The 226,144-nt window shown below is 42.1% G+C and overlaps 8 protein-coding genes and 5 long non-coding RNA genes across 39 annotated transcripts; 5 read left to right on the top strand and 8 right to left on the bottom strand.

Annotated features, from left to right (window-relative positions):
- The first annotated feature begins 4,044 nt into the window (after positions 1-4,044).
- ITPRIP (inositol 1,4,5-trisphosphate receptor interacting protein) lies at positions 4,045-28,578 on the top strand. 8 transcript variants are annotated; one of them, XM_086379303.1, is made up of 3 exons: positions 4,045-4,263; positions 9,117-9,306; positions 24,773-28,578. In XM_086379303.1, exon 3 carries the CDS (start codon positions 24,786-24,788, stop codon positions 26,454-26,456), a length of 1,671 nt encoding a protein of 556 aa, XP_086235429.1. In that variant the 5' UTR covers positions 4,045-4,263; positions 9,117-9,306; positions 24,773-24,785; the 3' UTR covers positions 26,457-28,578. The 8 variants fall into 8 exon arrangements, with proteins under 8 accessions (XP_086235429.1, XP_086235428.1, XP_086235426.1 ...); XM_086379302.1 differs by lacking the exon at positions 9,117-9,306 and adding an exon at positions 4,564-4,766; XM_086379305.1 differs by lacking the exon at positions 4,045-4,263 and adding an exon at positions 7,086-7,252.
- A 2,157-nt stretch (positions 28,579-30,735) lies between these two features.
- On the top strand, positions 30,736-42,683 carry LOC147344282 (uncharacterized). Of its 2 annotated transcripts, none has more exons than XR_015155854.1 (3): positions 30,736-32,078; positions 35,493-35,639; positions 36,352-37,982. It is a non-coding gene; the product is annotated as an uncharacterized LOC147344282 (long non-coding RNA). The 2 variants fall into 2 exon arrangements; XR_015155855.1 differs by lacking the exon at positions 30,736-32,078 and adding an exon at positions 41,734-42,683 and having other exon boundaries at positions 35,509-35,639; positions 36,352-36,459.
- Positions 38,900-40,596, bottom strand: LOC147344283 (endogenous retrovirus group K member 7 Gag polyprotein-like). Its single transcript, XM_086379308.1, has one exon. It carries the CDS (start codon positions 40,517-40,519, stop codon positions 38,987-38,989), a length of 1,533 nt encoding a protein of 510 aa, XP_086235434.1. The 5' UTR covers positions 40,520-40,596; the 3' UTR covers positions 38,900-38,986.
- A 1,412-nt stretch (positions 42,684-44,095) lies between the features above and the next one.
- On the bottom strand, positions 44,096-61,590 carry LOC147344281 (glutathione S-transferase omega-2). Of its 2 annotated transcripts, XM_086379309.1 has the most exons (7): positions 60,859-61,590; positions 60,546-60,767; positions 60,151-60,259; positions 58,095-58,317; positions 57,046-57,147; positions 45,787-45,893; positions 44,096-44,382 (listed from the first exon to the last, which is right to left on the bottom strand). In XM_086379309.1, the coding sequence occupies exons 2-7, from the start codon at positions 60,577-60,579 to the stop codon at positions 44,223-44,225; spliced, it is 735 nt and encodes a 244-aa protein (XP_086235435.1). In that variant the 5' UTR covers positions 60,580-60,767; positions 60,859-61,590; the 3' UTR covers positions 44,096-44,222. The 2 variants fall into 2 exon arrangements, with proteins under 2 accessions (XP_086235435.1, XP_086235436.1); XM_086379310.1 differs by lacking the exon at positions 60,151-60,259.
- A 4,790-nt stretch (positions 61,591-66,380) lies between these two features.
- On the bottom strand, positions 66,381-74,277 carry GSTO1 (glutathione S-transferase omega 1). 2 transcript variants are annotated; one of them, XM_086379296.1, is made up of 6 exons: positions 74,215-74,277; positions 73,945-74,053; positions 70,751-70,973; positions 70,048-70,146; positions 67,390-67,496; positions 66,381-66,609 (listed from the first exon to the last, which is right to left on the bottom strand). In XM_086379296.1, exons 1-6 carry the CDS (start codon positions 74,246-74,248, stop codon positions 66,456-66,458), a joined length of 726 nt encoding a protein of 241 aa, XP_086235422.1. In that variant the 5' UTR covers positions 74,249-74,277; the 3' UTR covers positions 66,381-66,455. The 2 variants fall into 2 exon arrangements, with proteins under 2 accessions (XP_086235422.1, XP_086235423.1); XM_086379297.1 differs by lacking the exon at positions 70,048-70,146.
- A 74-nt stretch (positions 74,278-74,351) lies between these two features.
- On the top strand, positions 74,352-104,390 carry LOC147344278 (uncharacterized). Of its 5 annotated transcripts, XR_015155852.1 has the most exons (6): positions 74,353-74,477; positions 76,173-76,267; positions 87,478-87,569; positions 100,011-100,222; positions 100,309-100,362; positions 103,013-104,390. It is a non-coding gene; the product is annotated as an uncharacterized LOC147344278 (long non-coding RNA). The 5 variants fall into 5 exon arrangements; XR_015155853.1 differs by lacking the exons at positions 74,353-74,477; positions 76,173-76,267 and adding an exon at positions 78,850-78,981; XR_015155849.1 differs by lacking the exons at positions 100,011-100,222; positions 100,309-100,362; positions 103,013-104,390 and adding an exon at positions 78,728-78,981 and having other exon boundaries at positions 74,352-74,477; positions 87,478-87,839.
- LOC147344279 (ATP synthase F(0) complex subunit g, mitochondrial) lies at positions 84,334-84,801 on the top strand. The gene has a single exon (XM_086379298.1). The coding sequence runs from the start codon at positions 84,386-84,388 to the stop codon at positions 84,695-84,697; it is 312 nt and encodes a 103-aa protein (XP_086235424.1). The 5' UTR covers positions 84,334-84,385; the 3' UTR covers positions 84,698-84,801.
- On the bottom strand, positions 89,772-105,061 carry LOC147344277 (glutathione S-transferase omega-1-like). 5 transcript variants are annotated; one of them, XM_086379293.1, is made up of 6 exons: positions 104,941-105,061; positions 103,370-103,478; positions 99,567-99,789; positions 96,779-96,877; positions 91,485-91,591; positions 89,772-90,713 (listed from the first exon to the last, which is right to left on the bottom strand). In XM_086379293.1, exons 1-6 carry the CDS (start codon positions 104,969-104,971, stop codon positions 90,560-90,562), a joined length of 723 nt encoding a protein of 240 aa, XP_086235419.1. In that variant the 5' UTR covers positions 104,972-105,061; the 3' UTR covers positions 89,772-90,559. The 5 variants fall into 5 exon arrangements, with proteins under 5 accessions (XP_086235419.1, XP_086235417.1, XP_086235421.1 ...); XM_086379291.1 differs by lacking the exon at positions 104,941-105,061 and adding an exon at positions 103,692-103,780; XM_086379295.1 differs by lacking the exon at positions 104,941-105,061 and adding an exon at positions 103,711-103,780.
- Positions 105,062-108,125: 3,064 nt separating this feature from the next.
- CFAP43 (cilia and flagella associated protein 43) lies at positions 108,126-208,874 on the top strand. Of its 8 annotated transcripts, none has more exons than XR_015155844.1 (38): positions 108,126-108,334; positions 110,162-110,415; positions 119,597-119,693; positions 126,068-126,235; positions 128,792-128,942; positions 134,205-134,364; positions 138,818-138,885; positions 140,531-140,662; positions 145,025-145,141; positions 148,233-148,313; positions 152,748-152,896; positions 154,449-154,552; positions 158,072-158,212; positions 161,197-161,369; positions 162,521-162,670; positions 164,534-164,664; positions 166,313-166,460; positions 168,512-168,613; positions 169,350-169,427; positions 178,455-178,580; positions 180,900-181,004; positions 182,068-182,184; positions 183,092-183,319; positions 185,130-185,336; positions 186,262-186,351; positions 186,644-186,724; positions 187,590-187,715; positions 189,845-189,964; positions 193,258-193,365; positions 194,892-194,978; positions 195,898-195,986; positions 197,925-198,138; positions 199,271-199,342; positions 200,643-200,802; positions 203,981-204,145; positions 205,949-206,029; positions 207,717-207,870; positions 208,055-208,874. XR_015155844.1 is itself a non-coding variant. In XM_086379281.1 (38 exons), exons 1-38 carry the CDS (start codon positions 108,270-108,272, stop codon positions 208,219-208,221), a joined length of 5,007 nt encoding a protein of 1,668 aa, XP_086235407.1. In that variant the 5' UTR covers positions 108,126-108,269; the 3' UTR covers positions 208,222-208,874. The 8 variants fall into 8 exon arrangements, 6 of the variants coding, with proteins under 6 accessions (XP_086235407.1, XP_086235408.1, XP_086235410.1 ...); XM_086379281.1 differs by having other exon boundaries at positions 199,271-199,383; XM_086379282.1 differs by lacking the exon at positions 189,845-189,964 and having other exon boundaries at positions 199,271-199,383.
- LOC147344276 (uncharacterized) lies at positions 144,607-145,745 on the bottom strand. Its single transcript, XR_015155847.1, has 2 exons — positions 145,608-145,745; positions 144,607-145,491 (listed from the first exon to the last, which is right to left on the bottom strand). It is a non-coding gene; the product is annotated as an uncharacterized LOC147344276 (long non-coding RNA).
- Positions 145,812-150,155, bottom strand: LOC147344275 (uncharacterized). Its single transcript, XR_015155848.1, has 2 exons — positions 150,054-150,155; positions 145,812-146,005 (listed from the first exon to the last, which is right to left on the bottom strand). It is a non-coding gene; the product is annotated as an uncharacterized LOC147344275 (long non-coding RNA).
- On the bottom strand, positions 155,838-157,009 carry LOC147344274 (uncharacterized). Its single transcript, XR_015155846.1, has 2 exons — positions 156,875-157,009; positions 155,838-156,009 (listed from the first exon to the last, which is right to left on the bottom strand). It is a non-coding gene; the product is annotated as an uncharacterized LOC147344274 (long non-coding RNA).
- Positions 208,875-212,189: 3,315 nt separating the features above from the next.
- On the bottom strand, positions 212,190-217,167 carry SFR1 (SWI5 dependent homologous recombination repair protein 1). Of its 2 annotated transcripts, none has more exons than XM_086379289.1 (4): positions 216,208-217,167; positions 214,974-215,089; positions 213,845-214,255; positions 212,190-212,880 (listed from the first exon to the last, which is right to left on the bottom strand). In XM_086379289.1, exons 1-4 carry the CDS (start codon positions 216,218-216,220, stop codon positions 212,689-212,691), a joined length of 732 nt encoding a protein of 243 aa, XP_086235415.1. In that variant the 5' UTR covers positions 216,221-217,167; the 3' UTR covers positions 212,190-212,688. The 2 variants fall into 2 exon arrangements, with proteins under 2 accessions (XP_086235415.1, XP_086235414.1); XM_086379288.1 differs by having other exon boundaries at positions 216,189-216,389.
- Positions 217,168-226,144: the final 8,977 nt, after the last annotated feature.

Genomic DNA, 226,144 nt, shown 5'->3' with positions numbered 1-226,144 from the left:
AAAGAAAGCTGAGTGCTGAAGAGTGGATGCTTTTGAACTGTGGTGTTGGAGAAGACTCTTGAGAGTCCCTTGGACTGCAAGGAGATCCAACCAGTCCATTCTGAAGGAGATCAGCCCTGGGATTTCTTTGGAAGGAATGATGCTGAGGCTGAAACTCCAGTACTTTGGCCACCTCATGCGAAGAGTTGACTCATTGGAAAAGACTCTGATGCTGGGAGGGATTGGAGGCAGGAGGAGAAGGGGACGACAGAGGATGAGATGGCTGGATGGCATCACTGACTCGATGGACATGAGTTTGAGTAGACTCTGGGAGTTGGTGATGGACAGGGAGGCCTGGCGTGCTGCGATTCATGGGGTCGCAAAGAGTGGGACACGACTGAGCGACTGAACTGAACTGAACTGAACTGAATCTAGTCCTTGTAACCTAACACATCTCTAATTGACAAATCTAAAAAAAGTGGAGGGGGCTGGTGAGAGGACATTCTCATCTTGCACTAATTTTAACATTTCCCATTAAGCATAATATTGGCTTTGGAGAAGAATTTCACTCTCTACTTTTTTCATACTACAGAAATGTTTAACTGTGTTTGGATGATGAATTTTTTCAAATGGCTCTTCAGATCTTAGTGATGGTCTTTCAGTTTTTTGTTTTTGATCTATTTGTGATGTAATATTCTTTTGATGTGCTATGGAATTCTGTGTTAATATTTTATTTAGAATTTATAAAACAGTATTCACAAGTGAAATTTGTATGTTACTTTTATTTTCCTCTTTTTAATGAGTTATTTTCATTGGATTTTTGCTGGATATATTACCATTGACTTAAGAAAAAAAAAGAATTCTACCCTTGAGGGTTTTTATGTAAATGACTAAAATTTTATTTCTAAGTATTATATTTGTACTTTTCCAAATCTGCCCTGTTTTTTTCATAGTGGTATGTTCTATCCTTCTGTCTCTGTAATTATGTTGAACATAACTATTTTAGTCTTTTTCAAGTTGTTCTACTGCCTCAAGTTCTTAAGGAGCTAATTCTCCTGTTTATCACCGATCCAGGCCCTCATGTGGTTCATTTCCTAGTTGAGTTTATAATTTCTTATTATAAACTCATCTCGAATGGGAGTTTTTTATCTGTCAGAGATCAAGAAAAAAAAATTGTGTTTTGCATTCGCTTCTGACAGGATTGGGGGGATTCATCACTTTGGAATCAGCTTCTATGTTCTTTCTGGACTCCAGGGTTCTCTCAACACATGGGTAATATTGGGACCTCACAACTAATCATGGCAAAGGCAGGCTAGTGGTTTCAGTCTCTATAGCACACATTTTAAAATTCATCCAGAGGCCCCACACAAATCACAAACTTCTTTGGTGTGGTCCTGGATAGTGGGAGACTTTTTTCTCCTAAGATCCTTCTCAGGGTGTCAGCTTTAGGCAGGAGTCTCAAGTCCAGATCTCTGCTTTTCTAGAACCCAAGGTTTGTGTGGGTACCAACCCCAGTCCTTAGCCATTTGTGCTTATATTCATGTCAAATAACCCTATTTGCCTTTGAGTTCCTTCTTCCTGTCTCACACCTAGTGATCCCCCTTTCTTTTTTTCAATTGTTGATTTTTGACCCAGCATTTCTGTATTCAGCAGAGGTTCCCTGAATTCTTGGCCCCTCACATTCCCAGAAGATGAATCTTTGCACATTCTTGTCTTTTTAAAACTTTACTTACTTGGCTGTGCCAGGTCTTAGTTGCAGCACACAGGAATCTTCATTGCGACATGCAGGATCTTTTTTTTTTTTTAACCTGTAGGATCTTTTTTTTTTTTAACTTGGGCTTTCCTGGTCACTCAGTGGTAAAGAATCTGCCAGCCAATGCAGGAGACACGGGTTTGATCCCTGGGGTTGGGAAGATCCACTGGAGAAGGAAATGGCAACCCACCCCATTCTTGCCTGGGAAATCCCATGGACTGAGGGGCCTAGCAGCAGTCCATGGGGGTAGCAAAAGAGTTGGACCAATTTAGCAACTAAACAACAACTCAGGATCTTTAGTTGTGGCATGCAAACTATTAGCTGTGGCATGTGGGATCTAGTTCCCTGAGGAGGGATCCAACCAGGGCCCCCTGCACCGGGAGCTTGGAGTCTTAGCCACTGGACCACCAGGGAAATCCCTGTACTTTCCTGTCTTTTAAAAACCTTTCTTAGAATAAGCACAACGTGCTATGGAAACTACATGGGGGAGGGGAGTGTCTAACCCAGGCGTGGGGGTTCAAAGAAGACTTCCTAGAGAAGAAATCACCTATTCGGAGACCTTAAGACTAAGCACACATTAGCCATGCAAAAAAAAAAAAATGTGTGTGTGTACATGGGGGATGATAGGTTAGAGGAAAAGGTGGCGTGAAGGTTGCAGACAGAAGATAGAGCCCATGTGAACATCCAAGGGGGGGGAAACAAACCTCAGATCACATTCGGAGAAGCACAAGTTCCAAGAACTACAAGAATTTTGGTGTGGAAAATGGAATGAGATATGTGCTTGGTAAGATAAGTATTAAGAGAGACCAGTTCATGAACGACTCAGGTGCCTAGATAGGAAAGTGGACTTAAGGCTGAGAACAGAGTGGTGCTGAAGGTGACCATGCGGTCGCGGAGAGTGAAATCAACAGGTCTGAAAGGAAAACAAATGTAATAGATTTGTTGCCCCATCAGTAAATAGAAACCACCGTTAGAAAACGCTGAAACAACTTTGCTTATAGGACAATCCCAGAGGGCATTCAAGCACTGTTCTCGGCATTCTACAGTACATAATATAACCCTGAGTTCTACCCCAAGGACTACAAGGCAGGGTAGTGGTGCTCAATCCAGGGTCCCCACCTCCCAGGAATTTCTCCCCCTACTTGGGGGATGGGTGGTGGGTGAATACCTCACCCATCCAACTGGCAGACATTTTCAAAATCACCACCCTTTCAGGAAGGTTTCCACAGATCACCCCATTCCTCACCTCTCCCCGACAGCCCTCCAAAACTCTACTATAACCGTCTCTGATATAAGGAAAGAACTGTGAGCAGCAGCAGAAGCTTGAAAACAAGAGTAACCTGGGCCAAGGGCCAGGGGGTCTATTTTTAGAACTTGTTCTCATTGCCTGTTTATCTTCCAGACTCAGCCTAATGTCTTCCAGGCGACTGTGAAAGCTATTTGGCTGGCTTGCGGAGGAGAGGAAGAAGGTGATCTAAAACCAAACAGCAGTGGCAATGGTGATAATCATTCAGCCAGTGTGTTCTCATAATTTCCCCCAATGTACCCTCAGTGGCCTTTAATTCCTGCAAAGCCACTTACCTAGGATTTATTCAAGCCCTTCCCAGCCACTTCTAATGGCTATGGAATTTGGGCAAGTCACAAAGTGAAGACAATAGGCTGTGGATTTCATAACCCATCAAGTCTGACCAGGGTACTACAGTCCGTCCTGGCCTCAGCTCCTCCTTCTAAAATAGTGGTCTAACATTCCTACCGTAAACACGCTTTGGACACTAAAGCGCCCTCTACAGATGAAAGTATTTAGTAATAATGTTCCTTTGTGCCTAGTTACTCAGGAAAAGGCAAAGATGCGTTCAATTATCATAGAATTTGGTGAGCTATTTTAATCCACTTAGAAGTCGAAAAAAAGAACCGGCGTTGTGTCTCGACTTATATTTCCCTCCAAAGGACAAAATAAGTGGCCCCTGGAATTCCACCGCTTGTAAAACGCGCCGCTGAAAACCCAGTGTAGGCGTGCAGGGACTTAACTTCTTCCTTTCCGCCTGCCCAAACACACTTTTAAGGGCGTCCTCTCCTGATTCCCTGTCCATTCGCTCCAGTTTAAATCCAGCAGCCAGATTCCGTCTTGCCCGATCACCCTCCAGTTCTGCTGGCCCCTGTGGAGTTTCTGGGGTGGTCGATGCGCAGATTTCCGCGCCGGACCCTGGGTCAGCCGCCCCCTAACCCTCACGGTCCACCTTAAGGAGCCTCCGCGGCGGGGAGGAGAGGCGGGTGTTTTGTTCTTATATGGAGGAAAAGTTTCTTTGACATCTAGGAAATGAGTAACTCTGAAGTCCTCTAGAGCCCGGCGGATGGGGGCCAGAAGGCGGGAGCCAGCCGAGGTATCGCCGCCCCCGTCCCTCTAATTGTCGGGCGGGAAGCTCAGCCTCAGCGGCGGCCAGACAGCGGATTCCGGGGCCCCCGGGACCCGCGAACGCAGCCGGGACTCGTGCGATCCCTCCCGCCTCGGGGAGCGGAAACCGAAGCCGAAGGTAAGTACCGGGCCCGCGGCCGCGAGGCTCTGCGTCCTCCCGGAGCATTTCGTGGGTTGGAAGGAAGAAGAGGGACCAGGGGAGCTGCGCCGGAGATGGAGGCGGATTGGAGGGGCGCGCCCGCTCGGCCCCCCCGGGTTGGGACTGACTTGGGGGACTGGGATAAGGCGCCCGAGCACAGCGCGGGTAGGGGAGAGGCTGCCCTCTTCCTCTTCGCGCCGTGCGGGGTCCTGCATCCCAGCCTCGCCTCTGTGGCTTCTTCCCGGCGGCGGAGACCCCAGTGAGCGATGTCCGTTGCAGCCCCGCGCGGCGGCAGCCCCTCCTCCCGGCTCACCGAACCGCGATGCCGGAAGCGGGACCACGTTGTTGTTTCTACCGCCCCGAAGATCCGTTACTTTGGACTGTGTGAGCAGAGCTCTGGAGCTGAAAGAGTAGTCGAGTCGCCCTGCTTCTTAGCCAGCTCCCTTCCATCCTTCCTTCCCCCTCCTGGAAGGAGAGAGTAGGTATGAAGTCTTTGTTTTCTAGGTTTAACGTAGTGAAGCCATGAGGTTGCTGGAGGCGGGATAAAGCCCCCGCCGCTTCCTCTTTCTGGGCTATTAGTGGAGGAGACCCCACGCCGTGCAGAACTTTCTCTTGGGGCTGCTGCTAGTCTCCACCTGACCTCTAGTAGCATCCTAGACCCTTTCCCAGTTTCCAACTTCCTGGCTGCGATTTGGAGGAACTCGGATGCCCCAGGACTGGGCTTCCCATCCAGAACGCTCCTTTTCTTTAAAAACAGAAGTGCTGTGTCCCAGGAAGGGCAAGTATTTTAGCGAACCCCTCAGGGACCACATTTTGCCTTTTGCTCCTCTGAAAGCTGTGAGAACCATCCCTCCTTATACTCCCTCCCCCCAGCTCCCCAAAACTAGAAGAGTACCAAGTACTGGTGGATCCTGGACCCTGTCCTTTTGAATCTAAATCAGTTCAGAGTCCTACTTTTGGTGGGGAGGAGGGAGTGGGGAGGTTCTTCTTTTGGATTTGACCCAAGGTTCTTCCCTTTCATAAACTAGTTCTACTGCTGAGTGGCTGCCAGGTAAAGCAAACCTGTGCAGGGTGCAGTCCCAGGTCCAAGCCAGCCTTGCAAAAAGGCCTGGTGCGCAGGTAGAATTGCTGCCATTCACCTCTCCTTTATAGCATAATGGGCTGTGCTTTTGAGTCCTCGCTCCAGCCTACGTGCCTGAAGTGGCTTTCACTGTTTGCTAATTCCCTGTGTGCTGCTGCTGCCGCTCCAGGCCATCCTGCCCTCACATTTTCCACTTGTGGGTAACCGTAAAGTGGTTAGGCTGACTCTCCAATGGAAAGAGTTTTGTGCAAGTGCCATCCTCCAGCTCGGTAATTTTCAAAGATGCAGCAGTTTCAAGCTCCAACTTTCGGGTGGCAAGGATCTGAACTTTTAACCTCATGCCATCAGCCCAGAAGTTGTCAGCAAGAACACCTCCCAGCTCCTGCAGCACTCATGAGAGGAACAAAGATGAGGGTTTGTGGGTGAACTTTTTATCTGAGGACAAAAAGTGGAGGAACTTCTGGTAGAGGCTTCTAGCAAAATTGCCCACCTGAGAAGGTATTGTCTGGGAGGAACCTGGTCTTGTGTTTTTTTCCTTCTTGGACCCCCTTGGGATCAATAAAGGGAAAAAGATGGAGGATTCTGTCTGGAGGAGACGTATCTCTGGGTGGAGGGCTGGAGTGCACAGCCCTGTTCTCACTTGTCCGCAGGGGAGAGGTGGAATGCCATGGGAGTTGGGAAAGTGTTTCTTGTCAGGGAGAAGGGAATGACTGGCAGTATTTCCTCCAGAGACGAGAAACCTAGGGGAAGGTGGCTCTGGCCTTCAGGAATTTCCAACTTTGTCACTCGAGAGAAGGAGACTTGCTCTGTCTGGCCTTAGAGATTCACAGGGTGGGAGAAGCCGGAGATGGATTTTACTTACTCAGAAATAAGGAGGAACTTGCTGACAACTGGAGCACCTCAGTAGTTAAGGCATTGCTATCACTGGCAGGAGACAGGTGGCCATTGACAATTATGAAGGAGAGGGTCCCTCCAGAGTCCAAGACTCTGTGGCTCCATGTTTGGGGTGCAGAGTCCCCTCAATTGGAGGGCAGCCCTGGGGGGCCCTTGGGGAAAGCTTTATCCCACGAGCCTGCTAAGGGAGGGGTAAGTGCTCCAGATGTGCTGGACACCTGAGGAGCAAGACCTTACTTGTGGCTGGGACTAATCTTGTCTTGCTGGGAAAGGGATGTACCCAAGAGAGTGCCAAGAGCTGACAATAATAACCTCCAAGACTGCTGCTAGCCTGTTCCATCATCTGCATGAATTAGAATAAGGTACTTCCTCTTAACAAGAAGATGGCACCTTGGTATCATTTAGAAAACAGGGGCCTCATCTGGGTGGACAGAGCCAAGGCACATAGCTGTGCAAGCTGGCATCTGAGCTTGATTCATCCTTTCCACTCTCCTAGCCAGGTGTTCTTGAGCAGTATACCACCCATACAACCGTACACAGCAGCCTGATAACCAATTACCGAGGGCTTAACATTTGCCAGGCTTTTTTTCCCCCAAAATCACTTTGCCTGTATTAACTCATTTAATCTTCTCAGTAGCCCGGTGACATAGGTATTGGTATCCCCATTCTATAGTTGAGGAAACTCAATCACAGAGAGGTATAGTGTTCAGAAGCCTGAAAGTCGCTGAGCATTCACAGAGCAAGAAGCAGGTAAAGTTTCAAAAGGTAGTTTGGTTGGGGCCCCTCGTGAGAAAGAGATAAGAGCGATTGGTCTTTTCTTTGTCAGAGGAAGGAAACCCACTGTCAGCTCCGATGGAGGAAGATGGAAAACTTACCTGGCAGCTGAAGGAAAGGAAAGAGAGGCAGGGCTGGCCCAAGCCTCAGATGTCCTTCCTTTTTAATCACTGGGCAGTGTGACATCGCACATCCAGTCTGGGGCCTGTCCTGAGGGTGGTGAGTAAGTGCTGCCTGGGTGTGGTGCAGAGGAAAGGGGCCATGCAGGGTCCCTGACCTGGGCAGAGAATGCCTGAGGGAATGGAGGATGGAAAAAGTATCTGAACACGCTGTCCTGACACTTGCAAGCTCTATAGCCCCTATCCCTGTCCAGTGCTGCTCGTCTGCAAACGCCCTTCCCAACTCATCCAGAAAGACTTCCAAAACTGCATTTCACAGCTCTGTATATATGGTCACTTATTTTTCACCCTATGCATTACAGCACTTAATTAGCTGGAACGGAGCATTTTACTATCTACTATCTGTAGACAGTATTTTAAACAAAATAGACTTCTCAGCTAATGGGAAATTCATCATGGCCTTGGAAAGGGACGACTGGTGCCTAGCCGATTTCCCAGGCATGTGACCTGCCCCAGAATCTGGCTCTTAGCTGCACGCGTTCAGAAGCCCTGTCTCCACAATTTTCAGAACAGTTTGGACTTGAGCTACTGAGTCATCTACAGAGAGCTCTTGTACACTACCAAGTGTACAAATAAAATTGCTAGCATATTAATTTGCAAGAAGACTTCGTAACCATTGTAGAGCCAGTGATACTGGCTTCTTGAGTTCTGGGCAAGCCACATGGGAAACTAGAAATCAGAAAGCAGCTTGTGGTTGGCAGAGCTGGATTCAGGTCAGGGGAGGCAGAGGGCAGGGGCAGCAGTGGTCCAATAGCATGGACTCTGTTCGCTTCTGTGGCCCCGTCACCAGTGGAGAGATGCCGCCAGGTAGATCAGCAGTCCTGTATGTTACGTATATCTCCTTAGCCAGTCCCTCAAGGGCAGTGTTTGCCAGTAGGATGTCTCCCTGTCCTCTTTCATAATTTAGCATTTTTTATTTTATTTACTTATTTCATTTAGTGCTTTCTAAATAGTAGCTCCCAGCTACATTAAGTTGTATTTGCATAAGTTAAATAACTACTATAAAATTTCAGGGTTGTAGGTTCAGGCCACAGGGGTAAATGCAAACCAAGGAGATGGTCAGGTGGCCTGGATGGGTCAACAAGAAGTCAAGTACGGAGCAAAGAAACATGGTCCTTAGTCAACACAGATACTCAACGAACTGGAAGGGCCAGGACTGACCACTTACTGCAGCCCCAGTGTGAACATGAGGGTGATACAGTCCTAAGTCCTTGCTTTGGCTGTCTGAACCACCTGGCCTGCCCAGCTGGCCTCTTTGGATTTAAAAGGTTCTCCCTGGCCTCTGTCCAGGCCCCCTCATGGCTCTTCTTTAAAGCCACAAGCCTCCAGGTGCCCCAGAGCCAAGGAGGTGTGACTCACATCGACCTTGACTTAGGGCAGGCTTGGGTTGAGTCCTGGCTCCAGAGCTCAGGAGTTGGGCGAGTGCTTTGACTGTTCCAAGCCTCGGCTCTGTCATTAGTAAAATGTGGACAACGCCTCACAGGGTCTGCTTATAAGCCACTGTGATGGTGCCTGGTGCAGACCAGTGTCTGGCTGGTATGAGCACTTAAAGATGGGAGGTCAATGGAGGATCATCATTCTCTGCCAGATGGGGACCTCGCTTCCCCACTGCTTCCTCCTCTTAGCTCTGGGCAAAGGGCAAGGCCACAAGGACCCAGACTCTCCCAGATGGTGAAAAGGAGATTGGTGCCCTGGTGTGGGGTTCATTCAGAGTTGAGGGTACAGCTACCCATCCAGACGTTTCCACCAACACTAGGAGAGGGGAATGAGGCATGGCCTGAACAGGCACCCAGAGGGGAGAGAGGGTGAGGTTTTTCTGGGACAGGAAGAGGATCATTTGGTTGTGCCCACGAGGTATACAGGGTCCACCTGGGCAGTTTGGAACCTGGGATGTCTTCCTGTAGGAAGCTCAAACCCCTTCATCCTCGTGGCCCACCCCGTGACATCAGCAGAATGGAAGCACCTCACCAGTGACATCACTGTTGCCCAAGGCAACAGACACCTCCACCTTAAGTTATACTGGGAGGAACGAGAACCACCCAACTGTAAGACACATGTTGAAGGGAAGGAGCGCTGCAAGTGCTACATCCACAGGTGTGTTCCTCGGGCTGGGCTAGGGGAAGAGGGCAAGGCTGCAAGTCCAAGGTCTGGGCTATGAGCCTTTTGGTGGAGGGTCTTTGGGCTTTGGGTTTGCTCCAGGCCCGAAGTACTGACAGCTGCCTTCTTGTTTGGGTCTCTGAGCTGCAACTCACAACAAGAAGGATGCCTCCTGAGGGGCTTTTTGTGGCTTCCATGGCTCTGAGCCTCCCTTCTACAACCTGAATCAGTCCACAAAGGGAGTAGGGCGAGAGCAGACAGGAGTAGTGAAGGGGAGGTCAGAAAAGGGGCTTTCCCTTCTTCTTCACCTCCTCCCCCTAAAGGAAAGTAAGAAACATGGTCTCCTTCCTGGGGAGGCTGACCTAAGAGAGAACCTTCATTCATTGATGGAACAAGTATGCTCTTACTGTGCACCTACAAAGTGCCCGACACTGTGCTGGGGCTTCAGTAGCCTCACAGGGCCTTGTGATCAGATGCACACAGAGGAAGATTGTGCAGAATCCACTGCCCCATAGGTGGCTACCAACTGGAAGTAGAAACAAGGTCTCTGAGTCTGCCTCTCACCCAGCTCTGGCATGCCCCGTGGAATTCTAAGTGGGTTACATGAGACCTGTGGAATGCTTTCCTCCCCAGCAGTTTATGTAGGAATCTGAGGGTGTCTGAGATATACTGGAGATTTGGTGAGTGGTGTTAGCGAGCACAGCTGTGGGTGTCCATGGTGTCCTGCCTAAGGACAGAATCTGACAAAGTCTGAGTGTCAATGGTGAGGGGACAACAGGCAGACTGCCAACCCCAGGTCCTCTCTTGCTCTATGATATTGACGCACAGGACTCAGTTTCTCTGTCTGTTTAATGGGGACAGTAACAATCAGAAGCAGATAATACTCAGTACACTTGAGATCCTCTGATGGAACTCCTAAGGAAAAAATTGAAAACCCACAGTGTTTAACAGACTCACTTCCAGGTGAATAGCACAGCAGGACCCTTGCTGTGCCCAGGAGGAGGGGCTCCCCTTTGTAGCTCTCCTGGGCTTCCTCCCTCCAGGTCACTTCCCTGCAGCGCGGATGCGGGAGTGTCTCCTACCCCTGCCTCAAACCACAGGGAAGGCGTTGTCCTCATAATTGCCCAGCTGGTTGATGCAAAACCACGTGCTCATAACAAAAAGTTCTCCTGGGAGCTTGTTTCAATAGCCTTCTTAGTAGCAGTCTGGGAACCCGCCTGGAGTTCCTGAAAAGGTCCTTTGTTTGCTGACTTTGTTTCAGAGTCACTGAGGAGGTAGGCATGCCTGGGCCGGAGGGCAAGACAGCGGGGATGCCTGGGCCCCACCCTTGTGTGCCTCCTCTGAATGCCCCCATGCATCCACGCCTTTTCCTCCTGCTGCCTCACCCCTAAACGCACTGCCCAGGGTCTCAAGAGACCTCAGTCCTCTTTCCCCATGCACTGCGGAGGAGGCTTCCCCATCCTTTGAACTGAAAGGCCATCTCAGATATCCAGGGTCACACACGCAGAATCTCTGGATGGAAGGAGCATCGTAGCTTCATTAAGTCTGACTCCTTGCATCATGCCCACATTTCACCTAAATTGTCACCTGTTTTTCCAACGGACAGAAGAGCCTGGTGGGCTACAGTCCATGGGGTCGCAAAGAGTCAGACACGACTGAGCACATTGAGCAAGAGAGTTTCCCTAAATGGTACAGGGAAGGAAAGCCCATAGGTGCGTGTCTGATGTTTCATAGGTCACTGAGCAGCACGGTATCATGGAAGGACCAGGGGCTTGAAAGTTGGACAGTCCTGGGTTCAAATCCCCGCTCCGTGATGTTGGTGTGGGTGGCCGCCCCTCTCTGTGCCTCCTTTAGAGGTTTATTGTGAGGATGATATAGCAAAGTAAAGTGTTTTGCATCATGCTTGAATCTCAATAAATGGAGTGCATCAGTTGCTGTCTACTAAGCCCTGCCCTGGGTGTCAGGGCCCTGCAGCTTGTCTGGTGTCCTCCAGAGAGACCAAGCTGCTTGTCACTCTACCAAGGATTGCTCTTCTGCTTCTTCCCTTGCCTGCTTTGCATCTCACCCTGTCATCCTTCATTTGTCTTCCTTTTCTCCAAGGCCCTCAAGCGAGGAGGTGGGTGTCAAGGGGAGAGGTAGCTGAGGGTCAGATAACTTGTGTCGGAGTTCATTCTTGGGACGTCATCGTGGTCGGTGGTGGTGGTTAGCCAGCCTGCAGTTAGCAGAAGGCTGTACAGACCTAAAGTGGCTGTGGTCTGTCCCAAGGGGTGTGCTCACATTTCCCAAGGCACTGACCACTGTTAGGGCTTTACTTTGCTTTTCAGATGGCAGGGTGCCTCCCAGGGGGAAAAAAAAACTTAGAATTTACTTTATCCAGGATGCCCCACTCCACTCCCATTTCAAATTCCTCCTCCAGGGAATGCAGTGAGGTTCTTTTCCTAGTCCTGACTTCATTCATTCATTCAGCAAGCATCCATGCAGCACCTTTAATGCCAGGTATCGGAGACCAGCACTGGTTTCTCCTTCTAGGTGCTCAGAAATGGTGGAGGAGCTCTCATTGTTGCTGCCAGATGGGCAGGGCAGGGAGCTGTGAACTTCCCAGGTGCCAGACTTCCTGCTCTCCCTTGGTGGCAGCCCCTGGGGCCTTTAGAAGAAAACAGGAGGTAGAGGTGACAACTTTCCCTGTCCCCAGGCTTCTGGGGTTGCTGCAGGAATGTAGGCCATCTCACCTCTGCCCAGAGGAGTCTCTAAGATGCACCCAGCAGGATTTTACAAATCAAAACGGAGACCTGGCCTCCTCACCAATACCAATGCCAGTAACAATGTCCTTTACGGAGCACGACCGTGTGACTGCCATGCCATGAAGTAGGTGCTATTGTTATAGCAAGTGGGAGAGCCAGGATTCAAACCAGGCCTCTGATTCCAGAGTCTGGCCCTTCTCTAGGAAGCCTCTACGAAGTGTTAAGCCCTTCTGAGCTGAACAGCTTTGGGCTATTTCTTTCTGGGTAGCCTTGGGGTTGCAGGATGTCCAGTGAGCTTGGCAGTATCAGTGGCAGTTTGCAGCGTATCCCAGCCAGACCCCGTGTGTACCTGAATTGGTTCTGGGACACCTACTGTGTGCCAGGTGTAGCCTGGGGTAGAAGCTCGGACAGAGCGTGGGCATCCTCACAACAATGTCATCCCTCCAACCCTGTGGCTGGAAAACCGTGTGGTTGTAGATTGTGGTTTTGTGTAATTCACAGGGAGGGTGACTGTGTTCCTGGGTAATTCTGGGGGCTGTTTTTCTCACAGTTCCTAGGTCCCCGTGGAGGAGGAGGACTGGTTTGCTCTGACTGGTTTGGCCCTAGTGAGGGAGGTCCCTGCAGCGGAGAGCCCAGCCAAGAGGGCCAACCACAGCTCTTATGTTTTTTACAGCTGGGTTGGCCTCCTTCTTGCCTTTGAGTCTCTTACTGTTCCCCTTTATTAAGATGAAAGGGGTCTTTAGATCTTTGCAGTCACGGAGCAGCATGTGTGTGTGTGGGTGTGTGTGTGGGTGTGGGTGTGTGTGTGTGTAGGAGGCCCAGAGCGCTTCCTTTCCTCCCCACCTCTCTCCCCCTCTCCCAGCCCAGCTGGGGCCCGGACCTTGTGTCAGGTACGCCCAAGCCTCAGGGGACCAGGGTGGGAACACCGCCTGAGATTTCACTGTGGTGGGGGCCAGTACCCCTCGAAGCCTGAAGTCAGAGGCAGTGGGGAGGGTGGGGAGAGGGAAGAGGCGGGGAGTGGGGGAACTGGCTGTTCTGTGGCCACAGAAAAGCCCCTGGGGCCCATCACTGTGGGTCCTGAGCTGGGCTCTTTGTTCCAACCCAGGGAAGGTGGGGCACAATCAGCTTAATCCCTCCATCCCCTGCTCAGCTCTGAGAGGGGCCAGTGGGTGGGTGGGAGGGCCTTCCCTCCCCTTCCCTTTGTTGTCCTTTGTATTTACTCTCAGCTTCCTGCTCCACCCCCTTGAGTCCCTCCCCTAAGCCTGTGTGTTTGCTGTGGTCTGGAGCCTGTTTCCCACCCCCTGCTGCAGACTGCCCTCTGTGTCCCAAAAGCGGGGTCTGCCCTGAGCATTTGCTGTTGTGCTTGGAGGCCTGGGGTGTAGAAAACACAGGATGCAGAGAGAGACAGCGGACAGTCTGGGGAGCCCTGGTGTGGCCACCCTAAAGTGAGTGTTCATGTTCCCTCTGGGCAGCTGCTCTTGGGAGTGAGATGGGGCCCGGGGCAGAGGAGACCCCAGAAACTGCAGTTTAAGCCAAGCCAATGTCTGACAGTCAGAAGGACTGCTTCGCTGTGGGACACGGTTAGTACTGCACTTCTGTTGTTAAAATGCACCCTGTAACTTCAAGTCTAGAAACCTGGTGTGGGAACTGGGTTTCAAGGGAAGCCCCTGGGTACATACCTGCTGTAGGAAATACATGGAGAGTGTTTATAGACGCCTTTAGAAAGCAGTGTCTCCATATGCAGGGTGTAAGCCAGTGGGTCCCCAGGGTCGCCATGTCCTTGGCACAGTGAGCAGGCGGCCCTGCATATGGTCTCTGCCAGGTGCTCTGCAGAATGTCAAGGCATACAGGCCCGCCTTGACCCCAGAGGAGCCCAACCACGGAAGGCAGTGAGATATGACCAGAGCTCAGGCCAACAGCTCCTTGTGATGAAGCAGCAGCCTGGGTCCACTGGGGAGACAGCAGGGTCCAGAACCGCAGGCCTGGCACAGGCCTCTGGCTCCTCTGCTCTCTTCCTACTTGTGTGACCTTGAGCAATGGCTCAACCTCTCGTTGCCTTGGGCTCCTGCCTGGGAAATGGAGCTGCTGCACAGGCAGATGAGCCAAGAACAAAGCCTTGAGGAGCAAGTCTCTATTGGGTCCCTACTTGGGTCACATTTCTGGAGATACCATCTACAATGGTGCCAGATGCCCGCCTACACTTGAGAGGTTTAGTAAATAGGCTGTCTCTTCCCCTTGTTCATCCGTCCCCTTCAAGAAGAGGATTTGTCTCGAGTTGGGGGAAGAGATGATCCCGAAGACTTTGGCAAGTGGTTTCTGAAATGGGCTGACTGTGAGCACTGTACGATGGGGTTAGGTGTGGGCGTTGTAGGGAATGGTGGGGGAGTAAGTCTAGGAGGTGTTCAGAGGACAGTAGATAATTTGAAGTGGCCCTCGCAGGAGAGAAGGGAACAAAGGGGGTCCCCTGACTGAACTAGAGCTCAGACCTGTGTCTCATGGACACAGGATCTCCCTGAAGTGGGGCAGGGAGACCTCCAGGGCCTGGGCTACCTGAGGTGGCTGGGAATTGGGGGAGAGCTCAGAGGAGCTGATTCCAAAGGACGATACCCAGCCAGGAGGGAGAGTGTGGCATGCCCAGTAGTGTGGCATCCTACACTTGGAATCCCAGGTGATGGCTGGTTTGCTGCTGGTGACCAGCAGAAACGGGAAGCTGGGTGGCCAAGCTGGGATGTGCTGTGAGATTGCATCGGCCACCTAAGGGCTGTTGTAACTAAAGATCACAAACGTGGTGGCTTGAAACAACAGGATTCTGCTCTCTCATAGCTGTGGAGGCCAAAAGTCAAATCAAGGTACTCCAAGGACCATGCTCCCTCCAAATGCCCTATGGAAGAATCCTCTCTTGCCTCTTCCAGCTTCCCATGGCTCCAGACGTTTGTGGGCTATGGAGCATCACTCCAACCTCTGTCTCCATCCTCCACCTTCTCCTCTTTGTCTGTTTTCTCCATTTCTGTCTCTGTAGAAGGACAGTTGTCTTTGCATTCAGGGTGATCGAGAAGTGTCTCATCTCAAGATGCTTAATTAAATTACACGTGTAAAGACCCTTTGTGCAAATACAGCCCCATTCACAGGGTCTGGGTATGAGCACATGGACTTGTCCTGTTGAGATGTGCCATTCAACAGCAGTAACTTGTATTCCAGGAGCCTTGGGAAGGATGAATGAGAGAGGAGGGTGTGGGCCCCAACTCAGGGCTGCCAGGAGAGCCCTTCCTTGTCTCTGTGACTGCAGCCTCCTTGTTATCCCTTAGCCTCTGAGACCCCAGGCCTTAGTCTGTCTGTCTCTCCGTCCCAGAAATTTTACTGTGATTTCCCATGATGCCCTGTGGTTCAGGGCCTCGGTGGTGGGGAGTCAGGCAGCATGCCTGGACAGGAGGAGGCCCTGTCCTTCCTGGGAGACTGCTGGCTTCCCTGCCTTGTCCATCCCTTGCTGGCCGAGGGACGTGCATGGGGTGCGGTGGAGGAGCAGGAACAGGAGGGATGTGGGCTGTCCCATCCATCTGGGCAGAGTCCAGGCCATTGCACCTGGACTTGCTGCACCCGGGCTGGCCGGCTGCTTGACCCCAGTCCAGAGGATGGGGTTGGCATCCTGGTGGCATTGTGGAAGCGCCTCCCTTTTCTGAGAGTGGGCCTGGTGGAAACTCCACACTCTGGCAGAGTGAGTAGCCTCCCTCAAGGAGTCTGGCCAGTGTAGCCGCGTGCGGCCACAGCAGAGCTCCCATCAGTGGAAAGGCTGCTCCCCCCGCGTGTCCAGTTCCCACGGGCCCATTGGTAGGTAGTCCACCTCCCCGGGCGTGGGGGTGGGGGCTCTGCTCTCTCCCTTGTTCTGCCCTGCTCCCCCACCCCCACCAGGGCCAGGGCCAGTCTTGACCCCTGGCGTTTCCCTGGGTTAGGAAGGGGTGGTGAGGGTGCAGCTCTCGGTCCTGAGAGAACCACAGGCCTTGGACTGAAATCTGCGTGCTGCTCAGTGCCTGCCTATTAGACCACATGGTCACTCTCTTTCCTTCTCGTCCCTAGAGAGGCCGTGGGGAAGGCGCATGCAAGCCCCAGGCACCGGCTGGTTAGGATTAACTGAGGGTGGTTGCTGGGGCCGACGGGAAGACACTGGAATGGGGTCAGCACTGGACTAGGAGTGAGAAGTTGAGGGGGGGTGAGCGTTGGGGGGAGGTATTTCAAGGAGTCCCGGATGCAAAGGCTCTAGCTAGCAGGTGGCGGTGTGGCTGAGGGGGAAAAGTGAAGAGAATCCCGGGGTCACAGGCAGCCTTGAGTGGAATGCTGGGTGGGGAGTGGGGGGCGGCAGTGGGCAGGGAGAGGAGGCATGTGAGGGGCAGCAGACTGGGTGGCCCACTGATACAGTTTATTTGGCTCACATGGATTTCAAAGAATTTTTGAAAGAGTGGACAGCAGAGTAAAATTGAGATGCTGGTCAAATGCAGATTTCTGGCTTCTCTTGGAGGAAACAGGAAAGATCATGCCATTTTGGGTGCAGTGTGGTGGCTTCCCCAGAGAAGGCCTGAGTGGCCCAGCTGTCCAGCACCTGCACTGAGCCATTTACAGTGGGGAAGTGTCCCCTCCCCACTCCATCCCCACATCACCACCACTCCTGCCCCCAGGAAGGCGAAAAAGAGATAAAGGAAGGAGCCCAATGGCCACAAAAGTGGCAGGTCTGAGAAGTGGCAGGCTGAGGCCAAGAAGGAGGTCCTGCCCACCAGTGGGAGGAGTTAAAGGTGATGCCGTGGAAGGTAGGGGTGTTGCAAAGACACTGAAAAGAGGAAGCCCTGGGGGCCCAAAACTGCACCCTTTCTACCCACTTTCTCAACTGATTTTGGTCCTCTTCCTTCCTCTTTCCTTGCCCACCCCTCCCTCTCTGCCCAGGCCTCAGGCCAGCCAGCACCCAGTTCCCACCCCCAGAGCTGTTTACCCTCTCCCTGAAATTCCCCTCCCCCATCCGCCTGTGGGGTGCAGGTGAAGAGACCCCAGCCTGAAATGCACTGGTGGAGGCTGTCTGCCTTGCCTGGGGGGATCTCTCCTCTCCAGCAGGGGTCGCGTCCTGAAAGGCGGCAGCCAGCGCCTGCAGCGCTGCCCTTATGGCACCGTCTGTGCTGAGTCTGTCTGTCCCCTGGCCCAGAGTCAGGCGGCGAGGAAGGAATGTGTGGAGACCTATCACTCAACATGGCGGGCCATTCCTCCCAAGTAGGTGATAAGCCAACTCCCCCTAACACATTCACCGCCTGCAGGTGTCCAGCCCCGTGTGTGGTGCCTGGAGGAGGTAGGGGTGGGGATGCAGACGATGTTCAGCTTCGAGCCCTTGCTGGCACTGCAGGTAGAAAGGCAGGGACGCAGCGTAAACCCACACAGTAAAGAGCAGGGATGTGGCCTGACCCACGGGGTTTGGAAAAGGGCAGGCTTCCCGGAGGAGGGACCCCTGAGCCGGCCCTGAATGGTGGGTGCTATTGAACAGCAGGGAAGCTGATCAGACACCAGCATGAGACATGGCCTCTGCCAAGAGAGAAGAGTGGAATCGGGCATGAGACAGACCGTACGTCACCAGGGCTCAGACAGCCTGCCCCAGGGGCCCAAACTGCAAACCAAGACTCGGGGTCAAACTCACATTCTGCATTCCACCTCTCTTTGCTTATAGTCCTGTTTCTCCAAGGCCTAGGAAGCTTGGGGTCAGCCAACCTGATGATTTTGGTGATCACCACTGGCAGGGAACCCAGGGAGGTGTCACCAGGCGGGGGAGGTTTCCTATCAGCCCCTGCGGGGATGGAAGGAGTAAAGCACAGAGAGGAAGGCAGGCTTCATCACAGACTGCAGTCCAGGAAATATTGGAGGCCACCCAGTGAAAGTCCCTGACCACCAGTCTCTTCACAAGATAGGGATGCCGCAACCACCTATCTGGTGTTCTGAAAATTAAATGACAAAACACACGCAGAGTAATTAGCTTCCTGTTAGCTGTTAATGAAAACATCACCTTTCACTAATCCTCTTCTGCCTGCGAGGGTCCACAGTCCACCTGGACCACTTCCACCTTTACCCACTCTCCCAGTCAAGTGTGTTGCCGCATGATGCCTCAGTTTCCCCACCTGTAAAATGGGGCTTAGATGAGTACCGCTCTAAATTCTGACTTTCTTAAATTTGTGGGTTTATTTCCCCCTAACAACATGTATCTCATTGGCCAGGACTGTGAAACTCCAGCACAAGGCCAGGGACACAGGAGGGGTTCAGCCTAAACTTTGGACAGTTTGGGTCTCCTTTAGCCACTTCTTTCTTGGGAGGCCCAGAACCTAAGCAACAGGAAAGGGACTCCAGTAACCCCATAGGACCTGGGCTGTCAGTGCGTTCCCCTGCCATCAGCCCACCTCCCTATTCCATTTTGTAAAGACACATAGGTTCTCCTTTCAGCTCTGAAGATGACACCAGGGCCTGAGCTACATCTGCCGTGGTAATTAGCAAAGCTAATTGCATCTGAGAGGCTAGGTGTGAGGTAAACCCTTGGCGAGTGCCAGGATATGGGCTGCAGGAACACTGTGGAGTCCCACCCTCCTCCTCCCTAGAAGCCTGCCTGGCTTGGGAAGGGGTGGGTCTCAGACTGGAGTGGGCATTAGAACCACCTAGAGGTGCTGGCCCCACCCCTGGAATTTCTGATCAGTAGGTCTGGAGCTGCACCTGAAATCTGCTTTTCTAGCACATCTCCAAGTGATGTTAGGGATGCTGAGCCACAACCACATTGGAACCACTGTCCCGGGGAGGTGGAGGCCCTGGCTGCTGGGCTGCTAAGAAAGGCACCCCCACTGCTGAGGCCACAGTCAGCCAGCCCCAGGTGAGGGCAGGTGGGTGACAGAGCCAGGCCGGTGTTGATGAACACGTTTATAGGGCTGGACACAGGCTCCTGCTGTTCTCGATTTGTTGTTGGAATTCTGCCTGGAAGGAAAGGGGCGTGGTGGATGTGGAACCAGGTCAGTGGGCGCAGAGATTTACAGATAAAGAAGTTCCTACAAAGAACAGCAATGAAACTCCCTCTGAAATGCTGTAGCCTACTGTTCATTCTGTCTGCCTCTTGCATGGATTGTAGTGTTTTCACTACTGAGGATCATGCCATCCTTATCTTTGTGGGCCCTGTAGCACCCAACCTTGCACACTATTAAGTGTGGGAAGATCCCCTGGAGGAGGGCATGGCACCATACTCCAGTATTCCTGCTGGGAGAATTCCAGCACTTTTACTTCACTAGGATGTGCTGGGCACTGCTCACAGCAACCCCTGGAACCTTCTAAGTGGTGGGTTGTTACCCCTGTTTCACGGGTGGGTTAACCAAAGCCCAAGATGAGAAGTAATTTTCCAGCCACACAACTAGAAAAGGCACAGCCAGGCTGAGAAAGCTGCTCTGACTGCCTCCACCAAAGCCCAAACTGCTTCCACTGTGTTAGGTTTGTGCATGAGGGCTAAGTTGCTTCAGTCATGTCCGACTCTTTGCGACCCTATGGACTGCAGCCCTCCAGGCTCCTCTGTCCATTGAATTCTCCAGGCAAGAATACTGGAGAGGGTTACCATGCCCTCCTCCAGGGGATCTTTGTGACCCAGGGATCGAACCCAGGTCTTCTGCATTTCAGGCAGATTCTTTACCATCTGAGCCACCAGGGAAGCCCCACATCCTAGTGAGGGCTGGATAAAATGAAGTGTATCACTATTTTTGGGGGGCCATGTGGCATGCAGAACCTTAGTTCCCTGACCAGGGATGGAACCTATGCCCCTGCATTGAGAGTGCAGAGTCTGAACCACTAGATCGCTAGGGAAGTCCCACTATTAACCAACTCGTAGTGGCATTTATTGGATTAAGCTGTGGTGGGGGTGCCTCGGGGGCCTGGGGGATGTGGAAGTGAGGGATCCACAGAAGGAAGGGGAGGTCTTAGATTTCTCCCCCAGGGTCTGGGGCTTGCAGCCAGGCTCAGAGTAAGGGTTTGAGTAGACCATTGGTCCGGGCTAACCACACACAGCGCTCCGCCCCAGCCCCAGTGACCTTGGACATTTGCCAGGCTAAGTTTAGCCGTGACCTGCATGGGCTGCCACGCTCTGTGGGCAGGGGCGGGGGTGGAGAGGAACTCAGCAGGTTTCCTCCCTGCTTCCTGGCAAGCAGACCCACAAAAGCCCTCCAAGTGACCCAGGTTTATATTCAAAACTGAACCCAGCTGGATGTCTCAGACTACTTGTATGGGGCAGCCTTGCAGAGGTAAGAGATTTGGGCCAAGGCAGAGGTGGAATACTTAAGTCTGGGGAAAGGGACCCTTTGGTGAGGAGTGTGTGTGTGCGCGTGTGTGTGCATGCATGTATCCACGGTTTTGTGAGAGGTTCTAGCTGCTGTCCTGCCCCTGTGGTCTCCAAAAGTCCCAACATCCAGATTCTCTCCCTTATTCTTCTGACCCCCGAGGACCCTGGGGCAGAGTTCTTGCGACTTGGCTTGGGGAGGGGAAGTAATGGAGGCTTCTAGCCCAGCCCCACCTAGTGCGCACTCAGCAGCTCCGTCCTGTTCCCCATCACCTAGGCGCCACAGGCAAAGCCAGCCTGCACAAAGGGTATCAGGAGCAAGACAACAGCTGGGAGCCCATCCCATCCCCAGAGGGTGGAGGTGGTTTAAACTAGAAGTGAGTCAGAGGGAACTCCACCTCCAGGAGGATCCAAGGCTCGGAAGGCTTCGCCGCCCCACTGCCCCCACCCCCACCCCCTGTTACTGGGGGGCAGGGTGGATGGAGTGGTTTACCGAGGAACAGCAGGCTTAGGGAAGCATTTTGTGCTTTCAGAGCACTTTTGAGCGTGTGTTCCTCCACACCCCTGGGACTTGGGTAGGGTTGGTGTGCTTGACAGGTGAGATAATAAGCCCCTAGAGGCCAAGGGGGAAGGAGCTGGTGTTGTAATGTGCTTACTGTATGCTGGGCACTGCTCAGCACCTGAATTGGATGGTCTTGCTTAACCTGAAGGAGGGCCTGCTGTTAGCTCCATTTCACAGGTAAAGCAGTGGAGCCCTAGAGAAGCTAAGTGACTCACCCACGACCCCTCGGCAAAGGACAGAGTCACGGTTCAAACCTGGGCCTCTCTGCAGCCCAGGGTCCTTTGTGATTCCTGCTCCTTTTGAGTCTTGCTGTTAACCTTACTATTGCTAGTGTTCTCTGGCTGCCTACATCTCCTGTAGGGGCATTTGTTTGTCCCACTGCATCTGCAGACCCCTGCAGGCAGGTTCATCTATTACTCCCATCCCATTACAGCTAACCTTTTATATGAAAATTTGCTCAGGGGCAAGCATTTTGGACTTCCCTAGTAGCTCAGATGTTAAGCATCCGCCTGCAATGCAGGAGACCTGGATTCGATCCCTGGGTTGGGAAGATCCCCTGGAGAAGGAAATGGCAACCCACTCCTATATCCTTGCCTGGAAAATTCCATGGACAGAGGAGCCTGGCCGGCTGTAGTCCATGAGGTTGCAAAGAGTTGGACACAACTGAGTGACTAACACACAAGCATTTTGCTGAGTGCTTTTTATGCATTATTTCCTTTACAACAGCAGGTATTATTCCAATTTTACAGATGAAAAGACTGAGATTCTGAAAAGTTGAATGGTTTGTCAAGGTCACATATCTAGTAGTGCACATGCTGGTGCTAACCCAGTCTGTCCCCTCTAGAGTCCATCCTCTCATCACAGTGCTGATTGGTCTAGCTGATTTGGAGTTTTGAAACTTGGCTGCCCTCGTTTAGCACATCATCTTATAGCAGGCATGAGGACATACACAGGGAGCCCTGTGGAAGCTGTTGGATAGAGAAGAGGAGGACTTCCCAGTTATGGGACTTAGTGATAGCACCCCACTCCCCAGCTGGTGGCATCCTACCCTGGAAACTGACCTCAAAAATCAGGTGTTGCCAAAGACTTTGGCTGTGACTTATCAGGGCCTGCCTGTGCCCAAATGTGGCCGTCTGTAGTACAGGCCCTTTAGGGCCTCAAAATGCCCAAATTATCTCCTGACTGACTGCTGCCTGTATGTATGTTGTATGTGTTAATCGCCTGGTCGTGTCTCACTCTTTGCAACCCCATGGACTGTAGCCGGCCAAGCGCCTCTGTCCGTGGGATTTCCCAGACAAGAATACTGGAGTGGGTTGTCATTTCTATTACTAGTACTCCACACCTTTATCCTAAAGTTCTGATCCATGTTTATCAGCCAGCCTTACAATCTTATCCTGGACCACCCTGGTCAAATTTTCCACTGATGTTTCTCTAATGTAGAAACCAGAGCTGGCCTGTTCATGCAATTATCCTGCACGCTGCTCCTTGTCTTGGGGCAGAGAAACTGGCTGGCTGCCCCCTGCACTTTTTCCTCACCCTACCTCTCTCCCAGCCCAACTTCCTCCACTGTCTCCTGTCCTCCATTGACTTCTCAAGTGGAAATGCGTGTCTCAGAGTTCACCTCTTAGGCCTGAACGTAACTACACTGAATTCTGCTGCTGCTGGACCTCCCCAACCCCAACACTTTTGGTTCCTGCTAATGAGGAGGGGTCACCTCTGAGCAGCAGATTTTACCCAAGTGTGAAAACTCAGGCTACCTACATCCTGGCACTGCCAGGTAGAACCTGCAGAGGTGTTGTTGTTCAGTCACCCAGTCGTGTCCAACTCTTTGCAACCCCATGGACTGTAGTATGCCAGGCCTCCCTGTCCCTCACCATCTCCTGGAGTTTGCCCAAGTTCAAATTCATTGCACCGGTGATGCCATCCAGAGGTGTTCTTAACCTACTGATAGATACCTGCTTCTTGGTACCATTAGGGTAATAACCAGAACATGTGACTTTCAGGGTGCAAATTCAAGGTCAGAGAATGGGGTTCCTATCAGGTCTGTTGGCATGCACTGGGGCAGAGATGGGGGCTCTTGGTTCTCCAGCAATGACCTCCTTTTTCCATTTGCTTTCCTAGCTGAGGTCCCCAACGGGAAGTGGGTGGGGCAAATGCCAAAAAGGCCAATTGTTACTTCCCAAGGTTCCAGCCAGGGGAAAGAGAGGGTATAATATAAGGGTTACGATAGTCCTTCGAAGACTTTAATGTAGATGGTATTAAAATGCAGATTCTGGTTCAGTGGGTCTGGGGTGGGGCCAAGATTCTACATTTCTAACAGACTCCCAGGGGATGTTGCAGCTGCTCAGTCTGAATAGCAAGTATTATAAGAGGTTAGTCCTTACCCCAAAGTCACTTGAGACCTAAAAATCCTGGAGGAATGGCACGTCTCCTTTCACAATTAAGAAGTCAGGTTAGAAGTTCAGATGACTAGTGAGAGGAAAGTCAATGACTCAGTCACTCTGGTTGTTCCCTAGATTGGCCGGGGAAAGATCCAGGATCAGCCAGGAGAACAGTGTCTGAATTTAGGGTGGGGTCTTCCGATTGGAGTGAGAGGTTTTCACTGGGGGTATATAAGGGCTCAAGACTGTTTCAGCTGCTGCTGAGTAAACATGCTGTTCACCATGCTGTGTAGGCTTTGGAACCCAGCCCTTCTGTTCTTAAGCACTAGGCTATACTATACCGAGGAATCAGCCATTCACTGAGGGGGAAGAAAGGATGTCTTATACAGGATTATTTTGGTTTCAAGTGTTAGAAAAGAAACTTGACTTAAACAAAAAGAGAATATATTGAGAATTCCCTGGTTGCCTAGTGGTTAGGATTCTGGGCTTTCACTGCCAGGCCCAGTTTCAATTCCTATTAATCTCAGGGAACTGAGATCCTGCAAGCCATGCGGTGCAGCCAAAATAAAAAAGGAATGTATTGATTTATATGACTACAAAGTCCAGAGGTACTGGCTTTAGGCACTGCTGGGTCCATGTTGGCACCTCTCTCTGGCAGATCTCCCTTTGAGGTAGCTAGAGAGCCAATCGGAGAAGGCAATGGCACCCCACTCCAGTACTTTTGCCTGGAAAATCCCATGGACGGAGGAGCCTGGTGGGCTGCAGTCCCTGGAGTCGCTAGAGTCGGACATGACTGAGCAACTTCACTTTCACCTTTCACTTTGATGCATTGGAGAAGGAAATGGCAACCCACTCCAGGATTCTTGCCTGGAGAATCCCAGGGACGGGGAAGCCTGGTGGGCTGCCGTCTATGGTGTGCACAGAGTCCGACACGACTCAAGCGACTTAGCAGCAGCAGCAGAGAGCCAATAGCAGGTGTAACCCCTCAGGGTTCCCTGAGCTACCCTAGGCAACAGGGTGAGCCTTTCTCCCCTTTGGTCCCAATATATCCTACCTCTGTCTCCCACTGGCCAGAGCAGGTCATAAACTCATCCAGAAACAACCACTGCCAGGGTGAGGAGTATGAAGTAGTCAGGCCGGGGTTATATCCTCACCCCTTGACTGCCGGTGGGTTCATCCCCTCATCCCCTCCCAAATCATGAGGACTAGGAGTAGAAAAGATTCGGTTCCCAGGGGAAGTGGGTGTTGCTCCCACAAAGAGGACTGTTTGGACAGACAGAAACAGGTCCACCAGTGTGGTGGTTTAGCCAGGATGCTGGTGTGGGACTTCAGGGTTCCTGTTCCCAACAAGGCTGGGCTGTGGGTTGGGTGGGGCGGAGGTCCGCGGGAGGGAACGACAAGGGAGTGAGCAGTGTTGAGGAAAGCTAGGTGTGACCATCCGTGTCTCTCTGTCTGTTCCCAGGAAAGCTGCCGCCATGGCCCTGGGGCTTTTCCGGGTGTGCCTAGTGGTGGTGACGGCCATCATCAACCACCCACTGCTGTTCCCGCGAGAGAACGCCACGGTCCCCGAGAACGAGGAGGAGATCATCCGTCAGATGCAGGCGCACCAGGAGAAGCTGCAGCTGGAGCAGCTGCGCCTGGAGGAGGAGATGGCGCGGCTGGCAGCCGACAAGGAGGCCGAGAAGGAGGCATTGGAGCGGGTGGCGGAGGAGGGCCAGCAGCAGAATGAGAGCCGCACCGCCTGGGACCTATGGAGCACTCTCTGCATGATCCTCTTCCTGGTGATCGAGGTGTGGCGGCAAGACCACCAGGACGCGCCCTCGCCCGAGTGCCTGGGCTCGGACGAGGACGAGCTGCCCGACCCGGAGGGCGCCCCGCTCCGGGGCCTCACCCTGCCCAACAGGGCCACGCTCGACCACTTCTACGAGCGCTGCATCCGGGGGGCCACAGCTGATGCCGCCCGCACCCGGGAGTTTGTGGAAGGCTTCGTGGATGACTTACTGGAAGCCCTGAGGAGCCTGTGCAGCCGGGACTCGGACATGGAGGTGGAGGACTTCATCGGCGTGGACAGCATGTACGAGAACTGGCAGGTGAACAAGCCTCTGCTGTGCGACCTCTTCGTACCCTTCATGCCCCCGGAGCCCTACCACTTCCACCCAGAGCTCTGGTGCTCCAGCCGCTCCGTGCCTTTGGATCGCCAGGGCTATGGCCAGATCAAGGTGGTCCGGGCCGACGAGGACACGCTGGGCTGTATCTGCGGCAAGACCAAGCTTGGAGAAGACATGCTGTGTCTCCTCCACGGCAGGAACAACGTGGTGCACCACGGCAGCAAGGCAGCAGACCCGCTGTGCGCCCCCAACTCCCCGTACCTGGACACCATGCGCGTCATGAAGTGGTTCCAGACCGCCCTCACCAGAGCCTGGCACCGCATCGAGCACAAGTACGAGTTCGACCTGGCCTTTGGTCAGCTGGACACCCCAGGGTCCCTCAAGATCAGGTTCCGCTCGGGGAAGTTCATGCCCTTCAACCTGATTCCCGTGATCCAGTGTGACGACTCCGACCTGTACTTCGTCTCCCACCTTGCCCGGGAGCCCGGCGGGGGAACCCGGGCATCCAGCACCGATTGGCTTCTGTCCTTCGCTGTCTATGAGCGCCACTTCCTCAGGGTAACCTCGAAGGCGCTGCCCGAGGGCGCCTGCCACCTCAGCTGCTTGCAGATCGCCTCCTTCCTGCTCTCCAAGCAGAGCCGCCTGACCGGCCCCAGCGGGTTGGGCAACTACCACCTGAAGACCGCCCTTCTGCACCTCTTGCTCGCCCGGCGGCCTGCCGACTGGAAAGCCGAGCAGCTCGACGCTCGTCTCCACGAACTGCTCTGCTTCTTGGAGAAGAGCCTGCTGGAGAAGAAGCTCCAGCACTTTTTCATCGGCAACCGGAAGGTGCCACAGGCCATGGGGCTCCCTGAGGCCGTGCGCAGGGCGGAGCCTCTCAACCTCTTCCGGCCCTTCGTCCTACAAAGAAGTCTCTACCGGAAGACAGTGGACTCCTTCTATGAGATGCTCAAGAATGCCCCAGCGCTCATTAGCGAGTACTCCCTCCATATCCCCTCAGACCATGCCAGCCTGCCCCCAAAAACTGTCATCTTGTAGAGCATCCATGACCCAGAGGGCCAGGACACAGGGCATCCTGTGCGTTCACACCCCTGGGGGCATCTGCAGGCCCTGTCCTGGGAAGATGGCAGGCTTTATAGGGTGCCATGGCTTAGCCTGCCGGGGAAGCCAGACCCTATAGCACAGAGGAAATGGAATTCCAAGCCAAAGCTGGTTTGCGTTCATGCCGTTGGGATTTGCCAGTTGAAGCTATTGTCTGGGTTTAGGGACTGATCCTTTGCAGCTGACTTGTGGGTCACTACCATTGACAAAGATGATGGTAGAACTCAATGGATTCTGAGTTGCGGGACAACGCAAACAGCGATTTGGGTGTGATTCTTTTTATATCCCAGGTCCAGTCTTTACTTGAATATCAACAAAGGATCTACAGGAATGCTAACAGGAACCCAAGTTAAGACCCTGCACCGTGATTTTCCGGTAGCAGCCAAACAGTGGACATCAATATGGGTATTTGCAGCATTCAATCCATAGCCTGCACTATAGGGATCCCCACTGTGGCTGCCATTTTTATACTGTTTGGAGAAAAGACAGATTCGCAGCCCAAGTGGCTAACGTCTCTGTTGTACGGAAGTGGGTACCTGGCAGAGAGAAGTTGAAGTTGGCCGTTGCTTCAGCTCCACATCTCACTCAGGGTGCACCCATTTCTCTCTGCCCCTTCCCCTTGGATGCTGCGTTTTGGACCCAGTAGGGGCCACATACCATGTGGGTACAAGCTCAGTGGCTCCTCACCCTCATTTGTCTCCACAGCTGGTCTCTCCAGCCACCAGTATGTTGGGAGGTGGAGGCACTGAAGGCGGAAGATGAGAGAGAAAGAGGGCACTCACAGGGTAACTGGGGTGAAGGACAGAGCCTGGTACCTGGGGTGCTAGGGTCTGGCCTGAAGTCTGGCCTTCAGAAAAGATGCCCAGTTCAGAGAAGATCATAGAGATGAGGGATGCCATCGCCCTGGGTTTTCCTCAGGGTTCCATCCTTAGGGCAAAGGGTGCCTGCAAGCAAGATCTGTTGTGGAATCCCAGCTCCACATGCAGACCCCCACATTCCCTTGGTTGTTCATTCCAGTGGGGTTCCCTCACTGCACAGAACCCCCCTTTCTGGATGGGCTTTGCTGGCCACACAGATGACCAACACCCGAAGAGCGTGACAGAGCCTTGGCTGACTGGGACAGATGAAGACAGACTATAGGCACAGCCCACAAGCCTCAGAGAGGGCGCCTTGGTACTACTGGGCCACGGCCCTGGGGCAGGCACAGAGCCTGTGGTCAGCGTTGGCCTCCGCCTCCAGGCCTGGCTCAGGGGGCTTGAAGCTGCTCCCTCCTCCGTTTGTGGCTTCACTAGCCCTCTGGGAGCTCCTCTCTTGGCATCGCTTCAGTCACCCTGCAGAGGGCCAAGCAGAAAGCAAGGATGAGTGCTCCTTCCCCAGCACTCTCCCTCCAGGGCTGAAGCTGCCCATACCTCCCAGACTCATGCCTGATTCCCTGGGGGTGTCGGGCTTACCATGAACGAAGAAAAGATCCTGTCTCTGCCCCAGGAGTGCTCTCACCTAGCCTTGGAAATTTCCAGAAGATGGACAGTTTGCCTGACAGGGTTAATTCGCAGTGGTTGGCTCAGCTGTGATGAGGCATTACAGACTGTAGGAAGCTACAGGAAGCTTTCCATGTGAGCTGGGGTTAGACTGAGCAGCACCTGGGCTTGCCCCTCTCCAGGCCCACATGGTCTCCAGCAATAACCCTAAGCACCCATTCTGTGGGGATTCATTTCCAGAGTTGGGGTGAATTTCCTTATTTATTGTCACCCATGCCTTTACTTTCTGATCTTCATCCTCATCTGATGTACTTTGAAGAGACCCCAGTGACCAAGAACCAGTCTCCTTAAGCCAAGATCAAGCCTCAATCTCCCCCAGCTTCCCCTTTGCTTCCAGAAGAAAATTCACCGAAAAATTACCTTCTGGCCTCTTATTTATACAGAGACAACAACTCAGCGGGGAAATGGGGATCTTGTATGCACCAAAGCTGCTTCTGAAGCAGGAAGCAGCGGGACTCTTGGTGTTTCATGCTGCCTTATTTATATTAAAGGAAGAATTAAATTCTTGCAAGGAGTAGAAACTGGTCACAGTATTTGTTTTTAACTTCAGGAAATCTGTGAGCTTCCCAGGGCAGAGCTGGGGAGAGGGTGGATTTCCTATTGACAAGAGGAAGCTTTCACTCCCTTTTTTATTCTTATGCTTTTGGAAAACTTTTTAAAATTGCAAAATCGAGTATTTCTGGCCCATCTCTGAGGCAGCCTGCAGAGTTTCAGAAAGGGCCTTTGAAAGCCAGCTATAGGGTGGATTTCAACACAAAACCATGTTTCACACAGCTGATTGTGTGCAGACTGTGGGGGCCTGGGAGTAACAAGAAGCTTTTGGCTTGAAGAAAACAGATTGCCTTCTAAACAGAAGAGATCTAGGCCTGTAGGGCACTTAGGCCTTTTCACTAAGGACAACTTTCTCCAAGGAATCTCTTTTCTTCCCAAGGATGCTAGACTTTACCCAGTGTCTGCTCACTTGCTATGCCAAATGCACAGGACTTTTTCTGTGCATCTCGGCAAGTGAAATGAGTAGGGCTGGCCTAAAGCCACAAGGTTGGTTAGGTTGAAGGAGGACCCCTCGTCCCTCCTCAAAACCCCAGCCCCTCTCTCTAACTTGTCAAAGCACAGCTTAAGTTCAGAACCTGCTTTGTAATCAAACCAGCACTGGTTTGTAATCAAGGCTGACATCAGAATAACATGAAGAGCTAGGTCAAATGCCCAGACACCAACTTGAACCTACAGGGCACCCAGGTAAGGCTCCTAAAGCGCCCTCAAGTGACCGATGATACCCCCTAGTTGACTGAGCATGGCTTTTCACTTCCTTTCCAAAGCTGTTAGAACACAGACCTGGTAGAAGCCAAGGAGCTTGCTTGGGATCTGTGGTCCAAGGGGAATCTGGCACGCCACAGGCTTCTGAGACTACACTAGTATGAGAAGCAGAGAGGATGCGGAAGACAAAGCTGGTGAGCACTCCTTTCTGGCAGGTCAGGTCTGGGTATCACTGGCGGGCGACTTCCTGGGCCACACAGCAGACTTCAGTGGAGTCTCTTAAGAGTTCAGTGCAGGAATCTGCCTTCTGCCAAGTTCCCCAGGTGATGCTGGAAGTCCAAGAACCCCTGATAACAAGGATTAGGGAAGGCCTCACGGTCAGGCACTGCCGGAGACTGTTTCTCAAAGCTGGGCAGGACTGACCAGGAAAAGCATTTCAGCCAGAACCATGGAGTGAGAGCAGGAAAGCACCTTGTGTGTGTGTGTGTGTGTGTGTGTGTGTGTGTGTGTGTGTGTGTGTGTGTGTGAGAGAGAGAGAGAGAGAGAGAGAGTTGCTCAGTCATATCCAACTCTGCCTGCCAGGCTCGTCTGTCCATGGAATTCACCAAGCAAGAATACTGGAGTGGGTTGTCATTTCCTCCTCTTGGGGATCTTGCTGACCCAGGGATCGAACCTGGGTCTCCTGCATTGCAGGCAGTTTCTTTACTTTGTGAGCCCCCAGGAAAGCACCATGGACATAGGCAACATTTAAGCCACCCCTGCTATGCAGCAAGCACCCTTCCAGAGTGGGTTTGGTGGCAGCAGTCCGCAAATGTCCCGGAAGTTCTAACTGAAGTCATTCTGCAGACTGTGATTCAGAGCGTTCTCATGCCCTGTCTGGTCTCTGCCCCATGGGATAGAGCCGGAAGATTGTTTGGTTTGGCCAGTGGATGACAAGCAGAGAAAGCCAAGAACCAGTGACAGAGTGTGGGCCTTCAGTTCACCTCCCCCATCCCCTCCCCTGCCTCACTGCCTCACCCTCTCTCACTACCCTGGAGGGACATCTTTCAGAGTTAACATTTTTCCTTGCCATCCAAAGATAGCTTGTTTTTCTAACTCTTGGTTTGTTTTTTTAAACAAAAACAATGTAGTCATTATTAAAAAATCCAGCCACTGACCAAAAAATTAAATAACAGATAAAAGCCCCCACTCTTGACTTCTCAACCCATTTCCCCCAGTGTTAATGAATAGGAAGTGACTTGTGTATCCTTCCAACATCTTTCCGTGTGGGTGCGTGGGTGCGTGTTAAGTCACTTCAGATGTGTCTGACTCTTTGCGACTCTTTGGACTATAACCGTCCCCAGACTCCTCTGTCCATGGGATTCTCCAGGCAAGAATACTGGAGTGGGTTGCCATGCCCTCCTCCAGGGGAGCGTCCCCACCCAGGGATCGAACTTCTCTTACATCTCCTGCATTGGCAGGCAGATTCTTTACCACTAGCGCCACTTGGGAAGCACATTTTTCTGTGTATGTGTCACATGTGTCGATGCATCCCTTTTGTTCTTTTTTTTTTTTTTTGGCCACACTCTTCTGCATACAGCGCCTAGCTCCCCCAAACCAGGGATCACATCCATGCCCCCTGCATTCAGAGTATGAAATCTTAACCACTGGACCACAGGGGAAGTCTGCCTTTTGTTCTTTTTCATGTAAATTGCACCACAGCACCTTAACTTTTCTTGGACATCTTTTTTGACTGTTTGATCTACCTTAGTCTTTAAAATAGCTGTTGGCTATCACCCTGTGTGATAGATGTACCCTAATTTACCCACCCTCCCCTGAGGAACACTTAAGTATCCTCACTTTTTTTTTTTTTTTTTTTTTTGCTGTTTAAACAACACTGCAGTGAACATCTCTGTATTAAACCTGCTTTGAGGTGAACCTCTGCTAATAATTGCTATAATCTGTACTCACCAACTTGTTGCATATGGATTTACCACCAAGCATCTTAAGAATAACCCCTTTATTCTGGGATTGATTTAATCATCATGACTCTGGAGTGAGGAAAGAGCATTTTTTTTTTTTTTTTTTTTTAACCAAGGACTGAGTAACAGCTTGTGTTCCACCCTGGGTCAGATGATCTGTAGGGAACAGAAATATAAAACAAGGGGAGGGCTCTTTCCCCAAGGAACTGGGTCTTTTAGGAAGGTAAGAACAACGTCCACAAAGTAAGCCAGAGAAAAATGAAGTCTGGTAAGTAATTGAAAGTGAAACAATACGGCTCTGAGGCCTGTGCAGGGAGACAGGAATATGAGCAGCTGGATCAGCTTAGGGTTTGAGCTGTTAAGACAAACACACATCTCTTCATCATTCATCCAGTCATGTGTTCATATATTTGGCTCTTCACAAAACATCGAGTGGCTATCACTGGTATATGCCAGGCCCTGTGCCAGCTGCTAGGAAAACGAAGTGCAAGTGAGACCCTTTGTCCTTTTAAACAGGAAAATGTGAAGAGCCTCCCCAAAGAAAATCAAATCCGTGCGATTGTTGTTCCAGCACCAAATGCCTGTGCTAAATTCATCTAAGCCCCAGGACTGGTTTATTTTCTGCACAATGAGGAACCCTGCTTTAGAGATGACAGTGGTGTTTTCTATCCCTTTGGTGTTTCTCTACAGCCCTACAAAGAGACCAGAAGATAAAACTGTCAACAACAAATTCTCTCCCACCAAGATGGAACCACATAAATCTCAGTGATGTTCAAAGATACTTCTTTTTTCCTAGATCAGAACAGGTAGGTCTTAGAAGTTGCAAGGTGAGATTTTTCAGGCCGGGGGTGGGGTGGGGATAGGGAGTCAGGAAGAATTCAGTCTCATCTGTCTCTTTAAAACCCACCGATCAGTAATATTTAAGATTTCTCTTAGGGTCAGTTTATTTGAAATAGAAATAGAAAGCAGAGACCCACTTCCTGCCACTTCTTACAAGCTTCCCTTGGGCCTGTCTTCCCGGAGATGACTCACACAGCCCCCAAGCCTCATTTCTCACCTATTGCTGGAGACGACTGAGCTATGGTAGACCAAAGGTCTCTTGGGACATTGGTTGGACCTCCAAAAGCTGAAAATGGCCTTGGATCTCTCCCAAAAGGCATGGCTGGTGCTGAATCATCCCCCAGGAGTTGAACCTCAGGTCCAAGAGACCCCTGTCAGAGACCAGGAGTTAACCCATACATGCCCCCAATTCCTGATACCCCCAGAATCAGGGCCAGCAGAGGCGACAGCAAAAACTTCAGTGGAGCCAGATTCAAGGCCAGAGAGGTGGGTGGCGTCCAGCCCCCTTGACGACACAGCTCCCACCAGAAGAATTCCTGAGATGCTCTCTCCACACATCTGTCTCCTCACAGTATTTTGTAATCCTTCAGACAGGGAAGCTACTGAAGCCACACCCCTCCAGGACAGGACAAGACCTCAAGCAGTAAGATTGCTTAGCTGAGTGTTCAAGGAACCAGAGAGACAGGAAGGGAGGTCCCCCGGCCCCTTTCCATGTGTCTGCTCAAACTGGAGGACCGCTGTGAGGTTCTGCCCCTGGGAGACCCAGATTTCTGTGACAAACCCATGCAAGAACCAATAGGACTGAGATTCCAGACAGTGCAGATGGCACAGGGGCTAAGAGCTTGGGCTCTGTGGTCAAGTCCCAGCAGTGCCACATCCTGCTCAGCAAGTCAACTAATTTCTATGAGCCATGGTTTTGCCTCCATCTCTTCTGCAAATTGGGAATAATGCTGCCCATCTCGTGGAGTCATTGAGAAGGCTGAGTGAACAGGCCACACGGGAAGCACTTAGCTTAGGGCTTGATGAGTAATAAACAACAAAAACAGCAGCGGTTATTACCCTTGCCCTTAGGAGGGCTCCTTACAGCCAAATTCCTACTTCGTGTTTCCCCCACTGATGATGAGGCTGTCCCTAAGTACCCACTCTCCCCACGTGAGTCTGTCTTCCCTGGGTTCCCTCAGCACACAGCACGGGACCTGCAGGACCTGTTTCCTTCACACCTACCTTAGGGCCAGGCGCACGCTCAGAAATTACACTTGCCCGTAGTGTCAGGGCACTGTGCTTGGCTTCTCTGCCTCCTCTGCTTTCTTGGTCCCTTTGCAGAACAACCACAGCTTAGACCAGCAGTTGCATAGAAACAGTAGAGCCAGAGAGAGGGTACCAGGCAGAGCATCCCTGTTTCTCGGGAGATCAGGTGCTCTTCTGGACAGCAAAGAGGGGAATCAGCTATGACAGCTGCCTGGAAGCAGCCCCTGGAGGCGGGTGCAGGTTTCTATGTCGTCCGTACACCCCTTCATTCTGTCATCCATGCAATCACATCTGCCCTTTTACAAAACACTGAGTGGCTATCACTACTATATGCTGGGCACTGTGCTAGCGGCTAGGAAGTCAAAATTTAAGTGAGACACTATTCTTACCTTCAGAGAGCTCCCAGTCTAGAGAGGTAAGCAGAAGGAGAAGTCAAAGGAGGGCAGGAGGCAAGTGGGTATGGGTGAAGGGGGAGCAGAGGACTGCAGAGGTTAAGAGCATGGCATCTGGAGTCCACTTCTTGCATTCAAACCTAGACTTCGCCTGTTATTGGCCATGTGACATCTGGACATGTTACTTCATCTCAAAGCCTCGGTTTACCCATCTGTAAAATGGGGGTAATTAGCAGTTACCTGAAAGACTGTGAGGTATCACTAGGATATGTAAAGTGCCTGACATATGGCAGGCAAGCACTCAGTAAATGGAAGATTTTCTGTTGTCTGACTCTACCCTGAGCTCCCTCCTCCATACACCCAAAGCCAGTCTTAGATGAGAGCTTCCTCCGCAGAGCCTCAGCTCTCCTCCCCTGGCTTCAGGCTCAGCAGGGCCCCTGTCGCTGCACCTGGGAAGACTGTGTGTACCCACCCCTGCTGCCAGCAGATTACCAGGACAGTGTCCCGGATAAAGACCCCAAGGGCACCTTTCTGTTTAGCACATGAATGGCCAGTACTTATTTCAGGATAGAATTTCTTAACTATCTATCTCCTGCTCTGATCATTTATAAGTTTCCTCAGTATTCATCCTGGTACTTTGCTCCTTTGACAGAGATACGCAGAAACACACACACACACTTTGAGAGGTTTTCCTAAACCCGTGAAGTATAAATGAAATATTCCACAGCTTTGGAAGTATAAACCCAGATTTAGCAAAGTCTGGGGGCTTCCTGGTGGCACTAGTGGTAAAGAATTCACCTGCCAATGCAAGAGATTCAGGAGACATGGGTTCGATCCGCAGGTTGAGAAGATCCCCTTGGGCAGGACATAGCAATGCACTCCAAGGGGAGCCTTGCAGATCGGGGTCAAAAAAGAGTTGTACCCAACCAAGTGACAGCACACACACCCCTGCTAGCAGACATCTACCCTCCTTGCTTCCCAGCCCTCAGTCCTGCGCTGCTGGCGGAGGGGTGCCGCACTCAGCCTCCCCAGGGCAGGCAGCACAGAGCCTGCCTCAGTTGCTTGTCCTGCGTGGCTGACGGATGGGCCTGTGAATGGCTCTTTCCCACTGGCTCCAAGCCAGTGAGCTGACTGCTGCTCTCCCTTTGAGGAGGCTGTCTGCTACTAACAAAGTGGGCTGGGGGACTCTTGCTGCCTGTGAAGGCATTCTTGGTTGTGGTGGATCCTTGGGAGGAAATGATATGGCAGAGTAGCCCACAGTTGTTGCCTGGAGCACGTGGTAATCATCCTTTCCATTAACAACACGGTCCCAGCTGCTTTTGTGTTCCATGCAACATCCAAGCTGTCTGGTAGCTGGGCAGGCCTTGCAAACCCCTAACCCTCTCACCCGTGTAAGGTGGTAACATGCTCCAAGAGGGTAGAGAAGCAAGATTCTGAGTACTCCTCCGTAACATGGGAGAGAGTATTTATTTTACCATCTTCAGCAACATGGAAAGATTCCAAGAGGCACGATATTAAAACTAGACTTTGGATGCACTGAATGGGAATGGGGGAAGGGAGCATTTGAGATTAAACCTACACACCCAAGTGAAAGTCGCTCAGTTGTGTCGGACTCTTTTCAACCCCATGTACTGTATAGTCCATGGAATTCTCCAGGCCAGAATACTGGAGTGGGTAGTCTTTCCCTTCTCCAGGGATCTTCTCAACCCAGGGATTGAACCTAGGTCTCCCACATTGCAGGTGGATTCTTTACCAGCTGAGCCACATGGGAAGCCCAAGGATACTTGAGTGGGTAGCCTATCCCTTCTCCAGGGGATCTTCTCAACCCAGGAATCGAACCACGGTCTCCTGCATTGCAGGTGGATTCTTTACCAACTGAGCTATGAGGTAAGCCCCAAAGCCACCCGAAAACAACTCTAAACCATGGATCAAGCTGTGTGCAATCCTGTTCGGCGAAGTGTTGGGAGAATGAACTCAGAGTTCATGATTGACCATCCGCAGAAGCCTCGCTCACCATGGTGTTAGGGTTGTTGTCCATTCACTGAGCATTTCCCTGTCAGATGCTAAGTCCTGACATGGATGATCCCATCATTCTTCAACAACCCTATGGAACAGGTCCTTAGTGGTCCCGTGTTACAGATAAGAAACTAAAGCTCAGAAAGCTGGAGCAACTTGCCCATGGAATTTAATGAGTGGCAGAGTGAGAATTGGAACCCATTCACACAGGCCCCTTCTTATCCTCTATGGTATACCACCTCTTTGCCCAAAGAATTCTTATCTGAACTTTGCAAGAGAAAATCTAGTTGCAGAAAAGCACCAGGAGGCTGCTCTGAGGAAGATTCAAGAATGGAGGAAGCAGCATTTGCAAAGGCTCTAGAGGTCTGACAAGGCGGAGGCAAGCAAAATGTTGGTAAAGACCAGATGCTCAGCCTTCCGGGGACTCACAGATGTGAATGAAAGGGAAATGGGCGGGTGGGGGCTCCCGGGTGGGCCCAGTGCTCACTATGTGTGTGAGGGGAAGAAGGGGCTGAAGGCTAATCGGTGAGAAGCCCCTCGGGCTGGATGGTTGACTGTTTGTATAACTTTTGATAACAAACAGAACCAAGCTGACATAAACCACGGAGGAGCCTAAGGCAGAGCGGTGATGTCCCCTTCCATCAGGACCATTGACTCGGACAGAGGAGATGTGGACCAGGTGGTACACGAGGTGAGAACTTAAGGGAGAGAAACACCCCATCCCCACCCCGACCACCAAAGCTCCAACGTGGAGAAATGTGGAGGTACCTGAGGGGAGTCCCTGTGACAGTGAAGATGCTCCACCTTGGACTTGACTGTTTAGATCCACTCTAACCCAGCCACTCTGCTTGCTGTCCGCCATCAGAAAGGTTTAGAGCTAGAAGGAATCTCAAGTAACCCTTACTCAACATCCCCACCACCCACCCACCACCATAACCACGGCCAGCTATCCTGATCACTCCCCCTACACTGTGTCAGGATGTAACTGGACTCAGCCCAGATGGGCTTCTGTCCAGAACTGCCGGAGCCAGCCGGCAAAGTCGATCAGGTCCCGAGAACGTGCACGGCGGGGCTAAGAAAGAAACTAAAGCAAGAGACTACAAAGATGGGGTCGAGAGGTTCAGACACGTCACCACGAAGGGACGCAGTCTGACACCAACTTTATTCAACATCTCATATTTATACAGAAAAGCGTGAGAGAGACAAAACAGTTGACCTTTTTTTCTTGGTTAGCCTATACATCTTACAAACAGTCACAAGAAATCTTGAGAGCATGGGAATGGCTCCCTGTTATTATTTCTTACACCAGATAACATTTTTCTGTGCGTGAGAAGTTTGCACAGAACTCCAGGTGCCTGCAGTAAATAAGCGCCTAATCTCTGGGGTGGCGGGACAGAGAGCTATGTTTGCAAGCAAACCCTCAAGGACTGAGGCAGCTCCCAGAGCTGTGTCCTTCGGACAAAGGACCCCGTTCTCACGGGCAGCTCCCCGCAACTCCCCCTTTCTTTTTATATAGGCACACGCTTATGTTCCTTTAACCGCAGACCATTTCCATAGATGGAAGCCTTTATGATCCATAGATCATCAATCAGTTTTTTAATTAAACAAGGTGCAAGAAATAAAACAGTTTTATTAGTGTATATGGGAATAGACCGACCCTCCCAGCCCACGGGTTGGAGAAGGGGAGGATCGGGAAAATAAGCCCAGTAAGCACTTGAATATTCTTCAGAGTGTGCAGTGTTAATCTGATTTAAGATAATTAATAAGGTTATCAGGAAGCTTAAAGGCGATATCGGATCGCCCTGCACCGCAACACGATTCTGTGCCTCTCGCATCAATGCCTGAAGTTGTTGCCGAGATGGTAATTCATCATGCTCTTGAATTGTCAATCTCCTCATCTGATTTGCTAGAGACTGTCTCCGCCGTGCGTACCAACCTTTCCGGCAGCCAGCGCGGCGCTTCGGCATCCTGTGGGAAAACACAAACATGCCCTCGTCCCCAGATTAGTACTGGATCTGGTCCATACCATTTTCCTACAAGTGGGTCTTTCCAAAAGACTTTAGGTCTTATTGTTTGTGCATCAAAGTTCCAAAATCGCTGTGCTGCTGAACGGCCACTTATATCCAATTGTAAAAAATTTAGAACAAATAAAGCATGGTTTAGAGAGTTGGAGGGGGTATTGGGATACAATTCCCCCTTCTTTAGTTTTTGCAATTGATGTTTGAGAGTTTGATGTGCCCGTTCAATAATTCCTTGACCTTGAGGATTATAAGGGATACCTGTTTTATGTGAGATAGACAATTGCGTACAAAATAATTGAAAATTTTTTCCAGTGTATCCTGGACCATTGTCTGTTTTTATGGTTTTAGGGGTTCCCATAACAGCAAAACATTTAATGCAATGAGCTATACAATGTTTGCTAGCTTCTCCGGATTGTAGAGAGGCATGTAAAAAGCCGGAGAAGGTGTCAATAGTAACATGAACAAATTTTTGTTTACCAAATTCAGGAATATGGGTAACATCCATTTGCCATATATCGTTTGGCAACAATCCTCGAGGATTAACTCCATAGTGGGGGACGCTAAAAAACTGAGGACACGTTTGACATTGCTTAACAATCTGTCTGGCAGCTTCTCGAGTAATGCCAAATTGAAGTCTTAAGCTATTGCTGTTTTGATGGTGTAAGCTGTGGGAAGTTTTTGCCATTTGTTCCAGTGAAGGAAATATCATACGTGTAGCTTCATCAGCCAAAGCATTGCCTCGTGCTAAAGGTCCAGGAAGTCCAGAGTGAGCACGAATATGACCAAAATAGCATTTATTAACTCTGGAGCAAATTAAATGTTGTATATCACGAAAAAGAGTTTGGATAGTAGAATTCAGGGTACCAATAAATGGAACAGTCTCAATAGTGTTTAAGGCTCTTATGATATATTGACTGTCAGAATATAAATTAAATGGAGCAGAAATTTGTAACAAAGCCTGAAAAACGGCAAATAGTTCTACTTCTTGAGCAGACTTATAATTAGTATGCCAGGTGGTAGTATTGTCCTGTATAATCATACTAGCTATTCCATTAGAAGAGCCATCAGTAAATACAGTTAGGGCGTCGGCAAGGGGCTGAGAAACAACGATTTTGGGGAAGAGAAATTGGTGATAATGAGCAAATTGCAAAATTTTATCTGAGGGATAATGATTATCAAGCCGTCCACTAAAACCAGCTAAGGCAATAACCCTTGTAATGTCGTGGCCAAAGTTATGCCTTGAATGTACGAAGGGCTGATATCGGCACAAATTTGTACATAATCGGATAAGCCTCCCTTTTTCTTGTAAGGTCTCAGGGCAGCTTGATAAGCCGAATTGGCATTTTCATAAGCAAGCTGTTTAGTCAACACCATCTCCGCCTGCTCATCTCCTATCATTTTACCAATTGTCTCAAGCAGGCGGGCAACAAAATCTTGATATGGCTCATCTGGCCCCTGGCGAATTTTAGATAAATCTTCAGTCTTTTTATCAGAATTTGGAAGCTTTTTCCATGCTTGTAGAGCCGCAGCACTAATCTGAGGGTAGGCTCCAGGTAAATAATTAAGTTGACTATTAGTGTCTCGATATTCTCCCTCTCCCACCATCATTTCATAAGTGGTGTTCAGTCCCTGTCGCCGATTGATATCGGCTGTGATCCCACATTGCTCAGCAAACTCAGATTTCCATAGTAAATAATCTCCTCCAGATAAACAAGCTCGAGCAACCTGTTTCCAATCATTAGGTGGCAGATTTTGATTTCCTAAAGCCTCTATAATAGCCTGAGTAAACGGCGCAGTCGGGCCATATTGTGCACAAGCCATTTTTAACTCTTTCAGTTGCTTAAAGGGCAGCGGCTCATAATACCTCTGCTGTTGAGCATTTTCAAACACTGGATAGATTCCTGAAAACCCGGGAATATGTTCTCCTTCTTCATTAGCTCGCTTAATTGCTTGTTGAAGAGGAGATAATAATATCTCACTTTTAATTTTTATGTTTTCACCGGGCAAAGAAGCAGGGATAGATATAAGCTCTCGCGGTTCTACGAAAGGCGGAGGTGGATCGAGTCCAGCAAGAACCGAGGGAGGATATGCTGGAGGCACAGGCTGGCTGGAGTGGGAGTCTCCCTGTGCATCCTTTTTTACTGCTATAACAATCTTCTGAATTAAATTCTCCAGCTGTTCTTCAGTAAGCCCTGAATGCTTTAATTCCCCTTTTCCTGAGGGGGATTCCATGTTAACCATCATCTCCCAAGGCATATCCTCTCTATGGTTCTGAGCCGCTTGTTCATTTAACTCTTTCTGTTCATCAGAGCTTAACACATCATCATTCCCTCCAGCCTTATAAGCTGTTCCCTCAGGCACAGCATAAAGCGGCTCAGGTGATGGGGCAGAAGGCTCTGTAACTTCGGGTCCTGTGGAATCCCTGAGAGCCGTTTGAATTTTATGTCCCTCATGTTCAGGATCCAGGCAGTCTCTTATGAGAGTCCACAAAGAAAAAGCATCCACAGGAACACGATTGGGACCATGTAAGGAATAATATGTCTGCAATTGTTTTCCTACTTTTTTCCAAGTTTCCAGACTAACTGTTCCTTCCTCTGGAAACCAAGGACAAACCTCCTCAATAAAAAGTAAAAACTTTTCTAGCTGTAACTTATTTACATGAATTCCCCTACCTTTTAACATAGTTTTCAACATATGTACAAATAACTGGCGGCTATTGCCTTGTCCCATGATTTATTACTCTCGACAATCACCCTCCCTGCCCTTTACTTTTAATTACTTAGGAATTCCTCTTTACTTACCTCAATCTTGGCGGGCAGCGGCCGTCGTCGCACTCCGATTCTCGGGTCCCTGTTCGGGCGCCACCTGCCGGAGCCAGCCGGCAAAGTCGATCAGGTCCCGAGAACGTGCACGGCGGGGCTAAGAAAGAAACTAAAGCAAGAGACTACAAAGATGGGGTCGAGAGGTTCAGACACGTCACCACGAAGGGACGCAGTCTGACACCAACTTTATTCAACATCTCATATTTATACAGAAAAGCGTGAGAGAGACAAAACAGTTGACCTTTTTTTCTTGGTTAGCCTATACATCTTACAAACAGTCACAAGAAATCTTGAGAGCATGGGAATGGCTCCCTGTTATTATTTCTTACACCAGATAACATTTTTCTGTGCGTGAGAAGTTTGCACAGAACTCCAGGTGCCTGCAGTAAATAAGCGCCTAATCTCTGGGGTGGCGGGACAGAGAGCTATGTTTGCAAGCAAACCCTCAAGGACTGAGGCAGCTCCCAGAGCTGTGTCCTTCGGACAAAGGACCCCGTTCTCACGGGCAGCTCCCCGCACAGAACCGCGAAGAAAAGAAGTCCACATGACTCCTCTGATCATCAGCTCTGATATTAACATCGTCTATGACAATGAGGCTCTTTCAGTGTGGTGGTTTAAACTACTTTTTTCTAATTTGCTGGACATAGAGAACAGATTTCACCTTAAATCCACAGTTCAACATGCTTTTATAAGATATTCTTCAATTGTCAAAAGTGGTTCTCTCTGGGACATGGGATGATGCACAACCTCCTGTTTCTTTTTCACTGAAGTTTTTTTAACCCTGATGTATTATTTCTACCTCCCCTACCCCACCAATAAAATAAGTGGTTATTTTGAAAGCTCCTCATGGAGCCTTATTTTAATTGTCTCTTTTCTCCAGGCTAAATGTGCCTAGTTTCATCCAGAGGTCGATAATTCGGATCCCTCTGTGGTCAGACAGATGACATAAAGGATTGAGAAGGAAGTCGTGAAAGGCCCAACCTGCACACTTCCCATGGGCACTCTCCTCCATCCTTTATTTCCTGGTTCTCTAAGCTTTCTAAATTAGCACGTGGAGCCTCAGAAGAGAATATCTTTGGTTTTAGCCATCCAGCGACAGGCCTTTATTTGTTGTCTCGACAGCAGTCTTGGTCCCGTGCCAAATGCTGGCCAGCACACAGGATTTACACCTGCAAAGATGATCAGTCCCTGAGTCCCAGGAGAGCCACGGAAGCCGAGCAAGCATCCCAAGGAAATGTGACTCGCAGACCTCACTCTGCGTTGGCTCGGGTGCCATGGCAACAGAGCACCCCATCCTGAGCAGATGGCACAGCAGACTGCCCGGTCACGTGGTGCCTGCTCTGGCAGACTGGCTACCTCCCCGAGCTGGCTCACTCTGTCCAGCTGGCACGGAGTCACACTGGTAACTATTTACATGAATCAAAATCCACCCAGCGGCAGCAGATGGCCAGGTCAGAATGAGACATGGGGAGTAATGGGCGGGTTTGGGCTGAGTCAGAGGCAGAAGTAGCACACAGCTCCTCCGTGGGCACTAACAAGTCTGAACATTGCTCCACATCGCTCCTGCCACTGCCTGGTCTCAGCGTGGCTAGAGGCTGGGAAAAGATCCCACGTGAACAAAGCAAATGATCACCGGCTGATCTTGAGACCCTGAGATAAAATGGTGTTGGCCAGGCCTGTCCCACTCCTAAGGCACCTGTCATCACACCTGGCCATCCTCTGGGGCTCCTTATCATCTTTGGAGGAGGGCACATCTGGACAGAGCCCGCCAAGGTGCCATGCCTGCCCAATGGAAGCATTCCAATACATTGGTGTGGCTTCCCTGGAGAACAAATGAAAATTCCTTTAAAAGCTAAAAATAAGAGTTACCATATGATCCTGCAATCCCACTCCTGGGCATATATCTGGGAAACATGAAAACTCTAATTTGAAAAAGACACATGCACCCCAATATTCATAGCAGCACTATTTACAATAGCCAAGACATAGAAGAAACTTAAATGTGGACACTTAGAATAAAGAAGATGTGAAATATATATATATATATATCTCACATGTTGTTTAGTTGCTAAGTGCTGTCTGACTCTTTGCAATGCCATGATTGTAGCCTGTCATGTTATTTTGTTATGTTAGATCTGTCCATGGGATTTCCAAGGTAAGAATACAGGAATGGGTTGCCATTTCCTTCTCCACGGGATCTTCCTGACCCAGGGATGGAACTCACGTCTCCAGCATTGGTAGATGGATTTTTTTACCACTGAGCCACCAAGGGAGAGTAATGAGTAATATTACTCAGCCATAAAAAGAATAAAATACTGCCATTTGCAGCACCATGAATGGACCTAGAGATTATCATACTAAGTGAAGTAAGTCAGACAGAGAAAGACAAATACTATATATCACTTATGTATAGAATTAAAAATGCAATACAAATGAACTTAGTTGCAAAAGAGAAACAGACTCAGAGACATAGAAAACAAGCATGGTTACCAAAGGGGAAATGCGGGAGGGATAAATGAGGAGTATGGGCTTAGCAGATACACACTGCTAAACATAAAATAGATAAACCATAAGGACCTCCTATATAATACAGGGAACTGTGTTCATTATCTTGTAATAATCTATAATGGAAAAGAATCTGAAAGAGAATCTGTATATGTAACTGAATCATGTTGGTGCATACCTGAAATGAACACAACATTGCAAATCAACTATACTTCGGTTTAAACAACCTTTTTTAAAAAGAGAAACCTTCCCACTACAAGGCAAGCAGCTCCAAAGCTCTAGGTGTAAAATCTCAACCAGGATCAGTGAAGAGATCAGGAGCTCTGGTGTCTTTGTCATCTTGGTCACTCACGTGGCCCAGGCTTGGTACACAACAGGCAGTCAGGGGCATGTGTTGGGGTGAATTGAAAGCATCTGTGACGCAAATCCAACAGAATGACCTTTGCCTGGGACCAGGTTTAGGGTATGTGTAATTTTTTAAGGCAGGATGTCGACTCTAGAACATTTTGTGAGCCATTCTGAGCGCCGAGAGCACCGGTGATATTCTGACGTCGTTAGTCCAGGGTGATCTGGGTGTTTCGTTTCCTGCTTTGGAATTCTTTCCGTCACAAGACCTCGGTGTCTCCCAGGCCCACAGCCAAAAAGCTGGAGCCAGAGAGAGACTCATGCACGCCCACAAGGACTGCAGCTCTCATCTGCCAAATGGAGAGTATGTGGACTTGAAGCGCTTTCTTCCTTCTCATCTCTCTCACCAGGAGGATATGCAGGGTACCAATCTGTAGTGACAGCATCAGCGATGGGGCGGCCTTGAACCTCAGCATCAGCATCGGCACCAATAACCTGGAGGTCAAACTGGGGCAAAGGTCATCAGGCTGGGAGGCACACGGTCTCCCTAAACATCTCTGGATGTTAACACTGAGATTTCTAGAGAATGACTAGATGCTACGGGCTACAGGAGTCATAAAATGATTATCAGAAATGATTCTGTCTCCATGTTTATTTGGAACCTTAAAGAAAATGAAGAGAGACTGACTGCCCCACCAAAAGAAGTGCAGAATCACGACAGGCTTGGGAATTCTGGGTGGTGAAGGGGTGGACTGCAAGGCTCAGCAACTTAGCCCGTAGTCAAAGGCACCGGGGTTGTTCTGAAAATAGAGATTCAAGAAGCCCAAGAAGGTGTTCTTATCTGTGAGAAGAGAACAGACTGTGGGATCCTGCTTCATGGCTGCAATCCAGAGCCGGAGCGCAGGGGTGTGGTTCACACAGCTGCAGGACAGGAGAGAAGCGTTAGCCGGTCTGAAGGTGAAGGGGGACGCAAGTCACTTTTTAGACTACAAGCTACAAGGGACGAGTTTATTGGGGCAACAGAGCTATCTTAGTTACCTTCCTATCAACTGAGCACAGTCACTTACTGGAGGAAAATCTGACTTGAAATGGCTGTGTGTCTTTAGAATCACCAAAGTTGTTGTTTTTAACCCTGCAGTTAAAATACTTGTGGACTGAGTGCTCTGGGGAAATAAGGTATCTGTTTTTTACTGTTTACCAACAAAAAGATGCATTCTTCAGTCATTCTCAGATTTTACTTTTGGGGGATTGAAAAAAAAAGTTTTCAAAAACACATTTTTAAAGAAATGAGTAAAACAATCATGAAACCTTGAAATAATGGAGCTGACTGGGCCCTTTCAGGGACTGATCAGGACGTGTAGGTCTCGGATCTGTAGTGACTTGCCCAGACAGTAAACTTGTTAATGGAAAATCCAGGAGGAGAAGGTTCCTAATGTGTGGTTCAGCTCTGTCCCCAGAGGAGACAGGTTTTGGCGAGGTTTATGTTCTGACATGGTTTAAAATATCCAAGTCTGTGACATCTGACCTGCCCTAAGTGAGGAGCTTATAAGATGAATCCTGGATAAACGCAAGCATGTGCATTATAAAAGTCCAGATGCAGTTCCACCTCGGCAGGACGGCATTCCCCAACACCAGAATAGTCCGGCACCCGCCATGTGACTGGCTGGTGTGAGAGCAGAGCCAGCTCAAGTTCAGGTTCTCCTGTGAGTGTCGTGGGAACAAAGCACATGTCTGTCCGGGGCCCCTGTGTGGTCTCCCTGAGTCTACAGGGCAATTTCTTCTACTTTATCCCTATACTCGTGTGGTGTATATGGCTGGCCATTTTGTTTCTCTGATATCAAGCATATATTACTTTAAAATCATTTGTTTTTTAAGGGTATGCCTATCTGGAGAAAGATTCCTCCAGTAACTAAGGTGCCCTGTAAGGGATGTGAGGTCCACAGGGTGACACGGCAGGACCAGGCAGAGGGCCACCGACGGAGCTGCAGACAAGCCACCAAAACCCTGTGACTGAGACCGTCCACCTGCTTCTACACTCACCCCCAGCTATGCTGGATGCATGGTGAGGACAGCCAGTGGTTCTGAAACACTGGGGAGGCTCTGGGATGCAGTCTTAGCAGCAGCAACATGGATAAAGTGTGTGTCCGCAGTTAGTGGCACAAGAGCACAGGTGCATTTTGAACAAAGAAGCACACAGTTTAAAACTCTACGTTCCACATTCACGTGAAACATGTCCAGAGGAGGACAGATGGCACAAAGATCATTTGAAGCACTGCTACCCAGTGTGACCCTTGGAATCTATGACCATACAGCTTAATGTCTTACTCGGCTATTCCATATACTTCCAGCCGCTCAAACCAGGGCCAAAAGAGGTAATCAATCATGGATATACAATCTCCGCCAAAGAAGACGGTGTTCTGATAGCCAAGAATCTGGAAGTTTAAACAGAGCAAAAGCAAGTTAATTAACCCATCTGCTAATGTATTTATAGGCACTAAATACAAATATCAAATTAAGTCCCAAAGAAGGAGACCCAAGGCTTGGCGTCGTCTTCCATTTGGTTAGGTGAATGCTTCTACCCTTTTTCTGAGGTTTCTTCCATTTCCTTTAGGGTCTGTTGTCCAGGCCACACTTAGCCCCGCCCTCCTTTCAACCCTGGAGTATCCCAGCGGCTCATCTGATTGGAGGATTTGGAAGAACAACCCGCCTCTCTCAGCCTAGAACAGGCTATCCCCTGTTCTAAGCTTTCTAGGGCTCAGCCCCTGGAGAGGGGCCCTGCCTCTGACCAGCACTGCCCATTACTGGGAGGGAGGGGCCACATAAGGAACCTCACTTGTTGTGGTCGTGCCCCCTCCATTCTCCAGGATCCAGTTTATCTGTAATAAAGGGGATACCATAGCCTCCACATGTCTTCCTCTTTAGCCTTATTTTTCAGCCAATTCAAAACTAAGGCAAGGAAGAGCAGGGCTATCTGATGGGCTCTCTCAAATCCCAATACTGTCTTTCTATCATATTTTCCTTTTTTATTTGAGCTTTTTGAACTTCATATGTGTTGGCCACTCAATATTATCAAATTTTTGCATTAAAGCAAAAGTTCTCATTCCCAAATGGGACAAATCAACACAGATAGATGAACCATCAAGAAAACAAACTCTTGACAGAGAGCTAGCCAAAGACATTGGTGGCGGGGGAGTGGGGGACGGGGAGGTACTTGAAAATTTAAAAGGCAATAGTATTTAGCAGAGGTTATTGTTGGGCCAGTTCTTCCCATTGAGAAAAGTATGATGCCAATTATCTAGTTAAGTCAAACAAAAGACTCTTTGGACTGACATAATCCAAATGTCATAACTGGACTGTCATAATGGACTGACATAACTCATAATCAATTATATACTTCCCTGTAGCAAAATATCTAGATCCCTATATCCTTTATCTAGATTCCTATATCCTTTATCTGGACTTCCCAGGTGGTGCTAGTGGTAAAGAATCCACCTGCCAATGCAGGAGATGAAAGAGACGTGATTTTGATCCCTGAGTCAGGAATATCCCCTGGAGTAGGGAATGGCACGAAGAAGGCAATGGCAATCCACTCCAGTACTCTTGCCTGGAAAATCCCATAGATGGAGGAGCCTGGTGGGCTGCAGTCCATGGGGTCTCTAGGAGTCGGACACGACTGAGTGACTTCACTTTCACTTTTCACTTTCATGCATTGGAGAAGGAAATGGCAACCCACTCCAGCATTCTTGCCTGGAAAATCCCAGGGATGGGGGAGCCTGGTGGGCTGCCGTCTATGGGGTCGCACAGAGTTGGACACGACTGAAGCAACTTAGCAGCAGCAGCAGGGAATGGCAACCCACTTCAGTATTCCTGCCTGGACAGAGGAGCCTAGAGTGCTGAAGTCCATGGGCCACAAAGAGTTGGACACGACTGAGCAACTGAGCACGTCCTTTACCTAGATTTCAAACTTCCTATCTCTCAGGCTTGATTCTTCATCCTTCAGGCCAGCTTGTTGCTTCTATGAGGTAGTCTAGGGGCGGAGTTAAGAATGAACTCTAGGGCTGGCAGATCTGGTCCTCTCCTGGGTTCCGCCTCTCATTCAGCATGAAACCCAGACAATTTACTCACCTTCTCCTCCAAGCCTCAGTGCTCTCATTTGTATAATGGTGGTAATGTTATTGCCCACCTTAGAGGTTACGGTAAGGAATGATGGAATCATGCCCAATAAGCGTGAGCTCTCTTGATGAAAAATCACAGAAACCTCTAGAGGTTACATCTACAGAAAGTAAATCCTTCGCCACCACCCTTCTCAGAAGAGAAAGCAAATATTGGTACCCTAATGTCTATGTCTTCATTATCTCCCGGCATGGCATAGAGGAGTTCCCCTGGCTAAGCTGAAACAGTGTTGCTGCTGCTGCTGCTGCTAAGTCACTTCAGTCGTGTCCGACTCTGTGCGACCCCAGAGATGGCAGCCCACCAGGCTCCCCCGTCCCTGGGATTCTCCAGGCAAGAACACTGGAGTGGGTTGCCATTTCCTTCTCCAATGCATGAAAGTGAAAAGGGAAAGTGAAGTCATGTCTGACTCTTAGCGACCCCATGGATTGCAGCCCGCTGTTTGAAGAAGACGGTACTGAAACGGCAGAGCCTGGCCAATGAAAATTTAAAAGAGGCTATTTTCAATCATATGTAGTAAGACCTGATTTACAAGGAAGAGGAACCATCCAGTTTTCATGAATTCCAGAAAGCCCTAACCCTTCTTTATAGTCAGGATCAGATAATAATTACCCAAACATTTATCACTGGCTTTGAAACGTATATGTCCAGCTTATTATTGGCCTTCATGGCACAAATCAGAACTGAATCTGAACTGACTGACTCTGGAACTTTTATATAACTCTTCTGCTTTACAGAGCAGAGATGCTCTTGAGAAAGTCCTTATCAAAACAGACCATATATGGGCATTTATTAGAACCCATGATAAGTCTTTTGTTAAGGTGATGAGATATTTTGAAAATGAATAATTGCTTAGTAATTGATGTTTATTTAGTATATTTTAAAACCTTTCATTTACTCAAAGTGAGAGTATGTCTTTGAATACATATCATCATTTGGATGCAATGAATTTTTAACAGAATGGTACACTTATTCATTCAGACATTAGGAACCATCGAAACTGTTTTACTTCTATTTATCAAGGAAGTCTGTCCTCTGTTTTTTAGGAATATCTTTGTAAAACTACCCTCAGCCGTGTAAACACTCATAGGGACTTCCCTGGCTGTCCAGTGATTAGATTCTGCACTTCCACTGTAAGGGGCATGGGTTCAGTCCCTGGTCAGGGAACTTAAGATCCTGCATGCCAATGCAGTGTAGTCAAAAAAAAAAAAGCCATTCATAATGTAATTCAACCTTTATCAAGGTATTCATTACAATAAAAAGTCAAGACAAGTATATGGATGAGACTGATGTCTTCTGCCAGCCTCTCCCCTGCCCCTGTGATACATTTACACATTCCCTCAGACTTTCTTAAATCCAAGTGTGACATCAAAATTCCTTGGAGTTCTTGATACAGGTGCAGATTCTTGAGCCCTGCCTCAAACAGGCATTTCTCCACCAGATTTCATACAAAGCAAGTCTAAACATCCCAGTAGAAAAGCAGTCTTCCTATAAACCAAAGTGCCAGCTTCTCTATAGACACATCACAGTGACCCTGGGGCACATTCTGGCTAGGCCTCTTTGGAAGCTCATTACCATCTTTAGGACCTTCAGTAGGAGAGCTCCCTTCTCAGCAAACCTGAGACATTCCAGACATGTACAAAGACTTGTTCCCTGAGAATCACAAAACTTCAGTACTGGAAGGGCCCCTGGATTCATCTAGCATAACTCCCCTTCCATTTTTCCATTTATTTATACCATGCTCACTAGACAAAGGATTGGAGGTGCATTGTATAAAAATGTGTACACTAAAATATTAAATATGAAAAATCATGCTAAGAAAGGCAAAAATAAAAGAACGTAAGGTCAAAATAAGGAAGGAAAATGGTCTCGAGATATCAAGCCAAGGCTCCTGCAGAGTTCCTTAATAAATAAAGCTTTGAATTTGACTTGAGTTTCCTGGCAATTCAGAGAGGAAAGCATGCTAGTGAGCTGATTCTTGTCTCCTGTGTGGAAGACACTCTTGCTTAGAAAGAAGGAAACTCTGTCCCAGGGAAGTAAGAGGGCTCTCTGGTTCGTGCCAGAGCCAAGACAAAGACACCATTCTCCTAAGTCCCAGCCTAGTGTCAACCCTGTGTCAACGTCAAATATGTATGTATGAGGACTGTAATCACAGAGGCTTTCCCAAGTCTCTAGTGAATTCTTTGTCTGTTCCTTAAATTTAAGTATCAGCAACAAGCTCAGAATCAGCAAACCCCGAAACCCTCTTTCCTTCTGCCAAGGACCGGCCCAGCTTTGAGAGTCCCTGTGAGGACTCCCCCCACCCCAGCCTCGCAATCTTCCTCTTTCTCCTTCTCTCTCAGTCAGGCAACTAACTGATGGAGAGGTGAGATACAATCATGGCAAAAGAGCTTTTCAAAATTCTCTCCTTCCTGTCTCATTCCATGGATAAGACGGTCTTCAGGAAACTTGACTTAAAATAGTTCTTCCGTATTCTCAGTTTAAACTAAGTCCCTTTTGTGGTTGTTCTTCAGTCCCTCAGTCGTGTCCAATTGCTTGCGACCCCGTGGACTACAGCATGCCAGGCTTCCCTGTACTTCACTATCTCCTGGAGTTTGTTCAAACTAATGTCCACTGAGTCGATGATGCCACCTAACCATCTCATCCTCTCGCCACCTTCTCCTCTTGCCCTCAATCTTTCCCAGCATCAGAGTCTTTTCCAATGAGTCGGCCCTTTGCATCAGGTAGCCGAAGTATTGGAGCTTCAGCATCAGTCCTTCCGATGGATATTCAGGGCTGATTTCCTTTAGAATTAACTGGTTTTATGTCTTGGGACTCTCAAGAGTCTTCAGCACCACAGTTCTAAAGCATCAATTCTTTGGCACTCAGTCTTCTTTATGGTCCAACTCCCACATCTTGACAAATTTAGGACAGTCAGAAGTAAAATAATATGACAGTGTTAATTTCCTATGTCTTATCTTTCCTAAATGATCTGTCATCAGAACAGGAAGCTGCAGCTTTGCCTCCACCCACTGAGCAGTGGCTATGCTAATAGCCAATGTGTTTAAAAAAAAAACAACTCTGTTTTGCGGTATTTCTGTCACCTGCCTGTCACATATAGTGATATTGGTCATTCTTAATGTTGAATAACTTTTCTCACAATGGACTCTCTCATTCTCAGAAATACTGCCCTTCAAGATGGCCTTCTTAGAAAAGATACTTTCCACCAAGGCCCTAGGCCACACATGGCCTGGGGAAGAAACTGAGCCTCTAGCTTCAAGCCCTAGGATTTCCTTAATGTATTAACACATCTTCCATTCAGATTAAGACGTGAGCTATTTCAGGAAAAAGCCATTTGACGTTCTGGAATAGTAGAAAACGTTATTTTTAAAATTTCTCTGTTCTCCAGTTCACTGAAAAATGACTACAGATCCTTCTCTTGGTTCTGGATGTGACTCGGAAAAAGGAATGAGCATGCAAATGAAGAGGGAGAGACTGGTTGGTGACACCTGAGTACGCTGTTTCCACCCCTGAACTTGAACCCTGAAGGGCCGCTTATCTGCCTCGAAGGCCTCTCGGGCTCCCCCAGGCGGACAAAAGGAGGTTCCCGCTAGAGCGCACGTAGAAGGAAGAAGCGCGCTGGGCTCCCCCGCGTGGCCATCGTGGTGAGGCGCACTGGCCAAGGCTCCCCAGCTAGGACGTTCACCAAGGAGGAAAAGGAAATCTGCAAAATTTTTTGTGAGGGACAAGATTATAAAGAGAAGCCCAGACTTCCTCAAACCAGACATCCTAAGAATCATCAGTCTACAGTCTTGGGTGCTCAAGTGCAGCGTCAATAACTGCACTTGTGGTCTTAATGCACCACCTGCCCTGCACACAAGAGAAGTCTCCTGGCTCTAACCAGGACAGCATGCTGGCTCTGGCCTGGCTGGAGGAGGAAGGAAGCGGTTTTTCTTGATGGAAACAGTTCTTATGAAGCAGAACCAGTCCCCTCCTATAAAATACACAAAGCCACCTGCTGTTACATCAGCAATGCAGACCCTAACCAGAAGCAGAAATACTCAATCCACTCCAGGGCAGATATCTTTTGAGTTCGTACAAGATAAGGGAAGATTCTCAAGATTTCAAATTTCAGGTGTCTGCTCCACTGACATACTATAGCTGAGGCTGAGCTAATGAAGATTAACGGATTCTCCTTAAAACAAACCAAGGATACAGAACAAACTTAGAGTATACATAAAACCCACTTCTCTGGAAAGAAGCCTGAGAAGCAGGGTCTGTGCCAAACACACCCCTCCTGCTGGTCACCACTTACAACCAGGAGTTTCCTGTGAAGATTCAGAATGCAACCTGTCAACATTTGGCCACCCTGAAAATTCTATCCTGGAATCCCTTTCATAGGTTTAATTCTTTTTGTTGCAATATATTTGTAAGATAATAGTGGAGGGAAGCTAGTGGGGCAAGGCTTGACAAGTCAAATATCTTTAAAGTGATGGGTGGTAGATGAAAATATAAAAGCATTTTATCAAATTTCTGAAGGGGGAAAGGATTTCCTATGTACAAAAGCAGTGGAAGAAATCACAACAGGAAAGATCACACAATATTTTTAATGTTAAATTTCTATATGTACAAAGACGACAAAAAGTTAAAACAATGTATCTTAAAAGCAGGCCAATATCCTTTACATATAAAGAACTCTTAAAAAAATTAACAAGGAAAATCAGGAAGATCTTGACAAACAGATGGGTAGCAGACCATCTGCACAAATAAAACACAAAGAAATGGAATACTTTGGGGAAAACATACCATCTCATTATCAAAGAAATATACATTAAAGCAACTATGAGAAACTACTGTTTCTCAAGACAGGCAAGTATCTTTTTAAATGAAATCTCCCAACAGTGAAAAGGGATTGGTTCAAAGGGCATTTTTGACACTCAGAGGGTAGGGGGTATACAGCACAAGTCTTGGGGGAAGCAATTTAGCAACATCCAGCTCTAGCTTCTAAAATGGTCATACCCTTTGATCTGGTAATTCTGTTCCTGGAAGTCTGGCCTAAGGACATATTTTAAAACAGAGAAAGGGCTTTTTATGCAAAGGAGCTGCTGTTTCTGGGAGGCATCATTAATAATGATAAGCAACTGAAACAATCTAAATAACCCTAATGAGTGGATACATAATTCTGGCTTACGCATATGGCAAATTATGCAGAATGAAAAGTTATTTTTTTCCATCTTTAATAATTACACATATAATAGAGAAAAATATTCTCATTATTAAAAAAAAGATTCAAACACAGAAAGCAGTATAGAAGGCAAAGGCTCTCCCTTCCTATCCTTGCTCTGAACCACTCTTCTTTCCCACCCCCAGGCTAATCCCCTTCCAGTAGTAGGCACCAGCCAAGTCTGATTTGAGTCTCCCCAGACATTTTTCTAGGAGTTTATTTACATTTGTGCATATAATCTCAGATATGCAGATGATAACACCATCCTAATGGCAGAAAGTGAAGATGAACTAAAGAGCCTCTTGATGAAGGTGAAAAAAGAGAGTGGAAAAGCTGGTTTAAAATTCAACATTAAAAAACTAAGATCATGGCATCCAGTCCCATGACTTCATGGCAAATAGATGGGGGGAAAATGGAAACGGTGACAGACTTTATTTTCTTGGGCCCCGAAATCACTGTGGATGGTGACTGCAGCCATGAACTTAAAAGATGTTTGCTCCTTGGAGGAAACGTTATGACAAACCTAGATAGCATATTAAAAAGCAGAGACATCACTTTGGTGACAAAGGTCCGTCTAGTCAAAGCTATGGTTTTTCCAGTATTCATGTACGGATGTGAGTTGGAACATAAAGAAGGCTGAGCACTGAAGAATTGACGCTTTAGAATTGTGGTGCTGGATAAGACTCTTGAGAGTCCCTTGGACAGCAAGGAAATAAAACCAGTCAATCTTAAAAGAACTCAACGCTGAATATTCACTGGAAGGATGGTGCCAAAGCTCCAAAACTTTGGTCACCTGATGCAAAGAGCCGACTCATTGGAAAAGACCCTGATGCTGGGAAAGACTGAAGGCAGGAGGAGAAGAGGGTGACAGAGAATGAGATGGTTGGATGGCATCACTGACTTAATGGACATGAGTTTGAGCAAACTCAGGGAGATAGTGAAGGACAGCCTCTGCAGTCCATGGGGTCGCAAAGAGTCGGACACAACTAAGCAACTGAACAACAGAAAAATGTATCTCAAAGACCTACAAAAATAACATGGAAAAATGAGGTTATATAACAAGCACAAATAAACCTTCAATTTTGATGATACTTGTTTGAAAGAAAAATGTAAAAGTCAAACGGCATTTATTTAAAAAGAAAACGTTAGAGTATAAGGCTGCCAACTTAAACTGACCTGTTTGCTTGTGGGTAACATGGACCATTATACACTGGTCTCTTGAGTTGCTTATCACTCAAGACAATCCATAGATATCTAAGATATTTTCAACTCACAGAAAATCCTGATTGTACAAAACCATGGAGAAAAAATTGTACACATCATCTCTATAATAGAGAGAAAACATCTCTATTAGAATTATTCTGACAAGTTTCAATTTCACTAGAATCTCCTAGAGTCAATATATTGGTATTGAGAGGAATGTATCAAATAATTCAAGCTCAGTGGGCATCTTTCAGATTCTGATATTACCTATGTTGTACTTACAATTCCTACTAACATTCTATGGGACAAAACCCAATTCAAATCTGGAACAATATTGCATATTCAGTCTTCCTTAATTAGCCCTGGCTAGCACCCCACTCCAGTACTTAGCAGCAGCAGCAGCCCTTAACTAGCCAGAATTTCACTGATGCTACTTATTACATCTGAGAGGGTCATTGGCAAGATTAAATAAGAGGAGTATGCAAAGCAACTTTAGCATCATGCCCAGCACGAAAATACAGGCTCACTTCCCTGGAAGAACCCAAACTAAGGAGCTGTGCCTCCATTGTAATATTATACATTTACTTAGCAATCTGTAATTTTCAAAGTTCATCCATCATTCAAATGCAGAGTAGGAAAGAGATGGGTCAACCTATGTTTTCAATTATCTTTGAATTTAAAAGATTTTGTTTCAAGGCTCCCTTCCCTGGCCAAGCATTTAACTTGTAAGAAGGTAACCAGACATGATAAAATCAGTTCAGCTAATCTTCGAAAATAAAGACCATAAAAATTCTCCATGGGCAACAGCTATCAAACTTCTTTTTCAAAGCAAGGTCCCCCTCCCTCTTCAAATTCAAGCTTATTAGATGTCTTGTTAAACACAGTGTCGAAACCAGGGCTGGTCTGGCTGAAGCAGGCTCTAAAACCACCAGCAGACCTCCTCTCACTGGGCCGTCCCTCTGCAAAACTTGTGAACACACCTTTTAAAAGACCCTTTCTTTCTATGAATGTGGAAACGAAGGCACAGAGAGGTCCAGAACTTTGATGAAGGTTCTGGAATCCCATAAAGCCAAGCCCAGGAGCCAAGACTCTTTCTACCTCACCCTACTTGCCTCCTCAGAGTTAAGACCGCAGTCTGAGTTCTCAGGACCAAAGGCTGACACTTCTTACACATGATGCTGAATCCATAAATGCTGAAACTATATAAATCTAAGACAGGCAGCTGTAACTGTAAATAAATTTAACAGCTTCCACTTCACAAAGGTCAGATGGAAGAATATTAGTAATCAGCCTTCTTTTAAGGGGATAAAAATAGCATTCCCTGGCTGCCAAAGAATCACAACCCACCCATAGGGGAATTTATCAGTTTCTAGAACAAAGATAATGGAGAAGGCAATGGCACCCCACTCCAGTACTCTTGCCTGGAAAATCCCATGGACAGAGGAGCCTGGTAGGCTGCAGTCCATGGGGTCGCTAAGAGTCGGACAGGACTGAGCGACTTGACTTTCACTTTTCACTTTCATGCATTGGAGAAGGAAACGGCAACCCACTCCAGTGTTCTTGCCTGGAGCATCCCAGGGACGGGGAAGCCTGGTGGGCTGCCATCCATGGGGTTGCACAGAGTCAGACACGACTGAAGTGACTTAGCAGCAGCAGTAGAACAAAGATAAAGGAAGTCAAAGGACCACCTTCCAGACTATAAGAGAGTTACAGGGTAAATAGCCCTATTACTGCTAGATACATGGAGGATCTGGTAACAAAGATTACCCATAGACACTTCCCCCTTCTTCCTCTTCTTCTTCTTTTTTTTTTTTTTTTTTAACATTTATTTATTTGGCTGCTCAGGTCTTGGTTGTGGCACGTGAGATATTTTTAGCTGTGGCATGTGGGATCTAGTTCTCTGACCAGGGATAGAACCGGAGCCCTCTGTATTGGGAGCATGGAGTTTTAGCCCCTGGACCACCAGGGGAGTTTTTCCCCCTTCTTTCTTAATTACAGAACTCTGATTTTATGCAAGGTGGTCCCAGCTAAGAGATTAAATTTCCCAACTTCCCCTGCAGATACTTATAACTCAATGACTACGTTCTGGTCAATGAAACTTAAGTAATCATTGGACAGAACTTCTAGGAAAGCCTTTAAAGGTGTATGGCCTTTTGCCAGTTTTTTCCTTTCTGTTGTCCTTTCTATAACCTGGAACTTGGATGTGATAGCTGAAGTTCCAGCAGTTATTTTGTTATTTTGAGGATGTAAGCCTCACAATGAAAATGACACAACAGGAAGAGAAAAACAAAAAAACCTCAGTCCCTGCTAACTTCATAAAGAAGCCATCAAAACGGCCCTATAGTACTGTACCTCTAGGCTTGTGTGTGTGTGTGTGAAAGAATAAATCCTTATAAGTTTTTAAATCAATGCTATGCTATGCTAAGTCACTTCAGTCGTGTCCGACTCTGTGCGACCCCATAGACGGCAGCCCACCAGGCTCCCCCATCCCTGGGATTCTCCAGGCAAGAACACTGGAGGGGGTTGCCGTTTCCTTCTCCAATGCATGAAAGTGAAAAGTGAAAGTGAAGTCGCTCAGCCGTGTCGGACTTCTAGCGACCCCATGGACTGCAGCCCACCAGGCTCCTCCGTCCATGGGATTTTCCAGGCAAGAGTACATTGCCTTCAATACTAGAAGCCAAACACAATCCCTAACCAATATTGACCCTGGACTCCTAAGCAGAAGCTACAGAATCCATGCAGAGATAGGTCAGGAATGTGGTGATTCTGGGAAAGGAACAAGTTCATCACATGCCCTCCCCTACCCCTAGGCAGATTTTCAAGAAAAATTCCAGAGGAGGTCAGTGGAGCGCAAGTACCTATAAGTCAGATGACCAGTAGTTGAACTTATCAAAGTCTGACAGGAGAAGTATATAAGTCTGTGAAAGCGGAGGGTGTCAGGGTGACCAGGGTGTGGACCTGCATCACTTTATCCACCACATCTGGCCAGGAGAGGGCCCCGTTTTTACCTCTTCCAGGTTGCAGAACTCCTGACGCAGGGCCAGCTTCAGATCACCGCAGTCTCTCCCGCATCTCAATGCTACCAGACACTCCTTGGTCAAATGTGGGACCTGATCGGAGGACACAGGTTCTGAACAGAGAAGTCCGAGGGCACTCCGTGCTCCTGCTCTGCCTGACAGTGCAGCCAGAGCTCTGTCACTCTGTCAACAGTGCCACCTGATGGCCATCTCTGTGGTTTCAGGAATCCACTTGTCACAGCACTCTGGTAAACAAGGTGCTTTAAAGGGGGCTCTCTGGTACACCTTACTTGTTCAGCTATTTCCATACTGTGTAATCTTAGGTGGGGCATTTTCCTTCTTTAAGCCTCAGTGTTCTCATCTGAAGAATGGACACAAGAATAGTACCCACCTTAAAGGGTGGGACCTGATGAGGGCAGTGATGGGGATCAAACAGATTAACGTTTATAAAATAGTTAGAACAGTGCTTGGCACATGGCTAGGGCTCAGTAGACATCAGTCACTAATATCATTGAGTCATTTTTGTTTCTTTAAAAAAAAAGCTATCATAAAATTTCTCCATCACATTCTCTCCCAATATCAATAGCTGTCTCCTTTTCTCTCTTCTTCACATTTCCTGGGCAGTCGGCACTCCTGTTCCCCATAAAGGGCAATCTCCTTCTGTGCATTACCTTTTTCACACCCCGATATTTTTTTCACCTGAGACCTTGGAAATAGCTCCTTCAAAGTATCACTAGTTTTCCACTCTTTCAATATTCCTTGTCTCAAGTTACACAGTCATAACTATGCCATAACTCTTAATCATAACTCTTGAGACTGCTCGTTCCACTGGAAAAGTAGTTATTGGCAAAGACTTTAACCTTTAATATCAGAGGTCACAGCTTTACTATAATTCCACACGAGTTATCCTCCTAAGACACACACAGGTATTAAATCAATTTCACCAATGATTTGACTTTTAAAATGGACTGGAGTTTGAGAAAGACATACAAAGTAAAATAGAGTGTTAAGTGTTTTTGTTTTTCTTTAAATGGATATACCTTATAGAATAGCTCCAATAACATCTTTTGGCGAGCTCGCTCGTAAGGGTCATACGGGTACAGCTTCCTTCCAGGGTAAGCATCATCCAGGTACTCACAAGCGATGACAGACTCATAGATCAGTTGACATTTGCTGTTCTCCAGGACAGGAATTTGGCCAAAAGGATGCTTTGTAAAGTACCACTCAGGCTTGTTTCTCAGGTTAATGTTGATAACTTCATGTCTTATAAAGCAAAGGGAAAACAGGACAGAACAAAAATGAGAGGATTAGGCAGACACTCATCTTTTTTTTTTTTTTTCCCCTGAAGTGCTCAAAGACCCCCTGTAAGATCTTAGTGTCTAGACCAGGGATCAAACCTGTGCCCCATGCAGCTCAAGTACAGAGTCTTAACCACTGGATTGCCAGGGAAATCCCCAGACACTCATCTTGAAAGCAGAAACAATCAATCTATAAAATTAAAATTTGCAACAAGTTTTTTAAATTGAGGTTTGTACAAAGAAAAATACATAACAACATCATTCTTCAACAGTAGGATGTGTTCAATGTTTTCTATGCCTTATCCCATTCACTCTCCATGATTCCCATGAGATAAACTAGGGAATCATGATGAGGTGCAAACAAAGGAAGGCAAAGAAATCATTTAACACATCCCTTCTGAGAGATAAGGCTCCTTGTGGTTCAATCTCTTGCCCAATATTACCCACCAGGAAGTAGCAGAGCCAAGATGGAAGGCCAGGCAGTCTGACTCAGAGCTCAGAAGCTTAACCACGGCACCACAGATTTTAGTACATTTTAAAGTTTGAAAGTACAAATCTGATATCTGGAGACATTTTTTGTTTGCCACAACTGGAGGGAGGGGGATTCTACTGGCACCTAATGGGCAGAGGCCAGGGACGCTGCAAGATATCCAACAACACACAGAACAGCTCCTCCCCCCTCACCAAACACACAAAGCCAGGAATCATCTGCCCCAAATGTCAGCAGTGCCAAGGGTGAGAAACTCTGCCCTAAAGAAGGACTTCCATCAATTCTCAAGCTGCCACTTCATCACTGTGGGTAAAACATCAATCTATTGTTATTTTTCTTTTTTATTTAAAAAAGTAAACTTTGGGCCAACTAGAATTGAGCAAGAGGGAATAACCTGGAAAAAGCCATAGACACTCCACAGAGCAGAATTATATAATTTTTTTTTAAAGTCTCTGTAACAGTCTCTGCGTCTCTATAACACAAAACTCCAAAGTCATCCCCTAATGATACACACTGGAGGCTGAAGTAACACTTTAGCTTTGAGCTGGCTCCCTGCAGCCTCCCCCATTCCAGTAAAGTCGCTCTGCCTTCAAAATCCAGACCTGCTTTGCAGGAGCTCGTCTTGCAAAATTACTTCTATGACCAGTGTGCCCCCATTTTTCAGGTGTGTGGGAAACCTCTTGATAGCAGTCCTTTCTATTTCTTTGTTTGAAACTATTTGTTCATTCATTCAAAACGTAGTTTTAAGTGCCTATTACTGGCCAGGTTCTCTTCTAGCCCATGAATAAGAAAAAGTCCCTGCCTTCAAGAACATACATTTGTGTGTGTGTGAGAGAGAGAGAGAGAGAGAGACAGTGTGTGTGTGTGTGTGTGTGTGAGTGCAGGTGTGTGGGTGTTGGGGGAGGGGCAATGGAAGTGAGGCTGGGGAGTGTGGAGGAAAAACAGATAAGTAAGGAAACGTTGTTAGTGCAATAAAGGGAACAGAACTGACCTGAATATAGCTGGGGTGGGGTCTGGGCTGCATTTCATAGAGCTGTCAGAGAAGGCCTCGGTAGCCTCCGCGGTCCTCTCTTTCACAAACTTTAGGGAAGAAACCCAGCTCACCAGAGCATCATTCAGTTTACTCCGAGTGGTCCTAACAGTTTCCTGCAGAGACCTGATTCTGCATTTCAGGATGGCCCACTCAAGAACCCACCTGCCCTCTGCTAACCGTTTATTGACTTCGTCTCAGAAGAAAGTGACAGACAGCCTGTGACACCTAAGCGGGGACCCCCGGATGGTGAACCTATGGGGCCTCCCACCGCTCACCTGATGCCTTTGGCCCGGAGGACCAGGCGCGTCCTGTGCGCGTACGGACAGAACCTCATGCTGTAGAGGCGGATTACGCCTTCAGGGACCGGCCCTGGGGGGATGCTCCCTGCGGGTGGAGGGGGGACGGGGACGCGGATTAGCTCTGTGTGGAGAGGGGCTCACTCGCCTTCCCAGGACCCCACGAGGGCCGCGGTCCTCCGCCTCCCGGGCCCCAGAGAGGACACCTTTTTTTTTTTTTTTTTTTTTTCTGCACGTGTCTTTTTTGCGGAGGAACCGCGATCCTCCTCGCCGCTGCGCTGATCGGCGAGCCAAGGACCGGCAACCGCCTCTCCAGAGCCAACATCCAGCCAGCCGGCACCCCCAGCCCGCGGACAACTGTCAAGAGGACTCACCTTTCCCCAAGGTCCTGGTCGCGTCGTCAGTCATGCTCTCCCGGCGTCTGCGCAACGACCAACGCTCACAGTCTTTGCCGTGAGGCTTGCTGCCGCCGGCGCAGGGTCCAAGGACGGCAACGTTCCGGCGCGCCCCGCTGGCTCCAAATGCAACTCTGGAGCAACAGGGCCGTGTCGGGGTGGTAGGGAAGTGATCCAGGACGGCAGCTAAGATAATTCAACCTGAGGAGACAGAGCCCCAGATTCAGAAGCCAGTGTAGCAGGAGTGGGAAAAACAAACAAACCTGAAAAGTACCCCTTGCTTTGAACTCACAACATCCTGCGTGGTCTTTTCTCTGCATCAAGAATCTGTGAAGAACAGGCATGTGAATTTCACTTACTCCAAGGGAGTTTAATACAAACTGACCAGGGTGACACTAACGTTTTCTTTCTCATTCTAAGCCCTCCCTCCTGTCCATACTCTGTACATGAGTGTACTTTATCTTAAAATAAGGCCAAGGATTTCCCTGGTGGCTCAGTGGGACAGGACTTGGATCTCTGATCAGGGAAGATCCCATATACCCAGAAGCAACTGAGCTCATGTGCCACAACTATTAAGCCTGTGCCATAGAGCCTGGGAACCACAACTACTGAGTCCATGTGCCCTAGAGCCTGTGCTTGGCAAGGAGAGGCCGCATTGATGAGAAGCCCAGGTACAGCAAATAAAGAGTAACCCCCTGCTTGCCATCTATGCAGCAATGAAGACCCAGCCTAAATAAATTATAAAATAAGGCCAAACTTTTTCATCATCTAGCAGATAAGAAGAAAAACTTAGTGTTAAGATCTTGCATGACCCTAAAGTGTCCCCTTTAATTTTATGTCCTCACTACTCTAGTTCCAGCCTTATTTATGAGATTTTACTCAAGTTGTGAAAAACTGGTAATGAATAGGAAACCAGATATCTAGAGGCAGAGACAAATCTGTGCACTCTCTTCAACTCCCAGTATACATTTCACAGCAGACCCTTTTTAATTACTAAGGACATACTGCCAACAGCCCAGCAATACAGAGGTCACTTGGATAGCTCTTTGATCTACATGAGATAAAGGGGTTAACTAGCCTTTGCTCTGACCCTGAATCACTGCAGATGGTGATTGGAGCCATGAAATTAAAAGACGCTTACTCCTTGGAAGAAAAGTTATGACCAACCTAGACAGCATATTAAAAAGCAGAGACATTACTTTGTCAACAAAGGTCTGTCTAATCAAGGCTATGGATTTTCCAGTAGTCATGTATGCATGTGAAAGTTGGACTATAAAGAGAGCTGAGCACCGAAGAATTGATGCTTTTGAATTGTGGTGTTGCAGAAGACTCTTGAGAGCACCTTGGATTGCAAGGAGATCAAAATAGTCAATCCTAAAGGAAGTCAGTCCTGAATATTCATTGGAAGGACTGATGCTAAACTGCAACTCCAACACTTTGGCCACCTGATGTGAAGAGCTGACTCGTTTGAAAAGACTCTGATGCTGGGAAAGATTGAGGGCAGGAGGAGAAGGAGACAACAGAGGATGAGATGGTTGGATGGCATCACCGACTTAATGGACATAAGTTTGAGTAAACTGGGAGTTGGTGATGGACAGGGAGGCCTGGCATGCTGCAGTTCATGGAGTCGTAAAGAGTTGAGCGACTGAACTAAAATGAACTGACCGGTACATAAAAAGGAAACAGTCAACATACCCATGTCATGTGAGAGCTTCTGGTAGACAAGGAAATTAGTCCTGATCAGGTAAATGTGACACTCACATAAAGGAAGTATAGTATTTCAAATAGTTGACTTTCATATAAACAGATTCTAAAGGGAAAGGCCATATGAGGAATGTGAAACTCTCTAAATTCAAAGTAAATTATACTAACATGTATTTAATGCTTTATGTGTATTAACTCACTAAATCCTTAAAATAATCCTACAAGGATTCTCTTCTTACCTCATTTTAAAAGATAAGTAAACTGAGACTAGCAAGGTTAAGTCACTTGACCAAAGCCTGATAACTAGTAAGAGGTGGAAGGAGGTTTATGAAGCCTGGAAGTTTGATTTCCAGGGCAAGTCACTCCATCTAGAATCTTAATCTATATCAGAGGTGGGCAAACTTTTTCTGTTAAGGTCAAGACAGTAAACATTTTAGGCTTCTCAAGCCATCTTGTCTCAGCTACTAAACTCTACCCTCGTAAGGTGAAAATAGCCGTAGATAATATGTAAATAAATGGGCATGGCTGTGTTCCAATAAACCACTATTTATGAATAGTAAGTTTGAATTTCATATACAGGTATATTTTAACAGACTACTTTTTAGAGCAGGTTCACAGAAAAATTTAGCAGAATATAGAGACGTTTCCTACCAACCTATCCCCACACATGCATAGCCTCCCCATCAACATCCTGGATCAGGGTGGTACACTTCTTACAATCAATGGATCTATATTGAAACATCATTATCACCCAAAGTCTAGTTTGCATTAGGACTCACTGTTGGTGAATTTCACGTAGTTTTCACATGTTATAAATTATACTTCTTCACTGAAATGTTTTCCCCTAACTATTCTTAGCTCTTGAACTGCAAAGAAATGAGCAGTGGGCTTGGCTTGACCCTCTGGCTTTAGTTTGCCCATCCCTGGTATACACTGATGATGACTGGATTAGCAACCAAGCTGAGGATTCCATTGGAAAAGTAAAAGGTTCCTGGGTCCATCTTTCTACTACACTAGAAGAGAATGTATTTTCATGTTGTGTCCCCTTATTCCCACCTTTTCAATAAAACCAACTCTGAGAGCTGGTAAATATTGTTTATTAAAAATACAGCTGACCCTTGAACAACTAGAGACTTCAGGGCACTGGTCCTCCACTGTCAGCCCTTCACATCTGTGCTTCTACACCTGCAGATTCAACCAACTGCAGACCATGTAGTACTGTAGCATATATTCAGTGAAAAAAATCCAGGTATCCATGGACCCTTGCAAATCAAACCCATGTTGTGCAAGGGTCAACTGTATACTTGTATTAATATATGGGAAGTCATGGGGTGAAGGTCTATTTGATGTAGTCAGGGGAGAATGGACAAAGGAGTGGAATGTTTTTCCTCTGAAGGGAAGGAATATTGTCAAGGTTCTCACTTGGCACTATATTCAAACCCTGACCTTGGCACTTAGGCAAGCTATCTAACCTCTATGATCTTCATCTTCCTCACCTGTTAAATGAGAACACGAAGTACCTACTCGATGGGTTTTGAGTATCAAATGCAATTGTTCAGGTGGCTATCCTCAGTATAGTAAGAGTTTAGTCTACTTCAAAATTAATGATTAATCCTAGTGAATAAGGACACATTTTTGATAGTATAGTACATTCTGATTTTATATCCAAAAAGATAAAATGCACTGCGATTGAGCTTTGCCTTGCACATCAGAATTAAAGTTCAACTCAGAACGCTTATTTCACCAGTTACCTATTTAACAACAATTGAATGGGCTGAATGCTGCAGGTTACATTTCAGTTTTTAATCTTACCACTGAACAATATGGTTACCCTAGAAAGGTTTTAATTGTGACATTTAAGTTTAACCCTATTTTCTCATTGAGACTCAGTAAGTACCGCTTGGAAATCCTCTTTGTAAATTTCCCTTGTTTGTTATTATATCATGTTTACACCTCTATTATACTGAGTCACTCAAGCAAGGAATAAATGGTAATTGGGCTACATTAAACCTACTCCAAATTGGTTTCCAGAGACTTGAAATATGATGGAATCTGTTTTGAAAATGTGGAGATCTTCAGTCCTGGGTGAAGATGTCTTAAGCTTTCTAGGAAAAAAAAGTGCCACCACAGAAATAATCTTTTCACTCTATTTACATGAGTCTCTGTTTTGAGGAGAGGAAATGGGGTTTGCATTTTGCAATTTTTCAAAGTTATTTTGTCATACTAATCTCGGATAGTGAAAGAACTTGGAAGACATTCCTCTTAATGTTTCAGAAGCTTGATTTACATGACAGATTATGTTACTGAGAGTTCCACTATCGTTCACCAAGTTCAAAGAGTTAGACAAGTGAGGAAAAAGGCTCTTTTGCAAATGGGCCTAGATTTAGGACTTTTCCCCCCTTTAAGTTAAAGGTATTCGCTTTACAGACCTGTTTCTTATTCTCAGAGTAGCTTTTTTTTTTTTATGTTAAAATCTTTGATGAAACTTTCGTGAAGACAGTTGGGCTTCCGTAGTTGGGCTTTCGTCTAAAAGTGCTAGGCAAAATTAAAAATCGGCAATCCCATTCTGGGTCCCCAAATTCATGAAAAAATCTCAAGTTTCAGAATTGACCTCAAACCCCTCTCCCCTTCAATGCTACGCAGGGCCAAGCAACCCACCCGGTGCATGCAAAATGATAGACGGCCCCGAGGCACCTCCCGGCGCGCGGCAAACGGGACCGGATATGGAGCTGGGGGAGGAGGGGGGGGGGGGCGGGTCGGAGAGAGAGGCGGGGCACAGGCGGAACCCGCCCCTTAGAACGCGACTCTATCCGCCAATTGGCTGCGGCGCCCGGAGCTTCACCAATCCGCCAAGCCTTTGGAAGCGCTCCGGTGGAAAGCTGAGCTAATGGGCGGCCGCGTTACAGGCTCCTGGGTACCGGAATCTTGGATCCCAACGGGTATGTGGCTGGCCAAAGTGGAAGCCGAATAGTGGCTGGTCGTGGCACCTCAGCGCCCGGGTCTACATCCGACTGAAGTCCGCCCGCAGCGGACCCGGGCTTGTTGGGTGGGGCAGGCGGACGGCAGCAGAGATGAGTCAGCTCGGAGCGTGGGCATTGGTGGCGGCGGAGGTGGGCGGCTGGAGACCTTTTGTGAAGTCAGTCAGTTCGCTGCTGCCTCCTAGGGTGCGGCCCCCAGGTCGCCTGCATCACCATAGGACGAAAGACCCATTTCATATATGTACTCCTGGGCCCACCCGGACCTACCGAATCGGAAATCCAGGGGTGAGCCTTAGGGGATTGCTAGGCGCTCTTTTAAGAGTATGAGGGCAGGTCGAAACCGCTCCCTAGTTCTGATATAAGAGCCCTGTACTGCGTATGTTCTCCAGCACTTTCCTCCAGCATCTTAAGACTTCAGTTAACCTCAGGACTTTAATTGAATCATCTGTAGAATGAAATGATGCTCTCCGGACCTACTTTCTCATGGAGGTGATGTGATGATAGAAAGTGAATAGTAAGAAGCCCAATGAGCTATGGAAGTGTATAAAGACATTAGTATTTCTGAATTACTCATCCAGCTTTAGAATGGATGTGGCCTTCTCAGCATTTAGTTATATACATGGAACACCTTTTGTGCTGGGCAGCATAGGATTTGGTAGGAAGGATTTTGAAAGGGTTAGTGACTGAAGCCTGAGAGAGCCAATAGGAGACCACCTAGTCACTTGGCTTTGAAGTTAATGTGGGTCTGGACTTCAGTGGCAACAGCAGTTATTACTGTTGTATAAAAGGCATGAAACTGAGTCAGACATGGAAATGAAAGAATGAGGAATTGAGAAGTTCTTAACTCAGAACCTAGAAGACAAACTTTAAAGGGCATCTCTTGCAATGACAACACAGTATCTATTTGGAAATGTCCTATGGGCAGTTAAAAATCCAGATTGACTTCCAGCTCTCACTAGAGGTGACTTAGAAATTTTCAGCATGGAGTGTGATAGAACCCTTAGAGTCATATGAACACCCTGAGACAGGAAATGTGTTTATATTGCTGCAGGAGGGCCTTGAGGAAAGCCCACAGTGTGGCCAAATTTGGTGTCAAATCAGAGGTGATTCAGTAAGACATGAGAGCACGTGGTAAAATAAAACCATGGTATTATTCATATTAGTGAAGGAAAGTATCAGCTATGTCTTCATTGCTGACTCATCCCCATCAGAGTCCATAGTCATAAGCCTCAGGGCTGTTCTGCAAGTAGAGGTTGAAGAAACCTTGAAAGGTCTTCACGTCAGTGAGGAGAGATGATACTGTGGGATCCTTCTTCATGGCTGCCATCCACAGCTTAAGAGTTGGAGCGTGGTCTACACACCTGTGGGAGATGGAAATAATGAAGGGATGAACTAGGCTAAGTAGGAAGGCATTGCAAAGGCTCCTATAACTCTACAGTTTCATATCATTTTCCTCTAATCTTTTCAAAGCATTCTTTAGAAATACTTCTTTAAGATGTGCATAATCATAAAATATGAGATTTGGAAGATATTGTAGAGGTCCTTGTTTTGTGGAAGAGGAATCTAAGACTAGAGTGAAGTGACTTGCTCAGTTAACCTGAGAACTTGTCCAAACTAAGAGACTGATAGCTTTTTAAAATGAGAATGTGAAAGACAATCAAGAACATGACATTTATTACTCTGTGGTCAGACCATGACTAATAGCAACTGAGCAGTTCTAAGCTCTAGGAAATGGGAGTAAGCCAAGGTGGCTGCTAAACTTCAAAACATGGAGTTTGGGAAACAGTGTGGGACTCTTGCTGGTAAATGGAAGGTGGCATTGGTCACACAATCCTGCCTGATGTCCTTACGAAAATGTGCATCCTTATGGGTTTTTAACCAGGAGGGGAGAAGTAAATCACTTTTCAAACATTTTACTACCTGTTACAGAATTCCCCACCCCTGCCCAGCCCAGAGATGGGAGAAAATGGAGGGTGTAGGTATAGGACATGCTCTGGAAAGTCCAAGTCTCCTCCTGTCTGCTTGTTCCCATTCATGTCAATTGAATGAGATACATTAATTTTTGTCTATATGAAAGGTTAGTCTATATTATTCTGGTTATCATTGTCCTAAATTATGCAAAAAATATTCAAGTGTCTTACTCATTCAACTCCAGAGCTTCCAGACGTTCAAACCAGGGCCAGATGAGGTAATCAATCATAGAAAGAGAATTGCCACCAAAGAAGGTTGTCTTCTTATCAGTCAGAACCTGAATATTAAACAGCATAAGAATACTGTCCATCAGGACTAAAATGGATAAACTGTGCAGTAGTCATATGCTGGAACACTACAAAGAATAGGAATGAACTATACACAACACACACAACCTCAGAAACTTGACCTTGTATGAAAGAAGTCAGACCCCAAAATGTATATTATATGATTCCATTTGTACAGAGTACAGAAATCATCCAAAACTAATATTTACTAATGTTCACTTTGTAAATTCAAGCTGTACTCTTACGCTTTGGGTAAGTCTCTGCATACGATACGTCAATAAAAACTTTACTGAAAATAAACTGGACACAACTAGATTAACTATTAAACAATGCCATGTAAAATTCTTTGAAAACCAAGTACAAAGTATATATCTGAAATTTAAGGAGGTGAATTAATATTATGGTTTTGCAAACAGAAGATTGAGAATATTATCTGGCTAATAAACACCAAAGCATTTTATAAAACATCCATGATTTTTCTCAGGGCCCTTATAACATCCTACATTGTAGATAATTTATATCTACCTGAGTATTTATTTTTGGTCTACTATCAAACCAATTATCTAAACAGTATGGACTGCCTCTCACTTTCTACCTCCCATACTGTTCAGCAGAGTGCCTTGCAGTTACTAGGCACTCAGAATTGTACAATGAACCAATATTGTCTAGGTCTGTCCTTAAATTGTAGGGCCTGGTAATTATATTATGCATAAGTTAAATTAAGTATGATAGTTTCAGTCAGAAGGAAATACTCTCTCAGCAGCCTGAAACATGGAAATAGTACCACTTACTTTAACGCATGAGTCCTTAACCTGGAGTCTGAAATTAGATGGGAAGAAAATTATATGTCCCCCAACTAACCCCAAATTTAGTAGGTAGTATGTGGATTTTCTACTGCTTGGGGACTTGGCACCTTAAACCTCTACCTTGTTCAAGAGTGAGCTGTAGTTGTACATAGAGATTTTTTTAAATCAGGAAACATGATTCTCTTTCTGTCTGTATATATGAGAATATGAAATATGTAACTTTAAAGAAAAATATAAATTACAAAACTGATTCATTACAAATGAATTACAATTCATTACAATCCAATTACAAAACTGGAATACAAAAATCCTGAAAATCAATTAACATTAAGGAAACTGAACTACTGATAAAAACTCTACCCCTATAAAATACACCGGACTCAAATGTTTTATACAAATTGCCAAACCCTATCAAATGGTTTCAGAACTTAGAAAACCAGCGAAAGTAACGGGACTCATTTTATGAGTTGAGAAAATCCCTGATACAAAAACCAACTAGTGAATTCCCTGGGGGTCCAGTGGTTGGGACTCTGTGCTTTCATTGCCCGGGGCCTCCTGGCATGGCCAAAATAACAAACAACCACAACAACAACAACAAAAAACACAAAGATATGATAAGAACAAAGTAGTCTCTTTTATGAACAAATGTGCAATAATCAAATATCAACTAGTTTTAAAATATATATGAAAATCCATTGAAAGCAACTGGGTTTTACACAGTAATACTGGCATGGTTCAACACCAGAAAAATCTGTCAGTGCTACCATAACTATTCACCAGATTAAAGGGAAAATATTCAGTGAACATTTCAGCAGATGTAATAGATGAAGACAAAACACTCAATAAAATCCAACACTTTCATGACTTTTTAAAAAATATTCACAAACTAGTAATAGAACTTTCTTAATGGGAAAAAAAGCTTTGACAAAATCTACAGTAAATGGCAACCCACTCCAGTATTCTTGCCTGGAAAATCCCATGGACAGAGGAGTTTGGTGGTTTATAGTCCATGGGGTCACAAAGAGTTGGACCAACTGAGTGACTTCACTCACTTTACAGTAAACTTCAAACTTAATGATAAAAGGTTAGGATGCATTTCCATATGAGACAAGAACTGTGTCTTCCCTCAGTAAAAACCTAAGGCTGACTGTGAATGGAAGAGAATTCCATATAAAGGTCCAAATAGCATCTCTCCCACAAAGGAGGAAAAAACACACCTGGGTTTCCCCAAGCGTATCTAATGGCAGACTCTTGTGGGAAATGTTCATTATATAATAAACATTTTTACATAATTTTAAGTTTTAATGTATAAAATAATTTTATTTCCATAAAGTTTATTATATAACATAAGTGGAAAAAACCACAATGACTTATGTTCTGATTATAGTTAACGTTTTAAATATATGTTCAAGGACTGAAAACAAGCATGGAAAAACATAAACAGGTGTAAAGCTGTGGAAATTCGGTTGAAAATTTTCCTTAATATTTTGTGTCAGTGCAATAAAAAGTTTTAAAAGCAGGCCCATAACAAAACATTTTTAGGTATTTTGGTTTGTATCTTAAATACAGCAGCTTACAGCTGCTATCTGTTGTAAACGAAAATTTCCTATTTGATGTTATTTCTAAGTACCTTAAACTCATTTTGGAGATAGGAGTATGAAGAAAAGAGGAGAAATGAGTGTGGGTATAATATATCACTTAATCCAATAAGAATCAAGGAGAAGGGATTGATTACCTCCTCTAGCTTGGTGATTTCTTTATGCAATTCTTCTTTTAGGCCAGAGCAGTCTTCCTTATTTTGTGTTCTAAGAATCCTCAATATCAAAGGTGGTACCTAGACAGAGAATAATGTCTTAGTTTATCAGTGTGAGGCTAACCATACTGACCCTGTCACATAAAGGCAGGATAGAACCCTCACAGTCCGTGTCAGGGTATTCTATATACTTGATATGTGCACGAGTTCCTCTTCACAGAGGTTATATACTGATCCTAGAAACAGTTTTGTTACCAAAGATGCTATACTGTTCAGGATTTTATAAGCTGCAAATAAGCCATTTTGGTGAGTCTGAATCAAATATATCTTAAAAGGACACTGAATGGCATGTACTGTACATGAAAGAGACTTGAAGACAATTTGGCAAAGTGAGAAGGAGAAAGAGTCTTTTAGCAAGAATAGAGAAGAAGGTGGCAAGTTTGGGAAAAATAAAAATATTCAGCATGACATGAATATAAAGTATTAGGAGAACAGTGAAGAGATGTAACTTTGAAAAGTAAACAGGGTCCAGATTATGAAAGAGCTCATGGACATGTCAGAGCCGGCAAGAGCATAATCCTGTTTGTCTTTCCCTCCCAAATCACTGAACCTAGAGTGACAGCACTGATTCAGCTTTAAAAACAAAGACATTTTCAATAGGAGCTGAAATTTCTTAAACACACACCTTAGAAAAGGACTCCAAGACCATCTTTTGGCAAGCTTTCTCATAGGGGTCGCCTGGCAACAGCTTCTTCCCTGGATATGCTTCATCCAAGTACTCACAAGTGATGGCAGATTCACAGATCAATTGACCCTGACTGGTTTCCAGAACCGGCACCAGGCCTGAGGGATTCTTCTTGAAGAACCACTCAGGCTTATTTTTCAGATTGATGTTGATGACTTCATGCCTGAAAAGCACAGAAGACAGTGAAGACAGTAACATTTTTCTTGTATTCCTGAATAAAATGTCATTGGTCCCATCACCCACTGAGCTGATCAGACCCCAATTTGGGAGTCAGCGTGGCCTTTATTCCTTCCCCCTGCCCCCTCTTCCTCAAATCACCTGGATCAGCAAGACCTGTCAGCTAGACCGTCAAATCAGTCTGACTTCATCTGCTTCTCAGCTTTAACACTTGCCACCTCGTCCAAGACATCACCTGCCACCTGAATCTCTACAGCAGTCCCACTGGCCCCTGTGCTTCCCCTGTGACCTCCCTCTAGTTCATTCTCCACATCCATTTACAAAAGTAAATTGGAGGAGGCCACCTCCTGCTTGCTTACAGCCCTCAAGTGCTCCTCACTGCAATGAGGATAAACTCTAAACCCCTTCCCATGCCATGTGATCTGGCCCCTGCTTACCCCTCACATGTTTCCTATGACTTCCGGTTTGGTCATTATGATCTGGCCACAATTACCTTTTTCAATATTTCTTGAATTACTTTCTCCATTGTACTGATATGTAACAAATTACTTTGCTCACTTAATTACATGTTTGTTATGTCACCTCCCTACAATATAAGCTCCAGTAAAGCAGTGATCTTGTGTGTCTTGGTCATATTCATAAACAAACATGTAAGTCAGCAAAGTTTTAAACAGATTTATATGCTATGAAAAAATATATAAACATTTTCAGATTGGTACTCAGTACACACTGGTTGAATAAATAAGTGGAAATGCTTCAAGACTCAATTAGATATTCCATTTGGGACTAAGATGTATCTTAATTGCAAAAATAAATCAGCCTACTAATTGAGTTTGTCCACACCCGCTATATAGAATCAATATGATAAAATTAAATTCCTTTTGCTAATTTGAATAGAAAGCTAGTCATTTTTTTATAAGAATATTAGAGAATCCAAAATATTCAACCACAAAATAAGCTCCCAGATTAAATCTCCATGCATTGATATTTTTTAAAACTGCCACATGGGTAAACACACTAAGTAAACCCATAAAGAAGAAACAGGTGAAGTCCAGACATATACTAAGATGGTTTTTATCTAACTTCTCTCTTGTCTGAGAGATTTTAGGGGAAATAAGCGGAAGGGAAGTTTCATATAATTGCTACAGCCAGATCCATATCATTTCAAAGCTGGATGAGTGTTCAATAGAACAGATTAGTTACTCAGAAATAATACACCCTAACATCTTTTGTTTCCTTTCTCCCCATCCACCTCAGAAGCTACAATAGCATTTAGCTTGAGGTACTATTAAATACACAACCCCACCCTCTCCACCATGGAAACAAAGGAATAGCCAGATTGAATACTGGCATCTGTGTGTATGTATTACAGGGTTTGTCTGCTGACAGATTACTGTATACTCAGATACAAGCCACTGTAAGAACAATGAGGCTCCCTGCCAATCAAGATTTCTGCAATTTCATACTGTGAAAAGAAAGGGTAAATCCTGGGCTTTTGTAATAAAGAAGGCTCTCAGAACACATATGCATTTTGGTATCTTGGTAATGATGAGCCAACAGGGCGACATACCTGCTGCAACAAGTTGGAAGATGAGAGAAAACCGTACTTTAGTAGATTCTATCATGTGGTAAAGTCTACCACTTATCTAATCAAAGTCTCCTGGGACTTTAACCCATGAACATAGTTTGTTAGTTGCTCAGTCATGTCCGACTCTTTGCGAGCCCATGGACTGTGGTCCACCAGGCTCCTCTGTTGTTTGCACTGTTCAGCAACAGTTACCACCCTTCACTCTCCATACGTGCGCTTTTATGATAAGATCACTTTAATTTTCCTTTGGAAAACTGTCCCAGAAAGATAAAGTTTTCAATCTAGAGTTCCAGAGGGGCACTAACCCAGAACTCTGTGCCTCCAAATTCAGCTGTCTTGATCCTGAACTTTTCAGTTGTATGAGCACAAGATATGTCATTTTTCAATCCAATTGAATTGGATATCTGCTATGTATTGATAAATGTTACTAAATGTTAAATATTTTGCTATGTATTTAGAAACAGTTTCATCTAAAGACACAAGAGTTACTGAAGTGATTAATCCAAAAATAATTTGTTTTTTTTTTTCTTTAGAATATATAGCTTACTTTTTTTAGGGAAAAGTATTGCCTGCTTAATTCTCCCTCTAGCAGGCTAAAGTTAATTTTAAAACTCTAAGCATATAGATGTAAAGTTTCTTTGGAATGGGGGGCTATGTTTTAAACTCCCACATCACAGGTATTTGATGTCTGTTCAACCCACTGTTCAGGAAAGGGCTATATCCTCAGAATAAATGTAAACAATATATAGATAAATAGGACATGAATGAAATGGGATGAAGGAGAAGGCAGTACAGAAGGATTTAGGGATGTGCCAGAGCTAAAAGAGCCGCTGCCTGTGATTCCCATTCCAGTGATCTCTGCATACCACCAACTTTACTGGAGCCCCAGCTTTGCTGACCCATAAAACGGTTAGGTTAATCTAAACGAGATGTCCTCAACTGGTGCAGTGGTCTATGGCATTCCTTCCACTCCCCACCAGGGGAACAGAGTTCATAGCTTTCTATGCACGCAATAAGTCGCTTCAGTCCTGTATGACTCTTTGCAACCCCATGGACTGTAGCCCGCCAGGCTCCTCTGTCCATGGGATTCTCCAGGCAAGAATACTGGAGTGGGTTGTCATGCCCGCCTCCAGGGGATCCTCCCAACCCAGGGACCCAACTCGAGTCTCATTGTCTCCTGCACTGGCAGGCGAGTTCTTTACCACTAGGCCTTTATCACCCCGCAGAAGGCTGAGAATAGTGTATTTGGCAGTAAAGAAAGCTGTGGGGACCCTATCAGAGATTCTCGTACCCCGCCCACGGGCTGCCCAAGCCTCCCCAAGCAGCTGGTTCCGGGCAGGCTGGGAGCGGCCCCTGCCTCGGTCCTCACCGGATACCCTTGGCGGTCAGGACCAGGAGAGTCCTCTGGGCATACGGGCAGAACCTCATGCTGTAGACACGGATCAGGCCCTCGGGGACGGGCCCCGGGGGGGCGCTTCCTGCGGAGAGAAGCGGACGCGGTTACAGCCTGGACTGCAGTGGGGACATCCAGCATCCGGCTGGTTTCCCGCGAATGTGAAGTCTCCTAGGCCGCTCGGCTCCGGAGCAGAACCACCCCCCACCCCCCAGCACGCGTCGGATCACGGTCGGCAGGTCTCACCCTTGCCCAGGCTCCTAGCTGATCCTCCGGACATCTCGCCGCCGCACAGATAAAACTGGCACCGGGGTTCGCAGGGGTTTGCAGACCAATTAAAAAGTCGATCGCCCCGCCTTCCCTCTTTCCCTCCCTCCCTTCCTATCAGAAGTAAACCAAAGCCGCGCGCAGAAGCCCTCTGGGGCGGCCCTGCCCCGCACTCTGCTGCATTCCCCACGCTCTGCAAGAAGGAACACGCCGCAGCCCGCTCGCCTGCCGGACGCCACCCCGTAAGCCAAGAGGCAGCGCCGGCCTTCCGGGTTTGGTGGGGGTTAAGTCTTAATTAAAACATCTCAGGTGGCGACTGTGCCAGAGTTCATCGTGCTGGCCAAGAGGTGCTGACATATCGAGATGCACAAATGACGCTCAAAATCCTCAGAGCCCTTTCCTGACCCCGAAGGATGGTGGCCTTCACTTTGTGAGTGGATCCACGCTCCACCCGGACCCTGACCTCCCACGCCCCGCGCCCTGGCGGCGGAAGGCGAGCTCTGGCCGCAGTCACGTGGCTCTGACTTAGTTGCAGCTCTTCCTACCCCAAGGCTTCCAATACTTAAGGGCCTGTGGCCTGGGCTCCAGTGCTTGCTCAAGATTCCAGAACATGCTCTCCCAAGGTTCCTTTCCATAGCCCAGGGCCAGTCGTGGAGCCACCTGGAGAGCCTTTTCCCTTTTTCTGTCTGGACTAACTTAATATGACTACTGGGAGGGTTGCTGTCCCTACTGTTACTCTTAGGACACATCCTTTTAATTTTAACCCAAAGGAAACAGTACAAATTTGGATATTACTAGTATCTGAAGGATAATGCTGCTTTCAAAAATTTACTGGATTTTGAAGCCCTAGAAGGGGTAAATGCTCAGAGTCAAGTAGGTTAGTGGATTTAGTCTATAGGTCTATGAAAATTGTCTGGCCAGGTCATCCACTCATTCAGCCCCCTCTTAATTAGGAAAGAGGGGCTTCCAGAGCACATAATACAGATACTGGAAAAGAGTTCATGCTCAATCGCTCAGTCGTGTCTGACTCTTTGTGACCCATGGACTGTAGCCTGCCAAGCTCCTCTGTTCATGGAATTTTTCAGGCAAGAATGCTGGAGTGGATTGCTATTTCCTACTCTCTTTGGAAAAGAGTAGTCAATGTTTTATTTGACTACTGTGCCATTTATTTATTATTATAAAAAAAGCTGAGCGCCGAAGAATTGATGCTTTTAAACTGTGGGTATTAGAGAAGACTCTTAAGAGTCCCTTAGACGCAAGGAGATCCAACCAGTCAATCCTAAAAGAAATCAGTCCTGAATGTTCATTGGAAGGACTGATGCTGAAGTTGAAACTCCGATACTTTGGCCACCTGATGCAAAAAAACAGACTCATTGGAAAAGACCCTGATGCTGGGAAAGATTGAAGGCAGGAGGAGAAGGGGACGACAGAGGATGAGATGGTTGGATGGCATCACCAACTTGATGGACCGAGTTTGAGCAAACTTAGGGATTTGGGGATGGACAGGGAGGCCTGGCGTGCTGTAGTCCATGGGGTCGCAAAGAGTCGGACCCAACTGAGCGACTGAAATGAACTGAACTGTTCCATTTATTTGGGAAGGGAGAGGCATGGTGTGTTTTTATTTTTTATTAGCTCTATTACTGGAGCAGCAGACTGTGGTAATTAATAAACACATCCATCTTGGAGCCTTCCTGCCTGAGTTTGATTATGATTCCATGCCTGTCTTAGTTTGCTAGGGCTGCCATTATCAAAATACCCCAAACTGAGTGACTTAAACACCAGAAATTTATTCTCATAATTCTGGAGGCTAGATGTCCCAGATCAAGGTGTGAGCAGGGTTGGTTGTCTGGTGGAACACAATTCAACTGCTTCTTGAGTCTGTCTCCCAGCCTTTCATCCTCAGTATGGCTTTTAAAAAACCTCTTTTCTATTCCTAGAATAGATTGGTTTATTGAGTACTTCCCTCTACAGTTCCAAGTGACTAGCAGAATGCACAGGAGAAACTCAATCAACATTTCTCAACGGAATGAAGGTAAGAATTTGGCAAGACAGGAAGGAGAGCCCTAAAGAAGGGAAGAGGGGAGGACTGGAGGAGAGGGAAGAAAGAAGGGAAGACAAGGGCAAGTAACAGTCTGAGAGGGAAGGTCAGAAGTAAGGCAAATTGCTAACCTGTCTTATCAGTTACTTCCAGAAGCTGTCCTTGAAATAGCCGAGGGTACACCACAAAGTGTACATTAATTGAAAGTTTTGCATATCAGACTTGGCTTTAAAGTCTTTTAAATTAGCTTTGTAATTTGTAAATTACTCAGCTTTGTAATCTTGGGGAAATTGTCTTATCCTCCCTTTCTTTTTCTGTAAAACGGGGCTAATTGGGGATTTGAATAGTGAATGAAATTATGCCTGCACCGGCGCTTGGACGGTCAGCACTCAACGTTAAAGTCGACTGTCGGTATTTACTAATGTAACTATTTGCCCTAGCCTGGGCCACTGCAGTACCCACTGGAGGCCCGCCCCCCTGCTTCACTCGCCGCTCTCCCGTTGGTTGAGACAGCTCAGCGCTGCCACCAATCGGCTTGGTTCGAGGGGGAGCAGCCGAGAGGGCGGAACCAATGGGCGCAGGGGGCATGGGAACCTAAACAGTGAAGGCTTCCCGTCTGCAAGCTGGGGGCAGTCCCGGGCCTCGGAGTAACAGTTAGGCTCACGGCCCCTGGCCGGGGTGAGAGACACGGGGCCCTTGGGGCAAGGCTTGGAGAGAGGCCTACAGCGTCACGTCTTTGAAGTGCGGCATCCCCGGCCTCGCTGCTCACAGTTTGGTCTTGAGAAAATTCTTCTCTCAGACTACATCCTCTCCCTTCCCTCCGCTTCTTAGACCTGCTCACTTTCAAAGTCCACCTCTTCCCGGTCAACCCCAATGCCTTCCTGCACACTTCCTTTCTCTGTAACTTTTCTCCTGCCCCTCCTCCCCTCCTGCCACTCCCATCCCCAGCGCGTCCAGTTATTCAATGTTATTCACTTTAATAACAGCTCTTTCCGGCCTTTGGTGATTTTCCCCGTACTTAGGGCCATCAGTCCCTTCTGTCTCCTATCCACTGACTCTGGATTTGTTTGCACTTACAGTGCACGTGAAAAACATAAAACGCTGCACAGGTGTAAGTTGGCATTGCTTTCCTTCCACATTCTAGAGTGTTACTTGTATTCCAAACAGCATCCACCACGGGTCCTGATTGTACTATTCCCTTGAAGTTTATCTCCAAACCAGTGTCCTTCTCTTGTCCTCTCCACCATCTTTAAGCTTATCTTTAACATTTAAATAGAGGTAGACTCCCCCCTCCTCTCAGACTCTCCTTTCTCTAGCTTACACTCATCACGAACTCCTTACTTTAAAATATATTCCCTTTGTGTTCTCACCTTTTTCATCCATGTCCTATGATTATTCCTTTTACTTTCTGCATTTATCTCTAAGTTTTAAATCTAAAATATGGCTACACACGCTCCTTTTTTGTAAAGAAGCAAAATTTCCTACTGGGCTTACAACCATAAAGCAGGCTGTCGTATTCGAAGTTGCTTTTTAAAGTTTATTTTTAAAATTAAAACTAATTTTAAAGGGTAAGGCCCAGAATGCACCCTGTTTTCTTTGAGAATTAAGCTCTTTTCTCTGTCGTTTTCACATTTTCTTTTCCATGTATACAGGACTTCAGAAATCCTTCCAAAATTTTCTTAGGTTTGAACAGAGGTGGTGCTTCACTGGAAAAGCTCTCTGAAGAAGGCTTTTGAGACCTAGAGAATGTTCAGTCTGCATTTAAGTTTCTATAGTGCCTGGACTGTAACTGTCCAGTTCAGAACACACAGCAACCTCGTGTGTTCTTTTATCTGAGAGATTGTTTTGGGCAGAAACGGGGTGAAAAGGGAATAGATGAGTTTCAAAGATGTTAATGATCTATTGCTTGTGTTAGGTAGTTAGACTAGGGGAAAGGAGTTCAAAATGGCGGTGGCTAAAATACGAGGAAGGGAAAAACCTGTGAAAATAGAACAAAGGAAGGTCAAAGGAAGGTGTGAGGACCGGACTGAAGAGCTCAGGTAGAACAAACAGCACTCCTGGCTAAGCCCAATTTGCGTAAGGCAGGCCCAGGGGGAGGAAAAAACATATCAAAGGAGGAGCCAAAGCACTTTCTCTGTCTCTCCCCAGCGTGGGTGCGCTGTTTATCTTGGTATGCCCTCACGTTTTGAGGATGGATTCTCCTGCTAACTTCTAAATAAAACAGAGCTGTAACACTGATTTGTCTAAGAGCTATAACACGGTCTGTCCAAGACCCAAGAGCTGTGACGCGCCGAGGGCTTTAATGTCCGTCACTCCAAATCTTTGTTGTGATGAGACAGAACCACAGAACCGAGGAGCATACACTCGCCTGACACTTGGATTATTTAAAAAAAAAAAAAAGAAAGAAAAGTATTTAAAATGTATTTTATTGATGGCGATTGTATCTTTTCCTAGGTAGGTGCAAGTATTCCCCAAGAAGAATGTTCATTTTGCCAAGAACAGCACCATTTGCCACCCTTGTGGGAATTTCATAGTACTTATTAGTATTGAAATCAAGAAAAAGACTGTACTCCAGTGTATGAATGGAACTGTGGGCATCCTGGCAACTAGTGTTCCTTATGAAGTTGTGGTTTTTCTGACCAGCAGCTCTGTTCCCTCATCTACATATACAACTTCCTCTGAAATGACCAGAAAGATCAAATTAAAAGGTATCTTGCAAAACTCTTCCTTTACCATGACCAAAGGATTGTATTAAAGATGTGACCAAATCTAGTTCTTATAAATGTAGGGTTTGGGGGTTTTTTTGACTGGTTGGGTGTTTTTTTTTTTTTTTTTTTTGTAATAAGCATTTTTAAGGACCAAATCAGGCTGATCACATAGGATTTAATTAAGTAGGCTAGAGCCTTGCTACTCAAAGTGTGGTCTGCTTACAGTCAACATCGCATCACCTAGGATGGCTGAAACTCTGCTCCCATCACAGACCTATGCATCAGAATCTGCATTTTAACAATATTTCCCCAGTTAATTCATATGCACTTTAAACTTGAGAAGCACTGGACTAGAACACTACTAGAGCACTAACTGCTGTTTAAAACCCTTTTTTAGAACAGTTTTTTTTTTTTTCCCTTTTGTTAGGTAGGTAGAATAGGGAAAAGGAGTCCAAAATGGCGGTGGCTAAAAGACAAGGAAGGTCCGAGGACCAGAGAGAAGACTTCAGGCAGAACAAACAGAACAAACAGCACTCCTGGCTAAGCCCAATTTGCATAGGGCAGGCCCAGGTGGAGGAAAAAAAACATAAAAGGAGGAGCCAAAGCACTTTCTCTCGGACTCTCTCTCCCGCGTGCACGCACTCTCTCTCTCTTTTTCTCTCTCTCTCTTTCTCCCTCCCCACGCACTCCTCCACTCTCTTCTCTTCGAGTCTTGGATTCTCCTGCTATCTTATAAATAAAATGGAGCTGTAACACTGATTTGCCTAAGAGCTGTAACACGGTTTGTCGAAGACCCAAGAGCTGTGATGCGCCGAGGGCTTTAATGTCCGTTGCTCCAAATCTTTGTTGTGACGAGACAAAGAACCGAGGAACATACACTCGCGTGACACTTTCCTGATGATTTATTGAAAATCTGGCTGAAGAGATGTGTATAACTTCTAAAGATAAGTCTCTGAGCCTCAATTTCCTTTTCTATGATAAAGATAATGGTATCTACTGTCAAGACTGTGCTGAAAAAATTGAAATTATATATAACATATAACCTTATATGTTATGTATAATTAACATATATGTTAACACATAAATTACATGTATAATATGTCACTTATGTAATACGTCAATCACTGTTGTTGTTGTTCAGTCACTCAGTTGTGCAGAGGGAAGGAAGAGACTTTGATCAGAAAGCCAACTGACAGAGAAGATGGCAGGCTAGAGCCTCACAATAACCATCTTATTGGGGTCTGGATGCCAGACTCTTTTACAGATCAGAGAGAAAGAAGCAATGAGGAACTAAAGTCAAAAGGCAGAATAGAGAGGGTGATGCAGTGGGGAAGTAAAGTTGAAAGGGTGTTCAGTCTTGCAAAACATCTCCAAGGGAATGGCCTGCCTTTGGAAGGGGTGTGTTAATCTCTCCTTTCACAGGTGGGTAGGGACAAAGTTTCTCTCCATGTGCTGAACAAAGGCACTTTAGTTTTCAGTCAAGCAGAGGAGCAGGGTCCTCCAGGCACGCCACTAAGTATGATTATAATAATAAAAGCAATGAAAAAGCAAGTCAAAGAGACAGTTTCCAACATGGAGTCAGAATTGGCTTCCTCCCTGTAGCAAGGTATGTCTACAGGCATACCTTGTTTTATTGTTTGCAAATATTGCATTTTTTATTTTTTTGTGGCAACCCTGCACTGAGCAAATCTGTTGGCACCGTTTGCTCAATTCGTGATTCTGTCCCATTTGGTAATTCTTATAATATTTCAAACTTTTTATTATTATATTTGTTATAGTGATGAGTGATATTTGATGTTACCATTGTATTCATTTTTGGAGGCAATGAACTATACTCATATAAGAGGGAAAACTTAATCTCTAAATTTTTTGTATGTTCTGACTGTTCCATCAAACAACCATTATCCTGTCTCTCTTTCTTCATGTCTCCCTATTCCTTGGGACCCAACAATGTTGAAATTAGGCCCATTAATAACATGACAGTGGCCTCTAAGTGTTCAAGTCAAAGGAAGAGTTGCATATCTCTCACTTTAAATCAAAAGCTACAAGTAATTAAGCTTAGTGAGGAAGGCATGTCAAAAGCTGAGACAGACTGGAAGCTAGGCCTCTTATACCAAATAGTTAGGCAGGAATCAGCACAAAAGAAAAATTCTTGAAAGAAATTCAAAGTGTTACTCCAGTGAACACACAAATGATACGAAAGTGAAAAGGTCTCATTGCTGATATAAGTAAGTGCAGTCGCTCAGTCGTGTCCAACTCTTTGTGACCCCAGGAATCTGCCAGGCTCCTCCATCCATGGGATTCTCCAGGCAAGAATACTTGAGTGGGTTGCCATTTCCTTCTCCAGCGGAACTTCCTGACCCAAGGATCAAACCAGGATCTCCCAGTTTGCAGGCAGACTCTTTACCATCTGAGCCACCAGGGAAGCCTACATTGCTAATATAGAGAAACTTTATATTTCTTCTGGATAGAAGATCAGACCAGCCTTAACATTCCCTTAAGCCAAAACCCGATACAGAGCAAGTCCCTAACTGTCTTTAATTCTATGAAGGCTGAGAGAGGTGAAGAAGTTGCAAAAGAGAAGTTTGAAGCTACCAGAAGTTGGCTCAAGAGGTTCAAAGAAAGATGCTATCTCCATAACATAAAAGTACAAGGTGAAGCAAGAAGTGCTGATGTAGAAGCTTCAGCAAGTTATCCATAAGATCTAACTAAGTGGCTACACTAAAAAGATTTTCAGTGTAAACAAAACAGCCTTATATTGGAAGAAGACATCATCTAGGACTTTCCTAGCCAGATAGGAAAAGTCAATTCCTGGCTTCAAAGCTTCAAAGGACAGACTGACTCTCTTGTTAGAGGCTAATGCAGCTCGTGACTTGAAGTTGAAGCCAGTGCTTATTTAACATTCTGAAAGTTCAGGGGCCTTTATAATTATAATAAATCTCCACCTGTGCTCTATACATGGAACGACATAGCCTGGATGACAACACATCTGTTGACAGCATAGTTTACTGAGTATTTTAAGCTGACTATTGAAACCTACTGCTCAGAAAAGAAGATTCCTTTCAAAATACTGCTCATTGACAATGCACCTGGTCACCCAAGAGCTCTGATGGAGATGTACAATGGGATTGATGCTGTTTTCATGTCCTAACACAACATCCTTCCTGCAGCCCATAGATCAAAGAGTAATTTCAACTTTAAAGTCTTATAATTTAGGACGTGTATGTTGTAAGACAATAGCTGCCATAAGTAGTCACTCTTCTACTGCTGCTGCTGCTGCTAAGTCACTTCAGTCGTGTCCGACTCTGTGTGACCCCAGCAGCCCACCAGGCTCCCCCGTCCCTGGGATTCTCCAGGCAAGAACACTGGAGTGGGTTGCCGTTTCCTTCTCCAATGCATGAAAGTGAAAAGTGAAAGTGAAGTCGCTCAGTCATGTCCGACTCTAAGCGACCCCATGGACTGCAGCCTACCAGGCTCTTCCGTCCATGGGATTTTCCAGACAAGAGTACTGGAGTGGGGTGCCATTGCCTTCTCCAGAGACTCTTCTACTAGATCTGGGTAAAGTAGATTGTAAATCTCTGGAAAGGGTTCACTGCTCTAGATGCCATTAAGAACATTCATGACTCACTGGAAGAGGTCAGAATATCAGTATTAACAGGGGTTTGGAAGAAGTTGATTCTAACTTTGATGGATGACTTTGAGGGGTTCCAGATTTAGTAGAGAAAGTTACAGTACACGTAGTGGAAATAGCAAGAGAACTAAAACTAGAAGTTCAGCCTGAAGATGTGACTGAATTGCTGCTATCTCATGATAAAACTTGAATGGATGCAGAGTTGTTTTTTTATTGCTGAGCATAGGAAGTGCTTTCTTGAGAAGGAAACTACTCCTGGCAAGAACGCTATGACGATTGTTGAAATGGTAACAAAAGGTTTAGAACATTATATGAGCTTAGTTGACAAAGCAGTGACAGGGTTTAAAAGGATTGACTCCAGTTTTGAAAGAGGTTTTATTGTTGCTAAATCCTGATAAACAGAATTGCATGCTATAGAGAAATCACTCATGAATGGGTGAGTAAATCAAGCAAACTTCATTGTGGTCCTATTTTAATACATTGCCACAGCCACCCCAAGCGTTAGCAGTCACCAACCCCAGTCAACAGCCATGAACAAGAAGGCAAGACCCTCCATCAGCAAAAAGCTTATGACTCTAAAGGCTCAGCTGATGGTTATTATTTTTAGAGATAAAGTATTTTTTTAATTAGGTTGTATAAATGATTTCTTTAAACATATTATTACACATTTAATAAACTATATTATAGTGTAGACATAACTTTAATATGTATTGGGAAACCAAAAAATTTGTGTGATTTACTTTATAGCAATAATTATTTTATTCCTGTGGTCTGGAGCCAAACCTGTAATATCTCTGAGATATGCTTCTATATGGACTGTATCTACTCTTTATCTTTAAAATACTCCCAGTTTGGTTACTTGGTATAGTCTTATCAAAGGAATTGATAGTTAATTCAAACTAGTAGCCAACATTCATGTTGAATCATTAAACTCTAAAGGAATCCATAATAAAATTAGGATTAAATCATCAAGGATACACAATGTTACTACTGTTATTTAATATCAACTTGGAAGTTCTAGTCAATGCAACAAAATATGAACATATAAAACTTATACCTAGGAGAAAAGAGATAATGGATAATACAATAATCTTCTAGGACTGATAAAAGAATGCTCAGTAAGATGCTGGTTTCAAAATAAATATCCTTGCAATTAGAAGATTTAATTATTTAGAAGTGACTCTAATGAAGAAAATTACAAGAATCACTGACATAATATTTAAACATATAGAGACATACTCCTGCATGGCAAGTCTGGTTATCATACATGTAGTTCTGATATTCTTTACAGAAAGAAATTCATAGTTTTATCAAATGTTTTAGAGACCAGGAGTACTTAAATGAATGATTTCAAGGTTCATCTAGAAGAACAGAAAGTAGAGAATGGGGATAATTTGAAAGAGAATATGACAAGGTAGAGGGCCCTCCTTAGCATTATGGTGCTGTCATCATATAGGGTGTGGGATTGGTTCAGGAGTCACTTAATCAGTGAAAGAATTGGCAAGTGAGGACAGGCTCTGGAATACATGAAGCTAAGTATATGAAGAAGACACTCCCAGAGTGATACCCATACACAGTAGATGATATGAATTATTAAACAATGGTGTTAAGAAAAATATTAGGACAAAAGTATCAAGTTAAGTCTTTATGTTAGACTGTGTATCAAAACATAAATCAAACAAAAGCAAGAGAGAATATAAACAACAAACCTAGCTTCCAGGCGGGTGACATTCAGCCGGCCAGTCGGGGTGACGGGCTCTCCGTCCTAGGACCATGGCCCAGTTTGTCCGTAACCTCGCGGAAAAGGCCCCGGCGCTGGTCAACGCTGCTGTGACTTACTCGAAGCCTCGATTGGCCACGTTTTGGTACTATGCCAAGGTTGAGCTGGTTCCTCCAACCCCTGCTGAGATCCCTACAGCAATTCAGAGCTTGAAAAAAATTATCAACAGTGCTAAAACCGGTAGCTTCAAACAGCTCACTGTTAAGGAAGCTCTACTGAATGGTTTGGTGGCCACTGAGGTGTGGATGTGGTTTTATGTTGGCGAGATCATAGGCAAGCGTGGCATCATTGGCTATGATGTTTGAAGACCAATTTTTAACATGTGATTATATTTGCTTTATTATTCAAGTGTTCTTGGACCACGTGTGAGCAGACTGCTATTTGAATAAAATAAGACAATGTGTCAGAATCAGTGTTTCTCTATCACACACTACATGGAAGGTCACAGTTTCTCTTGACATTAAGTTGGTTTGTCTTTCGCTTTAATATATTAATACGGTTCTAAATGCATGCCTTTGCTTAGCCTGCAATTGGAAAAGATATATATGAGTACACCAACCTGGTACCTGTATAAATGAGGTTAACTTTATTCTGAAAGCTTGAAATAAATGATATTTAAGCTTTATTTCTAGAAAAGCTGGGGGGAAGGCTTTGAGAAAATGAGAACTTGCTCCAGTAGGCGAAATAATACCATGTGCCAAGCATGATACAGTTAAATCACGTAGCATTAAGAATACAATTTGGGCTGTTTTTCTTTGCAAAAATCAGAGAAAGATCCCTTTGACAACACCTTATTATCAGCTTGAATATAGGCTCCCAAAAGAACAGCATGATGATAATCTGTATATCTTTGTAACATCTTTAACATTAGGACAGAGTGAATGAGAGCAATAACGTATTTTTCATCTGATTTTGATATTTGTTATATTATTAATCTGTCCAGTTTTTAAGGACCTATCTTCGCAAAAATGAAATATCCTGTAGGTATTTAACAGAGTTATGATTTAGCACTGTCCTTGGGTCTAAATAGTATATTATGTCCTGAAATAAATGTAAGTGATTGGTAAAAAAAATAAATAAATAAATAAACAACAAACCTATTGAAAAATAGATGAAACTGTGGTAGAAAATTGAAATAATTTAAGGTTGAAGGACTTTTTGCACAAAGGAAAAAAGTGGAAATAGAAAGATTGACATATTTGATTATATACAAATTTTACACCTATGAATATTGAAAATACCATGAAAAGATAAAAGGCAAATAATAAACTGAAGAAAGTATTTGGGACAAATATGGCAAAATATTTTCAGACCATTTATGAAATAAGAAAAAAGATATCTCATTAGAACAATGGATAAGGAACTCACCCAAACCAGAAAACTACTAATGACCAAAAACATAAAAAATGTTTCATTTGAATATTCATTTTATAAAGTGTCATTTAAACAAAGGTGAGGTTTTTCTACTTGTCAAAATCACAACTGTTTTAAAGCTCATATTTGCTAGCACAGACTGCAGTGAAACTGGGAGTGCTCTTTTCCTAATGGTGGGCATATGAATTCATACAAGCTTCCCGAGAAGTAAATATCTACTCTATATCCACTTCAAGAACTATTCAGTTTAAAGGAAATAATCAGAAATAGGGCCATACATTTGTGTGCAAACGAATTAAAAGCACTGTCATAATAGCAGAAGATTGGAAGCAACCTAAATTTCCAGTAATCTGTGAATGGTTAAATAAGTTAAAGATCCCATAAAGAGGTACTATGCGAATGTTAAAATTCATATTTTTGAAAAATTATTAATGATAAAATGCTCAAAGTAAACAAGCAAAAAAAAAAAACTCAATAGAAGTCATGGAATATATGATCCAAGTTCCATTTCTAAAATGAATTATTATGTAGGTTATTTATTTAATCCATGATTATTATAGCTATAAAAAGCAAAGTTATATTAACAAAAAAATGTATTTTTATAAGTAAAAACACAAGAAAACACCAAAAACAAATTTATCAAATTTTGTAGTATAATTAAGGAGCATTTGTTTTTCTTCTCTGGATGGCTAGTGTGTGTGTGTGTTTTCTTCAAAAGTCTTGTGTTTTGTAAAATAAATGTAAAGAAAATATAAAATTAATAATCTTCAATTATGGGAGGAAGTGTCTGTCTAGCAAGGATAGCAAGGATAGAAAATTATTCCATTAAAGCCTCTGTCCAACAAGAAATTATATTTATTTTTGCATTGGATGCTCAGAAAATACAAGCTGTTTTTATTGATCAGACTATGCTAAATAAACCCAATAAATGATAAAGTTTAGTGGAATAGTAAGTTCAGTTAAAGTGAAAAGTGTAAAAATGCAGAGAACAGGGCCATTAAAAATATGCAGAATGAGCAATAGAGAATTGAATGTAAAGAAGACAGACATAGGAGAAGGCAAAACTTGTGTCTATGGAACCACAGTGAAGAACAGCAGCTAAAGGAGGGGAAACTAAAGCGTCACACACAAGGAAGCGGAAGCAGACACCTCCCTGCATTAACATCCTCACTGTGTAGATTTTAAACACATTGTTGCTAAGACTTTAAAGTCAAGTTTCATTTGTTCAACTGTAGGTACAAATGAGAAAATAACTTTTTATAGTTGTTCTAAGGACTGGAAGATATTAAGCTAAGGGCCAGATACGGCCTAAGGGACAGAGACATGCAATTAAGCTAGAATTATTGCAACTGCCCAGTGTATTTCAAGTTGTTTGAATAACTTCTCTAATTACCATGTTTCATATATTTATGGAATATTTTATGGTTCTTGGGCCATTTCAAGGCACACAGGGACATACATAGTGCAGTGTGCTTAATTCGGCACTGAAGTCATGAGACAGTGACTCATGGCCTTAGTTCACTCAAAAATCTTTTAAACAGAGATCTTAACTTTGCTCATGGCTTTCTGTTAATAGTGTAAGAAACCAGCCTAGACATTGCACGAGGCAAATATATTTGAATTATGTGAAAAAATAAAAGAAATTAAACTATAAGGCTATAGTTAACCTGAACATAATGATTAAATCCTTGCACTGTATTTTATATTATAGGCAATGTTCTCCTGGACTCTACTTTCCTTCAGTTACTGTGGCACCTACCTGCCTAGTTACTCCTCCCTTCCAGAATTTGAACTGGCCCTCTGGTAAGTTGCAGCCTCCTGCAGAATTCCTTTCATTGGGTCACATTTTAATTTATCCTTCTGGATTTTATCAAAGCATGTCTACATGAGAAATTGGAACAAGGAAAAATGGAAGGAATAAAAGTCCTAATCATAAGGCTTAATATAATCAGTACTTTCTGGCAACAAATTGGCAGGGCAAAAGCTAACAGATTAATTACCGTCTTTCTCTTCTTATCAGTGTGTTATAATATTTCCTTTGTCAAGTAAAGAATACATGAATAAGTACATAAAGTTTCATCTTTTCCTAAAAGGGTACCTATGAATTATTTTCATTATTTCCACTAATGCTGAAATTAAGATGGTCTTCATATTAGAGCTCAGTTTGAAGTAACTGTTTTTAGGGACATTAGAACAATTAAATGTTCAGAGAGTGGAACATTATACCACATTTCCCAGCTGTATAGGAAATACTTGTGAATAAGACACACGTCTGGTCTTTGCTGGATCACTTCATGTGGTCACCTTCAAAGATGCATTCACTGTTCTATCCATAATATAAACTCCTTTGAGGGGAAATTTGTCTTATTGAGGGGAAATACTTAATATTCTCAATCCAAGAATGATTGTGAATACTTACATACCAGCATTTTTCATGGAAATATGTAACAATCTTGATTCATAGAATAACATTTAGTTTATGCAGAATTTCTTTACTGTTTGTGCAGAAAAATTTTACTATTTACTGGTGGTCTAGTTGTTAAGACTCCATGTTCCCACTGTAGTGGATACAGGTTTGATCCCTGTTGCGCAACTATGATCCCTCAATCGGCCAAAAAAAAAAAAAAACCCACAACAATTTTCAGTTCAGTTCAGTCGCTCAGTCGTGTCCGACTCTTTGCAACCTGGTGAATCGCAGCACGCCAGGCCTCCTTGTCCATCACCAACTCCTGGAGTTTACTCAAACTCACGTCCATTGAGTCGGTGATGCCATCCAGCCATCTCATCCTCTGTCATCCCCTTCTCCTCCTGCCCCTAATCCCTCCCAGCATCAGAGTCTTTTCCAATGAGTCAACTCTTTGCATGAGGTGGCCATAGTACTGGAGTTTCAGCTTTAGCATCATTCCTTCCAAAGAACACCCAGGGCTGATCTCCTTTACAATGGACTGGTTGGATCTCCTTGCGGTCCAAGGGACTCTCAAGAGTCTTCTCCAACACCACAGTTCAAAAGCATCAATTCTTCGGTGCTTAGCTTTCTTCACAGTCCAGCTCTCACATCCATACATTACCACTGGAAAAATCATAGCCTTGACTAGACGGACCTTTGTTGGCAAAGTAATGTCTCTGCTTTTGAATATGCTATCTAGGTTGGTCATATCTTTCCTTCCAAGGAGTAAGTGTCTTTTAATTTCATGGCTGCAATCACCATCTGCAGTGATTTTGGAGCCCCCCAAAATAAAGTCTGGCAGTTTCCACTGTTTCCCCATCCATTTGCCATGAAGTGATGGAACGAGATGCCATGATCTTAGTTTTCTGAATGTTGAGCTTTAAGCCAACTTTTTCACTCTCCTCTTTCACTTTCATCAAGAGGTTCTTTAGTTCCTCTTCATTTTCTGCCATAAGGGTGGTGTCATCTGCATATCTGAGGTTATTGGTATTTCTCCCAGCAATCTTGATTCCAGCTTGTGCTTCTTCCAGCCCTTTACTGAGATATAATTGATGTATAATTCACTGTATGTATGTGTGTGTGTATATATATATATATATATATATATATATAAAACAACTTTATATGTATATAAACAACTTGATAACTTTTGACTTACCCATAAAAGCATCACTATAATTGGGATAATGAATATATCCATCATTTCCAGAAGTTTTTCTGTGCTCCTTCAGGTTCTTCCTTATTGGCTCTCACCACACATACCCGTACACCACTGAAGCCCTGCCCCTCACTCCCAGGGAATCACTGATGTGCTTATTCACATTCTGGGTTAGTTTGCATTTTCAAGAATTACACATGCATTATATACTCTTTCTTTGGGGTCTGGCTTCTTCCATGCAGCACAATTATTCTCTAATTCTCCCATGCTGCTGTGTTTTGGTTGTTGATTCCTTTCTATTCCATGGTATGGATATATATCATAGTTTATTTACCCACTCACCTTTTGATGGCTGTATTAATTTTCTAGGGTTGCCATTAACAAAGTACCACAAACTGAGTGGCTTAAACACAGAAATTTATTGTCTCAGTTCTGGAGGCCAGAAGTATGAGATCAGGTGTCAGCAGGATTGATTCCTGCTGAGCTACGATGGAGAATCTGTTTCTGATTGTGAATAACTGTCCTCGTGTTTACATGGTGTTCTCCTTCTGTGTGTATCTGCCTCTTAATTTCCCTTTTTATAAGGATACTAATCATACTGGAGTAGGTCCACATTAAATTACTTCATTTCATTTCATAAAGACCCTACTTCCAAATACAGTCACATTCTGAGATACTGAGAGTGAGGACATCAACCTACAAATTTTGAGGGACAAAATTCAATTCATAGCAATACTTAAAGGATGAGCTTTGTGATGAGGAAAAGGTAGAGGATTCCAAGCAGAGGAAAGGCATATGCAGAAGCCATGAGGTCAGAAAAATTTGAAGATCTAATTAAGCAATCATAATGATGTGAACAAGAGATCAGCTATGAGAGGCAAGCACAGGAACACTCTGAGGCCAGCTCATGATCAGCCCTAAGATTAAGTGCACTGCAGTTTATCCTCCAGTCTATCAGCATGGACTGTGATAGCCCTTAGAGTCATTTGAGCATTCTGAGACAGGAAATATGTTTATATTTCTGCAGGAGGGTCTTAAGGAAAGCCCACAGTATAGCCAAATTTGATGTCAAATCAGAGAAGGTGATCCAATAAGACATGAGAACACTTGGTAAAATAAAAGCATGGTATTATTCATGTTAGTGAAGCAAAGTATCAGCTATGTCTTCATTGCTGACTCTTGTCTCCATCAGAGACCATAGTCACAGGCCTCGGGGCTGTTCTGTAAGTAGAGGTTGAAGAAACCTTGAAGGGTCTTCACATCGGTGGGGAGGGATGATACTATGGGATCATTCTTCATGGATGCCATCCAGAGCTTTAGATTTGGAGTGTGGTCTACACACCTGCAGGATTTGGAAAGAATGGAGGGATGAACAAGGCTAAGTAGGAAGGCATTGCAAATGCTCCTGTAACTTGCCAGTTTCATATTGTTTTCCTCTAATCTTTTCAAGTAGTCCTTTAGAAATATTTCTTTAAGATATGCATAACCATAAAATAAGAGATTTGGAAGATATTGTAGAGGTCCTTGTTTTGTGGAAGAGGAATCTAAAACTAGAGTGAAGTGAATTGCTCAGTTAACCTAAGAACTTGTCCAAACTGAGAGACTGATATTTTTTTTAAATGAGAAAGTGAAAGACGACCAAGAACATTACATATTTATTACTCTCTGGTCAGATTGTGACTAATGGTAACTGTAAGCTCTAGGAAGTAGGAGTAAGCTAAGGTGGCTGCTAAACTTCAAAACATGGAGTTTGGATAACAGTGTGGGACTCTTGCTGGTAAATGGGAGGTGGCATTAGTCACACAATCCTGCCTGACATCGTTATGAAAATGTATATCCTTATGGATTTTTAACCAAGAGGGAAGGAGTAAATCATTTTTCAAATATTTTACTACCTGTCACAGAACTCCCCACCCTTGCCCACCCCCAGAGATGGGAGAAAATCGTGAGTATAGGTATAGGACATGCCCTGGAAAGTCAAAGTATCCTTCTGTTGGCTGCTCCCATTAATCTACTTGATGAGATACATTAATTTTGTCCATAAAAAGGTTAGTGTATACAATTCCAGTTATCATTATCTTAAATTATGCAAAAAAATATTCAAATGTCTTACTCATTTAACTCCAAGGCTTCTAGCCATTCAAACCAGGGCCAGATGAGGTAATCAATCATAGAAAGAGAACTGCCACCAAAGAAGGTTGTCTTCTTATTAGTCAGAACCTGAACATTAAACAGCATAAGAATACTTCTTATTTCTGCATCTGGTAAGGCAAGTCAAGTAAGTGACAGTAGCAACTTTTGCCCTGACATAGTCAAGTTGGGGTTTGTCTGATTAGTTTAAGCTTTAGAATCTCTTGGTTTGGGATAACGCAAAACAGTCTATTTTACTGGAAAGGGGAAAAAAGTAAAATGAGCCACAGAATACAAGATCTTTGCAATACACATATCCAACAAAGGACTGGTATTCAGAATATAGAAAGAACTCCTGGGAATCAATAAGAAAGAGGCAAACAATTCATCAGAAAATTGGGCAAGACTTGAATTTCACAAATGAGAAGTTCCAAATGGCCAATAATCATTTGAAAAAGTGCTCAGCTACATGAGTCATTCAGGAAATGCAAATTAAAATGAAAATGTCATACCACTTCACATCCATCAGAATGGCTAAAAGGAATAAGATGAAGTTAGTAACTCTGTAGACCCACTGCTGACAGGAGTATAAATTGGTTTAGCCATTTTTTTTTAACATTGTCTCCTAAAGCGGAGTGCATGCATACTCTATAACCCAGTAATTCTACTTTTTGAAAATGTGAACATATAGTCACTAAACCATAGGTATAAGAATGTTCATCACAGCACTATTTTATAACCCCAAAGTGGAAATGTTTACTGTCCATTAGGACTAAAATGAATAAATTGTGCAGTAGTCATACATTGCCTGGAGAATCCCAGGGACAGAGGAGGCCGTCTATGGGGTTGCACAGAGTCGGACACGACTGAAGCGACTTAGCAGCAGCAGCAGCAGCAGCATACATTGGAACACTATACAAAGTATAGGAATGAACTAACTACACGCAATATAGATGAACTTCAGAAACTTGATATTATATGAAAGACGTCAGACCCCAAAGAGTGAATATTATGATTCCGTTTGTATGAAGTACAAAAATCATTCAAAACTAATATTCTCTTTCTTGATACGGGTGCCAGTTTCATGGTTGTGTTTACTTTGTAAATTCATCAAGCTATACTCTTACGCTTTGGGTAAATCTCTGCATATAATACTTCAGTAGAAAAGTTTACTTAAAATATATTGGAAATAACTAGATTAATTATTAAACAGATGCCAAGTAAAATTCTTTGAAAACAAAGCACAAAAGTGTATGCCTGAAATTTAAGAAGGTGAATTGGTATTATGGTTTTACAAAGAGAAGAACTGAGATTATTATCTAGCTAATTAACACCAAACCATTTTGCCATTTATAAGATATCCATAGTTTTTTTCAGGGCCCTTATAATATTCTGCATTGTAAACAGGTTGTTTATACCTACCTGAGTATGTTTTTGGTCTACCACCAAATTAACCATCTGCATAGTATGAACTGCCTCTCACTTTCTACCTCCCATACTGTTCAGCAGAGTACCTTGAATTATTAGGTACTTAGAATGCTACAATGAATCAATATTGTTTGGGGCTGTCCTTAAAACTGTAGTGACTGGTAATTATATTGTGCATAATAAAGTAAGTATAGTTTCAGTCAGAAGGAAATAACCTCTCAGCAGCCTGAAACATGGAAATGTATTAGTCCTTAACTGGGAGTCTATAAGCACAGATGGGAAGAAACTTATATGCCTCCCAACTAACCCCAAATTTAGCAGGAAGTGTATGGATTTTCTACTGCTCAAAGGGTCAGCACCCTCAGCCTCCACACTGTTCAGGGCCAACTATAGTTGTACACAGAGATTTTTTGAAATCAGGAAACATGATCATCTTCATGTCCATATATACGAAAACTTAGATGAAATGGACAATTTTCAGTAAAAATAGAAATTACCAAAATTGATTTAAGAAAAAATACAACACCCCCCCAAATTAATCACCATTAAAAATTGAACTCTACCCACATAAAAGACACCAGACTCAAATATTTTACAGAAATAGCCAAAAGATATCAAATGGTTTCAGAGCTTAGACATCCAGAGAAAGTAACAACTCATTTTATGAGGTGAGAATATCCTTGATATATAAAACCAAATAAAGATACTATTAGAACAAAGTAATCTATTATATAAACAAATACGCAAATATTCTTTAAATATTAACTAATTTTAGAATATATATGAAAACCATTTAAAACAATTAGGTTTTATCCCAGTAATACTAGCATAGTTCAACACCAGAAAAATCTGTTAGTTATACTATACTCTTCTGTTTAAAGGGAAAAATTTTTTATGAACATTTGAAAAAATGTAATAGGAACAGACAAAGCATTCAATAAAATCGAACACTCATTCATGGCTTAAAAAAAAAAAAAAACAGCAAACTTCAAGACTCAGTTGGTAAAGAATCTGCCTGCAGTGCAGGAGACCCAGGTTTGATCCCTGGGTTGGGAAGATCCCCTGGAGAAGGAAATGGCAACCCACTCGAGTAGTCTTGCCTGGAGAATCCCATGGACAGAGGAGCCTGGCAGGCTACAGTTCATGGGGTCGCAAGAGTTGGACACAACTTAGTGACTAAAGAGAGAGAGAGTAATAGAACTTTCTTAATGGAAAAAAAAAACACAACGGTTTCTGAAATAATCTACAGCAAAATTCATACTTACTGATAAAAGCCTGCATTTCCATATGAAACAGGAACTGTGTCTTCCCTCAGTAAAAACCTAACGCTCAGTGTGAATGGAAGAGGAATTCTCGTGTAAAGGTCCAAATGGCAGTTCTTCTGCAAAGCAGGTAAACCATATCTGGGCTTCCCCAAGTGTCTGTCTAATTCATGGCATCTCTTTGTGGCGGGGAATGTTTATTATATAATAATAAGTAGAAAAAAGAACACGAATGATTTATGCTCTGATTATGGTTAGGATCTGATAGAGTGCCTGATGAACTATGGAATGAGGTTCGTGACATTGTACAGGAGACAGGGATCAAGACGATCCCCATGAAAAAGAAATGCAAAAAAGCAAAATGGCTGTCTGGGGAGGCCTTACAAATAGCTGTGAAAAGAAGAGAGGCGAAAAGCAAAGGAGAAAAGGAAAGATATAAGCATCTGAATGCAGAGTTCCAAAGAATAGCAAGAAGAGATAAGAAAGCCTTCTTCAGCAATCAATGCAAAGAAATAGAGGAAAACAACAGAACGGGAAAGACTAGAGATCTCTTCAAGAAAACTAGAGATACCAGGGAACATTTCATGCAAAGATGGGCTTGATGAAGGACAGAAATGGTATGGACCTAACAGAAGCAGAAGATATTAAGAAGAGATGGCAAGAATACACAGAAGAACTATACAAAAAAGATCTTCATGACCCAGATAATCACGATGCTGTGATCACTGACCTAGGGCCAGACATCCTGGAATGTGAAGTCAAGTTGGCCTTAGAAAGCATCACTACGAACAAAGCTAGTGGAGGTGATGGAATTCCAGTTGAGCTATTCCAAATCCTGAAAGATGATGCTGTGAAAGTGCTGCACTCAATATGCCAGCAAATTTGGAAAAGTCAGCAGTGGCCACAGGACTGGAAAAGGTCAGTTTTCATTCCAATCCCAAAGAAAGGCAATGCCAAAGAATGCTCAAACTACTGCACAATTGCACTCATCTCACACGCTAGTAAAGTAATGCTCAAAATTCTCCAAGCCAGGCTTCAGCAATATGTGAACCGTGAACTTCCTGATGTTCAAGCTGGTTTTAGAAAAGGCAGAGGAACCAGAGATCAAATTGCCAACATCCGCTGGATCATGGAAAAGGCAAGAAAGTTCCAGAAAAACATCTATTTCTGCTTTATTGACTATGCCAAAGCCTTTGACTGTGTGGATCACAATAAACTGTGGAAAATTCTGAAAGAGATAGGAATACCAGACCACCTGACCTGCCTCTTGAGAAATTTGTATGCAGGTCAGGAAGCAACAGTTAGAATTGGACATGGAACAACAGACTGGTTCCAAATAGGAAAAGGAGTACGTCAAGGCTGTATATTGTCACCCTGTTTATTTAACTTATATGTAGAGTACATCATGAGAAACGCTGGACTGGAAGAAACACAAGCTGGAATCAAGATTGCTGGGAGAAGTATCAATAACCTCAGATATGCAGATGACACCACCCTTATGGCAGAAAGTGAAGAGGAACTAAAAAGCCTCTTGATGAAAGTGAAAGTGGAGAGTGAAAAAGTTGGCTTAAAGCTCAACATTCAGAAAACGAAGATCATGGCAACCGGTCCCATCACTTCATGGGAAATAGATGGGGAAACAGTGGAAACAGTGTCAGACTTTATTTTTCTGGGCTCCAAAATCACTGCAGATGGTGACTGCAGCCATGAAATTAAGAGACGCTTACTCCTTGGAAGGAAAGTTATGACCAACCTAGATAGCATATTCAAAAGCAGAGACATTACTTTGCCAACAAAGGTCCGTCTAGTCAAGGCTATGATTTTTCCAGTGGTCATGTATGGATGTGAGAGCTGGACTGTGAAGAAAGCTAAGCACCGAAGAATTGATGCTTTTGAACTGTGGTGTTGGAGAAGACTCTTGAGAGTCCCTTGGACTGCAGGGAGATCCAACCAGTCCATTCTGAAGGAGATCAGCCCTGGGATTTCTTTGGAAGGAATGATGCTAAAGCTGAAACTCCAGTACTTCGGCCACCTCATGTGAAGAGCTGACTCATTGGAAAAGACTCTGATGCTGGGAGGGATTGGGGGCAGGAGGAGAAGGGGATGACAGAGGACGAGATGGCTGGATGGCATCACTGACTTGATGGACACGAGTCTCAGTGAACTCTGGGAGTTGGTGATGGACAGGGAAGCCTGGCGTGCTGCAATTCATGGGGTCGCAAAGAGTCAGACACAACTGAGCGACTGATCTGATCTGAATGTTTAAAAATATACATAGAACAAGCATAGAAAAATTAAAACAGGTGACAAATTGTGGAAATGTGGGTGACATTTTTCCTTGATATTTTAATGTCAGTGCAATAAAATGTTCTAAAAGCAAGTCCATGACAAAACATTTTTAGGTGTTGTCATTTATATCCTAAACACAGCAGCTTATAGCTATCTGTTGTAAACTAAAATTTCCTTTTTGGCGTTATTGCTAATTACCTTAAAGTGATTTTGGAGATGGGAATATTAAAAAAAAAAGAATAGAAGAAAAAATGGATACCATGTATTACTCCCATAAAATCAAGAAGGGGTTGATTACCTCCTCCAGCTTGCTGAATTCTTTATGCAGTTCTTCTTTTAGGCCAGAGCAATCTTCCTTATTTTGCTTTCTAAGAAAGCTTACCATCAAAGATGGTACCTAGACAGAGAAAAACTTCTTAGTTTATCAGTGTGAAGCTAACGATATCAGCCCCTTCATATAAAAGCACCACAGAACCCTTATAGTCCCAGAGTCAGGGTGTTCTGGAAACTTTAGTTTCTGTACTCACAGAGGTCAGGTACTGATCTTAAAAACAGTTTTGTGGCCTAAGATGCTGTAAGAGTCAAGATTTTATAAGGAGCTATTAGGAGAAGCCATCTTGTTGAGTTTGAGTCAAACATATCTTGAAAGGACACTGATAGAATTGTTGCTCATTGAATTGTTGAGAGGCGGAACAAACAAGTCTGGAACTGAACTGGACCATTCCAAAATCATGGTGGAAACAGACCTGATGGGAAGCATTCTTTGCCACCAGTGAATTGAGCACTCAGTGCTACAGTTTGTGCCCCTGCCAGATGCTGGACTATAAGGTTAGTGATGCCAGGCTGGAATTGAATCTTGCAATCACCCCAGCTCCTGAAAGCCAGGAGCTCTGCTACCAGCCACTCTCATCAGCAGAACCGGTGCCCCAGCCCATGCCTACTTCTCCACATGTCTCATTTCTGAACTGAACCCTAGCATGTGTGCATGTGAGAGGAAGAGCCTAGGTCCCAGGCCTTGGCACCAGCTGCAAAGAGAGCTGGGAAGGAGATTTTCCTGAACTCTACCTTGGGACAAGCATGAGAAGACAGCTCAAAGTGGCTGACAACCTGAAGACTTGACAGGTGTAGCAGCAGATGCTTTAATGCTTGTGGTGGAGGTGTTTGTGTTTTAATGCTCAGTCTTTGGTATTGTCTCACTGCAAGAGACAGAAATCCACTTGTCCCAATGTAAGTAAACAGGCCCTTGTAAAAGTACAGGAGAATGTCCAGAAAGCCTAACCATGTTGGTACAGCTTGCCTTCATTGGAACTGAGGTTTGCAGGCAGCCGTTCCTTCCACATTTCCATCTGGGTCTGGATGGTCTTTCATCTCTGCTTCTCCTTGAATGTCTGCTTCATATTATTTGCCAAATGTCAGTTCCCTTTGCAATGTTCTTAACCTCTGCTTTCCTAAAAATTCTTTTTGTGTGTGTCTTTGGTTTGTTAGGTCTCCAGTGATATAAACGTACAGCTCCAAAATCTCAACACCTTTATTGTCTTAGTTTGTGTCTCATTCCCAAGTTCTCAGGAAAATAATTATTGGTCTGGGGTACGGCTGGGGGCGATTCTGGCTTCCTGAGCTGTGGTCAGGAGGATGGGGTCATGCGGTACTTAAGCCCACCTCTTCTCTGGGTGTGAGCAGGGAACAAATGGTGGGCGTCTCCAGCTGTTAGCGCCTTTTCTTTCTAGACAGTACAAGGAATCTCAGTATTATGATTCTTTAATTCTCCAATATCTTTCTTGTAAACACCATATCCCCTATCATATTCGACAGTGGAAATCTCTAGCATTCTTTCACTGTCATTCTGCTAAGCCAGCCAACTCCCTCTTCCTTCCCCACTGGTTTTTCCCTTTTCAGTGTTTCCTTAGACAATATGTTCTCCCTACAAGTTTCACTTTGTAGATTTTTTTTCACCATTTCTTTCCCTAGAGACAAGATGTTTCCTATTATGCTGACATATATCCTGATGAACTAACAGAATTATACAGACATTATATAGATATAACCTGATGCGGCTATTCACATTGTCTGCTCTTGGTCATTTCTTTTTTAATACTAATTGTTTGAACTAATCTAACTGTTTGAATTAATACTGATGCTAGTTCAAACACAGGAAGTTCTCTACAGGAATGCCATTACTCAGCCCATAAGGAGCTGTTGCCAACACACAGGAGATGCTCACAGATAAACACTGTGGCTAGAAGAACAAGAGCCAACACTGAGTATTCACCATGTATTGGACTTCAGGTGTTTTATATTAACCGATTTTTTTCAGTGGCACAGGAACCCTTATTATACTCATTTTATACATGAGCTGAGGTATAGAGGCAAATAATAAATAACTTGTTTAGAGTCACACAGCTAAGGAGTGGCAGGGCTGGTGACAAGCCTAGGCAGTGAGCCAGCAGTAATGGAAACACAGCTCTCATCCTCAGAAGCTCACAGCCCTGGTACAACACACAGGCATACAACTTACGAACAAGAAGGCAGCAGTCCCCACAGAGGGAAGTTAGCACATGTGGGAACACAGAGCTGGGCACTAACAAGCTTCTGGGAGACAGCAGTCTCCAGACAGGTACAGTGGTTCCTTAGTGTTTGCTGGGGGTGGCAGGGTTGGGGTGGAAGTGGGGGTTGGGTTCCAGGACACCCCGCCCCCAGATAGGAAAATCTGAATGTTCAACCCCCTTATATAAATCGGCACAGTATAGTCAGCCCTCAGCCTCTATGGTCCCACTCATACAGGAGTGCAGACTGCACAAAAGAGAACCTGGGACAACCAGGCAAAGTAAGAAGGGGGAAGAGTCTTCTAGAAAGACTAGAGCAGAAGGTAGCAAGTCTGGGAAAAATTTCAGCATGACAAGAATATAAAGCGTTAGGAAAGTAAGAAGGATTCAGATCATGAAAGGGCGCACAGGACATGTCAGAGCCGGCAAGAGCATAATCCTGTTTCTTTCCCTTCCAAATCACTGAACCTAGAGTGAACGCACTGATTCAGCTTTAAAAACAAAGACATTTTCAATAGGAGCTGAAATTGCTTAAACACGCACCTTAGAAAAGGACTCAAAGACCATCTTTTGGCAAGCTTTCTCATAGGGGTCGCCTGGCAACAGCTTCTTCCCTGGATATGCTTCATCCAGGTACTCACAAGTGATGGCAGATTCATAGATCAACTGACCCAGACTGGTTTCCAGAACCGGCACTAGGCCTAAGGGATTCTTCTTGAAAAACCACTCAGGCTTATTTTTCAGATTTATGTTGATGACTTCATGCCTGAAAAACACACAAAAGACAGTGAAGACAGTAACATTTTTCTTGTATTCCTGAATAAAATGTCAACGGTCTCATCACCCACTTAGCTGATCAGACCCCAAAATTTGGAGTCAGTGTGGCCTTGATTCCTTCCCCCTGCCCCCTCTTCCTCAAATCGCATGGATCAGCAAGACCTGTCAGCTAGACCTTCAAATCACAGTCTGGCTTCATCTGCTTCTCAGCTTTAACACTGCCACCTCGTCCAAGACATCATCTGCCACCTGGACCTCTACGGTAGTCCCACTGGCCCGTCTACTTCCACTATGGCCTCCCTACAGTCAGTCACTCTACTCGAGTGCCTGTGTACTCAGCTGCTAAGTCGTGTCAGAATCTTTGCAACCCCATGGCCATGGACTGTAGCCCACCAGGCTCCACTGTCTATGGGATTTCCCAGGTAAGAATACTGGAGTGGGTTACCTTTTCCTTCTCCAGGGGATCTTCCAGACACAGGGACTGAACCAGTATCTCCTACATTGGCAGGTGAATTCTTTACCACTGAGCCACCTGAGAAGTCCCCACTCTCCATATACAAAGGTAAGTTGAATGAGGCCACCCTCCTGCTTATTTACAATTGCTCCTCACTGCAATGCGGATAAACTCTGAACCCCTTTTTATGCCATGTGATCTGGCCCTAGGTTACCTGTCACATCTGTTTCCTATGACTTTTGCTTTGGTCATTATGATCTGACCACACTGGCCTTTTTTATATCTCTTGAATTACTTTCTTCATTGAACTTAAGATATGCATCTGAAATTACTTTGCTAACTTAATTACATGTTTGTTATGTCACCTCCTTAGAATGTAAGCTCCATGAAAGCAGTGATCTGCTTGTGTGTCTTGGTCATATTCATAAACAAACATGTAAATGAGCAAAGTTTTAAATAGATTCAAATGGTATGAAGATATATAAACATTTTTAGATAGGTACTCAACACACATTGGTTGAATAAATAAGTGGAAATTCTTCAAGACTGTCATTTAGATATTCCATTTGGGACTAAAAATATCTGAGCCAACTAATTGAGTTTGTTCAGGTCTCACTACATGAGAATCAACATGGTATTAATAAAATTCAGTTTCTTTTGCTAATCTGAATAGAAAGTTCATCAATTTTTACAAGAATATTAAGGAATCCAAAAAATTCATCCACAAAATAAGCTTTCAGATTAAATTTCCATGCATTGATTTTTTTTTTAAATGGCATATGAGTAAATTACACTAAATAAACCCATAAAGAAGAAACAGGTGAGGTCCAAACATATTGATTGTTTTTAGATCTGATTTCTGTCCTGCCTGAAAGATTTAGGGGAAACAAGAGGAAGGGAAGGTTCATATAATTGTTAAAGTTAGGTCTCAGGTCCATATCATTGTCAAAGCTGGAAAAGTGTTAATAGAACCAATTAGTTACTCAGAAATAATACACCCCAACGTCTTTTGTTCCTTTATCCCCATCCACCTGAGTAGCTACAAAATCATTTAGCTTGAGGATTAAATACACAATCCTACCCTCTCTCCCACAGAAAGAAAGGAATAGCCAGAACGAACAGTGGCGTTTGTGTGTATGTATTAAAGGGTTTGTCTGCTGACAGATTACTGTACACTCATATACAAGCCACTGCAAGAATAATGAGGCTCTCTGCCAAGGAATTATCAAGATTTCTGAAATTTCATACTATGAAAAGAAAAGGTAAATTCTGGGTTTTTGTAATAAACAAGGTTCTCAGAACACATGCATTTTGGTAATCTGGCACGATGAGCCAACAGGGTAACATACCTGCTGCAGCAAGTTGGAAGATGTGCCTTTCAGAGAAAACCAGGCTTTAGTAGATTCTATAATGATCCAACCAGTCAATCCTAAAGGAAATCAGTCCTAAATATTCATTGGAAGGATTGATGGTGAAGCTGAAACTCCAGTACTTTGGCCACCTGATGTGAAGAACTGACTCATTGGAAAAGACCCTGATACTGGGAAAGATTGAAGGCAGGAGAAGGGGACGACAGTGGATGAGATGGTTGGATGGCATCACTGATGCCACGGACATGAGTTTGAGTAGGCTCTGGGCGTTGGTGATGGATAGGGAAGCCTAGCACGCTGCAGTCCATGGGGTCGCAAAGTTGGACACAACCAAGCGACTGGACTGAACTGCTAATGCTGTACAGTCAGCGTGCATGCATGCTAAGTCGCTTCAGTCATGTCTGACTCTTTGCAAGCCTAAGGACTGTAGCCCACCAGGCTTCTCTGTCCATAGGGATTCTCCAGGCAAGAATATGGAGTGGGTTGCCGTGCCCTCCTCCAGAGGATCTTCCTGACTAAGGGATCGAATCCGCATCTCTTAAGTTTCCTACATTGGCAGGCAGTTTCTTTATCACTAATGCCACCTGAGAAGCCCCATAGTAAAGTCAGCTACCTCTCTAATCAAAGTCCCCTGGGACTAAAAACTAATCCATGAACATAGTAGACCTCTGTTGTCTGCACTGCCCAGCAGCTGTTACCACCCTTCACCCCCTATCACACATTTTTATAGTAAATCAATCCCGTTTCCCTTTGGAAAACTGTGCCAGTAAGATAGGGTTGTTTTCAACTTAGAAGTCCAGAGGGGCACTCACCCAGGACTTGGTGCCCTCAAATCCAGCTGTGTCTTAATGCTGAATTTTTCTTTTTAAAAAAATTAATTTAATTTTTGGTTGCACTGAGTCTTTGTTGCTGTGCAAAGGCTTTCTCTAGTTGTGGAGAGTGGGAGTTACACTCTAGTTTTGGAGTTACACTCTAGATTCTTCAATTGTATGAGCACAAGATATGTCTTTTTTCAATCCAACTGAATTGGATATCTGTTAATTGCAATAAGAGATTCTAATACAATAAATATTATGATATTTAGATAAGACAATGTTTTGATAAGTGTTACTAAATGTTGAATATTTTGCTATGTGTTCAGAATCAGTTTCACCCAGAATATGATGGAAATCTTACTGAAGTGATGACTAATTGATAAACAATGTGGTTTTTTTACCCTTTGGAATATATCTTACCTTTTTTAGGGAAAAGGAATTGCCTGCTTAATTCTCCCCCTAGAAGACTAAAAGTAGTTTATACATTCTAAGCATATAGATAGAAAATTTCTTTGGAATGGAAACTATCTCTTAAAACTTCCACACCACATATATCTAATGTTTGTTCAACAGATTCCAAAGGTCACTCTAAGGGAGAAGGTTCCAGTGGCTCTTCAGTGTCAGAGAAAAGCCAATGACTTGCAGATTTCTTGTGGAAAACGCCTATGTCAATAACCTTGCTGTGTGGCTTCCCCAAAGCATGAATTTTTAGGCATAGACACTTTATTTGCTTCAACCAATAACCCAAACTATAGAAATATGCACAGTACAATTAACTCAGTACTCTACCCAGAGTCAAGGCCGGGACTCTGGACTGGGATATAGGGCAATATAGCAAGACTCAGGGATCTGCCAGAGCGCAAATAGCTGGCCTTCCTCAGCAGCTGGTTCATGGCCAAATCGGGGAGCAGCCCCCTCCATGGTCCTCACCGGATTCCCTTGGCCCTCAGGACCAGGAGCGTCCTCTTGGCGTAAGGACAGAACCTCATGCTGTAGACACGGATCAGGCCTTCGGGGACGGGCCCTGGGGGCGCGCTTCCTGCGGGGAGAACCGGACGCAGTTACAACCCAGAGAGTGGCAGGGATCCCCAGCCTCCAGCTGTTCCCCGGACCCAGCGGTGGAGAGGTCCCGCGCGCTGCGGCCCCGGCCTCTTTCCCCGGGCGGGTGCCTTCCCAGGAGGTTCAGCCGCACGCCGACCCGCGGCCGAGGGTCGCCCAGATCCCCGCTGCAGATCGCGGAGGGCAGCCTCACCCTTCCCCAGGCTTCTGACCGTTCCGCCGGACATTGTAGCGCAGCACAGGCCGAGCTCCCAATGGAGTTTAAAGTTCAACCAGGAAGTCGGTCGCGCCTCCCCTGTTTTTCTCAGAAGTGCCAGGCTGGGGCAGCCGTCAGCCCGCCCTGGGCTGTGTGCGCAGGGACCCGCGCTGCCCGGGCGCTGAAAGGAAACCTGAGCGCAGAAGCCCCTGGGCGACCCGACCCAGCGCGCAGGCGGATTCCCCACCCTCTCCAAGAAGGAAGACCCAACTACCGCAGCCTGGGCGCCTGGAGGGAGATCACAGCCGATATTCCCACTGCAGGCGCCTTTGCAGTACATGTGAAAACTGGAGTCTTAAATTCACCCTCTCTGAGCCTGTTTCTTCTGCAGTATGGTTGTTGGAAGGATTCTATTTTTACTAAGTTCTTAATACATAGTAGGAACTCAATAAATTGAGGTTTATTATGACTACTATAAAACGGATCAATTACAGGAAAATAAGTAGATACTCTGTTGCAACTGCTTACCTTTACTGTAAAAACTTTGATTATTTACATCTTTCTATCCAGAGAAATGATGCTCACATGTTGCTTTCTCAATTTTCTTGTACACATTGCCTTTCACAAAAAGCAAATACTTGTCTAATACACAGAAGGTCATTGATACGTGTACTTAATAAATGGAGTAATTTCCAATATGCTGTATAATCTTTTTCCATGTTTAAAGATCCTAGAAAACCTACTTCATGGGTGAACATTTTAGCGAGATGAGAAAAGTCATCTTTCAGATATCACAGACCTTGGCTACAACCCAAGAAAAGCTGAGAAGCTGGGAGTGAGATGAATTCTTCTTGGAAAATAAATGTCCTTTGTTGTTGTTTTGTTTTCCTGTGGATGGTTCTGGACAGGTTTTGGGTTTTAGAGCTCCATAAACTCGAATAGACCTTTGCTCTTTTGGCCTTTAAGACAAGCTGAGATCTACAAAGGGATAAAACCTCAAGGTGAGGATTAGGCTTAATCTGTCCAGGACTGGTCTAGTGATGATGGGATGGAGATTTGCAAGGAAAGAAAGTTGAAAGAGCTAAAATGGGTTTAGGAGGATTGCAGGCTTCCTAAAAATAGTGAAACACACTGCTTATCATCTTTGGAAGCTCAGGGCTGCTCCTTGCATCACTGATTAGATTAAAAAATTATGGGTCTTAGATTTTATTTCTAATATCAAAAATCATTCACAGTGAGAACTCACCCATTTTCCTCAATTGTCCCTCCAAGTCCATTTTCTGGGATAGTCTGTCTTTCACCTCCAGACTAAGAAAGAAAGAGCACTCCTCTTCCTGTGATCTGCACGGTGTAGAGGTCACAGCATCTCCACCTGAATACCAGCCACAGATATTCCCCAGAAACCCAGTTAGAGACCTCCATTTTCATCTAAAACCCAGTCAGATTGCAGAGAGTAAGACATGCTTTTCCAATGCTTTTTCAATTTGATTTTGTTCAGTTTCTCCTTTGCTCTAGCAAAGGGCAGGTTCGACTTCCCAGGTCATGGCTAATTCCAGCCCAGATCAGTATCTCTTTCCTAGAGTTCACACTTCTTCTCACCTTCTGCCTCACCTACCTGCCATTTACTCTGGGAGCAGTAGCAAGATTTGCCTCCTCACCTTCCTTTCTAGTGATGGCTTTAAAATGCTCAAGTTGTAGTTAAAGGAATATTGTGTTTTCTGGGGGTGGGGTGGGGTGTAGGGAGGGCTTGATGGAACACAAATAAGTCAACTAGTGAGGGAGTGGCAACAGAAACTATCCCGAGCTTAAGAAGTACTTGAGAAGAAAGTTTGACTGTTGTCCAAGCCACTTCTCTCTGTGGCTCAGCAATGTGGGATTTTGTCAGCCAATCAGTGCAGACCCTTAACACCAAGCACCACCTGTGTTTGGCACTCACATTTCAGCAAAGAAATTCTTCAGAGCAGAAACACATAGCTCTACTCCTTCCTCATCCCATGTCAGCAAAGTGCACCACCATCTCTGATTGTGATAATCAGACTCCCAGGAGCATCCTGGATTCTTCCTTCTCTCTTACCCCTCTTTATCAATCCATCACCAAAGCCCATAGCTGTTGTTGTTATTGTTTTTCATATTTATGTATTTGGCTGTGCCAGGTCTCAGTTGCAACATGCAGGATCTTTGATCTTCACTGTGGCATGTGGGGTCTTCAGTTGTGGCTTACAAACTCTGAGATGCAGCATGTGGGGTTAGTTCCCTGACTAGGGACCAAACCCAGGCCTTCTGCACTAGGAACAGAGTCTTCTTCACTGGACCACCAGGGAAGTCCTGATATAGGTTTTTACCTTTAAAATATTTTTAACACATTGCCTCCTCAACGGCTTTCAACTGGGGGTGATTTTGCCCCCCCCCTCAAGGGAACATTTGACAATATCCACAGACATTTAAAAAAATTATCTTACTTACTTATTTTTGGCTGTGCTGGATCTTTGCTGCTGTGCAGGCTTTTCTTTAGTTGCAACAAGTGGGAGCTGCTCTCTAGTTTCAGTACACAGGTTTCTCATTGCGGTGGCTTCTGTTGCCGAGCTAGTACTCCAAGGTGTCGAGGCTTCAGTAATTGTCACACATGGGCTCAGTAGTTGGTGCTCCCTGGTTTAGTTGCTCTGAAGCATGTGGGATCTTCCCTGATGAGGGATCAAACCCATTTCTCTTGCATTGGCAAGTGGATTCTTTACCACTGAGTCACCAGGGAAGTCCCTATAGACATTTTTGACTGTCACAACAGTAGCGGTGCTACTCACAGGGATGCTGCTAAACATCCTGCAGTGAGACTCACCCCATATCCAGTCCTAGATGCCGGTAGTGCTCAGCTTGACAACCCTGCTTTGCTTCCCTTGTTAGAATCATGAAATCAACTCCTAACAGATCTTCCTATTTCTATTCTCCTCACTCTCCTACCCAATTGATAATCCTCCAGCCAGAATGATCTTTTATAAACATAAATCTTATCTTGTCATTCCTCTAAATCATTTAATGTCTTCCCCGGAGAAGGCAATGGCACTCCACTCCAGTACTCTTGCCTGGAAAATCCCATGGATGGAGGAGCCTGGTAGGCTGCAGTCCATGGGGTCGTGAAGAGTCGGACACAACTGAGCAACTTCCCTTTCACTTTTCACTTTCATGCATTGGAGAAGGAAATGGCAACCCACTCTAGTGTTCTTGCCTGGAGAATCCCAGGGACAGGGGAGCCTGGTGGGCTGCCGTCTATGGGGTCACACAGAGTCAGACACGACTGAAGTGACTTAGCAGCAGCAGCAATGTCTTCCCCTGGCTCTTAGGATAAAGATCAGCATTCACAACTTGGCCTTTACTTGTCCCTTGCTCCTTCTCCAGCCTTCAGTGTTTTCTACTGACCTTCCTCTATTTCAATAACACTGCCCTTCCCAGTTCTTACCATCTGTTGTCCTGCCTTGATACTTTTTAAAAAACTGTCCTCTATTCCTTCCCCATCCCCTGCCCCTCAGCCATCACTCTTTATCCTTTAAATCTCAATGAAAACAGCACATGCACACAGCAATCAGCTCTGACACTGCCCATGCAACCAGGAGAGAATTACACCATAAGCCCTCATAATATCGTTCTTCTTTTCTTCTTAATTCAATCTACCATTCTACCTTTATGTAATGAAATGGATGTCTATTCCTCACTCGCTGGGCCCCACTAAGAAGGAAGTTCTTCTAAGTTCCACAAAGAAAGGAACTGTATCTGGTTTGCTCACTATTTTGTTCCAAGCGACTAGCACAATGCACAGTAATACTCGGTAAATATTAATATGTGCGAGTGAAATGAAGACGAGAAGATGGCAAGATGAGAAGGAGAGACGTAAAGAAGGGAAGAAAGAGGACCAGAAGGGAGGGAAGGAGTGCAAAAGTAAAGGTGGGGAGGGCAAGAGAGGGAAGGGAGGAAGCAAGAACAAACTGCGAATCTTTTGATCCGTTACTTCCAGAAGCTGAATGCCTCCTTGAAATAGTGGAGGGTATATTAGAGTATGTAATTAGTAACCAAAGGTTTGAAGCTCTAGATTTAGACTCGATCTGGCTTTAAGTCCCTCTCAGTTTTGTAGTCTTGGGCAATTACTTCTCTCACCCTGCTTTTCTTTTCTACAAAATGGGTCTGATAGAGGATTTGAATATTAAATGAAATAATATCTGAACCGCCCTTGGAACAACGTCTGGCACGGTCAGCACTCAATACTAAAGCCTGTTAATGCCATTTATTATTTGTGTAATTACTTGTCCGAGGCTGGATCACTCCAGCACCCACCCGGGGCCAGCCTCTTGTTTTGCCCTCCGCTCTCCCATTGGTTGAGACAGCTCAGCTCTTCCACCAATCCGCTTGGCTTAAGAGAGAGAAGCTTAAAGGGCAGAACCAATGGGCTCAGGAGTTACGGTATCCCGGATACGGTGTAAACAGTGGCGGCTCTGCCAGCCCAGCAGCCAGGAACCTTAGGTAACCGTTGCGGACCCTGGCCTGAGTCAGGTGTTGGCTGCCCCCGGCCGGCTGAGAAATATCTGGGCCATGGCGCAAGGCCGGGAGCGAGATGAAGTCCACAACGTCGCCCTTGGCGCGTCCCTGTCCGTGAGGTGCGGCGTCCCTGCGACTGACTCCTCGCGGAAATTCTTCCCTCAGAACTACAACCTCTCCTTACCCTTTGCTTCATCTTGTCCTGTAGACCTGCCGTCCCACAAATTCGACCTCTTCTTCAGCCACCAACGCCTTCCTTCAGACTTCCTTTCTCTGTGACTTCGCTCCCCTCATTTCCTTATTCAATGACAACAGTTCCATCTCTTTCTACTCCTCCCTGCCCCTCCCCCAAACTCACCCCCCACCCCCGACCCCGCCGCTGTCTTACCCAGTACTGCTCTCCTACACTCTTTATTTCTGCCTCCTCTTTCTGGCTATTACCGTCAATAATCTTTTCCTTTCATGTTCCCCACCGCCCACACGCATCCCGGTGACAGCCCTCTTTCCATCCTAATGGTCTTTGGTGATTTTCTCCGTACTTAGGGCCATCAGTCCCTTCCTTCTGTCTCCTATCCACCGACTCTGGATTTGTTTGCACTTGTAGTGGCTTTTGAAAAACAAAACGCTGCGCAGGTGTAAATTGGTATTGCTTTCCATCCACATTCTAGAGTGTTACTTGCACCGTGTTCCACACAGCATCCTTCACCGGTCCTGGCTGTACTCCCTATTCCCTTGAAGTTTCTCTCCGAACCAGTGTCTTTCTCTGGTCCTCTACATCATCTTTGCTGCTGTTGCTAAGTCGCTTCAGTCGTGTCCGACTCTGTGCGACCCCATAGACGGCAGCCCATCAGGCTCCCCCGTCCCTAGTGAAAGTGAAGTCGCTCAGTCGTGTCCGACTCTCAGCGACCCCATGGACTGCAGCCCACCAGGCTCCTCCATCCATGGGATTTTCCAGGCAAGAGTACTGGAGTGGGGTGCCATTGCCTTCTCCCTACATCATCTTTAAGCTTATCTTTAACATTTAAATAGAGGTAGACTCTCCCCTCATCTCAGACTCTCATCTTTGTCTTCTTCCTCTAGCTTAGCATTCACCACACACTCCTTACTTAAAAATATATTACTTTTGTGTTCTAACCTTTTCATTCTTGTCTACTTACTTCTTTTACTTTGTGCATTTATCTGTAGTTTTAGATCTAAAATATAGCTGCACACACTCCATCTTAGTAAAGAAGCAACTTTCCTATTTGGCTCAGAACCACTAAGCAGGCTCTCTCTCTCTTTTTTAAACTTTTCATTTTATATTGGAGTATAGTGGCAACCCACTTCAGTGCTCTTGCCTGGAGAATGCCAGGGTCCGGGGGAGCCTGGTGGGCTGCCGTCTATGGGGTCACACAGAGTCGGACGCCACTGAAGCGACTTAGCAGCAGCAGTAGCATAGCTGACCAACAATCTTGTGATAGTTTCAGGTGGATCCAGGCTATCTTATTTAAACCTTTTTTAAACATTTATTTTAAAATTAAAATTAGTTTTAAAGGTAAGGCTGAGGATGCACCTGTTTTCTATTAGGATCAAGCTCTTTTTGCTCTCTCCCGTTTTTACTTTTTCTTTTCCATGCATACAAGACCTCAGAAATCCTTCTGAGATTTTCTCAGAGGTTTGAACAGAGGTTGTGCTTCACTAGAAAACTCTCTGAAGAAGATTCTCAAGACCTGTGGAACTTTAGGTCTTCACTTAAGTTTCTTTATTGCCTGAACTGGAACTGGTCTCACAGCAACCTTGTGTGTTCTTTTATCTGAGAGATGGTTTGGGGCAGAAAGGGGGTGAAAAGAGAATAGATGAGTTTCAAAAATGTTCATGATCTATTGTTTGCCTTGTTTAAAACAGAAAGAAAAAGTATTTGAAATATATTCTATTCTACTGATGTGACCTATTTTTTTCCCCCAAAGATGGGTGCAAGGATTCCCCAAGCAGAATGTTCATTTTGTCAACGACAGCACCATTTGCTACCCTTCTGGGAATTTCGTAATATTTATCAATATTGAAACCAAGAAAAGAACTGTACTCCAGTGTATGAATGGAATTGTGGGTGTCGTGGCAACTAACATTCCTTATGAAGTTGTGGCTTTTTCTGATCGACGGCTAAGACCACTCATATACATATACAACTTTCCTGGGTTAACCAGAAGGACCAAATTAAAAGGTATCGTACAAGACCCTTCCTCTGACATGACGGAAAGATTTTGTTTTAAGATGTGGCCAGATCTAGCTCTTATACATGAAGGTTTTCTTTCTTTTTTTTTTTTTCTTTTGAAAGGTTGTTTTTTCAGTTTTGGTGGTTTTTGTTTTGTTTTTTTGGAATACACATTTATAAGGAAGGAAACAGGGTGATCACTGAGAATTTAATTAAGTAGGCTAGAGCCTTGCTACTCAATATGTGTTCTCCTTACAATCAACATTGCATCACCTCGGATGCTTGTTGTAAATGCAGAAACTCTGCTCTCATCCCGTACCTACTGAATTGTAATCTACATTTTAACCAAATTCCCTAGGTGATTCATATGTACATTAAACTTGAAAGGTGCTGGATTAGAATACTCTATTAGAACAGTAAATGCTGTATGTAAAACTTTTTCAGAACAATATTTTCTTTCCTTGTGATTTATTGAAAATCTAACTGAATGGATATCATATAACTTCTAAAGGATAAGTCTCTGAGTCTCAATTTCCTTATGCGTGAAATGAAGATAATGGTATCTACTGTTAACAAATTAAATTATATATAACATATATAATTGAATAATATATAATGTATGTGAAAATATGTGTATATATAATGTGTGTGTGTATATATATATATATATATATATATCACATATTGTTTAGTCATGTCTGACTCCTGCAACCCCATGGACAGTACACTAGACTCCTCTGTCCATGCAATTTCCCAGGCAAGAATACTGGAGTGGGTTGCTGCTTCTTTCTCCGTATGTCATATATACAATATCAATCAATGTTTCCTACCATTTAAGTTATTATTAACTCATTCATAGACACAACTGTCCCAGACTGGCCTACTGCACATCTACTGAAGCCCCAATGTAACCATTCCCTCATGTAACACATCTTGGGCAGAATCTCAGGAAGGCTTGAGGCTGTAGCGTCTTAATTCAGTAACTTTTGGTGAAAGAAGTGTTTGGATCATGCCAAGAAATTTATCATTTAATATTTTATTTGTGGGAAATCTGTGTTCTCAACAGAGTAAAATAACATTTAAAACATAACCCTGACTCATGCATTGGGAACTATCTACAGTCATATCTTGTTCTATTATGCTTTGCTTTATTGTGCTTTATAGATACTGTATTTTTTAAAGATTGAAGGTTCATTGCAGCCCTGCATTGAGCCAGTCTACTGGCACCATTTTAACAATTAGTATTTGCTCACTTTGTGTCTCTGTGTCACATTTTAGTAGTTATTACAATTTTTCAAGCTTTCTCATTATTATAATATGTGTTATAGTGATCAGTGCCCTATTCAATAGAATACAGTTACCGTTGTATTTGTTTTGGGGTGCCACAAACTACACCCATATAAGATGGCAGACTTAATCTCTAAATCTTTTGTTATGTGCTGACTGTTCCACTAAACAACCATTCCCCTGTCTCTGTCTCCCTCTTCAAGCCTCTCTATTTCTTGAGACACAACAATATTGAAATTAAGCCCATTAATAACCCTACAATATTGAAATTAGGCCATTAATAACTTCCCTGGTAGCTCGGTGGTAAAGAATCTGTTTGCAATGCAGGAGGCACTGCAGATGCGGGTCGATCCCTGGGTAAGGAAGATCCCCTGGAAGAGGAAACGGCAACCCACTCCAGTATTCTTGCCTGGAGAATCCCATGGACAGAGGAGTCTGGCAGGCTACAGTCCATAGTGTCTCAAAGAGTCAAACACGACTGAAACGACTGAGCATGTAGCACAATAACCTTACAAAGGCCTCTAAGTGTTCAAGTGAATGGAAGAGTCACACACCTCTCCCTTTAAATCAAAAGCTAGAAATAATTAAGCTCGGTGAAGAAGACATGTCAAAAGCCAAGAGGGGTCAAAAGCTAGGCCTCTTGCACCAAATAGTTAACTAAGTTGTGAATGCAAAGGAAAAGTTCTTAAAGGAAATTCAAAGTGCTGCTCCAGTGAACACAGATATAAGAAAGCAAAATAGCATCACTGCTGATATGGAGAAAGTTTTAATGATCTGTATGATCAAATAGCCTTAAATTCCCTTAAGCCAAAACCTAATCAAAAGCCAGGCCCTAACGCTTCAGTTCTATGAAGACTGAGCGAGCTGAGGAAGCTGCAGAAGAAAAATTCAAAGCTATCAGTCATTGGTTCATGAGGTTTAAAGAAAGAAGTCGTCTCCATAATATAGAAGTGTAAGGTGAAGCAACAAGTGCTGATGAAGAAGCTGTAGGAAGTCATCCGAGAGATCTTGCTAATAAAGGTGGCTAGACTATGGAACAGATCTTCAGTGTATTTAGATGAATCAGCTTTGTACTGCAAGAAGATGCCTTCTAGGACTTTAATACAGAGAGAAGAGGTCAGTTCAGTTCAGTTCAGTTCAGTTGCTGTCATGTCCGACTCTTTGCAACCCCATGAACCGCAGCATGCCAGGCCTCCCTGTCCATCACCAACTCCCGGAGTCCACCCAAACCCATGTCCATTGAATCGGTGGTGCCATCCTACCATCTCATCCTCTGTCGTCCCCTTCTCCTCCTGCCCTCAATCTTTCCCAGCATCAGGGTCTTTTCAAGTGAGTCAGCTCTTCGCATCAGGTGACCAAAGTATTGGAGTTTCAGCTTCAACATCAGTCCTACCAATGAACACCCAGGACTGATCTCCTTTAGGATGAACTGTTTGGATCTCCTTGCAGTCCAATGGACTCTCAAGAGTCTTCTCCAACACCACAGTTCAAAAGCATCAATTCTTCGGCGCTCAGCCTTCTTCACAGTCCAACTGTCACATCCATACTTGACTACTGGAAAAACTATACCCTTGACTAGATGGATCTTTGTGGACAAAGTAATGTCTCTACTTTTTAATATGCTGTCTAGGTTGGTCATAACTTTCCTTCCAAGGAGTAAGCGTCTTTTAATTTCATGGCTGCAATCACCATCTGAAGTGATTTTGGAGCCCAGAAAAATAAAGTCAGCCACTGTTTCCACTGTTTCCCCATCTATTTGCTACGAAGTGATGGGACCAGATGCCATGATCTTAGTTTTCTGAATGTTGAGCTTTAAGCCAACTTTTTCACTCTTCTCTTTCACTTTTATCAAAAGGCTTTTTAGTTCTTCACTTTCACCCATAAGAGTGGTTTCATCTGCATATCTGAGGTTATTGATATTTCTCCCAGCAATCTTGATTCCAGCTTGTGTTTCCTCCAGCCCAGTGTTTCTCATGATGTACTCTGCATAGAAGTTAAATAAGCAGGGTGACAATATAGAGCCTTGACATACTCCTTTTCCTATTTGGAACCAGTCTGCTGTTCTATGTCCAGTTCTAACTGTTGCTTCCTGACCTGCATACAAGGTTTCTCAAGAGGCAGGTCAGGTGGTCTGGTATTCCCATCTCCTTCAGAATTTCCCACAGTTTATTGTGATCCACACAGTCAAAGGCTTTGGCATAATCAATAAAGCAGAAATAGATGTTTTTCTGGAACTCTCTTGCTTTTTCGATGATCCAGCGGATGTTGGCAATTTGATCTCTGGTTCCTCTGCCTTTTCTAAAACCAGCTTGAACATCTGGAATTTCATGGTTCATGTATTGCTGAAGCCTGGCTTGGAGAATTTTAAGCATTACTTTATTAGCGTGTGCTGTTCCTGCTAAGTTGCTTCAGTCGTGTCCGACTCTGTGCAACCCCATAGATGGCAGCCCACCAGGTGATGAGTGCAATTGTGCGGTAGTTTGAGCATTCTTTGGCATTGCTTTTCTTTGGGATTGGAATGAAAACTGACCTTTTCCAGTCCTGTGGCCACTGCTGAGTTTTCCAAATTTGCTGGCATATTGAGTGCAGCACTTTTGCAGCATCATCTTTCAGGATTTGAAATAGCTCAACTGGAATTCCTTCACCTCCACTAGCTTTGTTTGTAGTGATGCTTCCTAAGGCCCACTTGCCTTCACATTCCAGGATGTCTGGCTCTAGGTGAGTGATCACACCATCATGATTATCTGGGTCATGAAGATCTTTTTTGTACAGTTCTTCTATGTATCCTTGCCACCTCTTCTTAATATCTTCTGCTTCAGTTAGATCCCTACCATTTCTGTCCTGACAGAATGTGGGCCACTGGAGAAGGGAATGGCAAACCACTTCAGTATTCTTGCCTTGAGAACCCCATGAACAGTATGAAAAGGCAAAAAGATAGGACACTGAAAGATGAACTCCCCAGGTTGGTAGGTGCCCAGTATGCTACTGGAGATCAGTGGAGAAATAACTCCAGAAAGAATGAAGGGATGGAGTGAAAGTGAAAACAACACCCAGTTGTAAATGGGACTGGTGATAGAAGCAAGGTTCGATGCTATAAAGAGCAATATTGCATAGGGACTTGAAATGTTAGGTCCATGAATCAAGGCAAATTGCAAGTGGTCAAACAGGAGATGGCAAGAGAGAACATCGACATTCTAGGAATCAGTGAACTAAGATGGGCTGGAATGAGTGAATTTAACTCAGATGACCATTATATCTACTACTGTGGGCAGGAATCCCTTAGAAGAAATGGAGCAGCCACCACGGTCAACAAAAGAGTCCAAAATGCAGTACTTGGATGCAGTCTCAAAAACAACAGAATGATCTCCGTTCGTTTCCAAGGCAAACCATTCAATATCACGGTAATCCAAGTCTATTCCCCAACCAGTAACACTGAAGAAGCTGAAGTTGAACAATTCTATGAAGACCTACAAGACCTTCTAGAACTAACACTCAAAAAAGATGTCCTTTTCATTATAGGGGACTGGAATGCAAAAGTAGGATGTCAAGAAACACCTGGAGTAACAGGCAAATTTGGCCTTGGAGTACAGAATGAAGCAGGCCAAAGGCTAATAGAGTTCTGCCAAGAGAACGCACTGGTCATAACAAACACCCTCTTCCAACAACACAAGGGAAGACTCTACACATGGACATCACCAGATGTCCAAAATCAGATTTATTATATTCTTTGCAGCCAAAGATGGAGAAGCTTTATACAGTCAGCAAAAACAAGATCGGGAGCTGACTGTGGCTCAGATCATGAACTCCTTATTGCCAAATTCAGGCTGAAATCGAATAAAGTGGAGAAAACCACTGGACCATTCAGGTATGACCTAAATCAAATCCCTTATGACTATACAGTGGAAATGAAAAATAGATTTAAGGGACTAGATCTGATAGAGTGCCTGATGAACTATGGATGGAGGTTCGTGACATTGTACAGGAGACAGGAATCAAGACCATCCTCAAGAAAAAGAAATGCAAAAAAGCAAAATGGCTGTCTGAGGAGGCCTTACAAATAGCTGTGAAAAGAAGGGATGTGAAAAGCAAAGGAGAAAAGGAAAGATACACCCATTTGAATGCAGAGTTCCAAAGAATATCAAGGAGAGATAAAACCTTCCTCAGTGATAAATGCAAAGAAACAGAGGAAGAGATTCAGTACCTGGTTTCAAAGCTTCAAAGGCAGGCTGACTCTTGTTAGGGATAAATGCAGCTTGTGACTTGAAGTTGAAGCCAATGCTCATTTACCATTTTGAAAATCTAGAGCTCTTAAAAGTTGTGGTAAATCTACTCTGTGTGTACTGTACAAATCCTGTTGTCTCTACACATCCTGGATGAGAGCATATCTATTTACAGAATGTTTTACTAAATATTTTAATATTCAGTAAAATATTTAATGTTTAATAATTTAATATTTCACTATTGAGACCTACTGCTCAGAAAAGAAATTCCTTTCAAAATATTACTGCTCATTGACAGTGCAGCTGGTCACCCAAGGGTTCTGATGAGGATGTACAGTGAGATTAATGTTTTCATGCCTGATAACACAGCATCCCTTCTGCAGCCTGTGGATCAAGAAGTAACTTCTCCTGTCAAGTCTTATTGTTCAAGAAATATATTTTGTAAGACTGTAGGTGCCATAGGGAGTGACTCTTTAGTAGGTCTGGGCAAAGTATTAATAGATTGAAAACCTATAAAAAATATTCACCATTCTAGATGCAATTAAGAACATTTGTAATTCATTGAAAGAGGTCAAAATATCAATACTAATAGGAGTTTGAAAGGAGTGGATTCCCACCCTGATGGATGACTCAGCGGTTCAAGACTTTAGTGGAGGAAGTCATTGCAGATGTGGTGGAAATAGCAGGAGAACTAGAATGAGAAGTGGAGCCTGAAGACGTGACTGAATTGCTGCACTCTCATTGTGAAACTTAAACAGATGAGGAGTTTCTTATCATGGATGAGCTAAGAAAGTAGTTTATTGAGTTGGAATCTATTTCTGGTGACAATGCTATGAGGTTGTTGAAATGACAAGAAAGGGTTTAGAATATTACATAAACTTGGTTGATAAAGTGATGGTAGAGTTTGAGAAGACTGACTTCAGTTTTGAAAGGAGTTCTACACTGGGTCAAATGCTATCAAACAGCATTGTATGCTATAGAGATATCATTCATGAAAGGAAGAGACTTTGATGTGGCAAACTTCATATTGTCTTCCTGTAATTGCCACAGCCACCTAGCCTTCAGCAATCACTTCCCCAGTCAGACAGCAGCCATCAACATCGAGGCAAGTCCCTCCACCAGCAAAAAGATTGTTATTTACTAAAGGCTCAAATGATGCTTAGCATCTTTTGGTAATCTCTTCTCCAGGGGATCTTTCCAACCCAGGGATTGAACCCAGGTCTCCCGCATTGCAGGCAGATTCTTTACAGTCTGAGTCACCAGGGAAGTCCAGTAATACTGGAGTGGGTAACCTGTACCTTCTCCAGCAGATCTTCCCGACCCAGGAATCGAACCGGAGTCTCCTGAATTCCAGGTAGATTCTTTACCAGCTGAGCTATCAGGGAAGCCCCATCTTTTGGTAATAAAATATTTTAAAATTAAGAAAGGTACATTTTAAAAACATAATTCTATTTCACACTTACTAGACTATAGTATAGTTTAAACATAACTTTTATATGTACTGGGAAACCAAAAAAATCTTGTGACTTTCTTTTTGCAGTATTTGGTTTATTGCACTGGTCTGAAGCCAAACCCAGAATCTCCAAAGTATGCCAGTACATGAATGTAACTACCCTTCTTCTTTAAAATTTCCCAAAGCTTTATTATTTGGCTGTTGCCCTGTTCAAGCAATGAAAGTTAATTCAAACCAATAGCCAGCATTCATGTTAAATAGTGAAACTCTAAAAGCATTTACAATTAAGTTAGGACTAAGTCACTGAGGATACCTGTTGCTACCACTAGTATTAAGACCAACTTGGAGTTCCCAGCCAATGCAACAAAATATGAAACTGAAAAATTATACCTATGGAAAAGGAGTTAATAGATAATAGTGTAATAAGACTAATAAAATAATGCTCAGTAAGATGCCGATTTCAAAATAAATATCCATGCAATTGGAAGATTTAAACACTTAGGAATGCTTCAAGGAAGAAATGTGACCGATCTCAATGAAGGAAAACATAAAAGTCACTGATACAAAATATTTAAACATAAAAGGTGTATTTCTGCATGAAAATTATAGTTATTATAACTATATTTCTCATATTCTTCACAGAATGTAAATCATAAGTTTATCATGTTTTAGAGAGCCAGGAGTACTTAAATAGATGTTATTCCAGAACAAAAAGTAGAGAATGAGAATAATTTGAAAGAGCTTGATGCCAAGGCCAAGGGCCCTCTTAGCATTATGGTGTTGTAGACAGGTGGGTCGTGGTACAGGCGTAGAGATCACTCCATCAGTGAAAGGACTGAAGGCTGGGGACGGGCTCTAGGATCTATAAAGCTAAGTATATGATGCAGATGCTCCCAGACAGGCACACACACGCACAATAGATGATCTGAATCATTCAATGATGGTGTTAAGAAAACTTATTAGAACAAAAGGATCAAGTTACGTACTCATTGTTATCATACTGTACACCAAAACTTATATCAAACAAAAATAAGACCTCATTCTAAACAACAAACCCATCGAAAGTTAGAAAATATGTGGTGGAAAGTTGAAATAATTTGAGGACAGAGAAGAACTTTTCACATAAAGGATGCAACTTAAAATAGACATATTTTTGATTACATACAAATTTAAAACTTGTGAACATCTAAAATACCATAAAAATTAAAAAGCAAATAACAAACTGAGGGAAATATTTGAACAAATATGACCAAGTATTTTCAGAGAATTTATGAAATAAGGAACAAAGACAGATATTCTGATAGAGCAGTGGAAAAAGAGCTTATCCAAACCACGAGACTAACAATGTCCAAAAGCATAAAGTCTTCTGTCTCAATATTCATTTTATTTATTTTTCAACATTCATTTAAAAGAGTATCTTAAACTGAGATGAAATTTTTCTGCTTATCAAGGTCACAATTTTTTAAAAGCTTATAATTGCTAGGCAGAGTGTTAAATTGATAACATTTTTGTTATTGTTGTTGAAGGTAGAGGTAAAAAGTGATACAAAGACATGAATGTAAAGAAGACAAACATAGAAGGCAAAGCTTGCATCTCTGGGGCCACACTGAGGAGCAGCAGCTAAAGGAGGGGAGACCAGAGCCTCACATATAAGGAAGGCAGAAGCAGATACTTCCCTGTATTAGCATCCTCACTGTGCACATTTTAAACATGTTGCTAAGACTTTTAAAGTCATGTTTCATTTCTTCAGCTGCAGGTACAAATGAGAAAAGAACTTTTTCAGTTGTGCTAAAGGCTGAAAGATATCAAGCTAAGGGCCAGATATGACCTACAAGGCAGAGATATGGAAGCAAGCTAGAATTATTGCAGCTGTTCAAGGTTTTTCAAGTTGTTTGCATGAATAACTTTTCTAATTACCATGTTTCATGTATTTATTCTTGGGCCATTTCCAGTCACATGGGGACGTGCATGGTGCAGTGTACTCAATTTTGCACTGAAGTCACGAGACAGCAACCCCATGGCTTAATTCACTCTAAAATCTTTTAAAAATGGATCTTCACTTTGCTCATAACTTTCTATCAATAGTGTTAGATGTCAGTCAAGACATGTCTTATTCTAGGGCCCAAAGCTCTTGAATTATGTAAAAATTATTAAATAAGGGAAATTAAACTATAAGACTATAGTTAATCTGCACATGATTAAATCCTTATAATGGGTTTTTATATTATAGGCAACGTTCTCCTAGACTACACTTTACTTTCCTTCAGTTACTGTGGCACCTACCTGGCTAGTTACTCCTCCCTTCCAGAATTTGAACTGGCCCTCTGGTAAGTTGCAGCCTCCTGCAGAATTCTTTTCATTGGGTCACATTTTGATCGTATCCTTCTAGATTGTATCAAAGGACATCTACATGAAAAATCTGGAACAAGGAAAAGTGAAAAAAATAAAAGTCCTAATCATTGGCTTAATCACCACTTTCAGGCAGCAAATTGGCAGGGCAAAAGCTAACAGATTAACTACTGTCTTTCTCTTCTTATTAATGTGTTATAATATTCCTTTGTCAGGTAAAGAATACATGGATAATTACATAAAGTTTTATCTTTTCTTAAATCATATGATACCTTTGAATTATTTTATATTTTCCACTAATGTTGAAATTAAGATGTCCCTATATTAGAGCTCAGTTTGAAGTAATTATTTTTAGGGACATTAGAACAATTATATGTACAGAGAGTAGAACATCATACCCCATTTTCCAGCTGTAAAGAAAATACTTGTTAATAAGACTTGTTAATAAGTCTGGTCTTTACTGGGTCACTTCATGTGGCCACCTTCAAAGATGCACTCACTGTTCTATCCATAACATAGACTCCTTCTGGGGGAATTTGTCTTATTAAGGTGAAATATGGAATGTTCCAACGATTATTGAGAATACCCCTTACATACCAGCTTTTCTCGGGGTTTCTGTGGTGACTCAGCTGTTAAAGAAGCCACCTGCCAATGCAGGAGAAGCAAGAAACTTGGATTCAGTCCCTGGGTAGGGAAGATCCCCTGGAGAAGTAAATGGCAACCCACTCCAGTATTCTTACCTGCAAAGTTCCATGGAAAGGTTCCAAGGAGCCTGGTGGGTGTCAGTCCATGGGGTTGCAAAGAGTTAGACATCACTGAGTGCTCTCACACACACACACACACACACACACATCAGCATTTCTCATGGAAGAATGTAATAATCTAGATTCAGAGAACAACATTTAGTTTATATAGAGTAACTTAAAAAAAATAAAACAACTTTACTGAGATATAATTGATGTATAATAAACTATATATATTGGAGAAGGCAATGGCACCCCACTCCAGTACTCTTGCCTGGAAAATCCCATGGATGGAGGAGCCTGGTAGGCTGCAGTCCATGGCGTCACTAGAGTCGGACATGACTGAGCGACTTCACTTTCGCTTTTCACTTTCATGCATTGGAGAAGGAAATGGCAACCCACTCCAGTGTTCTTGCCTGGAGAATCCCGGGGACAGGGAAGCCTGGTGGGCTGCCGTCTCTGGGGTCGCACAGAGTCGGACACGACTGAAGCGACTTAGCAGCAGCAGCAGCAGCAAACTATATATATACAACTTGATGACTTTTGACTTATTCATGAAACCATCACCATGACCAGGATGATGAACATATCCATCATCTCCGAAAGTTTTCCTGTGCTCCTTCAGATCCTTCCTTCAGATCCAGGTATGCCACACATACATGTGGCTTCCCAGGGTAAAGCACCCACCTGGCAATGCAGGGGACGCAAGAGACTCAAGGTTGATCCCTGTTTTGGGGAGATCCCCTGGAGAAGGAAACAGCAACCCACCCCAGTATTCTTGCCTGGGAAATCCCATGGACAGAGAAGCCTGGTGGGCTACAGTCCGTGGGGCCTCATAGAGTCGGCCGTGACGGAGTGACTGGGCACACATGCCTGTACACCATTGCTTCCCTGCCTTCACCCCTGGGGAACCAGTGGTGTATTTTCTCTCACTCTGAGTTAGTTTGCGTCTTATAGAATTGCATATACATTATATACTGTTTTTTAAATCTGACTTCTTCCATGCTGCACAGTTATTTTAAATTCTCCCACGCTGCTGTGTGTTTCGAGAGTTCATTCCTTTGTATTCCATGGTATATAGCACAATCTGTTTACTCACTCACCTGTTAATGATTGTTTTAGTTTGCTAGGGCTGCCATTAACAAAGTACCACAACCTGAGTGGTTTAACCACAGAAATTTATTGTCTCAGTTCTGGAGGGCAGAAATCTGAGATCAAGTGTCAGCAGGATTGATTCCTGCTGAGCTGTGACAGAGAATTTGTTCCTGATTGTGAATAACTGTCCTCATGTTCACATGGTGTTCTCCTTGTTTGTATATCTGTCTCTTAATTTCCCCCTTTCTAAGGTCACTAATCATATTGGAGTCGGGCCACACTAAATGACTTGATTTCATTTAGGAAAGACCCTCCTTCCAAATAAGGTCACACTCTGAGATACTGAGGGTGAGGACCTTAACCTATGAATTGTGGGAGACACAAATCCATCCATAACAATGCTTAAAAGATGAGGAGGAATGAGATTTGTGAAGAGGAGAAGGAAGAAGATTCTAAGCAGAGAAAAAGCATGCGCAAAGGCCATGAGGTCAGAAAATATGGCAAATTTGAAGATTTAATTTAATTTAAGAGGTCGTAATGATGTAAACAAGAGACCAGCCATGAGAGGCAAGCCCAAAGGGACAGTGTGTGGCCAGTGTGTGATCATCCTTGTAAATAGTGACCGTGGAGTTTATCATCCAAATCTGGACACTTGTGAGAATGAAAGGGGTATGTTATCAATAATTAATGCAAAAGGATACTCATCCTCTGTGTAAGTCATGCAAGTTGGCACATCCTTTATCATAGAAGCAATGGGAGTCTATTAAGGGCTTTTACCAGGGATGTGAAAATGACATGATCAGTCTGCATATAAAGATCTTCTGGTCACATCAAGGAGGGAACATCAATTAGGAGGCTTTGGTGGTCCAGATGAGAGATAGTCGTGGCATGGACTAGAATAGTGAGCATAGGGATGCAGGAAAGTGGAGATACTTGGGAGGTGTTTAGGAGGCAGCACCATTGGGCTTGGTGACTGACTGAATGTTGGGCATGGTGCTGAGCGAGAGGGACAGTTGAGGGTTTTACCCAGAGCTGTGACTTGGGAAACCTGGGGACATGATGGTGCTTTTCAGAAAGATATAGAAGGCCTGGGTGGAGGGAGGTTGGAAGAGGCGTTTGGGGAAGATGAGTTGGGACAAGCTGAGTTGAGGGTGCCTGAGATAAAGAAATGGTGATGTCTAGTTGGCAGTTGATATATCAGTTAGGATTAAGGTTCAGTTGCTGCTACAGAAACCCAAATCACCCTAAAGAGATGGCATAAACAAGACAGGAGTTTTTTTCTCCCGTGTAGCAGTTTGGGTATGAGCAGCCTGTGGCTGCTCTGGGGGCTTACTGGTGTCTGGGATCTGTCTCCCCTATTCTGTTGTTCTCACACTCCTAGGGTGTTGCCCTCATCTCTAGTCTAAAGCGGGGCACCAGCCATACATTTCTGGGAGCCACATGGAAGAGAAAAGCATAATGGGGAAAGCACAAACCTTTGTTGGACACGTAGCGTGGGAACGCATCACTACCACTTAGAGCCCACTGGCCAGCTTGGTCACAAGCCACAGGGAGCTACAAAGCATGCTGGGAAATATGGTCCTCACTGTGGGTGACCATGTACCTGGTTAAAAACTCGGGGACTCTGTTACTAGCAAGGAGAAATGGAGAATAGATTTTGAGAGACGCAGTTTGCCTCTATTCTAGATAGCTAGGACCAGAGCTCAGGAGAGAGTGCTGGAGGTTAACATTTGGGGGTTGTTAGATTAGTAGTCAGAGTGCTGAAAGTGGATAGGGCACCTACAAGAGAACCTTGAACAGAACCTAGAGGAACGCCAATAAAAGAGGCTGAAAGGGGAAAAGGGCCTCACAGGACATTCAGAAGGAGCAGTCATGGAGCGAGGACGGACAGGGGCATGGAGGTTCCAGAACGCACCTGAGCCTGAATTCTGAAGAAAGCAGAGCCTGAGGCAGAAACTCACATGCCCCTTCTCTAGGAGAGAGTACAGTTTCAGGAAGGAGGCAAGCTAGAAAGGGGGAGGGAGGGAAGGAAGAGAGCCAATGTGAGCGCACATTAATTCACTGGGCACCACTTAGCTGCTCTGCCACAGGTGGTCTTTGGAGAGGCCTTGTGGAATACTGTGAACATGGACAGTCCCTGGGCCGTGACACAAGGGGCTGGGAAGGGGAGAGGAAGATATGGGAACTTGCCCACCACTCCTGTTACCCCATCAATCAAAAGTCCCCTGCACAGGGTATTAACTCCGCCCCACTTTCAGACTTAGTGCAACCTGAGGCTCTTGGTGTGTAGAGCAGGCCTGAGATGAGGTGCAAGCAAAGTGGGCCCATGAAGTCAGTTGAAGCCTATGCAGTTAGACAGCCACCACGTCAGCTAGGCAGAACAGGTGATCCAGGGCCCAGAAACAGCATGGGGCTGACAGTTAGGGGCTTCACGTAAGAGCTTTGTAGACAGAGTCCAAGAGTCATCCCAGAAGGTAGTTGTGGTGAGCAGTTAGGGGCTTCACGTAAGAGCTTTGTAGACAGAGTCCAAGAGTCATGGGGCTGACAGTTAGGGGCTTCACGTAAGAGCTTTGTAGACAGAGTCCAAGAGGCATCCCAGAAGGTGGTTGTGGTGAGTGGAGACCAGTCCTGTAGAAGTTAAGTTAGACAAGGACTGAAAAGAGCCTGCCAGGTTTGGGATGAAGGTGGATGTCAGTGGATCTTGGAGACAGACAGATGGGAGACAGATATCTATGTCAGTGGAATGGTGGTGATGGGGTGCAGATATCCTGGGATGAGGGGAGAACAGGAGTGAGGAAGACGATGCGGTGAGTTTAAACAACTCACTCAGGGAGGTTGGCTCCAAGGGAAGACACATTAAAGTGTGAGATTAGGGGAGGGATTTTTTAAAAGATGGTACAGATGAGCACTTCAGGGTTGACAGAGAGGAGTCAGGAGAGAGGGAGAGCCCAAAGGTGCAAAAGAGAAGGAATAATGGGTAAACTAATGTTCTTAAGAAGTCAAGACCTGTAGAGTCCAGAGCACCGGTGGTAAAACTGGCCTTAAGCAGAAGGGAGGATATGTCTTCCATTGTAACAGAAGAGAATAAGGAAAGAATGATACAGAACTTGGCAGGTTGTCACACTTGATCTCAGAAATTTGGAGGAATTGTCGGCTGATAACCTCTGTTTTCTTCATCGAAATCAAGGCCATTTACTGAGAGTAAGAAGGAGCTGGAGGAGTTAGAGCCTTCAGGAAAATGGAGAGTATTAAAAATCAGCACTTTAGAGAATAGGAAAGAGAACCAACCAGAGAAACAAAGGAGGGTTGGAGGTTGTATTGAGGGTCCTCGTAGGTGGTAAACATGAATTTATAATATCACCGACACACATAGTCCTGTGATATTTGTTCCTTTGTTTCAGCAGCTCAGGTTTTCAGCCATATCCATCCAGGGTTGATGTGTTTTCCCAGGCATCTGAGGCGGAAAGTAAAAACAATCCAGGGAATCAGTGATACCAGCAAGAGATTAGTTAATGTGATGGATGGGACCTCTGTGATGGGGATGGAAGGAGGTGGAAGCAGGAGGGAGCCAAGAGACAGGATGAACTCCACATAATTTAGTTCTAGTTTGCAATTCGCAACCCTGAGTGGAGTTCTGGCTCCTTGTGAGGGGACAGATCACATGAATTTTTCTTCTGTTTATTTTATCTAGCAAAGGACCTTGTTCATGATAGGCATTCAAGATATTCTCTCAAGTGGGTAAATGAAGTAATCTATTTTAAAGTACTAGTATTACCGAGCATAACCCTATGGGCTCTTCCAGGGACAGGAGGATGAGTCCCTAAGTCGTGTCTGACTCTTGAGACCCCGTGGACTGTAGCCTGCCAGGCTGCTCCATCCATGGGATTTCCCAGGCAAGAATACTGGAGTGGGTTGCCATTTCCTTCTCCAGGGGATCTTCCCCACCCAGGGACTGAACCCGCATCTCCTGCATTGGCAAGTGGATTCTTTAGTGCTGAGCCACCTGGGAAGCCTACTGTGATTTTTAAAACTCAGTAAATGCTCAGCTGGCATCAGTGCGTACAGGGCATCTCAACTTATAAGGAGTACTCATCTGTAGTACTAAGCGATTTAGGCACCTACACTTTTCAGCACATGCGATGGTACTTTCCACTTTCTAGATATAAATGGGTCAAATCCAGATTTGATAAGGAGCATGAAACAGCCTTAGTATCACATTGCAAAGTAATATTTTAAAATAATTGTCTTGCTTTCCTAGGAGGGTACACTATAATTATAAGCATAATTATTTAAATCTTGATATTAAGATAATAGATTAATAAATTATATAATAAATTCTCAAGTTATGTAAGTTGTTTTCAAGTTTTGGGAATAGCCAAAAATTCATTCAGGTTTTCATTCTCTCTTATGGAAAAGCCTGAATGAACTTTATGGCCAACCCAATAATTAGATATATGTTCTCAAGACATGAAATTCAAATGAATTATTTTTCACCAAACTCAACTTTGTCTCAGGAACTGGGAATCAGGTGTCATTCTGTGCAGGAAGTCACAACCCGGTGTAGATGTGAGCCAGATGACTTTTAACCCCATGAATTGGCGCCAGCTGTGCTTGTCAAGTCCAAGTGCAGTAACCGTGTGGGCCATCGAAAGAAGTAACCAGGAGCATTATCTCAAAGCAAAGTAAGAGACTTCATTACAACATAGCAAAGTGGGGATTTTTGTTTGCATTCATGTAACGGGATTGGGTCGATTTGGTGAATTAAATGGCTTTATACACACATCTTAAAACATCTTTCCCCATACTTTGGAGTGGTTGGTTGCATTTTGAAGGGACTCTCTTTAACTTGATTTCCCATTGAGTTTAAATATCAACCTTATCACAACATGGTTTAATTTTCCAAAATTGTATTTACTCTTGCCATTTCAAAATATGCCTATTGTATTAAATATATATGTATTTCTAAAAGAGCGTGTTTTTTGTACCTATTATTTTGATACCCAATTGAAATCTCAAAAATAAGAACATTTTAGATATGGGAAATGTATAGATCATATCTTCAGTCACATTGTCTATAAATAAGAGGGTCGTTGCGTGTAGTGAAGTCATGGAATTGCCTATTTCGATAGGATTGGGTCAAAGAGAAGTTAAAAGACCAATGTCCTGGTGATAGCTGATGATCATGGTACCTTTGTTGAAAAGAGTTCAAAGACTTAAGGTGGTCCTGAGCCTACTATTCTCTCCATACTACCCAAAGTCAAAGACTAAGGGGACATTGGACGTGCACATTCTTGAAGTTGCAGATTTGAAAACCTGCCTTCTTAAAGAGAAATGTAAAGCTAGTTAATAAAGTTTTCAAACTGGAGAACCCTAAGAGAGGCACTTCTTTCTCCTCAGTATTCTTTATGTCTCAATTTCTTTTTTAAGATAATTGATTGAATAGCCAAATCTGTCTCAGGGCAGAGTTGACAACACTGTACCTTTTCATAAAGTGGATAATGCCTCTATCAGATCTTTGCCAGGGCAGGCAAGTAATTTATCGCATTTTCTTTTATTTCCCTTGAATATTTTTCTCTAGTTCTGAATGTTGAGTTGTGATTTTTCTATAAGAAAATAAAATGAGAGGTCAAGTAAGTGGATTGTCCTGGATCAGAAAACAAGCAGGATTTGAAAATACTTAGTTAAGCCTTACATTTGAGTGGTAAATACTATTTTTGCATGATGATTTTTCAAAATTATTCAACAGAACCAAGGACGTTTTGAACTTAACACTAAAGCTATGAGTTCTCTAAACTCATCTTTATAACCATGTTATAGTTTAAAAGTAAATATATGGTAAATCTGAAAATAAATTCCTGATACCAGAGGTTGTAAAGGTAGCTGAGTTTAATCTACATATATGTTAATTTTGGTCCATGTGTTTTTATTGGAGTTAGTTACCAATATTTAAAATTTGAGAAATTTCTCATCAATTCCAGATTATGATATTCTCTTGAAATCTTGAAATCAAAATTCTCACAATTCAGCAACCCTCTTGGTTAGAACTGAGTGGCACCTGCCAGCTTTAGGAGGTGTGTACAGAGAAAAAATTCTTAGATTTTCTGTTTCTTTGTGAGAAAAAGCCTAGTTCTTCCCTGCTGTGTTTTTCTTCCTCATGAGTCTCCTTTACTCTCACAATGAACACTTCATTTCTAACATTTGTGGAGGAAGTTTTCCCCTCTACACCAAACAATTCTCCGTGATACCAGCTGGGTGTTTACGATTCGACTCAATTCTGACACTCTACCCAGAGGTAGAACCAGATTCCACAGGCTAAGGGTTCGGTCCTACAAGACTGCTCTCCCCCTTCCACTTCAGATGCTAGCTTCAGACTAGGTTGTTACCTGTACTTCCGACTAACCAGCTACAGATTACAGATTTCAATGACCCACTCCTGGGGTTACATTAATCTGCAAGAACAAGTCACAGAACTCAGGACAGCACTTACTGACATTTACTAGTTTATTGAAGGATATGATGAAGGATGCAGATGAGCAGCCAGGTGGTGATACATGGGGTGAGGTCTTGGAGGGTCTTGAATGAAGGAATTTCTGTCCCATTTCTAGGAGTTGGTTAGACTGCATCACCCTCCCAGTGTATGTGTTCACCAACCTGGAAGCTCTCCAGACTCCCTACCATTACATGATCGATTATTTGCTCCATTTCTAGCTCCTCTGCTCTCTCTGGAAAATGGGAGTAGAAACTGAAACTTCCAAGCCTCTAGTCATGGCTTGGTCTTTCTGGTGAGCAGTACCCATTCAGGAGCCTTTCAGGAGCCCACCCAGAATCGCCTCAATAGAACAAAAGAAGCTCCTAATGCACTTAGGAACTTATAAGAGTTTCAGGAACTCTGTGCCCAGACAGGAGGGAAAATCCTTTCCCATCTGCCACAGTCCCACCTGGTCACACAACACTAGCCTAACCCCTGGCAGCATTCAAGTTTCCAATTTCTGCTTTGGATACTAACTTTTAAAATGTTTGAAAAATCCCTATGTACTTGATTCATGACTGTGTATTACCTGTCCTTTTATGATAAATAGTTTTAAATCTACTCTTTTACTTTTGAATGGTTTCTGTTAGTTTTTTTTTTTTCATGAGTTGTAACACCTCCCACTTTGCTTACCACTTATATGAAGCAGTTCTATCAATGACTAGTTTCTGTTAATCTGATTGTTCTGATGTCTTTTTTCCCCCTACAGGTCAGTAAAACTGCCTTTGGAAGATGGATCCTTTTTTAATGAGACAGATGTCATTTTTCCCCAGTCGTTGCCCAAGGATCCTATCTATGGACCTGTGCTCCCTGTGTCAGCCATTGCTGGACTCGTGGGTGAAGAGGCAGAAACTTTCAGGGTAATGACCTGGCCCCTCTCCTTGTGTGCCTGTTGGCTTTCATGACCATCCCATGAGACAGGCAAGATAGAGAGGATCTTCCTGGTTTTTATTACAGATTAACCCTGGAGACCATGAAAGATGAAGGCTCTGGAGTTCTGAGTTTGAGTTTGAGTGACTAGGAAGATGATGGCCCTTGCTAACTGAAGCAGGAGGCCTAGCTGTGATTTCAGAGTTGGACATACTGATTTTGGAGTGCTGGATGGCATCCAGGTGGAGATGCCAGGTGGACATGGGCAATGTGGACCTAGCGTCAGAGAGAAGGCAGGGCTGGAAACGAAATAAGTTAGAGTTACTACTGCAGAGAGGATAGTGGGAGCATGGAGCATGGGGTGGGGGAATAAGTAGGGGGTGAGGGAAAGGAGAGAGGGTGTCAGGGAAGAGAGCCAGAGAGGAAAATGTCTGCAAAAGACAGGAGGAAGAAGTAGAGTCTGAAGAGGCGCAGTCACAGAAATAGGAGAAAATCCAGGAGAGAATGAGGCCCTGGAAAACAGTGGCAGAAAGTTTCATAAGGGAGTTTGCCAACAGTCACTCATTATTTTTTTCATTCAACAGATACTTACCAAGCTCCTTGTGTATAACAGTCACAGTTTTAGACAACAGGGTCATGTGGTGACCAACCAGGCATAGGCCTACCTCTCGGAGCATCCATTGTATTAGGGAGACAGAGACAAGACATCAGTACCAAAAGTAAAGAGATAGAGTAAATCGTTGCAAAATGTGGCAAGTGTTATAACAGGATAGATGGGAGATGGGGGTGGAGGGGAGGGAGAGATCAATAGGCTGCTCAAGGAAGGCCTCTGGAGGGATGACTGAAGGATGAGGGGCATTCCTCCTGCTACAAGCCGGGTGAAGAGTGTTCAGGCAGAGGGCACTGCACATGCAAAAGCCCTGGGGAGAGAAGAGATTTCAGTATTCTTGAGGAGCTGAGAGGAGAATCCTGTGGCTGGAGCACAGTAAACAGGGAGCTGGGGAGTAAGGCACAGTGATGGTCAAGAAGGAGGCCCGGGGCAGAGAGTGACACCTGCAGAGTCTTTGGGGTGAAAGTAAGGAGCTGGATTCTGCTGCGGCTCTGGAACCTGCGTGTGTGAACACTTGTGTGAAAGCTCCAAGCCAAGGAGAACGGAAGTAGAGGTTCCCAAATGCTTCTGACCACTGCAGAGCGTTAGGCTACAGATGTTTCAAATAGTTCCGTGTAATAATTAGTTTATGAAAAAGTCTCTGGCAAGCAAAATTTGTATGCTTATAGTATTTCTTCTAAAGGATGACAATTACTCACTTTTCCTGATTACAGAAGGTAACTAATTCCTGTTAATAGTTCAAGTCTTAGCCTTGGAAATGCAACCACACTCAGCCACAGTGGGGCAGCAAAGTAAAAACAAACGCGTCGGCCTTCAAGATTTACAACTGGAAAATATGTTTCTATGTTTAGTTTTTGATACCAAAGAAGCCACATTTTCAACTATTTCAACCCCATCATTCACCCTGTGTAACAACTTCATGGATCCTACATAGAGCATTTAAAACTCAGGCAATTATTCTTATCATTTAAAAAATGTCAAGTAAGAGAAAAGATTGTATGCTCTTAGTATTTCCTCTAAAGGATGACAATTATTCACTTTTTCAAATTATAGAAAATAGCTAATTCTTTTAATAGTACAGGAAATGCCTATACTTTTAATAGTACAGAAATGCCTTCTTTAAATACTTAAATATGGAGTTACTGTTTTTTTTAAGTGCTCATAATAAACAGACATATCTCTTTCCTAGGACTTTGTAACTCAGTACATTTCAATTTTTTCCTGAAAACAAATTTAATATTAAAGTTTGACATCTCTAAATTATAGAGACTGTTACTAAAGCCATTTATTTTACATTTAAATTAGAAGTCAATTTTGCCACTATTTAATTCTTTCATCTTATAGATAAATAAGGTAAAAAAAAAAAATTGCTAACACATTGAGTAATGTCCATACGAGTGAAAGTGTAACTAAACTTAGATCTCAAATGTCTTGATTCTATTCCTTTGAATGGAATTTCTTGTGGCCCAGTACCAATGGCAAAGAAATTAGTAAGGATTTGACCTATTTAAAGGTCTTAAAAATTGACAAATGTGGATTTTTATAAAATTACAAATATTAAATAGTCCCCTTATCTCTCTTGTAGCTAACGGTAGAAAAGCACATAATAGGCCTTTAAATGGGCAGGCATCACATTACACAACTTATTTGGGGCATTAGAAATGGTATCTAGTAGCAGCGTGGGGAAAATCAAAGGCAGATGTTATCTGGGCAGAAATTGTATCCAAGATAGTGAATTTAATCTGAAGTGTCCAGTTTTCTTTTTCCATCGACCTTGAAAAAAAATTGCTAAATAGAAATTCCTCTTAAAGCTCAAGTATTGTGACACATATTCAGATGCTTACATTTTCTAAAGCAATATTAAGTTGGGCTTGAATATTTTATGTTTGGTCTTCAAGTCATCAAAATGTTTGATTCCAGAGGACTGAGCAAGGATATGGTGTTACCAAGAAATACTTTTAAACACTGTCGGCACCTTTTCTTTTAAAATTTTCAATTTCCATAACTGAAAATTATTCTTTCTGCTTACACCGTGTAATATCACATTCATTTTTAAATGGCACAGAACATATTTATTGATGAAAGAAAATAATAGGAAGACAAGCCCAGGTTTATCTTAAACAAAACTGCACACAGTACTAGTTTAGTACACTAAGGCAAGAAAATTCCAAGTTTTAATCCTCACCCTCTGAGGCATATATGTTCACTAACGTTATGAGAACCAAATATGTGTGGTTTTTTAAAAAAATTTCAAGCTCATTGCCATACTAGGAAAGAGCCTTTCTTTTTGTGATTTATAGTCAAATGTCATCAAGACAACCAAAGAACTTTTAAATTATGAAGATTACATAATGGTAGTCACTAACTCTTTTCCCTCTGAGTCAAATCTCAGTTAGATACCACAAAAATGTCATTGATCAGCAACAGTTTAATCCTTTTGAGTGATTTTGTCCATTTTTTATGCCCACTGGGTGGCCAAATTGTGGCTCAAGTTTTATTTTCTAAGGATTCAAGGCTATGGGGAGCATGAAATAGACCAACCGTACATTAAAGATGCCAAGACGACCTGGCCTTTAAAAAGCTTATAGTGAGAAGCGCTTCTGTACATGAAGGACTTATGCTTTCATAGTTCATGGTCCATCTCAAATTACAATTCTCTCTCTGTGCATTTCCTTCACTCCATCAGGAAGAACAAAGTGCTTTCTTGTAGGTTCTCTTGTAATATTTAAATACTCTTCTGCTATAAACTACCATGTTTTCTGATTCTGATGTTTGTTGATAACTACTTCTCCCTCAATAGGTGATTGTCCTATTGAGAAGAGGGATAATCTTAGCAATACAAGAGATCTCTCTGGTACAATATATGGTATATAATCAATACCCAGTAAATGTTTGTGGAAATACTAAAATGCAAAAATTTGTATCTGTTGGGAATCCAGTAGAATAATTACTTTGGCAGGGCTACCCCTGCTTTACCTTTCCTAAATTAAAGAGCAGTGTATGCTATTTAAATAACTGAGTATTTATTACAATGGTGGCCTGCATTGTCAAGTTTTGAATGGACAAAATGGCTATTTATATGGGTTTACCATATTCCCCAACCATGAGACCTATTCCAACTTCCCCAGCTTTATTTTTCTCTCACAGCACTTTCAACACATAATATTTTATTTATGTATGTATATATAATTCTTTTCCCTTAATTTCTTTTTGCTCTGTTTTCCCGCACCAAGATTAAGTCCCATGAGGGTATATATATATATATATATTTTTTTTTTTTGGTTTGTTTTGTTCATTGCTACATCCCTGTGCTTAGAACAGTGCATGATATGTAAATATTTGGTAGATGAATGAATAAATGAATGAAATAAATATGGATCTCTCAAAGATATAAGAATTCTATTAATTTGGCCATTAGCTTATTAAAATGTTTTCTGTTCCTATGGCTATAAGGATGCCTAAAGAAAACAAAGCCGTTATGTTGTAGCTAATGCAATTCTAAATAATAGTATAGTATTTAAAAAACCCTCAGATAGTACTAAATGTTTTGTTATAAACAAATATGTAAATAGATAAATAAGAGTAAAGTGTAGGATGTTTGACTTGTTTAAATAGAAAGGAAAGAATGCCATGCTATGTTTTATAGTACCCTGAATTCAGAATCTTAGTCAGTGCTTTGGGGGGCAGAGGTGAGAGGGCGTGTCCAAAATATTGTACCTCTGGGAAGATAACCAGGAGGTCCAGGACTTACAAGGAGGCCTGCTCTGTGTGGGCAGAAAGGGAAGTGGCCTCTCCCCTGCTGGACAGAATGTTTAAAGCTACAGGGGGCATAACACTGAGATATTATCATCAAAGGCAGAGATCAGCAAACTATCACCTGCCTTTCTGTGACTTCAAGCAAGCTAAGACTGTTCGTTTACATTTTTTTAAGTGTTTAAAAAAAAAAGAAAGGGATATAACAGAGACCTATGTGGTCCACAAAGCTTATTTTTCACATAGTCCTTTACAGGAAAAATTTGCCATAGACCCTTAGTTTTAGTTCCCAAAGCCAGTTTTTCTTCTAGGTACATTCCATAGATTTTGTGCATTTCTCTCTGAGTTTTCCATGGAATCAAAGTCAGGTAGGACGTTTCATGAACTACAGAGGCGTTGAGAACCAGACCAGGGGTCCTCTTCTCATCCTCCGTTACAGAGAGCTAAGCAGAGGGTTGGGGCCAACCACTCCATAGAAAAATCACATTCATGCCCCCTGCCATGAACCAGGAGAGAAAAGGTTGACCCAAATCTTCCTCAAATGGGGTGACTTTCGCTAAACAATGGCTTTTTTAGATCCAAGATATCAAAAAGTCCACCAAGAAACAGCATACAAATTATTACTCAAGACTTCTGCAAAAAAACTATTACACTAGAACTCTCAATGTGTTGGCAAAAACCCCTAATATTTTTCCTAGGGAATTAAAATGTAGAGAGAGAAATGGAGCAGGAAGAAGTTCATTTAGCTCTGGGCAAAGGGCAGGACCAATAAATGCATGTAGACACATATTAATTTGTTTTCATCTTGGAAATTGTTTTTGTTGAGTATTTCTCTGGCTCTTAGGCATGACTGTTGTCTTAACACAAGGTTTTAAATCTTTCCTTGAAGCCTAAAGATGATCTGTATTCTTTGCTTCACCCGACTATGCACTGCTGGACTCCAACAAGTGACCTATACATTGGCTGTGAAGAGGGTCACCTTTTAATGGTTAATGGAGAAACTTTGAAGGTAACTGTGATTAATAAGATAGAAGACGGACCACCAAGGGGTAAGAAACTGCTTTGCTTCATCTTCCCAGAAGTGTAGCCATTGGTGATGGCTTTCCACCTGACAAAGGATGTTTTGTTCTGTATTTTTCTCTTTTTAGAGACGTCTTTGATTCCTCCTTCTTCTTTATCCTCTAGGTAGTTACCAAGTCCTCTGGATGTTTCTTTTAGCTACCTATATTAAGTGTTCTATGCTCTAGACTTTCTTCTCTCACTCTATATACATATTTCACATAATCCTTAAAACAAGTTCATAAGGAAATACATTTTTATCTTCATGATATAGATGAAAAAATGGAGGCATTAAGAACTTAAGAAACATGCCCAAATTCACATAACTAGTAAACTATAGAGCTGACACCTGAACCCAGACAATAAGCCTTCAGAGTCCAAGTTCTTACTATGCTGTATCCTTCTGCATACATAGGTGCTCAGTTGCTCAGTTCTGTCCAACTTTTTGTGACCCCGTGGACTGTAGCCACCAGGCTCCTCAGCCCATGAAATTTCCAGGCAAGAATACTGCAGTGGGCTGCCATTTCTTACTTCAGGGTGTTTTCCCCACCCAGGGATCAGACCTGCATCTCTTGCGTCTCCTGCATTTGCAGGCAGATTCTTTACCACTAGTGCCACCTGGGAAGCCCTCCTCATAATATGCCTGTTTAATCAGCTAATATGCCCTTCCTTGCCTTCCACAGTAACTCTTTCTCCACGAGACCTTCCTTTAGGACCAACTGCCATCTTGAAAATTACTTTCCGTGGGCTCACTAGCATTTCTGAGAGAATCTGATCTGTTCTCCTTAGATCAAGTGTCCACTCCTGGTCCCATCAGAGTTGTCCTGGGTCAGAGAAGCCAATATCACCTTGTGTGAAGCTGCATGTAGACACTTTGAGAAGGGAGTCTCACCAGGGCAAGTTCTCCAACCTGACCAATGCACTTTCCACTCTAATTCTTCTTATTCTTTCACACCCTGATTTCTGCAGCAACCATAGAGCTGATTTCGTTGAGCTCAATCCATAGTCGACCCAAACCAGGCATCCCATCCCTGCCAAACTGCCCTTCTTGAAGACCATTTTCCACATTTAACTCAAGGATGACTATGGCTTAATTTCAAGCCCTCTCTGATCCTTTCTTACCTGAACCATTAATATTATTTTTGACTACTCCCCAGTATGAGTTTTCTGATCTAGCCAGTCATTTCTTCCCATCATTTCACAGACATTTCACAGCCAGCTCATTCCCTTGTCACCTTTCACTCTGAATCCTCCAGTTTGCAGCTCAAACACCACCTCCTACAGCAAGTCTTCCCCATCTACACATCTTCATATACTCCCTCTCCTGTTCCCTGACTCACACTCCACTGTGAAAGTAGAGCCATTAGGTTCAGCTTTCCTATCCCAGCCTACCACACTCCCCCTACCTCACTCTTCCCATTACTCTCATCTGTACTCTCCAGGCCTGGGCCACCCTCTGATCTTATGTTCACAATGCCATCCCTCAGCTCTCTAAAAAATAAGTCTCTCTTCTGGCCGGTCATTCCAGTTTCAGCTCTCCCACTTGAGCCTCATAGAAGTTCTCATCATTCCTGTACTCTCTCTAAATACTGCCTCCTGGCATTGGGAGTTACCTTTGTCTAGGATGCCATGTCTTCCTCTCTACCTAGTGAAATTATCCATTGTAGAGCCTCTGTGTCCTCACTCCAACCTATAGGCAAACTCAGGTGCCCCATCTGGGGTTCCATCAGACTCACATCTTTGTTATAGCCTCATCCTCTATCAAAATATAATGCCTCCTGTGCCTGACGGTCCTTCCCACTCAGTCAATTGATTTGCTCAGTTGTGTGTGATTCTTTGCGACCCCATGAACTGCAGCACACCAGGCCTCCTTGCCCATCACCAACTCCCAGAGCTTGCTCAAACTGATGTCCATCCAGTTGGTGATGCCACCCAAACATCTCATCCTCTGTCATCCCCTTCTCCTGCCTTCAATCTTTCCCAGCATCAGGGTCTTTTCAAATGAGTCAGCTCTTTGCAACAGGTAGCCAAAGTATTGGAGTTTCAGCTTCAGCATCAGTCCTTCCAATGAATATTCAGGACTGATCTCCTTTAGGATGGACTGGTTGGATCTCCTTGCAGTCCAAGGGACTCTCAAGAGTCTTTTCCAACACCGCAGTTCAAAAGCATCAGTTCTTCAGCGCTCAGCTTTCTTTATAGTCCAACTCTCACATCCATACATGACTACTGGGAAAACCATAGCCTTGACTAGATGGACCTTTGTTGGCAAAGTAATGTCTCTGATTTTTAATATGCTCTCTAGGTTGGTCATAGCTTTTCTTCCAAGGAGCAAGCATCTTTTAATTTCATGGCTGCCAGTCACCATCTGCAGTGATTTTGGACCCCCCCAAAATAAAGTCTTTCACTGTTTCCATTGTTTCCCCATCTATTTGCCATGAAGTGATGGGACTAGATGCCATGATCTTAGTTTTTTGAATGTTGATTTTTAAGCCAGCTCTTTCACTCTCCTCTTTCACTTTCATCAAGAGGCTTTTTAGTTCTTCTTCACTTTCTGCCATAAGGGTGGTTTCTGCATACGTGAGGTTACTAATATTTCTCCTGGCAATCTTAATTCCAGCTTGTGCTTCATCCAGCCCAGCATTTTGCATGATATACTCTGCATATAAGTTAAATAAGACTGTCTTTCCCACTAGTCATCAACTCTGAAGTTAGGAACAGTGACTTCAACTTTGGCTCTGTAGTTTAATCCCAGAGATTGCTAGAGGGTAAATTGGCACCTCTTTGTGTTTGTAAAGTGAATTATAAAACAATATTTCTCATTTCCAAATTCCTATTTTGCGATGTTTTATACAATTTAGGACTTAGTTGTATATAGTCTTTTTTTTAGCTATACTGCACAGCATATGGGATCTTAGTTCCCCAATCAAAGATCGAACCTGCGCCCCTTGCAGTGAAAATTGAGAGTCTTAACTATTGGACCTCCAGGGAAGTCCCTGTACATAGTCTTTTATTGCTCACTAATTCCATCCTATATACTATTTCTTATCATTTTCATGATACATATATATTTTAATAACTTTTGTTTAACTTCCAAACAAATGTTTTCTATCTTCTTTCTATCTTCAGTGTCCTTCAATGTGGAGGACACTGGTGCCTTTGAGTTGATATAAGTGGCAAATATATAATCTCATAATCAACAGCCTCAAGGTATTTATATTTTATTGAAGAGAATAAGACAAGTTGACACATAATTGCAGCCAGAAAAATCAAGATGTGAGGAAAGCGTCATAAAGCTCTATGGGAATTCAGATGAGGGAAAAATGCCAAATTAAGTCATGTTGTAGGTGGCATTTGAAATAGCCCTTAAAGGATAGGTTCACAGGCAGAGGTGAGGGTAGGTGAAATTTTGGACAATGGTGTCTGTGTAAACAAGAAAACATGGGGAAGGTTGGGAAACAAGAAGTTGTCCAGTTGGTCTGGAGCATCAAGTGTTATGCAGAAATAGTGGGAATAAAGGCACATCTAAGTGATACCACATCTGACCTTGAATGTCTGACTAAGGTGTTTATACCTAATCCCTCTGACAGTGGAATGACATCAACTCCTGAGTGGAGATGTACCCCAATTGGAACTGTGCTTGCGGACATAAATTATCCATCGTTTAGGAAAGGAGTAGCTGTAAGCAGCAGGCATCTAGACTAGGCCGGAGTCATAGCAACGGACTTTGGTGGCAGTTGGATTAAAGAGAAGAAGCTACTGGGAGGTGAACAGTCTTTGGAGGAAAGGGCACTATGCTTCTTAGCATCTGGCAAAATGCTGAGCAGGTAGTATGTGATAAATAAAAGTCTGGCAGGTGTCTCTGAGCCTTTGATCTTGTAGTTCTTGCAGCTTATCTACATAAAAGCTAGTGTGCTTTTTGTGATGTTCCCCCAGGACAATATTTTATTAATAACAAAGATCTTATAAATCTTGTTTTATTTTTACTTTTAAAAATCTACTATGTTTTATTTATTGAGGTACAAATTTGCATGCTATAAAATATGCAAATCTTAAGTATAAAGCTTAAAAATGATATAGTTTTTGTCTTTTTTTCCTCCCTGGCCTTTTAAAATCTCTAATTTGTTTCCTTAAAAAAGGAAATATATTTACTATATAATTCCACAATGTTACTCCCATAGATCTGATGATACAGAACATAAAAAAAAACTTGTGTGATTTATCATTAATCATTAATTAATCATTATCATCAGTAACCATTGCAAAGCAGCTTTTATTCTTTATTGTTTGAGAGGCATCATAGCATATATTCTGATAGAAAGTTGATCTGTAGAAAAAGGAATTACAAAGAAATGAGTAGTCCTAGTAAAGCAAGTGAGACTAATTACTCTGTATGGTACTTTTAATTATGTGTCCCCTGTTTTACTTTGTTTTTCTTTCCCAAAGTTGAAAGAAATCTTATCAGTCCAGTCACCATGGCGTATCAGAAGGGAGGCGTGCTTGCTTCTGGAATTGTAATGTATTTTTTTCTTCAAAATTAATTGCTTTCAAGAAAATATATACCTGAAGCTAACACAGTGTTATAAATTAACTATACTTCAATTAAAAATGGTTAAAAAATATGTCAAATGGAAAAAGAAAATATACAAAATTTCTATTTGCTGCCATTTACTATGATGAACCATAATATGTGATACCAAGTTCTGTCAGTTTATTAATTAAAATTCTTTTGTCAGGGGTGCTATTATAAAACTTTTTATTACAAATAATATATATATATACAAAATTATAGAAAACATTATAGTGAACTATCATATGTCTGTCTTATTGCAAATAAACAAAAATAAAATTTAAAAAATCCACCACCCCAAAACATACACACAGACACACTCAAAGGAGTCAAGTCTTCCAGAGTTCACCAACCAGTAAGTGGAGAAGCTGGAAATGGAACCCAAGCGTGGTAACCTCCAAAGTCCTTTCTCTAATTTTTTAGGGCCCACAGCTTCAGTAAGTAAGAAAAGGGGCTACACCATATTACTTTTCCATGTGGTTGTAATCAATGCTAAGGTTTGAAGCCAACCTACAGTAAAATCTCTGGTCTACTGGTAGCTGTCCCAAAACACTGTTAGCTTCGTCTCTTCTTTTGCCACAGATCACACCTCTAGGAACCTAAGGGCAGCTGCGAAATGCTGTCAGAATGAAAGCTCCACCAACAGCAAGCAGTCTGGAGCTCATAAACCTACATTTAGTTCACAATCTCCTCTCCCCAACCTTGCAATGGACTACCTCCTTCTACATTTAGTCTGCATTTGTCCTTCTCAAGTCACCCTTGGTGGGTTGTTTTTTTTAAATCTAGTTTAAAGGGAAGCCTGGAGCGTCTGCTCTGGTGAGGGATGGAGAGTGATAATGAGCTTGGAAGCACCTTGCATGTTTTTCCCCAGGTCCCAAGTCTGAACCAAGCCATCTCACAAATACCTCTTAGTCATTAGGGGGTCTAATCTAGAAATGACGGCAAGTTTGCCCAAAATTTTTTCATTACTGTAAAAATAACTTAAGTTCTTCTTGAAAGTAGTTAAATTAACCTAAAACTGTTTACAACTTACTGATCAACATTTAACCAACCCATTTTTACTGGATACTTGCCCTGGTTCTAGCACTGTGTGAAAACTAGAAAGGAGAATACAAAGGAAATAAACAGCACACTCCCTACCTTTGAGTCATTTAGAGATTTAAGAATGCACAAAATAATAATTAAAGAACATACATGAAGGCTAAGGTCCTTTGAAGTAAGGAGACTGCTGAATACCAGCCACACAGTAAACTCTGCCTCACCTACCCCACGCCCTTTATCATGAAGAATGTGGCAAAGTGATAAATACTAAAGAAGTTCAAAGAAAGGGGAGATTAGTAAAATTTTAGGTAATTGAAAATGTGTCAGAAAAAAAGATAAAATTAAAAATTGACCAGGAAACATGATTAAAAATTGGCTAAATAAAGGGAAGAAGACAGAGCATTCTAGATAATGTAAATATAGATGATGTTTCCAAAAATGAACAGTAAATGCTAATCAATAAATCTTAGCTGATTTGATGAGGAAAGTATACTATGCATGGACTGAGACTAATTTCCTTCATTTATCTCATTGTTTTTGGTTTCTAGGATGGCTTTGTGTATTCTTTACTTATTAAAGATACAAATTACAAAGTAGAGGATTTTCTTGAGGTTGAAAGGCCGGTGGAACATTTGATGTTTTCTCCTAGTTACAGAATGTTGCTGATTCAGACAGACAAGGTATGCTAGATGGTGATTTCTTGATAAGTTTTCAGATATTATTATTATCATCATTGCATGACAGGAATGAAGGGCAGAATGTGCTGCATAATGATCCATTGCTAGTCAAGACTCTTTAGCTTGCAAATGAAAAATCAGCCAATTTAAAAGTCCAGGCAACACTTGAGTGTTTGTTTCTTCTTTTTGTGCATATATAACTGAAAGCAAACAGGGAACTGATATAAATCTGGGCACTCCCGTGTTGCTACTAGCCTTGTTTTTCTGCCATATCTTAGCTCTGTTTCCTCTCTACTTCCTCCCTTTCTATGAAGATGGTGTCAAAAGAACCTCCGGAAACTCCAGTTTTATATTTTTATCCTCTTGGTGACCTTAGTAGAAAGATAGCAGCTGGAAAAAAAAGGTCCTGTAACCTGGACTTATTGTACTAGCTTGGGTCACTTTTCTACCCCTGGGTCAATTACTATGTCCAGAGGGATTCTAAATTCTCATTGACCAGGCCTAGGTCACATGTCTAACCTTGGAGCCTAGGCAGAGTCATCTCAGTTTAGTTCAGTTCAGAAGCTTAGTCATGTCCAACTCTTTGCGACCCCATAGACTGCAGCACACCAGGCCTCCCTGTTCATCACCAACTCGCAGAGTTTACTCAAACTCATGTCCATTGAGTCGGTGATGCCATCCAACCATCTCATCCTCTGTCATCTACTCAAACATAAACTGAGATTGTGGTAATGGGTGGTTCTCTAGGGAGAGTATAGGTTCTGTAAGAGAAGAAGGGAGGGAAATAAATGCAGGATAAAATCAAATGCCCACATGAATTATGCTCTTAGGAAGACTCCTAAGTCAGGAATATCAGTTTATATTGTTGGGCAATGATTTCAGATAAATTACAAGTAAAATTGAATGATTTTTTTGCCTAAAAGAAATTGAAACTGAAATATGGAAAGACTTAAGCTTCTGTAATTACCAGAAGTTAAAGCAACTGTGTTAATGATGTTTTAATAAATGAAAAACTTGAAGTATCTATGGAGGACAGAAAACAATTAAAAATGTAACCTAAGAGAAGGGAGAAAGACACAAATAGAAATCATACAAAAGAAAAATATACTTACAAAGTAAAAATTAAATGAATATGTCTGACAGAAGACTGGGCGCAGCCAAAGAGAGAATAGATGAACTTGAAGATATGTTGGAAGAAGTTATTCAGAATGTACCCAAGAGACGAAAGTATACGAAATATAGAAGGGAGGGTAAGAGAAATGAATGATATAGTGAAAAGATCCAACATGTATTTGATTGGAATTCCAAAGAGGAGAGTCAGACAGAAGCAATATTTAAGGAGATATTTTCCAGAACTGATTAAAGACATGAATTTACAGCTTCAGGAGGCACAGTGAATCCCAAGCAGGATACATAAAAAGATATGTATTTACACCTAGACTTACCAGTGTGAAATTGTTGAAAACTAAAGACAAAGAGAAAACCTTAAAAGTAGTCAGAGAGAAAACCAGATTATTTCAAGGGACATTCAATTAGGCTAACAGCTGACTTCTTTGGCGATAATATAAGTAAGGAAGAGTGGAATGATATCCTCCATGTAGCTCAGGGATCAGCAAACTGTGGACCCTTGGGTCAAAACCAGCCTCCTGCTTGTTTCCGTAAATAAAGTTTTACTGGAACACAGTCAGACCCATGTGTTTATGTATTGTCTACGGCTGCTTTCACACTGCAGTGATAGTATTAAGTAGTTGTGAGAGACCACACAGCCTGCAAAGCCTAAAATATTTATTGGTTGTCCCTTTATAGAAAAAGTTTGCTGACCCCTGATTTAGTGAAATAAGGTTGCTATCACTGAATTTTATACCCAGGGAAAATACTTTTCAGTATAGGGATGAAAAATGACATTTTTAGAAATGAGCATTTGTTAGTACGTCATCACTAGAGAAAATTCTAAAGAATGTACTTCAGGCAGAAGGAAAATGATCCCAGATGGAAAGGCTGTGATGCAAAAAGTATGAAGAGCAGTAGTAAATATGTGGAGAAATGTAAGTGAAGACTGACTGTGTAAAACAACAAAAATAATGTGAAGTTGGAGGGAAAGGAGTGTGCTGTGTGCTTAGTCACTCAGCTGTGTCTGACTCTTTGCAACCCTTTGGACTGCAGCTCACCAGTCTCCTCTGTCCATGGGATTTTTCAGACAAGAATACTAGAGCAGGTTGCCATTTCCTTCTCCAGGGGATCATCCAGACTCAGGGATCAAAACTGAGTCTCCTGCATTGGCAGGTAGATTCTTTCACCATCTGAGAGAGTAAAGGTTTTAAGTTCTTATGATGTTTATAAATTAAGTATACATGTTCTGACCTGTAAGGTAACCATAAAAAAACTGAAACATCAGATGAAATTTCCACATAATAGAGGGGCAAAGTGGAAGTGTTAAAGAAAGCAACCCAAAAGAAGGTAAGAAAAGAGAAGGAAGATACACCAACAACTGAGAAGAAACAGGAAGCATAAATTAAAGTGTAATGTTTAATCTCAAATATACTAGTAATTACAATTAAAGCAAAACAGAATATTGATCTAGTTAAAAGGCAAATATTAGTATATTTGATTTTAAAAAAGCCAAACCTAACTATGCACTGTTTTCAAGTGACGTATCTAAAGCATAAGATTGAAAGTAAATTTTTAAAAATATAGTAACATTGAAAGCAAATTAAAAATTGAAAGTAAATAAAAAGATAGGAAAAGATATATCATGCAAACATTGACCAAAAGAAAGCCTTTGGAGATATATTAATATTAGACAAAATAGACTTTTGGGCAAAAATCATTCCTAAGGATAAATGAGTTTATTAATATTTTAGAATAGTAAAATGTTAAATTCACTAGACGTCTATAAACTTTTAAGATATATACGTACCAAATAAAATAGCTTCAAAATATATAAAGCAAAACATGACAAAATGACCAGGAAAAGCAAAGTCATGATCTCAACAGATTTTAATATACTTTCTCAGTACTTAATAGAGTAAATGTGTGTACTTAACACAGTAGCCAAGGTGAGAAAAGCATCTCTACTACTCAGAGCCCTCCAGTGATTGCCTATGTTATTCTGAGTAAAAGCCAAAATCTTCACTATGCTTTACAAGGTTCTTCATGATGTGAACTCCACTCCCCACCCTGGCCTTATCTCCCATGGGTCTTCTTGTTCACCCTGCTTCGGTCATGCTGGCCATCATGTAAGCTTTTTGTACTCACCAGGCTCGCTCCTCCCTCAGAGTGCATTGGCTGCTCCTTCTGTCTGGAATGCATTCCCCAGAGTCCATGTGAATACCTTCCTCATTTCCTTCAAGTCTTTTCCCTAAACTCACCTTCTCAGTAAAGTGTTTCTTGGACACTCAGGTTTGAATTCTACCCTCTTATTTTGCCACGTCATATGCTGTTTCCCTGCTTTATCTTGTTTTCTTTCTACAATTATTGCTCTTTAACTTATAATACATATTATTTAGATATCTTATGTATTGACTGAATCACCCAGTAGAATGTGAGCTCCATGAAGACAGGGAATTTTTGCCTGTCCTGTCCTCTGATATAGCCCCCGCATCCAGACCTGTGTCTGGCACAGTGTATCCACTCCATATTTGTTGAAGGAATGAATGAAAGGTAAAATCAGTAAATACCTACCAAAGTTTAGACTTTACAGAGGTGTGTTTTTTTACATAAACAAGAATAAAAACATTCATGTTTAACTCAAGTAAATGTGAAGAATTTGTGATCAGTTTAAAGCAGACTTCTTATTGCTAGTAACCATACCATAGTATAGTTACTTGGCAGAGATGTATAAGGTACAGGATAGATTTTTTTTTTTTTTAGAGAGGTGAATTGGGAACCTGAGAATGATAAACAAGTTTTAAAGTAACAGCTTCAGACACACCTCTACAAGCTTCACAAAAGTTTATTTAAAAGTTTCATTAGTACCCATCATGGTCTAGTATGTGATAGAATTTAGTTCATGTTAACAACTTTTTTGGTTTTCCACATTCTTCAAACTTTCTGCATAAATAAACATAGTTTTTGAAGTCAAGAAAAAGTGCTTCATTATGTTTTGTAATCTAAAAAATAAATGCCTGGAAATGGAGAAAAGAAGTCTTACTTATTGAATATTTTAATTGATTAGTGAACTCATGAATCAATAAAGCAAGTGTTTAGATTTTAAACTCCTCAAGGTCAGGGCCTTACTGAGTTTGTCTCTACTTTCCCAACACATTTTCCCACACAGTGTCTTCTTTACAGTGAACATTTAATAACTATTTGTTCAACAGAACACACAACAATGCATTATTTTTTTCTTTTTTGGTATATTTACAGGGGTCTATTTTTATTTATACTTTTGGTGAGGAGCCAACCTTTGAGAAAGTCCTAGAGGCTTGTGATGGGAAATTTCAGGCAACAGACTTCATCACACCTGGAAATGAATTCTGCATGGTAAGGAATATTGTCTTTGTTCCACAATAGGATTTAAGGATGAGATTTGGAAATTCATGTGCAACCTGTTGCAAATAGGAAACAGAGTGTCCTCTTGAAGATGCAGTATAAATGCCAGCCACTTCCATCATTAGATCTACTCCCCAGTTAAAATGACATCATCACATTGTGACTTCATAATATTAAGTCTCTGAACATGACCAAAGCAATTAAAATCTTAAGAGCCATCCTGTTTGCATTCACCATCCAAGCTTTCCAAGCCATATCTTTAAACACATTCGTTGCTAGTGAGTTGTCAACACTCATTAAACTATAAGTGTTTACCCTTTTTCAGAGTGATCCAGCCCCATCTGAAAATGAAAATGAAATAGTTGCCATGCATAAAACATGTATTCAATCTACTTAAAAAAAAAGCCACCTTACACATTTAGAAAAGAAAAATTTTTTCTGATGATTAACTGCTTACCTTTGGTTGATCTCAAGAAATATAATTCACTTTCCATATGATTCATCAACAAATCCATTAAGATTTTGGGAGTTCTAGCAAATATTAATAAAAAGATACATAAACTATGGAACAGGTAACACTTAAGAGTTCTTCCAGGCTTCCCTGGTGGCTCAGATGGTAAAAGCACCTGTTTGCAATGCAGGAGACCCAGGTTCGATCCCTGGGTCGGGAAGATCCCCTGAGAAGGAAATGGCAACCACTCCAATACTCTTGCCCGGAAAATTCCGTGGATGGAGGAACCTCGTAGGCTGCAGTCCATGGGGTCACAAAGAGTCGGACATGACTGAGCGACTTCACTTTCAAGAGTTCCTCCAGTTCTCAGATTCTGATTATATGCTTTTTCTTCCAGATATTCTCTGATAAGAATTAAATTTAAAAATTTAATACAAGATTTTCATGTTTAGAATTTAGATACTTGATCCACAACATCATGTACTCACTCCCTCTTATTCAAGAAACAGAATTTAAACTGTATCACATTGCAGTTACTTTAAAATGCTTTCAGTCTTGATCCTGTGAAAGAAGAAAAATGAACAAGACGAACTTTGGGTTTCCAGTCCAGCATGTAAAGAACCTTACAACAGGGGGAAAGAAAAGCTGAATAAACTTAAAATTAACCATTCCTCTCAGACCCATCAGAGAATTGGGGTCATAGGGGAAACCACTGCCCCCAAAATTATAGAGACAGACAGGCAGATGCAAAGAATCATAGCTTACTGGAGCAGATACCCAGAAGTAGAAACCAGCCCTGGAGCCAGCACCCAGGGGGATTACAATGGGAGAATCTGCACATCTCAGACCAAAAACGAGGACCCTAGAGGCAGTTTTGGTTTCTGACACATTCAGCTACAGCAGACAATAAACACAGTCTAACTCCTAGCCAGATAAACATAAAACCCCATATTACAGCCTACTTAATTCATATGCTTTTACACAGTACATCATGTCCAGCTTTTAACAAAAATTATAAGGCATACTAAAAGACAGTAACAGTTAGAAGATACAGAGAAAGCGTCAGAACCAGACTCAGATATTGTATCTGCAAATAATTACAAAGATGTTGTAATTTATCAGGCCAGAAATTTAAAACAACTATGATTAAAATACTAAGGGGTCTTATGAAAACAGTGGGAAACATGAAAGAATGATTAGAAAATATAAGTAGAGATATGGAAACACTAAGAAAGAAAATAAGAAATATTCAAAATATAAAACACTGTAACAGAAATGAAGAGTGCCTTTGGTGGGCTCATCAATAGACTGAATATTGCAGAGGGAAGAATCAATAAGCTTGAAGAAATGTCAGTAGAACCTTCAACACTGAAATTCAAAAAGAAAAAAGAATCAAAAAGAACAGAATATCCAAGAACATGGGACAATTGCAAAAGGTGTAGCATACATGTAATAGGAATGCCAGAAGGAGAAGAAAGGAAGGAACGAACAGAGGAAATGTTTGAAGTAATGAGGGCTGAGAATTTTCCAAAATTAATGTCAGACACCAAACTACAGATCTGGGAAGCTCAGAGAACACTAGAAGGATAAATACCAAAAAAATTTATACCAACACATATTAAGCGAAGAAAAACTAAAGAGTCTCTTGAAAGTGGAAGAGGAGAGTGAAAAAGTTGGCTTAAAACTCAACATTCAGAAAATGAAGATCATGGCAGCAGGTCCCATCACTTCATGGCAAGTAGATGGGGAAACAATGGAAACAGTGACAGACTTTATTTTCTTGGGCTCCAAAATCACTGCAGATGGTGACTGCAGCCATGAAATTAAAAGACACTTACTCTTTGGAAGAAAAGTTATGACCAACCTAGACAGCATATTAAAAAGCAGAGATGCTACTTTACATATTAAATACATGTTTAATATGCATTTAATACATATTAAATACACATTTACATATTAAAAAACAGAGACATTACAATAAAGGTCTGTGTAGTTAAAGCTATGGTTTTTCCAGTAGTCATGTATGGATGTGAGAGTTGGACTATAAAGAAAGCTGAGTGCCAAAGAATTGATGCTTTTGAACTGTGGTGTTGGAGAAGACTCTTGAGAGTCCCCTGGACTGCAAGGAGATCCAATCAGTCACTCCTGAAGGAAATCAGTCCTGAATATTCATTGGAAGGACTGACGCTGAAGCTGAAACTCCAATACTTTGGCCACCTGATGTGAAGAACTGACTCATTTGAAAAGATCCTGATGCTAGGAAAGTTTGAAGGTGGGAGGAGAAGGGGACGACAGAGGATGAGATGTTTGGATGGCATCACCGACTCAATGGACATGAGTCTGAGTAAACTCTGGGAGTTGGTGATGGACAGGGAGACCTGGCGTGCTGCAATCCATGGGGTCGCTGAGTCAGACACGACTGAGCAACTGAACTGAACTGAACTGAAAGGTAATAGTTAATATTTGTTTAAATCAGAAGTATTAACATTGAGATTGCAAAGTAATTTTAATCCACATAAATAAAATGAAATTTTATTTTAAATCATCAGTGATTGATATACTAGAAAGAAGTTTAGAACATGCTCCCATAGCAGTCTTGTTTTCCATTTGAGTTTCTTCTTTCTTTTACAGACACTCACACAGTCAGGGGAAGTTTGTGTTTGGGGTATAGAGGATGGTGCTTGTGTCAGCAGGGTTTATCTGAATATCCAAGTAAGTGTGCCTTATAAATGGATTTTTAAAAAATATTTAATTCTAATCCAACTTACCTTTTTGTGTTCACATGTCAACAGTTTGTGGAAATACTTGTTACAGAGACATTAATGTATTTTACCTTATATGTTTAGAGTAATTCTTGTGTATAAAGTATGTTCCACAGCCCAGAGGGTAGAACATAAGGTATTGTATTGGTATATGGGAAAGAACAAACTTTTCCTTGGTGGCAATTATTTCTGAAACCTACTGATTTATATCTCACTCATGCTGCAAATTCACTGTGGATTGACAGGATCTCTTTTCCCCTATGGTCTTTCAGGGAACAAAGCCGACAGAGGCTCCACCAATTAAAAGCTCCTCAGTACCACAGGATGGGCTTCCCACTTGGCTCAGTGGTAAAGAATCCACCTGACAATGCAGAAGATGCAGATGAGCATTCTGTCTCTGGGTTGGGAAGATCCCCTGGAGGAGGAAATGGCAACCCACTCCAGTATTCTTGCCTGAAAAATTCCATGCATAAAGGAGCCTGGCAGGCTACAGTCCATGGGGTCACAAAGAGTCAGACACAACCGAGCGACTGATCATGCACGCACACCATGAGATGAGAAGAGTTCTGGAGAGTCTTGAACTAGCAATTAAGTGTTTTTAATAAAAAACAAAACATTCCTTGGCTGTAACTAGTTAAGTGGCCCCATCTAACCTCAAGAAGATCAGTTAGAAATGAAAGAAAGGTGCCTCTCTAACCAGCTTGAGCCAAAAATGAAAAAGTGTGGGCTATTGGCTCAATTAACTATAAAGTATAGAGCTCCTCTGGGCTCAGCTGTGGCTTTATCCAGCAACTCAAATGATATTACCAAGGAGCTCGTCTTTCTTTCTGTCTGTGTACTATGTCTTAATTTCATCTAAGACTTCGTGTGATACCCAAATGCCACGAATACCAACCTCACATCAGATCATCAGGGAAGAAAACCTCCTACAATAGGAGGAGGAAGAGAAAAGTTTCTCCTTTTCAGAGGGCTTAGTAGATATATCCTAATATCTTAATAACACCCCTGAACTAATCACTGTGGACAGGGGCATGAGAAATGCTAGTTGGCTTAAAATCTGCCTTGGAAATGAGACTTAGATCTATTCCACTCAACTGAAAATAGAAGAGAGATGGTTTCTTAAAAGATATTCAAGAAATTTTCCACAAGGAAGGTGTATGTATGCTGGGTGGTAAACTACATTTGTTCACCTAAACCTAAGCATAACCTACCATAAGGTGATACCATTCTTTCCACCATGGTCATGGTGCACATAAAATAATATTTTAAAAGTATAAAAAGACCAAGAAACAATGGTAAGGCTATTTTTTCTTAAATTATCATTTTTTCTATATTTCATAATTCTCGATGAGATATGGATCTAGATAGTAGGGAGGAAAGTTATAGTCCTTCTCTATTGTAAATTAAAATCTCAATAATGCAAGATGAAGCATCATACTTCATATAAGAGGATACAAGATGCAAAAGATATATAATTCAATGAGATAAGTAAACTCATCCTAAAAAGTAAAGATAAAAATTCTTACCTAAAAGAGTATGTGTGGACTCCATAATCAGTGTGGCAAAGGTTTATATATATTCATTTCTGTTAGAATTACTAGAACTAGAAAAATCTTAAAGTTCATCTGATCACACCTCTTTTTACAGATGAGAGACATACAAACCTAAGGTTTGTATAATCGGAACTTACCTTGCACTTGCTGGCTAAGGAGGGATAGGAAAGTCGCTCAGTCGTGTCCGACTCTTTGCGAGCCCCTATTAATTGGTGGAGCCTCTGTCAGCTTTGTTCCCTGAAAGACCATGGGGGAAAAGAGATCCTGTCAATCCACAATGAATTTGCAGCATGAGTGAGATATAAATCACTAGGGTTTCAGAAATAATTGCCACCAGGGAAAAGTTTGTTCTTTCCCATATACCAATACAATACCTTGGGCTATACAGTCCTTGGAATTCTCCAGGCCAAAATACTAGAGTGGGTAGTCTTTCCCTTCTCCAGGGGATCTTCCCAACCCAGGGATCGAACCCAGGTCTCCCACATTGCAGGAAGATTCTTTACCAACTGAGCCACAAGGGAAGCCCAGGAATACTAGATGTGTAGACTATCCCTTCTCCAGCGGATCTTCCCGACCCAGGAATAAAAAACCAGCATCTCCTGCATTGCAGGTGGATTCTTTACCAACTGAGCTGCCAGGGAAGCCCAAGGAGGGATATAGTTACCATCAAAAGACCCTCTTTCTGCTTCAGATATCTTCCTTTCCCCTGACCAGAAGGGAGAGATTGGGCAACTGTCACAGTTAAGCAGACATCCCTTCACTGAGCTCAAAACCAAGCATGTACATTCATGTAGATCAGCCTTTGTTGGGGAAAATCAGTGATTTCTCCTTACTGAAGATTACTGCTCCCCTCTGGAGAATTGATAAATGGGTTGATCCAGCAGTACAGAGGCTGGATCGCCCTGCCTATGTCCAGGACTGTATTCTCCATGAACATTTTAGGTAGTAGTCCTCAGAGAACCCTGCTTAGCATCATGATGGCAGGATGCCCAAACACTAATACCTTCACTTGATGTTACCTGCCAGTTTTTAGCCTAGTCAACTATTGCCCTGGAATGGAGGGTAATTTCAACTGATTGTGTTGAGGAAACACAGATAAACACACACACACACTAAGAGCTCCCATAAAGGTTTTCAGCTAAAAAAACCCCAAACCCTCACCACTTTGTTCCCAGTTTCATACTGAGATACCAATAGACTCAACCTGGTTAAGCCTCAGAAAATTCACTTTAAAAAACAAAATGAAAACCTGCTCAATGGAGAAACTGCATTCTAATGAGGCAGGACACCTGAGTTTTCCTCTGAGCGTTGTTATCAGCTTTGGGATCCTGGAGGCAAATTGCTACATTTTCCTTTGCCTCTGCTTTCTAATCTGCAAAAGGATGACCTCAAGATCTTTTCCATTTCTAACATTCTGTTATTTTATTCAAAACAACCTCCAAAATGTAGTTATGTTACTTACAGGGGTCCCCCTCTCTGGTGTTTCTTGTGCCAATAGAGCAATACTGAGTTCGGTTCAACAACAAAGGAAAATCTTATTTTTTGATCAGAGGGTGGAGAGGTGGGAGCTGTCCTTCTGGAGCACACACTTGTGTCCCAGGGAGAGGCTGAGGCTGCTCTGTAGAGTGCTCCTGGGGGAGGGCGGAGTTGCCATGGGCCGGTCCAGCCGTGCTCCTCCCCTCAGGATCCAAATTCTGGGTGCAGCAGCCCTGTGCACAGCCACCCTGCGGCCATCTTAAGTCTTGAACTGAGGTGTTACTGGCAGTACGTCTCTGCACGGCCACGGAATTGAGGTGTTGCAGCGGTCTCACACTAAGAACTCTTGTCTGAAGTGCTGGGTACTAGACTGCTGCACATGTACCCTGTGAGCAGGAGAAATTAGACTAAAGCACAAATGAAGAGCTTAGACCTTATCACCTAGTTTTCATCTGACTTTTCTGGGGGACCCCAGTGGGCTTTGTCAGTGAAAACTATAGAGAAATGAATCTGATTCCTAAAGTATCATGACCACAGATTTGTTCTCTTATATATCATCTTCTGTAAATGACTGTTGGATAAGCAGGAATCTGTGATGCGTTTCTTTGGTGACAGGCCACGTGTTCCATGATACAGTTATTTTTTGAAGTCTTGCTCAGTTATACCAGCATCCCAGGATCTACTATTATCCAGCAGATGAATGCTGATTTTAAAAAATCACTAACACTCAATAAAGATGTCCAAATGATGCTAGGAATATATTTTAAATTTCCTATTTTATTTTTCATTATTATCAGGTATAATCATTTTCTAATCAATTAAGGATAAAAATGAAGTCATGGTTTAAAGTTCAGGCAATTTTCTCATATTTTTATCATTCCAATTTTAGGATAAAAGAATGTGATATATAGATTCCTATGACTTCTTATGTGATTGATTAGCTGAAGAATGTTGAGTGTATAATTTGTAATACCACATGACACTTGCCACTCTTCTTGTTCTGCGGGTTTTTAAAATAAACTGTAGAACTCTTAAGTGTAGGAAAGCAGGCTTCATTTTTTGGTGCAGTGAAGCTGGGGTTTATTTTTTATTGAAGCTAATTGATTTACAGTATTGTGTTAATTTTTCAGGTGAACAGCATAGTGATTCAGTATCTTTGTGGAGTATGCTCAATTATAGCTTATTATAAGACTAGTGGGTGTAATTCCCTGTGCTATACAGTGTACCCTTTTGCTAATGTGTTTTATATCTAGTAGTTTATGTCTGTTAATCCCATGCCCCTATTTTGCCCTGCCCCCCTACTCCTTGGTTTTCCATCTGTGAGTCTGTTTCTGTTTTGCATCTGTCCTAAACAGGCAACAGTTCTGGCTTGCTCTCCATCATCCCTGTCTGCGGCCGTGGGGACTGAGGACGGCCGTGTCCACTTCCTCGACGTCCGGGACGTCGAATCCCCTCATGAAGTTCATAAGGCCTTTCTCTCTGAATCACCTGTGCAGCACCTCCTGTAAGGACCGCCTGTTTCTGGCAGCAACTTTGTCAGGCCTGTCTATTGAGATTTCCACCGAAGTTTTAACTTTTTTTAGGTTTTACATGTGTTGTTTTGAAAATTAGTATATTGACTCAGTTCTACATTCAAGAAATACAGAGGTGTATATAGTACAATACAGTTTCCCACTGTTATCCCCAAATACCCAGTTCTCCTCCTTGGAGACAGCTTGTTACTAGTTTCTTGTGTCTTTTTACTGGACATATTTTATTCACAAACAAGCAGAAAAATAAGTACTTCCTTTTAATTGCATGAATGTGTATCTAGCACTTAGAGTGTACCAGGAACTTCAGTTGTATTAACCTCGTGAGACAGGTATTCTTATTGTCTCCATTTAAGGAAGATGATACACAAAGAATTTAAATAACAATTAATATCACACATGTTGTAAATGGCAAATGTTGAGATTTGAACCCAGGCAATTGGGCTCCAGAGTCATTGCTTTTGCTCTTATAGGGTGGCAAACTATATATAATGTTCTGCACCACAATTTTTTTCACTTAATGGTATATCTTAGAGAGTCTTCTATCCACACACGAAGACCTTCATTCTTTTTTTATAGCTACATAGTATTCCATCACATGGAATACATTCCATAATTTTTGAGACAGTATATTGATAGACATTTAGATGATTTCAAATTTTTTGAAACAGTACTTTTTAGAAGACAGCCTAGAGCCACTGAGTTTAGACTTATATTGTTATTATTATATCTTTGATTAATTTATCATAACACTAAGTATTAACAAGAAATGACATTTTTGCCCTGCTTTACAGCTTGATGTGCTGTTACACATTGTAGTTTACTGAATGTGACACTTGTCAAACATTCAGAAAAGTATTATGCTTGTCCCTGTTTCACAAGTGAGATAACTTAGGTTCAAAAAGAAGCATTTGCCAAGATTAGTCAGCTAGCACTGCAAGGAGCTGGGTTTCCACCATCTGTGCTGTTCCTACAAGCTCTGCTGCCTCTGTAGGGAAGGATCTGTAATCTCTCTCCATTTACATTCCACTCCTCTGTATCATTTTTTTGGCACCTCTCCTTTTTCAGATGTTTCTCTCTTATCCTAATTTGCATTTCCCACTTTTTCTAATTTGATCAAAGTATAGAAACATTTTGCTACATTCTTCTTCTTTCTGCCAGGACTGGTACTGAGGGGCATTGGAATGCTCCACTCATCTCTAATTTGAGAATTGCTTATGTCCACCTGAAATATCAGAAAGCTTTACTGTCATATTTTGTTCACTTACGATGACATAGTTGCCCGTTTTTAGTGAATCTTCTTGACCATATACTTATAGTTACAATTCAGAAACAATATTAGCCTAAAATGTAATGATTACATTTTGTATAATCACTTACCTTTTATAAAGCCTGATAATATTAAAAATCATAAACCATAAGAATAATTCGTTTTGGATATATCTCCATGATGTCTTTCAATAAATTTGTTTACCATCTTATTAGTGAAACAAGTAGAATCTGATAATCAGATTTCTTCTTTTCTAGGTATGACCAGAGAGGAATGTATGTATTAGTTGGAACATCAGAAGGACACATCTTTGTTATCAATGCCAAACCCTCAAGTTTATTTGAGATTCTTGGATTCATAGGTACTTACACTGAATTATTTTTTTCCCCAATCTGGGCAGCATGTGGGATCTTAGTTCCTTGATCAGGGATCAAACCCATGCCCCCTACCCTGGGAGCATGGAGTCTTAACCACCGGATCGCCAGGAAAGTTGCCATAGAATGCTTATTAACTTAAGATATTGGTCAATTTATTCTAAAGAATTTAAAGTTGTGGAAATGGGACCATGGTGAAGCAATTACTTGTAGCATGTTTTCTAAAACAGAAACATTTAAATAGCTGTTCAAAGTTACTAAGGAGAATTCCCATATCATATTTAGAGGTTTTGGTACATCTACTTGGTATACAGTTGATGTTAAATAACTCTTCTTGAATCAGGTAATGAATTAATGAAATGGCTGAATGTTTTTAATGTTACTACAAACGGAAGTTGAGTTGGTTTATCCCTGAAATACTTTTTAAAAACATTTATTTATGTATGTGGCTGTGCTGGGTCTTAGTTGCCACGCCAGAATCTTTAGTGGTGGCGTGCAGGATCTGTAGTTGCCGCGTGTGGAATCTAGTTCCCCGACCAGAGATTGAACCAGGCCCCCTGCATTGGGAGTGTGGAGTCTTGGCCACTGAACCACCAGGGAAGTCCCAAAATAACTTTTTAAATAGTATTTGATCTCTATTTAATTAAGATATCTAAAGAAAGTTTTGTTACATGCATCTTTACTCTGTGCTTTCACAACCGAGGGCTCAGGTTCAATCCCTGGTTGGGGAACTAAGATCCCACAAGCCATGTGGTGTGGCCAAAAATAAATAAATGAATAAAATTTTTTTAAAAAAGACATTCAGCTTTTTCAGTAATGTGTGTCCAAATGCCCAGGTAAACCACAGAACTGACAGGTGAGATAGCACTTTGGTGATAAACAATAAGAACTAATATTTTTATCTCTGGCTTTATATACCAAATATAAATGTAAATTTTCAAATCTATGTACTGATTTTTAAAAATTGAGTGCCTACTAAGTGTAAAATGCTGAACCTAGGCCCTGTGGAAGCATGAAAATGTCAAGGAAGAAATTTAGTGGAGGAGAAATAGCAGAGTGCTGTGTAGGCTCAGGAAAAGAAGTAATTAATTCTCAGGTGTGAAGAAAGGAGTGGAGGTGAAGAGGAGGCACAGAGAATACGGAGCAGGAGAATTTTCCAAGGATTTAAAGTAGTGGAGGATGGGGCTTGTTGGCATTCTAGCTCAGGACAAAAGTTTGAGCAACGGGACTTGGAATGGTAAGAAGTCTGGCATAACAAGTATATGAGTTTACCAGGTTATGATCATGACGACAAGGTTTGAAACAAAGTGGAGGGTCTTGAACATCATCCCAAGGAGTCTGGACTTTGTTCTGTAGCTAATGACACATCATCAGACGTTTTCAAGATGGGACTAGTGTGATTTGATTTGGTTTTTAGAGGAGGACTCTGGAATCAGTGTGAAGGCTGGAGAAGAAAGGCAAGAGAACGGAATAAAAAAATTCAGAAAAACATTATAGTAACTTACACAAGAAATGCTGTTAGTCATAACAAAAGCTAACATTTATTGAAGGAGTCCTTGTCATGTAATATCCAGTATTCTAAGTACTTGGCGTGTGTTAATTCATTTAATTCTTATAGGCAGCTTTTGTGAGGTAGAGACCACTGTTATGCCTAGTTTAAAGATAAGGCAATTGAGGCACAATGAGGTTAAGTATTTGTCCAAAGCCACGCAGGTAGCCAGGACTCAAGCTCAGGAAGTCTGGCTTCAGAGCTTGTGCTCTTATCCACAGTGTACAAGATCATGCAGCAGTCATGGAAAGGCGAAGGAGTGGACAGCTATGAATGATGGAATTGGTAGAACTTGATAATTGATAGTATGTGAAAGGAAGGGATCAGCAACGACTCTGAAGTTTCTAACCCAGATGGTGGAAGTTTGTGCTGTCATCAGTTGAAGTAAAAACTCAAGGGAAAAGAAAGTTACGGAGGCTGAGGGATAGGGTGAGCTGACAAGCTCTGTAGAGTTGAAGCCAATAAGATCTTCATTTGGAGACATTTACCATTAATTCAGAAATGAAGATTTGTAGTTCAAAGTTTAATGATGGAATTCTGATCTTGAAATCATGGAAGCTCATGAGATGGTTTAAGACAGAGTTGAAGCAAACCCAACTGTGTAATGAGGTCAAACAGGTAACCTAGATATGTAAATTAGATGGCATGGAGTGTGATGAGGACTGATGGCTGACCTTAGAATGGGTACCAGTCCTGCCTAAATGTTCCATTTTTTAACATATCTTGTCATTCAGAGTATAGGATGGGAAAAGCTACTTACGCTGAAATTGTAGACAGAGAAGACAAGGCAGTGAAGAAAACTAAAGATGGGCGAGAGAACTGGGAGTCACCCGCACCTGGAAGAGCTTGAGAAGGAAGGCTGTATGAATGGTGGACTGTGGCAGAAGTGTCAGGGCACGAGGGCTGGGATGCGGCAGTCACCGTGTGAGCCCAGGGAGAGCTACTCCTTTGGGACAGAGAGACAGCGTTTCAGGTGGGAATGGCAGTCAGAAAAGGAAGTTGGTAACCAGCAATTTCTGCCCTCAGATGTTTGCAGTGGAGAAAAGAGAATTAGTAACTGGTGGGGAAACAGGATTGAAGGAACATTCTAATCTGAAGATAGGGGAGTCTTGAGGCCTCAATAGGAGAAGACCTAAAAGACCCAAGGAAATCAAAAGAGGTAATTAATAGCACATGGTGTAATGATATATTGGAGGTGTAGGCTCAAAATCACAGATGGAAAGGGTTACATTTTATTCCTAAAAATGTCAAGAAATGAAGAGGGAAGATAACAGAAAATGTGAGATTCAGGATAAGAAAGTTGAAGTCAAGTTTATGTCAGATGTTCTCTGTCTTCCTTGTTCAGTAAGAGGAAAGGCTACCCTATATAACACCTGATGGAGGGGCTGAGATGGGGCCCGAGACGGTGGACACAAGTCCCTTACCGTGGACACACAGAGCAGTAGCTGTGTGGAGTGGCAGTAGCGGAGCTGGAGAGAATCCAAGCAGCCCCAGGCAAGGCCCGTTGGTGGGATTCGCTGGCTTACTATAGGACACACTCATAACAGCAAGTGTATTCCTACCATACCTGCGATACCTTGGCTGTGGCAAAAATGTTTATTCAGTATTGGGAATGGGCAGATGGCTGGAGTGGACATTCAAGAGGCCAGAGCTTGTGGGCACTGTTGAGTAGGGTAGAGCCGGCAGACTCTGGAGGCCCCTCTGGCTGGATGGAAGCTGAGTCCCACCCAGCTGGATTGAATCTGCCCACTTAGACATCTCATGAGGAGAATCCCCCATCTGTTCATCAAAAAATGTTTCTATCACTTAGGTTTAAAGATCACTTAAATATCCAATAAGTAGATTTGGATCAAAAGATTTGTTAAGACAGGCCTATAATGTGATATCTTACCTAGAAATATGAAAGCTTCTATAAACATATCAACAATGACTTTTGTTGATTTCCATTTGCTTTCAGAGATGGGCAAAGGTATTTTACAAATATCCACTGTGTCTCCTTTGGAAACAGACATAGTAGAAGTGATGGTGCTTTCCCCACTTCCAGAAACAAGAAGAAGCAGGCTGGAAATATTTTCTCTGCCTAAAATACTACCAGAAGGTAAAGAAAAGTGAGCAAGCAATTCTGTCCTGGGCACCCAGTTGAATAGTTGCTATAGCTTTTTTTTTCTCTTTTCCAGTGATAGCATTTTTTTTTTTTTTCTTTTAACATGTGAAGAGGTTAAAATGGCCAAAACCTTTTCTGTGTCTTACAAAGTAAAGCTGATGTGACTGCTAAATTATGTGAAATGTGGACTTTCCTCTCAGTTCAGTTCAGTCATTCAGTCGTGTTCGACTTTTTGCGATCCCATGGACTGCAGCATGCCAGGTTTCCCTCTCCATCACCAACTCCCGGAGCTTGCTCAAACTCATGTCCATTGAGTCAGTGATGTTATCCAACTATCTGATCCTCTGTTGTCCCCTTCTCCTCCTGCCTTAAATCTTTCCCAGCATCAGGGTCTTTTCCAAGGAGTAAGTTCTTCGCATCAGGTGGCCAAAGTATTGGAGTTTCAGCTTCAGCATCAGTCCTTCCAATGAACATTCAAGACTGATTTCCTTTAGGATGGACTGATTGGATCTCTTTGCAGTCCAAGGGACTCTCAGGAGTCTTCTCCAACACTGAAATTCAAAAGCATCAATTCTTCGGAACTCAGCTTTCTTTATAGTCCAACTCTCTTATCCATACATGACTACTGGAAAAACCATAGCTTTGACTAGATGGACCTTGGCAAAGTAATGTCTCTGCTTTTTAATATGCTGTCTAGATTGGTCATAGCTTTTCTTCCAAGGAGTACGTGTCTTTTAATTTCATGGCTACAGTCTCCATCTGCAGTGATTTCGGAGCCCCCAAAAATAAAGTCTGTCACTGTTTCCACTGTTTCCCCATCTATTTGCCATAATGTAATGGGACCAGATGCCATGATCTTAGTCTTTTGAATGTTGAGTTTTAAGCCAACTTTTTCACTCTCCTCTTATACTTCCATTAAGAGGCTCTTTAGTTCTTCCCTTTCTGCCATAAGTGTGGTATCATCTGCATATATGAGGTTATTGATACTTCTCCCGGCAATCTTGATTCCAGCTTGTGCTTCATCCAGTCCAGCGTTTCTCATGATGTACTCTGCATAGAAGTTAAATAAGCAGGGTGACAATGTACAGCCTTGACATACTCCTTTCCCAATTTGGAACCAGTCTGTTGTTCCATGTCCAGTTCTAACTGTTGCTTCTTGACCTGCATACAGATTTCTCAGGAGGCAGGTAAGGTGGTCTGGTATTCCCATCTCTTTCAGAATTTTCTACAGTTTGTGGTGATCCACACAGTCAAAGGCTTTGGCATAGTCAGTAAAGCAGAAGTAGATATTTTTCTGGAACTCTCTCACATTTTCTATGATTCAGTGGATGTTGGCAATTTGATCTCTGGTTCCTCTGCCTTTTCTAAATCCAGCTTGAACATCTGGAAATTCACAGTTCATGTACTATTGAAGCCTGGCTTGGAGAATTTTAAGCATTACTTTACTAGCATGTGAGATGAGTGCAATTGTGCAGTCATTTGAGCATTCTTTGGCATTGCCTTTCTTTGGGATTGGAATGAAAACTGACCTTCTCCAGTCCTGTGGCCACTGCTGAGTTTTCCAAATGTGCTGGCATGTTGAGTGTAGCACTTTCACAACATCATCTTTCAGGATTTGAAATAGCTCAACTGGAATTCCATCACCTCCACTAGCTTTGTTCATAGTGATGCTTCCTAAGGCCCACTTGACTTCACATTCCAGGATGTCTGGCTCTAGGTGAGTGATCACACTATTGTGATTATCTGGGTCATGAAGATCTTTTTTGTATAGTTCTTCTGTGTATTCTTGCCACCTCTTCTTAATATCTTCTGCTTCTGTTAGGTCCATACCATTTCTGTCCTTTATTGAGCCCGTCTTTGCATGAATGTTCCCCTGGTATCTCTAATTTTCTTGAAAAGATCTCTAGTCTTTCCCATTCTGTTGTTTTCCTCTATTTCTTTGCATTGATCACTGAGGAAGTGATCTTTGCTATTTTTTGGAACTCTGCGTTCAAATGGGTATATCTTTTCTTTTCTCCTTTGCCTTTCACTTCTCTTTTCACAACTGTTTGTAAGGCCTCCTGAGACAACCATTTTGCCTTTTTGCATTTCTTTTTCTTGGGGATGGTCTTGATCACTGCCTCCTATACAATGTTACAAGCCTCCGTTCATAATTCTTCAGGCACTCTATCAGATCTAATCCCTTGAATCTATTTGTCACTAGATCCTGTCATTCATACAAATCTTACTATCAGAGGAAAAAAAGGATCAACTGTCACTTTTGTAAGTTGATTTGTCACTTTGTGATGTCTCTTTTTGTTGTTGTCGTGTCCGACTCTTGTGACCCCATGGACTGAGTCCACCAGGCTCCTCTGTCCATGGGATTTCCCAGACAAAAACACTAGAGTGGCTTGCTATTTCCTTCTCCACTCTTTTTTGTAGCTTTAAATATACAGAGTCAGATTCATATATGTTACTATGTAGTTACTTTCATTGATAAAATCATAAAGAAAGCTTTCTGGATAAAAAGGTCTGATAAAATAGACACTTTGTTTTAAATAACAAATATATCTGGGTAGCTATTTTGCAAATATTTAATTATAGAGTATAAGAAAGTCAAAAACCTCAAGGTACTTTTATGTCTTAATTAAGACTGTCAAGAGTTGGTGATAGACAGGGAGGCCTGGCATGCTGCGATTCATGGGGTCGCAAAGAGTTGGACACGACTGAGCGACTGAACTGAACTGAACTGAGACCATAATGAGTTTCATCCTGTCTCTACTTAACTGATAAAATATAATTTACTTACTGTTAGTCATGTAATACTCAAGTATTTCTAATGGAGCCAAGTTGTTTTCCAATCATTTTTATCCCCTAATAGTCTCTGTATTAACTGAGCATTTAATTTTTTATTTTGCTTTTCATAGTTGTCATACTAATTAAAAAAATAAAATCAATAAATGGTACAAATTATCTATCTTCTTCCCCAAATATTACAGTGTCTGCAAACTTTGCTGATGAACGAGGGAGGCTGAGAGATGAATTCATTCATAAGTTTGTGTATGAGACAGAACACACTCTGTCCTCTGCGGTCCTGAACTTGTATAGTAACCGAATATATGGCTTCTGTAACCAAGTGCCATACATCTGCAGCTATCTTCTTCCTGAAAAAGTATGCCAAACTTAAGCATTCTGTCTTTTTCTTAGCAGTCAAGATTGGTACATTGTATTCATTAGACATGATCTACCCTTTAACACTCTAGTCCAGTTAACAAATGTCTTTATTATAGTAAAATAACTTCTTTAAATTAGATATATTAGCATGATTTGTTAATTCATCATAAAATACATTTGAGCAACCTCATACTTGTGGCGCATGCATCATACTTGTCAGATAAACACTCGGATGACACAATATTAGTTTAGTGACTTTCAAAACTATTTTTAAAAAATCTATCATTAGAAAATCCATTCTACAGGGGTCAGGAGCTACAGCGTTGATGATTTTCAGTGGAACATTATACCTGAGTCTTAAAGAAAGTTGCAAACAAAATGCCTCTATGTTTCTAGTATCCTTTCATCATACTCTTCAAACTTCTTCCATATTGCATCATTTCCTGCTACACACACTGACCCAGATTATATCACCCTTCTTTTTCTAAATCCTTCAATCAAAAGCCTTCTCACTCAGAGTAGCCAATTATCAGCAAGGTCTGAAACAAAGACATTCAAAGAAGGAAGGAATGGTTTGTAGTAAGGAGGATTTAAGAAAAGCTTCCTGGTAGAAGTAATAGTTGAACTGGACTGTGAAGAATTGTTCAGATTTAGACATGAGAAGTATTGTGTATAATCTTGGCAGGGAGGTGGGGTTCCTGAAGTAGGGAGGAAAGCCAGATTGGTGGGCATGGGATGGGGAAGCACATTCCAGAAAAAAGTCACAACACATGCAGAGGTTTGAAGGTGGGAATATGTGAGAAATGTGGTGGGCAGGGGATGGTGATGGTGGTGGAAATTGACTCATTTATTTTAAGTTGAGGATAGGAGTATTTGAAAAGGATTAGTTAAAAAATCAAGATAGTTGTAGGCTGGGATTTTTAATGGTAGCTGATATACAGAGGAGACTTTTCTTAGTTGGCTGAAATGAACATTTATTTGCAATCAGAGATTAAAAAATGTGGTGCAAATACAGGTGTCCACTTTATCATGTATCAGTTTATTTCCAATGACAATGCTTTTGGATTTGAATCTGACTATATACGCATAACTGCAAGGTGCCACTCCCCTGATCTTTTCTATAATATGGTCATTTTCTTTGATTGGCAGGAACATAGTGGTGTTCACATTCTTAAGCCATACCAAAAAATACAAAGCAAACAATATGGACCTGGAATGCTCTCTCTGTCTCCACATGGATTGTGGCTCATAACAATAGCTAAATGTGGAATTCTGTGTATCCGAGATATTCATACTTTGGTAAACTCCTTTTTTTATCCCCCAGTCATGGGATTTGCATCTTGATCTCATATAAGGAGCAAAAGCTCTTAGGAAAGGAATTGGAACTGTTAAGTAAATTGACTCATAACTTACTTACCACTGATGGTGTTATGTGCCAAGGTTTGAGTCTCTAAGAGAGGAAATGCAGTCTCTAAAGGAGATCTGCAAAGAAGGAACATGAGGCAGTAGATGAGCTCCAGCCCATCTCCATCACCACTTATTGTGTGGCGAGAAAATTCACTGAACTGCTCCTTTGCGATATTAGGAAGGCCTTGCTTATTCTCACCCTGTGAGATTATGGTAAGAGCAAAGGAGAGGGTATATGCAGAACTTCTTTGGAAACAGTGAACTGCTGTGCAAATCTGGGATGATTGCTGCTAGCTCCACGGCCTAGAGGGCTTCTGGCCTGGTTGCTGCCACCCTCCCCCACCCCCAGCCTGCGTCTTCCTGTGGTGTGGAAGAACACACAGGGTGTGGCGCGGAGGAGCCCTCCCCCACTGCTGCGGCGCGGACGAGCCCTCCCCCACTGCTGCGGCCCGGAGGAACCCTCCCCCACCGCTGCGGACTTCAGGGTCACCCGTCCTACCACCACTTCTGATTTCCATTGTTCTCAGATCTCTAATTAAATGAAAATAGTTTCTTCTTCCCTGGTGGAAGACCCTTTTCTAGGTTTTGAGATCAAGTTGTACTGGTTATCAGTACAATTTAATTCTTTCATATTATATAGGGGAAGACCTTAAATGTCTTACAAATCATTTTTAAATGAACAGTTTGCAAACTGGTACATTTTCTCTTATTCAAATGGTTTGTAAATGTATGCTACAACTGACAGTGGCATGACAGCAAGATGTCAGAGTTTTTCTGGATGATTCTGTGCAACATGCCTCATATGGGTGGTTGTTCATGGCAGTACTGCTTGTAAAAGCAACCTGATGTCCATCAACAGAGGACTGGATAAATAAATAAGCATGCATAAATAAAGTATGGAATATTATGCTGTAATACAGCATGAGGAAATCTTAATGCAACAATATGGAAAGAATCCCAAGACATATTATTATAATAAGTAAGAAAGGCAAAGTGTGTAATACACATATTTTACCTCATATTAAAAATTGTTTGTATAAAAATTTATTTATATACATTAAAATCCTCTGAAAGGATAGTTAAGGTATAATTATATTGATTGCCTTTGGGAGGTATTGGGGAAGGGGAAGGAAGGAGATTTCATTGCATACTCTTTTATAGTTTTCTTAAAATTTTGAAACATTTGAATGTATTCCCTATTCAAAAATTAAAAAAAAATTTTTTTAACTATCATGGTTGATAACTAGTGTGACAAAGAAATCCGTTTTTGGTCAAATAATTTAAACCATTGCACTGTGTACCAACTAATGATGTGTTTGGGTTCTAACTAAACTGATTTAATTGGCCTCCTCCATCATTCTTCACTCAGTGCCCATCGCCTCCTCTCATCACGCTCAGCCTCTTTGCACATCGAGGGGACTTGCTTAATCCTTGAAGACATCTGGATTTGCCTGTACTGTCCATTCTCAGCAAGTCTATTCTCCTTTCCATATCTGATTTCCCTACTGGTGACAATAATTCCTCTTTTTCCATATTACCTAGAAAGGAGATCAAATCAATAGTGATGAATGTATTTTGTATTAGTAATTTTCAGTTCTATGTATTACTAAGAGGCTACTCCATACCAACTAAAATGCTGTTAACAAATAGGAAAAGGTTTATCCATAAGCAAAAGTGCATGTAACCCCCTTAGAAAAAATCCCTGTGGTAAAGTTGCACTTGTAATTTCTGCACTTTGTTCCTAAAACTATTAAGGAAACATTTACTCGGTGTCGGAGTCATTCTCACCAGGGGCGCGGGATTCAATCGGTGAGAATTTCGATGGATGGACAGAGCATTCTGGTGAATGGGAGAGATGACAACACACTGGTTAACCTAAGATGGAGGTAAGTACAGGTTGCAGTAAGCAACCTCACATAATATGGTGTTTTAAAACTCAGATGTTATTATTTAGGTAATAGCAGGGCCAGTGTAACGGGAGACAACTGCCATTGAAACAACTGTTGTACTAATGATCCCAAGACCAGGGAAGATGCCATGCTATGCGAGGGCCATGTAGGGAGGCACCAGGGAGGGTTAGGAGACAGAGGGAGCAGGGAAAACATGGACAAAAGTCGTCATTTTGGTTTCCATGGTGAGGAGCAGCCAGGCTTAGGATTGGCTAGTTTGGATAACTTCAGTGGGTTCTGGGCCACAGGAGCTGCTGCTAGTTGTCCACTACGTGACCCAGGGATTACTAGGAGAGGAAAATAGTGGCCCAAGTTTGAAAGACCAATAGAGGATTTGCTTGGGGTCGTGGGCTTGTGGGTCTGCATTTGAAAGGTGAGCTCCAGGTAAGTTGTTTACTATCTCCAAGACTTGCTGGTCCTGGAAGGGACAAGACCCCAGATGTCAAAGCATCAAAATACAAAAAATAAAAGGACACAGTTAAGACCTATGAAGTGATCAGTCCTCCCTATCATAACATCTGTTGGAAGAACACAAGGAATGAGGACAACTCTGAACAGTAGATCATTTTTAAAAGTCCTATTTATCCCTAAAAAACCTGACATAGGTATGTGCGTTTCTGTACATGCATACAGATGTACTTTCCTAATTAGACTTTGCTTTCCTAATCAGACAATGTTAAATTAATTTAGACTTTGCTTAAACTAAAACTAAAATTCTAAATAAACAAATAATCGCCAAGCATACAGATAATGGCCAGGGCATAGAGATCATGCAGGTAATGCCCTGGACTTGAAATGTCACCTTATTTGATCTGCCAGTGGACACCACTTATCAATGTGCAATTTGTTTCCACAAAAATACTATTTCATAATGCTTCCTGTAAGCAAAACAGTAATAACTTAAGTAAAAACTTACTTAGGCACCTGACAACCCCTCTAAATCATCTACAACCATGTTATTCAAGGTGGGATCTGCAGCACCTGTGAGCTTGTTAGAAATGCATATTCTTGGGCCTCATCGAATTTTTGAGTCAGAATCTTTATGGGTGGGGCCCTGGAATCTGTTTTAACAAGCCCTCCAGGCCATGCTGATATGCTTGAAGTTTGAGATGCTCTGGTGTACTGAGTGGAAGTAACAATGCTTCAGTGTGGGGCAGGGACTATGAGGACTGAACAGGGTAAGGTGATTATATACAGTGTGAGGCAGCACAGCACCTGGTACATTCTGAAGCTTCAACCAGAGCAGTAACTCTTCTGTGCAGTGGCCAGGCTGGGTGAGCAGAGAGGACCTGTAGGATAAGGCATGGGGTCAGCCTGGGGAGAGCTGGCCCCAGGGAGATCAAGAAGCTTGTTGTGTCCTGCAGCCCATGAGAGTGCTGTCCTTTAAGAAGCAGGGTCCTAATAGCTTCAGAGCACTGTGGAGAATTGACCACACATTTCTCTGTGTAGAAATGGATAGGTACCTGTAAGTAACACTGCTAAATGTGTCTTTTTCAAATTGGGGTCGCACAGAGTCGGACACGACTGAAGTGACTTAGCAGCAGCAGCAGCAGCAGCCTATGTGTTTTCCTTTTTATTAATATAGGCGGTTTGGAGGAATCTTAGCCAATGATATTCTTGAATATAGCCAGCAACTTACAACTTACCTGAAGACCATCATGGATGAGGAGAATGATTATTTAAGTATAACAAGAAGAGAATCCTTGGATTTGGAATCAGAATCTGAACATGCAGTTGAGTTTCAATACAGTTTTCTTTCTCCTTCCTCCCTCCCTCCCTCCTTTCTTGCCTTCCTTCCTAAATTGGTATGTTTTCAGATTATAGTTTTGTTTTAGCAGATATTTTAGTAATATTCCTCTTTATCCAGATATCCCATGATTTTCAAAAACAGCATGCACTACATTTAAGAGAAAAATATTCTACATTTTCTCAAAGCAAAATCACAAATATTACATTTCAGACCTAATTTAAAACCATAGTACAAAGTCTATCTGGAAAAAGAAATCTATTACAATTCTGGTGCTTGTTCAAACTAGTCTCTCTGTACTTTTGGATCATGTGCATTATTTAGAATGTGTCTACCCAGAGGACATTTATTCACTCAGTCATTTAATGTTTGTTGAGGGCCTACAGAGTGCTAAGCCATGGTGATAGAGCCATAAACAGTTGGGAAAATGTCTGCTTTCACGGAGCCTACATTCCAGTTGGGGCTTGGGGGTAAGCAGAGAAAGATACATGAATAATCAAATACATAAGGAAAATTAGATAGTAACAAGATCTATTTACTGAATAAAAAGGAGTTGGTGTGATAGTACTGGCTGGGATAGCCCCTGCAAGGAGAAGGTCTGTGACTTGACTTAAAAAAAAAGTGTGGGGGAGGGCAAGTACTCAGGGCAGAGGGAGAAAGAGCTTAGTACATTTGAAGACCTAAAAATAAAAAAGACCTGTGCAGTTGAAGTGAGCAAGGGAGAGTGGTAGGAGCTGAGGTCCTTGAAATGGGAAAAAGAATAGGCAAAGAAGGGCTTTGTAAACCAGGTAGCATTTGGACATAATTTTACATGTAGTGAGAACCTATTAAAGTGTTCTGAGCAAAGGATTTACAGGGTCTGATTTACACTTTTTAAAAAATGATTGCTTCTGCTGTGTGGAATATGATTCTGCCTGCTTCGACAGGCAGCAGATAGGCATAGGAGTGGAAGCAGACAGAGCAAGGACTTAGAAAGCTCAGGTATCAGCAATAGAGGTAGAAGAGTGTTGTGGAGAAGGGGTAGACTCCAGGCAGGTTGTAGAGGTAGAGGGGACGGAACTCCTGATGAGTTGGACCTAGAGGGAAAGGGAAAGAAAGGACTCAAGGATGAAGCCTAGATCTTTTACTTGACGGTACCACTCACGGAGAAGGGAGAGGCTATGGTAGGGGAGCCACTGTAGGGAGAAAGAAGAAAATCCAAAATCAGTCCCCTGGACTGAGCATGAGAACACTGTTAGAACACTGTTAGCATGAGAACATATCCAAGCGAGATACCAAGTAGGCCACGGTATAAATGTTCTGGGCAGAGTCCAGGATGCGAGATGTTGATTTGACAGTCGAGGGTATATGAATGGAATTTAAAGCCATAACACTAGGTGAGATCATCATGGAAGAGTGGATGGTGAGAAATACAAGGGGCACTAAGACAGAGCGACTTCTAGAGACCAGGAGAAGAGTTCAGGGAGGCAAAGGAGATTGAGAAGAACCAGTGAGGAGCGGCCAGTGAAGAGAACCAACAGAGTGTGACATCCCAAACTCTCTCAAGACTTTTTGCCGCAAAGGGGAGGACAGAAATAGTGTGGCAGCTAAAAGGGAATGTGGTGGTCAGTGAAGAGCAGCTTTCCTGGGACAGGAGGTTCCAGAGCATGTTTAGATACTGTTGGGAAAGATTCAGTAGAAGGCAGAAATGGATGATACAGAAGGGTGATGCAGAGGCCTCAAAAAGGAAGAAAAGATTAAGATCCTAAGCACAAATGGTGGGGCAGGCCTTAACAGGCCATAGCATCTGGTCTACAGGAACAGCAAGAAGGCCAAGAGTGATTTGGTGATCATTGTTGCTTTCTCAGTAAGGGGCATGGCTGATATAAGGACAGATTGGAAGGAATAAAATTAAGCATTACATCTTGAGCAGGCAAAATGCTTATTAGTATTTTTTTTAATGCAACAAGTGCAGAGGGATTCAAGCAATGAAATGAAGTAGGGTAGGAGGAGAACTTGATGAATTTTTAATTTAAGAAATATCTGTCTTCTTCTAAGGTAACTGAGAATATGCAGTTAAGCACTGATTCATCACAAGAGGAGTTAGTCAAAGTTGGTAATATAGAAGAAATTCCATGGATACAACAGAAAAGCCAAGAGGTATTCGTAAAACATAAAAGAGGTTTGAAATAATGCTTTGTAGGTGTGTCAAGTAGATTCATTTCCTATGAAAACCCATTGGAAAGTTAGAAAGTGGAGATACTGGTTGGCAGAGCATTACATTGTATAAGTGTAACTTTCCTGAAAGTAAGCAAGCACACCAAACACAGCTCAGTCTTTCTAGATTAAGTTATATGAGCTTTAAGCACCGTACCTAGGCTAATGTGAAACCAAAGAAAAGTGTCCAGGTGTGCCAAAGCAAAGAATGAACTGTGACACCTCATGTTGCAGTACATTTGAGAGGATGCTGCAAGGTTGGCTTACATGGAAGGGGTGGATAAGGAACAGAGGAAGAGACACTGTGGCTTCAGATGTGCAGAAGGGTGACAGAGGTGGCGGCTGTGTCCGGATTTAGTCTGTTCTCGCTCGATACCCAAGGAAGTAGCAGACTCGTTTTCCTTTATCAACTGTTCTGGTTAATTTTTCACTGTTTTCTTACTGTTGGCCTTATCATTGACCTCAGTTCCAAGTTGCTTCAGTGGTCACTTACATAGCAACAGTTTAGACTTAAGCAAAGTATTGCAGTGGTATCATTACTCTTTCATGTACACTTTATATTATTAGTCTTTAATTTTTTTCCTTATTTTTCTAGAGAAGTGCTATCTGTGTATCTATATACATACATGTGTATCTCTGATCTCTTACTTATCTAAATGATGTACTTGTTCCATTCCAGGCCATCAAAAATGAGGTTAAATTGTTTTCCAACAAAAGGAAAGAGATAAAAAGAGGAATCAAAGCACTCGCTAAAACTGTAAGTGTTGTGATATCACAGCTAAGCTGTGACGACAAACTCCAAAAACATAATGGCATAGGGATGTGAAGCTTCTTTCTTTCCCTATATCATGGTTCTGGGTGTTCAGGCCAGTGGCTACTCTGTTCCATGCAGTCATTCAGAGACTCTGCTGTTTCTAGCACATGGCTTCTAAGGTTGCCTTGCTTGATTTCATCCCACTCAACTGGAAGAGGGAAAGAGCATGGAGGCATGCATTGGGCAAATCTAGAGGTGGCCCTTACTGTTAGATTGAACCACAGAGATTGCTGTTTTATGTGGTTCAGCCAAATATACTCCAAATATTTTTCTGTTTTGTCTAAGGCATAGATCTAACTTTTTTTTTAAATAAACATTGCCTTTTACCAATTCATTTTATTGAATGTGGCCTTCCTTTTCCTGCTGATTTGCAGTGCCTCCCTGGATTCCCATGAATATGGAATTGTTTCTAGATACTCTGTATTCTGAAATTGAGCACTCATCTTTTCCTTAGCCAATTCCAAACTATTTTGATTGCTATAGATTTATAAAATGTGGTTATATCTTGAAAGTAATTCTCCCTTTGCTCTTCATTTTCAGAAAATGTTGGCCTCTTTATGCACAATTTTTTATTTGAATTTTTAAATCACTTTGTCAAGCTCTGTAAAAAACTCTGATTTATTTTATTTTATTTTTAATATAAATTTATTTATTTTAATTGGAGGCTAATTACAATATTGTAGTGGTTTTGCCATACATTGACATGAATCCGCCACGGGTGTACATGTGTTCCCCATCTTAATTGAGAATAACTGCTTACAGATTTGGAGAATTTCTTTGCCATCTCTGAAATTTTATACATATGTTTATATATATTATTTAACATTTATGTTATAAATGTTATAAATCTTTTATATAATATATAACATATCAATAAGTATATATATATTTTTTCAAATTTTTAACAAGTTATTTAGTGAAGTTTCATAGTCTAAAAGTGACTTTGTGTATGTTTCTTATTAGATCCTTTGTGGGTGGAATATTTTCTATTACATTTTCTAACTGGATACTACTGGATATGAATGTTACTAATTTTGCATATGACCACCTTTCTGAATTCTCTTTTTAGTTGTGTTGCTTTTTCAGTTGAATCTCTTGCATTGTGTAAGTGGACTATCAATATCTTCTGAAAGTCATGTGTCTCTTATCAATCTTTATGTTACTTTATTTCTTTTTCTTATCTTATGGTAAGGGCTTCTAATGTAATAGTGGTCAGAACGTGCTTGTCTACTAACCTTAATGGGAACATTTCTAACTTTTAAGTGCAATGCCTACTATTTTTCTTAGATATCCTTGTTTTATAGGAGGCTTTATTGTTAATTTTATTGTGAAATTTATCAGATGTTTTGTATTCTTTGTATTCCTCAGATAGACTTTGGTCATTTTAAGTAGTACTCCAGATTCAACTTGCTAATGTTTTATTAGTATTTTTGTATTTCTAGTCATAAATAATATTGGTCTATTTTTCATATACTTTCTTGGTCTAATTATCATATTGGAGTTAGAACAGCATTATCAAGTGATTTGAGTAGCTTTCTACTTTTTTTCCCGTTCTCTGGAATAGTTTGTATAAAATGGAAATTCTCCATTTCTTTAAAAAGGATTTGATAAACAACCCCCTCCTCCCCTCCCCCACATACATATAAAACTATCTGGGTCTGATGTCTGTAGCAGAGTTGATTCTTTCCTATTGTTTCAAGTTCTTCTATGGTTATCAGTCTTACCAGGTTTTATATTTCTTTTCAGGTATAGATTTAGTAAATTATATTTTCTTAGAAAACTGTTTGTCTAAATGTATAATATAAAATTATGTAATATTCAACTTTTTAAGTCTCTTCTGATTTTTGCATTATAGTTCTATTTTATTCCTAATGCTGTATGTTTGTGACTTTTATCTTTTTTCTTGATCACCCTATCCAACAGAATTTCTATTTTATTAACATTTCCAAAGAATCAGGTATGGTTTTATTGATTTGACTCTGTTATTTTGAGAGAACGTTATACTTAATTTTATACCTATACATTTTGTAAATTTAGGATTTGATCAATTTAGAATTTTATTCATTCTTCCTTCATTCAGTTTTATTTTTCCTCTCTTTTTTTAGTTGGAAGTGTGGTTTATTTCCTAGTTTTTTCCATTATACTGTGCATGTGACCATAAATATTCCACTGTGTACCACTTGACTACATTGCATTGATTTTGATATGCAACTTTCTCATCATTGCTTAGTTGTAAATATTTCTAATTCCATTTTGAACATATCAACCAAAGGTTTTCTACAAGCATGTATGTATTTTTCTGTTTTTTATTTCCAGGTTGTTTTGTCTTTTATTTACTTACAGATTGTTTTGCATATCTTTCTGTTGCTAACTTTGGACTTTATTTCACTATGCTCAGTAAATAAAGCTTGTTGAGATTATCTCTGTGACCTTGTACCTGGTCATTTTTTGTGCATGTTTCATGTGTTAGGAAAGAATATTTTGTTTTCTGGGTTTTGGGGGCAAGGTGGGTAAAATGTTCTTTAAATTCCTATTAGATCAATCTCGTGGTGTTAGTGAAGTTTATGTTTTTGCTGTTTAAACTGATTTCTAGGATGTGATAAGCAGTTTGTCAATTTATCCCTGTATTTCTATCATATTTATGTTAGATGAAAAAACGTGCATGACAGATTGCTGTGATAGATTGCTCCTTTTATCCTTGTGAAATATTTATCTTTGCCTCTTTGGCTGTTTTTAACTGTACACTTTAATTTTTATATTAATATTTTTGCTCTATTTCCTTTTGTTAGCTCTTATTTATATATCTTTTTCAACTGCTTTATTTACAACTTTATTATGTCCCCTAATTAGTATAGAGCTGGACTACTTTCTTTAAATCCTATCTAAGAGTTTTAATGGATGAATTTAGCCACATTGGAGAAGGCAATGGCACCCCATTCCAGTACTCTTGCCTGGAAAATCCCATGGGCGGAGGAGCCTGGTGGGCTGCAGTCCATGGGATCGCTAAGAGTCGGACACGACTGAGCGACTTCACTTTCACTTTTCACTTTCCTGCGTTGGAGAAGGAAATGGCAACCCACTCCAGTGTTCTTGACTGGAGAATCCCAGGGACGGGGGAGCACAGAGTCGGACACGACTGAAGCGACTTAACAGTTAGCCACATTAACTATATTTATTCATATGTTTAAACTTAATCCCTGCCATTTTACTTTGGGTTTTCTATTAATTTCCAAGTTTTTTCTTTCTCCTTCTTCCCTGTTTGGATTGCTTGTGCATTTTTTATTATTGTTCTTTTCTCTCTTTCTTCTTCTTCTTTTTTTTTTTTTTTTTTACCATTTTGGGACTTTTTTTTTCCATAATTCTATTTTTTTTTCATTTCTATGGGACTTCCCTGGTGGTCTAGTTGTTAAAGACTCCTCGCTTCCAATGCAGAGGACAAGGGTTCAATCCCTGGCTGGGGACTAAGATTCCACATGCTGCATTGTGTGGCCAAAAAAAAAATCAAATTCTAGCCCACATGCTTGACTTACTATTTTTTTTTTTTAACATTACCTGGTGCCTTCCTGCTTAATGGTATAGAGCACAGAGGCATTGACATTGCCTAGAATCTCAACCCCATCCCAGATATCCTGAATAAGAATCTATTTTGACACGATCCCCAGGTGATTCACAAGCACATTAAGTTGGAGAAACTCTGGTTTAGTGTGTGTCATACTATATGCATGCTCAGTCATTGCAGTCGTGTCCAACTCTGTGACCCTGTGAACTGTAGCCCGCCAGGCTCCACTGACCATGGGATTCTGCATGAAAGAATATTGGAGTGGGTTGCCGTGCCACCCTCCAGTCAAATCCATGTCTCTTACATCCCCTGCATTGGCAGGCGGGTCCTTTACCACTAGCACCACCCAGGAAGCCCGTGTCATATCATATCTACCCTCCAGATTACAGTCCAGTGTGCTTACTTTGTTCTTACTTTTTACTTTCTCATCTCCTTCTGCTTCTCCCACTTTGTCTCACTGGTATCAGTTAGAATTATAGCTTAAATTGGTATTTTTTTTAACTCTTAAAAATGTGTAAATCTTGTTTAGACTTAGTAAGAATTTCCTCTGACTTCAGTATATCCTTAATAATCCTTTCAGAGGGGTAGGTATTAGTGAACTTTCTGGGTCCCTGAATTTTTACAAATTACTCTATTTTGACTTCACACTTGAATGATGGTTTGTTGACTATAGAATTAGAGATTCAAAGTTTTTCTTCCACTTAAAACTTTGATCCAAAGCTATTGATCCGTTGTATTCTTGAATTCAGTGTCACTGATATGGGTTCTTCTCTTGGTCTTATTCTTCTATTTTTGTGATACTCTTTTCCTCTTTGGAAATGTTTAGGATTTGTTTCTTGTTCAACACAGTCTGTTTCTAGTCCTGGGTTATTCATTAAATCTTGACTTTTCATGCTTTATTGTGTCTTTAAAAAATTCTCCCTATTGTTTCTTCAAACATTGTGGCCCCAGTTCTCTTATTCTCTTCTTCTTAAAGTCATATTAGTAACAGGTTCTTCTAGATATATCACACACATTTATTGATTTTCCTTTTACACTTTCATCTTTTTATCCTTTGTTATACACAGGGAGGATTCTTAACTGATTTTTACCAATCAGTATCTTCAACTGTGTCCATTTCACTATTCAGCCCATCTACTGAATTTTCTGTTTGTTTTGAAGATTAAACTTTTCAGTTCCATGATCTCTTAATTATTTTGATGATACAATATTTTGCATCCCTAGTTACTGTGAAATTCTACTCTTCTTGCTTGATTAACTGTTTTTCTCTGCATAACAAGTTTTCTGCTTATTAAATTTATTGTCTCTCTTCAGTGGTTTTGTTATACCCCAAATATTTGGAGACTATTTTTTTTATTATTGCATGCTCATCTTTATAATTGAAATTCCCTGTTGTAATTTCACCACAACAGTGCAGCAAGCTTCGGAAGAAGATGTGTAGGAGATCTAACTTCAGCCGATAATCCCAGTCTACCTTTTGCCGGAATACTGTCCCATGGACCCTTGGGCTATGCTGCATCATTCAGATCCAACTGATTTTCATATTTCAGAACCAATTTCCATGCTCTGAAGGATTCTTTCTTCCTCTTTTGATTGCAGTATTGGATTTATTGATTTATTATACACTTCTTTCTCTTGATTTTATGGATTGGGGCAAGAAAGGAAGATTGCAAAGCCCATTCTCAGTCCATTTTGAAACTGAAGTCATTTTTTCCATTATATTGTCTTTGTTGTTTTGGTTGATTTGTAAGGGCTCTTTATATCTTGAAGATATTAATACTTTGTCATATATGTTGTAATATGTGTCCCCAAGAAAAAGAAATGCAAAAAAGCAAAATGGCTGTCTGAGGAAGCCTTACAAATAGCTGTGAAAAGAGGGGAGGAGAAAAGCAAAGGAGAAAAGGAAAGATATACCCATTTGAATGCAGAGTTCCAAAGAATAGCAAGGAGAGATAAGAAAGCCTTCCTCAGCGATCAATGCAAAGACATAGAGGAAAACAACAGAATGGGAAAGACTAGCGATCTCTTCAAGAAAATTAGAGATACCAAGGGAACATTTCATGTAAAGATGGGCTCAATAAAGGACAGAAATGGTATGGACATAACAGAAGCAGAAGATATTAAGAAGAGGTGGCAAGAATACACAGAAGAACTGTACAAAAAAAGATCTTCATGATCCAGATAATCACGATGGTGTGATCACTCACCTAGAGCCAGACATCCTGGAATGTGAAGTCAAGTGAGCCTTAGGAAGCATCACTACAAACAAAGCTAGTGGAGGTGATGGAATTCCAATTGAGCTATTTCAAATCCTGAAAGATGATGATATGAAAGTGCTGCATCCAACATGCCAGCAAATTTGGAAAACTCAGCAGTGGCCACAGGACTGGAAAAGGTCAGTTTTCATTCCAATCCCAAAGAAAGGCAATGCCAAAGAATGCTCAAACTACTGCACAATTGCACTCATCTCACATGCTAGTAAAGTAATGCTCAAAATTCTCCAAGCCAGGCTTTAGCAATATGTGAACTGTGAACTTCCAGATGTTCAAGCTGGTTTTTAAAAAGGCAGAGGAACCAGAGATCAAATTGCCAACATCCGCTGGATCATGGAAAAAGCAAGAGAGTTCCAGGAAAATCATCTATTTCTGCTTTATTGACTATGCCAAAGCCTTTGACTGTGTGGATCACAATAAACTGGAAAATTTGAAAGAGATGGGCAACCAGACCACCTGACCTGCCTCTTGAGATATCTGTATGCAGGTCAGGAAGCAACAATTATAACTGGGCATGGAACAACAGACTGGTTCCAAATAGGAAAAGGAGTACGTCAAGGCTGTATATTGTCACCCTGCTTATTGAACTTATATGCAGCGTACATCATGAGAAATGCTGGGCTGGAAGAAGCACAAGCTGGAATCAAGATTGCCAGGAGAAATATCAATAACCTCAGATATGCAGATGACACCACCCTTATGGCAGAAAGTGAAGAGGAACTAAAAAGCCTCTTGATGAAAGTGAAAGAGGAGAGTGAAAAAGTTGGCTTAAAGTTCAACATCCAGAAAACTATGATCATGGCATCTGGTCCCATTCAGATCAGATCAGATCAGTCGCTCAGTCGTGTCTGACTCTTTGCGACCCCATGAATCGCAGCACGCCAGGCCTCCCTGTCCATCACCAACTCCTGGAGTTCACTCAGACTCACATCCATCGAGTCACTGATGCCATCCAGCCATCTCATCCTCTGTCATCCCCTTCTCCTTTTGCCCCCAATCCCTCCCAGCATCAGAGTCTCTTCCAATGAGTCAACTCTTCGCATGAGGTGGCCAAAGTACTGGAGTTTCAGCTTTAGCATCATTCCTTCCAAAGAAATCCCAGGACTGATCTCCTTCAGAATGGACTGGTTGGGTCTCCTTGCAGTCCAAGGGACTCCCAAGAGTCTTCTCCAACACCACAGTTCAAAAGCATCAATTCTTCGGCGCTCAGCCTTCTTCACAGTCCAACTCTCACATCCATACATGACCACAGGAAAAACCATAGCCTTGACTAGACGAACCTTTGTTGGCAAAGTAATGTCTCTGCTTTTGAATATGCTATCTAGGTTGGTCATAACTTTGCTTCCAAGAAGTAAGTGTCTTTTAATTTCATGGCTGCAGTCACCATCTGCAGTGATTTTGGAGCCCAGAAAAATAAAGTCTGACACTGTTTCCACTGTTTCCCCATCTATTTCCCATGAAGTGATGGGACCGGATGCCATGATCTTCGTTTTCTGAATGTTGAGATTTAAGCCAACTTTTTCACTCTCCTCTGTTTCTCATGATGTACTCTGCATAGACGTTAAATAAGCAGGGTGACAATATACAGCCTTGACGTACTCCTTTTCCTATTTGGAACCAGTCTGTTGTTCCATGTCCAGTTCTAACTGTTGCTTCCTGACCTGCATACAAATTTCTCAAGAGGCAGATCAGGTGGTCTGGTATTCCCATCTCTTTCAGAATTTTCCACAGTTTATTGTGATCCACACAGTCCTATTACTTTATGGCAAATAGATGGGGAAACAGTGGCTGACTTTATTTTTCTGGGCTCCAAAATCACTGCAGATGATGATTGTAGCCATGAAATTAAAAGACGCTTACTCCTTGGAATGTTATAATCAACCTAGACAGCATATTAAAAAGCAGAGACATTACTTTGCCAACAAAGGTCCATCTAGTCAAGGCTATGGTCTTTCCAGTGGTCATGTATGGATGTGAGAGTTGGACTATAAAGAAAGCTGAGCGCCAAAGAATCAATTATTTTGAACTATGGTGTTGGAGAAGACTCTTGAGAGTCCCCTGGACTGCAAGGAAATCCAACCAGTCCATCCTAAAGGAGATCAGTCCTGGGTGTTCATTGGAAGGACTGATGTTGAAGCTGAAACTCCAGTACTTTGGCCACCTGATGTGAAGAGCTGACTCATTTGAAAAGACCCTGATGCTGGGAAAGATTGAGGGCAGGAGGAGAAGGGGATGACAGAGGATGAGATGGTTGGATGACATCACCGACTCAATGGACATGGGTTTGGGTGGACTCCAGGAGTTGGTGATGGACAGGGAGGCCTGGCATGCTGTGGTTCATGGGGTCACAAAGAGTTGGACATGACTGAGCGACTGAACTGAACTGAATTGATGTGTCATTTGTCTCTGAATCTTTTGAAGCTATAAACTTTTAAAGATATTTTTATTATAGAAATATTCAAATATACATATAAATAGAAGGAATAATAATCTAATAAATCTAATCACTAATAATGTTTCCTATACACCATCCACTAGGGCTTCCCAAGTGGCTCAGTGGTAAAGAATTCGCCTGCTAATGCTGGAGATCAAACCCAAGGAAACTTGGGTTTGATCCCTGAGTCGGGAAGATCCTCTGGAGAAGAGAATGGCAACCCACTCCAGTATTCTTCCCTGGAGAATCCCATGGACAGAGGAGTCATGGGGTTGCACAGAGTTAGACATGACTAAGTGACTGAGCATGCACATATACCCATCCTCTCCCATGCACCTCTCACCATGCACATATACAATATCCTCCAGGATATTTTTTTGAAAACTATCCTGGATTTCATATCATTTCACCTTTAATTATTTAAGTATATGTATCTAAAAGATAAGAACTCTGAAAATACTTAAGAAGAATACCATTAGCATACCTAAATATCTAATTTCTTAATATCATTACATATTTTTGTTGTTTTTAGATAAGTAAGCTTTTATGAATTAACCCTCTAACCTAATTCTTTGCTTGACAGTTACGTTTAGATAAACAGAAAATCTATTTTTTATTGGTTGCTATCTGAAGAGACTCAAGGAAGCATCTCTTTAAAGTTTAACTGTTTACTCATCTCCAACCTTTCCTACTTGAAAATTCAGGTTCTTGACATGATGGAAGAAAATGAAGCAGTAGATGATATTGCAAAATTAGAGCAACAAGAATTTGGCCTGGATCTTGAAGAACTGGAAAGGCTGCGTAATGAAAATGAGCAAGAAGTGGAAAAGGTAGGGAAAAACTTTATTTAAGCACCATAAAGATTTAATAAAGAAAGTAAAAAGAAAATGGGAAGGAGAACTTTACCAGAATAATGCAAATAAAATAAAACTTTTCTACCATAATGTGAATAAAGCAAACTTAGTGTATATAATGGAATGAGTCAGAGAAGTTATGGGGAAGAAGAGCATCTAGACCAGCCAGACAACTGTTGTCTCTTCACCATGACTTTATGACAACCATCTTCTGCCATATATTTGAACATTTTTGAAAGTCTCCTCAGCCACCTGAAACCAACTTCAAACATTTTTTTGTTTAGTAAGCCCTTTCTTAATTAGAGTTGAAATCATTCTTCCTGTACTCACTGATTCTTCTAATCTTTGAGCACCATCTACACTATAGCCATTGTGAAAGTGGTTGGAGAAGACTAGCAATGTATCCCCTTTTCTTATTATAACAGATAGGAACCAAGCTAGGGCCTTTTTGAATGTTATTTGATTGTTGTAACAACCCAAAAAGGTAGGTTATTGTTTTCCTCACTTAAGGGAACCACGTCATAGACACTAAGCCACTTGGTTAAGAGAATACAACTTGAGTCAGAGTCAGGAAGCAGTCCTGGTCTTGCCCACCATGCGTCTGGCTCATCCTCATTGGCCCTGGCCTCACTCGGGCCTGGGATACCACCAGCTTCTCCCAGCCCATTCATCTTGACCACCCTAAAATGAGTTGGCTTAGATGCCTGCTCCCATCCTCATCCTCTCATTGCTGCTTTCTTTAAGCTCATGTCTGACCACTTGACCCCGTGAACCCGCCCCTCTGGATGCCTGACCACTGATGCAGCCACTGTGCTCACTCGACTCCAACCCATGCTTCTGCCCCAGAGGCCCCACTCCTTGTTTCTTATCAAATTCCTGTGCATCCCTGGAGGAGCTTCCTTGATCCTCTGACTCAGACTTTGGTACAGAGATAGGCTCTTCACATGCTCATTTCCCTCATGTTGTTTATTTTTCCTGGACTCTGGGCTTTTGAGGAGATATCAGCCCTACACTGGATGTGATAGTAGAACCCAACAGTCCAGGACAGAACGCTGTTAGCAGATGGCACCATAAATCCACCTGGGAGCAGAATATTTGTCCCTGGGAAGAGCAAGGGATCCCTGTCCTAAAGAGACCAGGCTACTAGCCAGCTCTGGCCAGGATCCCACCAATAAGGAAAAGACCAAAGCCCAATAATGACCACGTGGACATTAATTAATATTAATTAATGCATAATAGTAATACTGTCCAACAGTATTAATATTTTTCTGAAAGGGTTGATCAAGTAGCCTCAGAAGTAGTAAAGGGAAGGCCTGAAAGGGCCCTGGAAATCAGTCAGATTCTGACAACTGATATGCCAAAAGAGCTGTTTATTTAAGAAAAAGTAATTTTAAACTGTTTTAGCCATTAACTCAATGGACAAAATCAAAAACAAAATGCAAATTAAACATGGTATTTGTTCAGACAATGAATAAAATAAAAATGAATGAGTGAATGAATGAATCTGGGAGACACTATTCTCAGCTAGTTTTCTAATAATTCTTCCAACAAAGTGAAATTTAAAAAAAAAGGTCTGCACAACATTGTAAATCAACTACATTTCAGTAAAAAAAATTTTTTGAAAAAATATTCTGAAGAGGACCCTAACAACTAAAGATTGTTGGGTGTCAGTTTCAGGCTAGCTCTTTTGGTAAATTCTATTAAAATAAGAATACTTCATCACTTAAATATTAGGTAATAGAATCAATTAAGGAGATAAAAGCTAATTAAGGTAACATATGTTTCTAAATGGGAAAAAGTACATCATACAATCCCCAGGAGTAGTAGAACGTTCATTTCAAGGTGGATGTAAATAAAAGAATTTAGTACAGTAAAGACCCCAAGACAGAGGTCACAAACTGGCCCTTCAGATATGTGTTGACAAGAATTAAGCCAACATTTTTAGCTATTTCAAACTTTCTAATAAAACAAGAATACTTGGCACAGTGGGTTTGCTTCACCGCCTTGCACCAGCCAGCCAGCTCTGCGAAGTGTGTATGGCTATCTAGCTAACACAGCTGTGCAACGGCCCGTACACCTGCCTTGGCTCCTGTGTAGGATCTGCCTGCCCTTAGTGGTGTTCATGTTGACACCCTGGTCCTCAAGGAAGGGAATCCTGAGCCTCCAGACTAAACCTTAGGTTCTCAAAGATAGGGAATACCCCCTCCAGGTACATCTGGTTAAGGAATTTACAGTCAAGCTATTTTCTTTGAGGTCACATTTTCAACATTGTTTTTCCCTTCTGTGTTCTTTAAGATAAGGAAGGATGTTGAGATGCAAAACCTAGCCAAGAGATATTTGGCTGAAATCATCAAAGAAGAATGCTGGAATTCAATGGCTGTGAAAGGCCGAGCTCTTAAGGTAACAGACGTTACCTAAGATGTACTTCAAGTACATCTTAGCCAATGAAAATTTTCATTGAAAGTCTCATGGCAGAAAATTTTAAAAAGAAAAAGTGCAGGAAAGTCCATACATAGGAAAGCACACCATGCCTTGCCCCTTCCTGTGCTGAATCCACCTCCGTGTGTCACTTTCTCTGGGTCTTAATTCTTCCCTCTCTGCTCGGTCCCCATGTGCTTCTAAACCAGCATCTCTTAAGATTTGTCTTACACCTCTTTCTCTCTTTCCTCTATGACACCACCTGCATCCAAGTCTCAATATGTCTATTCCGAAGAAGCCACCTCACTCACATTCCACACAGATTGAAAACTAGATCTAGTAATGTTCACATTTCTACCTGTGTCTAGCTTCACATTTTCTAAAGGGCTGTTTTTGTGCCTTTTTATTAAGATTCCTCCCAACGCAGTTTCCCTCTTTGTCTAGGTAACCTAAAGTCCCAGTTTATGCCTGTGATCCTGGAGTAGCTATTAACAGCACCTTTTTCACTTTTAAATATGCCATCTGTTTAGATCATGAAGTATTGGTCACCCTACATTTATGAGCTCGAGTATTGCTCTAAAACAGGGTTTCTTGAGAACGGCACATTTGGGGCCAGATAATTCTTTGTTATGGGTGCTGTCCTGTGAATTGGAGGATTTTTGCAACCTTCCTAGCCTCTGTCCACTAGGCCCCAGTAGAGTCCACCACGCCCATCAGTGACAGTCAAAACTGTCTCCAGACTTTGCCAAACGTCCCTGGGGGCCTGAAGAGGAGGGGACAGGGGCAGGCAAAATCACTTCTAGTTGAGAAGCACTGCTCTAGAAATAGATCTTTCACAAAAGTACAGTATTTTCTTACAAAGGTTACACCAATACTGATGGCATGCATTGTTCTTTTTTAAAAACTTCCATCAGCCATTTTGCTTATGCAGGATGGTAACCTATGAATTAGTTTTAATCAGAGAAAACATCTCCTACAGTGCCCCAGATACACATAATTGTACTGAAAATGTATTTTTTTTCATTTTGCTTTTTTCACCCCCAAGTGCTTTCACATCCCCTATGTGGTTGAGAACTTCCCAATGAAAGAACGCACAGATGAGGAGTTGAAAGAATTGAAGAGAGTTTTGCAGCAAAAGAAGATTGAAACAGAGTGTCTTAAAGTACAATTTTAAATATATATATGTGTGTTTATATACGATGTTTTCTATTTCAGTATTTCCTTCATACAGACTTGAGTTGGAATACTACTTAAGATAAGGCTAGATATTGTTTATGTTTGTATTTGTGGTCCTTGTTCACATGTACAACATATTCTAATGAATACAGGAGCCTATATCTCAATAGTAAGTCTAGAACCTATATCCTAACAACTTTGAACATCCCTCAAATATGATGATATACTTGTAAAAATTATATCTGGGAGTTTGTTCTTGTTCTAGTCATGAATTCTTCATCCACTCATAACTCATTTTTATCATCTCTTATCACTGGGGATTATATTTTAAGATAGTTGGCCAGGGATGAAGTAGAATCTGTTTTGCTGGGATTTATGGTTTTCCTAAAGTAGTCCTAGCATTTCCCTCCCAACAATCTCTGTCAAACCACTTAAAAATACTGTCCAATTGGTATAGTTTCATTTCGGCCAGAACTTTGCATTCATTCTTTTTCTGAAACATAAATTGAAGGCATGCTTAATTCTTCTTGCCTACATATAGCAGTCCTATGGGAATAAGTTCCTGTAAAACATGAAGAGAAGGTATATTTTTTAATGCTTAAGTACCAAGAAAGACTCAAAATATTTACAAGCAGCTGTCATCCTGACAGAAGAATATGAATATTACACACTATGAAGAACATTTTTTAGTTTCATGATTTATCCACAGTTTATCAGTTTCTGAAGCTTTCTCTTCAGCAGGTTCAGGAACTATCCATCACTTTAAATTCAGTTGCTGGCAAGACAATTAACATTTTAAAATACTTGTTGAAATAATTAAGTTGTCTCAAACTTGCTCTTTAGAGAATTCTTATTGCATAACTCTCATTTCATCTTTCTTTTTCTATATTTAGCTACGGAAAGAAATTGTAGAGGTTCAGTCTGCAATTACATTGGTTAAAAAGCATCATGAAGAGGAGGATGAAGAAGAGGAAGAAGATGGGACAGTAAAAGATACCAGCTTGCCCAATTACATGCTTGGCAGTCTGAGTACTGATTTTAGGGTACATGCCTCTTTATTGTCAAGCCAACTGGAACTTCATTCCAGAGAGGAGAAAATCAACCAAATTATATTGCTGAAAGTGGGTGAATTTTTTCTTTATCTTTGAAAACCTCAAACTTTCCATGAAGTGTCCTGCAAAGGCTCAAACTGAAATCTAATGCCAATCAAATGATGTCCTTAAAGTACACAGAGAAACATGCAGATGGCTAGCTCCATTTTCTTTAAACAGGGCTTATGGACAAGAGTTGTTTTCATCAATGTGGAGTGGGTTCTGTGATACCAGGTTTTGTAAAGAGAACCCTCCACTGGCTAACATCACAAAGCATCTTTCTACAAAGATCTTTGGGAAGCTCAAAGATAAAAGAAATCCTTGAATGCCACCTTCTAGGTAACCCAGATGTCAGTTAGGAACTCCTTGTAAGATCAAGATGTGATTGCTTATCTATCTCCTTAACCTGGGGAAATACCATTTCCTTTCTAAGATTTCTATAAGTTCTGGGGCTCAGGGATAAGGTATGGTGTCCTTCAGGCTCTAAGCTCCTCCTCACTTTCAACCCAACAAGTCAGCTTCAGAACACACCACCTGTACATGCCAACTGAAGGCTTTTGAAAACCCAGTAACTTGAGATTGCACCAATGCAGATGGTTTGATATTTAATGTTTGGTCATCCCTGTTCCTGAAAATCTTTCAGCCCTGTCTGCAATTTGAGTTCTAACTTCCTACTATGTTATTCTGCTGTCTCTTCCTATTTTTTCTCTTCTTCATCTCCTCCAATACCTGAAATTCCTATGTATTTATTCTGAGAACTGTTTAGTTATCTCTTTGGTTGCTTAGCTTCTGCTGACTTATGCCCTCAGTGTCCCACCTTCCTGCCACTTTATTAAAACCTCTTCTCTACAGAAAGTATTTTCAGGCTAGGAGAAATTCTGGTGCCAGCTGCTAAGACCATTTTCCACCCTGCTTTAATGGTTTCATCTTCAGTAGAATAGATACGTAGACTGAGCTCTGGTGATAAAATTAAGTCTACTTTTAGTTTGACCCATCATTCTACTCATCAGTAGAGCTAGGGGCAAAGCAGTTGCCAAACCAGAGATACCTTAGTAATTGGCTGATCCAACTAGCTAGCTTGGGCTCCCTTTCTAGTTAAAAATGACCTGTCCATACAGAGGAAGAATATTGTACATGGTTGTGCTTCTTTGGGAGCTTCTCCAAACAACCTCTACAACCCATCTTCTCTTCACCTCGTCTACCCAAACACGATTCCAAAAAAAAAGACTTTTCCCAACTTAAATACTGAATGAGAGTGTTAGTAGCTCAATCGTGTCTGGCTCTTTGCAACCCCACAGACTGTAGCCCACCAGGCTCCTCTGTCCATGGAATTCTTCAGGCAAGAGTACTGAAGTGGGTAGCTATTCCCATCTCCAGTTGATCTTCCTGACCCAGAGATCAAACCCTGGTTTCCTGCATTGAAGGCAGATTCTTTACCATCTGAGCCACCAGGGAAGCCCAAATACTGAATGTTGCTTTTCAAATGTTCTTATGATGGATTAAAAAAAAAAAAGCATACACAAAAGTAGAGAAAATAGTCCAAAGAGCCTCCACATATCCATTATCCACTTGAGCATTTGTTAATATAGCTGCACACTGAATTACAATGTACATTTCTGGTATACATTGTGGTGTAACAGTTATGCTGTTGCCTTAATCCTGCTCATGGTCAGATGCTACTATAGATTACTGAACCAAAAAATGACTTAATGCAAACAGTATTTTAGATTAACTTGTGTATAATTTATAAAATGATTTTGGAGAAAAAGTAAAAATGTGGGCCCATGTTGCCAGTAAGGGTATAATACATGATGTGTTTATAATAACATTGATATTTCAGGATATTATTTACAAGGTAAAAACAGCTTTCAATAGTGAGTTTGATGCCGCATATAAACAAAAAGAGATTGAAATTGCACGTGTGAAGGAAAAAAATATAAGGATTAAAGAAATTATTTTAGATCTGCAGTTGGAAGAATCAGTCTGGCAACCAGAATTCGAGGACTGTGAAAAGCCAGAGAGAACACTTGTTGTGGAAAGTAGTGAGGTATGATTATCTGTGTATCATCTCTCGCCTTCTTTCTCACGACATTTTCCAGGCTCTTATTTATTCTTCTTGTTTTTGCTGCTAGAAGCAACTGTATAAGGTAGAAATCTTGGTTATAAGTAACAAAATCAGCTAACATAGCCCCAGAAATAATGAGGATTTCTTTTATGAATCCCATGGAGTCCAGACAAGATTTGGACACCAAGCCTAGAAAGAAGCAGGAACCACATACCAGAGCCTTGTGAGGAGACCAGAGGTGCTCTTTCTTCATCTTTTGATTGACTTCTGTCTGCATTTCAGCGGCCTCTAGTAGTTTCTGTGTTACATCTCCTATATTCTAGAGAACATCTGGTCCAAATGATAATCTCTTAGTCATAGGTCCAGATTTGCCTGGAAAGAGGCTCCTTGGGCCAACTTGGGTCCAGCACCTATAGCCATAGAGGTTGGGTCACATCATGGGAATGAGACTGATGGAGCTCCAGTAATTATGTAGCCATTACAACAGTGTGGGTTCCAGAGGAAGGGGCTCACTGGACAGCCTTCTTAAAACCTGTTTGGCACTGAGACAGTTACAATTAAATACCTAAAGAGAACATTTCAAATATGACCATATTTCATTTATAAGAAGTGATTCAAAGAGAATACCTTTGCTCACATGAAACAATCTTGATTATTTCAGGGCAAAAGATAAAAGTGTTGCTTAGAGGTAATAGTAGCACTAACAGTCCCTGTTGAAAGTAATCATCTATTTTTCTAACTCTCTCATTTTGGATCTCATCTTCATTCCAAAATAGGAAATTGGTGGCAAAACCTGGGTATTCCCTCTATCCCCCTAATTCCGTCTAACCTCCTCCCAGTGTGTAGAAGGTAACTTTGGTTTGAGTTTTGTAAGAGTAACAGCAGGAAACTACATTTTCTCTTTCAGATTTCAGCTCAAAGACATATTAAACCATGGCAAAAAGCCAAAACAGACTTGCTTGTGACCCGTGAAATGGAGCGATTGCTTCTGACACGGGTATGCAGTTTTTCTCTGGTTGTACCTAAGACCCTTTTTCCTTTCAGGGATACTTGTTCCTCACTTGGTTGAATAGTCTTGTACTTTACTCCACCAGAGAGACACATTAGGGCATTCGTCGTGGTCAGAGGTCACTGGAATCTCAGTGGCTTCTTCTCCCCTCCACGCATGCCACTGCCCACCCTCCCCAGTCCTAAATACAATCAATCTCACATTGGGGTGGGGCTGTCCCTAGTGCCACTGGAGTGCTCTCTGTCTCAGTGACCCTCTCTGACCCTGGCTCTTTCCCAAGGGCCCTGACTCCAGACGCCGAGCCCTCATGGACATGATGGGAGGAGTTCTGGAAGTCAAGAAGGAAGACATTTTGAGAATGGTGAGATTCCTGGCCATCCTTATGGAAGGTGGAATGGGATGGAGCGAGCTACTTAAACATGACCATTTTTTCCTATGTGAACCTAAATTTTAGAAATTCTACAGCAATAAATACACCACCCCCAGTGCCTCATAAGGGCTTCCCTGGTGGCTCAGACAGTAAAGAATCTGCCTGCAGTGCAGGATACCCAGGTTCGATTCCTAAGTCAGGAAGATCCCCTGGAGAAGGGAATGGCAACCCACTCCAGTATTCTTGCCTGGAGAATTCTATGGACAGAGGAGCCTGGCGGGCTATAGTCCATGGGGCAGCATAGAGTTGGACATGACGGAGTGACTAACATTTTCACTTTACTCAGTACCTTATAAACATGTACCAGGCAAATAAGAAGTTTGGAACCACAGGCTTGTCCTCCAATCTGGAAAAAAGCCAACAAATGAACAACTGAAAAAGCAACTACAGTGGTTTTGGTCTCTACAGAAAGCAGGGATAAAAAAAAAAAAAAAAGCAGGGATAAAATTTCACCTGTAATTCTCCAGATACACCAAGGAACATGCCCTTTGATACCTGATATAGGTATCCCTGGAGCTCTGACATAGCTCTAGCTATGAGGATATCAACTTGCAAGTCTGAACTTGTCAGCTCGGAATCAGGGTTCATCCCAAACTATTCACCCTGGCTTAAGTCACAGAAAAACAGTTGTAACATTTTTTCATATCCTTTGGTCAAAGCGTTAGGTCATTGTCTCACCAATGTAAAGAACTATACCCTTTTAAAGGGCTCTTTTTAAAAACTGTAACAGTAACTGTGAGTTTTACTGTATTGCTACATTTATATTTAACCTAGATGCTTTCCTTTATTTCTTCAGGTGATTCCTCAGCCTCCGTTCATGGTAAAACCTGATGCTTTGTGGTCTGAAGAGGAAAGGAAGCTCTTCAAAGAGTATGAGAAAAAAGTCAAGGAGTTAAATGAAGAAAGAGATAAGTATAGAAAGGTCAGAAGAGCAGAGAATATGGCCTATGTTACCAAGGGTTTTGTTTCAGTATCTTTTCAAATGACATTTCAAAAGGCATTTTCTCAGTGCCTTTAGTAACCTCAGGATGTTGTTTCAGCTTAAACTCTCAACAGAATTTGAGGAAGTGAATGCAGATAAATTTAAAGACTTAGAACAATTTTAAACAATAAGAACACACAGCAAAATTGAAGGTTCTTATTGATTTCCCATTTTACATCATTTCAATTCATTTGATCCTCCAGTCATTCTTCAGATGTTTAATGAACTCCTATGACAGTATGTTCAAGGCACCGTAAGGTACTTCTGTCTCTTGCCTACATCAATTTAAGCTGTAGGCTCTTGCTGTATTTGCTCTCAATTTCCAGGAAAAGACTTGAAAGAAGAATGACGCAATCAATAGAATTCTAATTTGAGATTTTTGAAATGCAGGTCTCCTACTTTTCTCTTTCCATCATAAAGAAACATTCCAACATTGAAATTGCTTACAATTCTAATAGACATGTAAAAGGTGATGGTATACAACCAAGTTAATATTTATCCTTCTGTGAAGAAAGTAAAATCATACCGTCATTCAAGGCAGGACAGTTTGTCAGCTTTATAGAGGCCATATTTTATGAACATCTCCTTTGAACCTATTGTTAACTGGTCCCTGTTTTTATTCACTGCAGTCCTCTAACAGTGCCCTTGCGTTTTATCCAAAATAAGTAGTTCTGAGTGCAGTAAAGATGTCAAGAAGTTAACAGAATTCAGATGCCTAAAGTGGTGGCATTTGCTCCATGGTCTTGCACTGTAAAATGGTCTCTAGCCTACAGCTTCACCCCCTGCCCCTTGACCATGCTCACCTGGTAAAAAGTCAGCCTTGATTAAACCAGCACTCAACTTTTTCTGCATTCACACCATACAGTGGGTGAAGAAATATAACAAAGTGACTATAAGTTTTGCTTTTGGAGTTGGACAGTTTGCATCCAATGTGGCTCGTGGAAATGTTATTATCTCTCAAAACCTGTCTCCTCATCTGTAAAATGGCCATTCTGGAACCTTCCTTCTGTACTGTTGTGGGAATGCAAGAAGGCAATACCTGTAGTTTTCTTAGCATTGCCCCCAAACTCAGGAAATGACCCCATGTTAGCTATTTTAAAGAATAAAAATAATAGTTCACACTCATAGTATTAAGAAAAATTAAAAAATTAAATCACTGTGAGATCATTAAAAAAAAGAAAAGAAAAAATGCTCCATGGTTTCACTCTGATGACCTTAGTCTTTATTGGGTTCTTAAAGCTGCTCAACGATGCTATCCCCCGCAGCTTTCAGTTTCCCCCTGGTTTAACCTGGTGGATCTTTTTTAAAATACAGATTCAGATTTTTTCATCCTGAGGACAGAGAAGCCCCCTGAGATTCTCCATTTCTGTTGAGCAACCACACGGTTCAGCTGCTGCTGCTGGTCGGTAGTCTACACTTTAAGTGGCAAGATCCTAGAGGATCATGCCGTGTGCTCTCCTCTGTCCTCGGACTTCGGACACCTGACCCTCAACTCTCCCCTTGGTTTCGCTCAGAGAAGAGGAGCAACTAGAAGAGATTTTCCTTACCTTTCTCCCACCACATCTACCACCCACCCGCCTTGAATCCATATATCCTTCCTCCCTTTCTGTTCCTTGTGGGTAAAATGGCCTTGTAGCCACCCACGCCTCGTGTTCCACTCCATGCGCTGGGTCCCGTCCCATCCATCTGCTTAATGCTGTCGCTCCAACCCTCGCCCCCATTTCCCTGCAGCACCAGTTTGCCCCTCTCTACTGGATTTTCCCGTAGATGCATGCTGTAGTCTTAGGTGTTGTATACATCTCTTATATTTACAAAAGAAAAAAGACTCCTTTGTAGGTTTATTTAAAAAAAAAACAAAACCTTTGTATTATGGAAAATGTCAAACATATGTAAAAGTAGAGAGACAATATAACAGACCCAGGAGTAACATCTGTGGCTGAAGGGGAAGCCCAGAACACCTCACAAGGCCTGCCCTCCACCTGCCCCTTCCTTTTGGCAAAATGTAAACAATCACTCCCTAGGAACATCTGATGTTCCAACATGTTAACTTTGCTGCTGATTCCTTTTAGTCTTTAGAAACAGAAATGAAGAAACTTCAAAATTCTATTCAAGAAGGCACACAGAATTTTGATGAACATTTGAAAAGACTCTTTGAAAGGAGAGTGAAGGCAGAGATGGTTGTCAACCAGGTAAATAAAAGCCTCACTTATATGACATTCTTTTAAGGAGCCTCCAAGGCCTTTCACTCTTCTTATGATAAAGACCAGCACCCTGTCTGGCAGGAAGGCCCTGACCTGCTGGCCCTGCATCCTGTTCCAGCCTCATCTGTACCACCCGCCCCCTCACTTGCCATGTTCCACTCTCTGCCACCTGGTTCACACCACCTCCTTGCTCCCAACTCTGCCAATAATACTGTCTTCCAACCTCTTTGCTTCCTGCACTATATTTACGCATCTGTCAGGTCCCAACTAGGTTAGATCTTCCTGTTATATATTCTGTTCTTTTACTTTCTATCACTTAGTACAACTGAATTTTAATTTATTGAGTTACTTTTTAATGCTCCCAAGACTAAGCTCCATGAGGGTAGGGACTGAGTCTCTCTTGTTCATCCTTATATTTCCAGCAACTGGCAAAGGGTTGGGCTCATCCTATATGTGGAATGACCAAATAGTCTACATGCCCCAAAAAATCAGATGAAAAATCTGACTTACTTTGATTCAGCAGTAAGAATGTAAATGAAGTATACAATAACTTAAAAACAAGAAGACGAAGAATGAAGCCTTTAAATTCTGAGGGAAAATTATTCCTAACAGATTCTATGTCAGACCAAACTATTAATTGAATGTAAAAAGAGAGTAATGATATTTTGAGAAATGCAAGGTCTCAAAAATTTTTGAGCACCCATTCTCTGCAAGTTAATGGAAGATGAATCTCACCAAAGCAAAGGGGATCAACCAAGAAAGATGAGAGGAGTTAAGGAAGCTCCTGGACAGTATCTGTATTGTCAGGGTCCCAACAGGAAAAATACCCTGAAAGGGTTACATTTAAGAGAGGGAATGCAGGGACTCCTAACTGAGGTATGGGCAGGGTTAAGGGAAACAGCAAAGAGTGGTGAAACTCCCAGAGACTAGAGGTAATGGGAAGCCAGTATCATGACTAGAGCTAAAGAGGCAAGGGAAGGGCACTATTCCCAGGACCCAGTAAGACCTGTAGCCATGGGAGACGGGCTGTTCCTCAGGAGTTGTGGCCACAGAGAGAAGAACATGGTCACAGGCCCAGGAGGGAGGGAATGTGTGCATATAGTAGTTGGTGGGGGAGATTGAGAATGAGTGCTCCAGCATTAGTCATAGGAGTGCATTAATCATAATGGCCCCAAAGTGGAAATAACCCAAATGTCCAACTGTGAAATGAATAAATAAAATGTTGTTTATTCATGTAATGGCATATTATTCAACAATAAAAAGTACTAATACATTCTACCACATGAATGAACCTGGAAAGCATGCTGAGTGAATGAAGCCAGACACTCTGGGCCACATGTTGAGTGATTCTATTTATATGAAATGTCCAGAAGAGGCAAATCCATAGAGACAAAGTTAATTAGCAGTTGCCTTGGGGTGGAGGCAGGAAGACCTCTGGAAGGTGTGGGGAGAAATGCGAAATGACTGCTAACGGATTTTTTTTTTAAAGTGCTGAAATACTCTAAAATTGTGGTGTTGGTCGCACAACTGAGAATATAAGTTTAAAAACCACTGAACTACAGACTTTAAAGAACCGAATTGTATGGATTGTGAAACACATCTTATTAAAGCTGTTATTTTTAAAAGACATATTTAAAACATCCTTTCATATAAGTGAAGTCACTCAGTCGTGTCTGACCCTTTGTGACCCCATGGACTATAGCCTATCAGGCTCCTCCATCCATGGGTTTTTCCAGGCAAAAATACTGGAGTGGGGTGCCATTTCCTTCTCCAGGAAATCTTTCCGACCCAGGAATTGAACCCGGGTCTCCCGCATTCTAGGCAGATGCTTTACCATCTGAGCCACCAGGGAAGATTTTCATACAAGACAATGAGGAAATTATTAAAGGCTACTATCAAAAGGAGTCCACTTTAGAAGATCCCCTAAATGGGACAATTTAAGATTCAACAATGATAACAATTGCAATTAATTGAAGCCTATCAAATTTATTAGGTTAATGAATTTGTGATGTTTTAAAAATGCCTTCAAAGGATAACAACCAGTTTATTTGCTGCTGCTGCTGCTGCTAAGTCGCTTCAGTCGTGGCCGACTCTGTGCGAGCCCATAGACAGCAGCCCACCAGGCTCCTCCGTCCCTGGTACTCTCCAGGCAAAAATACTGGAGTGGGTTGCCATTTCCTTCTCCAATGCATGAAAGTGAAAGTGAAATTGCTCAGTTGTGTCCGACTCTTAGCGACCCCGTGGACTGCAGCCTACCGGGCTCCCCCGTCCATGGGATTTTCCAGCAAGAGTACTGGAGTGGGTTGCCACTGCCTTCTCCAGTTTATTATCTAAAAACTAATAAAGAGAAAGCGTCAGGAATTTACTCTGCTTTTCTGTATGAACTACACTGCCAGGTAACCAAATAGCAGATAGGGAGAAGCATGCCTTTATGAAAGGATTTCAATTAATAAGTGAAGAAGGAATGCTAGAAATACAGTATCACCATTTTGCAGCTCTCAAAGGATTAATGAACCTAAGCACTGAGATCTACAGCTGCTAACGTCTCAGAAAGAAAGACAATTTGACACTACCTGTTTCCTGATCAAAAAACACCATGTCCCCTATGGTCTTTTAAGACACAGATCTGATCTGTCCCCTGACCCAGCTGCAAATTTTCAAGAAACACATGGGGTAAAGGACTCTGTTGAACTCACCATAAGTGAGCAGTGAGCAAAACTCAGACTAGGTGAAACTACAGATAACTACAAATAAATGTGAGGGAAAGAAAGGGCTGAAAGAGAACCTGTGGATAATAATAGGCTTTCAAAATGTGACAGTTTTTCCAACAGACAAGTTATACAGTCATACCCAGAAGATGCGTATTTGGGTAATAATACTGTAAAGAAACACAAGGAAGTGATTACTGCAAAACTCAAGACAATGGTTATTATTGGAGTTGAGATGAGGATGGGGGCACATGGAAGGGCTGTGGCTAAGCTCCAGTTCTTGAATTGAGTGGTGATTACAGTGGTGTTTTGTCTTAATAATAACTCATTAAACTATATATTTGTTTTATGTGTTTTCCTATGTATATGTTTTATCTTGCGATGAAAATTGAAAAAAGGTAAAAACAACTGAGTAGTTATTACAAATTTATATTCCCTTTTCCTTGAAAAGAATTTCTCTTTCTCGTGTGTCATAAACTTGCTTGGTGAGTGCCAAGTCTGTGACCCTCAATAGAAAATCCTTTCCCAGGTGGGCACATTGATTGTTTTTCCCCTTTTAAAATATTTCTACAGGAGGAATTGAAAATAAACAACCTTATTTTCTCTTTGCTGTTGGATGAAGAAATAAGCTCCAGAGAAACATTCCTGAACAACTACCTTGCAAGGAAGCAGGAGGAAAGGGTAAATACAGTGTCTGATATCTGAGTATCAGCAGTTTCTGACCAATTGCTCCCACTTGACAAGAGTCCACACTCCTGCCTGGCCCCTTCTTTCTTTCTACATTCCTTCTCAAACGTGTGTGTGTTCCTTGGCTGCCTGTCTGGGACTTTTAACCACTGACTGGCTATGGGACCTTGGACAAGACATAACCATTAAAGCTATTTTCAAGCTCTTGTCTAGGGTGTATTGTTCTTTCTGGGCCATTTGGCACTCTGTTTCACTAAATATGTAAGTAATGGGTTAGCTTATAGAATGAAAAGCTGTAATATTTTTTAAAATGCTAATAGATATGTTTCATGAAAGATACAATGAATACAAAATGCTTGTCACATAATTTTCAAAAGATGTCAGGTTTTATTAATAGTATTAATAAATGATATTTATGAAAGAATGATTTAAAGTATCATATGACATTCACTTGTGTTTGCCAGACACGCAAAGGCAGGCTGGGGGATGAGAAAGCCATTTAATGAAAATAAGAAAGGGCTTCAGCTGTATCCTGATTAAGAGTTGTTGGCATGGAGAAGCCTAGGGCAAGTTAATTAGAACCTGGGCTACCTATGTGTTTGGTTTGGGAAGCAGATTTGGCTTTCCCTGGTTGGTCCTCAGTTGAAAGTGATGGCAAAAATTAGGAAAGCTGAAAGTTATTGACCAAGTTCTGACAGTTTAGGGGCCAATCACAGCAGAGGTTGTGGTTTCAATTCCTGGCTGGTTGCAGACTGTGAGTCAGTTCTATTTTTTTTTTTTTTTTTTATACACCGACCCCTTCAGAGGCCGGGTTGCTTATTCAATATGGCGGTCTCGGGTATCTCCGCCAGCCGGGCCTCCAGTTCTATTTTTATATATGGCCTGGCCATCCTCCATTTACTAATATGTATCCAGTCTCTCAGAACCCAGGCCCACATGACTCCCAAGCCTGTGCAATTTCATCACCCACACTGCTCTGCCAAGGGTGTAGTATGCTCCCTGGTCACTTACACACTCGTGTACAGAGCTGGCTACACTTTGAAACAGGTGATTGGATGTTTGTCCTTTCAAAGCCTCCAGTGGGTTTACTTTCTTCTATGAATGTTATCTGTAATTGATACTTCAATTCACATTAATCTTGTACTAGGGAATTCCCTGGAGAAGGCAATGGCACCCCACTCCAGTACTCTTGCCTGAAAATCCCATGGACAGAGGAGCCTGGTGGGCTGTAGTCCATGGGGTTGCGAAGAGTCAGACATGACTGAGCGACTTCACTTTCACTTTTCACTTTCATGCATTGGAGAAGGAAATGGCATCCCACTCCAGTGTTCTTGGTTGGAGAATCCCAGGGACGGGGGAGCCTGGTGGGCTGCCGTCTATGGGGTCACACAGAGTCGGACACAACTGAAGCGACTTAGCAGCAGCGGCAGGGAATTCCTTGTTCTTTTTAGTATGCTCAATATTTGTATTTATCCTGAAAACTCTCCAGTTCCAATCTTCTATTTCTGATGTTATTCTAGAACCAGACCACAGAGGCCATCCGGAAGTCTAGAGAAGACCTGGATACGTACAAGGAACACTATGACAACTTACTGGCGGAAGACAAAGTGAGAGCTGTTGCCTCAGTCACTTCCCAGTGTGATAGCATTGCTGCTGCCTGGATTTGGGAAAGATTAAAAGGGATACAATCTAATCTTCTCATAGCATTTTCTCCTACTGTAATTCTCAGTTATGGGTAAACTCCATTCTATGCCATTGTGTATTTCTAAAAATCATTGTGTAAAATAAATGTTTGTAAACTTTGCTCTGGTTTAAACTTTCTCTTGCACAAAAAAAGAGAGAGCTCATCTAGACTTCAGAGCCTTTCAAACTTCAGGTTGCAATCCCCCTTAGCTGGTTATGAAATCAATTAAGTAGGCTATGACCAGCAGATTTATAAATGGAAAAGACTAGGATAGAAAAGCAAACAGAAGAATAGAATGGAATGTAACAAAATAGAGGTACCTTGTCTGTTTTATAAATATTATTTTGTGAAACTTCAGTTCTAAATAAAACCCTAGTGGCTCAGACAGTAAAGAATCTGCCTGCAATGCAGGAGACCTGGGTTCAAACCCTGGGTCAAGAAGATTTCCTAGAGAAGGGAATGGCAACCCACACTGGTGTTCTTGCCTGGAGAATCCCAAGGACAGAGGAGCCTGGAAGGCTACAGTCTATAGGGCTGCAAAGAGTTGGACACTACTGAGTGACTAACACTTCACTTTCACTTCACTTCAGTTCTAAGTGGTTTCTAAGACTTCTTACATGAAATAATATTTTTAGTTTACTGAGGTGCTTCTTCTTTAAGGTAAATCTTTGTGAAATCCTTGCACAGTGAGTGGTCACCCTTTAACAAGTCTATGTTATAAACCAAATATTCATGGATTTTTAAAAATCAAAGTGATACAATTAATATTTTAAAGAGTATTTTCACAGATAAAAGCCTTCTGAACAAAGTTGCAATCCTGGGAATGATATGTTTTTCTTTAGGTTCTGGATCGCAGCTTTAAAAAGGAATTTTCTGAAATTCCCAGTCATCAGGTGGATATACTCTACAAACTTTTTAAACGCCGACCAAGGTTTGTTTCTCCTTTGCTATCATGTTTCTGAGAAAAAAAAATTGTTATTAGATTTTAGCTTTTTCTCCAAATTATTTCATAATATTCAGTGTAACATCATTTACATGAAAATGTCCAAGTATTTTTATCTTAACTCAGTTTTTTAAAGATTATTATATCTTAACAGTACAATGAAGACTGATGACTTCATTATTTAGAAAAAAAAAAAAAATACAAGACAGTTTTATTTTTTTGAGGAGGTGAACTATTCGATATATTGATTATGATGGTGGCTCCCCAACTGTGTGTGTTTGTTAAACTCATTAAACTGGACACTAACAAGGGGAAAAAAAACAAAAAAACAAAAATTACACAAATTCCTTTTCAGAGATAAAAAAAAAAAATGTAATGTATATAAACACATTCTTTTTTTTTCTTTAAAAATATTCTATGCTTTATCTGTATGAGAAAACATATTTTGGGTAAAACCAAATGATGTGCTGAATTTGCTTTAAATTAGTATAATAAAAAAGTGTTATCAGTGAGAAATAGATGAAACAGAGTGGCAAAAAAAAAAAAAAAAAGTTAATGAGACAAAAAAAAAAAAAAATTAAGTGTCTAGGTAATCATAGTGCTATTATAGGTTCTGTTTTATACATGAAAGTCGTTCCTGACAAGATATAGATAGCAGACAGATTTATAAACTGTTTTTCCCAAGATGTGTTCTAACACGTATGCATCCCTTGTGGTGTCAATTGGAATTACACATAAAAGGCTTCCAGGACAAAATAAGTTTAAGGAAATACAGGGTTGAAAAAGATATATAATTTTCTTTGCTGAAGAACATTTCAGAACTTTCTGTAGTCTTTGCATCCCACGTGAGAAATAGAGTAGGAAGTGTTTTCCAGACCCTTTCCTCAGAGCATCTCATGTGATTGTGTTCAAGACAAAGTTTGAAAAATGCCAGTATGAATGCCTGACAATAACCATTATCAACATAATTCTGAAATATCTGATTTTGATACTTGAGAGTACCAAACAATTAATTTCACAAATTTCCAAATTTTTACCTATACAGATTTCTGTAATTTTTAATCAAACGTAATGTAGGAATCACGGAGTTTGTCACAAAGGCTTATCTGTGTCTAAGATACAGACTGATTCTCTCACTTTTGACAGATTATATGCAACCTGAGAAATTCAGCCTAGAACAAACCTTGTATCTTGGTTTCCCTGTTTTTAAAGGAGTGAGTTATATATGCCTATGAAGAAAGAAGTGAGACCTATCGAAAGGCAGTAGTGGAAAAAGAATAAGCTGTATTGTCCAGCAGCATTAGCTTTAAATACTAACTCCACACCTTTCAGACCTGTGGCCTTGGTCAGTCACTTCTCTCAGAGACTCACTTCCTTCTAGAAAAGGAGGGTAACTATAGTAACTTCACAGCACATTGTGAGGTGCCTTGAGGGTAAGTGCTGGCACAAGTCTCAGTACCCTTCTCTTCCCAGCTGCAGCCCGGCAGACAAAACCAGTCCATAATGTAGATAAAAAAGAGGCATTTCTCCAGGTGCACGCATAGCTGAACACATTCCAGGCTATTCACCTGCAACAAAGACATCAGTAGAGGACGTGTGGGCCAGAACCAGGGAACATCCGCACTTCTCTCAGGCATTTACTTGCCTGCTTAAAATGCCCAGAAGGGAGACATTTTCTTGTGCAGTTAACGCTTACAGTGCTGATTGCAGTTGGGGGACATCTGTCGTCCACTTACAGTCATGTCTGAGGATCCCAAAGATGTCGAAAGGCCCCAGCAGGTGCTTTTCTCTTTGGAGTAATCCACCCACTAACCACAGGGAAGTGCCATGCAGTGTCACACCTCTGCTAAAGGTTATATTATTTAACAGTGATTGTTTTGTATGTGAAAATATGAAACGTTGATGGGCTTTTATTGATAATACCAGGATTCACAAACACAAAATACATGCAGAAACGACCAGTCTTGTGCCTTTTGGAGAGCGACCAGGATCTGGGAAATTGAATAAGGATGCCTTTGCCCAGTTAATGAAAGCCATGGATGACTTGGACAGTACTAATAATATGCCAGAAGGCTTGGACACCTCTGTCTGGGAACATTTCTGCATGACCAGAAGAGCAAAAGTGGAAAATGAACAGAAAGTATATAACATTTTATCATTCTATTGTATTTCATTTCACTTAGTATCCTAGTATCAAATATATAGTTTATGGTGGTCAGTCCTTCTAGAAAAGCTAATTATTTAGGTTTCCCATTAAGGTAGCAGTTAGTAATATTAATAATAATTATAAAGAAATAAAATATTAACCTTGGTCCGATTGAGGGCTAAGTACAGGCCTACTTGTAGACCCACTATCCAAAATGATGGCCATTAGCCACACATGGTTATTTTTTATGCGAAATAAATGTGGACAGTTCTAATTGAGACATGCAGTTATTGGAAAATATGGGCAGAGTTAGAAGATTTAGTATGAAAAAAAGAATGGAAAATGTCCCAATATTTTTTATATTCTTTACAGGTTGAAATGATAATGTTTTGGATATATTGTGTTAAATAAAAGAGTAAAGTTAATTTCACCTGTTTCATTTCACTTTTGTAATGTGGCTCCTACAAAATTTAAAATTATGTATGCAGCTGGCATTGATTGCTCACATGACGTTTCTCTAGGACAACACTGTTATAGACACAACTTCTGTCTGCTCTGGTCTTGAGTAGTGTTCATCTCTTTTTGCATAGACTAGAATTATATTTCACCAGAACCACCCAGAACAAAGTTTATAGTTTTGCTAGAATGTTTTGTTAATGTAAAAAAACAGTAGCAATTTGAGAGTGTGTTTAATTGGGAAAAGACTCCTTCCTCTTGTTGCTTCTTGACCACACCCTGCCTCCACTCCCCCCGATTCCCTAAATTGGGTGCCACATGTGCGAGGCTGTCATATTTTTGTTGAAGTATCTATGACTGTAAAATTTTGTCTAAGATGATAAGATATAAGAAAAATCCTAGCTGCATGCCTATTGTCTTTCAATGAGAAGCAATTTTGACACTTTTGGGGGATACTTTTCTAATTATTCATGGGATGTGCCATGTAAGTTTCAAGTTTCTTGTATTACATAATGGCAGGGATTTAAATTTTTACTAATTTATTAGAAAGTTGGACTTAAGTTTTGTAATAAAGTTAAAAGATGTATATTTCTCAAGTTCTTTAAAATTAGTTTGCTTTTATTTCTAAAGCTCCATATGTTCTGAGATGTTTGTGGTTTGATTTCTTCAGGTAAAGCAGAAAGCTGCTGGCTTAATAGAAATGGTGGCTTTCCTCCGGAGAAGAACTGAGGATGATGAGAAGGTGCAACATGAAATTGAAAAAGTGTTCCATGAGCTCATCCTGTAATTTGAACCTTTCATTCACGTTCATGTTTTCAAAATATAAGCTAGGGCTAAATTAAGTTGTGTTATCATGGGGGGAGAGTGCTGACTCACGGGTTTACAGCTGGCACTGACTTCACCTATTCGTGCTTTATAGCTTCTCTTGGAGAAAGTGCATTTTGTTATGTAAGACCTTATTTCAGAATGAAATTTACTTTCATGCTCCCTGTTCTTACTGCAAACCATCAAGTTTTTTTTTTTTTTTTTTTTTACTTTTAAATGTTTTTCCTTTTTAGAATTTGAATTATGATTTACTTATATTAGTTTCAGATGCACCAATAGTGATCTGATATTGCTATACGTTACTCAGTGATCTCCATGATAAGCCTCGTTAGCATTTGTCATCATACAAAATTCTGATAATATTATTGACTATATTTATATTCCCTATGGTATACCTTACATCCCTGTGACTTACTTAACAAACATGTAAGTTTGGGGAAAGGCTTTTATTTTAATCTCCTTCCACATAAAAATACAAAGAATATGTTTCTGCTAGTAAGTACTTTTAGGCTCAAGCCACACAAGCAAAACAGTGTGGAAATTTAGGCAGATATCCAAGAAATTTCCATCTGTATGCCTCATAAGCTAGTATTTTTCTTCAGGGGAGCTTGTTGCATTTTCCTGAGTGACTAAGATACTGTCCTCTGTCCTTACTTCACTTTTGGCCATATTTATAGCCACATTGATAAATACTTCTCTGATGTCTCCAAGTTCATCATTAAACATCATTTTCAGATCTAGGTGATAAGCAAGTATATGGATTACCTAAAAATAGATTTGATAAGTAGCATGCAGATTAAACATTGTTAATATAATATCAGAGATCAATACATGAAGTCAGAACAAATCTACCTAAAGAGATTTGTTATTTGGTAGTGTCTCTGATTTTTTTCCACTTACGTTCAAAAGCATATTAATCTTTTCTTAATCATGAAGTAAAACTTTATGAATGTGTTTCTGTGCATACCATTCTGTAAATAGCCCAAGTGTAATTCCATATCCTCAAGAAAAGAAGTATCACAGAGATCTCTAGGACAGCTTGTCATTGGAAAAATATTTTCCACATTAATCTCCAGTGTGTTTCCTTTCAGCTTAAGGAAAATTAATTTTGAATTTTATATCATACATATTTTATTGAATGTATATATCAAATTATAGGTGAAATTTGGAATATAAATATGTCACAACTACTTAATTTGAAGTCTTTTTCAATTTAGATTACAGGAAGAGAAAGTGAAATTCCAGTTGAATTTGACGATCCAAATCCTCCTTAAACAAGGACAGGTAGAACTGGAGAATTTCCAGTTAATGCTGGATTATTCTGATGCAATCCTCATCAACAAGATCATAATTGAAGACTTGAATTCTGTGATTCGGGTAATTAGCATTTTTTAAAAAGAAAAAAACATGTCACCTGCTGTGCCAAATATTTTTCATGTTCCCCCATTTCTATGGGAAATCATTCAGTTGAGTCAGTAGGTGATTCCTACCCTGAAGAAGTTTACACGTGTGTCCAGGCCCCACATCTAGACATGGATATATTTTCTAAAAGCTTCCCAAATAATTTTAAGGTAAAAAGAAGTTCAAGACCATGGAGTTAAATGTTCATTCTACTATACCATCATTTTGTTAGAGTCAATTTCCTCACCTAATGATGTTTGATAAGCTTAGATAATTAATTTCAGATCTTGCTTGTTTTTTAATATAAACATCTAATGTTAAAAATTTCCTTCTAAGCACTATTTTAGCTACACTCTACACATTTTGATAGTTTGTATTTTTATTTTCTTTCCATTTAAAATATTATCTAATTCCCCATGTAACTTTCTATTAGAAGTTACTATGGATTATTTAGAAGTATGTTATTTAATTTCCAAATATTTGGGAATTTGGGGCTATTTGGAAATTATGTGTTAATGTTGTTACATGTATTACTTGCTCGTAACCCATATTGCATTACTCTTGTTCCTTTAAGCAGTCAGTTGTCTTTTAGAGTGATTAAAAATAAAGAAAAAATGATTTTCTATTTCCCTTCAATTTCACCATTTCAAGAGATCTTTCTTTGTGTGGATTGAAGTTTCTGTTTTGTATTATATACCTTCTGCTTAAAGAACTTTTAACTGAATTGTCTGCTGGTAATGAAATCTGTTTTCCTTTGTCTGAAATTGTCTTTGGTTCACCTCTATTACTGAAAGATATTTTACTGGTTTCCCTGGATTGACAGACTCTCTCTCTCTCTGTCTTTTCACTTTAAAGTTGTTCATCTTCTTCTGGCTTACAGAACTTCTGATAAGATGCCTACTGTATCTTTTTAATCTTTGTACCTCTTAATATAGTGTGTCTGCCTTTGAGATTTTCTCTTTATCTTTGATTTTCAGAAGTCTGAACATATGTCTAGGGGTGTGTGTGTGTGTGTGTGTATGATCCTTTTAATGTATTCTTGACTTTGGCTTGCTAATATATTTTGTCCAGGATTCTTGCATCCATATTCATCAAGGATATCGACTTACAATTTTCTCTTATTGTGGTGTCTTTTTCTGGATTTGATAACAGGGAAATATTGCCCTCATAAAATGTTCAGATTTATTCCCTTCTTTTCAATTTTTTTCTTAAGTGTTTGAGAAGGATTTATGTAAGTTCTGGTATGTTCTATTTTCACTTACATTCATTTAAAAGTATTTTCTAATACTGCTTATGATTTCTTCTTTGACCCCATTGAATATTTAATAATATATGATTGAATCTCCACATATTTGCAAATATTCAGGTTTTCTTTCTGTTATTGATTTCTAGTTTCATTCCTTTGTAGTCAGATCAGACACTTTGTATGATTTTCATCTTTTAAAATGTATTTGGATTCATTTTATGGCTAAACATATGGTCTGTATTTGAGAATACAGAATAGTGTATATTCTGCTGGTACTGAGTGAGGCATTCTGTGTATGTCTCTTAGGTCTTGTTCAAATCCTTTATTTCCATATTGATCTTCTATATACTTAAAAACCATGAAATAAACAGTTCCATGGAAGAGGGAACCATGCACTATATCAATTACTTGACAAGAGCATGGTTCTCAACACTCGGAGTGTTGGTTCAGGAGCTCAAATGGCGATGGCTGAAGAAATAATATGAAGTGAGGAAGTTGAGACCAGGACTATTAATAAATCTTATGAAAAAATTGAAAGGAAAGCAGAGAGGAGATGTAGTAGTTTGACAGAAGTGTTTCTCAACCTCAGCACTATTGACTTTTGAGCTGGATGGTTATTTGCTGGAGAGAGCTCATGTGCTGTGTATTGTGTGGAGTTTAGAAGCACCCCTGGCCTCCACCTACTAGATGCTCGTAGCAATGCCTCCCCTTCCAGTTGTGTCAGCCAAAATGCCTCCCAATGTAGTTGAATGTCCGCTGGTGGGGCAATGTTTTGCCCATTTGAGAGATACTGCTGCAGAGAAATGTTTGACCTTAAGATTTGGGATCTGGTGTTGACAAGATCAAGGGTATGTTCATGGGAGCTGGGTGGCTGAGCAAACAGAGAAAATATCATTGAAAGTGAGAAATTCGAGGAATTGAGGCCAAGCAGTGATCAAAAGATAAAAATAATTTTTAAAAAGAGTAGTAGTCTTTTTAAAGACTGCTGCTGCTGCTGCTGCTTCAGTCGTGTCCGACTCTGTGCGACCCCACAGACGGCAGCCCAACAGGCTCCCCCGTCCCTGGGATTCTCCAGGCAAGAACACTGGAGGGGGTTGCCATTTCCTTCTCCAATGCATGAAAGTGAAAAGTGAAACTGAAGTCGCTCAGTCCTGTCTAACTCTTAGTGACCCCATGGACTGTAGCCTACCAGGATCCTCCGTCCATGGGATTCTCCAGGCAAGAATACTGGAGTGGGTTGCCATTTCCTTCTCCATACTACTTTTTACAAAGAGAAGTAGTCCATAGTCTAATGATCTTGAAAAAGCTAAGTTCTCTAAGGAGAAGAAAGGAAAAATATAAAATGTTAACTGATGAAACTCACATGCAAATTTATTTTAGAATCTTAGTAGTTTCACTGTTAGCAATCTGGGGGAACATGAAAATATGAAAATATTACTGAACTTCATGTAGTCCATTTGAAGTGAAGTATAGAACATCCAAATGATTAAATATTATATTTAACCTATTCAATTCTCTTGTTTTCTCACTAGCTACCAACCAGATACTGTTGTGCCTAGTGCATTAAACTACAGTCCTTTATCTTTAGTGTCAAGAAGCAGGGGAGAATAGGGGTACAAACATGTACAGATTGATGATGGCAGAAGGAATTCCTGCCTAATCATTGACATAAAAGTAAACTGGCTATGCCAAATTATCTTATAATCCTTTCTGTTTAGTAACTATCTTGCTTTATATCATGATCAGATTGTGCCCGTGAAGTAATTTTTAATGTCTGCTACATTTTTAAAAGAAGATAGAATTATCTCTGCATTCCAAGTGTTTTCTAAGAAAAGCATTCAGCTTCAACTATTCTGAATGCAGAATGTTAATACGAATGCCAGTTGTGTGTGTGATTTTTTTTTTAAGACTCAAGGACAAAAGAAAGTTGCTAGCATGATGGAAAGTAAAGAAGTCCATAAAGGAATATTTCAGATTGAGTGGGAACATAAGAAGATGGAGATGGAAATGGAAGATCTAAATCAGAAGGCTTGGGATATTCAGATGCTGTTTTTTTCAAGAGATCGTCAAAAGGTAAGTTCTCCCTGTGCCCCACTATATAATTTTAATTTCAGTCATTAAAGTATTCACTCATTCAACCAATATTTAATAAGATGCTCTGTGATGTCAAGCATGTCCTATGCATAGTATTTCATAATGTGACTCTGGATTCTGTCTGTTTCTTCTGTAGTTTACATTTGCTGCCTCTGGTTCTTTGTGACCCAGTCAGTAGTATAGTTCTATCTTGCAGTTCACCAGGAATTTCCTAAATGTCAAATCTAGTGATCCCTTTCCCAATCATCACCATCCCTGTAGTATTTGACATTGACCATCTTCATTCCCTCTGTCTCTTTTTTTTTTTTTTTCTTTCTGGCCAGGAGCATGTGAGATCTTAATTCCCCAACCAGGGATCATATGTACATTTCCCCACAAACTCCCTCGCCCCCCACAGTGGAAGCAGAGTTTTAACCACTGGACTTCCTGGGAGGTCCATCTTCATTTTTAATATTGCCTGTTGTTTTGGCTTTGATCATCCCTCCTTTCTCCTGTATTTCTTCCAACATGTCAAATCACTCTGCCTCTTTTCCTGATTTCTCTTTTGTTTCTACCTCTTAAGTATAGTGATTAAGATTCTGCCCTCAGCTCTGTGTTTCTTTCCGTGTCCTCTCCTTTGATGACTTCTCTTTTTCTAACTTCCATGATCACTCCTAAGACTCATCCAAGCTTTCTGGATTCCAATTCAATTCCAGTCTCACTTCTCTGAACCTGACCTTTCTCAAGCATTATTTCTGTGTGATCTCCCAACAGCACCTCTTCTTATTTTGCTTATTTCTATTCTTTCAGCCATTCACTTGGGGTTAAAGTTGCTGTCCTCTGATTCCTCTGCTTCCCTTGTCTTCCAAGCCTTGCCTAGTGTATCCATTTATCCCCTCATTCTTTGGGTCCCTAGCCTTTACCTTGCTTCAGTTCTTCCTTTTCAATGGTTTCTAGTATTTTATAACAATCTTCTAACAAGTCTCTTGACTTTGGGTTTTTCTCTATCTCATCTATAGATTCACATTTCTATTCAGCTCTAACATTCCTACTCTGCTCTATTTTAAACTTCCTCTTCTTACCTGGCCAATGAATTTTCAAGTTCTTAAGTGGTGTTGAGTGTCCTTCAATCTTTCTCAAATTCATTTCCCCTGTTAGTCTTTTACACACCAGTATTTTCAAACCAAACTGATTATATTTTCTAGGATTCTACCTCTGTGCCTTTGCAATACTGGTTCTTCTACCTGGAATATTTTTCCTCAATTTTTTTCACATCCCGAATCTACTTTTGAAGGTCTGGTTTAAATGCCACCTAATCCATAAAGCCTTTTGATTTCCCAAGCTCAGAGAAATCATAGCCCATCTCAAACCACCTTTTAATGTGCATGTCACTTATGTATCTTCTGGCAGTGTATCATATTACTTACTCTCTTCTTCTTGATGTCTAGGTCATGTTATCTATCTTTGTTATCTCCCTCAGTATCTTTAACTATTAGTAGGATATTGTTAATATGGAACTCATGAGACACTGTCAAATAAAACACAGTAAATATCTGGTGAGTTGAATAAATGAATGAATGAGAAAATAAACTAGGCATTGGTAGTTATTAGTATATAGGTGAATGCATCAGTAACTGAACATGAGTAAAGATTATGGCACAAAGTCAAGTCAATCCTCACTTGGATAGATATTTTTTATGAGAAACATAACTTCCAAAACTAAGATAATCTTTACAAAATTATCTCTTGGAAGAAATAGAGAAAAATATACTTACTTTGTGGTTTCTTTTTTTCCTCTCAAAGTACCTAAATGAACCAAACTATGAGACTCTGATTGCCATTCAGATTGGAATAATGGAGCAGACTATTGCTGTTTTAGATAAGGTAGGAATCAAAGATATTGATCATTATATTTCCAGTATTTGTGAATGATATGAACAAAGTAATAGTTTTCAAACCATGAATCCAAATAGAACCTATAAAAACTTGGTCTTTTATAATGATATTCAGGATGTAATTCAGTTCGGTTGCTCATTCATGTCCGACTCTGCAACCCCATGGACTGCAGCACGCCAGGCCTCACTATCCATCACCAACTCCCAGAGTTTACTCAAACTCATGTCCATTGAGTCGGTGATGCCATCTAACCATCTCTTCCTCTGTCCTCCCCTTCTCCTCCTGCCTTCAAACTTTCCCAGCATCGGGGTCTTTTCAAATGAGTCAGTTCTTTGTATCAGGTGGCCAAAGTATTGGAGTTTCAGCTTCAACATTGGTTCTTCCAGTGAACATTCAGGACTGATTTCCTTTAGGATGGATGTAATTAGAGGTCCCTAAATAGTGTCTTTGCAACCATAACCATTGTGATAGCCTGAAGGACTTTAAAAAATATTTTAATTTTATATTGGAGTATTGTTGATGAATAATGGTGTTAGTTTCAGGTGTACAGCAAAGTGATTCAGTTATACATATACATGTATCCATTCTTTTTCAAGTTCTTTTCCCATTTAGGTTATTACAGAATACTAAGCGAAGTTTCTTGTGCTATACAGTAGGTCCTTGTTGGTTATCCTCTTGCTTTCCTTGGTGGCTCAGATGGTAAAGAGTCTGCCTGCAATGCAGAAGACCTGGGTTCAATCCCTGGGTTGGGAAGATCCCCTGGAGAAGGAAATGGCAACCCACTCCATTATTCTAGTCTGGAAAATTCCATGGACGAAGGAGCCTGGCAGGCTACAGTCCATGGGGTCACAAAGAGTTGGACACAACTGAGCGACTTCACTTGTTGGTTATCTATTTTAAATATAGAACTGTGTATATCTCAATCCCAACCTTCCATTCTGTTTCCCCCCCCCCCACCCTTCCCCAGCTCTGTAACCATAAGTTTGTCCTCTAAATCTGTATGTTTCTGTTTTGTAAATAAGTCTATTTGTATCATTTTCTTTAGATTCCAGGTGTAAACAAGATCATATATGTCTTTGTCTGACTTACTTCACTTAGTATGATAATCTCCAGGTCTGTTCATATTGCTGCAAATGTCATTATTTCATTCTTTTTAATGACTGAGTAATATTCCATTATATATATGTACCACATCTTCATCCATTCATCTGTTAATGGACATTTAGGTTGTGAAGCACTTCAACATCCTTTGGGGCTACTGGAGTGTAGGTCAATTTCCTGTTTCACATTCGGTTATGATTTTATGTAGTAGAAGTGTTGACAGTTTTTCCTAGCCATTGTAAAGGCTTTGTTTTACCCTAACTGCCTGAGCACTCAGTTTTGAGTGTTTAACATATATAAGATGGAAACAAAGTATTCTCCAGGCTGTGTTCTTAAAATCTCTCATTTCTAAGAATATATAAAGTTTCTTCTAAAATGTGTATTAACAGACCATTCTATCTTTCAACAAATAATTTAAGTACCTACTGTGTGTGGGCATTATGCTAAGCACTAGGGGTATGGTGGTAAGATATCTTAATAATGACAATGTATTTAAATTTTAAGAATAATATCTTTATAAAATATTTTCTTTCAAAATTATTTTTGTGGGATGTCCTGGGAACAAAAATTTCAGACCCACAAAAAAAATGTGGAGAACTGCAAAAAGCTGCTTAAAAAACTGAGAAGGTACAGCAATCAAAAAGATATAGCAAATTATACCCTAAGTTGCAATTTACGAGAAGAGCTGGTGGCTGTCTCAGAGAGAAAAGACATCTGTAATGCAATGGGTAAGATTTTTTTTCTTTAATTAACTGTCAGTTTGTTTAAAAGTAATCAGAATTCCTAAAATCTGTACAGTGGTTATAAAACTACCAGTATTTGTTCCATATGTTTAACTATTTCAGAGTGCTGTTTCTGTATTTTAAAATGTAGATAATAATTCAACTAATTCCTTCTTCATTTTGGGGATAGGGTCTAAACTGACCTGTGAAAAGATTGCCAAAGAACGATACGAAAACATGATGAGACAACAAAAGTTAACAAAAATTTCAAAACAACAAGCTGATCAGATTTCAATACTACAGGCTGAAGTTGAAAGATTAAGAATGAAAACATTTCCTGCTCTTGTTCAAATGTAAAAATACTGTGGAAAATGTAAGATCAAATCAATCATTTTAAAAATAATTTCATTTGGTTAAAATGATTTCTCTTATATCAGAAAACTTAAGTAGAATCTTCTCTTAGTGTCATATTTTTGATAGCAAATTGTTTGATTTTAGTCTTAATCATTATAAAAATGTTTGTCCTGCATGAATAAATGTCTAAAATAACATGAATTATTTTTATTCAAGAATGAATAAGATTTTATCTCAGAATATTCAAGATCTATTTTATTCTTAATTAAAAATATTTTCACAGTAGTAGTATAGACAGTCTTAAAGACAAAAAATTATTCTTAGCCACTACTGCCATTTCTAATTTTATAGAATTACCAGAAACATTATGAGATTATGATTTTTATCTTTTATATTTTTCTGTATTTCCCATTTTCTTCTGTAAGCATTTCTCTATAATTGGAAAAAAAATCATAGAATGTTAAAGATTATTCCCTCTGCTGTCAATGTGAACAAAGTGGTTTACTTTTACCAAGCCCTAAATCATTTGTAAATTACAAGATATTTTCTACGTAAGCATTCTAGACATAATCATCTTTATCTCATATTTATTACAACAGAACTTAACTTTGTGTCCCACCCAACAGTTTAGTAAACAGAAAAAACACGTTTTCTCATTTTGTGATATTGTGATTTATAAGAAATATATATTTGGTCTTCGACCCCATTCCTGGCACAGAGATCCTAACACACTTGGAATTTCCTAAGTGATGAGAGAGGTACAGGTGTCTTGTTAATGAGGTGACTTTTGGACTGCACGTAAGGATGGGGGCTGGTTGCCCGAACTAACGCTGTGTCCCAACCTCCAATCCACCTACCCACCCTCCCACCCACCTCCAGGGAAGGGAAAGGAACTGGAAATTGAATTGATCACCAACGACCAGTCATTTAATCGATCATGCCTATGTAATGGAGGTCTCCATAAAATCCTACAAGGACAGGGTTTGGAGAGAGTGCTGAGAGCAAGTAAGCTCTGAGTCTTTTCCCATACCTTGCCTTATGCATTTCTTCCATCTGGAGGTTCCTGAGTCAGATCCTTTTATATGGTAATTTGGTAAATGTTTCTCTGAGTTTTGTGAGCCATTCTAGCAAATTAGTTGAGCCCAAGGAAGGAGTCTCAGGAACCTATTTATTGCCAGTGGGTCAGAAGCAGAGTTGACAATCTGGGCTTTCAGTTGACATCTAAAGTGGAGGGCAGTCTTATGGGACTGAGACCTTATCTTGTGGAATCCAATGCTATCTCCAGATGTGTCAGAATTGAGTTGAACTATATTATAGGACATCCACATGGTGTTTGAGAATTGTTTGGTGTGGAGAAACACAGCCACAAGCGAAGGAATTTGGTGATAGGAATTCTTATATTTCCATGAAATAGTTTCTCACTTTATTCATGTAGATGATGATAAGTAATGAGATTAACTGTTCAGAAAACTGCTTTGCCTTTCCATAGCCTATGGACTGACTGCATTCCAAGGTGATAATCAGCGGGATCATTGACCAAAATCTCCAAATGGTATCAATGTCTCATTGTTCTGCAATTCGTAAATTGTTAAGTTTAATCTGCAATACCATATCCAGTGTACACTGGTGTAGGTAAAGCCAAGAGAGCAATTATAAAATATTATATTTAGAAAAAAAATTGTTTAGAAGTTTTAAAAACTGCCAGGATATACCATAATTGATCACCTGTTCAGTGATCACCTGTTTAGTGGCAATAGTAAGAAAAATAAGAGTCAGCATCATTTTGACAGCTCCCCTTCTTAGCCCTAGAATGAGTCCTAGTCAGTTTGGCTGATTAAGCATGGTAGTGTCCATTAGTAACATTTCCATGTCACCTAAATTAACTGTTGGAGCCTCCATTTGCTACTAGTCAAGGCCACAAATATCACTGCACAGTGCTCTGTGGATTGCTGGGTCTTAAACAACCTGTGTGGTTTCTGTTTCTTAATGTCCACCCTGAGTGATCTTGCAATGCTCCTTGCTTAAATGCCTCATCTTTGTGGCATAGATAGAATGGAAATTCACAAGAGTCTCTTGCCCCCAAGATGAATTCTAGTAGCATAGCAGCACTTTCAACAGGAGGCATCTTCTGGTTTGAGGGTGTTGGTAGGTGCTTTGGAAAGTCACATGGGTCATGCAACCCAATCCCCTCTTGATTCTTCTTAGCTTCTGCTGAACTAACAGCAGTTATATTCATATTTTTATAGACCTTTAAAATATTATCTATTTTATCAAGTAGTAATATAATTGGGTCAAACATAACATGGTTTTGAGGATAGGACTTAAGAGTATGAGCTCTGTTGCTGGGTTGCTTGGGATAACCACTTGATCTTAAAATTTCCTTGTCTTTAAAACTGGAGTGTTTGGTAATTATAATACTCAAATGAGTTAACATATTTTTAGAAATATGGTCAAAGCAAGTGCTAAGTGTTAGTTTTCATCTTAATGGATAAAAATAGTTCTTATTCACTAGTTCTTTAAAAATATATATCCTATTAAATGGAGGTGAAATTAACAAATTATTTAAAAGGGGACTGCTTCAAGGGCATCCCTAGGCCCCAAACTCTCCCATTATCCCCATCCATACTCCATGATCTCCCTCCACTTGTAGAAATGCCCACTGAGCTGCTGGAGCCCTCAGCCAATGCCTTAGAAATCCCCCTTACTGTACCCCCACCTCCTCCCCAACTCTCCCAAACCAGAGTCTCACTGATGCTGTACTTCTTCCAAGTGGACATCTGAGGGTGACTCCAGATGTGCTAATCAGCAGTGGGGCAGCTGCGGTCAAATGCCAGCACCATCACCAGGGAAGCCACTTCCCCAGCCCCACTTAGGACTTCAGGCTGAGCAGTAAGAAGCAGTGGAGGCTGGTCAACATAGCTTCCCAGGGATGCCCATCTGGGAAAACTAGAGCCAGGGAAGGCCCATGTGAGGACTGGGCCAGTCCTCTTGGATTCACAGAAGCCGGTGACAATGGCAATGTCTAGAAGGTAAGAATTGGGGGGGGGGGGGGGGGAGGAGGGGGAAGGGTGAGTTACATGGGCACTAACAGAATGCATACAAGAACAGAGTCCTGATATGCCAACATCAATAGTTTGTTGGCTCATGGGGAAGGACTGGATTGAAAAAAAGGAGCACTTGGGAGTGGAAGGGGAAGCTTAGGGTAATAGCTATTTACCAAGTAGTAGGGAAGTACTTTTTTTTTTAAGATTTTTTTTTTTTTGGTTGGGTGTAGAGGGAAACTAAAACAAAAAAACCCAAGCAAAGCTGTGTTAGCCCTTAAAACGGCCCAAAAACCCCAGAAAGTCCTCAGGAAGACTGAACCAAGAAACCACTGACTCACAGAGTTCTCTCTCTGCCTTTCCCTCTAAGGGCACACTTAAACACACAAGCTTTTCTGCTTCCAAGTTCACATACAACCACTCCAGTCACAAAGAGACAGGCTTTCTTTTCTTTATAGTTTCAGATTCTCAAGGACTAGGCCAGATTGGGTCATATGTCTGTCTATGGCCAGGATAACAGACTAGGTACCGGCGGGTTTCTGGCTGAGTCACTGTTAATGGAGTAAAAGTGAAAGTCACTCAGTAGTGCCTGACTCTTTGCCACCCCATGGACTATACAGTCCCTGGAATTCTCTAGGCCAGAATACTGGAGTGGGTAGCCATTCCCTTCTCCAGGGGATCTTCCCAACCCAGGGATGGAACCCAGGTCTCCAGCATTGCAGGCAGATTCTTTACCAGCTGGGCCACCAGGGAAGCCTATTAATGGAATAGATATGCTAACTTTAACCTTTTTCACAGGTATGATTGTAAAGGCAGATGAATATAAAAGACGCTGTATACCATGCCTTGAAGTGGGAAAATGAGCATATGTGGTTTTATAAAAAATAGATGACCATTTCACTAAATGAGATACAGAATACAAGTGACAAATTTGAAGAGACAGAAATTAATATAATTTTGAACATGAGTTTAAATACCTGCTATACCATCCAGATAAACATGTGATAAATGGGTGAAAACAAGGCAGAGGCATAAACTTACGGGAGGCAAGTATTTTTAGACAAGTTTACGTTTAGACGTTCACTAGATGGACTAGTGAACATTTAAAATAAAACGTTTTACCACAATAAATAAAATAATGTATTAAAACTCGCTTCCACAATTCTCTAAATTATCTTAACATGATTTAATTAAAAAAATTTTTTTTCACCTTTCTTTAACTGGCAAGTTTTCTTCGGGAAATTTATTCAAAACACTAAATTTTCATTTTTGAACCTTGTTTATATATAACAGAGGCCCTAAATTGATCCAGGTTCACCAGGATACCTTTCTCCAAGCCCTAATGGTTTATATCTTCCCTTTAAAATGTATAAGTATCTTTTAATTAAGTTGTCATTCACAAAGATATTCTGGAGAAAAAAATTATGAATTAAACACCTATAAATTCTTCTTCATTTCTGTTATAGTGTAGCAATTTATCATCTAACCCATAATGGTCTATCAGCTGAGTAAGGCTTAGTTTCTTGTTCTCCTCAGACATAGCTGACTGCAACTCATAAAGCAACTGCTGGCTACAGCTTCTCCACTTCTCTATTAACAATTGTAACTGAGACAGGTCATTCTGAAACAGAAACAAAAAAAAGGCACAAATGTATGTCATCCTATTTTAACTTACTTAATGAAAGTTGTTAAATCAGTCAATGAATAGTAGGTTTAAAGGGTAACACATTTGGACATGAATGGGACGTCTACCCAGGAAAAAAGAAAAATGGTTTTAAGTAAAAATCTTACCCTCAGAGAAAAAAATAAGGCAAAACTATGTAAAGAAGTAACAATATAGGTTAAAAAATATCTACTTTTTCTACTACAGCTATACTTTAAAAATTACATTCAAATTAATATTTTTCAGTGTCACAATTTCATAAAACTCAAGTAGTTGTATTTAGAGAAATCCTAAAAATTCAAAAGAGCAAATAAGATATAGCATTCCATCACTGATTACACACTGGAAAAGAGCCATTACAATATAAATGAATAATCCAGATAAATAAGGGTCATCTTCCAAGTGCCCAAATTCTATTTACTTCAACCTACCTGGGTCGAGATCTAAAATTTATTATATTTTTGTTGTTTTCTTAAAGAAAATGCTTGAAACATCTTAATAATTGGTTGGTAATAATTTAATAACAAAATCATTACTAAAAATACTTTTTATTGTACTCTGTGGCCCATTTTTAGCCTTTTTCTCTTCACTGTCACTGTTGCTTCTATTCTTATTGCAATTTGCAGCTAACATTTGAAACTTCTAATACTGCTATGGGATGGAAACGAGAGAGAAAAGCTTCAACTGAATATTAAATGTGGGCCGGAGCTTTCAAAAATGTATACCTGGTGTTTAAGACCTCTTTTCTTAATCTATGACTTATATTTGAGTTAAAGTTGTTGGAAGCCAGGTCTCTTGGTAATTGGCTTATCTCTCAGTATTGTAAAATAAAGTTGTATTTTCTTTTTGAAATACTTTCCTACCATTTATCTGAAAACAAACAAAAAAAATTATTAGGCAATGGCTCTGAAATTCTTCTCACCTTTGATCTATACATTTTGACTAGCTTCAGCCTCCGAAGAAGATCTTCTTTCTCTTGAATCTGCTTCATCAATTTTGCTTTTTCTTTGTTTAGTTCATGTTTGGCAAGATTCTCATTCATAAAGTCATTTTGGAGATCACTGCATGACTCAGTATCAAGTGATTTAGATTCACAAACATTGATATTCTTGAAGGTATCTTTCAAATATGTACTTTCTTCAAATTCACTATCTATGTGTTTAAAATTTTCATGAAATTCCAAACAGCTTTCTTCTGTTGAAGGTGCTGATTTCTCTGAAAAAGTCTGATCATTTTCCTCACTCTCTACTTTAAGCCGTTTTACCACACTGTAACAGGAATTAAATGAAGATCTGGTTTTCCTTAATCGTTCTCTAAGGGTTGCACTCATAGGCTGAAAAAAATGCATCAAACGTTAATAATGTCAGTCAAGAAAAACATTCTTGATATAAATAAGTCTACTAGGAATCAAGACTAATTTCTGTGGTAGACACCACTAGATGGCTTTCTGTCTCCATATATCTAAAGTAACCATCACAAAATTTCTTTCAATTTCTGGAAGCACCACTAAGTTTTATTCTCTTTTTAAGCCAGCACCCTTCTAAAATATCATTGAGACACTTATCTCAGTAATCACAAACATTTGTTCAGCAATTAGTCCAAGCCTGATATGGTTAGGTGCTTAGTTACAAATTAAGGAAAAAGATCTTTCCACCAAAGACCTCCATGACATCAAACTTTTTGTTTGGAATGCTGTAATAACCTGAACTGAAAATAAATGAAAATAATTGAGTCAGGATGAAAATCTAAGGGGAAGGTCCAATACATTTTCTAAAAGGAAACACCTAAAATGATTTGTTAATAAAAATGGTACTTATTAACCTGCTGCTAAGTCACTTCAGTCGTGTCCGACTCTGTGCGACCCCATGGACTGCAGCCTACTAGGCTCCTCCATCCATGGGATTTTCCAGGCAAGAGTACTGGAGTGGGGTGCCATTGCCTTCTCCAACTTATTAACCTACACACTATTAACAATGTTCAGTAGACTTAAAACCACCATTACTGCAATACTTCGAAATATACATCCAGTGAAAGAACTAAGATTTTCATACTTGTTTTCTTGAACTACTTGAATTGGGAGATGGTGGATTGGCACCAGCTTGTGGAGTGCTAGGTAACATCAAAGCCGAGTTTGATGGACTTTCCATCTTGAAATCTTGCTTTACTTCTAAAAAACAAAAAATAATCACAAAACAGAAATCAAATTCACCCACACCTCTATATATTCAATTTTAAACAAATTATTGTATATAACAAGCCAGGTAACTTCCTTCTTTCACTTAGCTGTGATTCATTCTTGCTTTTTTGTGTGCAATTTTCTGTTTACTTCTCTAAATTAGATTGTTGGTCATTATGGTGACTACTAGTTTTTTCATCACAAGTTACCCAGCTAGCATCTCAGATAAGAACTCTCCATTTGTTTTTACTGACTGATAAAATAATGATAAAAGTCTCAAAACCTGCCATATGGGGGTGGGGGGAGGAGAATAACAGTCAGGAATTCTTTAATCTCATTAAGCCAGTTTCACAATGAAGGAAAATGTAATTGAAATCTTTTAGTGCTTTAAGTGAAAATCGCTCAGTCGTGTCCGACTCTTTGCGACCCCATGGACTATACAGTCTATGGCATTCTCCAGGCCAGAATACTGGAGCGGGTGGCCGGTCCCTTCTCCAGGCGATCTTCCCAACCCAGGGATTGAACCCAGGTCTCCCGCATTGCAGGAGATTCTTTACCAGCTGAGCCACAAGGGAAGCCCAATATTTTCTTTAAAAATTTTTTTAAAAATATTTATAACTTCTTTAAAGTGCTTGTCGGTTAGTTTTTAAATTGAGTTCATCTTATGCCTTTATCTATTGATTACTCTTCCTCTTGATTATAGATCACATTCTATTTCCCACTATTATCCCACTTAAACATAATCAGTCCTGTTACATTACCCTAATTCCTAGAAGCTGTGTGCCTAAAACTAACGACCCCCGGGGGTGAGGAATAAGGAGCACAAGCACAGGTAAGTTTACTCCTGTCTGCATGGTTTTCAACTAAATAGCGAAGAGACCGTGAAAAGGAATGACTGAAGTTTCTCAAAGGCTACAGGGTAAAATACCAGAGGAGCCCTTCCTCCCCTCCCGCCACTACAGAAGGCCCACACGAGCCCTCGGGACACCCAAAACCTGAGGTGGAGCTGAGAGGTGCCTTGACAGCGGAAAGGGAGCAGTATTCAAATCCCCATCCGATCCCCGAAAAAGTTCAACTGTCAGACACCCACTCCACACCCCGCACGGTACCTCCCTCAGCCATCCCCAGACAGCACAGAGAGCGCGCCAGCCGCGGCGGCGTCTCAGAGGCCGGGCCGCGCGGGAAGAGGAAGAGACGCGCGATTGGCCAGATTGATTGACACGCAGCTCCTCTTCGCCCAGCGCCCGGAGAGGCGGGACTGCGCGCGCGCACGTTCTCAAGACTCCGCAAGGGGGCGGGAAGAAACGGAAGGGCCGAGACGCGTGATTGGCCCAGTTGACCGAGACGCGCGGCTCTGAGCTGTCCAGCGCCCGAGAGTTGGGGCACTGTGCGCGCGGCCGTTTGTTGGGAAGAGCTTTAAAGCAACTAACGGTTCCCATGAGGGGCGCGCTTTTCTTCGCGGCTTCTCCTCGCTCTCCTTTTTTTTAAAATACCGCCTTCCTTTGCTGCTTCCTGGTTTTTGTGTTTCTAAAGGACGCCTGAGAATGCCCCTCCTGTTCTGGCTCCCGTCAATCTCTTCGCGCTCCCCACAGCAAAGGCCTTTTTTCAGACTCCACGGGACCCAGAGACTCCGGGCCTGCTGTGTGTTGTATTTCCAGCTTGTAAACTCCAAAGGCAAAGACTACATAAAGAAGGGTCAATGGCCCGTTGACAGTCAGACACATTAGAAATCTAAGAACCCCAGCGGATGCAGTAGAGCTTCTTTTAGACTGCTGCCTCAAAGTCTGCGGTCCCGCCACGGGCCGTTTTTTTTTTTTTTTTTTTCCTTCTTTTGGCTAATCTACCTGAAAATTTAGATTTCTTAGCTTGGCTCCGAATCTTTTCGTCAAATCTGAAAGACAATGTAGCCCAAGGAAAGTCGTTGGGGTGCAATACAGGAAGCAGAACAATGACTTAGATTAGGTTGGTCCAAACCCTGGCTGAATACTGGGCAGCGGCATCCTCGGTCTAACCTTCCTTGTTTCCTGTGTAGCGAGGTTCCGTTGCTGTGCAACAACAAAGTGAACTAATTGGGTGGAGCACTGAGTTTGGGAAAAGACAGTTGAGTAATTTCTGAGTCACGTGGGAGTTGGGAATTTTAGCGGGGCAGTGTTTTGAATTCTAAGGAATAGCCATTTTAAACGTTGGCACTGTCTTTTTACTAATATCTGATATAAATGGCTTAGAAGTAGCAAGGACCCAGAAGGAATAACTGAGTGCTAAACAGTGGAATGTATCCACAGAACTTGAAGACCACCTAATGCAGTGATTAAGAACATAAATGTTGGAGTCAAATTACTTAGGTTCAGATCCCAGCGCCTTTATTTTGTGTTGTTTGTAATGGAGTGTGTCTCTGTCTCAGCTTCCTCATCCATAAAGAAGGGATAATAGTATCAATCCTAGGATTTGAAGAATTAAATGAGAATTCAGGACAGGCAGTGAAAAGCAGCAATAGATATCTAGGAAGCACTCAAAAGTTGTTATATAAGGAACTACAGTATAGTCATCATTCTCTAATTGATCTAAAGGAATGCATCATATAATCCTTTCATCCATCCCTTATCTCCCCTCAAAAGGCCACAGATTTTTAAAAGATGGAATGATTTGTAGGACGTAAGCCATAAATAGCAGAAAACTTGGAGCTGCCACATATAGTTAAATAATGTATTATGATTCTTCTAAAATTTTCAAAAATTATATAAATCTCAAGGAATTTACAAAATGAAAGTGAGAAGTTGTGATTTTGGCTTGCTAAGCCACAGATCCAAGTCTGTACATTTATTTCTCCCTTTATGCATCCATTGGCATCAGTTACACTGAAAAAAGCAGAGTGATTTGTCCTGACACTAGATGCACAATGCACACTCTGCATATTCTTTACACCTTGGGGCATAACATTGGGTTGTTTTTATGATTCCCTAAGATCAGCTGCTCCAAAACCCTTTTATCATTATAACCTAAGCTTAGAACTGTGTTTTTGCTGGCTCCATAAATGAAAACATCTTGCCTAGCAAATGTTCTGACTTGCTTAGTATATGAACCTGTATATTAAATGGATTGTTTTGGCCAGATTTTCAAAGAACTTCAGGAGTACTCAGAAGAACCTGTATTTCAGAAATGTGCATTTGTTGACCTACATCTCTGATTTCCAGTGTTGTTAGAACTGAACGATTTTCCCATGCACAAGTTTGCATTTTACTTACTCCCATTACATACCAAAGTGTAAATAGACCTTTCACTCTCAATTTACTGTAAGGGATCTGGAATATAGCCTCTATAGTTTTCACTGTATCTTTAGATAAGGCCTAGCAATCATTTCCATGTCTTTCAGAGCCTGAAGTTTACTGGCCTGTAAGTAGTTGTTTCCCACACATGACATTGTATGTTTCATAGTATGTTTCAAACATAGTATGTTTCATTGTATTCAAACTTCAGGCAAGGAAAAATCCTGCCCTAGAGAACCAGAAGGCAAGGATCCTACTCCACCATAAATAACAATTTGAGCAATAGAATTCAGTGATGATAGTAATTAATATTAACCTAAGGCAGGCTTTCTCTGTGTGTTTTTAAATTTCATACCCAAGGCTACTGTTCACCACTTTGTTATTCATAAGGGTGTGGTGAAATGCTTCTGTCCATTCTTGTCTATGATTATTGTTGGTGAGATAATGACATAAACCGAAAAACCTTTATGTGGGTTTTTTCTTTTTTAATAGCAAAAAGAGAATAGTGAATAGTCTCTCTGTCTCTCTGTACAGCAAAGCACACATACATACACACACACTCTTTTAAGCTACAATTTAAATTTTTATTATACTAATTTTTTTTTAATTTTTAACATTACTTTAATAATCTTAACAGTCACCTCCGGATGATCTAGATTCCATTCCATTGACTTTTCTTATTGACAACAAAGTTCATATTGTGTAGACACAGTATCCATAGGTATTTTTTAACAATTAATATATAAATACACACTTTTAAAACCAGAATTCAAATTCACTTGGGTGAGATTAAGTTGATTTATAAAGTGCATTAGAACAAGTTAAACTGTATAACACTCACAAGAAGGTCTACTAAATTCTCTCAACTAGCGTTCAATATTTCTTATGATGCTGGTATATAAGTTGAAAGACTCTCCTCTAGGGACTGTCATACAGAGTGAAATAAGTCATAAAGAGAAAAACAGATATTGTACAATGTCGCTTATATGTGGAATCTAGAAAAATTATAGAGATGAACTTATTTACAAAGCAGAACTAGAGACACAGACATAGAAAACAGACATATGGCTACAAGAGGGGAGGTGAGGGTGGGAAGAACTGGAAGATTGGAATTGACCTATGTACACTACTATGTATAAAATAGATAACTAATGAGAACCTACTGTATAGCACAGGGAGCTCTACCCCTCTACCCAGTGCTCTTTGGTGACCCAAGTGGGAAGGAAATCCAAAAAAGAGGGAATATATGTATACATATAGCTGATTCACTTTGCTATATAGCAGAAACTAATACAACATTGCAAAGCAACTATACTCCAATAAAAATTGATTAAAAAAACTCTAGGTTTCTCCTGCCATGAATTCAAGTCTTATTCTATAGACCTATCCATGATGAAGAAGATGTATTTTAGTGTGCTGTTATCTCATAAATTTTCCTTTGAATAATTGACAAACTAATTCTATTTCTTTTCACTATTGCTTAGATATCTTAAATGGAATTCTGTAATGTTTAATTAATTTGCTTATAGAGACCATTGAAGACTGTTACCAAAGGGTGTTCTTTGAGAGTAAACTCTTTAATATTTTTTCATCAGGTTAAAAAGAGAGGATTTTATTTTCAACTTCAAGAAGGAAGAGCCCTTGAATTAGATATTAGGCATGCCTGACTGGTTGCCTCACTGAGTAGAATGACTACTTCAAGCAAACAGATATGTGGAGGGTCAATGATAAAAACCTGTTCACCACCAGGCAACCATAAAATTGATCTGGTAACTAATGTTGAGGGTAGTATACTGAATAAGAACCTAAAGAGATCCTTTCACATGAAGTTCCTGTCCTTTTATTCTATTAGATCTGGCATTTTGTCAAGTGCATTAGAGACTAGAGAAGTAAGAGTGTCTATGATTCACTGCTATTAGTGGGGTGTGTTCTCTTGGAGAAGAATAGAGTGATTCAGGTTAGATTAATAACTGTGAGGAAGGGGGTAGGGTGTGGGTGAGTGGGAGGGTCGTGGGAGAGGAGCTAGATTGTGGAAAAGTAATGGTAATAAAAGTATTGCTCAAGGCCACATATTTCTCAGATCCTTTATTAACTCAGAAATGTCACTGCTACATCTATTCAGAGGGGAAAAAAAGGCAATAGATGTCAGCAAATCCTCAAGCAACAAAACATGTCTTATAATCATCTTCAACCACCTGAAGTTTGAGAGATAACAACTCCCAAGATAATTTCACAGTATTGAAATCTGTTTGAAGTGCCGACAAAGAAGTCAACTCAGTTTTCTACTCTCACCTCTTATTACTGTTTTGGTCTTGAAAATATAAAAGATTTCTTTTTGGTGATGCTTTTTTAAGATGAAAGAGTAAGAATGTCCATTGCTCAGTGGCTAAGTTGTATCCAACTCTTTGGGACCCCATGAACTGTAGCCCACCAGGTTCCTCTGTCCACAGGATTTTCCAGGTAAGAGCACTGGAGTGGGTTGCCATTTCCTCCTACAGGGGATCTTCTTGACCCAGGGATTGAATCATATCTTCTGTATCTCCTGCATTGGCAGGTGGATTCTTTACCACTGAGCCTCCTGGGATGCCTTAAGAATGTATATTAGTACCAGGAAAATAAGGAGTTAAGAGACGATTCTACCATGTTCTAGGACACTGTTGACCTTTTTGGCTTCTGCTCTTCCACATCTTGGCAAACTTTGATGGTAATTATGCATGGTAAGTTGCTTCAGCTGTGTCCGACTCTTTGTGACCCTGTGGACTGTAGCCCACTAGGCTCCTCTGTCCATGGGATTCTCCAGGCAAGAATACTGGAATGGGTTGCCATGCCCTCCTCCAGGGGATCTTCCCGACCCAGGGATGGAACCCCTGTCTCCAGCATTGGTAGGCGGGTTCTTTACCACTAGCACCATCTATAGCAGTAGAGTAAATCTGTGAATTATTGTATAACCAGGAATTTTCTGGTCCAGCTCAGGATCTAAGGGCTTCCCTGGTGGCTCAGACAGTAAATAATTTGCCTGCAATGCAGGAGACCCAGGTTCGATCCCTGGGTCAGTAAGATCCCCTGGAGAAGGATGTGGCAATCCACTCCAGTATTTTTGCCTGGAGAACTCCATGGACAGAGGAGCCTGGTGGGCTGCAGTCCATGGGGTCACAAAGAGTCAGACATGACTGAGTGAGTAACACTTTTACTTTCTTTCAGGATCTAAGAGCTAAACCAAAACTTGATCCCTTTGCCACCACTCCCAAAGGCAACATAAGATGTCTTATATTTTCATCATGGACGTTTATGAGCAATAGGAAACCCACTGAATGCCAGAACCTCTGACCATGAGTTCTGACTCCCTAGGGAGGATCCCCTGGAGAAGCATGGTCAAAGGTGAGGAAGACAACTTGACAAAAGCATCTCTTCCTTTCCTTGATCCTCTCCCTTCCACCTCCAAAATCATGGCTAGTGCTCAGTAACCCCACACTGTGTCTAAATTACACTGCTTGCCAGTGATATCAACATTACCCAGCTCTCCACCTCTATCACACTTCTGTGGCTCTCCAAAAAATAATGTATGAAGTTTAATGATGATGTTGATGACCCACATTTAGCAAATGATATCACTATATTTTGTAGTCAAAATATATCCCTCCCATAGATAGGATCTTGGAAAAAGAACATAGAATACAGCCTATATTCATCCTCACACGGTTCTCCAAGACTTCATTCAGCTATTTAAACTTTATTAACAGAAGATTAAGACAGGTAATATTTTTCATTCAACAATGTACACTTTTAGCTCAAACTCTTCCCAACTTTCCACCTCCCAAAATTTCCCCGTAATGTCACTATGGTTATTATTATAGCAGCTATCCAGTACATATATCATCTCAGTTATTTTTCACTTTTTGTAAGTTATGAATTCTGAGTCAAATTATCCTTTTCTTTGTAGCCACTTTCCCACTTTTATCTTCTTTTTAATCATTAAGAAAGTTACTTAATTTCTTGTCAATACTCCACAGTACTCTATTGTACTGTTTTTACTCTGTTCCTCATACTTGTTTATAACTTGTGAATCTGTACCTTTTTAATAAATGCTGGATATTGATAACTCAACCTTTATGCTGCCAAAGATGTGCTGAGAGCGAAATTCATACCAAGTGCAGGAATAACACTCACCAGCAAAGATGGTTTTCTTGACAGGCTTTCAAGCCTGTCATTTGGCAGGAAGCATCCCTTGATACCAAAGAACATGGAGCTGGGTTTTGGAGGGTAAGCAACTAATCACGTACATATTTGTTAAGCAAGTTCCTAAGAAATTATAAATTATAAACTGCACAGTTTTAAAGGAAAAACAACAACAACAACATTACTACGGGTTGGCATTCTCTGAAATGCTTTCGTAGCCTGACTCTGGGCCATTGAAACAGGGTATTTTGAACGTGCATGTACAAGTTTAAGATTTTTGTTAAGCTGCCAAATATTTTAATATAACAATAATTAGCATAAAGCTTGTGCAATTAAGCTACCCCAAAAGTAATGAGTTTGAATCTTTGGCAAGATGCTCCTCTTTAAAAAAAAAAAAAAAGCAGTTTCCCAGTGCATATTATTTTCACTCAAATCTATTTTCCTGAGGTTTTGAAGGTATGTAAACCTGACTTTATTTCATTCTAATAACTGTCTACAAGGATAGCAGTTTATTTTCAGTCACTAGATTTTAGGATGAATCAATCAACCAGTTTTACCCACCAATACAACCCTATAAATACTTTCCATTTTTATAGTTTGAAAGAATCAGGTTTACTGTTCCCCTCAATCTAGGTAGATTCTTCTGCACTCAGAATGGGATTAAGTCCCCAAACTAAGCTCTGGGAAGAGAATCCATTTCAGAAAAAGAAGTTCATGGATATCAATGATATGAAAGATGTGGTGAGCCAGTACCTGGAGTCACTTGATTTTAAGGAGTGAAAGTAGCATGTTATCACAGTTGAAAGACTACTGGTAAGAATTACATGTGGACTATTGAGAATACCTCTGAGACTCAAACTGGACATTTACAAGTACTAATTAGCAGTTCTCAAGGCAGACCTTGCAAATGCATCACCTTTCAATCAATACTCAAGCTAATATTACAGGAAGCTCTTCTGGACCACTATGCTGGTAACTGAAGCTGTCCTCAAGAGCTCAAAATTGACTGCCAAGAATTATGTAGGAGGAGAGGGAAGGAGAAAGGGAAGGGAGTGAGATATTTTTACTATGTGTTTCTTGCCCTTAAAAAAAAAAGCAAAACAAAACTTCTGTATTTTAAAACACAATTTTTATAACAGATTACCGATTACTAGGCTTGTTTACCCGAGAAGGGAATGGCACCCCACTCCAGTACTCTTGCCTGGAAAATCCTACAGGCAGAGGAGCCTGGAAAGCTGCAGTCCATGGGGTCACTAAGAGGCAGACACGACTGAGCGACTTCACTTTCACTTTTCACTTTCATGCATTGGAGAAGGAAATGGCAACCCACTCCAGTGTTCTTGCCTAGAGAATCCCAGGGACGGGGGAGCCTGGTGGGCTGCCGTCTATGGGGTCGCACAGAGTCGGACACGACTAAATCGACTTAGCAGCAGCAGCAGCAGGCTTGTTTCCTCCATACTACAAATTATTCTGCAGATTTAACCTGGGTTTTGAGATCCAAATAGCAGATCAAACACCATGAGACCTGAGCCCACTTAATTAGGGCGAAATTCTGAGAAAATCATGATTTCCTCCTTAACGAGAAATGCATACTTCGTGTTCTTAAGAGCCTTTGATATAACTGACTAAAAAGGATATGGAAGTTCATGATTTTATGATTAACGTTTTATGATGTAAACATGAATTTAGTAGATATACATGTACTTTCTTAGGGCTGATATAATATTCTAATAATCATGTTAAACTTGATTGTATCTTATAAGCGAGATAAGCCACATTTTACCATAGGTGAAGTTTTAAATTAGTAAAGCTGTTAAGCCACAGACCTCACCTACTTGATTCTTCTTTGGCCTTCCAAATCTTTTCTTTGCTGATTTTGTTGCTGTATGCAGTGAATTGCAAGTGAAATGGGCTGTGGTCACAAACTGTGAAGGAGAGGTTGCTTGCATCTGTACTAAACATGATATAATCTTGGGTTGTCAGTTTAAATTGGGGAAAATGGGGAAGCATTTGGGATTTTTGTTTGAACACAAGTTTTACTGAATACAAATAACATACGTTGATGTTTACAACTCTTTTCCTCTTACAGGTTTCTCAAGAGGCAGGACAGGTAGTCTGGTATTCCCATCTCTTTCAGAATTTTCCACAGTTTATTGTGATCCTCTTGAGAAACCTGTATGCAGGTCAGAAAGCAACAGTTAGAACTGGACATGGAACAACAGACTGGTTCCAAATAGGAAAAGGAGTACGTCAAGGCTGTATATTGTCACTCTGCTTATTTAACTTCTATGCAGAGTACATCATGAGAAACGCTGGGCTGGAAGAAGCACAAGCTAGAATCAAGATTGCCAGGAGAAATATCAATAACCTCAGATATGCAGATGACACCACCCTTATGGCAGAAAGTGAAGAGGAACTGAAAAGCCTCTTGATGAAAGTGAAAGAGGAGAGTGAAAAGTTGACTTAAAGCTCAACATTCAGAAAATGAAGATCATGGCATCTGGTCCCATCACTTCATGGCAAATAGATGGGGAAACAGGGGAAACAGTGGAAACAGTGGCTGACTTTATTTTTCTGGGCTCCAAAATCACTGCAGATGATGACTGCAGCCATGAAATTAAAAGACACTTACTCCTTAGAAGGAAAGTTATGACCAACCTAGATAGCATATTCAAAAGCAGAGACATTACTTTGCCAACAAAGGTTCGTTTGGTCAAGGCTATGGTTTTTCCTGTGGTCATGTATGGATGTGAGAGTTGGACTGTGAAGAAGGCTGAGAGCATAAAAATTGATGCTTTTGAACTGTGGTGTTGGAGAAGACTCTTGAGAATCCCTTGGACTGCAAGGAGATCCAACCAGTCCATTCTGAAGGAGATCAGCCCTGGGTGTTTTTTGAAAGGACTGATGCTAAAGCTGAAACTCCAATACTTTGGCTACCTCGTGCGAAGAGTTGACTCATTGGAAAAGACTCTGATGCTGGGAGGGATTGGGGGCAGGAGGAGAAGGGGACGACAGAGGATGAGATGGGTGGATGGCATCACCGACTTGATGCACATGAGTCTGAGTGAACTCCGGGAGTTGGTGATAGACAGGGAGGCCTGGCGTGCTGCAATTCATGGGGTCACAAAGAGTCGGACATAATTGAATGACTGAACTGAAACGGCACAGTCAAAGGCTTTGGCATAGTCAATAAAGCAGAAATAGATGTTTTTCTGGAACTCTCTTGCTTTTTTAATGATCCAGCGGATGTTGGTAATTTGATCTCTGGTTCCTCTAACTTTTCTAAAACCAGCTTGAACATCTGGAAGTTCACAGCTCATTTTGTATTGCTGAAGCGTGGCCTGGATATATGTTGGGCTGCTTCAAAGAACGCTAATTCTATTCATTCTGCTAACTGAGCTTTTTCGGAGAAGGCAATGGCACCCCACTCCAGTACTCTTGCCTGGAAAATCCCATGGACGGAGGAGCCTGGTAGGCTGCAGTCCATGGGGTCGCTAAGAGTCAGACACGACTGAGCGACTTCACTTTCACTTTTCACTTTCATGCATTGGAGAAGGAAATGGCAACCCACTCCAGTGTTCTTGCCTGGAGAATCCCAGGGACGGGG

Source organism: Bos grunniens, chromosome 26 (genome assembly GCF_055505025.1).
Source record: "Bos grunniens cultivar Pamir isolate PY7600 chromosome 26, Bosgru_T2T1.0, whole genome shotgun sequence".
In the NCBI taxonomy this organism is placed as follows: Eukaryota; Metazoa; Chordata; class Mammalia; order Artiodactyla; family Bovidae; genus Bos; species Bos grunniens.
This window is presented reverse-complemented; position numbering and strand designations above follow the sequence as displayed.

What these genes read in the sequence shown, in the direction of transcription:
- ITPRIP (XM_086379299.1), top strand. Translation starts at nt 8,978, where the DNA reads ATGAGGCATGGCCTGAACAGGCACCCAGAGGGGAGAGAGGGTGAGGTT. An exon ending in TGCAAGTGCTACATCCACAG is followed by an intron (nt 9,307 to 24,772) that starts GTGTGTTCCTCG and finishes GTCTGTTCCCAG; the next exon opens with GAAAGCTGCCGCCATGGCCC.
- LOC147344283 (XM_086379308.1), bottom strand. Translation starts at nt 40,519, where the DNA reads ATGGGACAAGGCAATAGCCGCCAGTTATTTGTACATATGTTGAAAACT.
- LOC147344281 (XM_086379309.1), bottom strand. Translation starts at nt 60,579, where the DNA reads ATGACTGACGACGCGACCAGGACCTTGGGGAAAG. An exon ending in GACCAGGACCTTGGGGAAAG is followed by an intron (nt 60,260 to 60,545) that starts GTGAGTCCTCTT and finishes CTCCACCCGCAG; the next exon opens with GGAGCATCCCCCCAGGGCCG. An exon ending in TATTGGAGCTATTCTATAAG is followed by an intron (nt 57,148 to 58,094) that starts GTATATCCATTT and finishes TCCTCCGATCAG; the next exon opens with GTCCCACATTTGACCAAGGA.
- GSTO1 (XM_086379296.1), bottom strand. Translation starts at nt 74,248, where the DNA reads ATGTCCGGAGGATCAGCTAGGAGCCTGGGCAAGG. An exon ending in AGCTAGGAGCCTGGGCAAGG is followed by an intron (nt 74,054 to 74,214) that starts GTGAGACCTGCC and finishes TTCTCTCCGCAG; the next exon opens with GAAGCGCCCCCCCGGGGCCC. An exon ending in TCTTGGAGTCCTTTTCTAAG is followed by an intron (nt 70,147 to 70,750) that starts GTGTGTGTTTAA and finishes TTCTCTGTCTAG; the next exon opens with GTACCACCTTTGATATTGAG.
- LOC147344279 (XM_086379298.1), top strand. Translation starts at nt 84,386, where the DNA reads ATGGCCCAGTTTGTCCGTAACCTCGCGGAAAAGGCCCCGGCGCTGGTC.
- LOC147344277 (XM_086379291.1), bottom strand. Translation starts at nt 103,725, where the DNA reads ATGTCCGGCGGAACGGTCAGAAGCCTGGGGAAGG. An exon ending in GGTCAGAAGCCTGGGGAAGG is followed by an intron (nt 103,479 to 103,691) that starts GTGAGGCTGCCC and finishes TTCTCCCCGCAG; the next exon opens with GAAGCGCGCCCCCAGGGCCC. An exon ending in CTGAGGGCCAAGGGAATCCG is followed by an intron (nt 99,790 to 103,369) that starts GTGAGGACCATG and finishes TGTGTTTTTCAG; the next exon opens with GCATGAAGTCATCAACATAA.
- CFAP43 (XM_086379281.1), top strand. Translation starts at nt 108,270, where the DNA reads ATGGCGCAAGGCCGGGAGCGAGATGAAGTCCACAACGTCGCCCTTGGC. An exon ending in CAAGGAAGCAGGAGGAAAGG is followed by an intron (nt 193,366 to 194,891) that starts GTAAATACAGTG and finishes ATGTTATTCTAG; the next exon opens with AACCAGACCACAGAGGCCAT. An exon ending in TTTCAAGAGATCGTCAAAAG is followed by an intron (nt 204,146 to 205,948) that starts GTAAGTTCTCCC and finishes TTCCTCTCAAAG; the next exon opens with TACCTAAATGAACCAAACTA.
- SFR1 (XM_086379289.1), bottom strand. An exon ending in CAAGTAGTTCAAGAAAACAA is followed by an intron (nt 214,256 to 214,973) that starts GTATGAAAATCT and finishes CATTTTTTTCAG; the next exon opens with CCTATGAGTGCAACCCTTAG. An exon ending in TCAAAATGTATAGATCAAAG is followed by an intron (nt 212,881 to 213,844) that starts GTGAGAAGAATT and finishes TTTCTGTTTCAG; the next exon opens with AATGACCTGTCTCAGTTACA.